A 235,096-nucleotide genomic window follows, 5' to 3' on the forward strand; every position below is an offset into this window, starting at 1 on the left:
CAGCTAAATGAAGTACTTGTTAAACAGGAAACAAGAAAAAAAAATCCTACGAAGATATTATTGTCTGCCACTGGAAAAGTGTCAGGTACTTGTTTCTTGTAAAAAATAGAACATTACTTAACTAATTTAAAATCCAGATAATTTTCCTTAGGAAAAAAATTAGCAGCAAACCGTTCAGGGGCTGGTGGATTTCTTTGTTTCTTAAGGATGGCAAAGATTTGTGCAGAGACATCAGCAAAGTGCAGCTTTCTGAGCTGTTCCCTGCCAATTGCTGACAAAGGCAGTCCTAATGAATCATTCTGAATTGTGATCATGTGCTACCAGCCCACAGTGAGCTGCCAAAGAGGAAGTGCAGCTTGTTTTCTTTCATTTTCTTGATTCCTATGCTGTAGGAAGATGAAAGGAGAAGGAGGAGGAGGCAACAGCGGCAGCCAAACTTAAATAATTCTGACGATTCCCGATATCAAATGGAGGCCCCTGAGTGGGACCCACTGAAAAACGACACCCTTCCGCCGACCCTGACGCCAGCTGTCCCTCCGTATGTGAAGCTGGGCCTGACCATTGTATATACTGTTTTTTATTCACTGCTTTTTGTGTTCATCTACGTCCAGCTCTGGCTGGTCCTTCACTACAGGCACAAGAGGTTCAGTTACCAAACTGTCTTTCTGTTTCTGTGCCTGTTTTGGGCCTCTCTTAGGACAGTGCTCTTTTCATTTTACTTCAAAGACTTTGTCACAGCAAATTCTCTCAGCCCCTTCATCTTCTGGCTTCTTTATTGCTTCCCAGTCTGCCTCCAGTTTTTCACCCTGACCCTGATGAATCTTTACTTCACACAGGTAAGCAACAGATATTTAAATCTAGCTGAATGGTAAAGCCTTATTATGTGAACATCGTGAGAAAAATGTAATTTACAAATGTACCTTGGCAATGCAAAAAGCAAATTTCAGTTGTTTATTTGGGTATTTTAACTTCTGGTCTATATGCCAGTGATCAGTGTTACCATGAAACCAGAGCCTGAAGTGATCACTGCGAGAATATCAATTAACACGTCTACTGTCTATAAAAATAATTCAGAGACCGGAGAAAAAATCTATAGGAGAGCTTGGAATTTGGACACCCAAAATGTCTTTTTATTATTATGCCCTATTATTGTTGTTAGACTTTAAAAACCTCCTGTCTTACCAGACTTGATCTCTGTGTGCAGTCAGAATTGTACTGTCTGATTTTGCCAGCAACAAACCCCCAGTCCCAGTTTTTTCATAAGTTGGCTGACGTTTCTCAGTGAGGTTTCTATTATGTGTATAACAATCGAAACTGTTGATGGAATCCTACTGTGGGCCTAAATTCCTGTTAGGATCTGTATTACAAACAGCTTTGACTCTTTTCAGTAACTGCTAAGTGTTGTGCACAGATACACCCTCTATTTCAAGGACTCTCTGATGTAAAGGTAAATTCACTGTATATTGGAGTAAAGGAAACAGTGTCTCCATTTCAGGAAGAGGTCTTTAGAGCGTATCTGTGCCATGGACATCTAAGAAGTCAGATAAGTTAAGCTGCACAGGGCTCCAGGTTGCTGCAGCTAGAATTGCTTGGAAATATTTATGGTGAGCGTGGTGATCTTGCACTTGGCTGAAGGACGGGATGTTGGCATGCTGAGACAAAGAAAGGCTGCTGGGCTTGCCTAAGATCTCACAGGAAACTTGCAGGAGGGCAGATACTGAATTCTTTACCTCCTCATTCCCACTGTAGTGCCTGGAGCAGGATACCAAGCCTGCACTCATGTGGCCCTGATCAAAGTCCACTTTCCCAGTGCTGGAGCAGTTAGTCAGGAGAGCATCAGCCAGCCCTGGAGCACACCAGGCAGTGCTCTGGATGCTTTGGGTGTTGCTGTGTGCCCCACTTGGAACCAGCTGTGTGCCTGGGGCTGGTGCTTCTGTAGTCCCCATGGTGTGTAACAGTGCTCTGTAGTGATGACAGCCTTATCAATTCTGAACAGCCTGACTGGAGACATCAGGCTGCATGCAAGGGCTGCTATCCCAGAGCTGGAAAAGCAGCAATGGTAAGCATGACAGCTGTAAGAAGATCACTTGAGTTGTAGAGGGTATTAAATACTTAGAACCACATACCCAGTTTTGTGCTTAGGTTTGCTTTCATGGATTCAGTGTCTGAAATGTCTGCTAACTCATCCTGCTCCACTCCCTGGTACTTGAGATATATTAAGGGATTACAGGAACCTTTCATCTGCATACTACTCAAATCCAACTCAGGCATGTGGTTACCTATGCTTTATCCCATAGCTATGGTGAGGGTCATTTGATAACTGTGCTGCTTTGCAGGGTCAAATGTCCATCAGCACACAGTCAGCCCATCACAGTGCTGGGGCTAAGTCACAGCCTGGGGTCAGACTCTTCCCTCAGACACGCATGTGGGGCTGCTGTGGAAGCCTGGAGGCAAAATGCAGCATCCTGGCTCTTGGCCAAGAGAAGCCTGGGCTGGAGCGAGCACAGGGGGGGCACAGCAGTCTGTGCAGTAGTGTCAGCACTCAGGAGGCTTGGTGCTCCAGGTAACATTCCTTTTGCCTGAAGAAGATCTGAAAAGGCAGCACACAGAATGCAGACATTTGTCCTTTTCACTTATTTTTAGCGTTGTTGTCTGATAGCGTGCAGGAAGTACAAGTCAGTGGTTGGAAACAGAAAAAAAGCTAAGGCTGTTGGTTCTGCCTTTGAGACAGAATTCCTGCTTTGTCATCCTGAGTTCTCCTGATCTTCCTCTGAGCCCCTCTGAGAAAGAGTGGAATAGTTACCTGGCTTGAAGACCTGCTGTGAGGCTTTTGAAACAATATTTGCAAGGGACTTTCAGAGTTTGTGATGTGCGTCATAATCTTCAAATACCTTGGGCCACTGTAGACAGACTTAAGAATAGTATTGTTGTTTGCTCTAGAGCTAGTTGCAGTCAGTGAAATTTAATCTCAAATATCTCCCCAGCTGAAACAAAGGTTTAAGAAATACAAGCACAGCCATTCTACGAATGCATGACAAAATAAGTGCATGTATTTTTAATTCACTGTTATTAATTCTTTACTTCTAACCATTAAAAGGTGGTTTGGCTTGAAATTCAGCATCTTGTATATAATGTACATCTAGCTTTCCACAGTAGACAAGCAAGAACTAGTGTGGAAGGGGTGGAGAGAGAAAATTTTGTTTTCAGTAATGGCTTAAAACTTCACAGACCTGTTTAGAAACAGCTTTTATCCTTTTATTCTCTAGAAGACAGGCAAGAAGGGTCTGCAGCTTTGTCTCATTGCATGAAACTCCTGCTATTTCACTGGTGCTTAGCTAGAGGGAAAGAAGTGATCTGTGTACAGTATAGGTACAGAGCACTGGAGGAGATCCCATGGGATCTCTGGAATTTGTAGGTTTTTATTATCTGCTGTAGAGCACCTACCATTCCTAAATGTAGCACTGCTAGGAAAGCTCATAAATGTTGATGTGAGAGGAAAAAAAGTGGTTAAAAATACTGCAAATCCTCCTGGCAAAACAAATAACTCATTTGGCAAGTACCAGAGGGCATTTTTCAAATAACAAGCACCTTTGAACTTGATGGAAAGTTAGCCACAACTATTGTCTTTTTTAATAGATATCCCAAAGCCATAGGGAATTTCAGATGTGTTTTATGTGTAGCAGGACAAATGAGCCCTGATGACATCAGCACAGCAGAGTTTTGTCCCCAGACCTGAGCATCAGCAGCTGCAGCAGAAGAACTTCTACTGTGTTGGAGCAGGTTGCTAAAGGAGGGGAACTATGAACAAAAGAGAAGTTAGAATCAAAATAGTTTTGACTCAAAATTGGATCTTTGGGCTAAGAGTCAAGTTCAGGGTCCTTTGATAGATTTGTAATGCCCTACTTAGAGCGTGTAGAAAGGGTGCTGCAGATAAGGCTTATAGAATATGGGTTACTCTCAGAGATTCCATACTGGAGAAAATGAATATGATTTTTAATTGAATAAGTAAATGTATTAGAATTTATTAATCCTGTGTCTGTATTGATTTCCTTCTAAAGAAAAATAATAGTGTGATCTATGCTCTCAGGAGGGGAGGCCCTCTGCTACTTGGAGATCATCAAAATAAATCTCAAATGAAGATGAGATCCAGTGGCACTTTTGTAAAACAATAGCACAACGCCAGCAAGTAACAGCTCTGTACCAAGATAGCCCCCTGATCCTAATCCACCACATGGGGAGCCAAGGTGTATTTCCACCTCCAGACCAAAAATCTCATAGAGATATTTGCCTCACACATGCAGCTTCCTATGTTTTATTTTCTGATAAATGACATATTTTCCATTTTAAAGGGAAAGAAGTGGAGGATTCCGCAGTGAGGCATCCCAGGCTAATGAAAAATGTGAGGATTTCAGGACTTGGATACTCCTTTATTTATGTCCTCAAATCTTCCCTGTCCCTGACAAGGGGACACTGAAATGAGTCCTCAGGCTTTACAGTTAGTGCTGTGAGTAAAAGACTAAAGAGGCTCTGGGAAAAAAAATAAGTTGCCTTTTCTGGTGCATGTGAGGGGTGGGCAGAGAAGCACTTGCTTCACTTTGTCCTGTTTGCTCAGGCTTTGCATTTCCCTGGGGAACAGAAAACAAATGAAGCAGGAGAGAGTCTAGGATGGAGGGTTACAGGCTCAAAGAACAAGGTCAGGGCCAAAGACCGTGAGCTATAAATTTCCCTCAAAATCCCAGGCCTCCCTTGTGGCCAGGCACAGAAAACAGTTGGGTGGGCTCTAGGTTTTGTCATCAGGTTGGGAACTTTTCCAGGAGGGAGGGAAAGTAGTGCTGAGCTAAAGAGCTGTCAGACAGTATGGGTGGAGAAGGCTGGTAGGCAGATTTTGCCTCTCCTTCCTCCTCCCTAACCACCTTCCCTTTTCTTTGGCATCTGGATTGAGAAACTTACCCTGCCTCCTAGGCAGTGCTGATAAAATCAGGGACTTTCAAATGAAGAGAAGTTGTACAGAGTAAGGCAGTTCTGAGGGGAGCTGGCCATGCCTGGCAGGGTGAGGTAAAAACAGCACAAGGCTTTCAGAAACTTTTCATGGATTTCAGTGGAACCAGAGTAAATGGTAGCTCTGGGAGGAGAATTAAGAAAATTCCTCATTCTCTAATTACTGAGGATAGCATTTCAAAAGTTCTCACCAGTGAGAGAACAGAGAGGGCTTTTTATTTTGGATAATTCTTTTTAGTAGAAATTAATAAATCATATATTATAAAGCTTATTATTCATTTATAACAATATTTAGATGTATATAGAACTACACAGGAGTCTAACTACGTATGGTAAAGCATCAGCAAATATGTTCGCTGTAAAATGTTGCCCTTACTATTGCATCTACAGAAGACAAATTGCAATTGCAGATTGGCTGGCTGTCAGCATCTGACATGAAGGATGAGGTCATTTGACTTAGAAAATAATTTGATAGGAAAGCTGCTCTTGGAAGTTTACTGTGGCTGTCAGCCCCCACAATCATCCCTGTCCTTTTAGGACTATTTTTCCCAATTTGTGGAAGACTGAGGATGGTAGTGAGTCACATTGCCCATGTCTGTAGGCCTTACAAGCTGTGTAGAATTTAGAGAGTAGAAGGAAAACCTGCCTGTTTTGGGAAATCTGATCCAAATAAAAGAATGAACATGGAAGAAGGAGAGGAAGGGGAAGGTGGGCCTGGGACTGAAAGATACACAGCTGAAGAAAGGTACATGTGCTGATGATGAGATTGTGGCATTATTTTCAGGTTTCAAAGGGAAGTTTGCATGGAGTGTGACAGAGGAAGAGAGAGACTGTGATGAAAGGAACTGGGAAGGGAAAATGCATGCTATTGTTCTTATAGGGTTTGTGACGTGAGAAGTGGTAAATAAAGCTGAACTTCGTTCCTGTGCCGAGGGCCAGCTTGAGACATACGCAAGCATTTACCACATATCTGAGGCTTTTTGGTGAGCTGAGCTGTAGCTCCTGTAAAAGTGAATTAATCAGCTAGCACAGGGGAGATTTGTGCCAGTCATCACATCAGTTCAGCTAAATCAGAACGTGGACACGAAAATTGCTCCAGGGAGATTTTATTTTTCTTTTGCTTTGGGAATATCTGTCTTGGCTTTGACAGCTGTTTCACTGATACCTATAGAGCCAAAGTGGCTCCTGATTAGCTGGAACCCCCATCAGCTACAACAGCCTGGCCCTGTCTGCCTGCTCTGCTGCCCAGCAGCTCTCCAGAGCTGTTTGCAGCCAAGCTGCTGATGGATCCCATGCCATCCCCACTCCTGGGGCCTGCTAACATGTCTCTAAGGTCAGCTGTTTACATCAGTTCGTGCAATGGGAATTTTCTCTGGCTGTATGAAGAGATTTTTGGAGTCCTTTTGAACTGCTGCAGTTTTATATGCCAGACATATACCTCAGGGGAGTGGAGGAGGGAGTGTGAGAATCTCATTTGAGGTTTCCAACCCTTTGGCAGAAACAGAGAGTCAAAACAGGATATTTCTCCTTCAAAGAACAAGCAGAAGGGGAAATACTTTTACGTCTAAAAAGTAACCCTTTAGACATAAGAAAATTAGCAAGGACTTTCACTGCGTTTTCCATGCTCATCTTGGGCCTCTCTGAAAGATCTTTTTAAAACAGCCTGCTCTCTGTTTGCTGTTTAGTCTATTCTTAGGAATAGTCTGGTTTGCTCTGGTTTGCTGGAAGACTTACTTAGATGACTCAGATATTGACTGGAAGTTTTCTCAACACTGCTGCGAGGAGGGGCCGTTGAGCAACCAAGCTCTTGAGCTAAATGCTAAAAGCAAAAAGCTGCACCCACACATGTGAGGTATATTGAGATCAGCTCCTGACATCCTTACTCCCACTGAACAACCCTTTATTCTGTGACAATCCCATTGCTTACAGCAGGGCTACTCATGAGCTAAAGCCCCATCAGTTTGTAGGCAAAAGTGGCAGAATCTGGCTGCCTGTGCTCCTGCCTAGCAGTGAATTGGTAAGAATTCTCCATGCCTTAAAGTGTAGCTTTCATTCTATATAGCATCCTTTTCGTTTGGTGGGTTGGTTTTATCTTTAGTTTTGGTGTTTGGTTTGTTTTGTTTTGTTTTGGTTTTTTTTTTTGGTTTTTTTTTGGGGGTTTTTTTTTTTTTTTTTTTTTTTTTGTTTGTTTTTTGTTTTTTTTTGATACAGTACTTATTTTCTTTCTTAATGGTCATTTTGCTCTGAAAATTTCAGAACATGTACCACCTGGGACAGGTTCACCAAATGCAGAAGCACAGTAACAGCTGCTTTGGTGATCTTGAATCTTGAGATCCCGTTGGATCTGCAGCAGGAGCATCACATTTGGTTTTACCCAGGTTATCCATGGAGATTTTGTTGGGCAGTGGTTTTGGATTGGTTTATGTGACAGTACCTTGTGACTTAAGAGGGATGAGTAGAAAATTTTTGGGGAACCACTGGAGATGGTATTTAGGAACTTGATATTTGCTAGGTTTCGTGAAACCAGAACAACTCATTGCCCACTGGAAATTGCTTGTCATGTGAAGTTCTTTGCAGAGGCTCTGAACTCTTATGTTCAGTGCAGCTCATGAAAGATGTCATAATTAATGGTAGAATGTGTATAAGTGATACTCACAATAGGTGAGGATTGTGGAATGACCCTAGAGACGAGGATTACTCGTTTAGTTTCATTGAGATCAGGAATCTGCTTCCTCCCTCCCTTCCAGAATAAGCAGGGTAGGCAATAAATCTTTTACAAAATGTATCTGAGAAGTATTTTGAACCTCATCCCTTCTCTGAAAGTGACAGCTACTCTTTATGCACAGCAGAAGTGCAGAACATTTGTAAGCCCCTTGTACCTTTCCTTTCAAAAGCAAGTAAATAAAACAACCTAAAACTTCTTCCTGAACTCCTGTGAGATTTCGTGATCCAGGAATTTGGAGAATGAATCACAAAACTCCTCATTAAGGGATACTATCAGAGATGTTATCTATTTGAAAACAGTATCAATGGTTGCAGAATATTTTTACAGACTTTTTTCTCCCAAGTTTTCAATTTTATTCTCAGTTTGCTGAAAAACTCAGTGTTCTCTGCTGCTTCAGCTAGTGCTAAGCAAGATGAAGCATCACAAAAATAATTTCCATGTCAAGGCAGCTGTTTATGGTGAATAGGAGTTAAATGACAAGTTGTTCCAGGAGATCTGGAACAAGTTGAGCCTGATTTTCTCCAGATCTATGTCTCATGATTGACTCTCAGTTGTTCCCATAACTGGAGAATTTTTTACAATATTTTGCTATGCAGACTCTCTCCTGTTAGGTGATGTGTAGAATCATTATGTAGGTTTCTCCTCACAGAGGACAGATATTAGATACATTGATAGAGTTCCTTTTTCCCTTTAAGTCATTGATTTTTAGAAGGATGATAAAGGATACTTCAAGCATTTTCCCATCAGTTTTCTGAAGTATTTTAAGATTAGTAGAGGCCAGATAAAGAGACTGACAGGCAGACACATTTCTACAGTCACATTGGGATCATTTAAGTCCTGTTTCCTTGGGAAAGCATAATAATCATAGCAAATATTATGCAAACATAACTAAAGGGCATGCAAAACCAAGGTAAATGGATAAGATAGCAGAACTTGAGGAGAAAATGATTGGGAAACTACCCAGAATAAGTCATACATCATGAGGTTTTTATAATACTTGTAACCAGTGTGCTTTGTTGTTGGTTTAAATGAACATTTGTAAACTAAGTTTTTGTTTTGGAGCATTTGTAAACTAAGTTTTTGTTTGGAAACCATGTTAGCTTATAAAAAAGCAGTGGTACTTTCAAGTGATTTTTTAATAAATAAGATACAAAACATGGTAATATATTTTTGTATAATTTCTGATGATGGTTAAACAACTATGACTGATGGCTCCTAGCTACATTACAGAAAACTTTGTCAGTATTTTATCTTTTCTGGTACAGCAGGCCAGCTGCTGGGCATGAGCTATCCCTCTGTAAAAGCACATATTGTTGTACAGAGAAGAGACAGTCAGCAGAAGCCAATTAATACCTCAGAGTCAAATAATGAGTTTGGCTCTCAATGGTATCTCTTTGGCAATGCAACAAGAATGTGAAAGTATCTATCTAATTTCAGGCCAGGTTACTGTGATAGGCTCTTCATGGGAACATTTGGCCTGGTGTGAGCTGGTCTGTGTGAGAGACATGTACTGTCAGGTCATGTAAGAGCCTACAATGGTTTCCCTGCATGGTCATGCTGGCATTGATCCTTTTGTTAATACTGATATAAAGGACCTTATTCCTAAACCAGAGTAAGGGAAAATAATAGTGTAGGCAGTCTGTGTACAAGTGCATCTGATCACCTGCTGAGTGGTTCTAGTACTTTGCTTAGAGTTTGCCTGCCATGGGCAAGCAACCCATGCAAATCTGTTATGTAATGAAACCTGTCGTGGCATATCTTGTGGCCTGAGAGACAGAATTGCTGTGACTCACACTGTCTTTCTTTGCTGACATGTATACTATGTTTGATGCAATATTTTTTTGTTTTGCAGGTAATTTTCAAAGCTAAGTCAAAATATTCCCCAGAGCTACTGAAATACAGGTAAGAACTTTGCAAGCATTCAATGCGGGAGGGAAGAGCCCTACTGCTTGAGAAACATAGTTTCTAATTTGTGATGCTCATATTTCAGCTCTTCATATTTGTATACCAATGTTTGATGATGATGGTTCTGAAGCCACCTTCTTCCTATGACCTTTAGGGGACTGTGTCCTTTCTCAACACAGGGATCATTTTTAGACAGTCACATATTTCAAAAGCAAATATTTCAAATGCAAGTGGAAAACACCTACCCTGGGGATTTGCGTATTGGTTCTTAACATTTGTATTACTAGGTAAATTCAGATCCAGTGCTGAAGAAGCAGAGTGATGTTTTGTTTTTTTGACCACAATGAGTGGGAGTGGGTATGTTTTAACCTGTGAGGTCAATGTAATAGAAGTCTTAAAAGTTTTGGGAAGATGACGGACAAATTGTGAAGAGAAAGAGCTAGGGAGAATGGGTTCAATTTCATGATGTGTTTGGTAGCTTATAGATAACCTCCCCTGACTCCACAGAGCTGAAGTTATGGTAGATTTACATTTAGGTGGAGAGATTCATTTGGCATCTTGTTGTGGAGGAGAAGCTGTCAGGATGTATTTGAAGGAACCCCAAAGGGCAATAATGTCCAGAAAGCTTAGGAAGAACTCAATAAATTAATGTTTGTTGTGCCAATGCTTAAAAGCCTCAGTTGGGCAATGCTGTTTAGAAGGAGGAGAGAGAGAGTGATTGTCTCCATTCTAAAGAAAGAATTTACAATATAAATTCAGGATAGGAAAACAGAATAATTTAAACTGCAATCTGAATTGTCACTTGCTGACTGTTAGGAGAACATAGTACTATATGAACAGGGCAAATATTATCACTGTCCTCCTCTAGAAATTTGTTATCCTACTGGTTTTTCATACAGCTTGTGAGGCAATCATCTGTACCAAGTGTTTTGGGAACTATGTTTGGGATAAGGGCAGTACAGTGAGAGCAGGCTTGAGGTGGGCTGGGGAGAGCATGGGAAATGCAGAGTGTGATGGCTGATTCAGGAATCTGGACTCCAGGCTGAACTGCACCTTTGTACCCCCCTTTTGCACTCTGGTTCCTGTGAGAAGAAAATCCAGGAGTATGGGCTGGCAGACAGGCAGAGCACACCCCAGGCAGGTCCCCCAGAGCAGACGAGGCTGCCCCTGATGGGGCACATGGGCAAGAGAGACAGAGAGGATTGCTGTGCACAGAGCCAGCTCAGGGTGGTGGAGGGCTGGCTGTGGACAGGTCCCTGCATGCCTTTAGAGGTGAGAACTAGAAGCTTTGAACCTCATCTCTTAGTGATGCTTGTGGCAAGGCTTTATTCCTGAACACTGCTTGAAAATGTCTTTCTTGAAGCACAGGAGCTCGTGATATTTAGTCAATGCCTGTGAAGTGACTGCATTAGCGACCTGCATGTAGCTTTTGGAGCATTTTGTTCCTAAATACAAATGTACTGTGGCTAGAATTACTCATGCACAGCCTACCCTCCTCATGAGAGTTCCATGTCCACCCTGACTCTTCCCCACTGGATTTCTAATACAAACCACTCTTGGATCTGGCCCAGTTTTTTTCTTTCTTGTTCAGCTCTGTTGGTAAGGGATTTCAGTTGTATTTTAACATCTCAATTGCAGCAGGAGTGTGGTTAGTTTGTCTAAGAGAGCTATATTAATAAAGCTGACCTAATTTCCTATCTTACACAGGGCAATTGAAATTATGTAATATGTGCACAACCATAGATGACTTAATTGTAACAAGCTAGTGGAAGAGCACAGACTTACATAGTGGCTTGTGCTGGAAAGGACTTTTAAGGATTATCTAGTCCATCCCATGTCCCATGGGCAGGGACATCTTTCATTAGATCAGGTTGCTTAGATCCTGAGGGAGAGATAAATGATGGAAAGATTAAAGGCCTACAGACTGGTCTGGAATCTGCACTTACTGAATCCGATTTTTCTTCATTACTGAATGTTCACTTTTTCATTTTTTCCCTCCATTTTCTTTTTTAAGTGTGAGACCCTATTGCCCGGTATTGCCATTTTTGCAACAGATGATGGCAACATAAATGGGGCAACTGAGAGGTACTGACACAGGTCTCAGAAATCGGAATAATTTCAGATGCCGAAAAAAAATTCCTATAAATCCTATTTGGGATCCAGAATCTTAAGCAAACTTTATTCAGAACAGCCTTTATAATATTAGTAAAAGAGCTCAAGGTGAAGTCTCTGTCCAATTTCATATTTAAACAGTCCTTCTGCCTGTCTCCCTGGACTTGGGCATGTCTTACTGTCACCAGGCTTTTGGATGAGGCTTACTGTGCTGTGTGTGCGTGTCTTGTTACACACAAGCCTCAAGCACTGCATACGAAATACAGTAATTTCAAACAGATTTTCTTGTTAAATGAGGCAAATCTCACTGCATTTATCTGAGGTTTTGTTTTCAGCTCAAAGAAAAACTTATGGGTGCATTCAGCCTGACAGAGAAGGAACGGAACAGCCTGATGTGTGTCTTCCCCAGCCAAAGCAGATTACACAAGGCTCCTTTAAAGACTGGTCCCAAAGTGGGGATTAGGCACAATACATCTTTGAACTTTCACTTGCACTTTCACTGATGCAATCTGGAAACACCTCTCCTGCCCTGCTTTTCTGTTTTCTATAAAACTCCATGTGCTTCTTCATGCCTTGTAGGTGCACTTGTACTTGAATTCTAAAGATACTTTCTGCCTTTAATCTGCTGAGACCCTAAAACCCTTCCCATAGAGAGACAGTCTGCATCTCTATCAGTGCTTTTCCATAAATTCAGCAACAATGCTTCTATTGCATTGCAAATCAGGCAGCCATTTCCCCAGCCACATCATGTTTAGAAGGGGGCTGGAAGATCCTCCTGTGAGGAGCTGCACAGCTGAGTGGCCACGACAGCTCACCCTGGCACATATGGGAGTGTGTGGGCACGGGAGTGTGAAAGCACCGGGATTTTTTTGTTGTTGTTTTTTAGTTTGGGGGTTTTTTTTTGCTGAAGTCTGCAGAGGAGGAGCCTGGCCTGAAAGCTTCTCAGCCTTGCTGGTTGCAAGCCAGCTTGATGCTGCATGCCAGCATGCAGGCTGTGCTGCAGCAGAAGGTCCTTCTGGCTAAGGTGAGCAAGAGGAGAGCATGTACTTGCCATCCCACAAGCAAGGCAGATGTAAGAGTGTGCCCTTCCTCACAAGCCCCCACAAGGGGACTAGAGACGGGACTTTGGGAGGGGAAGGAAAGGAAGACATGTGACCACTATTTAAAGACTTCTGAGCTACTAATAAAAGCTGTAAATGTACCACCATTACAGAGAAAACCGTGTGAGAGGGGAGCTTCAGGAGTGCAGTGCTTCCTGCATTAGACTATGATGTTTAAAGGAACTACCTCCAGCTGCTTATCCTAAAAACAGAGCCCTGCCCTGGGAAGTTAAGAATGAGCACAATCTTCCTGCTGAGAGGGAATTTCCGTGCCTGGCAAGGAAAAAACAGCATCCTTGCTCGCTGCCAGATATAGCTGGAAAGAAAGGCACTGATTCACAAGCTTGTAGGCTTTCAGTTCTCCCTGTAACACAGTTAAACTATCTCAAAGGTGTATCTCCTCCTTTCCTGCCCTCTGAAAGGAAGCCAGCTATGCTTCAGCTTTGTAACTGCATTGATGCTAACCCAAAAGAATATGAATGTGTGAAAGGAAAAGATCCTCATTGGGTAAAGTGTTGTTAAACAATTGGAACCGGATTCCTCAGGGACAGTCTGTATGTTTATTGTATGCCAAATTCGAAGTTCCCAACAGGCATGAAAAGCTGGGGCCAAAACCTCTTGTTCAGTGGCTGCAGATTATGCATTTTATCAGTAATTTCCTTGGTCAGCAATGATAATGAACTAAGCAAATGCTTTAAATGGAAGCATGCTCTTTTTTTTTTTTTTCCTAATGGAAAGCCCCACGGGTTTGTGTAGGCATAAGGAGGAATTACAACCAATAATAAATTTAAAAATTACATACCATGTAATACCTTGATTACATGGTATGCTTATATTCTAAGTATCAGTGCTGGGTAGGTTGGAAAAAAAACAGCTGGATAAAAACGGTCCAACTCCTTGGCTTATGTCTGTCACATTTCAGTTCCAGGTCTGCTTCTGTGGTGGTGTAAACACACATTTTTCCTGGCCTAGATGGCAAGATGCCAACCCAGAATCAATATGCATAGTTAAATTTCTTGATGTTTCTTTTAAGAGGTTGACCACGACCAAATTGTTTAGAAAAAGAGACAGAGAAGGAAGCTAGGGAACCAATAACCTGGAGATTTTTTCTGCTGTTAGACACTTCCCTAGTTTGATATCTGATGACAAACATTAATAGTCAGTGATGCTTTACATGGCAGTGGTGGTATAGTAAAACCAGGGTCAAAACCAGTCCATTCCAGGCAGAGGTTTTTTTCTGGAAGTGATTAGGCAGAGGGTTTGTGCTGTGTATGAAGCGCACAGTCTAAGAAGGTGCATGTATTTTTTAAGTAGTTTTTGAGAACTGTGCTGTTCAATTTCTGCAGCAGTCCTCTGTGTTTTGCTGCTTGATATTAGTTGCTTTACTTACAGCTTGTTGTGTAACTGTAAAAACAGGTTTGAAATGGGCTAGGTTAATCTCTCCAGCAATCTGGAGCACTTTGATTTTGGCTCAGGCAGCTGGTTACTCTGTCAGCTGTGGCAGCCCAACAGAGGCAGATTTCATTTCCCAGAGTGCAACTTCCAGCTCATGATTGACACTTGCTGAACAATATTGCTAAAACTGTTTTCTTCTCACTCTCCCAGGTTGCCCCTCTACCTGGCTTCTCTTTTCATAAGTCTCCTCTTCCTATTGGTGAATTTAACATGTGCAGTATTGGTGAGGACACAGAATTCAGAGAGAAAAATCATTGTCTCTGTCCGGGTGGCAATTAATGACACATTGTTTGTGCTGTGCGCTGTTTCACTCTCCATCTGCCTGTATAAGATCTCCAAGATGTCTTTAGCCAACATTTACTTGGAGTCCAAGGTAAGGTACATTTTCAGTTCTTTTCAAGTATCTTCTAAGATACAAGGGCAGTGCAAGGCAAAGCCACAAAGCCTGAGAGCTGGAGGCCTTAAACTTCACAGTCTGCGCTTGGCTGGCCATCGTGCTCAGCACATGAATTAAATATTAAATGTTAGCAAGGGAGCTTTTGGTTAAAACCAGTGATCCAAAATATGTGGTTTTGAGACAGATTTTGCATAACTTTTTGCTGGAGTTTCTCACACCTCTTTTCAAGCAGACAATGCTTTCTCTGGGTCCCTTGTCTGACGACCACTTAATTTCAGTACTGCAACGTAGAAGTGGCCTGTACTTCAAAATCCTTCAGCTTGTCAAATCATTGACTAAGTTAACTGTTTAAGGTAGCAGCATGCTGAAGATAAGCCAGACAGAGAAATATGAATCTCCCTTTATATACTTGCATATTCTTGTATATATTCCTATAGATAATGAGAATGTGTTTTAAAAGATAATAGATTATAACTTAGCCAGCTGGGGGAAAGAGTTAAAAGGTGTCTCCTATTATTCTACAGGATGTTCTTTAAAGAAATATTGGTAGGTTTATATCTTTGGACGCATTCAGTGGTCAAGGAGCTGGGTGGCGTCACGTAAGCACGCTGTGTTGATTATAAAATCAGTGATGATGTTTTCTATCTATAAATAATGAAACAGGGCTTTCAAAAGTCCTTGCACTTGCAGAAGACAGTTAAATCTTGAATTATCAGTTTAACCAATAACATATTGCTGTTACCACACAAAGCCTTTAAAATCTAAGGTTCAACTGCTATTAAGAAAACCTTACCATAGAATTCCTCTCTACATTTACCTAATCAGATGAAATAAGTACATTTCCTGTTTAATCAAATCCGGCCATGCTGCACAACAACTAAAAGTTCAGGACTGAATAGAAGATTTAAAAACACAGCTCAGTTTTGTTTCTTTCAAGCCTGTCATTTGCTGACCAAAGGGCACTGGCAATGGATTATTTTTATTAGTAAGAAAAGTTTTTCTTGTGCTGCAAATCAGAGAGGCATAAATCTCTGTAACAAAGCAGGGTTAACCTAAAGGAGGCTTTGGGTCTGTTTCAGTTTGGTTTTGGTTTTGTTGTGTTTTCTACTTCTGTGGGAAACCCAACCTTCCTTACTCCAAACTATTTCACAAAGCCCTAAGGTTCTCTAACATTACTGCAGACAGGAAAGGACAGAACACTCAGCTGATGAAAGTTTGAATGTGGAAATGGGAATTTAAGAGTGTTTTGCTCCTCTCTGCTGACCTGAGATGGGAGTTCCTCTGAGGACTTCCAGCAGGGTTTGACTGCACATAATTTAGGGATACAGATGACTGAAACTAGCTGTGACTAAAACATCCTGGTTTTATCTGCTACTGTTTGGCCAAAAAGCTATCCAGACAAGATAAATCCATTCTCTGCAGTGATATGACAGAATACTGTTGGAGATAATGCAGTCTCTGTGGTGCATGTAGGAAGGCACCAGTACTGGCAGCCTTTTATTTGCATTTCCCATTTGCTGGTACATATCTTCCAACCACACGTGAAAACACATTCATCTCCGTGGCCTGGCATGGGGAACCATCGTGGTGCTCTGTGTCAGGGCTGTGCCAGGACCAAGGAGGTCCTCAGCCCTGCCCTTAGGTGCTGGCTTGGGCTGGTTCTCTGCTGGGACACACTGCCAGCTTGGGGCTCCCCTTCTTTTCTGCAGGGGTCTGTGACAGAAAAACTGTTCCTCTAGATTTACTTTCACTGCTTCTTTCTCCCTTCACCGACCCACTAAGTTTATTTAAAGTATTTGAAGTGAATGGAAGCAAAACCAGGACACTTTTATCTGCTTTTTTGTATTTGGGATGGTAATTTGTTAAATCTCCACACATTTAACTATTAACTGTTAAAGAATGACAGCTATGTAGGGAAATCTACACAGGGAAATACCAGCCCCGTTCTGCTCTTTGCTTCTGCTATCTGCAATCTGTAAATGCCACCGAGCTGGGACATGGTATGTGCCAGTCAGCAGCTTCTCTCTGCTCTCTCTCCCTCGGTTTCCATGACAGCACCACTGACTAGTTGGTATCGAAGGAGAACAGAGAAGTGCCTAGCAAACATTTCCTCTTTAAAGCATTTCCGGCTTGCTGGTATTGCCACAGCTTTCACCCCTGCCTGCTATGGATCTGGCTTCAGTTCCTGAGTAGCTGCAGTCTCTTGGCTCACTCCTGACATGGCTGCAGGTTATGGCCTGGTGAACGGTGGTGTTTGCAGGCTGTTATCAGCTGGAATTCAGAGACATTGACTGCAGTGGATATTTTCAGAGCCTGGCTGTTCACTGAACCAATGTTATTTTACTGGGAAGACAGGCAAGCTTGTTTTCCACAGACTTTTTCAAATACTCCCTGAGCTTCTCTTAACTTATGCTCACTGGGGAGGGCAGACTGAGGAGCTGGGTCAATAAAGCTGCAGGGCTAACACTCAACAGCGTGGGTGAGCAGCACTGCAGCCCTGGTAGTCTCCTGAAGTCCAGGAATTCAGGACATGGTGGCTTGATGACTTCCCCTGATACTACTTTAGTACTTCTGCTGTGTCTACTCTGCCAACCACAGTGCTTTGAACCTCTGACCCTCAGCTGCAAACCTGGAAGCAGTGTGTGGGCAGAGGGAATAAGATGCAGACTTTCCAGTCTCCTGCACTGATTTAAAAGGTCCTGTGGCAGGGAAAAGCAGCTTCTCTCTCAGCCTGTCTCTCTCACATAGATGAAAGGAAATCATCCTCCTGGTGTGAGTCTCTGCCAGGAGAGGGAGAGGGCAGGGCTAGAGAAGCAAATGACTGCAAGGCAACTTACCTCTAAATGGACACAGCACATTTACCCATCTCTCCTCCTTTAGTTGTGCAAAGCACTATTCCAGAGCCATCAACAAAGAATTTACTTGGAGTTTCTTTGAAAGCCAGTCCCATTTTTGTACATGTGCCTGCCTCTCTGATCAGACTCACACAGATCCCTGCAGCCATGGCTCCTGGATTCCTTCCTTCCATGCTTCCTTCCTGCTACAACTCCTGTGCTGATGTCTCAGCCCCTCTCAGTGACCCGGTCCACTTGACATAGTGGCAAGTCAGACACTTAATCCTCCCACTGGATCAAGGTCTTTCCCCTGCTTTGTCCAGTCTTCTCTCTATGGCTTAGGAACTGTTCCAATTTCACCCTGCAGTCTCATTCCTCTCCTTGTGCTCAAGCTGCCACTCTGACTGCCCTGCCATGGTCACTCAGCTCATAGGCTGTGCTGCCACTTTGTCTCCTCTGTGTTGACATTAGCTGAGGCAGGATGTTCTGTTCCTGTCTGTGCTGCGTTTAAGTGCTGACTGTTATGACCTGCTCTGTACTTGTGAAATTGGTGCAAAGCAAGCAGTTGTAAAAAGATGCAAGGTTGCATCATGCTAGCCAGCATCTGATACAGGATGCTCTGTAGCTAGTGCAGAGCTGAAGGCTGAATTCTGTTGCTCCACCGCATGCCAAGTGTGGGTCTTCTGTGTTTTCACTGCTCTGAAAATAGCACTTGTTCAATAAAATGTAAAAATTAGTCACAGCCCATCTTGCTAAGGGCTGGAACTGCTACTGTTGCCTGGAAACCACTGTGCTGATAAAATACAGGAATATACATAAAATAGGATATGTTAGCCAAAGAAGGAAAGACAAAAAGTCAATTGCATGAGACAGACTAGCATGACAACTCTCGAAGTCCATGCAAAGCAAAATTGTTCTCAGCTTCCCTTATGAATAATAACCTGTGCTTAAATCTCTTCCAGGGCTCATCTGTCTGTCAGGTGACAAGCATAGGAGTGACTGTTATACTACTTTATACCTCACGAGCCTGCTACAACTTGTTCATCTTATCGTTTTCCCAAACCAAGAAAGTCAACTCTTTTGATTACGATTGGTACAACGTGTCAGATCAGGCAAGTATGAAAATATTTGCTAATGAGAAAACCTAATTCTCTAGCTGATGATTGACTTCCTAAATGCTATCACAGGAGGAATAAATATATTCAAACCCTATTTTATTTCTTTTATTCAACACACTAAGATTGTTTTGCTCCAGAAATACAAATATCTGATCATTTTGGCATAAGGATAAAAATTCCAGTTCTGTCCTAAAAGAAAAAAAGTAGCCACAAGACAAATAAATTTGAAAATCAATCTTTTGTTTACATTGATTTTGTTGTCAAAAGAAAGAGCACCTTTTCTTAAAACATGTATCGTGTCCACTGTAAGGACTGTAATGTACTTAGAGAATCAGAAAAAAAGTACTTGATTCCACTGAAATGCTCAGCTCTAAGACATCATAACACCTCCCACTACCATCCAGGGCTGTGGGGTTATTTACTTTAATTCTGGAATTAGCATGATAATTTCTGTTGTTTGAGGATAAGGCTATGACTCTTCCCAACCTTTAATTGCAAGCAACAATTTACACTGCAAACTAACAGTAATAAAAACTCGAAAGGAAATAGCAGGAGATTCTTTGTTGAATTCTAATAAATTTCAGTATCTAGCTCCTTTCTTTGCTTTGAAGAGTGTATTTAGGTCCCAGTATTTTTCCAGCTCTGGGCCAGGGTCTGGATCATGTGTATCTTTTATTTTGGTCTCAAAATCCCTTGTCTCCCCTGCAATCAGCAAGCACCTGCAGACCCAGAGCAGTGTTCCCAGCCATGCAAGGACCTTGTATTGCCCAGGTGGCCAAGCAAACCTGCAGCCATTAACAAATTTCTGTTGAGCAATAGGTAAAACTCTAATTAAGAAGTAGGTAAAGAGTAGGATAGGATTGCCCTGAGGATCTTGTTATGAGTAAGTTGAGTAGGGTCTGTCAAGGGACCTTTAATCAACCCTGCTGCAGTGCAGAGAAGAGGACTGCAGGTGTTGCCAGTGGAATTAGAGCACAGAGGTTTAGGCAGAAGGGCATTAGGCTCTGACTTTCTCCTAAATCAAACAATTTCCCTCTTGTTAAGCCGTGAGGAGTTGCTGCAGGTCCAGGTGCAGGGGACAAACAACTTGTTCTCTCAGTCCTATAGTCTGGAGTAACAGGGGCTGGTATGGCCGGACTTAACTTGGTCCTGTTTGCCCTCTGGAGGCAGAGGTTGTTCACTGGGAGCTCACTGGAATGTTTTTCAGCCCTTGAGTTACTACTACATTTTTTGAACATCTATTCTGGCTTGTGACATTAGGGTGCATGGATTTTGGGGTAAGTTATTTGAACTATATGTAAAGAGCCTGGAATGAAGGAGTGGGTACTCAATCTGGTACCAGACTCAAAAGACACTTTTAGAATTACAGCCCAATAAATGTACTGTAGTATTGCTCAGGTCACTGGTCAGAAGCACCCTTTTCTCTTCTTTACCAAACACATGAAAGGACAAGATTTGCCCTCTGTAGCTATGGGCAGTGCTGGAGGTCTAGAGAGAAGATCACAGCTAATGCTGCAGTGCCAGCAGTTATTCAGCCTGAGAATGTGCACCAATTTGAACAGACCCAAGCCTTTCATTTTTAAAAGCAATGCCCTTGACCATTGACTGTTCCTTTACAATTATTTCCAGCAGGAAAGGGATTGGAAAACTAGTTTCTCATCACCTGAATTTTATCACTTCATCAAGTGATTGCTTCCCAGGCTTTTAAGCTGGGAAGACCCCTGCATTAAACTGATATTTCTGAAGGAAAGATAGCAGGAGGAGGAAAGGGAAATCATGCACCCAAGATAGCATATTGATTTTTTACTATGCCTTTAATCATTAGCCAGATTGATCTGGCTCTACAGAATGGAATTTCTGGCATTGCCTCCTGCACCTTCAAATGAGCTGCCATCTTTATTTTTAAACACTTTACTCTTTTACTTTTCAACAGGCAGATCTGAAATGTCAGCTGGGAGATGCAGGTTACATAGTGTTTGGAGTGATCCTTTTCATCTGGGAGCTCCTGCCTACTTCCTTGGTTGTGTATTTCTTCCGTGTCCGAAACCCTACAAAAGACCTAGTAAGTGGAATTTGTCAGTGTGTTTGCTAGTGTAATGTCCAGGCAGTTCTGAGGGGCTCAGCTGCTCAGGCATCTTTTGCTTCTTTATGTTCTGACTTCTCTTTTTCAATGTGTCCTTGGCAGAATAAGAGCAACCAAAACTTCCTGCTTCTTTATGCTAACTCCTCTTGAAAGAAACTCATCAGGTTTATCCAGAAAGAAAGGCCAGGTTCTCAGGCAGGTTATCTAAAAAAATCAGGAAATTTCTGAAGTGTAGGGACAACTTCCCTTTGAGATAATGCAGCATTTTACTGGAATCGGTGGAAAAGGAGTTTGTTATCCAAACTTGGCATCTTTCATCACACAGCAGTGAAAATGCTTGTGTGCTAACAGCTCAACAATGTTATGGAATAATAGTTGAAGTTTTTCCAAGTCAAAGACCAGTGGCCATAATAAGCACTTGCTGACTTGTTGGCTATTTCAGAGGACCAGAAATTAAGGTGTGAGTTGTAAGGATAATTCTCCATAAATGTCCTGATATCTAAGTAGTTAATAGATGGACAAGCATTTTTTGTAGCTGTAGGCAATGTCTCCAGGTGAGGTGGTTGACAGGCACACAGGCAATACCAGCCCTCACTAGGATTACTGAGGTAATGTCTCTGTTTCTGTAGGCCAAATTAAACCAAAGCTAATATTATTCAAAAGGGATGTAAATGGTAAAGACACAAGTAAAAGAAACAACAGAATAACCTAGACAAGGGATTGGATTTTATCCTCATGTGCACATTTCAGAGACAATGATAAAGCCAAGATGAACAAGGAAGCAGTACCTGACATTGCACTAGAAAACCCGGTGGATCCCAGTGCCTATGACAAAACCATCTCAGACTCACTCCTGGTTAGGAGTTAACCAGGACAACTGCAAAGAGAAGAAATGTTTTTAAGTATAGGCCAGAGGTCCTGCTCTTCTAAAAAGTGACCACAGAGAGATCTCATTTAATTTAAAGTGGGCTTAATAAGACTAGACCTGGTAGCCAAGTTTGGATAGTGTGGGGAGATTCAGAGAGAATGAAAATAATGGAAGTAATCTAATCGCTCATTTTGAAAAGCTAATCCCATGAAGGTTTGGAATCCTAAGCAAACAAGAGCTCAAATGGAGTCAAACAGGCAGCATTCTCTCACAAGAGCATGGCAGTAACATGTATAACATATTTTTGCATTGTAATTTGCAGAAAGCCTTAAATCTCCATAAAGATGCAATTCAGAAGAGGCAATCAGTGATACTGCCTCAGTATCTGCAATTGTGTACTGCAATCAGTATCACTTCTTTTATGGATATCTTTTTTTAGTGTAAACAGTATTTGTCACATGGTTTAGGTCATATATAGATTTTTTGTTCACATAGGACAAATATTTATTGGGAGACCAGAAATAAGTAGAACTGAACCAAAAAATGAAGAGATTGTAGCAAAAGAAAGCTGAACTTCAGTGTGAGGTTGCCACAAGAGGGAGACCAAGGGCCGCAGGATTTTAGGCTAATGCATTCAGTAGGCTGCTACTTGGCTAGAAAGCTCGGGGTTAGAATTAAAGCTAACCCTCCTTTAGTTAAAAAAATCATAACAACAAGTCTGATTAGGTAAAAATCAAAATTATTCTTTAATTTTTAATAAACAATCCTGAGAAATAGTTCTTTGGCTTAATGGTTCATTTGGGACTTCAGAAAAAAAAAAGTTTGAATAGAGGCATCCTGCATTCAGCATTACTCAAATATTAAATAATTCAGTGAATATTAAACAATTCACTGAAATAATAAGTGCTTATAGCCTGGAATGAGCTGTCTGGTGGCTCTGGTGCTGACACAGGTTTACAGCAGCATGTGGCCCTATGCCTTGTCGTACCTTTAACCATACAAATGTTGAAAATGGGGGCATGACAGAGATGCACTTAATCCTCTTTCCATCTTTGTCAAAGTTATTTAACACATAAAATAAAGGGAGAGATCAAACTGCTGTCCTTTTTAAGGCCAGGGAGAAGATGTCATCCTGGCTTATCCACAGGCACCCCTCTTCCCTGGGGATGGGAGCAATGGATCAGTGGTTGAGGCTCAGTGGGTTCTTAGATGTCCCTCTGTTTGTTTCTGAAATCAAACTGATTTCTTGCATCTTGTATGTTTTCTGTTCTGATTCACAGGGAAATGCTTTGTAAATGAAAGTGTTATATGTACACTCCTTTCCCTGTTTTGTCAAAGGACCTGACCTCAGGATTTGACCCTCACAGCACAATTGACCCTCACTGTAGATTAGATATTGAAATTGCTTGGTGAGGGCCTAAGGGACTTTTCACATGTGGGTTCACTAAACAGGATGCCAAGCTTCAACATGATCAGTTCCTGTGGTAAGGGAGGTAAGGCACCAGAAGAGAGTGTTAGCAATGTGGGAGGTAAAAATCAAATCTCTTTAGATGTTTCATACCTTTCCTTCAGCTCTTCAGCTGCTTCCTACTGCTCACTTCAAGTCAGCTGCCTGAAAGCATGAAGTATCCTTGATGGACAGGAATTCAACAGAAAGGTTGAATGCAGACTGGTGGCTTCAGAAGAAGGTCAGGTGTTAGCTGAGAAATAAAGAGAAATAAATAGGTGTTGAGATGAATATCACTATGCTAGCAGACATGAACAGTAAATGCAAAACTATTTCAGTTGTCTTCAGCAAATGCAAAACTGCATGTTTTATTTTGGAAACCATGAGGTAAGTTGGCAGCAACTTCTTCTGGAAGTCAGGCACCAGGCAATTGATAAACAGCTATTTGATAGATGTTGCAAATACTGACTGAGGTTTCCCTTCCCTCAGGCCAATGCAGGAATGGTCCCAAGCCACAGCTTCAGTCCCAGGTCTTACTTCTTTGACAATCCCCGCAGATACGACAGTGACGATGATCTGGCCTGGAATATTGCACCACAGGGGGCACAGGGCAGGTGAGACACAGGAGTGAACTTCTTGCTGCCCAAAACAGAAACTGGAGGAGCAGGAACTCTGACACACCACAGAAGATGGATGTGAATTGTCTAGCTGCAATTGCTGTGTAAATCCCAACAGGGTGAGGGGAAGCAAAAAGGGAAGCTGAAGTGGACAGGCAGCACTGAGTGACTCTGGGGGTCCAAGGGCACTGTAGACACCATAAAGACACAAGAATGAAAATCATTACATAATTTAAGAATTGTACCAACGTACTGCTCATTGAAAAACTCAGGTCAGAACTTTGTTTCATCCTCTATTTCTTCCAAGAATGGCTTCAGAAATTCCATTTACTCATTCAAATGTGAAAACAAGACTGCCTAGAAAAACAGCTGTCTCCCTGCTCAGGCAGAGCAGGGAAAAGCTGGACAGCACAGGCAGCATCTTGTGATGGTTGTAGCAAGAGGCCTTTCAACTTAGGTTGCCCTGTAACATAGCTAAATATCTGGAAGGTGATCTGAAATGAAGTGACCATCAACATTCCCACATGGTGAAAGATTAGAAAAGTCCATCAAACTGCTGAAATCCCACACAACCCAGAACTGGCACAAAAATTCTGTCTTCTCTGCTCAGGTGTGATGTTTGGGAAAGGATTCCAGTCCAGGAAGGAGCAGTTCACATGAAAAACGGTAGCACCCAATTCAGAGAAGGAAAGGCACTGACAGGACTCTATCCTGCCCTGAAAGGAGTCTCAGTTGTGTTATCCCTTTGCTGTTGCTTTAGCTACACTATGATACGAATATATTAATGTAACCCAGATCTAGTTCTTGTCACTCATTCAGATGAGACAGTGTAGTCACTGTCTGTGAGCCCAGACCATGGCTCAGTGAAGTTGCACACTCACTATTTACAGTTATCAGTCATCCTATTCCTGCATTAATTATTTTTTCACATAGTAACTAAGCCCATGGAGGATGCTAGAGGTGGTTTTGAGCCAGCCTGGTATCACCCTGTCTTCCACACTGAGCCATCAGGGAGCCAGCCACACATGCACAGCTCCCATTGGAAGCCGAACCAGCCACATGCATTGGGAGAAAAGACAGCATGGCAGAGCTGCAAACCGTGTCCTGGGCTCTGGGACCCAGACACAGGAGGTTTAGATCTCTGACAGGCCCTTGCAGTGCCAGGACTTGGCAGGGATGAGCAGCACCATTTCTGGGATTTTCCAACACCTTCCTGAACAGCAAATCAGAAAGGGGGGGGGGTCTTCAGTCTCTCTCTGAAGAGAGAATCAGGAAATAGATAATGAACATTTGGGCCAAAATAATTGACAGATTGGAAAAATAAATAGCTGCCTGTACCCCTGGTTGGGGGTTTATTTTATTTTTGCACTTCAGCATGAGAACTATCTCTACATAACTGCATTTCCCCCATGTTCTCTAACTAGATGCTTAAAGAACCAATCTGACAGTCACTAATTCTTCTATTTTCTTTCTCAGTTTCTCTCCAGACTACTATGACTGGAGCCATCAGAACAACAGCTTCATGGCTTACATAGGATCCCTCCAACAAGATCCAGCACTGGACACAGACCGGCCGAGCCCTATTTAACTTCAATCAAGTACAGCATTCTAGGACATTCCAATGTTACAGCCAATGTTCCGAAAAACAAAGCTTAGCAACTTTTCTTCACCTTTTGGTTTTTAGAAATTTTCCTATGCACACATAAATGAAGAACCTTGCCATGAGCTTTTCATAGTTCAAGGAGAAGTATAAGCTAATGATTTAAACTTTGAAGACTGTTCCAATTAATACCTTGTTCTAAGCCATGGTATTTTGGCTTTGAATAGAGTTGTTAGAAGGTATAATTTAATCATTTTTATGCTCATTTTAAAAGAGCAAATTTCATGAAGTGAAATGGCATAATTATTTTCTAAGTATTTTTATTTTTACACTGTGTATAGTTAGAAATACATGATTACGATCAATATACTGTAAACACATGAATAGATTTTTCAAATGCATGACAGTTGCAATTTTTATGTGCACATAAAAGCCTGTAAGAAAACAATATCAACCCAATTAAATACTTCTTTTCAAGTTACTGCTATGTCCTCAGAGCACAATTTACTCTTAGGATGTCACTGCTTACTCAGTGTGGTGTGATAGTTGGAGGCTAAAAGTTATCTGTACCCTATATTCTTCTAAGAAAGTAAGAAAATTTTATCTTCTCAGCAGCTTTAGGGGCAGTCTCATAAGAGTGGAGGTGAGCATCTGCTCCAGCTGGAGCACTGTGAACTGCAAAACAAGCTGAAAATTTGTATGCTTGAAAAAGTAAAGCTATGCAATCATGTCAATCAATCAGATCTACATATATTACACGGAAGAGTCAGTCAAATACCCCACCAGGGAGGGATACATAGAACATGTTTATTTATTAAGAACCTGGGAATTGCAGTGTGGGAATAGAGCAAGAGCCAGGAGTACATAAAGCAGTAGAACCTCAAAAGTGCCTTTCTGCATAACAAGCAAGCAGAAAAGTTGTGCTTCAGCCTTTCATCTTCAGGGATAAATGTAGTGAGCTCTGGGGGGGGTAATGGTGGATAAATAAAGTTCCAGGATGTGACATTGCAGACAGTAAGCCCAAAAGTAATTATTACTAATCTAAGGCAAACAGGAACCCTGACTCTACTTCAGGTCTTCGTATTATGCCCAGTTCTCAGCAGTGAAGAACTCTGCATCCCCAGCATCTTTTTCTCCTTATCTATGTGGAACAAATACTGTAACTCAATCCACATTTTCCCACGAGAAAAATACACTACTTCCAGTAATCTTTACTTCTATGAAAGTATTCAATTTTGAGGTGTACTAAAGCATGCCCAAATGGTGGACAGGGCTCATATTTTCCTCATGCTTGATTTGAAGAAGTACAATAGTTGAGAATTCTTGTACACATTTCACAGAGAATACACAGGGTAAAAAAAGAAGGGATGGGGAGTAGATCTGATCAGATCTGCTTGAATGCCAAAGACAGCAGTGCCATACTCCCACATCATGACTTCCACAGCGTCTTTGGGTTTTGGGGTCTTTGTAGGAAAGCCAAAGCATGAGCCTTGCCTCCAGCAGAAGTAAAGTATTTGCCCTCCAAAACTTACATTGCATTCTTCACGTATATTCATGGAAGAAAAAAGCCTATTAAAGTATCGGTCAGATTAAAAGAAGTAACCCAGGGTTGGGAGAAGAACTGAAATTTTATTAAACCCTTTGGAGTTCTACAATCATGTTTGTACAAAACTGCCTGAATACCCAGTGCAAGACAAGCCTGCAGGAATTTCATTTTGTTCACAGCAGTAACAGCTGCACAGTAAAAATGTAAGAGAATTCTGCACTTAGAACAAACTTCAGCCCTATGTCCAGTATGCACACAAAAAAAGTGGAATGGCAAGTGACTGTAACCAACCATAGTAATGAACTAAATATTCTAAAACACAGGAGATTTGAACAACAATGTGAGAGGTAAAATCTTTAATTTATCATCACCCTTGTAACAGGCACTTACCTAAGCTGGGGATGAAATACCTCTACCAAATTTTTCAGTAAGATAATTTGTTAAAAATGCATACATGGAAGGAAAAAAGACACTTATTTTCCTTTTAGGGAAATAATTTCAACATGAAGACCCCCATTGGATGAACAAACCAAAAATAATTCACAAAATTGATTTTATAAGATATTCTGAGAAAGGGACAAAACAGACTTAATTTCTAAATAAGCCTTTTTGTATCTTAAAACAATCGGACTTAAGCATGGGCTACATTTGGCACTATCCGTACAGAAACATATTGTAATTCTACAATGGATTCCTGATGTGTACACACACCACAGTGCAATGTCAACAGCAAGAAATACACAGGTTACCTTCATCTTTTGAATGAAATTTAAGTGAGAGTGAAAATCTGCTCATAATTTTATTCTTACACGACTATTACAAAAAATTTAGGTAATAGCTACCAAGTGTCATTGCAAGGTAAATGAAAAGCAAAAAACATATTTTCAAATGAAACACCAAAAAATTACATCCACAAAAAGAAGGTATAGCAGAAAATACTTTAATTTGCATTTTGTAGATTCAAACATAGCAAAGATTCAGAAGTGTTTAGATCTCAATAAGCAGTTCCAACATTGATTCTGATTTTAATAAATATTACATTTTAATAGGATAGCTATATGGAGAAATTGTAAAGTGATGAATTGCTGATTGCTACTTTATAAACATGAGCATCAAGATTATTTACAACATATTACAGGTCATTTCCCAGAAAAGCACAAAGCAAGGTCAGATAAAGGCAACCCAACCATCAAACACAACTCAAGAAAATGTGGCACAGTGTATTTCATGCACATACAATGACAGCACAGATCATCAGCTGAAAACTAGGAAAACACTTATTATTCCAGCTTACACAAGTCTCTATATTTCATTGTTTAAAATTTATATTCTGATCTATCTTCTCAGGCACTGTAGAACAAGTTATTCAGCAACAGTGCCATACTTTTTACCTATGTAGTTTGCACCAAGTCTTTTTTCACCATTTCACACAAGTCTCCATGACTTGGGAACAACTAAACATTTTTGTCTTTGTCTTCTCACTACCTCTGGGATTACAATCATTGTGTCATTTGTACAAGAAAATGTACTGCTACTCTGAAATGAATGGTAGACTGTTGACAAGCTGATCTCCAACAGGGAGCTGGAATTTAAAATAGTTTACAGATCATGGACGGTGTAACTAACCTTATTCTTTAGTATAAAAAAAGAGCTGTAAATTTTTAAAATTTAATTTAACATATAAAGAACTAAGTCATCCAACTCACACAGCAAAACTTCATAGGCAGCATAGTCACAGAATGTACATCAAATACAGTAAAAAAGATGGTGACAGGAAAATTGTTTCAACTAGATTTGTTACAGGAAAAATCTTATGTCCTATCTCTACAATGACAGTGAAGTAAAATGCCTTCCATATTTGATCATCAAGAAATATGTACCTTCAGGTGCAACAGAACTTACACTTAGACCACAATTTGCTGTTCAGTTGCATTCGTGTGTTCCCATGACACAAAGGAAAAGAAGAAAATCTTCACATTTCTTTATGTCCTTACCCTACAGTATTTGCCTTGTGCCAACGAGGGCTGCAAGGACCAGGTGTCCAGGATCTGCATGCCTGAATCTCTCACCTGTCCCATGAGCAAGTGCATGATTCTGCTTCAGTGTCTGTTGACCTGTTTTAGCCAGGCACAGGTGGAAAAAGAAAAAAATAGCAAGTTGCATCCCCAGGAGGAGACTGGAAGCAATTCACTTTCCCCACACAGGAAGGGGAAAAAAGGAAGAAATGTTTCTGAGACTTAAGTCCTTCCTGGGGCAATGCAGTCATACAGTTTTGTTTTTTATTTTAACTAGAAAATCCTGCCTAAAGCTTTAGGCACTATAATATATAACAATACAGATAAATCCCAGTTATAGGGCACTCCTCACACAAGTGAGCCTACAGTTCTAGCCCTTGCAGGTCTATCCAAAAGGCAAAGAATTAACAGCCAATTAAAAATTACACTCTTTCAATATATACAATTACTCAGAAGATTTGGATATTCTGTGTAACTCATCTACCAAACACAGCTGTTCACATCTGAGCTACTTACCTAGATTCCCACTTCAATTTAATAGAGACCAACAAACTCTGAGGGTGCAAATACAGAGGTTGGAGGAGGCCAGATGAATCCACCGAGAAACCTCCTGCTCCTCTACCTAACTAGAAAACAAAAGCCTGTGATGACTTGCTCAGACACAGGTGCCCACAGGCCAGAGAGGCTACTAGGAAAAAACATAACATCCCCAAATTGGCATCAGTTTCTCCTATCACCATGTCAAACTACCTATAGAATTAAACAAACTTCCACTGGGATACCAATTCACTGCCAATTTGTGCAACTCTCACCAAAACTTCGTAAGGGTGGTTTGGATTTTTTTTTTTTTGGTTTTTTTTTTTTTTATTTCCCTTTCTATTCCTTTAAATTTCATTTAGCATATCCTAGTTTGACACAAAGGGGTTAACTTTCTTAAGCAACAGCATTTTTTATAAAAGCCAAGTGTCAGCAGAATAGTCTATTCCATTTCCAGTCAGGTAGAAATTTGAGGCTAGTCTGGAAACAAAGGACAGAGTGTATTCCAGCCTTCAGAAAATTTCACCTGTAAAGGAACACAGTATAGAAGCCAATACAATTACAATCAATTATATAAGTAGGTCACTCAGTATCTAATAGGGTGAAAAATGTTTAAGAGCACTTAATTTTGTGAAGACTCGTTTTTAAAAACAAGAGATGTATCTACACTGCACCAGCACTTCCTACATTCATAACACCTAACTTCATGTTTAAACATGCTGGTTTAAAAGAAATTATTACTTCATTTAAAATTTAAACCAATATTTGGTTGCTACTAATGGTAATGCTGTTTCTGAATTCTGGTTTGACACTGGTAAGTTATCACTGACATTTGTGGACAATGATACATGAGTAATTTCTTATTTTATGAAAGTAATGTTATTAACATACCCGTTTTTTTATGGTGAATATCCTTTTAAAGAAGATACAGTATGGGTTTGCATAGATAGAGTATGTGGCATTAAATGTCAGTATGATTATGAATTTTAAAAAGCATCTTTTTTAAAAGTGACTACAAAAGCAAGTTATTTTTACACTGACCTTTTAACATAGCACTCAAACATAACTCATAAAGAGCAAATTTATTTCCATGGCTCAAAGACCAAGTGTGCTATTTCAACATTTAAGACACTAAAAAGACAATTTTTGGAAACTGAACTTGTGATTACAATTTAGAAAAATAATATGGAGTAAACAGAAATTTGATTGACTGAGGTTTTTCAGCTAGCAGCACTCCACTAACCATTTCCCCTGTCCTGACCTCTACCTCCAAGTAAATGCAGGTAAAAAGGCTGCAGCAAGGGGCTACAGAAAAGTCACTTTCAACTCTGCTGCATCAGAGACAAAGTAATAATTTAAAAAAAAAAGGGTGCTGAAAAGCACAAGACAAAGGTAAAAAAATTGGTGTCATCATGATGCAAAGAAGCCCAGCATGAAAAAATTTCTGCTCAGTAAATTTGCTATTTTTAAGTAAGTTTCATTATTACAGTAAGAAGCTAAAACTCAGCAAGAGCCTTATTTCCTTTTTGTGGTTAGTTTTTTTGTTGTTATTTTTTTCTTTGTTTGTTTGGAGGTTCCCCCTCCTTACTTTTGACAGTCAGAACTAACATACCAAATCCTCAGAATACACTGAAGTTCAGTACATGGGGAGACACAGAAGTGATTTCCCCCCTTTCCAGACAGGCCAAGTCAGGGTGGAGGTACATATGTTTCCATATAAAACAGCTGTCTCAGAAAGACAAGGAAATAAGAAAATTTATGAAGTTTCAGTACAACAGAACTGTGAGCAGAAAACTTACAAAATAAACAGATCAGCATAATTTACACATTTAAAAACTATATATTCCATTCATAAATATATTTTCTAATTAATAACCATTCCTAGTTTAAACATAAATATTCAAGTTGGGATTTGATTTTACTTTTCATCAGTTCATGTGAGTCCTGTAAGGATCAGTTCCTTCTGCTCAATGCAGTAATGTAAATGATCTTCACTATTGGGCTGTGCAAAGACCTTCATTACCTAGTTTGTTGTAATAAAACTTTAAAATTCTGCAACTCTTTTATACTTGTGGAAAGCCTGTAAAATAAAAACCATCAAAGTGTTACCAATTCAGCAAAAGAGAAGTACAAATTATCACATTCATTTTCCTTTAGATTTTTCCTCAGACACAATTCTGTTCTCAAAAGGTCTATTGACTCTCCATTTTACATTAACATAATATATGACAGGGATTAAAGTTTATATATATGTTTAATCATCCCAGCTTCATTAAACTTCTAAAAATCCCTAACCACAGGTAATAAATTTTATTACATCTTTTATCAGATTGTTTAAATAGATTGTTTAAACAGGAACAGATTGCTGTATTCAAGATCTGAAGAACTAACATAATGAGCAAACTATGCTCTATGTAAACTTCTTTTAAAGCTGTTAAAATGTTTCATCATTTGAAGGAGATAAATTTGATCAATTTTTTTAAAATGTAAGAGACTTAGGTTTCATCTTGCAGAAGGTAGATTTGAGACAGGATGAATTAGATCCAAACATAGAATGAAGACTAAGGCTAACACTCAGTTTGAAGGCATTAAGTTTATCACTGTTACTGGTAGTAATTCAGCCTTTCAAAACCTACAGCTATGTGTACAATACTTTCTTTCCACAGAAACTGAGTATTGGGACTGAAGTTTTATATTTTTCTACTATTAAAATTATAATATTTTACCTTCCAAAGGCATTTACAAGAGCAACTATTTCTTGTCGTGTGAGCTGAAAACCTTTTGATGGACTGTTCTCAGGAAGGCTCTGTATTTCTTTCTCAGAAAACAAGATCTTCAGAGCAGTTCCTAAGCCTTGAGTCTACAAGAAAAGTCCAATGTTTTAACATCAGTAAAATCATTCCTTCAATTACTCATAAAACCATAAAAAAAAAAAAAAACACAGTAACCTAGGTAAATTTTAGTACGAATTCTTATATACTGACCCTCAAGCCAAATAACTGTACAAAAACCAGGGCACTAATACAATTGCATGACAGCAATTGTGTACCAGGTTTGCATTTGTTTCCTCAAGTATACTTGCTCTTCATCCTTGTCATCTTCATCTCTTCTTTTCTCATCTCTTTTCTTCTTGGTTATGCATATGAAAATATATCCATTACACAACCTCCAGTTCCTTCCTGTCCCTCACTTATAGATGCCTCAGCTCCTGCAGGAGCACATTTCCCCTTCCCCTTTGAAGTCAAACTAAGTTTTTTTATGGGGTATCACAACACATGCACTTTTCCCACCTTCAATTCTAGTGGCAAACAATGCAGCTTCAATTTCAACCTCTCTTTTCTATGCAGGAATAGAACAGAAGTAGCTTTTCTGATTTTCACTTTTAGTTGGGCTACATAAGCAACCACTGGCTTTGACAAGAAGTGGTTGAAGCTGGCTGCAAGAGAATTTTATGGGTCAGGAAATTTGGCCTTCTTTAGTTCTTAGTGAGGAGGAACAACAACAGTAGATCAGAAGTATTAACTAGGACAGGATAAGCAGAACTCCAGAAATTCAGCAGAGACCAACAAATTTTTGATGCTGCAAACTCTTTGAAAATTGCACTCTGATAAGTTTAATGTAATACAGTGGTACAGTACAACAGGCACTTCAAAATAACTTTTCTCGGTCCAGACTTAGAATTAGTCTTGAGGTTTAAAATACTGTTGTCAGTAAAATAAAAACAGTAGGAGCCAAGAAAATGAAACTGGCTTTCAACTTTCAGCTTTACTGGGCAACTTTGCATTAATTTGCTGCCCCCTGCATAAACTGTGAAAATCAGAATTATTTCTTTTTCTTACATCTCAGTTTGTGGAGTTAAATATCACACTGGATTCCCTAATAACTAAGTGCTGTGTTTAAACGAAGGTTTCCCATAAGTGATTCTACAAGGCTCCTCTGATCACTGAATACAGGTAAGATATTGACTGTTAGTAATATCTCACCATGAAGCATCTGCTTTAAAAGTAACTCTTTCAGAACACAAACTCTACCTTTTAGTAAACTACACAGCTGTTGACTAAACAAAATAAACAATTTGAAAAACAATTAAAATGCTTAATTATAAATTATACATATATCAATTTTTAATATATAGGTAAGGATACCAAGGACTGGCCACGTGCAGCAAGCCTGTATGCTAAGGTAAGAGCTGTCCTGCCAGAATGAAATAGATGCTTATCTTGAGACCTGCCCCTGCCAGAACACACAGACCTACACAAAATAAACTGTACCTGCAGCTTGCCCCACAGCCTGCATTTGTCACATCCAACACAGTCCATTATGCGGGAGATGTTCTTGAAATGTAACCTGAATTCTTCCTATCGGTTAAAAACAAAATAAAAAAGCTTAAGCTAATGTACATGTTAGCTTTGCAAAAACAGAACCTTAATGAATATAGTACCATTAGAAATCTAGTACCATTAGAATATCAATTCTCTACCCAAAACTGACCAAACCATTGTTTTATGTAGTCAGGCCATAACAAAGATCCATGACAATCCAGAATCTGGTTACCAAGCCACTTCTAACAGTTAATTCTTAAAAAAATCCCCCAAAAATACAGAATATGCAGGGTAATGCCTGGATTCTACACACTGATTTCCTACCAACTTCCTCCAAATTTTCTGAGGTATAAGTACTGTATCCGTGTCCCATTTTTTTTTCCATTATTCAAATCCCTTTTGAACAAACCATCTTTTTGACCAACAAGTTACAATTCACAAAAGATATTTTCAAAACTATGGGTAGATTGTTGCTGTGCAACTTCAGACAGAGCAGGAGCAAGCACAGTGCAGAACTAACCAAGCTGATCTCATTTTTTTAAGGTCCAAAAAACACTAGCTGGGCTGATAAAACACTGCCACTTTTCTAATAGCATTTTTTGTAATGCTGATGACATTCCAAACCACTACTGAAATAAGTAAGTGTTAATAAATATTAAAACAGAACTTCATTACCAACTATGGAATTGCAATTTACACCAGTGGCATGTTAACACCAGAAGCCGATGGGTAGGTACAGCATTCCCATTAGGTTCCCATGTCTAGGAACTATGTTTTCTAATGTTAAACATCATATTTATGAGACTATACTGTATATTGTGTTCTATTATATAAGTCATCATTTTGTAAAGCAAACATGACTGGGTGGTTCTTTTTATCCAGATAATTATGAAACAGTTACTTTACTTGAAAATAAGCACCACTGCATTTACTGGTAATACTCATGTGCCCCACCACAGTCCAGATGGCACAGACAAGGCACAAAGCCAGACATTTCAGTCTTCTTGGATCAGGACAGCACCTTTAAGTTGATTAAAAGGCCTCATATACAGCTCTAGAAAAGGCAGGGATAAAATCTCACTGTTAGCAGTGTGTTTGTGGTAGGCAGAAGGGCTTTCCAAAGTAACACAGCCTAACTCCAAAATAGGTATTTTGGATGTCATTCAGAAAACTAGCTTTACCTTTAGTGATTTGGCTCCTTTTTTATCTCCAGCAAACATGGACTTTTCATCAAAGTGCATATGGAAGGACCTAATAAAGACAAAATGCAATCAAAACAAATGCTAGCATAAACTACAGTGCTCAATTAAGCTTAGTAAGCAGCTGATGCCATCAGTGTAAGATATTTTTCAGAGTTCCTAGTCCTTGCAGATAAGGCCTTAAAAATACTCAGTGGTATTGGTTTTACTGTGCAATCAGTGCAACTTGAAATCTGTTATTCAGAGTTTGTTCAAATTAATACTGAAACTGGCCTAATGTTTGCCTTTCAGCTGATCATTGCCTGGCTACATCTCAATTACCGAGCAAGACCACGATAAGGGACAGCAATGAAACCACACAGCATGTTACCAATCACAAAAAGTAGCAAAAAGGAGAGCAAAGAAACTGAACTTAAGAATATTATGGAATAAATAGAAGGAAGAGGGGATGGCCAAACTACCAGAGGTTAAGTCTGTGATAAAAGCTGAATTACTCAGTGGACCATTAAAAGACTGTATGTACTTCTTTTCTTTTCAAAATAAATCATGTGCATCTTATACTGAAGAATCAGAAAAAGCAACATACAGGAAGTAGCTTAGGGTGTTGAGTTGTTTGGGGTTTTTTGAGTGCTTTTTGTTTGTTTTTAAAGATTGGTATATTCAAACCTCAAAACTATTAATCTGTCCTATCAAATGTACAAATTCCCCTTTAATCCCTCCCATTACTTAAATTTTATTTCTTCATTCTACTCTCCTTCCTGTCCTATCCTACGTAGGAGTCACCTAGTCTCACTTCCAAATAGAACTAAAAATTTCAAACCGCTGCTAAAACCCCCTCATGCCTTACTTGGTGTCCCTGAAGATATCTAGCAGGAGAGCTTTAGACTCAGCATCCTCGTGGCCGTTGCCGGTGTAAAGGTCGACAACGGCACGCTCAAAGTACGGGGCGACCTTGGACAGGGCGCGCAGCTCTATCAGGTACAGGAAATACAAGTTCTTCAGCCTCCTTGGTCCTTCTCCCTTCGTTTCAGCAGGGTCAAAGCGGCGAGTGAACTCTTTCACATTTGGTCCCCAGCGGGGCTTCCCCCACGTTTCTACACAGAGGAAGAAAAAGGGGGGGGCAGGGGTAGTAAAAGAGACACATTTAGAACATAAAATAACTAAGCGTACCCCAACAATTTTTGGAAAAAACAAAATGCATATTACAGATATTGTAGAATTCCATTCAGCAATTTCACCTAGACGTACCTTCAAGAAGATAATTTGCACACAGATGCAAGTTGATGCTAGCATGGAGTCCAGAAATGAGTTTATAAAACACTCTTTTCTCAAGGCACAGACCTGTCCAGGAAAAATGACAAACAGATACCAGACTAAATACTGGAAAAAATTCATTACAATTAATATATCCTGACATTTTAATGATGCAAGTCTGCATTGTTGGCTTTCAAGAATTACAATTACAGCATTTGAGTATTGTTAATAAGCCCTTATAGCCATCATAGGAAAAGCTTACCTTCTATTTTTTATATAAGTAATACTAGTAATGACATTTGACATTTTTGCTTGCTATTTTTGTGTTCTAGTAAACACAGTCAAATAAGGATCTGTTCTACTGGCACAGAAATATAATCTGTTCAATTACACAAAAATAAGATGCCTCCACTGTTTGAGCAATAAATTTGAATTGATGTTGAATTTTTACAGTCTGGAAATCAGAAATATATTGTGACCCATCTTAATTACAATTAGTGCTACCACTGAATTAGAGGAGTGGCCCTAAAGAAAAACACCAAAAGGCCCAGAAAATCTTACAGCACTGGAAAACAGCAAAAATATCTCTTTATAGCTGTACTGCAAAGTCACTGAAGAGTTTAATGCACAGGACAAAACCTTGGAAAATATGACTTGATGAACACAGACTTCCATAGCATAAATGGAAATACAGTGGCATTGAGATGTCAGAATATAATTTATATGCAGAAATTACTTATAATTCCAATTAGAACCAAAGTTAGAGATTACACTTGAAATTTAAGAGTTTGTTCCTCTCAAAGACATGTTTGGGCAACTTTCCTGCCACTCCAGTCTCCACAAATGGAAGCAGGAAGAGCTGATGGTGAAGCCTACCTGGGAGGCTGACATGTGTCCTCACTTAGACATTATATTTTAAAGGCATGTAAATTTATATGCTTTCCTACCATACCACCAGACAAGTAAAGGCTTAGGAAAGGCAGAATGAACTAATTTTAAAAGTAAGTACATTTGACTTACTTAATTTTCTGCACACCTCCAAAATGGGATTTTGATTGCTACTACTGCAATAATAATTTCCATTTCAACGTGAATAAAAAGAAAACTGCTTTGCCTTCTAAACACACAGACTTGGATTATAAACTGGGAACAGAGCCACCAAAATCTTTAATGTTCTTTAAAGCTGTTTCCAAATAATGATGCTTACCAATATTACTACTAATAATGCCTCTGCTTAAATGCCTAAAATAGCCAGAAAATTCAAAGTAACTGACAATGAAGTGAATTCTCCCTTTATGAAAAATAAAACACTTAAACGTTTAAGGAATATGCTGTCTAAGTAAATGAGAAGATTTTTAAAGACCCTCAAGGTAGGAGGTATTTGAACAACACTTGAAAGCTCTGTACAATTTACAAAAAAGCCTACACTATGAAAAATATTTGAGGAGATTAAAAAAGGGCTACAGTGTTCCTTCTCATGAATATAACACTACATTAACTCATCCAAGAGCCTTTACCTTCTAGCCATGTGTAGAAAGATTCTCCTGTAAATACAAAGTACATGGTTAAATGAAGAATATTCATTTTCAACATTACAACATCTTTATATTACTATGCATACAACATCATCTAATTTACCATGAAGTTAAATAATTTAGCTATCAAAATGAGAATAGGCACTGAAGCAGCTAACTTGGAGGTTGGTTTAAATCTGTTGGGGACAGAATAGGAGAAATACATGAACAAGCATGCTTAAGCTACTGGTCAGGGCGTTCAGCAGTGTATGGAAGCACAAGTTTGATAATTTGCACTTCTGGTGAAAGGCATGATGGCAGAGTGCAATTCTAACAGCCTTCACATTAATCTGCCTGAAGGCTTCCTTTAGACTTAGATCTTTTGCCCAATAGCTTTCAGTCGGCTGAAAAATCTTAAAGTCTGCCTCACTGTAGGCAGATCAAATACTTTCTCCTCACTCTCTCTCAGTATTCCCAAAGTCAAGGGCATTCAAGAAAACACACAAGAAATTGTCCCTCTTCTTTTAAGGGATCTGACATCAGTATCAATGGGCTTCTGGAAGAACTAATAACATTATTACAACACATATTCTGTTACAAGAATGAGAACCAAGAAGAGAATTGTGTTTTGCTCTTCTCCACTCCTTCCCTTATCCAAAAGAAAGTATGAGTCCATTAAAAACATTTTCTGATCAATAATCTGCATTAAAAAATAACCTTCCTGCTCTCTTATTCAATAACAGAAGCATAACATTCCTGCTCTAATTTGATAACTGTAAAGCGAATAAATCCAAAATCCAAAACTCTCTAGATCTTACTTCATTTCTGCAGGTCAAGGAAAATAAGATGACTTACCATCATCTCCTCCTTAGAGGGGAAAAAAAAAAAAGCATAAGCATTAAAAAGATAATTTCCACAGCAAGGCAGTAATGAAACACAGACTTTAATACAAACACCCAAGAAGTGCAAGAAATGTTATTTAATTTATAAAAAATAGGCTATTTCCTTCACTCCATTCTTACTCCTCAAGACCACACAAGACTTGACACATTATAATAATGAAAGTCACTAAGAAATTCAAATCTTAGCAGCAGCTGATTCACATATTCTTAAAAGCTGTACTTTAGCTTCAGAAAAATGGTTAAGAAGCCATAGTCTTTAGATTGCATTGGTCAACAATCAGTCCAGTGTTCCTTCCTGAAATTCTGATCTCTGCATTAAATAATTCTCACAATGCTTTTTATTTGTGTGTATCAGCTTTTAGCAATTATAAATATTGAGGTATCTTGATTTTCTAGTGGATGGTGATCTTTTAACTCCATCTATTGTCTCATAGTTAATTTTTAAGGGAAATATTACACACTGACAGAGGAAAGCTGGTTCATTTGAAAGATCCTGTTATAGCTTTCAACTTAAATTTGAAAACAAATTCCAAGTTACTAGAATACTTTTTTTAAACAATTTTGCACATAACTGATTCTTTGTAAGTGTCCAGTCCTTCAAATAATGGAATTGTTTGTACACTTGCAATACATTGCACACCATGGATGAGAAATGTACAACCATATTACACCAGAGTAAGCATGAACTGAAGTGACTAAACTAAATGCTTTTTGAAAAAAGAAACAAGAATACAAAAGTCCATTTTGAATGGAAAAGTAGTGTGACACTCTGCAAACAGTTTGAAACTTACAATTTAGTTTTCATATCAGCTCACCTGACATTAATGAGGATAAGTATGTAATAAAGTATCACACGCTTTAGTCTAAATATTAAAAATGGACAGCTATCTCTACAGAAGAAATTTAAAAAGCAGAAAGCACACCTACAGACTGAAGATTGTTATCTGTATTCCTTGTACTGCAACAGTCACTATGTTAAAAGAAGTGCATTGGAAAATAAAACAGGCAGGACCCACCCCTACTAGGCGCCAGTGGATTTAAAGGACGATAGACAGATCGAGGCCTAAAAAATAAGTTAAAAAACACAAAGATCAGTTTTTAGCTAAACTGAGGTACAAGTATAAAAAATAAAGGCTTCCTCTCCCTCCCAATTACTTGAAGCAGTTTTCTTCATAAATGCTGTTCCATACTCTCCAAGCAGAAGGCCCCTTGTATCCAGTGTAACGTTCTGGATTGAGCAGCAAATCCACATACTGTGCATCTGGAGATCTCTCATCTAAATGGGAAACATTTTGTTACATATGCTAAGTGATCAATTGAAAAAGATTTAAAAAGTCTCACAGAACTAAATATAAACAAGAGGTCTCATAATACTATTCTGTCTTGCAGTTGGATTTTAAATGTCATGTATGTAAAAATGCAGCAATATACACACTGAATACAAAGCTCAAAAGCACATAGTATATTCCAAAGTCTCCTGTGTGTCTCTAATTTCTAAAACGTCTGATGATCATCTATGTTGCTTCTTTAAATCTACCATAAACACTTGACATGTACTATATTCCCCTACCCTAGGCTAAAGACATAAACAGTGTTTTGTTTTAAATGGCCTCCAAATTTAGAGTTTGTCTGGCAATATTTGCTTGGGGGTGTTGTTTTTTATGAAATGGATATAACTGCATACAGTAGGTTCTTAATAGAGACAAGCTCAAAGTAGTACATCTTGAAGCTGCTACATACTGTAAATTTATTAGCTAAATCCATTTTTCCTCCAAACACCCTCGTATACTGGCAGAAAAGTCTGAATCACATTGCTTAACTGTACAAAACTTTCAGCATATTGCAGAACATATCTCTTAGTTACAACAGGAAGCATGTTACTTAAGCAGCCTTTCAACAAGCTATACCCTCATCTCAGAAGTTCACCACAAACTTCAGGTAATTTATCCACAGAAAATTGCGAAACAAGGCTCCCTCTGCTTAAAAACATTGTAGAAACAGAAATTGCTTCAAGCTACAATAATTTCTTGCAAGTAAAAAGCAGGAGGAATTCATCACTCTTTGAAATTCTAGGTCAGGATCAACTCATGCTTAAACAAACCCCACATACAATACAAGCTGAAAGTCCAGAGACTTATTCATAGGAATAGGCCAAGAAGTGCCACGTAGTACTTCCTCAGATACCAAAAAACCCCACAGAAACAGAGTGAAACTGCTCTAAAAAAAGAGATGATTCTGCATGAGCAGTTAAGCATTGCTTCAGCAGCAAAAACAAAGAAAGGACACTGATACAAGACAGACAACAACGAGTGCCAAATGAGAGAAAGTCAAATTACAATTTTACTTATTTATTTGACAGTGTGGCTAACCTAAGCAGTTCCTACACTCCCAGCGTCCATTTTTCTTCTTGTTATCCACATACTGAGTTTATGTTCTCTGCTGAGCCATGCAACAGAAAGATGGAAAGGTGACCCAGGTTGGTAAGTTTTTTCAGCTAGATCAATTCTCTTATCTAGTTTATGATTAAGCCCAACAGGAAGAGAGGAGAAGAGAGCAAGGGTTTCTGCTTCCTCCCCATGACTCCCAGTAGTTATTCTCTCTCACTCTCCCTGCCCCAGATGACAAACTCACCCGACATGCCAGATCATCACAACAGCGTGGGAGGTGGCAGGGAGATGGCAACTTACTTTCCCGCTATTTAGGTAAGCCTAATCAGCTTACCATGCAGAAAGATGCACACCAGAGCCAGTGCAAAAAAAAAAACCACACAGGAAGAACACAGCTGGGGACAGCCTCCTCCAGCAGGGCATGATATAAGGAGAGATGGAGGTAGAATCAGGAACTACTTAAGTTACTATTATTTCTAAAAGAAATGTTCCTCAACTATACCTTTCACAGCTCAGTATTACTAAAACATGCATGTAGACAACTTGAAGAGAGTAGAGACAAGAGCAGATAATTCCACACAACAGTTCAGATCTACAGTAATGCTCATCAGCTGTTACAGAAACAGCTCATATAGAAAGTGTTCAGATCAGACACAGCAGAAGTACTGAAAGAGAAGTCCACTGCTCAGTCCACTGCAGCTGCTGCTCTCTCAGATGACACCAAACACAAGCCTAAAGGTAGATGAAAACATCTAATATTATGCCCTAAATATTCCTTGCATAGGAAGCTTTCTAAGGTATTTATTAAAAAGGACTTCAGTAGTCAATCCTGAAGATGGCAATTCCCACACTTACCTGAAAAACACTCCTCTGAACTTTGATTGTTACAAGCAAATAAAAAGACTCACAGACGTGAAGGAGAGGAAAGACAAAATCTAGTATCCTAATGTTTTAACAATAAGAAAGTTCTTTCAAATGAGGATGCAGAAATCATTTGGAAATAGCAAGGCTGGAAGAGGAACAAACTCAATCCAAGCATAGTAAAATAGCAACAAAACAATATAGTAGTAAGAAACAACCAGCTGCAAGCCATTTGTCTTATATTTGTGCTAGATGCAATTTTTTTGTGAGAAGCTTTTTAAAAAAGTGTTAGCCCTCTCCCATTTACCATCTTTTTTATTTACATAAATATCTCCTGTTCAATGTACTAAAAGGAGGTAACAGTAAATGTGCACAGTGTAGGTTACCAAACACTCCTTGTAAAATTGCAAAAATTTGCACTTTGTGTGTATGATATGATGCTATCACCTTTCTGTCACTTGGAACAAAATTAATACTTTGTAAAAATGGCTATTTGTACAGAAAATATGATCTTTTGCATTTTTTATGAGACAGCAAATAAAACAAACACTATGAAAAAGCTTCAACATTTTACCATCAAGTTCACAAAAATGATCCTGTGAATCGTCGTATCTTGCCCAGTCAATGAAAGCCTCCTTACTTTGGTTACTGAGGGGAAAAAAAAAAATTGATCTTAAATTTTTAATAAACAATGTCAATAAGAGCTTCTGAAAGAAATATAACCTACATATAGCTTGGAAGTGGATTCTGAGTCATTATATCTGAAACTTGAGAATATATGGAGCTATTCCTTGTTAACTGCGATGAGATTCAAGCAGGCATCAACTGCAATACTTTCAAAAGTCAATTTGATGTTGAGACAAAGATTTCACCATTATTTGAACAAACTGCAGTGACTTCTCTTCTTCAGTAAGAGCTTGGCAAAATATGTTCATAGTACATTTTAACACATTTCAAAGTACTACTTCAGCAGCTGTCACTTTGAGGGTGGGGGAGGAAGGAATCACCCTATTTTCATAACCTGTACTTTCAATGAAAGCTACAATTGTTAGTGCCTTACTTTTTACTGGGAAACTAGATGTCCAAATGCCTCTTCTAAGCTAAAGTACTCTATGAATATGATTTGTCCTAAGCCATTTTAATAATAATGGCATTCCACTCACTCTAGCATTTTCAAAGGTACGCTGTACTAGAGAGATAAATAGTTTGAAGCTCCCACACTATGAAACAAAAACAATGCCAAAACCTTCCTTCTGTGACTGTGCAGCACAGAACTGCTCATGCCACACTACTGACAGCAAAATGTAAGCAAAGTTAAGATTGGGAACTCTGCTCCGGGGTGCGGGGAAGTGCCTTGAAATAACAAAAACAACCTATTCTGTTTGATCAAATTAGCACCAGCTCAACGCTACAAACAGAGCCAATTCTACGAGATAAACTTCTAACCTTCTGCCAAATCACAATAGGAGACATACTTGGCATTAGGTGAGGAAACTCTCTGCTAATTACCAAGAGACAAGATTTGATAACCACAAGAAATACAACTTATAAAGGAAACCAACTCAAAACCAAGAGGATAATGCAATGCTAGATAGAGAACATGGAGGTTTTCCTGCAAAGCACAAACTTGTCCTCCACTTGCAGGATCCATTACCTGCTCTCTTCCAACTTTAATTATCTATCCTACTTCCCTAAAGGCATTTTCTCTAGCTCTCCATTTACAGTGTCACATTCTTTTGCCTTACAGAAATGGAACAGAATTAATAATTTCTTACTTCCCCTAAAACACCACACACCTGGCAGAAACTGTGATTTTTTCATGGCACAAGAAAGAGTTTCAAAATCTTTATCAGGTAGAACTGCTGAAATTTGTGGGCAAAGACATCATATCCCTCCATTAACAGTGAAAATTTGATTTTTCTATTTCTGCTTTTCAAAAGTGAGGAATCCAGTAGAGTGCTATGTTTTCTAGATGCTGTTCCACAGACTTCTGTGCCTAGGGGTAGCACCATCCTGAAGAATTCCTCCCATCCAACCTTGACAGTGCCATGCAATAAGCAAGATCACAGAATTGATCCAAGTTAAAAATAACTTTACCAACAACAAAAGTAGCTCAACTCCCTGATCTGGTTCACTGAATGATCACAAATAGGCACATCAGTGCAACAGTGGGACAAAGCAGGACCAAACCCCTTAATCCAACACAGTTGCTGAGAAAAAAGAATAGAGAAAAGGTGGTTTTATTTGCAAGTTTCTTCTGACTCTTGATGCTGTAAGATATTTCTTTTAAGTAATATCAAAGCATACTTTAAACAACAAAAAAAAGTCTAGTTATCATTTAATACCTTTACCTTCAGATGTTCTTGCATCATTTCCCATTTACTTTCTAATGGGAAGAATGAAGAACAAAAACCACCACACCAGACAGAGAAAAAAAAATGTTCCTTTCTTACTATTTTTGTAGTATTGATGTAAATCACAGCATACCTTAAGGTACTGTTAACCGCTCCCAGCTTGTTAGCTTGCTCACAGTCTTCCAATTCTTTGGAATTATTTGCTGCTTTTGAATACTGTAAAAAAAGTCATATTTAATACGCAAATGAATTACTGAAATCCTCAAGAACAGGTGTTGTGAAAGGTCTTTCCAAGTTTAGCAGTGAGATCCCTAGTATTAGGGAAAATCCTCTAATTCTAGAAGCAGTTATGGTTCTGGAACATTTCTTACTTTGATTTTTTTTCACTTAAATTCATTTGGCTGATTTCACTCTGAATTTAACTGCTACAGGGAATTCAGCTAAAGATGTCAAAATTTTGTTTTGCCTTTTGATTAAATTGAGTTCTTTTGTTATGAAACCCCCTACATGGAGTGTTTCAGATACTTATTTACCATCTTTTTTTTGCAAGTATAATCATATGCCAAGTTTCATTTCATTTTAGTAGGCATATTTATTACTTTTGGCCATTTTCCCTTCATGTTTCCTTTAATCCAATTCATCAGCCCACTTCAGATGTGGATGGGTCTGGAAGACAAGCTTTTTCAGCTGAACTCAAATTTTGCTTATTTTAAAGACAAAATGGAAATGTATATGCTGAACTTTGATTCTGAAGAAGTTTTTAAAAAGTAATCCACTGAAATACTTACTTTTGGAACACGTCTAAGGAAAACATTTGCAGAATTAAAGATTATATTCCACTATTCTATAATAATATGGTTATGTAAGCAGGGAATTTACATCTGCCAGCACAAAGCTCAGAAAGTTCTTCTACATTTAGGAACATAAAAGGTAGTAACAATGCTATCTTAAAAGATAAACTCAATTTCCTCCTTTTGGGGGTTTTTGGATTGGTGGGGGGGGGGGGGTATGTGTATTTTTTCCAGACTAAACCTTAGGTCAATTATTAAAACAAATAAATTATAAATTCTAAAAGAAAGACTAATTTTTTTCTGTGGACAGCTTTGTGGTCAAGACGCCAGAGGCAAAGTACCACCATAATATGTATCACTAAAAAAAAAAAGAAACTTTATTAAAATTGTTCAGATGAGTAAGCAGAATTATTTGCTATTTAAAAATGCATTTGCCTGGACCAACACAAGGAAAAACAGCAGAAGACCTAAGACACAAAGGAGACTAGAAAAAACAAATAATTTAAATCTTGTTAGGGGCCTTGCCCATATATGCTTACTCCAGAAGAATTTCTCACTCAATCACTCAATTTTCTTGTATTTGGCAGGCATTCTTCAGCATTGTATGGATTTTAAAAGGAAAAATGGGAACAAGGAATGGCCTTAACCTAGACTGAAACATATACAGCTGATGAAATAACATACGGAGATGCTGAAGCAAACATTCTGCATGTCTAGAGTTGCAAACCAATCCCTACCCTGAAGTGAAAAAAGGTTACTGCCAAGATTAGAATCCTAAATTAAAAGTTTCTAACAAAATAAACATTCAGGTCTCAAAACATGTTTCCAGGCTTTCCTATTCGCCAGTGTTTAACAGCAACAGTTGCTGGATCAGTGCTCCGTGACCCCTGACAAGATCAGGACAAAATATCTGTTCTTGCCAACCAGGATCTCCTAAGGCCAGTTACTGGAAAAAAACAACAGAAAAGAAGGGCAGGAAGTAAATTACGAAGTTGAATGTTGTAACCTGGAGTTACTGTATCCTGTCCTTTGCTTTAAAGATTTATACAGCTTTAATGTCTAGCCACAAAATATGCATTCACCACTCAAATGCAACAGAACTATAGAAAAGGAAATTACTGTGTGCCTCTACAGCACTATTTCAAAAGGCTTATGGTGGTGTCAAGAATTAAAAAGACATCATCTATTGCCAACTGCACTCCTGTGGGGAAGCTTTACAAGTGTAACCTTGGTCTTTGCAGCTAGATGAGCATTCAAAAGAACTGTTGTCTTCATTGCTCAGCAAACAAAAAAAAATCCCCCACAAAAACCCAAATAAAGCTAGAAGTGTACAAGCTCCTTTACACTAGGAGAGAAAGGCAATGGAAAACTGGACAGAAGCCACAGAAAACCTCTCCACAGGATTCTACTGTGAGTGTATCTATTCAAGAGATCATAAGTGTCATTATTAAAAAGATGCCTTTGGTTATTTTCAGCTTTCCAAGACCAATACTATCAGGATGAAAGACAGAAACTGGACATGCATGTGTTCTCAGGGAAAAAAACCCACCCTTTTTTAAAATCCAGTACTTTACATATAAGCCATACGGTGTAAGATTTCCCCAAATGGGAAATTAGCACAGGCTAATAGCACAGTACTTGCACAGTCCTTGAAACAAAACATTCATACTAAAATGAATTTGGTATTTCCTTAAAAGGGATATTAAATGAGATTGTAAATTTTTGATTGGCTCTACGAAAGATCACTTAACTGCACCATAAGTAAGAAAATGGTGTAGGTAAGATTCATGTCCATTCTGATGGCAAATTTCATCCAGAAAAGCAGCACATTTTAATGTCTTCTACTGCAGATTAAAGGTACAGAATTGCCTAACTTTCAGTACTGTAGCTGGTTTCAACAACCTGCAAGGCAACTCAAAGGAAACCACTGTAGCGAACATACAGCAAATGACAGCTTCCCAAAGAATCTATCCAACCTTGTTTATTGTGGTGAAAGCAAAAGGCATCCATTTTTTCACTTCCTAAATCAAATTTGGTATGCTCATGTGAAGTATCCAAAGAACAGCATATTCTTTGGTTACTATTTAACACCTTATTTATGGCTCTCAAGATTAATCAATCAGGAAGCTCAAATTCAGAAAGAACCCTTTCTGAAACCGTTTTTAAAGTTTACAGTCCCTCTCTTTAGGAGGCATTATGGCATTCCTGGAGTCATTTTCTCTACAACCATGCTTGGAAGATAAAAGAGTCAATGAAAAAGAGAACTGGAAACACATTATTCAGCTAAAACACAAGATCTGCTGCCCAGAGATAGTGTCAGCTTTTCAGAAAAACAACTGCTGCTTGTGCTGGAATGGCAAACAACTGACATTTAGGCCATGTCAGTGAGAAAGATTTTTCTTCACTGATTACCAGGAACCTTTAAATGAAGAAGCAGTCTTTACTTCAAAGTGAGTTAACAATGTACGTGTAAAAGAAACAAGATTTCTTCCTCTTGAGCTAAAGCTTGGACAGATTTGCCTGCCCTTTTCCAGACAGCAGCACACAAGTCATCAATTCTCAATGAAGTATTCATCTCAGCTATCTCTGATAACCTTTCCTGGCATGAGATCTAAACCCAATGCCAACACTCCTGTTCATAAGTCCTTAATGATCTGGTGAACTACACCCAGCCTGCCCTGTGAGGTAGAAAGCACTGGGGACAATGGAGATATGATAGTTAATCAAGAGGTAAGTGCTTACAATACAGTCAAGGCACTCAATGGGAAGATCTCTCATTTGGGCACCATTAACCCATTAACTGCTAAAATCCTCATTCTTGGGCACCCTGTTTCAGATGTGTGGGATTTGTGGGTAGTCCTTCTGCCCTGACCTCTTACCCTATGCATATATAGCCTCTTAACTTTTTAGCTTTGTTAAGATCACTTGGTGATCTAGAAAGGATGGCTTAGAGAGATGCAAGCAAAGGCCAACAGCACAGACTGACTGCTCCAGTTTGCACTGGCCACTTTTGCCTAAACTGTCTTTAGACTAATGACCAAATCATCTCTGGACTAATGACCTCTTAAAAATAAGGCATAGCAGAACTCCATGCAATCATTTGGGTTCTTTTAATATTAGATGTTGTGATTACTTATGATTGTTAAAAAAGATTGCGCTGCTACTGCCTCTGTGCATCTTAGCCTGTAGCTTTTTAAAAGGTGACCTGTACTAAGAAATGAAGTAACAATTCTGCATCAGGCATTCTGTGGCCATGCACTGCTGTCCCTTGCCATTCATCGATTCAGTCTGCAGCAGCTCTCCAGCAATGACAGGCTCAAAATGACACAACAGTACCAGCTATGACAGAATCACTACTATACATAAAGGCAGAAAGGTTAAGCCACATACAGGAAATGATCACTTAACTACTTCATCAGTGTGAGAACACTGAAGGTTTATACTAAAAAGTCACATAGCTGTTCTAAATTTAAGATTAAAAAAAAAAAATCAGAAAGAACTTAAAAAATTAAGGAGTACTTACTTTATTAGAGCTCCCAGCCTTAATTCCGACAGGTATTTTGCTCTAGAAACAAAAAATAAATCACAGCTTTTACATTGCTCATAGAAATACTTGATTAAAATCTACAAATTAGGTATCATTCCCATAGAGGTCAAAGCAAACTTGTTTTTTGAAAAATTAACTTGCTCCTTTACCTTATCAACATGCTATATGCAAAACAGTGCTAGAGGTTAGAAGAGATTTACTCTTGAAGCTCTCCACTTTCTCCATAAAATGACTAAGACCTTAAAATATTTTGGCTGTATTTATACTTTGGAATAGAAAATAAATTGGTCACTTTTACTTAAATTTAGGTTCCCACTAAAAAGTATTGCTAGTTGTGCCTGTATCATTAGCTAGTACTACAGTACTAGCCACTGCAAATTAGCAAATTTTTAGCCAAAATCCCTTTTTCTATTATATTATTATTCAATCCATACCTCAGGACAAGGCTCTACATGACAATCTTTGATAGAACAATGGCCATCATCAGCCCAAAATGGGCATGGTCTCTTCAGGTTGACCTAAACATATAAAACCAGAAGTTTACAATCCACACTGACATAAGGCAACTGTAGAAAAAAGCTCTCAGTATCAGGAAATCCTTTAAATTCTTTTAATTAGTCTCTCTAACTACATAAGATGAAGCTTTGTGCAGTAAAACTGTTAATGACAATGGTCTCCAGTGAATGAACACAAACACATAATATATTAAACCATAAATTAAATCTCTCACTATTAAATTGAAATTTACTAATTTAAATAAGTGAAAGTGAAATTTACTAATTTAAATAAGATTTTGGATTTCAAAATCAAACTAAAAACAGATTATTATTTTTAAATGTTAAAGATATTCCTCAGTCAAAAAACCCTCGACAAGACATTTAGCAGATGGTACAACTTCTTAGGAGTGATGACAAATATCTTCTCATTACAGCTCAAACCTTGCAAGCTCAGATACAATAAAAGCAGAGATTTTAGGTTGCCTCCCCCCATTTCCTCTACTGAACACACAAACACCATTCCTAGAAAAAAATAACGCAAAATTATTTTTTGTACTTGTTCACTCATATCTTTTCAAATAAAGCAAGAAATAGTTTTACATTCTACATCACCTTCACAGTAAGGCCCATCATATAAAACTTTCACCTCCCACCAATTTCTATCAAAAAAGATCAGCTAAAATAGTTAAATTACAGCCTTCTTCAAAGCAAAATCTCACAATAAAAAAATGCTTACACACTGAGGAAGATATAAATAACTAGGCAGTCACTGTTTTTGCACAGAGGAATGCTATAAATAAAATAAAAAATAATCTGCTGCCTAAACTGCAGATTAATTCAGAAAGAACACATGGGAATGAAGATGTACTAGTCCAAGAATGACTGAAGAGCACTGAAAACCACTACACACAAAAACTGAGGTTGTATAGCACTTGTACTTTTATCAAACCAATCGTGTACTGTCTACATAGAACATCCAATCATCTTCAGAGTATGAGGTATTAGGTTTCATTGTTATCACTCACAGTATTATTCAGTCCTTTCACAAATTAAAAGGCATTCTTGATCATGAGGCTTCCACAGTTGATGTGTTTTGATGTATAAAATTAGAGACACAAATGTTTATTTCTTTCATTGGGAAGTGTTCTACTATTTAGAAACCACCTAGCACAATTTCTGCAAGACTTCAACAAGTTTTTTCTGGCCTTTAAATAAAAACTACCTCATCCATTCAGTATTAAGGTTTGAGTTATTCTATACCACCACACATCATTGCCAGGGGCAGGGAAAACTACTTTCTTCCAGGGAGAAGGGGTTCTTTCTAGTGGAGAAAATGTGGCAGAAGGAGTCGTCTGATATTGTCTATTGCTTTCACAATCACTTCTTTTTTTATGCCCTCTGTCATTAGTACTGTTGCTATTACTGATCATTTTCTTATCTCACTGCTGTTTCAAGAAAACTCTTCTTATCTCAACCCATGATCTTTACCTTTTGTACCTCCAATTCTCACCTCCATCATGGAGAGCGAGTGGTGCGTGGTTTGGTGGGGAGTACCATTCCTAAACCACACCTACCTTCACAATTTCCACATCCATTTATGTGCTTAAAAGCACTTCCATCATTCTGCACAGGGAGATCAAATGAGCCGTTGCTTATTGAAACAGGAAAGGGTGAAGAATGTTCTGACTGACTTACTCTGTTTGTTCAACACAAATTCTTCCCTGCCACCACTGAAGTACTAAGTGAAGTGTGGTGCTGGGTGGGCTGCACACAGGCCCTTGGAACTGCTCATCTGTTACAAAGATCAGTATAAAAGATGAGGCAGGACTGCAACACAGCTTTAGAGTATGATCTGCAGAACTGCTGTTGAAATGAACATTAGCTCTAAATCTGCAAGATGAAGTTACTGTGTTATGAAGTCTCATATACCTGTTGCTCCTCATCTTTGTTTTCTATCTTTCTGTTACCTCAGGAGAATCTCATTACCACTACTATGTGATATATTAGTACTGAAGTTGCACATATCCTGCTTCTCCTGAAAAGTGAATTTAGAACTATATCATGTAGCAGGAGATTCAAGGTGCAGTTGAATGCACATTACACTGCTTGCTCAAGGTAGAAAAGTTAGAGTCTAGTGCTTTCTTCTCCTTCTGCTCACTCATAACCCCATCTTGCCTGAGTTTAATATTACTCTGACTTCAGATCGGCTAGGTGACTTCTTACATCCTGAGGAGAAAAAACCCCAAAACCAACGAAAAAACCCAACAAAATCAACAAAACCTTACCAACAAAACCCCCTACCAAATGACAAATGGAAATACCCTAACTAAATATCTACCAGGTTAAAGATATGCATTCTTCTGAGAGGTAAAAGTAGCAAAGGGGCAGGATGCTGCCCTAGAGGAGTGTGAGCTCCCTTTTCCAGGGGCAGGCAGCCACCTGATTAGCTCAGTCAAAATGCAACTTCACTTTCAGGTTAAGCCTTTCTGAAAACAGACATATCAGGCTTCAAATCTTCATTTGCACATCAGATAGTAACACAGACAAAAAATGCTTCAAGTAATAAAAAGTGATATTACATACTACTTGAAAAAGGAACAGTTTTACCTATTTTTTCAAAAGAATAACAAACACTAAAATCAGAAATAAGACAGTAACTTATCAGCAAAGTAATTCGTGCCAATATTTCCATTTCAAATTACACACATTTCTTAGAAGATAAGCACTTCGTGCTGTCATAAAATTAGTAAAATATGATCCTTTTCCAGTGCCTTTTGCAAAGACACTATCTTTAAAATTGCTACTTATCAATTGAATGAAAGCAGTCATAATTTACTGTCACTGACTCCAGGATGAACATAGCAAACAAGACTTATTACCAACATAACTGTCAGGGACTAAAAAGCTGCTTCAACCAAATTAAAAAGTTGTGGGCTTCTAATAGGCAGCTTAACACTGGCAAGTTGATTTGATATGCAATCCTTCCTATATTTTCTGCATTTTATTTAAATTATTCAGAAAAATACCATTTTAAGTGTACCTTGTAATATCTGAAGTAATCACGTTCTTGCAGTTTCTGTATTTTGGGAAAGATCTTGAATGTATTGAAGTCATCGATGCTTTCTATGTCACATAAACAATCATCTAGGACTCCTGTGAGCTATTGAAAAAATACATTAACATTTATTTTAATATAGAAATAGAATATTAACTGCAGAAAAATCTTTTAAAGAGAAAAAGATGGTAATTGAAAGAAATACTAGTGAAATGCAGTTCCATAGCAAATATTTCTCATCACAAAAAGTGATGAGAGACATCACAAAATGTGATGAGAAACTCTGTAACACATCTCATAAAGAAAAACTGTAGCACTTTGAGCTTAAGCCCACTTCCAAATGCACTGCTAAATCAATGTTAGCAAGATTAATTTCACCCCTGAAATTTGTTGACATTTGCAGCATATAGAACTTTTTGAAGAATGAGCAACAAGAATTTCCAAATTACAAATACATGGTATATTAGCAAAGTTCCATATCAACTGTTCTCCTACCAAATGCTCACAAGTCAAATTGCCTAAAAAAAAAAAACAACAATCACACACTGTCATCTTATTTTCATATTTCTTCTCAAAGTGTGAAAACACTCCATCTAGTTTCCTTAGAGGCATGGGGAAAAGGAGCGTAAGTTCTTCTGCGCCCAAGAAGTTTGCAATTTCACAAATAAATTCAACAAATAAATAAAGAAAAACCAGGCACAGGGATCTATATTTCAATGCTGTGAATCTATCATGAAACTGAGTATGACTTTTCCAGGCCTCATCCCTCTTCTTGTGCCAGGACAGCAAGCTGTACTGCCCCTGCACTAGGTTAGGAGCCCCTCTAGGAAAAGCAGCACACAGTGCAAGTGCAGAAGTTCTACTGCCAGCACAGAAAGGGAAGGCAGGACTGTGCATGTAGCAGAGAGGGCAGATCCAACTAACACCACAGAGTAGGCTATGGAAACACTCTCACTGAGACCCTGGTGGTGTTTTATTGAAAGGTGGAAATACTGAAAGTGTGATTCTATGCAGAGTTATATAATAAATTTCAATAAATCTAAAATAACTCTCTTAGGCATAGCTTTTTAAACTACTACAGACATGTCTGAAGGCTTCAGACATGTTTAAAAGGGAATGGAACCAAACACTGGTGCTTACTGCTTCTGTTCTTCATTGACACCCATTATGGCCTAGAAATTATTTAAAATAGAAATGTCTTATACCTTGCATGGGATGAGAAGAACTTCTAACTATTGAAATGTTGTGTGCAAAAGGAGACAAAATATATTTTATGCTTTTTTTTTCTTCCACAGATTTCACACAGATGAGATTATGAAATCATCTAATCTGTTTTATGCATGATAAATCACTCCTGTACTTTACAGAACAGATACCCTTATATAACCAAGCTTGATGTAAAAGAGCCACTAGAAAACAAATTGTAGGCTTATGCTCCTTTATAAAGCATAAAGGAGGCCTGGAAAATGGATTTCCCCCAACTCTCTGTGAGAATAAAGAAGTGAGGATATGGCAATAAAGCACTTAAGTGGAAAATTCACCTTATGTAGATCCTACTTTTCCTGAGGCACTAAATAGGCTGTCACAATTCTGTAGAGCAGATATGGCAATGAAGTAAAGCTAATTTAAGGAAAGATACTTTAAACAATTTTTTTTTCCTGCTGTTATGCTTGCCTTGTTAATCAAACCTGGGCAAACAACTGTCAAAGAGCCCATGTGTAATTACAGTTTTTTCACAGTCCACACAACTGCCAACTTCAAAGTCAGAAGAAAAAGCTTGTTATTAATGATGCTTACAGAGAGAAAACCCCCACGCACTTTAGTCTATAATAATTTCATTTAAAACTTGAAATTTTCTTATTGATCACACACAGGCAAAATCTGTAAAGGCGCAGCCCTTACAGGTAACACTATACCACAAAGCAAACAGTCTAACATTTCATTATAATATAGAAAGGCAAAGAGATAACTCTGAACATTTTACTCAAATATTACTCAACTGTATAAAGAGGATAATACACGCAAGTTTTTTTGGACTGAGAAGATAAAGAGTAGGAAACTATTTTGATGACCAGCCTGTAAGACTATCCACTGCTTACAAAAATAATTTTACCATCTATGCAAAATGGAAAATGCTCTTCCAGGGGAAAAAAGTCCCAGGTAAATGCAATAGTTACATTCAGTGTCTAATCTTCATGGAAGAATAAAAAGCTGCAGCCATCTTATTTAACTAAGACCTCAATTCTAAGAACAACTTTGAAAATGCAGTATAGTTTACCTAGATCAATGAAGCTTCAGAAATGAATCCTCAAAAACTACAACTGATCTAGGAAATTATGAAGAGAAAAATTAATTCAGAGTACTAGAGCAAGCAAACTAACTTTTCCATTTTTTTTCCTCACAAGTTTTTCAGAACTGGAACAGTTAGCTCCCTGTATACATAGAATAGCAAAATCAATGTTTCCTTGGAAAGTATGCTCTAAAATTAAACTAAGCTGTATCTGTACCAAACCACAAATTATAAAATACTTTAACAGCATGCATGAAACACTAATACTGCACAGCAGCGGAGTCAGTTCACAGCACAGTGATGCAACAGCAACACTGGCTTCAAGTACACCAGTCAGAGGTTTTTTTAATTAGTCTAAGTGCAGGCTTCAGTGCTCTGACTCACAGTGCAACACTCCAAGAACATGCAGAAAATAGTTTCATTTTTGTGAGCATCTGGATCTTCCAATTAATTTATTTTTTCAAATTGGAGATACCAAAATAAGAACAGTGTACTACACAGTTAAAACTACGTATTGCAAGACCTACTTTGTTATTCACACCATTGGTACTTTGCCTTTTTTTTAATTGAACTACACTAGTTAACTTAGTCTACAAATATAAAGTCAAACTGTACTCTAAGTTAACACACTTTTACTACAATGGACAACGATCATAGTTTCTTTCATTTGTTAATTTCTTTGAGCTCTAAATAAACTCTAAAACCACTAGCCTACTATCATCTGTGTTCAAGAAATCATCTGAAATGGTGCAGCTGCTGTTTTTTCTACCTTTCCAATATGCTTATCAAAGTACTTCCAGGTGTTGTCAAATCTAGTTTAGTTTTTGAACAGGTATCAGACCTATACTGGAGAAGTGAAACTTTTAACTTATCTTCTCCAAGATAAATCAACCTTTCAGAAGACAAGGTCAACGTCCAACCTGCATCAACTTCTCCTTATAAAATCTAGAAAGAAAAACACAGTCAGCACTTTAATATTAAGGGGAAAAAGCTGGATAAATGCATAAAATAATAAGCAATCTATTCATATAAACAACCTTATTAGTGTTATCAGGCTGTTGTACTTTAATTGCTTCGACACTTACAAGACCACCTGGGACACCTTGTTTTGTTCCTCAGACATTTCCCTTTGCCATGGCTGCAGAATGAGAGAACAGCCTCAGGTAACATGACTCCAAGAACTATTGGTTAGCTTGTCGTTCCCTGCACAATTCTGAACTCAATATGCTAACAATTTTATGAAACAGTAACAACCAATTTCTCTGCCAAGCATCACAAAAAACCCCATGCCACTTTGTTAAGTGCTTCTTTAAGAACTCCATTTCAATTAGCTTTTAGTTATGCTAAAATAGTTACTAAAATAATGTAAATCAGAGAAAACCTCAACTTCCAACAAAAAAAGCTGCAATAAAAACTCTCTATGCTACTGTCATCACCACCTTTGGTGGCCACTTACAGTACAGCATATTATGCAACACGGAAATTTAGAAAATATAAGAGAAATAATAATCCAGAGGACAAGCTTTGCTCCATGTGGACGGTGTATTCCTCAATAAACTCTCTCCAACATCTTTGGCCCAGCTGAAAGCCTCTCCTGCTTGACACCAGCGATCATATCAGTCACAGTGTGGATGAACAGCGAGCTCCTAACTACAGACACACGTCCTCCTACAGCTGGGAAGGCAGCTTACAGAAGGAAGCACTGCGTGTTCTCATCCTTGCCGGTAATGTGGGCAAACAGACGCGACCTAAGCACAAGCCAAGCCCGGGCATTGGCATCACCATTGGAACATATGGCTTCTCACAGACTTCATCAGGGCACCGAACTTTCTGCCTGAAGCCACGGGCATGATCCAGTCCGGAGCTCCCCGACGTATCCCACGGACTGGTGCTACCTCTGGTTCCCAGGCCAACCAACTTCTCCCGGCGACACCGGCCCCGGGCTGGATCCCGGCAAGTGTCAGCCGCAGGGTGTGGAAGGGGAAGGACGTGGGCTGCACACTCCATTAAGACATTCCCCGACTTCTCCGCGGGGAGCCGACCCATGACACGGCCCAGAGCTGCCCTCTCCCCTATGACTCCATGAAGTGACCTCGCCTCCCGCCTCTGCCCTGCTGCCGCTCCGGGAGGGCTCCGCAGCCGGCGGGCATCCCTGCCCGGCCACGCTCCCAGCCGTGCCACCCCGCCGCACCGTCCCGCCAGCCGCCGGTTCCCACCTGGGCCTCCGCTGTCAGCACGCAGCCGAGCACCGCCAGCAGCCGCGCCGCCGGCCGTGCCCTCGCCGCCGCGTTCCGCCCGCCACTGCCGCCGCTCATGCTGCTGCCGCCGCTGCCGCGACTGACGGAGGAGGAGGCAGCCCTCGCCCCGCCGCCGCCGGCACAGGAAGGAGAGGGACGCGCCGCGGGTCGGCGGCGGCAGCGTCTCCTCCCGGCGCGGCCGCTCCTGCGGGCGGCGGGACCCGTCGGGCGGGGGCGCCGCGCTCACCGCGACCTGTCCGCGGCACCGCCGCGCGCGCCCGGGATCCTCTCGCGAAGCCGCGGCACCGCCGCCGCCGCCGCCACCACCCCGCTCCAGCGCCCGCCGCTCCCGGGCCGCCAGCGCGCGGCACGCCGGGAGATGTAGTTCCCCTGGCCGTCCCGGGGCCGGGCCGGGGCGGGGCGGGGCAGCGGCGCCCAATCGGAGAGGACCACGCGCGCCTCCAAAACAAGTGGCGGCGGCGCGCGAGGGGTCGGCTGGGCGCGTGCGCGCGGCGGCGGGAGGGCCGCGTGAGGAGGGGCGCGCGAGGGGCGGCGGCGGAGCGGGGCTGTGGGACCCGTGCGAGCTGTGCGGCCCGGCCGGACCCGCATGAACCAGCCGGGCCCAGTAGGTCCCAGCCTGAACTCAGCCCAGGTCACTATACGGCTGTCCGGCCCAGTATAACCCAGTCCAGGCCAGTATCAACCAGTTTAGCTCAGTATCACGGAATCCCCTGAGTTGGAAGGGATCCACAAGGATCATCAAGTCCAGCTCCCAGCGCTGCACAGCACCATTCCCAAGAGTAGCACCACGTGCCCAAGAGTGTTGTCCAAGCACTTCTGGGACTCTGTCAGGCTTGGTGCTGTCACCACTTCCCTGGGGAGCCTGTTCCAGTGCCCAAACACCCTCTGGGTGAGGAATCTCTTCCTGACATCCAACCTAAACCTCCCCTGACTCAGCCTCAGGCCATTTCCTTGAGTCCTTTCGCTGGTCATGAGAGTGAAGAGAGCAATATTTGTCCCTCTGATTCCCTTTGTGAGGATGCTGAAGACCACCATGAGGTCTCCCCTCACTCTCCTCTTCTCTGGACTGACCAAACCAAGCATGTCCCAGCATATCTCCCTATAAGCCCAGTCTAAGCCTGGTCCAATCTGTCCAACCCAGTCCAGACCTGTATACAAACCAGTTTGGCCCACTATATTCCAGTGCACTCCAGTATAACCCAGCAGGCTGGGACCAGTGCTACACAGGTGAGTTGGGCAGGGCCCCAGGACCCCCTGCCCCATTGTTGGGGCAGCTCAGAACCAATCTTCTGCTCCCAACAGTTAAATGTTTATCTCTTAAATGTTTCTTTCCAGAATTGCAAAAAGTCATATTTCTGCAAAAAACTTGAGTGTTGCACTGGTTTAATGTGCAGGGTTGCTGAAATTAGGATTTTATTTTCAATTCAGATGCTAACTCAGGTTCTTCTTACACCCTTTCATTTGGAGAATACCCCTTTACTGGAGTATGGAGACAAGCTTTAAGTCTAAGGGTAACTATGTTAGAGGGCTTAAAAGTTTTTAGACTGACTTTTGTTATTCACTTACAAATTAATTCAAATAATTCAAATTTTCCATTACATTGGTCCTTAAGGAGCCAGTGTGTCACAGATTTTTGCATTGCTGAAAATGTCTCAAAGGGATGCTGTCTAGGAATTACAGAGACCATAAGATGAAGTAGGCAGTAGTTAGTCTGGTTCCAGGGAGATGATGTAAGTGCTCCTTTCTTTCCTCTCTGGGGTACAGGCAGTACAACTGTAATTTGGGAACACACGACTAAATGAGAACCTAGTCCTACTTTCAGCACCAGTGGAGCAATACATTAGCTAGATACTTGAGAAGAAATTAGCAGAGCAGCTAATGTTAATGTTTACATTGCCATAGTTTGCTCTCAGTATCAGTACTCCATACTTTATCACAAGTGGTTTGTACTTCTCACAAAGAAACTGTTTCTGTTCAGCAGATTAAGGTGAATTCATTGTATCTGTTTACATTTTGTACCTTTGATTCTGGAAAAAAGTTTTCCATCACGAGTATTTAGAAAAGCCCTAAAACCTTGGAAGAATCAAGCATTGTCACACACTTGGGCCACATAAAGGACTAAAAGTTAGAAGTAAATGATCATGTTTTAAAGTCATAGTGTTCACTGAGTTTTCAGTTCAGAACACTTTATGTTAGTTACAGGGGGTACTTTATTTCTTCACCACTGAAATGCTTGTACCAGAAGTCAGTCGTGGTTTAGCTTTTTACTGCCATATTAGAAGGATAAGGAATTGGCTGTAAAAATATATAATGTATCATTTTAAGAGGCAGTAAAAAAAATTTCTTTTATAGGATTTCTTTGTGTAAGTGTTGTCTAAGACAGTGGAGCTGAAGGTAGCTTAATGCACGTTTTCCAAATTCTAGGGTATTTTCAATCTTATTTATGTTTTAGTGTAGATTTAAATCTATGAATCCTACTTTGCTAGTGGTATAAAAATGTCTAAAAACCCCCAAACATAAAAATCCTAATATATTATTTCTGTGTGAAATCAGTTTCAGGAAAGATTTGCAGAAGCAGCAGTGTTACAATTGCAATCAAAACCCAACAGCATATTGCAAAGCTGTCAATGTCCATTAAGCCTCTTTCTTTTAAAGAAATTTGTCACAATGTTATAACATTTTAGCAAGGGCTGAGGACAAGCTCTTACTGGAGAGAAGGATAATCACAGTTTACAGGTTACTGGGGTCATGAAGAGTCTGGCCTATATATTTAATTTTTCAGGGTGGTTGTCATAGGAACAAACATCTGTGATTTCATAATATGCACTGCTGTTACACATGTTGGCAGTTTCATTTACAAGCACTAATGTTTTCTCTGTATGTGCAAGCAAAGAAAGCCTTGAACACAGGAACTAAAACCATTATTCTTTATTAATAAGAATTAACTAAAGAACATCAGAATCACCTCTTCTTCACGTCTCTGTGATGTTCTCTAGCATAGGCACAGATCTGGGTGCACGAGAGAGAGACAGTCTTTTAGTGGATGCAGCAAATCTGCAATTACCAAACTTGCTCTGGCCTGAAACTGATCAAGTCCTGCAAGTTTTACTGTATTACCTCCAGTGGTGCTCTTCAGCCAGCTCTTACTTGCCAGAATTGAGCTTATGGACTCTGGTTGTAGACAGAAATAATGATCTATATGCATCAACCGTGGAATCCAAAAATGGATCTTAGAGATTATTATGGGCTGATTTAAGTGAACACACATGTTAAAAAAGGGTGGCTTCACATTTCCCATTAGGAGAAACTTGATAAATCCCAGCTGCTTTTTCAAGTTCATGAGCTAGATTTCAGTAATCTGAAATGTGGATTTGTAGGGGGATAGAATATAAGAAAATAAAGATAGTGTAGAAAGTAATCTTACCCCTAAGGAGTTGCAGCTGGGCCAATTATCAGAGATTAGGAACAGGCCTGACTTCAACAGGCCACAGCTGTAACCAGTGAGAATAAGAGTGCTATAAAAGAGTGGGGTGGCTGGATGAGAAAGGAAATGGAGTCAGTTGGCTGCTTTGTGAAGAGGAGTCAGTGTTCTGAAGAGATGACCATGAGAAAACACCAAAACGGCATGAAACTTTTGCAATAGGAGACAACAGTATGGAACCCCTGCAATAAGATGACAGCGGGGATTTTTATTTTGAAACTTTTTGCCCTTGAAATGTTTGCCTTTATTTATTTTTCTGTATTTATTTTTTTGCCTTTATTGATTTTTCCAAATTAACTTCTGAATGTGTCCTTCCTAAACTTAGGAGAGTTAACCAGAGGAATCAATAGGTCACAAACTTCTGTTTAAGCCTGGCAAACAGCAGCAGTGGGAGGGCAGTGCCTGTTGAGCAGTGGAACATCTTGTGGTAGTCTAGATTTAAATGATACAGCAAGGCACAGCTGTGGGTGAGAACTTTCAGTAAACCACCTGACACAAGTAGAGAAAGCAGCCAAGGGCACAAGTTCTGTGGTCTGTCAGGCCTTCTGCTGTGAAGAGCTTGTACATTCTGTTCTGTCCTACTCTCAATAGGTCTGATACAAGTTATGCTTCCTTGCAAGTCATGCCTCACTGACATCTTGTTCCCCACCTACTGATGTCTGCCTTAAAACCACAACCCATGCTCATGTTTGCTGGGTGCAAATATCTTTTGGAAAGTATCTATGGATGTCTAGGGTTATCTCAGGAGCATGGCCTGCAAATGGCAAAACAATATGTCAAATTCAGTGTAGTGGTAAAAAGGGTGATGTTTTAATAAGAAAATACAGCAATATTTTCACAGTGACTATGAAGAAAAAAGCAAGAGTGATAGAATGCAGTAAAAAATAAAGAATAGCAAACTACAGGGAGGAAGTGCATTTTTAGGAAGTTTTTGTAGGTGGCGAAAAACTAACTACAAATAGCTGTAGACCTGTATTCTCATTTCCATGTTTCATGTGTGTGTGTGTTACAGGTGGATGTTAACAAAGTGCTTTGTGTGGTCTATAACAGCATGATCTGAGTGAAGAGAAGTAATCTATAGAGTTTTATTGTCATTCCTGTAGCACCATACTTTTTTTTTAAGGAGTGCAAACATAGGAATGAGTCTACTAGCTCTGTCAAACTTCTGAGTACAGTGAATGTGTTGAAAATACGTAATCTTATTTAAAAAAAACCCCAAGATTTTGTGCACTTGCTCTGTGCATGATTATCTGTCAGCAAATCTGACCATGAGGTATAGATCTCATCTAAATTGTACATTTATGGAAACAAGCAGCCAGGCAGGGGGACTGGGCTAATGTCCCTGCAGAGGGATAAGCTGCAGCCTGAAATCAATAGTGTTAGGCTCAGTTTCAACATGTCAATCTAGGGAAAGCAAGGTTTCACTGGTTCTGTGGCGTGTGTTTGACTTGGACACTGCACAGCTCCTGGAGTGGAGGGAACATTTCCATATCATGCAGTCCTGTCAGCCAAACAAATTTCCCACAGGGTTACATAAGATGGTCTGGGTATGTGTCATTTTTTATGTTTTCTCCATATAGTGCTGTTTCTGTCAATGAAATGTCAAAATCGTGATGTTCCTGTAAAAGAACTTTAAAAGAGAAGACCAATATCATTATTGACAAAGAAAGCAGTTTTGACTTTTTAGCTGCTGGTTAATTATCCCTTCTCCAAAGCAGTCTCAGAATGTTCCAGAACTTTTCTAGCAGCAGTCTGAAGCTGTTGACAATTAAAAACTGTCTAGAAGATACTGGGAGAGAAAATGCAGGGAGATTTCTTCCCAAATCTCCTGAAATACAGGAGGGGTGAAGAGTTTATGTTGACATAGAGGTATTTTACTCAATGTGGACTTCCTTAAGTGAAGATATTTGAAGTGTAAAAAGCAAACAGATGAGAAAGAATAAACAAGGTTGCCATGTGATTTTGGCAGGCCCACAGTTACCATGACTATGGGCAACCTGTGTGGAGGCATGGGGAATACCACTGATCCCCTGTGTTATAGTAGCATTTGTGATCTGGTACAAAAACTCTCCAAGTGGAAAGGCTACAGAAGATCAACTGGAAAAAATTGGTGGCTTTTCAAATTTTATTATTGGTGATTTGGTTTTTTTTTTTGTGGGGGAGTTGTGTGTGTGGTTTTATTTTTCTTCTTGTTGTGGGGATGTATGAGTTATATTTTTCTGCAGAGGAATATATTGTCCCTGGTTTTGTCTGCACTCTAGTGCTCAGGAGGTGGGAAGCCCCTTGAGACTGTGTTAATTGCTATTTCAAACAATAAATTCTCCAGTGTCTATCTTGCCAGACTGTTTGTAGATCTTTGAGAAAAGCCTCTGTCATAAAATAGGGCTAGGTTTTTTGATGGGGCCAGGAGGAAAGGAGTGAGAAGAGATTTGCATAGACTTGATTTGTGAAAACTATTTGAAATTACTAATTCTGCATTTGAGGGGAAACTTACAAAAATCTGAACTCTTCCCATTATAATTAGCTATGCTGAATTTAGTAACTTATAGGTTTATATCAAGATAAGGTACAGATAGTACTTAGGTTTAGAAATTTGATGAGAAAATTAATCCAGCATTCTATGGAATGCCATTGCTCAAAGTTATCTCATTCTGGACTTGGCTTTTATGATATGGTTATGTTTAGTTTTGCCAAAATAAGTGCTGGCTTTCTGCACTGGTCAATTGGCTAAGTAACAAAGATTTCAACAACACTCATTAAAGAATGATACAAGAACAGGCATGCAACAGCCAATTTCATCTGTACTGTTATCAGTACTCTAGAGATACTTGTAAGTAATTGCAGTCTCCTCCTTCAGTACTATGGAAAAACTGTTAAACTATTATTACTAACCTAAGTTTTAATATATTCTAGACTATTCATTTCTATTATTAAATGTCATTATTTTAAAGAGTTCTCTGTAAATAATTTTAAAAAAAATCTGCTTCAAATTAAAAACCCAATCTAATTTATAGGTATCAATATTTATATTCTTAAAATACACGATTTTGAGCAATATTAACCAGTTTTGGCTGCTGGCACAAGTGTTGTTCCACTAAAAAAAAATTTGTTATTGTTTACTGAAATAATTTTTTAATCCTCATATAGGAAGATATCAGGTTGTAAGTTATGGGAAGAGTAAATGCCATCTTGATTGTAAAACCTGACTTAGCCCACAGCACCAGTGTTTTGTAGCCTTCTGTTGTTTACAGCCATCTGTGCAACAATAGTACACTAGGGATATTTTGAAGGAAATCAATGGATACATTTTTATGTAGGTTGTAAATATATTTTCCAGAAGTTTTCATAGTCACTGTGTCCAGTAGTCTTTGAACAGCACACAGAGGCAATAAATACATGGAGGTCCTCAGGATAGACATGGCATTAATTTGATTGAAGGAGAAATTTGGCAGGTCTGAGTTAAGAACATTCTTAGCTCTAATGTGGCTGTGTCATTCCTCACAGTTATAAAAGAGACTCCAATAATTAGTATAGTGTTTGTGAGATCTATGTAGATAAGAATACACTTGTGCTCTCAGCCTAATTATCCATCACCAGAACCCTTGTGCTGCTAAGGAAATCTAGGGAAACACACAGAATCAGCAGTTTTAGTTCTAATTTGATTTGGTGTTACCTTTTTGAAGTAAGCCCTTATTCTTTGAGAATGAGTTTTTATACGAATGTGGAAGGAAGGAGGGGCAACTGACCCCTTGAATGATAGACCTAAAAAAAAAAATCTTTGTTTTCTGCACATCATGAATTGCAGAAATCTTAGTGATTTGTTAGCTGTATCTTGGAGATTAAGATATATAGAGATATACATATGTTTGTGTGTATGACCCAGTGGTGGAGCCTCCATTTATCTCAGATGAAATTCAGTAAGAAAATAATTGAAAAACATCAATATTACTGATGTTAAGCTAAAAAAAAATAACGTGTGATGGTGCATTCCACATCCCCACCCTGCCCTTTCCACGCTGCAGTGTGAGAAATACTTGTTCATGACAACAGGATGACAGCTACTGTCATCAATTTAAATTGTGGAAATAACAGCAATTTAATCTTTATCACTTTAAAAAATTATTATTTGGAACATGCACAAGAGATGAAAAATAATCCATGGAAAAGCGCTCAATTTTAATGCTTAATGGACCAAAGGCTACTTATAGTTGTGCCAGTGTAAGCCAGTTGGCTGAACTGGAGCTCTCTCAGCGTAACAGAATCTATCTGTAAATTTACCTCTTTAATAAAATGAGCCAGGTGGTTCGCAAAACTGATCTTTCTAATGGCAGATTCCGTTGTGCTGGCTTTTTTTGTTTCTATTGTAGCAACACATAATATCTCTTATTTAGAGCTTGATTTCATGCACAGACCCCATTTAAGAAGCCTGTATTACTTTACATCGAAACCATAAATGAGAGAATTTGCCAGAGATTACAGTGGCGTTCCAAAGCAATTACATACAAAGATTTGACTTCGTCATGGTATTAGATGTGCCTGTAGCATAAGAGGACAAACTTTAAATATCTGTGAGAAACCAGTGCGGTTTATGATTGTTGCTTTGCAGTACTTGCTTTTGTAAACTCTCTGCACACGTTGAGCCACCTGCAAATGCACCTTCAGCCCTAATGGAGACCGCCTTTCTCTGTCGGAAGGCGGTGATTTAGGCTCGTAAATGTCCGCAAGAGCAGGACAGCGAGCATTGATTTTATACTGCTGAAGCGGCTCACTCTTAAATCCGAAGTAGCACTACTTGACGAGCGGTACGCGCACTCCGTGTCTGTGGTCTCAGTGAAACACGGCGTCTTCGCTCAGGGGAGCACCTGAGTGCGGGAGGATTTAACCCGACGTATCCGCGGTATTTCCCGCTGGGAACTGCGGGCTCCCGGCAGACGCGCTTCCTACCGCGGCCCGGGACGGCCATGGGTGGGACCGACCTGCCCGGCGCCGTCCCTGCCGGCGAGCGCTACCTGCGGCGGGGCGGCGCAGGAAGGGGGCGGCGCGGCGGGGCGGCGGTTCCGGGCACGTCGCGTTCCTCGCCGCGGGAGCGCCGCGCCCCATGGCCGCTCCGCAGGACCCGCTGCCCCCAGGTGAGGCCGGGGCGCCGCGGGGAGCCGGGCGGGCGGGGCGGGGATGCCCCGAGGGGCGGCGGCCGCTGCCGGGGCCCGCGGGGGTGCGGGACGGGCGGTGCGCGGGGGGCGGCCCGCGGCGCCCATCCCGGGCCGGGCGCAGCCGGGGCCGCGGCTCCTGGGAGCCAGGTGAGGAGCGTACACCCGGCCGGGCTGAGAAGAGTTCTTAAGGTGCTCCCTTCCCCCTCCGCACACGCCAGTTAAGTACGGTAATAATTTATCATGTGCTCTGCTGATGTGATTTAGTGTAACTTGTCTTGTCAAGCCTGCTCCGGTGCTTAGCGTGTAAGTTAGTTTGCGCTAGTCAACAGCATTTTCAAAATACCTTTTTAAAAGGCGTTTTCTTAGGAGCCCAGAGCTCAGGTGGTTACGAAGTCCACGTGCATTAACTTACGTAGTAATGGTGCAAATGAGTTTTAACACCTCACCTGTGGTGTGCCAGCATCACAGACTTTTCCATGAGCTGTCTGCTCAGACAAGAACAAAGTTTTGAGTAATTGACAGTAAACAAAAATGCACAAGTGCTGATGGACTTGGGCTTTTCAGGGTACTGAATATTCTAGTATAACTTGCCTGTTCAAATCTAAATTCATGCGCCCCTAGTCAAAGCAACATTTTTTATTTGGGTTTAGTCAAAGAGTTCATCTCTATGAGCAACATTAGTATTAGAGTGATGCCTTGTTTAAGTTGTGCTACGTTAAACTATTAATGTGCATGCCTAGCCTTGGTGTGGAAATGTGCATGGTTGAACTATGTAACTGCAGCTGATTTCAGGGGCTTCACTCACTACTGGCGGTGTCAAGGCTGTGTTGCAGAGTAAAACTGTAACTGAGGGAATACTGCCTCTGCTCCTTGGTGCTTTGTGAACCCCCTCCTGCTTAAAGGTCAAAATCCTGAGGTCTGTAAAACTTGCTTTCAGACTTCCTTCCAATGCAAGGGTGAAAAGCAGAAAAACTGTTTGCACTGGTAAGTGCAGAGCATTGCACCCCAATTATAGCAGAGGTATTGGGCAGAATGAAAAGGCAGGCATTGGTACAAGTCTGCTGCTCCTCTTGCAGACTGGTCATACTGGGTGGGCCCTGGCAGAGCTGTGGCAGCTGCTGGGCAGCATGCAGGTGCAGAAATGAACCTCAGGAGCAACCACTGAACCTCATTTGTGTCTGTCCGAGTCAACGTGCACATGCTGACTTATGTCCATCTGAGTCAACTCAATTATGGCTCCCTGCAGAAGGGTGGGGAAGTAAATGTGGTCCAGTGTCTGTATCCTGTTGGGTCGAGTATGGTGGAAGTGATTTTGTGAGGGACCCCAGGTAATGTTGTTATGAAGCTGTCTGTCCAAGTAACCATGAAATCAGACAGTCAGTCAGGTGATACCTTCAGTTCCTGTTGGCCTTTCAGCATGCAAAAACTGTGGATGGTTTACATCTGAGATAAACACAGAACTTTCCTCTCTGCTGTTTTGTGCACCTGAGTCCAGCTCTATGACATGAGCTGTGGAATGTTGGGGCAGATGCGTGTGGGAAAGAGAGAAAGGACATTCAAATTGCCTTATTCACAATAATACACTAGGTCTGTGGTTTTCAGATTATCTGCCTGGTGAAGACCAAGGTGAATCATCTGCAGCCCAGTGAAGTCTTTAATCTTAGGTGCAAATATTCATATACATACATGCCACTTATAAAAAACCTGGGGACTTGGTAGTAGTCTGCAGCCTAAACAAAACAATGGAAGTTACTATTCTTCATAAAAAACTATTAAATAAAGGGAAGCAATTGAGGTATAGGAAATTAAATACAGTTTAAAAATACTTTTCAGGATCGATGCTAAGCAAGAAAGATGCAGATTCTCATGACTGTGTTTATGTGTGAGACCTAGAAAGCAGGAGTGAGAGGTCCCACTGTTGTACCCCATCACCTCTTGTAAAGATACCCTTGGGTCTATCAAGTCCTTGTTTCAAATGCCTGTTTTCTCTGAGCTTCTCCAATTTTTTCAGTGCTTCCCACTAGGTTGTGGAAAGTGAGTTACCAGTGTCAAAATGTACCTTGGTGGTCATGGAGATGTAGAGAAGATGGGGACAGCCCTTATATAGCTGCAGTAGCCAGTGAAGTTCACCAAGGCATGTATGTTCTATGGGGTCTGCCTTCACCTGCCTCAAGGCACCTCTTACATGGGAAAAAGAAAGTTCTGGGGGTTGTTTTGTTGGTTTGGCTGGTTTTTTTTTTTTTTTTCTTTTTAAATTCATCTAAGAATCTGTAAGGAGGAGCTGAAAGGCCTCCAGAATAAACCAACAATAAGGTGTATGCTTTGCCACTGGCTTTGAGTAGAAAAACAGTGAGACTAGGGATGCCTGAGCTGGCCTTCTTCCCTAGAGCCTTTCTTTGGCTCCCAGTGCTGCCTCCTTTTTCAGCTTTCCTTTACTGGGTGGGCTTCTATTTGCCCAGCTCCTTTGCAACTTTCCACTGCAATTCCCACTAGGAGCCTCTATTTTTGCCCCTGCCCTCAAGCAATGTCTTATGCCAGCATATTGTATTTTCCCATGTCCCAGCGACTCTCAACTTCTCTGCATTTGAGAGTTTGTGCTGACTGTTGCTATCAAGGCAGGCTTTATCCAGGATATTTTAATTCCATGTTTCTGAAGCAGGTATTTATCATATACCAAAAAAGACATATGACAAGAACATGGGGTTTAGATAGTTTGTTTGTTTTCCTCATTTGCATATAGCTTCCTAATTTGCAGTGTGAACAATGCTCAATGGCATTTTCATAGGCCTCTGCCTTTTTTGTGCCTTTGAATGTTTACATTCAGTTTGCAAAGACTGTGCTCAGCCCTTGTCATTTACACCTCTGATCATGTGCCACCTGCTTGGACAATGCCTATGGATTTCCTGGGGGCTGTAGCACTGAAAAAGGCTTGATGGGGAATCTCAGGGACACCCAGGAACTGCTGGTGGTGGGGCTGCCTCACAGAAGCAGGAGGGAGAACAGCTCTGTCCTACTGCTGCCTCCTTTGTTATTTTCAGTTTATTGTGCTGTCCTGCACTGGTTATTGCTTCAGCTCGTTCTGTTGTATTGAGTGGATTGATAGGAATGGGTCCCCAGATAAGCAGCTATGTTAAATTAGAGCTCTTTAGAGTAGTGTCTGTGTAACTTCTGTTCTGTTTTGGGGCTCAGTGTTTATAATGTGTGCTTTGTACTTAATTTCTGAGACTCTGTTCTAAATCTACTGGTTTTTATATTCCAAAGGAGGTAATCACCAAATACTGATTACAGTCATGTCTTATTTGTTGCTGCTGAAAACTTAATGTGTACTTGTAGTAAGTGACTATTAGAGTAAGAGTGACAAGAATGAAGATTTTACCATATAATTTAAAATGTTTTTCAATTTTTGAAAACATTTATTCTTATCAACAGAAGAGATTTCTGAAAAATATGGCAGGATGTTAAATTATAGGAGTAATTTTGTGAATCTTGTCTTCTGTATGAGATTTATTTCAGATTTTCTGTGCACTTTTGGCCAGTATCCCACTAGTATTTGTCAATTTAGCTGTTGATGCAGAGGGGTTAACATTTCATGATTCACCTACAGCTACTTTGAAGATTCATGTTTTGATTCTCTTGATATTAATATAGTAGATTTTTACTGTTCTATTGTATACAAATAATTAATTATTTTGCTCAAATATTTTTAAAGGAGTGTTTTCAATTTTCTGTTGTAATCTGATGTTCAGTCTAGTATTAATTTTTGTTGTAGTGGGTATGTTCGTTTCCTGTTTGAATTATTTCTTTGAGGAAAAAACTTCAAGGCTATCAATAGGAGAACAGAACTTAGCTTTTAGAAAATTTACTGAATTTTAATATTTATTGCTGACATGTTTTGTGATTTTTTCACTAGATATAGTTTGAGATTTTAGTTGAAGTCTATATTTTGTTAGGTTAGAGTTGGGTGTCCTTTGTTACATGTAATTTCTAATGTCTGTGCTAGTAGTTCTGACATTTTCCAGTTTGTCATGTTTTCTTGTGGAAATGTGACATAATGCATGTAATGGCTGTATAGTTGTTTTACCTTGGTTAGACGAAGAAGCAAAATGTCAATCGGCAGAAATACTTTTATGACTATGCAGTGATAAAGTTTTCTTTTTTCCAGCAGATCATGCAGCAAAAGAGCCCGTGGAGGATACAGATCCAAGCACTCTTTCCTTAACAATGGTATGTGTTTCTAGTCTAGTGCAGTTGAAATCATTATAACTCTGTATGGTTATGTGATGCCACAGTGAGAGAAAACATTCAAGGATACTAACTCACACTGTCAGTGTATATACAAGATTTGACTCCACAAAAAGCCTTAATAAATCAACCAGTGCAAAGTGTAAGTAAAAATACCAACATGTATATCAGCTGAACTGGATGGTATTATCAGTGAAGCTGCCCATGGGATAACCTCCAAAGGCTCTGGCAGTGACATCTCTTCAATTTAAAAAAGCAACTGAGAAAAATTAGTACTGACTTTCTTCTGTCTCATAGTTTGAACGGATAAAATAACCCACCTAGGGCTTAAAGTTTCAGCACTGCGAAGCTGTTACTACTTCCTGTAGCTGATCCTAATCATGGAAATGTAGGACCCAAGAGTAGTGCCTTAGGCAGGCCCGGCTGAGCCTGGGAGGGACCAAACCGCGCCCTCTGGTGCTCGCTGGCACACGAGCATCGCTTGTGTCGGCATCTCAAACATCCCAGGCTCCTGCCCAGGTGGGAGTAATATGAAATTCTGTGAAAACTCTTTAAAATGTGGCTTTCTGTAAAAGCCAGACCTACTGTCATGTAAGGGCAAGAGCCATAGGGAAGGAGGTAAATGTCAGATATAATAAGTTATGTCATGCCCTGGAATTAGTAGTTGTCTCCTTAAACTCAGTAATAACTGCTTCCTATTCCCTCTTAATCAGGTAAGTTTAAAGCAGAAGGGGAAAATATTTCTTTTTCTTTCAATGCAGTAACATTTTATTAAAAGCCTAATCTGCTAAAAGAGAGTTTGAAGTCATGTCTGTCCTTTCTGATATGCATTACCTTTTCAAGATTATCTTGCTACTTCAGTACAAAACTTCTTTCCTAAGCTCTGCTTTTTCACTAGAAATAGCTTTAAAGATACTGTAGCAAAGCAGCAATCTCTATTACTTCAAGTGCTAATCAGCATTGTTAGTAACATCTCAGTTTCCACAGAAGAATGTTGCTGTATTTGATGGTGAACAGATCAACCAGTAGCAACTTGAGAGATACAACTATAATTGTGCACTTACAAAAGCACATAAAGAAAGAGTATGTAACTACTCTTTCCCCAGCACAATTGCACTCAAAATAACAAACATCTGTGTTTCTTGCCTTTTTGTAACAGACAGAAAAATATCCTGTCCAAGACACAGGAGTACCTAAAGGTAAGTATTGTGAATTCTGTCTATTCAGCTATCATTGATCTGTTGCTATCTGCAATAAAACCAGTGGTGTTACCCAACAGATTAAAATACTCATGCTTTTTTCTACATATTTGTGCTTTAAATGTAATGCCCTCTTTATTTTTGTGGTCAATTTGGTGTGTTTATCTAACTTTTGAAATTTCCTTCCCAAGTTTAGTTTTGATCTTAAAGTCACTCTAAAAATATCATCAGAAGACCTGGGTTCTTGATCTGAAAGGAAAATACTGTGGTGCCATTGAAAGACAAGGTTCAGACCACAGATAATAGAGACATCATAATGTTGGATGGTGGCTTTGAAGGGACTACCAGTGCCTTCATGCTGTTAAGAGATAAAATCAAGAAATACCTTGTAGGTCTTTGCCTCTGACTGCATTCCCAGCCTTATAACCTGTCAACTCTTCATGCTGTCTTTTACCTTCAGCTGGTTTAATACCATCTACTGGGGAGCCTACTATTCGGTCTACTCTGCACAAGTTCCTGCCTCTCCTTGCTGAAAAAGGAGTGAGGGAGTGCAGGTTCTGAAGAAAAATACATGGATTACACAGACTGAATAGCCTCCTTATGTTTCCTTGATGTGTGGGGTGAATTTTTTTTGTTGTCATCCCAGGCTTGGCCATTGACTTTTGTCCAGGGAATGCCCTGGCAGGGGCTTGCTTGAGGAGCACTCTGCAGGTAGTGTGTTCTCCATCCTGTATTGCACAGCAGGTCTGCAGTGGGACAGCCACAGGAAACGAGGATTGTCACAATGGAAACTTGTGCTGAGGAGTGGGAGCAGTACACCACTGGGGTTAAAGAAAAGCTGGGCATTATGCTGGGGCTTGACAAAGCCAGGCAGAGGAAATGAGTGCTCCTCAGAAGTGCTGCTCAGCAGGGAAGGATCGTGTGGGATGAAGTCATAAACTAGTTTCTGTTTGTTTGCAGGCAGGTGGTTTGGTCCTTCGAAATTCTTTATTTGCACCAAAGCAATTACACTAGCACATTCTTTTCCATGTTCTGCTTTTTATTTCACCTGTGACATTAGATCTTCCTCAAAATTAATTAGATAAATTCATAAATTTCAAATTTGCCAGGGCTGTTTAAAGTCCAAAATTAAATGCACCTGATTTAAAAAAGAAAGCTAAGACATAAGTAGAAAGGTCAGCACTTTCTGTAATAAGGAAGTGCACTTGGTTTATAATTATCATTTTTGCTTCCTCTTACTAAGTGTAAGAAGATGTAATTACTAATAGAGCTTAACATTTCCCCTTTGAATGTGATACAAATACCTCTTAGTATTCTCTTCATTTCTGTAAATTCATAATTTCTCTGAGAATGGTATTTCATAGTTATTTCTATTAAAAAACCAAACTTAGAAGTATGAGTCTGTCAACTGAAAATTGTAACAGATGTGCTGGTCTGATTCTGTATAAGAAACAATTATGTTTGTTTCAGATTTAATGTTTGAACTGACAGTATATTGGTGAGAGGGGCTGTCTGTATCTTTTATTGGTCAATTAATTAATGGGCTGTTTTGGAGCCATAACTTAAAGTTCTTGGCACCCTTTACTGATTATGAGATAAAATGGTGTTGAGGGAACTTCTTATCTTGCAGAGGTCACCTTAGTGTTTATCATGATTTGATAATAACTCTATTTCCACTCAAATATAGAATAAATTTCACAATTTCACACATATTATTTTCACAGGTTTGATGCTCATGCTTTGCATTTTCAGACAGACTTTATTTTGGGTGGGTTATTTTTTGTTTGGTTTTGGGATTTTGGTGTTTTTGTTTTGAGGGGTTTTTTTGGGTTTTGTTTTAGTTGGTTGTTGTTGTCTCTGGACCTACAGTCATAAAGAATAATGATGATCCTCTATCAAACATTGACATCACTGGGGATGAAATATCTTCCATCAGTCTTATAAAACCAGAAAAAGAGGAGAGTAGTGATTTTTGGTTTTCTTTTTCTTGCAAGTGTAAGGATGAATTCTTTGATCCAGATCAATTTCTTGAGTCAGTTAAGAAAATATTGCTTCTTTCTGTTATGTGATGATTCATAAAGATAATAGGGGTTCTTCAATGAGATCTTGCCGCTTAACAAACAACAAATGGAAACATACCAGTGCTACAAATGTAGTCACCCCCATGCAGTGTTCTTGGGTGTAAAAACATGTAGACTATAACCCTTTTTAAGCTTGTGTTAATGGTTGGTCAGCACCTGACTTGGGGAATTATGCAAATAGTTTGATGAAGAGGACCTTACTAATAATGCGGAGTGCACAAGGTCCGCAAGGGGTTTATGTATCCTTTGTATCCCATTTTGAGGGCTGAAGTGATGCTTGAAAAGTTAGTAGAATTTGTGCTGTACTAGGGAATGCTTTGTCTTTCAGTGGACTCCCAGGGCTGTTGATAAACACACTTTGAAATGGATAATCTCAGTGCTTCAGCAAATTCCTGTATAGTAGGAATCACTAGGATGAGTCCAGTTCACAAAGGGGCAGAATAAAAGATAAATATTTATGCAGTACTTATTTTAACTCTCATTTTAAGTGTGATGAGAAAAGCAAAACAAAAATCAGAGTGACTTGTGACATCTTCAGCCTACTTTGTTGTGTTGGTGCAGTTATATTCTGTAGTCAGCTTTCTGAAAGAACAACATGACTCTTGCTTTAAAAACAGTGTGATGTTTGTTTAGAAAACAACTGCTACTCTAGTATCTAATCTCTGCAAGGATTATATTTCTTCTCACAGTCATGCTCTGCATTGCTGTTACAGACTCTGCTGACTTAACATTTTGGGCTTTTAATCTAGCAATTCCCAGCATTTGATCGTGATATGGAGTTATATTTTTTATGTAAGACAACTATACTATAATTTATGTTTGATAACATAAATTACTTACTATTTAAATTTGTGAGTGGAAGACCAGTGTTTCACACTCTTTGCCTTAGATGAGGAATACCTAACAGATCAAGTTACTTTGGAAATTGCATCTGTGAACATCAAGACCCTTACATCAGATTCTGGCCTAATACAACAGGTAAGAAAAATGATACTTGAATGTGAACTAAGTTACTGCTGCTAATTCAGTAAGTATGTTAACAAATAAGTATATTTTCAAACTGTATCTGGAGAGCACAAAATTATTCAGTAAAACAGACCAGAGATTTGCTTTCTTTTCAAGAGTTCAACGAAGGGAGCTTTTGTGGAGAAGAGCAAAAAAAAAAAAAAAGATTATTTTATGATTAACATGTACTTTTTAGTTTAAATAGGTTTTGATCAATGTATAGATGTTCTGAAGAAGAGCCAGCAAAGCATTAAAGCTTTGTCATGCATGCTGTGCCTCTGATGAAAATACTTCCTGGCGAAAATAAAGCCAGGCAGTGAAGAAGTAAGGAAACCTAGATTTTGTCTTTAGGGAGGCATTAGATGGTTTTTGCTTTGATTTTGGGACACTGCTCTTCCCATAGTTGAAACATTGTCCGCTTTCTGTGACATCTTTCATTGCCGTAGGAAGGGCAATGCTGAGTGACTCCCACGCCCCATGGTTATCGTCTTTCAAGTGAATGTTTTTGCTGAATTTCAAATTGATTCTCTTTGGGTTGAGCAGAAAACTTGGAGAAGAGAAATGAATGAGCATTTTCCAGCAAGATGAAGAATTAAAAGGAGTTCCTAATGCCAGAGTCCCAGCTGAATTCCATCAGAAACAAACATGGGTTTGGTATGCATTTCACAGATGATGGAAGTAACCATTCCTTCCCATCATCAAGAAGAGAGCTTAGAATCACTATAAAGATAATTCAGTGTATTAGGGTGGTAATGGTTCCACAGAGCTGGAAAACTTTCTGCTTACCTGCAGACTGCACATAAGTTTATGGCTTTGATTAGACCTGTAGAGGATGATTGGATCTTCATTTATTGCAATTACATTACAAGAAAGTTATCTTGAATAAACTTGAGTGCATCTGATATGATAATTTGGATAATGACTGGTCAGTAAAAATATGAATTTTGAGAACACGTGTGGCACAGGTAAGTATTGCTGCTTTTCTTTGTACTATTTGCAGTTATTTTTTATGCCTCATGAGGCATGTATAATGACATAAGGGCACTTAGGCATTGGCTTTCACAGTAAGGTTTGAGCTTCAATGAATTGATAAAGTCTGAGAAATGAGGTTCAGTACAGCAGTTAAGTGAACAGTATCTGCTTTTACTTTTGTTGTTTGGTTTTTTTTTGGTGTGGATTTTTTTTGTTTAGTTTGTTTTTGTTTTTTTAAATTTGCTTATTTATTTCTTTTGAAGTAGATCTCTGGGGAGGCTGAGCTGTCCTGGGAAGTTCCTCATTCTCCCCCATGAGTTACTCTTCTGGGAATTTGCTCCTTGAGGCTCAGTAATAACATTCTGCCTTTTTAAGGCATTTGTTGGAGTGGAGACAATTACTATAATCAGGAACTGCAGATTTAATTTTTTTTAAGTTTGTGTGCTCACATGTTGCCATGAAGGCCAACTTTGTGTTTAAAAAGCGTTGTCCAGATAAAGCTGTTGTGGTAGAAAAGTAAACTGCGGGAAGATAATGGCAGGGCTTATTTAGTTGCAATTGGCATGTGCAGTATTAGATCTCTCTTGAGCAGACAGCAGACGGTTTGATGCTGTTGCATGTGTGGTCTTGCAGCTTTCAGGGAATAAAGAAATACTGAAAACACTATGCAAATTTTCCCTTTCTTAACAAAGTCTGTAAATATTTTGGAGAGAGTTCACCTTCTTTATAATTAGATCATGAATGCATGCAAGTTCACCACGGCAACTGAAATTGCCTGTATTCTATTTTTAGTGGGTTTCTTAGTAAAGAAGGTGTAGCAGGTTGGACTAGAGTATCTTATTACACTATGTTGTTACCCATATATTGACTTTTGTTTGTATGCACAACCTGCAAAATTAAGAAGCCTGCTGTTTCAGAAGAATGACACAATACAAAAAGATCAACAATACTTCATTGCAGCTATCTAAGGGGAAAATCCCCTTCTACTTTCATCTTTAAATCCTCAACAGAAGAAAGTTATTTCACCTGGCTCCACACCTGCATAGTTAAAGTAAGGGCAGCTGCAGCTTCCCCACAGTTCTACAATCAAGGGGCTGTCCTTCCAGTTTTTAGAGGTTGCTAACTACTAGGATTTAAATGCTACAATGTGTGTTACAGTCTCAGCCTGCTAAGTAATTTCATTATGCTTAATTATCAGACAAAACATCATTGAGGGAATGTTAACACCAAATAGGGGGAGGGTTAGATGTGATCTGCAAAAATATTCACCTCCACCTGTTGTCTGTAAAAGTTCCCTATGTACCTGAAGAAGTTCGTAAAAAAAAAAAAAAAATTCTCCCTTTGGCCTAGATCAACAAAACAATCCCTTACTGCTGCTTGTTACAAAATTCTTGGCTTTTACATTGCAAAACATTTTAAAAATCTTTTAAATCAAACTATATGTATTGTTAAATAACTTTTGGGTGTTTAAGAAAGAGTTAGTCAAAAGATCCAATGCTATAGCATATCATTAATAAAAATGCTGTTGTTCGGTGCATACAACCCACAGGGCAGTTTTTTATGTGCCAAAGCATGGAAATGCTGCCTGAAAAGACTCCAGATTGTTAGCAGTTCCTCAAAACTATATGTATATTCCCTGTCTGATTTTACAAGTAGCTTGGGATTCTTGTAAGTAATCTCCTGCCAGTTGTAAATTAGTCAAATACTTATTCTGGTGTTCAATTACATTGTTTTATTTTTACTTTATATTTGTTTTCCGCTTTGTAGCCAGAAGACAAAGACACACAGAGCCATCCTGACGAATCGCTTTCAGGTAATATGTCAACTTTATTGTTCTCCATATTTTATTCCTAGGTTTTATTTGAAAGTGCTGTTTTAAAATCTGCTGTTTGTCATAACAAATAACTGCCTGGATAATTAGTGCTTATGGAGCTCATTTCCTTACCAGTGTCATTTACAGCTACCTCTTTGTTCTAAGATGATGGTGATCAATAGTGCCAACCATACAAAATATGCAACTTGGGCTTTCCAAATACATTTAGTACCTCTGCTTTTGGAAGTGATGTGTAAATAGCTGTCAGGAGAGGGCAGAAGCTGGCAGTAGGCTGTGAGTGCTTATCCCATCATTTGTGTGAGTTCTGCTGGGGAGGGGGTGTATGATATACAGTTCTCTTAGTCTAACAGTAAGAAACTGAGTGTTTCCTATTAGTAAGGCAGCTTGTCCTATCAGGTAGCATTAGGATCATGCAGTTAGTTGGGTAGTGCTTGTCAGTGTCTAGCACAGGAGCACCTTAGAAAAGCAGGATTCTTTATGATGCTTTTGATAGTCTTCCAGATGGTATAGCACAAGAAGCAGGTTGGTTTAGTTTTGTTTACTTATATCTCTGTCCTTTTACAGAGATGTTTTCTTTACCCCTTCTTCCCTGTTTCTATTGCAGGGAAAACTTTCCCTGGCAACCCTGCCAGAGTAAATTCAGATAGGGTGCTCTCCTGCCCTGTGAGCTCAGCCAGAAATTTGATTGGATTATACTATATTCATTTTGCCTTGTTTGTATAAGTAAAGGTTGGCATGAATGAAGCAAGAAAGTTTTATCTCACTTCAGCAAGTTTAGGGTGCACAAGAAGAACAGAAGAGTTAACATACATATTCCTGTAGAGAACAGCTGCAAGGCCTGTGGAACACCTGTGAGCTAAGATGTCACCAGAACAGGTTTCCCTTTAACAGGGAAACATACAAAGGCATAACTTCTATGCCTTTGTATGAAGTTATGTGTCTGCAGCGGTGTTGTTGCTGCATGTCCTAACTTGTTGAAAACTTCAGAAGTTGTTCTTGTCCTGCTAAAAAGCCAGTCTGATGAGCAATGTTACAAACTAACAATAGCCTGTTCTTTCTTTAAAAATAAATATAACATGCATGCAGACATTATATTCTGGAATTTTCACACAATCTGACAATAATTACTGAAAATAAATAATTGATGTTAAAAAAGAGCCACAAAATCCCACAAACAAGCAGCCTGAACAGATGCTGTTGTCCTTATGAGTAGGTGGCACTAACTACCAGATTTTTCCTTTGCCAGAGATACAGTTCAGGCCTCTGATGCAGCACTTGTAAATTGTGTCACTGTTTTCTGTTGTTTTTAATAAATCTTTTGATTACTATCAGCCCCTTTTTCAGAGTTTCATCTGAAGTAGGACTAGCTACTTCCCTATTTCAAGCTGTGCACTGAGGTTGGAGCACAGAAACCTTATGAAAAGCTTCTAGGCTGTGTCCATTTTATACTATTTGAAGATACCAGATTCTCCCTGCTTTCAAAAAGGAGCAGGGAGCGTTAAGGTCATATCGGCTGCCAAAATGCTCAGACCATGTCCTGATGTGTTGCAGTCTTAAAGGTCTTGGTATTAGAGTTTGACTAGAGGTATGACTCAAACTGGTTTCTATGTGGTTTAAAGGGTATTAATGTATACTATAGTCTGATAGCACCACATTGTTCCCAGTTTTGGGGGAGATGCTGACTATGGTGTGTAGGAGATATCTAAATGGCAATTTTCAGTATTTGATGCAGATTTTAGAACATATCACCACCTTTTCCCACCAACTTGGTATTTTTCTTTTTCTCGCACATGGAGGAGTATGCACTTTATTCCTTTTCTGATGTACCTTTAAAATAGGTTTTGTTGGCAAAACAAGGACAGTTTTTATTGCAAGAGCCCTCAAAAGCAAAGGAACATATCTACTTTTTCATTGTGTTAAAGTACTAGATGTTGGTTGTATTTGGATCTGTCAGCAGAGATTCTCCTGGTGCACATATTTCATGTTGTTTTTAAGGTAGTACCTCAGAATTGCAAAGCCTTTTCCTTCGCTCTACAACACAGGTACACAAGATGCACAGAATGCACATATAACCCTGTTGTTGATGTAAGTGGGTATTATGGTAGATTCAAGGAAGAGACTTTGTTCCAGAACAAAAAAAGGGAACTATCCTAGCTCATACACTGCATTGAATCCTGTGTCTTTTCTGTACAGGTATAAATAACTTTTCCAAGTGATGTACTGTCTTCAAAAATTACTGTCTTTTTGATTAAAGCCACACTTGATTAGCGTGTAGTGAAGAGAGAAGTTTTAGAAAGTAATTTAATGAGCTCTTCATGAGAAGAAGCATTGCATATTGCTATTCTGACTTTTTCAGAAGCCGTTCAAAGAAATATAATACTCCTCAACCCTATATGCTTTTAGCTTTTTGTTGCTGGTGATACCACAGCAATAGATCCTAATTTCTTCCCATGTAATTATTTTCACTGCAGATCTCAAGAAAACCTGCAAGGAAAATGTCACCTGCTCCTTGTGCTTATTCCGTGCGCCAACCATCAGTGACATGCTCAATGATGAGGACTTGTTGTACACAGTGAGGCTAAAGCTGGATCCCTGCCATCCAACAGTGAAAAACTGGAGAAATTTAGCAAGCAAGTGGGGGATGACTTATGATGAATTGTGTTTCCTTGAACAAAAGCCCCAAAGTCCCACCTTGGAATTCTTGCTACGGAATAGTGACCGGACTGTGCAGCAGCTGATTGATCTCTGTAAATTTTATAAGAGAATTGATGTTGTGAAAGTGCTGCTGAAATGGGTGGAGGAGGAATGGCCCAAGAGAGGGAACAGAACTTACCAGAATGATTTCTAGGTCAAAGTTGTTATTCTGTACGTGTTAAATGCTAGCTACCACCGATACATTGGAAGTTTCCCTTGCAAGAGAGAGAAAGCCTGTACTGAGGGTTTGTATACTGTGTAAGCTTTATCTACTGTATACACAATGTAAGCTTTATGCCCTCGGGGTTGCAAAGACAACCTTCCAAAAGTGGATGAAATCATCCAGGTTGAGTTCTTGAGTCTGCAAATACCTTCAGTTTCTTTGCTGCTGTTCACAGCCTTCCTAAATAGAAAAGGAATGAAAAAGCCTGACAGCTTGTTTTCCTGCAGCACTTGTGAACCATATCAGTTGTGTGCTGTTGGTATTGGGGAAAGCCACAGTTAGAAGGCAAGTTTCTTGGCCTTACTGGGAATTTTCTATGTTCTACCTAGTAGAAGATGAGGTGGAATCTTTTTTTCTTCCTTTTTAGTTGTTTTTTAAGCTTTGTGACACTGTTTTTGGCACAGGAACATCTCAGTGTTCCAGGCAGCAGTTTGGATCTGAATGTTGCAATTAACTGAATATTCAACATCACAGTTGAAAAAATTAAGTCTCTTATGAACAAGAGTAGACATTAAACAATAACAACTGTTAAACAATTACTCACATGCTACTACATCATAGTGTATATATTTACTCTAAGAGAAATCATGCAATTCAAAGAGACTTTTCAACCCATAATCTTTAGGGGCAAAAAAAACCCAATTAAAAGGCTCTGTGCTTAAAACTACTTTCCAAAGGTTTAAAGGCAGTGTACACTGTGAGTGCAGGTATCAAATCCCTCTCACTTTGCAGTGTGAGATGATGGCACCACAGGGTATTGTTAGTATTGACTGTAACTTCCCTTTTCACAGGCTGTGGTTTTCTTTACAGTTCTGTGGGTTGGCCTACTTTCTGTCCCACACCAAGGCAGTTGCAGTCTTGTGTGAAACTAGCACTATATATTGATTAGAACCACTCTAATGGAAAATGAACAGCTGAATTCACCTACAGCCCAGGTGGATAGCTATTAAAGCACTTACAGTGGTTTAGACTGATTTTTTTAAAGGATTCTGATTGTGTGAATTACACTGTTTACATTTTAAATGTTTCAGAATTGGCCTTTCTCCTACCATTCTTCTGACATCTCAGACATGTAATATGTACATAGGTGTATATACCCAAGCACTGGTCAAGCTGTAGGGCAAAACTAGAATGGGGGTGCAGGTTGATACACTGTTTACTTTTCTTGAGTAGAAATAATAAGAATTAGTAGTGAAGCTGAGGGAAGTCTAATGCTGTATGCTGAGTTTCTTACTGTAAGAGTTGGAAAAGGGACCTCTAGTAATACTTTACTATAGACACTGAGTGATATGGTTACAGAGGAGCTAGAAGTAAAGACTAACATTTTCAAGTCAGGTACTTGTTCTGGACTGACATAAAATTAGCTTTATTTTAGTGACTTCAAGAAGCTAAAAGTCTTGTTTCAGGGTAAAGAAATTGACCTAAATTTGAGGTTTGAATTTTTAATTTTTTTTAGAAAAGACTGGAATTTGTGATGAATTTTTGTAACCATTCCTCAAAAAAAAAAAAAAAGCTGCTACTCTTTAGAACTCTAGTTTTCTAACTGTATTTTAAGGAGAAAATTTTACTGCTCTGTCTTCTTGGGGCTGGAGTTTAAGTGCTTAATGGTTCTCTTCCAAGAGTGGGTGTTTCCCAACATATGTCTGTCAGCTCATAACTTTTGCAAATAATCTGTCTTGAGTTAGATGCTCTAGACTCAGCTTTGGGGACTATTGCTGTGGCTGGGCTGCCTGCTGTTTCAGGTCCTGCACAGGCATCCACTGCTGCTGTGCAAATAGCTCATAATGCAGCTTGTCCAACATAATTCCCATACCTTGAGCTGACTGCATGCAGGATTTAGGTTCATATGTCTGTGTGTTTGTTATTATAGATCATGACACAGTACAAAAATACATGACTCCATCAAAAGGGTGCAAGAGAGAGATTTATTACAGCAGCGTTGCTTTTATACTTCTTCAAGATGTTTACACCCATCCAACATACACATTCAATGCCCACTGGTGATAAGAGGAACAAAGTTCCCAGTAGGTGACCAGGGAGCCACATCACTCTGTGAGCCAGCCAGAGGCCATATCTCTTAACTTTCTCTCCTTCATCCTGTGTCCATGGTAACAACCTTGGTCTTCCTTCAGGAGAGATACGGGGCTTCTCCTTATCTTCAGGTGGCCCTTGCTAGCTCACAAGGACAGCACAGAATGTCTTTCCTACATGTGTTAAGTTGTTCTTCTGAGTGATGAGTGCACACAGCTTTTCCCTCCATAACACACCACAGGTATATCTGTGTGGTATTGTAATATGCTGTGCTTTGGTAGATCCAGACCAGCTAGGAGCTGGAATCTTCATCTAAGAATCAGAATGGGAATATGAAATGATGCAGTAGCATTCCTGAATCAAGGTGTTCAACTGAAATATACCCACTTTCCTGATTTCTGGGTAAAACCTGTAAAATTTTGAGGAAACACGGTCTTGTGAAGATGAGTTTGATCTCTTGAAGCTCTTCAGAAGTCAATGTCAGATGCAAGAGTTCATGTTGGATGGAAATAAAGCTGCTTTTGAGAGTTCATACGTGGATTCAGTATAAATTCAGCTTGGAAGGTTGAAAATGTTAGCCTTAAACTTCACCACACACTGGATTACTCATAGTTATACTTGAAATACTTTTTTTTTCCTCCTTGTATGGCATAAATTGAGATGTACACACTTTTTCTAGTTTTATATCTGTTTACAAGATATTGGTTTTGAGTGTTCAATTTATTCTTATGTCTTCTGTTATAATGTGTATTATTTTTAGAAGAAATATAGTTGTCAATGTTTGACTTTATTGTATTTGTTTTTATTACAGCTAGGAAAACAGCTGTTTTCCTTCTCAGCAGTCACCTTGGGATTACTGAACTATCAATTAGTTGCTCTGTGTAAAAAATACCTTATAGATCAAATTCATGATGCCTTAAATCACTTATTTTTGCAACACATACTGCTTTGAAGACAGGAAGATGTATTTTTAAAATCTTTTCTGTATGAAAAATGGATTAATTTTGATAAGATGAACAATATATTTATCTAGAAACTTGTAGCTGAGTTACTAAGAGAGGTAAGAAACCTGTATGGGGTGAACTTTTCCTGAATTAATAACCAATTTGATATTGAACACTAAAAAGGCTCTACTAGGCTATCAGTTTTGTTCCATGACATCCTTCTCCTATTCCTGTGTAAGGCCTGCTCTCCCTTCAGGGGTTTCCAGTTTTTTGCCTGCTGTCTCTGTGCCTGCAGGATGATCAGTGGCCTTTGCCACCCATTTTGGTTTCTATGAAGCTGGCCAAACCACTGTATTATTTCATTCCTGCAAGCTTATCTAAGATAAAATGAGCTTAATTACCGTTCTTCAATGACAAAGTTGTGGTGTTGTGCTCCAGGAGAACCTAGTTTTCCTGTGAGGACCTCTATGGGTATCACCCCAGCAAAATGGTAACAGTGTCCAGTTGTCTTACTCTATGCATGCACTTCCCTTGGATCTGTGGAGAGGAGTGCAGGATGGGTTTGGGACTGTCCTTTGGAACCTACCTAAAAGGATAGACATAGTCAGCATGGTCCCAGATGCTTGCTTCAAAATAACTTGTACAGAACCTAAAAAAAATCAAAGATTATTCCTGAACCAGTACTGAAAAATGGAGAGCTGCAGCTTGGCCTGGGCAGTGCTTTGTGCAACAGACTACGTATTTTTCACTGTCTCAAAAGGCCTCCCACAGTTCTAGGTCAAGCTGTTAGCAAGAGGAAAGAAATGTAAATTCTGCCTTATGGTTCTTTAAGCTAGGGTAGCACTCTTGACTTGTGGCCAGACATAGCTGGAAATTATTTGTCAGACAGAAGAACTGTTTAAACAAGGTCAAAGAAAGTGCATGGCGTTTATAATAACTTAAAGAGCAGCCTACTTGTGTAATTTTTGCAGCAGATCATGTTCTTCTGTCCATGAAGGCAAAGCAATTAGTTATTCATAACTACTTTTGAAATATCTTGTAATTTTAAATTTTGGTTCAGTTTTGGATAGAAGGGCAGAGCACCATTAAATGAGGATGTGAGCTTGTTGCCTCTTTTTATTCTGACAGAAAAGTGTTTTTCCTAGTCCCCAAATTCAGCTAGTCTTGATTCTATGTCTATTGTCAGTTGGCCTTAAGTGGATAGGGAAGGTGTGGATCTACTGGTTGAACAGGCTAAATATCAGCAGCACTAAAAGAACTTACTTTGAGAGGTGCAGTCAGTAGTATTTGCCTGTATTTTGGCCAAGGACTGGGACTGACTCTGTCCTACAAGAAACTTAACTGACCCCCATGAGGCAAGAATCTGACAGAAACGATGGCAAAGAGAAGTAGACAGCCTTGGGAAAGGGTTGCTGTACCCTCTGTTAGGAGCAGAGGGGCAATTAACAGCTGGGCATACTTACTAGCTTGATCTCTGTATTTTGCCTTTGTAAGACAGTGATTCTTGATTTCAAAGGCAGGTCATTTGAGGAAATGTATATTTGTTTTTGTGGTAATGAGAGTTGCCCAAGATTCTTAAATGAGAAAGATCAGTGCAAGTAACTTGCATAATAAATGTGTTCTGTGTATCTATGTACAGCAAGGAATGGATACACAACTTTACACATGAATGTGAAATTAATCTTTTTTTATTATGAGTTTGTTTCAAAATTACCCAATATTTAATTTGGGAATGTTTTTTGACTCAAAAAAAACCCCAAACCCCAAATTTTCATATTGTTGATGACATAAAAAAAAATTATATAACTAAAAAGTTCTTTAATGGAAAGAGCTATGATAAGAAAGGGGCATGCAAATCCTTACAGTAGTAAAAATATCTTGAGTCTAAGCTGAGGGTTTATTTTTGTCTTTGCACCCAATATATGTGAGCTTCCCCTACTTCATTCACAATCCTGTATTGTGGGTGGATTTTTTGGTCCTTATTTACTTTTGCCTCTGCTTTCTCTGAAGCAGAGAAGGTCACTATCTCAAAGGTCTTTTAAAAGCCTGATCGTCTCTAACCATCAGGAAACACCTACCATCTCGTGGTGAGAGATGATACTACACCCTCGCACGCCTCCCTTGAAAATGCAGCAGAGCTGAGGGCAGGTGAGCTCCTCTGTAACTGCAGAGACCCACCAGGGAAATCCAGGAGCACCTGCAAGGAGGATGATGAAGGTGTGAAGGTGAAGTTCTAGGGATCTTGGGTTTGGTCACAGTCCCCAGTTTGGAGAACATCACACAGTCTTTCCTTTGGCACAGATGTGTGATATTTCCTAGTTCTTATGTCCCTAGGTAGGCAGGGATTGAATCACTGTGCAGACCGTGGCCCAAGCGCCTGGGGGTGGGGGTGTGCTGGGTGTGCAGACAGGGCAAGCACAGACACAGGTTTGCTCTCCTAGCTATTGCAATGTAAATGAAGGAGTGATCCTGACTACTTCAGGAAACCTGGAGTGTCATGTCACTGATTTAAGAAAGAAGGGGTGAGTATGTTTTTAGGGTTATATGGCCTATAATTGGCTTTCAAAAGCTCTAGTGACTTCTTGGTATCTTCTTTATCCTTTGGCCCTCATATCTATTCTGTATCTTGTTTGCTCTTTTGCTTCTCTTCAGCGTTTTGCTTTAAAAAGCAGGCATTGCAACAAAAAAATAGAATACTTGGTAGTTCCTGAAGCAGCTGTAGCATTTTAAGCTTTTGAATCTTTAAGCCCATTTAAAAAAACTATTACTTTTTGTTTCCTGTGATTTGCAACTTTAAACCAAAAGCTGGAAAATCTGAATGATCACTGAAGCTAAATAGTGACATGTCAAGGAAGAGTTATGGAAGGCCACTGATTAACTCATAGATAAGTAAACACTGAGCCAGCTGGGCTATCAACTGAAATTTTAATGTTGGTGTACCAAGAGGGGGTGACTTATATCCTCCTTGAGCCTAAAGCTTTTCAAAGAAGCTAGGGGAATAATTTCCATCAGAAAATGCTGTAGTGCACAAACAGCTCCACTAAAACTACAGAAGACACGACAATGTCAGTCTTTTGAGATCACGTGAAGTCCTTAAGCACAAAATGTGTGCTGAACACTCCAATGTGCCAGAGGCTTTATCCCCGTGGCCTGTAGTACGGTATAAACTAGGGAAAATTAGTTATTATATACAACAATATAAAAAAAATTAGTCAAGAGTAACTTCCATGGGCAGGTTTCTTAATGGAGACTAGTGTTTATTTGTGTCAAGTCTACGGAATTCCATTATTGATGGAAATTTTATAATTGGAACTGTGCATAAAATACCAGGCCAAGTAAGTAAGTGTGACTATGTATGTTTTCACCTTTGGACCATGGATTGCTATCCTGAGAGACACAGGTTACAGGCTTGGAATCAAGGACAGGAGAGGGCAGGTAAAATTTCTTAGGGGTAACAGGGTCCTCAGTTAAAGGCCTTATGGCCAAGAAGAGCTGCTGTATTTACTTCAGCTGAAATTGGCTGCAACTGTTTGACAAAGCATTTCTGTTTTTCCAGCAAGCAAAATTCTGCCAGAACATGAGAAATCTTTGCTGACAGGATTACACACAGTCCCAGCAATGGCTGAGTGCACATCAAATTTAGAAGAAAAAGCCTGAATTAGGACTTGGACTGTGGAAATAAGGGAAGATTTTGTTATTTGCTGCCAGGACTGCCATTAGTAAATGGTGCTAAAAACAGCAGTCACAAGAAATCAGCAGAAGACTGACAGTCTATGAACAAAGGAACAGCACTGTAGCACAAAGCTGCTGAAGCTGTAACCCAACTGACTCATTGTCAATGCTGCATCAGGTTTGGGAGCTGAAACAGGGGCTTCCCTGCAAATTTCATAAACTGCCTATGACTCAGCCTAAAATCACATGAATCAAGCAGCTGTTCTGCTTCTGTAAGGAACTGGTGCATAATTCAAATCACTGTATTTCCTCTGGTTTGTTTCTTCCCAAAAGTAGAAGAGCCCTGAGCAAGAAGTAGTAAAGTAGTAAAACTTTATTTTCTGTGGTTCTAGAAACATTTCCACCTATTGCTCTTCCTTTCAGCATCATATTTTTTTATTCCAACCTTTCAGCACATTTTCTTTGTTTGACCTGAACTTTCAAACCTACTTTGAGGTTGCAGTCTAATACTGACAATTGAGTGTATTTCATGTACTTATGTCAGTCTGGTTTTATTAAAGTGTTTTACTCTTTTGACTAGAGTGCCTGGAAAAATAGCTTCAAAGAAAAACTAAGTGGTAGTTCAGGCTCAGGACCTTTTATTTGTTCTCTTTTTAAGTAGTGCTGTGGAATTATGTAGAACAGTTGAATAGCAGGCTTTTTGGTAGCACCTGACTACAGACAATAGTTGTCAGTCCTCTCTCACAACCATGCATGATTCTAAGGTACCTTTCCCCAGGCAATCTGCTCTGCTGCTCTTTTATCTGAGTACCTCATTTCTGCAATTCTCAAAAGAAGTGTTATCATACCTTTCTGTGAATGAATCCTTCCAATTTTATATAGCTAAGCTGAGGTACCCATTAAAGCAGCAGTCCTACAGCTATCAGCAGAACTCTAGCAAGTAGATAGATGATTTGAGATGGGGCTTTTGTGTTGGTTAATTGTGGAATAAAAGACTGGATATCATCTAGCTAAGATACTCTAGTGGTCTTTGTGACAAGTGGCTGAATGCCATTCTAAATTCTCTATAGCCACATACACTGCTTTTTGCAAGGCAGAGAAATACTGAATGCCTTTAATTGAATAGGAGATGGTGATTTGAGCTTGTGAGCCTTTTATGTTGCACTCTTTATTTTTGTGCTCATCTTTTCCCCATCCAGCATATTAACAGGGGGAACCTGAAGTAGTGCTTCTCTGAGCAGACTGTTGTTACACATCAGGAGCTGTAAAACTGCAAGGGACTTCATTGGCCTTCCTGCTTACCTTACCTATACTGCCAAAATCCCTCTTAGTGGGGCCTGCAAGGGAACAGGAGGATGGAAGTGCAGCCTTGGGGTGGTGGTTTTAAAGATTGGGTTGGGTATAAGATTTCCAGGTTTTCAGAAACCCAAAGGTTCTGTGGCAGCCAATGACCCAGTGTGAGCTTGGAAACTGTGTTTGGGTCTGGTGACACGAAGATGGTCACAGAAATGACCACAGTCATCATGAGCCACTGGAGAACCTGGAGAATTTGGCACAGAGAAACCTAATGAGGTTCAGCAAGGGCCAGTGCAGGGTCCTGCACCTGGGAAGGATAATCCCAAGTACCAGCACAGGCTGAGGGCTGACCTACTAGAGAGCAGCTTGGCAGAGAAGGATCTGGGGGTGTTGGTGGGTGAAAGCTGACCACGAGCCGGCAGTGCCCTTGCAGCCAAGAGGGCCAATGGTGTCCTGGGGTGCCTTGGGAAGCGTGGCCAGCAGGCTGAGGGAGGTGATCCTGCTCCTCGGCTCCACCCTACAGGGGCCACATCTGGAGCGCTGTGTCCAGTTCTGGGCTCCCCAGTACAGGACAAGGAGCTCCTGGAGAGGGTCCAGCGGAAGCCATAAAGACGATTTGGTGGCTGGAGTATCTCTTATGAGGAGAGATTGTGAGAGCTGGGCCTGCTTAGACTGGAGAACGGAAGGCTGAGAGGGGATCTCATTAACGTATAGAAGTATCTCAAAGGTGAGTTCAAGAGGATGGTGCCAAACTGTTTTCAGTGATGCCCAGTGACAGGGTGAGGAGCAATGGCCATAAAATAAACCCCAGGAATATAAGGGAGAACTTCTTTACGTAGAGAGAGGGTGGCAGAGCACTGGGAACAACAACTCCTTGTCTGGAGACCTTCAAAACCCATTCTGGCCGCATTCTTGTGTCACCTGCTCGAGGTAACCCTGCCTTCGCAGGGGGATGGGACTTGGTCACCTGAGGGTTGCAAAGGACCTAACAACTCAGTGTGAGATGTGCCTCGTGAGGAGATGCGGCTGCGCTGTAACACGGGCCGTCCAGAGGAAGCACAACACACATAGGAAGGAGCGGCTCCCAGGGAAGGGAGTGCAATGCACTGTGTAAGGTTCAAGCCCGGCCCCGCCGGCCGCAGGGGGAGGTGCCGGGGCCAGCAGGCCGCGCCGGGCACGCGCCGCGGTGACGTCACGGCGGTGAGGGCCGGGGCGGGCGCGGGGCCGGGAGCGGCGGAGATGGCGGCGGCGCCGGGCGGGCGCGTCCCGCGGGTGAGCGGGCGCTGCTGATCGCCGCGGTGCGTCCTGCAGGTAAGAGACGGAGCGGAGAACGCGGGGACGCTCCCCCTGCCCGCCCCTGTGCGGGTCGGGGAGAGGGGCTGCTCCCGGCGGGGCTATGGGAAGCCGGGACTGCCTCGGTTCGCTGTAAAGCTGAAGTGATTTGCTTGGTCCTGTGTCCTTCCAGTGTTCGGGAGTCTTGGGTTTAGAGCGGGGGACGAGGGGGCACCGCCAGTGTTTTGTGCTTTAATTGCTTGCAGATATCCAGACAGCATCTCGGTAATTCTCTTTGCAGAAGCCTTGTTCGCGCTCCTACAAAATCTCGCTTTAATTGTGAGGGCTGGCAGGAGTTACCGTCGTGAAGGTAACTCGTGAAGGACACATTTTCTCTGTGTCACAGTGAGAAGCATAATATCTGCCTTTTTTTTTTTTTTTTTTTTTTTTTTTTTTTTTTTTTTTTGTCTCTGGTTTCGTTTTTGTCTGTGGGAGATACGACTGTGTGAGATAACAGGACACATTTTCTCTGTGTCACAGTGAGAAGCATAATAGCTGCTTATTATTATTATTATTTTTTGGTCTCAGTGGTTTCCCGTTTGTCTGTGGGAGATCTTTCCAGCCCCTCAGAATGTGTGAGATAACAGGGCAGCCAGGCAGCCTCAACTTGCCGCGTTGCAGCTTTGGTGTAGCGCGTACCCTGGCAGAGGTTGCTCTGGCAGAAGGATACAGGAGACCTTTGCAGTTGCATGTCCTGCTTTTGACCAACAGAGCCTGAATTGCAGCTTTCCTTCGTTATTGCGACCTTGTCAATAAAAAAGTAATAGGCAAACAAGAAAACCCCCAACTCATCACTCTGTCATGGTGCCACCTGCGCTGCCAAGATCCTGTGCCAGGATCCTCTCCTGGCAGGATCTGGGTTGCTCTGGCAGGCACAGGAAGTTCACATAGCAGGCTGCTGGGCTGTAGGCTTCATTTTCGTGGGGTCTGCTGTTGGACCGTACAACCACAAAGGCAAAATTATTGTTTGATTTGGTCTTTTATTTTCTTCTTTTAAAAATGGAATCGATAAAATTGGCCTGCACAGGTTTTTTTTCCTTCTTTATAACATTGCTTGTTGTTGTCCATGTTAATGTGGCTAGAGCCCTCACGTTTGATTTCTTCCTGTCTGCTTGTCATCACCACATACCTTACATGCTACTTTTCTCCAGATTATGCCAGAAAGAATGCTTAGTAGTTTCAATTGGGCCCTGAATTTTGGACACTTTGTTAAAGGATTTGCTGAAGAAGTTGCAGTGTAGCTGAGTATACTCACAGACTTTATTTCTTATTAATGTTGTGCATTTAATTGTAATTTTACAAACTCCTGTTATTACTTGGGGAGTTCTGGGAGTGTACGTGTTGGAGGAAGAAATATAAAAGACCTTCTGTGTCTCTTGTTTTTGCCTATTATTTCTTAACTTTATGTAAGATAAAGGTGGAAAAGGCAAGGTCACCTGCTAAGGCTTGTCTGCCATTGGAAATCTGGGGATAGCACACTGCTGCTGACACTGTTTACCAGTGGGGCATCTCAGTGCTCTGTGCAAGACTTTTAATTTCATATTTCAAAACTCCAGCAGATTTACTGGAAAGATGTTTGCATCATTCTAGTGCTCTTTACCTTGGAGGTACTGAGGGTTTCACTTCATGTTGTGTCACCTTTTTTCTCTTTAATTAAAGTTTTTGGGTTTTTTTTCCAAGGGATCACTCCTTTGGTGTTGCCTGATCAGTGAGTTCTTCACGTACGCTCCAGCGGTGGCCACACAGAACTGACAAACTTCAGCTGCAGGAGGGAAGATGACATCCTTAGGTGCACCACAGGAGGAAATGAGTAAACTGACCTTGGATACACCACAGAAAGAATTAGGTGAACTGACCTTGAATACATCACAGGCGACAATCAGCAACCCGGTAACTCCTCTGTCATTTCAACAATGTGTCCCCTGGGAGAGGGGACTTTGCTGTTTTATCTCAACAGTACTGATGTGCACAGTGAGGGATGCTGCTGAGAGCTCTGCATCCCTCAGGTTTGTGAGGGAGAATGTCACGAAGAGCTGATGGTGTTTAGAAATTGTGCTGTAAACAAATGGATAGGGCTTCCAAAAGAGGACAGATGTTCTGTTAGCCTTGGAGGATAATCCTGTTGCATGTACAGCTTACATAGATATCTGGCATTTTTGCAGAATATGCTGGAAAGTGAAAGTATGATAAGATGTGTTTTCACTCCTAATTCTCTGTAAACATGGGTGATGCTTGGCAGTTGTCATGAAATGTTTTTTTTTTGTGGTGCCTGTAACTTCAGTCTGAACAACTAAACTTGGAATATTTTTTCATAGTTCATATTTTAATTCATAATAAATTCTATTTTCTGTGGAAGACTTGAGCTGACATGATTCAGCAGTTGCAAAGACTGGATTTGACAGAATTTTGTTTGCCTTGCTCAGAGTCTGGAAACTTTCACTGAAAAAGTTCTGTCATTCTCATGGTCTGTGACAGCAGCCTGACTTTGGCTTACCCTGAAGGGGTGACCTGAAGCTGTGTTTTCTGTTGTGGCTTAAAAAAGGTTGTTCATTTGAACCTGCAGGAAGTAGTATTTTTACCATTCTGTGCTAGACCCCTTTACAAATACTAAAATGTGTGCAGTATTTATGGGGAATGTGCAGTAGCACAGGCCTGCACACTTCCTTGTCTGTTGCAGCTTTTGTCACACTCTTGGGCCCTCAGTGAATCTGATTGTTTACTCCCAGGGTATGGTCACTGCTTGCAAAGTGAATAGAGTTAAGCATGAGGGGGGAATAATTTCAACCTCCTTCACAAGAACCCAGCTGGATGGAGGAAGGAAAGCTGTATGATGAACTAGAAGGTGGAAGGACTGAAGTGCAAAAGGAGAGGGAGGGTGAAAGTTGGTAGATGGAGATCTTGGTGGGAGAGGAGGTGTGAAGAGAAGGATCAGGAGATGTGTAGGACAAATGAGTAGTGTCAGAGAGAGACTGAGTCCAGCAAAATTGGGTGCCTGCAAGGGGACTGACCAGTATGATGGGTGTAAAGACCTAGCAGGAGAATTCAACTAGAGCTTAGGGGTCAAGAGTCTGTTGTGAGAAAAAGAATGAGTATTTGGGATTGGAATATGGAGGCAGAGTTGGGAAGGATTGTGCCAATGACTTTGGGGCAGCCTCCAGAGAAGGCAATGAGTAACTTGCTCTGTCTGACCTTGCTTTGAGCAAGGCATTTTGTTAGAGGGACCAGAGGTGTCTTCCACCCTCAGCCCTTCTGCAGCAGGGCAGGCTGTGGAAATGCCATTGTTTCAGTACATTGTTCCACTAGCAGCAAAACTTCATAACTCTCTTACAGGTTTGCGTCTCAGAGTCTGAGATGTACTTTTTCATTACTGTACTGTTCTCAAGCATGCAGTCCCACGTCTGAGCTTCTGAAGAGTTCATGGGTCACCTTTTCTTTTAAATAAATGGATCCTTTTGAATATAAAGAAGTGCTTTTGCTACAGTTCCATTTCAGGAGTACAGAACTTTGCTTCACTAAAGTGGTCAAGTACCAGTATCCCTGACCTGTGTGTGCTTCTTTGGTTTGTCTTTGGAGAATGAGCCAGTAACTTACTACTTTATTTCAGTAGAGCTACTGCCCCTCAGGAGCAGAGTGTAAAAATGAGAACAATTATGATACGCTTTTAATTTTTGATTAATATTATTTGAATAAAAATTACCTTCCAATGTGCAACTTGTATTTTAGGGAAACAAGCCACTGCTAGTAAACACAGGGATTTCACTTTTCTTTCACTTTTAACACTTAATTTCACATTTTGGTCCTCCTCTACTGCACCTGCTAAAGCAAGTAGACATGATGAGACTTAAAACAACCTGCCAATTTGCTTAAGAAGCAAGTCCTATTTTTTTTTTTCTTGATGCAGAAGATGACTCTGAATTAGGTTTTATGCAGTGGGTGGGTAGCTGAGAAGGAAAGTGGAGAATGGGCAGAAAAGGATGTGTATCTGCTGGCAGAAATGATCAGCATGGGATTTAGACAATTTCTGTTGTCCTGCCTTTTCCCTCACAGATTAGTAAAAATATGTGTCAGCAGACAAATATCCTTATCATATCTGCCTGTTTCATGCAGTGATCTATATATTTTAAAAATAAAAATCTGAACTCGTTGTTTTATGGTCCAATATTCCATTCAAGAGTAGTAATTCCAATGTGGTTTTTTTGTTGTTAAATTACTGGAACTCTTGTTTGCAATTGACGTTCCATTTCAGGAGTATCTTATAAACTACCAAAACCAACCTTGGTAAATTTTTCTTTTGGTTAACCAGAGCAAATGTAACATTTTCTACCATTTACTTCCTTTTTCAATCTGGAGCGCATCACACACGTGATGAGATGCAGACTTACTGCTTTCCTCTTGGGCCAGGCACCTGGGAACTTCCACAGTTTAATGCTGAGGTGCTTCCCATCCCTTCCTGAAATGCTGGATGGGCAGGGTAGGGCTTCTGTGAGCATGTCACAGTGAGCTGTGCCGGGGTGTTTGGGGCTTTTATCCTAAATGACTCATCCCTCCCTGTGGCTGAACAACTCTCACTGGGCTGCCATTTCAGTTCAGTGTAACATCCATTTGTTACCTTCTCCAGCTATTGATAAGTAAGAAGAGATAGTGAGGCTTTGAGCCAGGCTGCATACTGTAGGCACCATAAAATCCAAGACTCCTGGACAAGGCTGTTTTAGTGCACTTTGCAGTTCTTAGCTCATTAGGATGAGGTGTTTTGTTGTGTTTGTGTAGATTTTACTAAGCAAACACTCTGTGGCATAGTCTCTTCCTGTCATTGTTTTCCCTAATGGAGCAAGAACAAGCAAAAAGGCAGCCCTGTAGTCTGGGGTCAGAGGAGCTGTGGAAATTGCCTTCTGGTACCAGCAAGGGGCTGATAATAGTCAGCCCTTGGGAATGACCTATTTTGAAGTGAATCCTCTTTATGCTCTATGAATAGTGAGGCAATAAAATACTATGACTTCATTTGAGAGCTAAGAATGGAGGATGGAAATTTTAGTTTTATCTGAAAATCTTGGTTTTCATAGGGGAAAATATGCCAGGTTTTCCCTTCCTGTTGTGTATTCTTTTATATTAAAAACTAATTGTGTTTCTTCTAATGCTGTAGAGCATCATATAACTAAGAATTAGAATACTAATTTTTAAATTATTTTGGGGTTTCTTGCCTCCATCACAAAATGGTATTGGAATATTTTTTTCTGCTTTTTTTGTTCTTCCCTCTTCTAGATCATTCCATATGTTGGGACAATACATGGTGGCCTTGTTCCTGGAGAGCAGATTGTGATACATGGGACTGTTCCTGATGATGCAGACAGGTAGAGGCTCTGTTGTCATATTTTGCAGTGTCACCATGTGAGCAAGAATGTAAAGGGTGAAATGTTTCCAGGAATCCTTCTTAGGATGGCACACAAAGGCTTGATTAAATCCTTTTGGTAGCATTAGATTGAATGCAGGTTTAAAGGGTAATCTGACACTAACAAAATTGGTGACTAAATGTGTTGTGTGTAGGAATTAAGTTAAACTGGGATGGGGAGGTATGGACTAGTGCTTGTGCCCAGTAAGGTAGTTCTGTTCCCTGACCTTATCCAAGGCTCATTTGATATGTTCTGCTGAAGCTAATGGGAGCACAGTAAGTGAGGAGTTTACATGATATGAATGATGACCATTAAATAAATTTAAACATTTATATTCACTGCAAGTAGATCATGGGAGAACCTCACACATTGTTTCTTATCCAATGACATTCATTGTGTCTGCCTGTTCTGAGGCTCCACAGTAAAACACAGTGTACTGAGCCTTTAGGTGAGTTCTTGAGAGACTGAGCTGAATGTGGGTTGTCTCATTTTTGTGATTAGGTTCCAGGTGGATTTACAGTGTGGCAACAGCATAAAGCCTCGAGCTGATGTGGCATTCCATTTCAACCCCCGCTTCAAAAGGTCTGGCTGCATTGTTTGCAACACACTGGAGAGGGAGAAGTGGGGCTGGGAGGAGATCACTTATGAGATGCCCTTTGGAAAAGGAAAGTCATTTGAGATTGTCATCATGATTTTAAAGGATAAGTTCCAGGTGAGTCTGGATTGATTCTTTATCTGCAGCCGTTTTCTGGCCAATAAAGTAGAGGTATCTTGTATAATTGAAATAAATATTGGAGGTCTAGGTGTCTCTGTTACCTAGGTATAGTCTAACTACAGAAAAGTTTAGAGCTTTGCTTTAAAGAGGTGCTAATTAAATCAGACCTTTAATTTTGTACTGCTTCCCTCCAAATTGGATGAGTAGGCAAGGAACTCCCTGCCATAGCTAATGGCTACTCCACCCTTCCCTCTGTATGTGCAGAGGGTTAATGTTGGGATAAAACTGTTCTGTGGCAAGTATAGGACAGTCCTCTTGGAGGTGACATGTGAGGTGTATTTGTCTTGCTCTGTTAGACTGCAATAATATATTCTGTTGTATTGATAATACCACATTGGTGAATGATTAGGTTTAGAAACAAAGGTGTGAAGTGCAAATTTTAGTGTAGGTAAATGAATCTCCCTCATAGTGATGGAAAGAGACTGAATCATAGATGAGCTGAACTTAGTTGATCTGATATTTCTAGGACACTCCTAGGAGTGTTTTGTACCAAATTGTTTCTGTACCAAACCAGTGTAAACCAGAGATGTGTGCATACAGTTTGATACATGGCTGATGTAATGTATATTTGATATAGTTTTTCTGTTTGGTTTCCCGTCTCTTTAGGTGGCTGTAAACAAAAAGCACTTGCTGCTCTACAAGCACAGAATTAGCCTTGAAAAAATAGATACTCTTGGAATATATGGCAAAGTGCAGATCAAAGCTGTTGAGTTTGTTTTTAAGGTAAGTTGTGTAGATAGCTGACTTGTTTGATTCATTTCCTCTGTTCTGCTAAGCTGCCAAGTGGGATTTATGGTGAAAAGGAAGGAGAAGCAGCTACACAGTCCAACGTTAGTAAGGAGATTTTGGTTTCCCCACATTTCAGCATGTGACTCTCATGAGAATTTGTGCCTTCCTGTTTCAGTATTGTGGTTAGGGGCAAGAATGTGACAAAAGTTTACAGCTTACAAAGTTAACAGGACAAATGGTATAAGAATTGATTGGATACTTAGTCTTCGAATGGATTAGACTTTCCAAATATTGCAGGGGCTTCAGAATGAGCTCTTGAGTAGTCAGTGCTTCTGAGGGACAAGTGTAGCCATGCTGTAACTTGGCTTTGAAATGCCAAGGTTGGCCACAGCTGGAGCTCCTTGTGCACATAGCCCTGTTTTTCCTGCTTAACTGACTGATTTGTTGACTGAAGTCAGAAGTGTACATTTATGGGGATGAGAAGAAGTATTCTTTCTCAGACTTTGTAGTGGACCAAACTGCAGTGAATTTGAAGTGAAGGCTGTGCTGTGCCTCCTCTCAGCTGCCACCTCTGCTGCTGATAGTAAACTAACACGGAGTTTTTCCCTGGGGAGAAGATACTTTTGTTCTGAAAGAGTTAGATTTTTAGAACAGAAACTGAGGGTGATAAATTCCAGGGAGATTGAGAAGGTGAATGTCTTTTCCCTTTTCTACCATTCACTAAGGTAGCCTACCTACTCCTGTGAAATACTGTGGGTCTCTTCAGCACCATCTTCACTACATTGTGAGTGGAGCTTTTGACTCTTGCTGCCAAATACCAGGTCTAACTCAGGTCAGCAGGCTAATAATTGTTTTGGTAGAAGGCAAAGCTGAGCATAATGAAGTCTAAGCTTTAAACATAGGTCTGCTGTGTTTAAAGATCATTTGCAAAGACGGTAAACAGGCCTTCATGGGTCCCATCACTTGGCTTTGGGCACATTGTCAGAATAATATTTCTGCAAAAGCTGTCTGCATCCTAATCTTGGAGGATGACTCCAAGAAGAGCTTGAGGGCAAGCAGGTGCTGTAGGTTGGTTTCTGACCCAAGCACAAAACATACACTTAGTTTAATCTGCTGATGCTGTATGCTTTGTGGAAGATAGGAATGGAGAAAGGCAATTCTTTCCTTTTAGTCTTTGCTTCTGATACACTTTTCTGAGGAGGAAGTTGTAAGTTTGTACTGAAATAAACAACCTGAAGACACAATCTGCTAGGGCTAAGCTGGAGCTGTCTCTGCCATGGCCGTGTTGCTCATCTGTCCTTCCCGTGAGAAGGGACAGTGATGTACAGGGCTGCTTAGAATCCCAAGAACCCTGCTGTATAGACTTGCCACACTATGAGTAAAGTCTATGGGTACTCTGTGATCCTGAGGTTAGACAGTGCTCTGACTGTTAAATAGAGATTCAAATTGTAATGAGGTGATCTTCAGAAATCATCAGAACTTTTCTATAGTTTGTAGGGGTTTGGCTATCTTTTTCATTAACACAGCCCTAGATTTCCATCTTAACAGTTCACCATTCAAAGCATGATGATCCTTATATTGTTCTAAACCAACTTTATGCTAAAGTTATATGATGTGAGCAGTGACACCTAAATATCTGTCTTTCTGCAGCCTTTACAAGGCTCTCAGCCATCGTCTCTAGGAGTAACAAAGATAAGCACAGAAAATGTACGTATGTTTGTAAAAGGTTGAATGAATCTCCCCATTGTCTGATAAGCTAGATAATATTCTTTTCTTCTCTTGTAGGGGGAAATGCCGAGTGGTTCACAATTGGTAAGTGTTCCCTGTAGATTTGTGGCAAATGTAGAATAAAAACCAATGAAAAATACTTCAGTTATTTATGAAAAGACATGCACAAAAGACAAGAAGAAAGGAATTGACAAGTCAGCTGGAGAAAGATCATCACTGAGATTTTGTAGAGGGTAATCCTCTGCTGCTAGTACAAATGAGCCTATTGTTAAATCATTTAGAAAAGCCAAAAGATAAACGCAGTATCCACAGCCATAAACAAATTAAAAGTGAAGTATCTGAAGTTTTAAAGGACCAAGTCACTTTTTTTTTCAAATAGGCATACTTTGTTTTCTCTGCCTTAGGGAATACCTGCAAGGCAAAAGTATTCTGCAGTCATATTATGTTAACATGTGTGGAACCTGTCTGCCACATCTTCCTCTTGCTGATGGATCTCTGTGTACACTTTGAGCATCTGGATGCAAGTGTTGCACCTCAGGGGTGGAACTTGTACCCAGCTAACATGGGGTATATATGGAGCGAGTGCTCATCTTTATGCAAAAGCCTGTGCAGGTGGACTGTATCCCCACTGGAGCAAGGACTGCACTCAAACTGAAAATGGGTTGAAGTCAGGAATATATACACATAGAATTTGTGGAGAAAGTGAAGTTGCAGTGAGTGCCATAATTTTAGATGCTTTGTCACTTGACATCCTGCCTTCTCCGGTCTTTTTTTCTAAACCAAGTAACACACAATATTGTAATTTGCAAGTGGTGGACTTCAGCAAAAACGTAAAAGTGAAGTGCTTCTCCATTCCCTTCTTTTCCCTGGTGAAAATAACTGCTAACATAATGAAAAGTAAAGACGAATAAAATACTTGCACTATCATTATGAACTGCTGCCAGGAGGACAGAACACTTAGTGACTCTCCTTCTAGTACTTATGTGACCATGGGACAACAACACACCTTAACATGAGTCTTCTTCTTTAAAGCAAAACTGATCCTTCCAGGGATGAGAAGTCAGGTATATGTCTGAGTAATTATGTGATATAAATTTAAACTATTACAGGGAGTTTCATGCTTACTTTTTTCTTTTTTTTTTCTTTCCCCTTCCTCCCCTCCTTCCACCATTAGTTTGTTTGTTTTGAACCCAAGGTAGTAGTATAAATTAAAACCCAGTACATTGATGTATTTGTCTCAGTGTAAGTTTTCCACTGTACTATTAGGATCCGACAATATACTATAGGAATAACTTTAGCTGTAAGTGCAAATTTGCAATTGTAGGCCAAAATTTCATCATGCCATAGTAAAGCTCAGCTTGTATAAAAAAATTAAGTCACAGTCAAGATTTTTACTGGAGGTGTACTTCCAGGGTGTTCCTTATTTTGAGAAGCTTGATACTGCACTTCGTCCAGGATGCACAATTGCCATTAAAGGAGAAGTGAAAAAAAACCCAAAGAGGTATGTGTTACTGATGGGCTTTTTTCTGTTATTTAACTGAGGTGCTCTTGAGAATGAGTAGGCCTTTCCATTGCCTTTGTATATCCTTACTCACTTGCAACTTAGCATCTGGAATCACCTGAAACTACAGTGCAGTTTCCTCAGGAACCAGCAGGATTACCGCTTTAGAGAGGACTTGAATGAGCAGCTCCGTTGTGAAAAGTGAAGGTAAAACCTGAGTGTCTTACCTACTAAATCTGTGTCATTCACAAATCTGTGTGTTTGTTCAGGGCTTTCCACTGTTCAGGAAGTGTGAGCAGATGTACTGTGCAGAGACAGCTTTTATTCTAAAGAGATCCAAGAGTAAGGATGTGTCAGAAATAGGTGAAACATAAGTGAGGCGAGTTGCAGGTCTGCTTAGATGTGCATGTTACAATATTTCTCTGACAAACCTCCTTGGGATAAGCATGAAGGTGCTTAATTGACAACAACTGAGTGATGAAAGTGATTAAGTGAGTGATTAAGAAGGATGGAGCACCTCTCCAGAAAGATAAGGCTAAGAGAATTGGGATTGTTCAGCCTGGGAAAAAAAGTGCTTCAAGAAGACCTAATTGTGGCATTCTGGTACATGAGGGGTGCCTATAAGAAACCTGGAGAGAGACTTTTTAGAAGAGCATGTAGTGACAGAAAAGGGGGAATGGCTTCCAACTGAGACTAGGTTTAGGTTAGAAATGAGGAAGAAATTCATTACTGTGAGGATAGTGAGACGTTGAAACAGGGTTTCCAGAGAAATTGTGGATGTCCAATGTCTGGCAGTGTTCAAGGTCAGGTTGGATGGAGCCCTGAGCAACCAGGTCTGGTGAAAGTGTCCCTGCTCATGGCAGGGGGATTGAAATGAGATGAGGTTTAAGGTCCCTCCCAACCCAGGGCATTCTGTGATTCCATGAAAGCTGATAGGGGAGTATGAGCAATAATTTTGATGGCAAACTAGGAATGAAGAGTTGCAAAGAACACGTTTTCCAAACATGAAATAAAGCTCAGGGCGTAGGGGAGCATAACTCAGTCAAAATGGAGGTGAGCAAGTGTCTGTGCTTCAGCATGCCCCTGAGGGGTAGTTTTGGCTTTGCTAAAACATGCCTTAAAATGAAGCAATTAATGAAAAATGAAAATGATGGGAAGCATGTTTTCACATTTTGTATGTGTATTGCACTCCTGCTTCCTCAGGGCACGTTTCTTACCTGCAGTTGAACAGCATTCAGAGTTCATCCTGGAATCCAAGGTCTGGAGTCCTTATCCACAAAGTTTGGATGGACTTCAGATTGAATAGGATAATTAATACTTACAGAGTAGCATTTCTTTCCCTTTTTTAGCTTGAAAAGTTTATTAGCACTTTTCAAGTGCTGAATGTGCTCAGATGCATGTAAGCATGAAGAGGCTTTTGGCTGTTAAAGCATGCAGGTTGTTTGCTTTTTATGTTTATGCTTTTAAACCTATATATTTATACTGAGTTTATAAGTTATTCATTGTCTTTCGCTCAGTTCACACAGCTTTAGATGTTTCTTTTTCTTGGTGAAAAAGAGAACTTCACAGCTTGGAAGTGTTGCAATATTTCCTATCTGGGCTGAATAAGTCTCAAAAGAGGGCAACAGTCTGACAGCTGGAGCTAATTTGGGTGGGGAGGAAATATTCTTGTTCTTCAAATGTGGTAAGGTCTTTGCCACAGGTTGGAGCATTCATTTGTATTTGAATAACTCTTGCCTCTGATCACCCTTCTCCAGAGCTCCCCTTTAGGAACCCTGTTTGGTGGGCATGTCTGAGATGGCAGAGTATTCACTCAGCCCGGGCAGAGCTTTGCTGCCTACAAAATAATGTTTTGTATGCACGGCATCCTTAAACTTTTCCTTAGAGTCCAACCAGTTTGTTGGCAGAAAGGATATGATATCTTCAGGTAAAGAAAAGCTTCCACGCTCCATTGCCCGAGTGAGAGGTGGGGAAGCAGGCAGCTCTGTGTTCCTGTGAGAATGCTGCTTCCTAGTGCAGTATGGGAGCTGCTCTTGGCTCAATAGTTTCTTGCTGGGACATGTACAGAAAGCTGTGAATGGTAAAGTGCATCTAGCAGGGTCATGTCCTACATTTGCTGCCTCCAGCAAAGGTTTCTCTGCAAAGGAGATGAGTGCATGCTGGCTGGCGCCTGCTTGGATCTGCAGGTGAATCACAGCCCTGGCTCCCAAACTGCCTGAATATTGGTTGAGGACTTGGTAAATGACACTGACTGCTGTTGTCATGTCTGTAAACCGTTGGTGCAGTAAACTTTAAAAAAATATCTTACAGCTTTGCAGTCAATCTGAGACCAAGTGACTCAAAGGACATTGCTTTACATCTGAATCCCCGAATAAAAAAGAAAGATTTTGTAAGGAATTCCTACCTTGATGACAGCTGGGGAGAAGAAGAAAAGGAAGTTGCTAACTTTCCTTTCAGTCCAGAGATGTATTTTGAGGTAAGATTAAGTGAAAGAGCATCAAACTGAAAAAGTCTGCCAAATGGATTAATGTTGGTGCTTAAATGTCCTATTACTAATACAGATCTAAATGAAACTGCTATTCTTGCTTTTCATGTCTTGAAAATACTTCAAATTAAATGGGATCATAGAGAGCAGAGATTTGTCTTTATTTAGTAACAGTTTTCTTTTTAAGTAGTTGCAAAAATTTAACCTGTGCTAAGAGTAAATTTAAATTAAATTGAGTTGGATTTGATGATCCTTATGAGTCCCTTGCAATTTAAGTTATTCTGTGAATTTTATTGATGCCCTATTTTTGTTTTTAAATGTTGCTTTTGCATGAAACATCCTTTTTAACAGAAACATGTCTAGCCCAAGTCTATGCTAGGTCATCAGATTGTTTTTCACATCTTACCTGAGCTTAAATCTTAACTGTTTCTCTTCTTGCTTTGCAGCTGATTATTTTCTGTGATGCCAACCAGTTCAAAGTTGCTGTTAATGGTGTTCACATTCTGGAGTACAAGCATCGTTTTAAACAACTTGAAAAGATCAACATGGTGGAAGTCATAGGAGATGTTCACTTGTGGGATGTAAAGAGCTGCTAGGTTTTTTCAATCAGTACTGAAATAATTTAACCTCTTCTGATGACAGTGCCTCCTTGTCAAGTACAAACGGGTGCTGACTCATGCTGAGCCTGCCTTTAACCTATCTAGGCTTTGCATTTGCCTCTCTGAGTTAGGCAAGTACCAGAAATGCTAAATGCAAATTTAAATCCTTCTCTAGTCTTCAGTTTCCTGGCAAGCTGTTAGTGTTTGCTCAGATAAATCTCCTGCATTACTGAACCTAGCAATATGAAAATGCTGCATCATACTGTGTTCAACAATTGCACTCTGTATGTTATGTTTTACTACCATTTAGCATTCCTCAACACCATACATTCAATATTGTGAAGTAGAAATGAGACTGAAATAGAATCCAAAGATAGTCATCCACGTCAAAAAGGGATGTTTATAATTTATTTAATACAGAACTACGGATTATAATTTTGTATGTTTTAATTTATGTTAGACCAATAACCTTTACAGTGAGGCTGGACTGAGCAAACCCTTACTTGACCCCTTACTTCTGGCAAAAGGCAAGAAGTTTGACCGTACCTCTCAGCCTGCTGCTGCAATAGCACATTCTCTGACATCTGTGTTATGGTTATGTCACCTCCTGCTTACAAGGGCCCAAGATTTCTAGCTTTTAGTTTTCCAAAGTAAAACACCAGAAAGGGATTTAGCTGGTTTCAATTCGACATGAACTTTGCAAAGCTTGTTTGATCTGAAGTGGCTCCTAACTGGGTTAAGAATCCTTGGAGTCTGAAGTAGATGTTTGTGGGTTTCATTTTTAGAATATGTCTGAATCCAGATAGTCCAGGTAGTTTCAGCTGAGATGGCACTTGACTACTCAGCAGTGGACCAGAGAAGGAATCCTTTTTCAGTCTTGTATTAAAATACTATCTATTTGAAATAAACTGTTTCTATTCAGTTTTCCATACAAATGCCAGTTCTTTTATATCCTTTTTAAAAATAAGTTACTATTGGTTGTCAATACACACCCAAAAGATGTCCCTGTATGTCTTAAGACTGTTAATAACAAAGCAATTTCAAGAATAAGATGTATACTAAGACTTTAAATGAGCAAATTTAATGTATAAAAAGCATCAATTAAAACATATGTGAACTCTGCTTTTCTCCAAGTGTAGCTATGATCCCTTTTTGGTCTATTATCTTGTTTTGTTATTGTCTTACCAGTATCTCTAAGTTGGCAAAGTGACCCTGACTGGAGAACCATTTCTACATCAAGGAATTAGCAATGCAGAGCAGTTAGCCTGAGCAGGCACTGGGGCTGGGCTGTGGCTGTGCTGGGGTGGCCCTCAGGACAATGTGGTTCTGTGCTGTGCTGCAGGATAAACTCACTGGAACGGGGGAGCTGGTAGGCAGCTCTCTATGGCAGTAACACCACTTGTGTGTCCTTGCCTTTACCTGAGAGTTCAGCAGATGTTCTCCTGGGAATGTCCTTTTTGACAGCAGACACAATGAAGTTTTAAGAAACTCCTGTAAGAGCTTGATGTAATCTTCCCACATGTGGGATCTACATGTCATGCTGCACCCGGGACAGAGGCACATTATTCCCAGCACCCAATGGGATGTAACATTATCCTCTGTATAGTGTCAGTTCTACCCTGTTGGATTTTAAACCCTATTTTACAGAGTCTGAGTGCCTTTCTTAGTACCAGTTTAATGAACCAGCACCTCATGGTGCAAAACAAGTAGTAATTTTTTGGGTAAATCCATTATCATAGCAAGCAATTTATTCTTGAACTTCAGCTAATCAGTAGCAATCTTTAAAGACTGTAAAACAGATTTCGTTTCCACATGAATCATAGTTTCTTGGAAGTTATTTTTCAGTATCTTCAGTAGGTATACTTTTTACTTCCCTACAGATGATAGAGAAAACCAGATTTTCAGGACTGCAGTGCATTGGTCTAGTGAGGACCATGATTGGAGCGTGACAGCCCCTCCACTGGGACAGTAACTGTATGCCCTGAGCACAGTGGAATTCAGTAAGTCACATGTTGTCATTCAGGATTTGTTCATAGCCTGTGCCAGTTTCCCACTGTTAAGTATAGAGCAGTTAAGGAAAAGTCATAAGGAAAATTCCCAGTCCATCCAGAAATTATAAAGCCAGATTCTTAAAATATTTTATTAAAAAGTTAAAATCTTGTCTCTGATAAAAACTGTTATGACAGTTTGCCTGTAACACCTGAATGTGTAAAGCTTACACAATTCAGACAACATTTGAAAATTAAGGGCATAAAATTAGAAGTAGCTTTGGAGTGGTTCTCCCAAAATGACTTCCAGCTGTTGAATTGTCTTCTGACATTGCTGTTCAACTTCTTCACATTCATCTAGAAAAAGAAATTGAGCAGGAATTAAGTAGAGCAGTGATTACAAGGCTACCCAAAGAAGGCTTCACCATCAAGGTCAGAACCATCCTCAAACACCATATATGAAATTATTACTCAGAAATATTTTGTCACTGAACTAGGCAACTCTTTCTACTAACAGTGATCTCAAACTTGCACATGGGGAGATGTGCAAAGGCTACAACACTGAAGAAGCCACCATAATTTAACTGAACTTCATGAGTGTTTACCATAATCCATTTTGGTTTGCATTTTGCACAGTATAAGCTACCATATACAAATTCATAAGATGTACAGCAGTTAAATCAATGAGCCTGTCTGAATCTGAAATGAGTCACTAATGCCAGTTTAGAACATTACCTTCCATAAGCTCAGCTAAGAATGGAATAGATTCTGGTAGCAGGACCAGGTAGTTCTCCTTCAGTTTTTGTGCAACTTCTATCAAAGCAAGCAGGGCAGCAAATCGGACCTAAACCAAAACAATTACATAAAGAAACAAACATTACAGCATAGTTCCCTGTTTTCCCCTGCCCTAACCTTCCTTCCATTCATTGTAAGGTTATAATCTTTCATTACTGAAGGGAACTAGTTTTAAGCTAATTTAAATACTAACATCTGGGTTAACATAATGGCAAATACAAAAGAGGTTGTAAGAAGCAAGTAATGTTGGAAGTTATTTGATATACTGGACTTTTAACTTCCTGTCACAATGCCACTTCCACTCTTATCAGGGCTTAGCTCAGCACTGTGAAAAACCAAGTACACTCCCTTGATATCTGTAACCTGTCAATAGGAGAGTCTTGACAAAACTCTATGAACAGGTCTGAGAGCTGATAACTGTTTTCCTGTTACCCCTCTAAAGTGCCCCTATCTTTGTACACAAACAAATATCTCTTATTCCAACAGATACCAAATCTTAAAAAAAGCCCAAACCCCACAACATGAAAGACACGGAATATTAACTGCTTACAGCTAGAGCAGAAGAGCTTGTTGCACCCATCTCTACAACTTGGGAATACTGTTGTACAGCACCAGTATTTTAGTTTAGGCTACTATTTCAGCAATGACTTGGTTAATTCTGACTTGGGAGAGTCAGAATTTTGGGAGCACTGTTCCCATTTTCTAGCACGACAAAGAAAACCAATTCAAATTCTGATGGCTCCCAACCTTAGGAGAACTGTGCCTTGTCTTCAGCAGGATCTGGTAGTTCAGTGGTTTCCAAAGAGAATCATCTGCCATTGCCACTGAAAACTGAGCTATGCAGGGTATCAAGTGTGCTGTCACTCTTTCCTGGAACTTCTCATCTCCTCCAAGCACATTTTCTAGCTGTGGAAATAAAACAGATCCAGGCTCAGATAAACCAGCCATAAACAATTCTAGCTTTGGCTTTCAGGTACTCAAGAATTAAGTCAAAGCTCATCAGTGGGAGTGCACTGCTCTGCAAGAGCTCAGTAAACATGCAATGAACCTTACAGAATGAAGAAATTAAAAAAGGATACAAAAAGTCAGTAATTCAGAGCCTTAGGCAAAGAAATCAATTCTATGGCCCAAAAATGATGAACTAATGCGTCCTTTTTTGTTAAGGGAGAGGACTGACATCTGATTTCTTTTGTTAACTATGGGAAAAAAATCAGCTATGAATTGTTTCTATGGATTTGTCAATACCTGATCGACCAGAGGCTGCATCAAGGTTTCTGCTCTTTCTTTACTCAAGAACTTCTGCGTGTCAAACAGGAAGAGCTTGTGCAGACAGTCCATGGTGAACTGCAACAGTAGACAGCTCTTTTCTGTGTTATTGTCTGAGTCAAAGAAAGCTTCATCTACACATGAGCCAAGGAGAAGAAAAAAAAATATCATTGACAGAATGAAAACACAAAACTTCCCACAAAACTGCAGGACAGAAACATTGCTAGTCTGTCAATGTAGCTATGGGATGTACTACATAGCAATTATGTACTCATCACTCAGAACAATCAAGTGGATGTGATACATTATCTGGCGATGAGCTACTTCCACAGCAGGTGTGCTACTGATGGAAATAAAAGAGAATAGCTGCTGGCTACAGAAGTGCATGGCCATACCTGTGGATATGGAGAATTTCTTCAGGTCACAACTGGGATGGGCAAAATTTCCCACAGAAAATAATAACATCTATTTTTGCCCAAAAAAGCAGAGGAGTCTAGATACACCAGGCAGCATATAAAAGAAGTCAATGAATGAAAAAGGAAAAAGTAAAAAGAGAAACCCTCTTTCTACACAATTTCATACTCAAGGAAACTCACGGGGGCTGACACAGAAAATTTTCATTTGGTCACAACATTGTAATAGCAGCCCCATGCCTATAGATGAAAAATGTCCTTTGGTTCCATAAGAGAAAGATTTCTCATTTACCACAGGAAGAAAAAGGAGAGAAATGAATTATGGGTGCTGTGAAATAAATCCCGTAAGACTAAAATTTCTGCAATTAAAATTAGCCTCTCAGCAATCAAGACTAAGCCTTTCTTAGCCAGTAACTGACAACTTACCAGTTTTAGAAATGTTGACCTGGTTCAGTGTCTCAGCAAACGGCTTCACTAAGTGACCAGCAAAGAGGGTGAAGAGCCCCTTGAGCTTGTCTGCAATGCAGTCTGCTATTCGGTGGAATGTCAGCAGCCTGTCTCTTAGGGCAGCCTCTGTTTTGGACCAATCAAAGAGCTGAAAGTGAAAGGCAGATTAGCTGTTTCCTGTGTCTGTGCACTGGAAAACACAAACATGCTGATGCAGATGAATTACATTTAGACTTCTTACCTTGAAGAAGAGGGGCCTGAAAGACGCTTCGGAAAGTTTCATAACCATACTGATTAGACAGTCAATAATGTAAGCCTCTATCTTACCAACTTCCTCTAAATCATCCTAGAAAAATCAGAAAACATAATTCTAAGTCTGAAATGTAAGAATTTGAGCTTTCAAAGCACATTTTAATTTTTTCTATTTCAGACTAAAAACTACCATGTTTTCCACCATAAAACCAATGTGGAACAGAATATCTGATACCCAGAATTTCAGAGCACGTGTACAATGGAATCTGCTAATCTTTTCTTAAACAAGTGATGCAATTGGCATGTAGAGAGGTGAAGCTGCTGCTCATCCTCCCAATTGAGCTACCTCAGCATGCTCTGTTCGGAAGTCCAAGACTTTCATGAAAAATGCTGTCAGTTCAGCCTGATGGGAAATCAGGTGCTCCTTCTCCATACCAGTAATGTGCTCCTTCAAAATGTTCATAAGGGGACCCAGGCAGTTCTGCCAAAACAAAAGCAAAGCAATGCAAAGGCAACTGTGATATTGACAGTAATTGAAAAACATAACAAGGGAATTGGATTTATGTACTTCATGCATTTACCCACTGAAATACTGTCGATAAAATAAATAAGCTTTTTCTTTGTACTTTTTGGGGCTTAAGTTAGTAGGATTCCTGAAAAGCATTTTGTCTACCCTCTGCCATACTGGAGAAAATTCTCACTCACTCACGTTCCTAGCACATAAATGAAGTCCTTTATGAATGGGATGATCTCCAAAGCATTCATCATCTAACATGCAAAGGACATTAAACTGGTAGATCTCTTCCAGATCTACCTTTCCTGAATCACTGCAGCAGTACAAAAAACTCCAGAGATAATAATATAAAGACTATGGCAGATTTGGCTGGCATGGAGTTAGTTCTCTTCAGAGCAGCTCACATGGTGCTGTGCTTTAGATCTGTGACCAAAGCAATGCTGATTACACAGCGGTGTTTTAGTTATTGCTGAACGGTGCTTGTGAGACTCCCTTTGTTTCTCACTCTTCAGCCAAAGCGAGGAGGATGGTGACAGCCACAGTGCCAGGAGGAGACACAGCTGAACCAAATTTTGGCTCTTTGTTTCTTCTCCATCTTTATGACAGTACTGAAGGATGAAGAAAGCCCTTACCTTGCGGGTATGCAGCACTTCACTGTAACACTTGGTGACCGCGGGCAGGAGTATGCGGGGAGCCAGCCTCGTCGCTAGGATGGATTTCAGTGCTGCTACACGGACACTGATCTGGGAAGTGGGACCGAACTCGGCCACAATCTTTTCCAAGCGGACAACCTGTGAGGAATTCCAACAAAAGTTAGGCCTACTTAGCAACTCAAGATTTTATTTTATAGTAGTTGTCTGCTTCAAATGTCAGACAGGAATTTTGCTGCTTGCACCACTTGGAACACCTTATGCTACGGTCTGTGTACAAAGCCTCACTGTCTTCAGAAGGCAAACACTGAAAAATGCCTATGTCGGCAGCAGAGGGTTAGAATGACTCCCACAAGAGTGTCAGATACACATTTGAGGAGACTGAATATTACAGAATAATTCTTTGTGATTCACCTCCCTTTACAAAGAGGAAAAATATAACCTGAGGGAGGAGAAGGAGATGCTTTTAGGTTCTGTATCTGAGTTACCTGCAAAAGAAGGTGAGTAGAAGAGTGGTTATGAGCTTTCACAAAGTTGGCACACACTCCTACTTCAGTTTCAGAGATAAGAAAGTAATGCCTGGGATTACTGGATACTAAAAAAGTAATTCTTCTGGGATCTGGGCAGGTCCTGTCCCCCCTTTACACACCTGTAGGAGTCACAGAGCTCACCTGCAACAAGCACTCCAAAAGGTAAGGACTAAGGAAGTGTGGCAGTGTTTCTGCAACCTTTAGCAGAGCAGTGATGGCACTCAGCAGGTAAATCTCATTGGAGACCAGCTCCTTCTTACTTTTTAAAGTCTTCAAGAGTGCTGGCATCAGCCTGTGAATAACCACACATAAACAGAGAAAGGTGAAATAACTGACCATTTGGAGGTATGTTTCCAATCCAATAAATCCATCTGTTAAGCCTGCAGGGACAATTTTCAGAAGAATTTTTACATGTGTATTCAAGAAAGCTCAGTATTCTAGGCTCACTGTCATATTTTATTTTGAAGCTAATGAAGGATATTAAATTTAGAGTCACAGAATGGTCTGGTCAGATGAAATCTTTAAATATCATCTAGATCAACACCTTTCACTCTATCAGGTTACTCAAAGCCCTGTCTTTAGTTTAAATATTTAATGACAATAAGAGATTTGTATTTGTAAAGAAATGAAACAGTTTTACAAGGAACAAGTTAGATACTTGGATTCTTCTTGGATAGGGAGGATAAAATAATGTAGCATGAAGGGTTTTCAACTGTTTTTAAATGCAATCTGTTCTACAGAAAAAATACCAAGAATGGTCTGATTTTTCTAAAGCCATAGAGGTTGCCTCTCTAGCAGCAGACTCCATAAGGAACTCTACTGTGCATTATAAAAGTCTTGCAATTTTTCCTACTAGTTTCTTAGTTCTCTGACCACAAAGCACCTTCAAGCACTAGAAATACTTTTAATTTTGTCTGCCCAAAACACACACAGGGGCAGAGTGCTTTCATCAGCATTCCTTCAGTAATGCATTTTGGTATAACTAACTCCTGCTGCAGCTGGTTTTGTTAAGAAGAACCCAACAGTACCTTGGAAGCTGAGGTATTGCTTGGGCTTTCAGTGTACAGGTGACCTCAGCTATACACAGCAAAGCACTTCCCATCACATTTTTTTCTTCCTTCTCTGAAGAAATGAGATCAATGGCTGTTTTCAGAACAGGCACAAATGGCGCTGGATTTTCTGTGCCAAAACCTTTGCAGAGCAGCTTGAGGCTGAACAAAGCAGTCTGCCTGTTGATGGCTTGCTCCTCCTCTTCCTCCTTTCTTCTGCACTTGACAATGGCAATGAGCTCAGGAACCAGCTCTAAGAGCTGCAGGATCTGAGAGGACAGGAGAACACACATATCAGATATTCAGTGAGAAACTCAGGACCTGCAAGGTGGCTGTGGGCAGGCAGCCTTTGTGTCACTGCTCAGGAGCCCTTGCCAGGCTTGGCACTGGTATGTGCCATCTTTACAGGGGGTCAGGCACTTGCACATGAATCTCTCTCTGGGTACTTTTGCTAAAGGAACTGGGTTTAACCCCTTTGCCTCACCTGGCTCTTCTGCCACTTGGTGCGCTGCTGCACCTTGTTGTTCAGGAGGTCCATGGCCTTGCGTCTCACCGACGGCAGCTGATTCATCATCAGCCCCCCAATCACAGGGATGAAGGTTTCTGTTGGCAGTAAGGCATTGACCTACAAGAAAACAAACAAACAGTACCATAAATGCTTTTGCATGCACTGTGACATGGCAGCCTCCTGATAAGACTCTCTTCAACTTCCCTTATGGGTTTCAAGAACGAAGAAGAGGGGACAAGCCAGCAATGCTGTATCCGAGGCATGCAAAACAACAAAGCAGGTTCCAGCTTTGTTGTGTTCACTGGCTGCTAAGCAGCCATTATCCACTAGCTCTGAGATTTCCTCAGCAAGTCCTTTTGTCCACCCTTGTCAGCTCTATCCCTCTTTACCCAAAATAATTCTGCCAATGCCCTCTCCATGTACATAATGAAAACTGGAATATGCTTTACAGGTAAAAAAAATTCCAACAAGATACCACTCAAATTCTACAAATACATTTCTAATCAGAAAAAATAGTAAGAGGGAAAGTGTAAGGATTTAATTTCATGTAGAAATATGCAACAGCATTAGCTAAATGATTTTATGAGTTAACAGTGAGAAATGCTGCCAAGAGCCAATTTTCTCCACCAGACATAGTAAAATGACTGCTTACAGCCAGAAGAACGTTAACCTAAAGGCAACAAGCATTCCTGATTTTTGTTCTGCTTGTCCTAAGAAGCTGTTAGCTGTAGTTATTCAGGTTGTTAGCTGAGTTTAAACACTGATGTACCAGGCTGCAGACCATCCAATGAAATATAGTACTAATGCAACAGGAAACCCTACAAAGTTTATAATCATATCAACAAGCAAAAGCAGCAATGCTCCAGTGCTAACCATGGGGGCTAGTGAGACTTACTTTATCCAGCATATCATAGCACTTGCTAAGCAGAACCCTCCAGAATTTGGCTGTTGGCTTGTCCACATTTCCTTCCACTGAAGATGCCACAGTGTTTATGTACTGAAGAACTTCTTCTAACAGCCTAGACAGAAAGGAAGTAACTTTCAGCAAGTTACAACAAGACTAAAGAAGTCTATTGTTATTACTGGAAAGCATAAAATCTTACAAGGCAACAAAAATACAAGGAAATGAAACAGAAAAATTTAAAAATGAGCATTCATGGAACACAGCATTTAAATAAATCTTACACCCTTTTTCTCTTGGAATAAACATACAAGCTAGGCCTCTGCAAAAGAAACCCTCAATCTCCCTATCACTGGCTTTTACAGCACAATGGCTACAACTGTGATCTTTGATTACACCGATACAGAGGCACCTGTGAACAATGATCCTTTTTTTTTTTTACCAATGAACCAATATATTTTGCTAAAAATCTCAAATTCCTTTGGTGATTCAGACATGAATAGCCTGACAGTTATGGCCAAACATGTAAATAACCTCTATCAAAAATACAGAAAAAGAGTAGATATTGGGTGGAGTAATCTTTCAGAAATAAAAAGTTTCACATTCCATTAAAAGAAAAAAAATAAAACAAAAACAAGTAATGTGCACATAACAAATACTGCTTGTTGCAGAGGACAATTAAAAAGTATCATTAAAGGTATTCTAATGGCACTACACCTAAAGATATTCCTGGGTTGCACTAAAAGTTAAAAATAGGAGTAGGGCATATTTAAAGCATACCTCTGTTCCAACTCCTGCAGCACTTCTGGTTCTTCATATTCAACTATCTGGTTTAAAAAGCAAGAATGAAAATATGAAACTCTCCTCCTATCATTAAACTAAAATGCCAGAATACACTAATTTGGTTTTTCTGAATCAAATGTCCACTAACATGGTAATTATGAGTCCCTACATTTGTATTTAAGCCATCGTTCTAGAAGGAAATTTGAGAACCTTAGGCAATGCAGTCACATTAGCAAATGCAGTTCATGCTGGTGGATGATTTTCAGCTGAAAAACTGGGTCTACCTGCTAGAGTCAGAGCCTGAAATTCATAACATTTTGTCTTTACAATTAACAGCATGAATCCCACACTGAATTTGGAGTTACACAGGCTGTGAGTGAAATCCCAAGCTCCATTAAGCCAGCGGGAATACACTGGAACCAGAATTTCACTTGGTTACCTATGCATCAGTCACATAAATGGAGACTGTCTGGAAAAGCCTTATTAAAAGTAAGTAACATTACTGAGAGGTTTCAAAACTGTGCCAATAAAGGTGTCAGCACGATACACTGGACAGTGCCCCAACTTTGAACATAAAGTCATACTAAAAAGTAAATTACACCTCAGCTATTACAACATGGCACAATCACTTACTGTGATCAGTCTAGAAGCAAACTGCCATTATTACCTTTTTCACAAAACTCTGAGAAGACAGAAGCTGTGACATGAAGGAGACTGACAAGAATTTGAAATGCCGGAGTTGTTTGTCGGAGTGAGATTCCACATTAAAGAGCTGCCCCTCCTGATTTTTTGGCATTGTCTTACACGTTAACTTCTTTGTCCCAGGATCATCTGTTGAAGACATTGACAAAACAAATTTGCACCCAAAAATAAAAGATATTTCATTTTGGATCACAGAAACAAAGTAAAATTACAGTTGTTCAAAGTCCCATCCAGCCTGGCCCTGAATGCTGATGAGGATGGGGCACCCACCACCTCCCTAAGACACTTGTTCCAGTGCTTCAGCACTCTCAGAGTAAAAGTTTCTTCCTTTTATCTAGTCTGAGTCCATCCCTTTTTAATTTAAAACCACTACCCCTTGTCTCTTAAATTAGGAAGATTTACATGCATTTGCTGTCTCTGCTTTGTCGTTACCTTCTTTATTCTCTGGCAGCTCTGTCAGATACTGGATTATCTTCATCACGCTCTGGAACTGAGAACGTACGTTAAATTCGCAGCAGATGGAAATCCAAAATTCAGTGTCTGCTTCCAGAACAGCATCCTGTTAATGGTTCAGGAAAAAAAAAAAGAAATATTTCAAGGATTAAGAAAGAATATTTCTATCAATACTAATAAAAATACTCAAAAATGCCTCAGTGAGCTTGTGAAAATGCCATGCTGAGCTGGACACTTCCAGGATTAACACCAGTGGTAAAAGCAGCAAGCCCTTGGAGAGAACAAAGCTCCAGAGGGTAGAGAGAGAGATTAAACTGCTGCAGCAAAGACTATCTTCTGACCAATGTTCCTTTAATAATTCTTTCTATTTCCCCCATAAACTATGCTTTCACCTAATCTCAGGGGCTGCCTACACAAAAATTTATTAGGGTTTTCATCTTAGTCTGTAGAGAAAGACCAGTATCATGTTTCACAAACACAACTGAAGGGAAAAAACCCAACTTCCTTACTACTGAAGCACTACATAATTAGATTATCAGCTCTTCAAATCAAGGACTGCTATACAATCTGATCTAATCTATTGTTCAGGCCCCAGGACATTGCACTATTGAATGTGCAGTACAAGTCACAGCCAACATCACCATCAGGTTCTGCTGTAGCACAAATCCAGAGCTCACTGCCTTTTCCAGCATGACCTGGGGCTTATTAGGAACCTCCCTAAAGGCAAGACCATGAAGAATAAAGATCAGGCTCTCAGGGAAAAAGCTGACCCCTCAGCCTGCTAACCTTGTCTGTGCTTGGCGTCGCCGTCACAGTTTTGGTCACGTACTGCTCAAAGAGCAGCACCAGGAGAACCCAGAGGAATTTGTCTCCTCCCACCGTAGTGATCAGCTGGGACAGGATGGGCAGGCGCCGGTGCTCCGGCACGTGGGGCAGGGCATCCACAAACACTCGAATGATCTTGATCACCACCTCCTCCACGCTTCCCGAGGACTCTGACAAGTCACTGTCTTCAGCCTGGGCACAAACACAGCAGTTCAGACACGTTACTGCAGCAGGGTACAAGGCCTTTCTTGCAACTTCAGAAAATAAGAGAAAGCACTAAGTGCCAGATAGCAGCACTGCCAAATGCATAACCTCAAGGAAAACCTAAGTGCTCCCAAGTAAAGTTTGTAATCATACAGCTCCTTTGCAGTGTTAGAGGAAGATGCTTCAAATAAAATTTAAAAAGGAAGAAAAAAAAGAACAAAAATGAGAAAAACTCTACTTGGCATCAGCTGAAACAAACAAGACATTATCAAGAGAAAGCAAAGCCACATCCTTCAGAAAACTTTGAGTTAGGGTCTTAGATTCAAGGGCCTAGGAAAAATAATATACACAGGCTAAAGAGTCTCAAGTAGCATTAGTCTCTTCCCACATGTAATAATCGGGTACAACAAATAATTTGTCACAGAAACTTGTGCGAGCTGCTAGGAAAGATTTTAAAGAAAAAAAAAAAAAAATTAATTTCTCTTTCTTTTTATATAATAGAGAACTATAACTGATGAGGATATATAAGGATGAAAAATGTGTACAGATACAATTATTTATAGTCTGGGAAATCCTCAGCCCATTATTGAAAACATTTTCTTCCTCAATTCATTTTTACATGACATTATACATCATGTTTCATGTTTAAATCTAATTATGATCCAGAATCAAGATTTCTTTGGTGCAAGAGAAATCTGACTGAAGAAACTGTTGATTTGAAAAACAAGGATCTATTTTTGTTTTGATTTATAGCCATTTATCTAAGAGGTCCAGGCAAAATCAAGAAAGGCCCCACAAACACCAGCTGGAAGAATAAAAGCACTTCCACTTCTTTCAAACCACATCTACTATTCCTATGACCATGACATATTATAGAACTAATAACCAGATTCTTCCTTCCAATGGCTCCTCTACTGAACTTGCCTGTTATTTTTATGACAAAAAGCTTGAACTTAAAATGTGTTTCTGGACCTCTCAACGTACTGTTGGGGTAATTTTGGCTAAACCATTTATAAAGTGCAGAAACTCAAGACTGAAAAGAAGCAGCAGTCTGATGAACTTGGTCAGAGACACAGAAGTCTGAATTACATTATATTACATACAATTTAATGTCTATAAAAATAATCCTGGAGTGGGTGACAACTTATTCTACCACCAATATTCTAAATAAAGTTACTTAATTAATAATCTTTCCATTAAGTAGACAAATGTACCTGTATAAGAGCAGGAATAACCATCTGCACTGTCTTGTTAATTACTTGGAAAGTGTAGGTGTCATCCAGACGCAGGACATTTGCTCCCATGAATGTAAAAATGGGCATAATGTTGTGAAGAACTTTATCCTGGAAAAGAATAGATGAAATTAGTTCATGCTGCTGTGCATACTGTACCTTGAGGCATTTCTCATTCCTACAAATGACACTAGATTATTAAAAAACCCCAAAAAATCAAAAGAGAATCATTATTATCTTTCAGAATCTCCTTAAATGAGTTTTAAATGCATATTGTCCCTTAATGCTACTTATTGTGTGACTGGTAGATTTCTAAACATTATTTAGAAACCAAGACACACATCCAAGCAACTAATTAGAGAGTGGAAATTGAGAATTTAGTGTGATAAAACACCTTGTATCCTTCAGTGCCAGGTGAAGACAAGTAAAACCAGCTATGAGGAAATCTGCAGAAGCACAAAATGTGGTTGTGGCACAGATTCCAGTGATTTTCCCACCCACGTTTTTTTGTATCTGTAAAACATCTGTAATATCCACAATCATACAGTGTAAACTAACCATACTAATCTCAATTTTTGGCTTTTTGGGGCCTAGACTGTAATCACAGTAACCAATTTTAAGAAGGCTGGATTAGAGGTGTCACCTAGCTCAAAAGTTAGTTTCCTACATTTTGCCAGGACTTAGAGGAATAAATTATGGGCATATTTTTCATTTAGTTTTAGTGATTGGAAGAAGTACTTTAGATTTTAAAAGTGAGATTAAATGAATACAACATGTTTGCTTCTATTCTGACCTTGAAAAATTTTTAAGAGCCAATATTAATGTAAAACAAATGCCTGGTTCTCTAACAGGAGATGGCAGTAAGATGGAAACAAAACTCCCAAACAATAAAACTACAAAGTCCTCCTACAAAAATTTATGAAAAATATCACAGCTTTATCTTTAGGAAAACATGCTACCTTTCCAAACATGTGGAGAATATATTGAGGTGAATATAAAGATGCAAGCTGAGTTTGATACACCTGGGTACATTTTGCTGGTTTAGAGTTTCAAAGCAAAAGTATCTTAGAACAGTGTGCAGTCAAATTTCAGTCCATACAAGAAAAGGCCTGTTTCTTGGTCAATTAAAATCAGAACAACCCAGTTCTATTATCAACTACAATTTCATTTTTCAGCGTTGTACAAGATAGGAACTTGTAAGAATGCATGTGCTAACAGACCAGGTATTTTCCCTTTTTATATAAAAAATCAGGAGAAAGAAGAAACAAGACATAAGAACTATGACCACAGTAGAAAGGTCAGGCAGGGCTGGTGTCAGAAAACTGCTTCCATTTCTGCTGCATTTCACTGTGAGCCACAAATGGCCGGTAACCAAAGCATCAAGACAGACGTTTGTTTTTAACTAAAATGGAATAGAAAGCCCTAAAAGAGCAGGAACCCTGTCCATTTGCCTCTGGCTCCTTTTCAGCAAGTTTTTCCCCACAGAACAGATCTGTATGTTCTTCACTCTACCCAATATTTGGAAGCCAACAAAAGAGCCGACGCATAAATTCCAGGTGTTACTTACAGGAAATATTCCAGCAACAGCACCAAGGAGCAGCAGAGCATGGTGGTGTGTCTGGGGCATTTTAGAATACCTGATGCACCGAACTATCAGTTCCACACTGAATTTTTCTTTGTCCAGGATATCTGCAGGTAAAAATACTCACTTATTAATACATCAGTGGCCAGCCATGTAGGAGCAAACAGTACATTCAAGCCCTGTTTTTAGTGTGCAAACCATAACTAATGCATCTACAAAAAACGATTAGGAAGGTAAACTTGTTTACCCTCATAGAGAAATCCCTCTCTCCTCAACAAAACAATGTAGACTAAGGAAGAAAACCAAGTTGAGACCATTGTTTTAATGCTGAGCTGTGAGAGAATTACTAAGAGATGAGTCTGGTGATTTTTACCTGCTGGGACCTTGCTACCATCTGATGACAATTTCTGACAGATGTTCAGCAGGCAGCTGAGGATCAGCTGCTTTGTATATTCCATATTTTCTTCTTTTGATGCCGCGCGTTCCAGACACCTATACATTCATGGAAAAAAAAGAGATGCAAAAATAAGTAACCAAACTGCACATTAAGACACAAATAAGAAACTGCAATTTTAATTCCACATAAATTCTACATGGAGGCTTCTAAAAAGTCTTTGCCAAAAGTTTTGGCAAAGTTTCTTCGCCAAAAATTTCTGGTTTTTTGTCTTTAAATGCATCAACTGGTCTAATAAAAGACACATATATCAAAGCACTGCCAAAAACTTAAGTAACACCTGGACTATAATTGTTAGTCTATGTACAAGCAAGTCATAAGGAAAGAAAGACAAACACCCAATCTATATAAATTTACCCTAAGTGCCTGGATATAGGGCTGGCAGGAAAAACAATCATTTCCTTAGGTTACACTGGACTAAGACTGTTTCACAATGTATTGGGAGGAATTTCAAAGCTTAGAGAATTATAAAACTCTGCTGAAGACAAGAGTCCTGCCAATTATCCCAGTTTTAACATAGGTGTCATCCTTCTTGGCAATCCCAAGCCCTCTGCCCAATACAGTTTTCACAGAAGAGAAGCTATGCATCAGGTAAAAATCTTACTGTTTCAAAGGGAAAAAAATCATAACTTCCCATTCCCCTCCTCCTCCTGACTGGCCTAAAAGAAGTTCAGTTGAAAAAGGCAAGCTAAGCTACAAAACATGGCAAAAAGCACAGGCCCAGTAGCCCATATTTCCATGTTTAGGGTGTCTGCTGCAGCAGAGAGGGGTCCAGGCTCTGTTTTACCTGCTCAGAAGGTTGAAAAGTGCAGGTACCAATGCCTGCGGATGCCGAAGCTTCTTCTTATGCTGCAGTAACTCCAGAATAAGCATCACCCTCTGCCAGCTAGAGTGCTTTGTTGCTGGTGCCAATTCTGCACCTTGAGGCCTTCTAAAAAGACAGGACAAACAATCATGGATTGTCAAAGCAATGCTACAGTGCTTCAGGAAACACACACACACCCCCAAGTAAAAAAAGACAATTCTTCTCTCACATAGTATTGTATGTCCTTTACTGCTGCTCCCTGGAGGGGTGGCAGTGTGTGGGCTTTTGACTGAAGCAGCAACACATTTTAAACAAACAGCAAAAAAATTTCGGACTGGACTTGAAAAAACAAGTGTTTATTGGAAACAATTCTGGACGTGGGGAGGAAAACAAACAAAAAAAAAAATCTGTTGCCAGGTAACTGTCTAAATGATGATCTGCTTGCCATCCAGGAAACTTACTTCTCTGGAAATACTAGTGGTTAACACACTGACTATGCAGGCAATGGGGGAGAACGTATGAGTATGTCTGTTTGTAAACTGTGACAGGTACAGTTTACAGATGGGTCAATCTAATAGGTGATAATTATTCAAAATGGTCAAGTGAAGGAAAATTAAAAAAGCTATTCCAGGTCAAATCAGGAAAATTAACTCAATATCCTTTTTCAATATGGCTGAAAGAATATTTAAAGAGAGTAAGTACAGTGAACAAAACAGTTCCCCATGAGAATGGAGAGAAGAAACAGGACAAAGATTTAAAAATTAGTGATTATATTACCACCTTACTGGAAACAAAATACTGTTTTTCAGTCAATTAACAAATATTCTGATGAACATCTGTTAGGTTTCAGCCAACTGTATGTAATTTGTCCATGCATCTATATTTTACACTAACCTTACCATTAACAAAAATTAATCTTGTTCAACTGTGCCATGATTCTATAACAGCAAATGTCAACATTAAATATACTGGATTTTAAAATATATTTTGACTGTATTTCCATGAGCTCTCAAACAGTGACATGAGTTGGTTTCCCCATGCCAAAAGTAGCTTGGATTTATTTTACTGTGAAAAGAAGAAATAGTTTCTTGGGTTTTCAGTACAAGCTATGCAATGTATTAAGACAAGTGGTGTTTTCAAACTGCATGGATAATACTTGTGGGTTTCTAGTTACTTTACCTCTGTTGCTGCATTTTCTGCCTTCTAGTCTGTTGAACAGTGGCCAGATTTTGGGTTTTCTCAGGAGGCTCCAGTTCTTTGACAATCTGCTCAGCACACACTGTAATCTGAAACAAAACAATAACAATGCAAGCACCAATGAACAATTTGTCACATCACATATCTGTGCCCTGCCTTTTTTAAAAACACATCTCTTTCATGCACATATGGGTATATAATCCACATATTCCTGTCATATTCCCAGAATAGAAGTGACTTCTGCTGCATTCATTCACTTAGTGTAGTAAGTCACTGATAGATGGCTTTTAAAGAAACACCTTTTAAAAGCAGTCATTTAACAAAATTTTCATGCTATTAACACTATTCTCTGACAAAAAGCTTCCCATTCCTTTCCCACTATAAATGATATAAACAACAAGTGTTACTGAATGTAGGTGACACAAAATCACACTGCAATGGGTTGAAACATATTTCTGGAGGTTGCCACTTACCCCTTTAAACACACTGCTGATTGTCTGGGCACAAAGTGGGTTCTTACAGTCTAAGAGTAAGTCAAACAATACTTTTAGTAGCTTCTGTTGCACTGTCCCATCTGACACAGCTGCAAAGAATGGCTTAGTAATCTACAAAAGGGGAAAAAAAAGATGCAGAGAGGTTTACTTTAAGAGGGTAGCAAAATTGCAAGGTGTTGAATTAATGTATGTTGGATTCTGTATGACACACCCCATCATGGAGTACTGCAAAAAACTGCATATTAACTACATACTTGTATATATCCAGGCAAAAAGATGTAGATCACAGGCACATGAAATATCCAACAGACAAACTGATTTCTGAAATTTTTCACACAACTGACTGGTGTAGGGAACAAACTTGCTGTTGCCAGCCTTTGGGAAGGACATGCCTACACCTGGCCAATACAGGCCTGAATCTGTAGCTTCCTTCAAATTAAACTATTTCTCACCTACTGTATTTTGTTGACAATTTTTCCTCAGATGAAAAAGATTAAGTAAAGCTCTTGTCTGACTGACAAAAGCCTAAAACCTGTGGCACAGCAGCATCTAAAACGATACAGGAACTCATCTGCAAGCAAATACAGTATTACTATTTTGTGCTTGTCAAAATGCAAAAAGTAGAGCAAGCAGCAATATCTCCTTCTGATAATTTTAAGAGTTCAAGTTTTGTAGCCTGTTTAGATGTTTCAAAGACAGTATGGAGACACTGAAATCTTGTAGTAAAAAAAAGACAGGTCAAAAGCTATGGACTCCTCTACACTGAAAGAGCCCTTGTATATCCAATCTCAGACACTGCTAGCTGCTTTAAGCATAAAAATAAATAAAAGGTAGTTCATAAAGCCATACCTGCCCAAGTGCTGTGATCTGAAATGGTGGAATTTCTTCATATATTTTCTTGGCAGCATGCAGACTTTTGATAAATAAATCCAGACTCTTCTGATTCTTGCACAGGAGGGTGGCTGAATATTCATTAAACTTTCCAAGGATTAGATGCAGGAGAATGACTTCATCTTTAAACATTGCCTCAGCATTGTGAGAGACCTTCTGTAGCAGACGCTCTAGTATAGGCAAGAGGTGAGAGAGAACCATCTGCAAACAGAGAAAATGCATAACAGGAGGTTTTATCCATTCTCAGTTTAACAACTTTCCAGTAGCACAGCTTCATTTTACTGCAGCATCCTCTCTCTTGGACCACACTGCACACAGTATTTTAGGCAGCAGCTGTTCAATTGGAAAAATACAAGGTATAATATGAGATTACCCCAAGTACTTGCTCATCTGCTCCTTAGCTATTTTCATTTGCAGAACAGTATTTCATAATTTCAAAGTACAGAAACAAGGTAATTTTTCCACCCATTTATGATTGCTGTTTTCCACAAAACCCAAATGTGAAGCAAAACAACTAACACCCTCTATGCAGTTCATAATCTTTTCAAGACATATACAACTGAACAGGACATAAAAATTCAAATTTAATTCATTTTTTGAACTTTGAAGTCATATTTTCCATCACTTGGAGAATTCTGAAAATGCTAGATAAGACTAGGTTAATATATATAAAAGAAATTCACAGTCACTACTTGATACCTTGCAATTCTGTACAGGAAACTCAATGTTCACTTACCAAAGTAACACATTTCTTCTGCAGCAATCTCTTCTGAAACAGTATTTTTTAGTAATATCAAGGGAATTTCTTTAAAAACTCCAATGCAAAATTCTGCAGCCATTACATTCCAGAAGGAGCATGCAAACGTTTTATGTTTCATTAAACCATACTTTGCAGCTTCACTGCATATTACTGGAGGTGTCAACTTAATACCTAATAATCTAATACCTTGTGGAATTATTTAACAGCATTATTTCTAAATTATATGTGATTTCAGCATTTCACTCAAATGCAGAATCCATAAAAAACTCAAAAGGCAGCACTTACTTCACCATGGATTTCATGAAGAATTTTCATTAAGTTTCTTGCAATATATGATGGGAAAATACGGTTATGTACACAATCAAGTATGTTTTCCAAAGCTTCCAACAATTTTTTTTTCTGGGATTTCTGTTTTGACTGTGTCTCAAGATCCTCAAATAGAGTTCCCATAATCTGGTTCATTAGCAAAGTGAAAATTAAGTTATTTTCTTGCAATAAAAATGCCTTAAAAGAACAATTATTTGATGCTTTCATAACACTGTCATCTATATATAAGCAGAGTTCTTCATCTGGAAATAAACCACTGTTAATGCCTCTTAGGTTCTCAGCCCTCTGCATGTAATAAATCACCTAAATGTTTTTATAGTTCCTAAAACAATTATAAGTCAGTCCACTATTGGATACAAAGACAAACAACTTTCCTGGTTAACTTGATTTCTTTTCTGTGAGACAGAAGCTCACAGCAGCAGACAAAACTTGTATTAATAGACACCTTAATTAAAAAAATACCTGTGCTATGTATGTAGGGTCAGATACAATCTCTTCTGTCTTTTGCTCCAAATGCTGAAGGACAGGATGAAACAGAGACTCCTTTATTCCTCCCAAGGAATGGAGGCAGTTGAGAGCAGCCCTTCGAACTTCACTCACAGGACTAGCCAAGTTAATTAGCAAAGATATCACCACTGCAAGAACAATGAGGGAAGGAGGACAAGAACAGAGTAAAGTGAGTGGTGAAAATCTTACTGCAGCTGTCCCTGAAGAGGCATCAACATTACTTTGGATTTAAGAAGTTGTCTCTTTTCACTGTAAGCCTCTAAGGTACACAAAACCAAGTGTCTCACACGAGTCTCACAGATTCATGACTCTGAGCTTCATCACAGTCCTTATACTCGTGTTTAAGCTCAGAACTCATATATTGCTAGTGACTGTCACATCCTGAGACTGCACAGACAGTAATGTCCTGTAACTGACTCCTTCAGCACAGCCCTGTGCTACTTTAACACTTATAAAATAAAAAAAAAAGTGGCTTCAGTTACTTCAAGCTTGGACTTACAACTGCACCAGTGAATCAGCAAGAGAACTGTCCCAGCCCAGTGAAGCTGAACATAAATAACCTGAGAAACCCTTCATGGTATAAAACATTGTAAAATTGTACAGAATTAAAAAGTACAGTGATTGAGTGCTAAGATGAGAGACAGACAGACCGGCAGACAGACAGATAGAATTTTACTCTACCTGGAGATGATGGTGATAGCAGTTGTTTCTTGTTCTGGTCTGCTAGTGATTCAAGCAGTGCATAGCCAATATACAGAGCCTGAGTCTGTAGCATTGCACTGACTTCATAGTTCAGTTGATTTGAAAGGTTATAATTGTAAGTCCATAAAATGGAAAGGAATTTGAAGAGAAGATCTGAATTTTCTAGATGTCCCTTAAATTTAACACAATGGAAAAGAAAAAAAAAGAAAAAAGCACTTGTTTAATTTATTTGGCAAACTGCTACTGAAAACATTTGATAAACCACCCCACCCACTTCAAAGGAGTACTTTGTCTCAGAAAGAGAACTTTGTCCCAGAACAACAGAGAAACAGTCTCTTTTGAGAAGAAAAAGTTATTGAGTAAATGCTGCATGTATACACAAGGCCAGATGTTATTTACATATGCATGTGAAAAACCATGAGATGATGTAATAAGGAAACACAAAAGTTCTCGTAGAAGTTTTCCTTCCAGTTTCTGTATTTAAACACTAACAAATTTTACAAATCAACCCTTTGTCTTGCTACCAGTTAGAACCAAAACTTTTTCCTCAAACTTTAGGCTCTTGATCTTGTCCTGCGAATCAGTGCTGTTTGCCTCCAATAGTACATTTATGTTTTGTTTTTTAACTTTAGTTTTCCATTATTACATTTAATTAGGGCTAAGTAACCCAGCTGAAGCTTACACTTCCATCTCCTCACAGTACTTGAATGCCACAAGCAGTGTAGCATGACCTGTTGACCATTTTTCTTAGTTTTTCTTATAAGTAATGCAATCATGAAGTAGTTTCATGACTCTGATTCATAATTCAGAGCACCAAATGCAAAAATAATACCTTGAATAAGAGATTCATCAATGCTCTGTACTGAAGAGCATCTCTTCCCTCACTAGCTCCACTGACAAGCAGGTCAAACAGCCCCAAAATGATGTGCAGGTAGTCTTTGCTATCTTGCTTCAGAGATTCAGGATTCCACCAGTATTTCTCTAAAAAATACAGGTTATAATTAAGACACAGCAGGTGCATAGGAACACCCTCAGAAACCAGGAGAAAACAGACATCTCTAGTTAAAAGAGGACAATACATTTGGTTGATTTCACGTTCACCAGTAAGCAATCTTTATAGATGTCAGTTACAAAGGAGAAGGTTAGGGAAGCAACATTTCCATGATTCCAACAACTTCTGAAGGGAAAAAAAAAACTTTCCTTTTTCACTGGTGTGAGTAACAGGCAAAATCTTAACACCTACCATTTCCAAAGGCCACGGGAATTTTTAGGCCTTTAATGAAGTTTTTCAATAAGAACAGAACCATAGCTGACTCCTCTGCATGAGCAGTCTCATCACTTTTGAGCTTTTCTATATATGCAATTAACAAGTCCTCAGGCACCAAAGTGTCCTCTACTGTTTCAACAGACCAACTTAGGGGAGTTTCCTGCAAATGAAAATAGATTTTAATGTATTCTGTCACAATTCCATGCAAAAAGAAACCAGAAATTTAGCATTAACATTCAGCAACATTTCATTTCCAACCTCCAAAGAGGTATCCTTATGGAGTGAATTACACTTCTGATTTTACATTGAAACTTGCATCTGCAGTTTTAAAACCTATGCCAGCTCTTTCTACCATAATTACAGTGTACATAAATGAAGTAACAGAAGAGTAAATTATCAGTCTCTTTAAAATACCTCTTCAAAGGGATTGGGAATTGCAACATTTTTGACAGTCAGTTTAACACTTTCATCTAGCTCTGTTCCAGAAAAGCAATCCATGTTTCAGATACTTGCGTATACAAAAAAATCATTAATGGAATAACCTGAGGTCAGAATAAATAATTACCATGTGCCACTATGTGTGTATATGAAGGGATGTACACACAGAAACACAACCTGCTCACATGGGTTTCTTACAGAAAAAAACCCTAGAGGTGTTTCTCAACAAAATAGGTCAAGAAAACTCCAATGGAAACACACATAAAATATTAGAGTAATTCTTAATGGCACTATTGCCAAGTGTGTGTTTTTGCTCTGAGAAGAAATGAAGGTGAGATTTTTCACTGCAAGTTTCTGAACTTGGTCTTCAGTAAAAACAATTTAAAAACCTTCTTAATACTGTTTTCAGTACAAAGAAAATGCCCTCTCCAGACTGTTTACATCTTACCTCTGCAGGTTCACAACTTCTGAGATTCTTAATTTTTTTATCCAAGAAGCGGAAGACTCTGATAGCCACTGGAAGATAATTTTCCCTTCTCTGTGCATTGCAGCAGCGCTGAACAAGCACTGCACCAATTATATGAGTAGTTACTTTCTGTCTCACACTGTCAGATTCTGTTTCAGCAACGTGTATCAGGTCATCAATCTTAGAAAAAAACAGTGTTGGACAACAAAAATCAGTAAAACAGTGGGAGTTCCCTATGACTAAACTGAACATGTAAATGAAAAATGGTGTAATACTATTTAGTTTCTATCATAGGTAAAAAGTGACAGTCTGCTGTAATTGTACTCTTTGAAACCCTGCAATGCACAAACATCAGTTTCTATGAACTACCCACAGGTACACCTGCTTGCTCTCTAAAATTTTTTTTTACTAAAGTAAAAATTCCTCAAATTTAGTTACACTAATCATTTGTCAAAAAAGGTAATCAGTTCTTTTCCTTAAGTTGAGGAAGAAATTGGTTTTACATGGATGGTATTATGGTTTGGTATTTTTTATATATATATATGTAAATTGTATATAAATACATAAATACATACAGACATAAATAGATATAATTTTTATATATACATGTATTTGCCTAGCAGCTTGATGATAGCATACTAGTGCCTATAGCAGCCATGCAAAGCTCTTCAATATCACATTTGTTTAACAACCTGAAAAGTAATCAGTCACCACCTGAAAAGTAAAACTTCTCCAAGGTTAGGCTGACATGGTACACTTACCATTTGCAATAGTAAGGAAGGGTCCTTTGATGTCAAATTTCCAGAAAGCAGACGAATCATTTTCTCATTGGCCACTCCAACCAACTCTGCAGACTCAGCAGATTTAATTGCCTCTTCAAGAGCTACTCCAAGGGGGAAAAAAAATAAAATCAATAATCTAGATATAAAATTCATGTGGCTCAATAATATTTAGAATGAGTCAGAAACGTACTAAACAATTTCTACCTCTTTTCAAAGAGTTTTTTTCAAAATCCATTCAGTTACAGCATGATAGCCTGATAGTGACAGCCTGCGTCCTTCAGTATGTGTTTAGGTTCAATAAGGAGGAGGTCCTAACTTGCCACAAGTTTTCTCTTATCAAATTAGTTACAAGGAACACTTTACCTTCTGGCCAGCCTTTCAGTAAACGATGTAAAGAGCAGAGATCAGACTGTGACAAACAAACAGCCATTTTCCAGTCTGCAGATTTTGAATTTGCATTAGTGATTATCATAAAAGGTAACAACTGCATTACTGCTGCATCTAGCAGTTCTTTCTTCTCTTTTAAAATCTCCTCTTTGACTAAAATTTTTACTGTTTGCTCCAAAACCTTGTACCTGAAAGAGAACAAAACATGTTGAAAATACATTACTCAAGCACATCAGCAACTTTTCTTTGATTTGTTCTCTATTTTCCATGGTGATTTTCTGTATCTAAACAGCTGTAACAACAAATAAGGAATTAATGGGAAATGGTATGGAAATAATTGGACATCTCTCTTGTAACTCAGCATAGCCATAGCATAACAAAAAGCATTTGCAGAGAAACACAGTTTTTAAAGTACTCTTTATAGTTTCTTTAAAAAAAAATGAATTTGTACAGAAAGAATGTAGACTGAAAAAAAAAAGCACAAACATACCACTTTCCATCCTTTGAAAGATCAGCTTTCTGGAAAATGTTCAAAAGACTTGATACTATTACTTCTGGATTGACTTGTTCTCTGAAAATCTGAATGATAATCAAGAAAAATGAATGAAAATTCAACAATATACAAAACAGTTGACCACATCATAATGGAAAATGCATCTGCTATACCAAGTGGGAACAGAGATCAAATATGACTAACTGCATTCCTGCTGATGTTCATGAAATGAAAATACTATCAGGTGAAAAGAAGAAATAAGGCTGCCCAGTATGCCCTCTTGATAGCTAAAGTATGGAGAATTTATTGAATGTGGAAATGTTTGGTAAAATTGATAAATGAAATGCAAACTATATTACAATTAAATAAGAATTGTTTTTACTTTACATTGTATCTGGATCACATAAATGTAAGGCACATTAACAGAAGAAACTAAAGTTTAAAGGAGCCCTCACGTGCTTCTATTCCTATTTACTGGTGATCAAGAATGAATGAACACACAAGACCAATTCCACTACTACTAATAATATTCTCCACTACTACTAGCAGAAGCCATGAAGAGAGACTGTTACTCTAGCTGGAAACAATCAGTACAATGCATACCAGAGTCCTATCCAGTAAACCTGAGCTGGAGCTCAGGACTTTGCCACTATCAACTGACCAAATGACTCGCATATGGAAAAACTCAGCTGAGCACCTCTCACTGGAGCAAAGTCTTGTGACTGCACCACTTTCCATCCAAAAGACAGATAGTGTGGCTTGCCTTTTTATAGAAAAACATACAGAATAAGCAGGAAGCGTGCCTCAAAATAATAATCAAAGATTTAAGTATGCTTCAGTAGCTACATTAAAAAAAAAAGAAAAACAAAATAGATAAATTCACTTTAACTGCCCATCCCTTGGTAAGGATCAGGGAGCAGAGATTTGGGGGGGGATTTGTGAGATGGCAAACAACACAAGCCTCCTGTATTTGTGCTGCTTCATCCTGTTAAAGGATAGAAGTCATGCAACAGGAACACAAGGACAAGAAAGGCAACTACACAGAATACATTCCAGACACACACACATTGGAGACCAGGTAAAATCTCGCATGCCAAAAAACACACACTTACCTCCAAAGAACTGAGAGCAGCCATCACAACATCTCTGTTGTCATCCTTGAGCCGTCCAAAAATTGCTTCTTCTATGAAAGCCTGATCAAAACCTTCCTGAAAAAAATAAAGGAAACAGAGTCAAAAGGAAAATAAATCATTTGTCCGTCGAACACTTTACAGGCTTTTAATATCTGAATTCTAGTGTAAGAGAAGTGGTAATATCACCTAAATTAAACCTCACAGGCAGACTAACTTTCAATAACAAAAGAAAGAAAACTAGAAATATTAACTAACTTGGATTTTATGAGAATGTGAGCAGCTTAATCAACAAGAACTATATCCAGACTCCAGAACAGGGGGAAATGGTGACAGAAGCCTACTGAAAACACCATGAAAAGCAGTAAGGATGACGTAGGCACAGTCTCACATACCACTCCTCTTCAACTGCTAAGTTTGGCAAACAGCTTTTTGAAGACATTCCATGTTAAATCAGTTCTGTAAGTGAGAGGTTCAGACACAAACCTTTGAAGTTTCAATAGCATCTTTCAAATGCTGAAGAGCCAGGACCCGCACAGCAGGCTGAGGATGATTCAAACTAAGCAGAAGGGAGGTATCAGAGACTTCCAGAAACTGAAATACAGATTTCACAGTGACCCCGGTGCATGTTAAAAATATTTTAAATACACATAAGTATAATGGGAGACATTCTTACGGCAATTTCTTGTATCAGAAGAAAACCTGCATGATCAAGACCTAGAAAGTTAAACTACAGTATAATGATATTGTGTAACTGTTTTAAATTATTAAATTTCTTCACTGTTGCAGACAGTTTTTGGAAGATAGCTTGAAAAGTACAGTAAGCCACAGACACCATTATGTCCTAGAAAAGCATTACGCTTATCTAAGGATTCTGAGAAAGCTCTAGTGACAATGTCAGTGTGACAGAGCACAGACAGAAACTGCTAAAAAGGCATCCCTGCCAGTCCAATTGCGTGCACTTATCTCAGGAACCTTAAAAGCTGGAAGAGAGTCATATGCCTTTGTTCTGCACGCCTTGTGTTTCTGTTAATCCACTTGTTACTCAGGCACAGAATCTGTGCCTTTGTTAAATCAGTACAAAAATACAGGAAGTGCTTCTTTCTGTAGTTTGTCATGTTTGCTTTCAGTCCTTCAATCATTGCAAACAACAGCCATAATACTAACCAGCTCTTCTAATAAATTCCTTGGCCAGATCTGTTGTAGCAATGGTTATTCTGTGTTAGGCTGAGTTTCAATTGCTCTTCAGAAATGGCACAGGAAGAACTCTGAGGTCACTCTGTTCTTCCCTGTTACCGACTGCAAACATTCATAAAATCAGTGCAAGGAAAAGGACCAAGCTATCTTCTCTCAACAGTGATTAAGTTGTTTCTCAGCTTTCCCAAAACAGACTCTGCCACTGACAACATCCTTGAGGCCTTGCTGGGCACCACTGTGTTGTCACTATTGACCCTACAGTGTATGTAGTGGCCATGTGTCTAAGGAAAAAAATTATTGGTAGCAATTGGAGCAGGTGGAAACGTATAAATTCTAACCAGGGAAAAAATCTCATCCTTAAGAGTCCTTATGAAAAAAAACTTAAAAGACCTGATAGCTTTTGTTTAACCACAATTTTGACCAAGCTCCCTCCCCCCAAATATTTAATGAAGTTAGGATCCTTTACTTTGGTATTGGGTTGGTTTTTTTTCTTGTTGTTGTTGTTGTTTTGTTTTTTCTTTTTTTTGGTAGGAATGGTAGATAGTTTGTTCATAAGGAGTAATAGAGAGCAGAACTAGATTAAAAATCAGCCTTCTGACAGTATAACCATTTAAGATCTAGGATCATAATCCTACCTACCTTGTACTTGCCACAGCTTAATGAAAGAGAAATAAATTGATGAAAAAGGTTTTGGTCAGCCTCATTTGTGCAATCTTCCAGGTGCTTCTCCAATACAGAGTCTAAGGCTTTAGGATACCTGCCAAAAGGCAAAACCATCAATATATTCTGCAGAGGATTATAGAAAAACATGTATTTACAGGAGAAATACAGGGAAAACCAAGGAAACTGAAGGATTTGCAGACCACTAGGAGACATAATGAGCAGAGAAGGTCATGCCACAAAGTAAAGAGCTATACAAAGCCAGTAGGTCTGTGTCCAGGTATTACAGTGATAACAAAATATGTAAGGACAATCAGTAAAACAAAATTTGGACAGAGATTAGGAGTCAGTTATTCCTTTTGTATCTATTTCAGCAAGACTACTTGTAGTAGTACAAGTACTTACTACACCGAATAATCCAAGATCATAGCTGATATCACCACTCTACAGACTGTGGGTCTGTCACAGAAAAATGGAACTTACTTTCTCTCAAGAAGTCTGATGAGAGGAAGGATCTTTTGATTGAGTGCAGCCATTTTGGTGGGATTAGATTCAACCTCTGTGCCACAGGAGATAAACTCTTCAAGAAACTTGCTAAAATTACAAACAAAAGGAAAAGCCACCATGTTTTGCACAGTATCTTTTCATTACTGTTATAAAGCACAGTGCTTAACAGATTAGGAATAATATACATTATTTACTGCAAGTACAGATTTGCTGCTGGCTTCAAGTTTCCCTCTGTCCCACAACTATTCCCACAAATGCTAAATTAATGACTCTTCTGGGTTACTGAATGTTTAAATTTCAAAATCCACATCTGGATTTAACTTATGAACTCATAAAAACATATAATATAATGTTGATATAATGCTAATGCCATTGTCAGGAATTATTTATTATTAAACCAGAAGTGACTGCGCTACTGCATAGGAAAAAGAACTGAAGTCAACTCACGAAGCCAACAGGGAATCTAAATCCTTTTCCAGTGGTATACTCTCAAGAATAGCTTGAAGATGCTTGATATAAATGTCATTTTCTGTCTCCTCGGATTCTTCTTGCTCCTCTAAGAACAATCATAGAAGATGAACAATAGTTAGAGAACAGTCTCCTCATACTGATAAAGCAAACAGCTTCTGCAGCATCATCCTCTGCTGAACCAAGCACACAGCTTGAAGACCACAGTGCTCATCCAGCACTAACTCTCTGTGATCCATTAGCAATGCTTTATACCAATGTCATTAAAATGCCAAAGCCTGGATTGCTGCCAATAAACTCAAGGATGCTTTGGCATGTTCCACATCTGCTGCTAAGAGCTGTGCCAGCAACTCTCTAGAGCATTCCTTGGTGTGAATCTGGACCTTTTGAACAAAACAGCTTCCCCAGTCATGATTCAGCATTACAAAGCCACAGTGCAAACAGATTCTCTAGCACAGACACAGGCTACAAGTGCATGCCAGCCAGCCTTGCTGCCCCAGACTGTTCCCAGGCACATTTAATCACTGGGTAAACACAGTTGTCCCTAATTAACCACATATGGAGTACATGCAATCTACCCAAGATTTCATAGTATTACAATACACCTCTAAGAAGAAAAAAAAAGAAAGAAGGAAAAGGAAAAAAAAGCAAACATACAAAAGCTCAATCAGGTCTTCACAGGTACTGGCACAGTTTCAATGGAAGAAGCAATTACACAGCTGTGACATCTACCACAGTTATCCATCCTAAGGCTGATCCAAGTTTTACAAAGAACCTGTGCTAACTTACCTGTATCACTTTTCATGATGGTGTGAACAAGGTGAGGCAACAGGTAGCGGAGGAGAGGAGAGATATCATAGCCTGCTGACAGGCCTTGCAAAAGTGGTACCAGTTCTGGGCTTTTGCACAGATAAATAAATGGCCTGCACAATTAAAAGGGAGAAAAAAGAAAAGTGTGTATGCTGATCTGGGTTACAAACACTTTCAAAACTATGCAGATTTCACGAGGATTCAATTTTCAGCATCAGGTAACAGCCCCATTGTAAACAAACACTGAAAAAATTCAAAGGGCTCCACTTAATGCCAGATGTTTACTGGCAAATTTAATATCCAAGAAGAAAAGAGGGTACTGCCAGCCATGTTGAGCACAGCTGCTACAACGGCACAGTGAATCCACCTATGTTTTTTACAAAGCTGGTAGTAAAAGGAAAAATACTTGTATGAATTACAGAAGATATCCTCACACTGCAAGGAGCATATCTATCCCTCAGAAGCAGCTAAATGGATGAGAAGTAATTGTGCAATGACAGATCTTCTGAGGAGAAGCCATTTCCCTTTTGGCTCACACAAAGCCTCACCTTGTCTCCTTTTACACCCACCTGGCTGGATGCTGCATAACACATCAACCCCACACCTGCTCTTTTGACAAACAATCCATGACAGTGTTTAAGCATCTGGCAAGTAATCACTCTATATATCCCTCAGAAGATTCTTCCTATTGGAATACTCCTCTACTCCTCTCTGCCAGCAAGCAGATTCCTTGTAGCATGTGGGACTATGTTCAAATGCATGTTACCAGCAGAAGCCAACTGTGCCAGAGCAGGGCAGACAGATGGATGGGAATCCACCACACAAGCCTCCAGGAGAACACCTCACCTGAAGTGAGACCAAACAAGGGGTGGTAGAGAAACACTTATCCTTCAGGTGTTAAACTACACCAACTCAAAGCCCTTCCATTGAAGGGGCAGAACCTCTTTGCACTTTCCAGAAAACCTCTTACTTGACAGGGTTCAGTTTTGCACACTGGCATCAGTCTCTTACTAAGAGAAGCACCAAGAGATGACCAGCTCACACCACTGACACTCCTCTGCTGCAGTGGGCATACAAATTTTCAAAGTAAGCCAAAGGAACTTGTAAGCCCTCTGAAATGTCAACTACAGAAACTTCTGACAGGGAGGTATCCCTTTAATGCTGAGGATATAAAAATTGCAAATTATCAAAGCACAGTTTGGAATTTTAGAAAGTGGGAAAATCTGATTCATGTAGACTTACTTTTTCCCAAGTTTATCTCCTTTCTGAGTTTGCAGAAGTAGGTTCAAGCAAGCCAGCCCATCCCTGATTAATGAGGGCATTTTAAATAGTGTCTTGCTTATCTGCACCATCAAGGAATGCACCAAGGAAGTCTCCACTGTCACTTTTACTGTCATCTGGCAGATTATCATGTATGTTGCAGCTCTGTAATCCTGTACAGAGGATTTCAAGCCCTAGAAAAAGAGACAAAGGCGAATTTTTAACACAGAATAACACAAAAGTGTACATTAACATAAAAATAATTTTTATTCTAACATCCACAGAATCCTACTATGCTCTTTTCCATGTGTTAATGTTTAAGGTATCTATAAAATCAACTTCCAAGAAGAAAAAGCTGTCGTGCAGGATCCACAGACAAAGAAGACACATTTATTAACTACTGCTTTGTTTGTTGACAAAGCAACAACCATGGACAAGAAAGGATATTAGAGCAGGCTATCTACCCTGACACAACTCCCTCATGGTTTAGAGTGTGATAAATTTCAAAGCAAAGACACTCTTCAATCTGTGTATCCATTTCTCACAGCTCCATTCCTCATGCAGAGTAGAAAACAGTTCTTAAAGTGCTCATCTGAGGTGTAAAAAACATTATTTCCCATGGACCCTCACCTGCCTGAGGTTCCAAATCAGGCTGAGTGGTACAGTATGCCCCACACAGGATGTCCCTCCTGGAGGTTATTTGTGTGAGGTTATGTGCATCTGCAGAACACAGTGCACTTCATCACACAGGAGGGAAACAGAGCTTCACCCACCTTTTGGACATAAGGAAGCAGCAGAGAGACCATAGTGTCTGTTATCTTCTCTGCAGCTCCAAGAGCTGACACAATGGTGGAAGCATAAAACACAAGGAGAACTCTCAGTTGAGCTGAGTTGCCGGGACACTCTGAAAAGACCTGGATCACAAAAAAAAAAAAAAAATCTGTTGTTCAGACATAGGGCAAGTGGAAATGCACACATGGCTTCCCTCAAGCCACCAAAATCTTAGAACTCCAGCCTGCAAGCTCCAGCAGCTCCTGCTGGCACAACTGAAGTCATCTCCTCTGATAGCAGCAACCCTCACCAGAGGTTACTGCTCCTCCTCACAGGCAGGGCAGATGGAAATGGGTGCCAGTGTGATTAATCAGAGTAAGGCAGCCAAATTCACCTGTGATCCTGGTGCACTGCTCAAGACTCAGAGCTGGCCAGCCAAGAAGCTAAATGGTGTTATGTTTAACACCTCTTTCTACACCTGTGAATACTCTGTTACTGTGTCTGCTTTGCTTAGTTTGACAGCACATGCATCCCAGTTCTCTAAATAACTGTATCTGTGATACATCTTACCCTTCTGAGACTACAGAACTAGCTCTCTATTTGACAGTAACTGAAAACACAAAATAAAACTGCCCACCTTCTAACATTCTCAATTTCAAATTCTCATTAATATTTGAAGATGTGTATTTAAAAGACCTATGAAAACCCCCAGAAGAGACATGGAAATTCAGAGCACAGTTAAAGACTCATGGCAAGAATGAGTTTATGGAAGAAATTAAGACAATGAAGTACCCTGAGGCAACACAGTAAATAATACAGTATGGCCAAATTGTTTTGTCATGGCTCACTGGTTCTCAGTCACATCCCTATAAGAACTTCTGACAGACTGTCATCTTCACAAATTATAATACAAAAAATCCTCATACTGTTTACTGATGAATGAGTTCAAAATACTAAGAAACAGCACATTACTATAAAAACAGAGGGAAAACAAAGTGACAACAAAGAGTGCTCTAGAATAAATGAACAACCTTCACAGATCTTGCCACCAGCCTGCAGATGAAATCCATGAAATCCAGGTCTTTGTAGCAGTGTGTAATGACAGTACCCCTTGCCAGAGGGACTCCAGGTTTCTTTATACAGTGGAAAAAAAAAGCAAAGTTAGAACATTCAGAGTAAAGTGAAGCACAAAAAGTAAAAATTACTATAATCTCCAAATTAATCCTACTGATCAGTTAACACCATTGAAACTGAAATAAGTAATGGATTGCCACACACTGTTAGAATGTTTTGTGTCTACATTAAGACAGATGATGAAGAGAATAACATTTAACCTACATGGAAATAAACCTAAATTTAAGCAATTTATGTATCTTCGTAGCAGTAGCAAATACTCACACCTTAAAAGCCTGCTTTAACTTAGGCAAAAAAAAAAAAAAGAGTAATTACAGTCAAAGCTTTTTAATATCAACTTCACCTTTAAAGAAAGATAGCAGAAACAACATGTGGGCATCCAGGCTCCATTCCTGTAATTAAACCTTCCAGTACAGTTCTACAACTAACCACATAAATTGGTGGACCATATTCATAAGCAGAGTAGAAGGGTCAAGATAAAATTAAATTAAAGATTATTAAAGTCCCTCAAGGTCCTTCTATCTTGCATCTGTTAACTACTTTACCCGTATTGGATCCATCCAATGCCACTTATGAGTTGGGCTTTTTATATCTAAGAGTTGAATAACTCTCACAAATACATTAGTCTCATGATATGGCAGAACACAACCAATCAAACTGTCTTGATTGTAGAGATGAATGTGAAATCTAAAGAAAAGAACATACATATGTAGTTTAAAAATATCTGGAAGCCAAAAAGGAAAAAAGACCCCTCCACATTCTTCTCAGAATACCTTGTTACTTGTTTTTAAGCAAGACCTGACATGGTTTTCACACTGACTCAGATCTATGGTCCACCTACAGTCCAGAAACTCAAGGTAGTAGCCTGTATGTGCTACAAGAAAGAAACAGTGCTAGCATATTTTGTCCCCTCACTATCAACAATTTTAGGTCCCTGTACAACTAAAAATTACCTTAATTTCTTCTGCACAGGCTTCAATAGTAAATCAGACGTTACAAAAATCTAATATGAATCTCTCAGTACAATACACGTATAGAAAAAATGTGATTCAGAGAAGTATGTTTCAGGAAAATCACACATTCTTTCATGATAAGAAGTACTGCACTTTCTGCATTTGGATAGGTTAACTTATATAAATAAATATAACATCACAAAATACTTCATTGTTTTTTTCTTCACACCAAAACCTTGAAATAAGAATAGTGAGGGTTCATGGTTCAGTGTTAATATTGAAACTTGGCTATTTTACAAAGCCCACCTCTAAAAGCACAATATAGAAGTGCCTCTCTGTGTGCTCTGTAAGATGCTTAGGGCTGGGCAACTTTGGTGAAATTGCTTTTATAGAAAGTACCATGCCAGATCAAAATAATCACAGAAATTTATCAAAAGACAAAAATCTAATTAGCAAAGAAGAGCATCTGGCCCCATAAGGACTAAGTCTAAATGCAATTAACATTCTATCCTATTTTCAGAAAGCTGAAGTAAAATTATTCAAAATTTTTCTCACTGGGGAGAAATAAATCTTGCATTTCTAGCCTTATCTACTGACATGTAGGATATTCAGTGGATTACCTCTGAATCAGCCATTCAAGGCACTTCTGGGCTGGCTTAAGCATGAAGTAGGGGGACAGGTGAATGAGGAACAATGAAATATTCTTATCCAGCTGCTGATTTACTGCTTTAGTCTGAACACTGCGTTCAAGGCCTTTGGCTGTGGAACTAAACAAACTGGACTGGAACTCTTCAAATGAAGGATCAATGCCCATCAGCTCTTCTAAGCCAGTGCACCCTGTGGGGGAAAAAAAAATTTAAAAAATGGGAGGAAATTTTAACACAATAGTTTTTGTTCTCCAGTCCTACCCACTTACATCCAACTTTTTTGCAATACTGGTACATGTCATCCTTACAAGCAAACCAAAGAGGCCTAAGACCAAAACCTTTGATATACTTGGAACTATTTCTCAACTGACAAAGAAAAACAACATTAGCAACTATCAGCAGAGAGCTCTTGCAGCAGTGAAGGCCAGCAGCATCCTGGGTTGTGCTGTGCCTGAGAGCATGGCCAGCAGGCTGAGGGAGGGGGGAACTGCCCCTTCCATTTGTGAGCTGCAGCTGGAGCCCTGTGTGCAATTTTGAGATCATCAGTAGAAGAAAAACATTTCTGGATGTGAGTTCAGCAGAGGAATGCTGAGATGGTCTAGGGGCTGGAAAACAACATAAAAGGAAAAGGAGGAACAGCTCAGCCTGGAGAAGAGACAGTCAAAAGGAAATCTTCTGCTGTCTGCAGCTACTTAACAGAATATGGTGTGGGTTATCAAGGAGATGGAGCCACTCCTCTCAGAGATGCACAGTGGAAGGATGGGAGGACAGCAGATGCAAGCTGGAACACAGGAAACACAAACCCAATGTATAGATTTTATCTTTTTCTAATGGTGGAATGATCAGATAGTGGATCAGAGGTGCAATATTGGATAAGAGACCATAAAAACTCCATCCTCAAACTCAGCCAAGCAGTTCTAGAGTCACTATTTAAGAAAGCAAAAAAAACCACACTGTGCTGCATCAAAGATATGTTACTTAAACAGAAACATGATACCAATCTGCCTGGTTTTAGAAAACAGCTTTCTTATTCAACAGTATCACATGCCTGGATAAAAATTTATATAAAAATGGAAAGGGATAGAGCATAAAGAATTTGAAGTGTGCCAACACAGCAAAGGCTACTGCCACTTCACATTATTTGTGACCATAAGGTTACCCAAGAGCAGAGCATCAGCATGTTTCCATGAAACAAGAATTCATGTCAGAAGGCACATTGGGAGATTTCCAGTCCCAGGCTCTGCTCAAAGCAGGGTTAAAAGGGTCTCCAAAATTGGACTAGGTTGCTCAGGGCATTATTCTGTCAAAGTTTTCAAAAGAGTCACTTTTTATCTTTTCCCAACCACAATCTCCCCAGACAATCCTGTTAAATGCTTGACTGCTCTCAAACTGAAAAAGCTTTTCCTTTTATCCAGTTTTAACTCCTATTTTTCCAACTTATTCCCGCTGTCTCCTGTCCTCCAGCCATGCATGCCTGGTGCATCTTCTGGGAATATCCTCAAAGGCAATGGCAGGGTCCTATGAGACCCATCCAAAGTCTTCTCTTCTCCAGACTGACTGAGACCAGAGATATTCCTTTCATCAACTTTCCCTTATTGGGCAAATTCTCCAGTCCTTGAGCATCTTGGTGATCCCTGACTCTTCCCCATGACCTTACCCTCAATTGCCCAGAAACGTGCTCGTAGAGGAACTGGTTTTTCCAAGGACTGGAGTGATGCTGGCCAGCCAGTAGCTTCTTCAACTATTCTTTTGGCCTTTTTTGAATACGGGTTTGCCTCTCATATTCATCTTCCTCCATCTGTTTTTTGGAGTGTTTTTAAAGCCAGCGCCATCTAAGCAGCCAAACTCACCGATGGCAAAGAACGTGTCCCTGTCAATAGTCGCGGCTTCCTTGCAGGTGAAGAGCAGCGATGCCACCTCGCTGCGCTCCAGGAGGCTGGGATCGGTCTGGGGAAGCGCCAGCCGCTTCAGCTGCTCCGCCAGGGACGTCATGGCTCCGAGTTTCGGGGAAAGGAACCTCCGGAGAAAACTGGAGGGAGAAAACCACAGCAGGCCCGCCGATGGAGCAGCCGCATGCAAATAGCCGCCTCTGCCGGCCCCGCTGCCGCTCGGGCGCGCACGTGTGGCGCGGGGAGGAAGGGGGCAGAGCTCGGCGGTGACACGCGTCCCTGTCCCTGTCCCTGTGCCTGTCCCGATCCCGGCCCCGGCCCCGGTCCCCGGCACCGACCTGGCTCCCGCCGCTCCCGCCGGGCCCACGTGGGCTGCGTGCGCCGCTCACCCGGAAGCGGCTGCTCCCGAGGCTCGGGAAGTTCCCGCCCCGGCGGCGAGGGACGGGCCCGGCCCGGCCGCGGCTGTGCCCCGCCCCTGGCCCCGGCAGCGCCCGGCGAGCGGCCCGGCCGGAGAGGGGCCGGAGCCGCCGGGAGAGAGCTGCGGGACGCGAGGCAGCCCCGTGTCCTGTGGGCCGTGGCACCCTGGCCTGTGTCAGGAATGGTGCGGCCAGAAGGAGCTGGGAAAGGATCAGATCCTGTGTCCAGCTCTGTGCCCTGCAGTGCAAAAAGGACTTGGAGGCTCTGGAGCGAATCCAGAGAATATCTACAGAGCTGGCGAAGGGTCTGGTGCACAAGTCCTGTGAGGAGCACTGAGGGAGCTGGAGGTGCTTAGCCTGGAGAAAAGGAGGCTCAGGGGAACGTTGTCGTGGACGTTGTCCTAGACGGTATCCAGGTGGGAGTTGGCCTCTGCTCCAAGAAACAAGTGACAGGACTAGAGGAAATGGCCTCGAGTTGTGCTGTTTTGGATTGGATATTTAGAAACATTGTTTCACCATGAGGGTGGTCAGGCATTGGAACTGAAGGGAAGTGATGGCAGTTCGAAGACACACAGATGTGGGATTTAGGGACATGGTTTAGTGGTGGGTTTGGCAGTGCTGGGATTGGACACAATGATCTTAGAGGTCTTTTCCAACCCCAATGATTCTATGCTGAGTGTGTGCCACCTGCGGGAGTGGCCGTGCCGGCGTGTGGCTGGTGTCCGTGAGGAAAGCAGCTGTTGTGGCCATGGAGGATGGTGTCACCCTTCCAGGCAGGTGCCTCGCAGGGCAGTGTCCCATGCAGGGATCTCCCAGGTGTGGGGCAGGCCCAGCCTGCCTGGCAGCAGCCAGTCCAGGCACCAGCCAGGGTGGGAAGGCAGCAGCAATGGAGAGATGCAGACACCTCAGTGTGCCAGGGCTGCTGCTGGCTTTGTGCTGAGCCCAGCGAGGCAACAGCCTGGGCTGGGAGTGGGGATCCACCAAACATCTCTTCACAGAGAAGAGATTGTGGTGTTACATTTTATTTAAACGGTATGCTCTGTTTTATCCCTCGAAAATGTACGGTTTGTTCCAAACCTGTGATCCTCCCCTGCAGTATCATATATCTGTAATCCCATTGGCCCAGGTTTTATTCCGCGCCCACTTTGATTCTCTCTGTTAAGCTGTGCAGGGGAGACCGGGCTCTCTCTTAGCCTTATTTCTCCCTCTCTCCTCCCTCAGAAACCATGCTGCTCCCCGGGGTGGGACTCCCAATAAACTCTCATCTCATTAGCGCCCTCAGAAGCCGTGTGGAGTCTCCGTGCCTGCCTGCTGCCACCAGCGAACATAGAGTTTAGGGGGCCCCCCAGGGACTCCCCGGGAACCAACAAACAAACCAACAGCAACAATAGGTGGAACAACTAGAGTTGTTCCACTTAAGGATTTTTCCATATCAGGAATGAATGAAAGTAGGGAAAGTGCAGGACTCCCATGAGCAGAAGGTACTGAAAGCTGCAGTGATGTCTGCGGGCTACATCCTAGCTGCAGAACCAGAGAACGATGTAGACTGGAAGAGTCCTCTGATTCAGCCCCAGAGCAGGGCCAGCTTAGAGCATTTTGCTCATGGTTTTTCCCAGTTGGGTTTAGAATATCTCCAAGGGTGGAAATCTCATGGCTTGGATGAGTCTCTCATCCAAGATTTGGTTAACCTCAGATTAAAAATAAATTTCTGATGTTAAAACCTGTGATCTGTCTCCCATCAGTGTGCATTTAAGTTTGCGTGGTTCTGCACTTGGAAGTCAGCGCACAAGGCCATAAAGGGAAGGTGGCTTATGACAAACTAAGAAAAATTGGCAAAAAAATCAGAAATAAAATTTATCCCAACTGATGTCAGCAGATGGACAAAATGTTGCAAAAGGTAACAACTCCAGCACTAGTTCTGTAAAACTATTTCCACATATTGCTGAAAAGCTTCATGGCTATGACAGAAATAACAGATTTGTTTGTAAGACTGCTGTATCATTTCACAATCATTTAACATGCAGTAGAAATATGAAATACTGATAAAAGTCTGGGATTTTTTAAAATAAATCTCTGCAGAGATTTATTTAAATGCCTAATTTTATCCATTGTGAGTGTCCCCTGATTTCAACATTTTGTTATTCCTCTCTGATTTTTTTTTTTTTTTGCTTGGGTTAAACCATTGTAGGTGTGGCAGCAGAGGGAGGAAATGCAGCTGGATGTCCAACTCTGTGCCTGATGATATTTGCCAGTTAGTGTGTGTTAACTCTGTGTCATGTTCCTTCTGACATGGTGTGATCTGGAGGTAATCACAGCAATTGCTGAGCTGGTAAGAGCTGCTACCACTGCAGTTATAACAGTGTCAAAGTGTTTGGGGGATATAACTGATTTAACAGGAATTGATATTATTTTTCTGATGGTTCTAACACTTGAGATTCTGATCACCTAGCAAAGGAGCTGGCTGGGAGTGGTGCAAACCAAAAGGCCAGGTTTATTGCGCTTCTTCACATTCCCTGTGGCTTCTGTGTATCCTTTTCTTTCCTGAAACTTTCACGTGACCTTACTTTTAGCATAACTTAAAACCTCCAGAAATATGCATATTTTCATGCCTAAAAATACCAAACATATTGCAAGAGGCAGAAAGTTGGTTCTAAAACAAGAAAACTAGTCTTGTTTGTTTTGTGTTCAGCAACAGGGTTCATTATTTAAATGCTCTAGCCAGAAAGATAAACTGGAAGTTGTAAAAGCTGGAAAGTGTTCAGGTTCTGTTTTTTCCCCATGGAGAGCTGCAAGACAAAAGTTTTATACCTTTGTGCTTTCTGTTCCATCCTTGTTTGGTTGCAGAGTAAAGTTGGGATTTCCCTTGGAAGTTAATTGGAGGAACAGAGACACCTTGTGCAGAGGGAAAATTATTTGTTCTTAATTTGATTATAAACAAGTGTTTTGTGGAAAAATATTAGCTCATGAAAGTCTATTAGGAAATATGCTTAGTTGGCATTGTAATTATTCAGTGTTGAAGCTGAGCCTCACGGAGATTTGCACCATGCTGGACTCTAAAGAGGTTCTTTTTGAACTGAAATCCAAACCTATTTCAAGTAGTCCCTTTATTTTCTCATGGCATGTGTAGGTGAAATTCTGATAGCCACACTGCAGCTGAGATCACCTCTGCTGATGGCTGCTATTAAACTGCAGACACACGGTTTGTGGTGCTTGGGAGTGGGGCTGTGGCTGAGCCTCATCCCCAATGGGCCCCAGCTGTGAGCAGCAGGTGAGCAGCACTGAAGGCAATCAGAGCTGGAGTGCCCAGGGGCACTGACCAACCACCAAAGGGAACAGAGGCACACAGGTGCAGTGCATCAACATGAGGGTATAAAAGGTTGGGCTAAAGAACAGGAAAATCAGATGCTTGCAGCCTTCTGCAGTGTTGTGATGGTGCTCTGTATGGGCAGCTCTTTGAAGCTTTCTGATGTGGTAAGGTGTTACTCTGCTTGGGCAAAAGCATAAAGCCTTCTGAAATTGTGTGAGGATACTCTGTGTATTGTAGCATCTCAGTCTCATCATCTCAACTGTGATGTTAAATTGCATTTGAAAGAATTTATTGCCTGTTAAAATTCTTAGGGTCTTAGATTATAAATTGTCATATACTAATTTTAATTGGGAAAAAGGTGATCTGTTTCAAGCATTTTCTGTATGTTATTCACTTGTCAGCATTGGTATGTTTGAAAAGGTTTGATCGAGAAAGGTAAGTACTATGAAACTTTAAGCATTCTTTGATTTTGTAAAAGTACCACCACTAAGTTTGTGGTACTTCTGGAGAAAATATAATGGATGTCTTTATATAGATAAAGGTCTAGTCTTTATATTCCTTTTTTTTCCCAACTCACCCCATCAGCTGTGCATTGAGCAGAGCTTCATCTACCTTGGTAAGTAATGCAGCCCAGCAGGAGGAGATCTGTAGAACGAAGTGGTGCTGAAGAACATTCATCACACTATATGCATTTCAGAGGTTTTATGCAGGTCTGATCAAACCCCTGTGAGTTGCACTCCTGGAATGCATCTTTCTGGTCTGGCAAGAGGTGGAGGAATTTCATGTAGAGAAGAAAAAAGATTCTCTTCCGATTTAAAAAAAGGGACTGCTCAGTAGTGTTCAATTGTAATATGTTAGAATGAATGTGAAGGAATTGAGTGCTACCTATGCAATTTACTTTTTACATACCACATTATAGTGCTTGTATTAAATACTCTTAAGCATTCTCAATTTATTAATTTACTAATGTGCTACTTCTTTTTTCCTTCCTGCACCTCCTTCTGTAACTAGTGAGCCACCATGATAAATGATTCTGAAGGAGAGAGAGACGAAAGCTACCTTCCCTGTGCTTCCCATCACTTGCTAATAATCTTGGTATGTTCCCTGGCATTTGTCCATGCTGTTTCTAATTTTGGTATTTAAAATACAATCTGACTGCAGCATAATTAAGTAATATTAAAACCTTTCTAGGATATGCAAAGATTGTCACTGTTTCGGAGTATATGAAGTTCTTTAATGTTTTAAGCAAAAATAAGTTAACAAATCTGTGTATTCAATGTGGGTTTGTGGCTGCTAACTGAACTGTAAACCAATCTGTGTTTCAGAGTAGTGGCTTGAACACCTTGTTCACTCAAGGTAATCTCATTGTCAAGGAATATACTGTGTTTCACTGTTGGTTTTAGGAGACGTGCTGAAGTTTTGTAGTTTGGGAGACTGCTACTCTGAGCTAATCCATGTCCTTTGTTCCTAATTGATGTACATATCTGCTTCCTATTAGGACATTATCATTTATAAGAGTATACCTGTGGTCTCTGAATTTATAGAGTTTATCAGGAAGAACAGTGCTGCATTAATCTATTTTTCTCTATTTTCAGTTCTTTCTGTACCCTATGACAATGCAGCAGTCACCCTTCACTGGTGGGCATTGTGAAATGATAAAGCAGTTCCTTTCTGCAGGGCACATGTTGATAAGGCCTTGAGGCCATCATTCCCTTGCCCAAGCTTTTGCTAAAAGAAAAGAGATGGCAGCTGTTTTGTCCTATAGCAACGCACAGGTCTAAAATGAGGGAGTTAAGATTTCTTTTCCCTGTCTGCTTTCTCCCATAAGGGCTTGATCTTTTTACGCTTGCATCAGTGAAACTCAGGAGTAATTCTGAGGTCTGTGAAGCTGTATGAGTGCACAGCTGGAGTACCTGGAGGCAGATAAAATCAAGCATAATTCATAGACTCAGTGAATGGTTTGAGTTGGAAGGGACCTTACAGATCATCTAGTTTCAATGTCCCCATAATGGGCAGGGACACTAAAACAGATCGCTCAGAGCTGCATCCACCCTGGGCCTTTAACACTGTGAGGGTTGAGTGGTAAACACTTCTGTGGGGAGCATGTTCCAGTGCCTTGCCACACACTGTGAGGGTTGAAGTGTTTACCACTTCTGTGGGGAGCATGTTCCAGTGCCTTGCCACCCTCACATTAAAGAATTTCTTCCCAACATCTAATATAAAGCTACCTTCTTTCAGTTTGTAGCCATTCCCTGTGTCCTGTCACTACAGCTCTTGATGAGGAGCCCCTCTCCTGCTTCCCTGTATAGTCCCTCAGATAGTGGAAAGTTACTGTTACACCTATACACAACCTTCTCTCCTCTAGGGTGAACAGCCCCAACTCTTGACTGTGTTCACAGAATGGGTGCTTCAATCCTATTAATCCTATTATCAACTTTATGGCCCCCTCTGGGCTTTGTGGTCCCAGCAGTTCCATATTCTTATGTTGGGAGCACCAGAGCTGGATGCAGCACTCCAGGTAGGAGTCTCACAAGTGCAGACTAGAAGGGCAGAATCCCTGTCCTTGCCATGCTGCTTTGGATGCAGCCTGGGATTCATTTGACTTATTGGACTGTGAGCACACATTGCTTGGTTGTATTGAGTTTTTTGTCAACTGTCGCTACTCAGTGGTGGTTGAGGTTACAGAGAGTTGCAATTCTCACTGCTGGATCAGGCTGCAGGGAGAATAATTCTTGAGTTGAGCTGAAGGGCTGCAAGAAGTTTCCTTGCTAGGCAATGCATCCAGCACATCATTGACTTACTGACCACTGTGGGAGGCAGTTTTCCTGGATTTCATGTTTTCCTGGATTTCCTTAAAAATCTACTGTTGCTTCCCCCAGCCATAAATTCTCGTGTTTAGCTGCATTCCAGATCTAATAATAAATAGAAACTCTTTGGATGTAATGGTGGAATCTGTTTTGGGGATTTTACTGTATTAAAGTCTTTCTGATATGGTAATACAGACTAAAGGCTTCTAAATCAAAATTGCTGTAAAGGAAGCTTTTAAATATATCTTCTACATAAGGAGAAATAAACCCAAAATATCAGCTAGACAGATCCAGAGAAAGCATTGTCTTGAAAAGAGTATGTAATAGTAATTTTTGTAAATCCATTTGAGGTAGTCTAGTTTATCCTAAGAGCATCAGGGAGAGTAAGGAAGACAAATGGAGAAGGTAAAGAATGGAAGAAAAGAAGCTGTTCTTTCAGTGCAGAGCTGCTTGATGAATTCTGACTTTTTTGTTTGTATAAAAAGTCAGCTAGAAAGTTGGATTACAGAGACTGCATAATAGTTGCAATGAAAAGTAGGAGAATGTCTCTCATGATTGCTGTGAATGTATAGTCCTTTGTCATGCTCTGATGTTTCTTAGCCTGGGGAGTACAATACTGGGTGTATAAATTAACTGTTATTATGAAAAGGTGCCTTTGCCAGACAATCTGCTGAGAGAGTAGGTGTTATAGATCTGCTGTGTGCTAGTTGTGAGTCACATTGTGTAATGCATTGGGAGAACTTGGAAATTGGAGTGTAGCAATGTGGCCATTGGGGACCAGGGTGTAATGAACAATAAGGACAGTAGTGTGTTCTAGACATGTCTCATTGTTCATAGCAGGACTGTACACAGGAGGAAAGACAATAAACTGAAGGATGGGAAGGAGGAAGAAGTGATCAACAGGGGACATGCTTAACACACTTTTCTTACTGCAGTGTATATCTTGCTATCACCTCCTTCAGTTGCCTGTTAATCAAGCAACTGACAGGTGTTGGAACAGCAGCAGATCTCACTCACCCATTCCTGACCTGTAGTTGTTCAAACCTTTATTTGCTTGTCAGCCAGCCACTCTCTGTGTCTTTTTAAAAATGTTAAGATGAATCACAGCTCTTTCCCTGAAGAAGAAATAGTGTTGTTCCTATCTGGATGCACTAAATACAGATTCCAGCCTTTTTTCCAGGCTGGCCACTGAAGTCTGTTGTTTTCATTTCTTCATTTGTCCCAGCCACTGCCAGTCCATGGGCCTTTTCTGCAACTGGTGATTACATGATTTAAACTACAGTGAGCTCACAACTTATATGACAGTTCCAGAAAATAGGTATGGTCTGCATTCAGTAGCACAGAGAAGGGTATTTATTTGCTGGCTCGCTGTTCAATTATATTCAGTTACATATTTGGTTTATTCACATTCTAAAGTTTAATTGTTTTACATATTTTTTGTGTAGGAATGAGTTATATGTTCATGTAATACCTGGCACAGTGGCACTGTAAACACTGCAAGAAACAGAACATTTTTAAATGTTTGTGTATGCATATATGCATACATATAGGAGAGATATTAATACTGTTATATTTTAAAAGTATTAAAGAGTTAGTGCATTCTCATGATACTGAGTCACATAGAGTATCTTCAGTCACAAAAATCCCCCAATTTTTTCTGTGTTTCAGTGCCATTTGAAGAAATGTTTGGCTTTTGTATTTGCTTTCATTGTGGATTGGAAACTGTTCATGCTCTTATGTATTGTGGGGATTCTTGGAGGGGAAAACCCCTGTTTTTACAGGAAATAGTGTGTTAGATGAGGGTATGCATCTGAGTTTTACTATTAAGCCTACATCTCCAGATTTACTGGTTACTAGAGGCATTATGGTTTCTGATTTAAAATAGTGGCTCTGCTGTTTCTGTGCCTTGCATGAAGTAGTCCTGACAACTGGCAATGTTCTAGATAACTGCTAACAGCTCTTACTGACAAGTGTATGTCAGTGGTTTCTCCTCTGTGTCTCTTACTCTCTGACACTCTGCCTGCACTGTCCATATTGGGGACTTAAGGGAGTTCCCTGCAGGGAAACTACTTGAGAGACGACTTGGAGACCCTGTGACATCAGAGGCGATTCCTTGGATACACAGAGATGAGGGAACTATTTCTGCATAATGCTTGACAGGCACTTAGTGCAGGGCCAGGAAGGCAGCCTGGCCTTGAACATGTAGTGGAAGGGAGTGTGGAGCACTGAGCATTAGGAGCTTCTGGCACTGATGCTGATACATTTACTTTAAATAAGCCTGGTACTAAACCACTTCCTGCTGTGATACTCTCAAGTACTGCATGGGAGAGGTTGCACTACAGAATCCTTCTCACTTTACTTACAGTGTGATCCCTTTGGTCTGTATTACCTGCTGATTCTTAACAGTATGGTGATGTATGTGACTCAATTTGCAGAGGGGCAACAAAACACTTTAAACAACTTATGACTAATTTAATGAAAAGCCTAGTCTGTGGCAATGTAACACATTTAATGACTCTTGTATGAACTGCAGCAGACACATCTGAGATGCAAAACATGATGTTATTTCTTGAGCAGAAGCTGTATGGGTTATGCAACTGCTGGGCTGCATTGGAACCCTTTAGTGCTTTTCTTGATGTTATGTATGAATTGTCTTCCAATTCAGAACCCATTTAAAATTACTTAATTGCATTATGACTAATTACAAATAAAGTATAAATTATCTTGAAAAATCAAGATCACAATTTAATTCATGGTGGACTGTGCCAGAGTTAAGTTTTCCAAGCTGTTTTGTGTGTATCAGAATACAGACTTTATTTGCATAGTCACAAAATTTTTTCCCAGAAATTGTGCTTTAAGTGTACTGCATCAGCAGGGTTCAACACGGTTATTTTTCTTCTTTGTTCAGTGAATGTCTGTTGCACTCAGTTGGAGCATGTTCCCAAATATATAATTTATGGTTTTCTGCTCTGGTCATCACAGTCTTTGTACTTGTCTTCAAGTATTCCAAATTTATCTTGTATTTGATTTTCACACACTTCCTCATACTTCACAGTATTAGTATTATTCCTGGTCTATAGAAAGAAAACTGAGGCTCATGCTCCAAACTGTATATACTTCCATTTCCCTATACAGTGCATAGTTTTAGGTTAATGAATGCTGTTTGTATGGAATTTGTCTTTTCCCTTATGTTGTAGTGTGTTCATTAAGTTAGTTTAATTCCTCCCCCATTTTATGTATCTGCTCCCCCCCATTTTGTGTAAAATGGTTCTGCCCTCCTCAGTTTTCCCGCCACAGCCCTGCCAGTTCTATTGTCAATCTGTTAGGTTATATAATTCCTCCTCCCCTTTTTCCCTTATATGTATGCTTTTCCTCTTCCCTGGGCCAGTCAATTACCCCCCACTCCACCTAGAGTTCCAGAAGCTTCTCCTCTTTGGGGGTTGTGGTTGGCTGTGGTCCCGGGGCCCCTCCCATACCTGGTACCTATTGGGCTCTCCACTATGTCATTTGTGTTACGCTCATCCCCTCTTCTCCCCCTATTGGTCTTCTGTAAACCCCTCCCGGATCCACTCCTTCCCTTTATAACCCCTAAGTACCCTTTGTTCCGGGTCATTCACTGATACATTGTGGGCTTGCAGTGAATCTGTTTAGCCTCCAGCGAGTGTCCAGCTCCTTCCTTCTCGTCGTTAGCAGCGATCCAGTCCGCAGCCAGCACAGCCCGAGGCCTTATGACGCTGAAGGGTGCTGGAAGGATGCAGCTGGGTGTCAGCCTTAACCTCAGCCAGCCAGACTCTGACCTTCTCTGCCCTTGAAGGCCAAATACACCTCGCTGCACCTTATGTGCTTTACAGAGTACAGTTACACACTGCACTTTTCCCCACTGAGTAAGCCTGATGGTTTGAACCTTTAGGCCCATCAGAATCCTAAATTTTCCTGGTATTTCCATCATGCATTGTATTAAACATTCTCTCCTGCAACTGCAAGTGCAGTGACTCTCCTGACTCCCACCACTGGTACTGTCACAGTAAAAAATCAGGCCCTACAAATTCAGAGCCTGAACAGCCTGATCTTCCACAGATCATCTGTGTGCCAGGGTTACCAGTGAAAGTGGTACAAGAGGAATCACTGAACCACGGGGAGCAAATGAAAAAGTGTCATGGTGTTCTAGAAGCACATTCATGACAAAATAATTTCCTGTAGAGAAGCCTCAAATATATTTGAGTCCATTCATTTGAAATGCAAAATGAGCTTTCTGCAGAATGCTTTTATTGGGGAAGATGTGTTCACATTGTATCTACTGAAAAATTAATGTGGGAGCTCATATAAATACAGGTGGAGCCTTACAGCCTGTAGGGGTAATTTCATCTTTGTTGCTGACTCCACCTCAAGTAACTGTTCATATGAACTGAAAAATTACCTAGAACAGCTTCTGGCTTAGAAAACAAACACACATGCTGCATTTAGTTCAGCTGTGAAATTCTGGAAGATTACAGCTATTCCAAATTTGACTACAGGACACAAAAGAGACTTAGACTGCCCTTTAGCCAATTTATTGTAAAAATGAACTAGTTTCAAAGTGAAGGAACATTTGCATGCTCTCCTGTCCTCCTTTGCTTGTGCTTAACTGCACTTAGGCAGGGAGAGAGGTTAGCTAGTTAAGAAACAGAGGACTTGTCAACATTCAGAGGGATTGAAAATAGAAAAGAGCCTTCACCAAGAGTAGGTTGTGGCTGGTAGATCTCAAGAGCAGGCCGATACTGGAAAGTGTGTAAAACTGATAATTATTTCTCCTGACATAAGACTATGTCTGAGGTTGGTGAGAGGGATCATAGCCGGAAAGAAACAATTGTCTTTAAAATCAGAATTGGAAAATTCAGGCCTTGCTGCCTTTACATCAGACATGACATGAACATTGCTCATTTTCTCAGTGCTGGTTCTCAATGCAGCTGAGTGTCAGAGTAAGACTTTGTTGGACAGCATGGAACAGCATGGAAGGACAACAGTTCTGGAAAAGGAAAACTTGTGCTATCCATAAAGAACATAATTATCCCTGTTTGGCAGTAATTCAGGTTGTGCCTAATACTGCTGTAAACAAGGATGAATTTGCTGCTTTTATTAATCTCTATCTGTTTTGTGGAATGAATAATAAATAGGTAGTATTCCTTTTTGCAAACTGGCAATTTGTTCAACCAGGTTGCCTTCTTGACTGTGTAACTTGAGTATCATTGATGTTAGTGAGATTACACTGGTGTATCTGGAAAAAGAAATGAGGGCATTGAGACTGCAACTTGTCAAAGGTCAGTCAGTCAATGTGTACAAATGCTGAGTTTAGAACACAGCAGTGCCTGATGTCCTGTGCCCATAATCTCTACCTCATACCTCAGTGATTTAAAACCTGTGCCCCTCAGATCGTTGTTGTCTGGAAGCTAACTTAGTTGATGGTGTTTGTTTCTAGATAAATAAAGGCATATTGTCTTTGCACTCCTTGTCTCTCACACACACACCTCTCTCATTGTGACCAAAGCTATTGCTGAACAATGTGCTGCCATTTAGATGGCAGTCTCAGTGAAATCCTTTAAGGGTCACAGGCTGGCCTACAATGGGATTTTTTTAACTGGTTGTATTAATGAATTACAAATTGTGTCATCAGTTGCAGCTTTCTCATTGCCCTAGTCACACAGGGCTTGCTTAGTAGCTCTGTGTGGTAAAGCTAAGCCAGCATAAAATAGGAACACAGGCAGGATTCTGGGAACACATGATGTGTGAAGGTTTCTTCAAAAGGTTTGTAACAGGCCATGCTATACCCCTAGTCCTGCCTCTTGCATTCTCGTCACTGAACCATTTTTAAAATCCTGGATCTGTCTCGCCATTTTTTCCACTATTACGCCAGCCCTATTTGTGGTTTCCCCACCTGTTACTGTGTGTATTGCTCCACAGCCTCAGTGTGCCAAGACTGACTGCAGTGTGGTATATAAATTGCAATATACTTTCCCCAGTTTTTCCTTTTCCCACTTCTAATCTGTGCAAAGCATCTATCAAAGCTTCCGATTTTATTTAGTCCATGATCAAATCTGTCTTTGTGAGTTGCACCTACCCTGACAAGAACCATTAAATCAAAAAGACACTCTCGAAAGTCTAGCTTAAGGGATATGGGACTTCAGGTGTTGATACATTATGGATATAAATGTATCAGAATGGGAAGTCTGAGGGTTCTTCTCATTCATGGAAGGTCTGATCTTGTGCAGTGCTGCCTGGCCCTGCCGTGGCTAGAGGGTTTGCCCAGCTATGTTACACCTTTCAGCACTCGCCTTGCAGTTTGCGATTGTTACTATGTATCACAGTACTGCCTAGTGGCTCTGGCAGGGACCAGATGTTGATTGATTCCTACTGCCCTGAGCCCTCTGAGAACCAGGGCCATCTGCTGTGCAGGATGCAGGGCTCTAAGCATGGCCCTACAAACAGTGGGAACACTGCCTCCAGGGTATAAGGGCCCCTAAATCCCTGCCGTCCTAGAATAATGCTGGGGATGTTTGGGTGCAGGCCACACACAGTCAGGAGGGGCGAACAGAGAGGTGAAGGATGTGTGATGGGTAAAAAACACTGTAATCATAATTGTTGTATAGATTCCTCAGGGCTTTTAGACAGACAAAGCCTCTGCTCCTGAGAATTCTTTCCTAGGTGGACATTAGGGGCCAAAGGAAGCATTGCTGATAGTTTCAGAGATGGCAGAACGCAGCACAATAAGCTCATTTCTCTCAATGAGAGTAATCTAACAAGCTAACACTCAGATTTTTGGAAAATTTTATCTGAATTGATTTGCTCAAGGTCACATAAGGACATCTTGAGCTGGCATGGTCACACCACGTCTCGGCCCCGTGATTTTCCTTCCGCACAAAGGGTTGGCAAAAGCTGGTGATGTCAGTGCAGTCAGCATTTTCTCCATACCCCTGAAGCCCAAGCTATGCTTTGGTAGTATTTGTTGGTCCCATAAATGTTTCTTGCTACACTTCATCCATGGCTGAATTCCAGGGACAGAGCAAGAGTCTCTATATATAGCTGATGAAACACTTTGGGGTCTTCTGACAATGACAGTTGTTACTATGAAGCCAGTAGATGAATTTTTTCTGTTCTTTCTTAATTTTTATTTCCAAACCTGTCATTGGAAATAATATACTTTAAAAGAAGTAATTAGCTACTGTCTAGTTAATATCACCACGGATGACTAGCATGGAAATTTTTCAGAGTTAAAGTTTGTGCCTCTTGGTGCTAAATGTGGGAGGGCTAAATATGCTCAGTGCCCACAGTGCTTAGCTCAGACAAAATTGGGATCTTTGTTCCCAGATGTTCATTTCTGTTCTCTTCTCTCTTTCCGTTTTTCTTACATATGTGTTGCTTTCAGAAACATTGAGTTTAAAGTTTATTCATAGTACCTTTACAAAATGAATTTAATTCCTTGGTTTTCTTACAATATAGTGTGTTTTTTTTATGTTAAAGAAGGCAGGTTATATTTATTGTGTTGCAAAAAAAACCAAACCCCAACACAACTCTAATAAATGATGAATACATTTTATAACACACCTTGCCTTTCTGCTTAGCTTTGTTAGGGAAATTGACGCATAATTTTTTAACAGAATCCAACATTTTGGCCCAATCTAAATCATAATTTTCTTAAATAATTCAGATTTTTGTTCATTAAGCTTCCAACTAGTGGATATTTGCTACAAGGAAAAATATATTTTATGTACAAGTGACAGTTATGACATGCCTTGAAAAGAAAAGGCTTTTTGATCCCTGTTTTAAGATTCTCTTAACAGTTTATACAGAAGAATAGTCACTGAATTTATTTTCTTTTACCTTTCATTGACTTCTTTCTTGAGAAGGCGTCCTCTGTTCTTTTTCACAGAGAAACAGGCTGTGACTGGGGCAAGACTCAGTGGCTGATGGAGCTGCCATAAGATTCTTTATCTTCTTGTGGCCTTTCTGAGACAGTTTTTGCAGATACAAACTATTGTGTTCCTACACAGAAGTGTTACAGCTGAAAACTGATGGTGACCATTTCCATGTCAGTTGATTGTTTCACAGGCAATTATTTAAGTAGAGAAGTCTGGCTCATTTCTTATTCTAGATCTCATTAGGTTCAAATAGAAGAATGATCTGGTGAAACACTCTTGCAGTGTTCAGCATTTTTGAGCTTTTATTAAAAGTTGTCAGTTTATTCTACAATTCTGTGAGAGGGAAGTGTAAGAAACATGTTGAAGGATCAAAAATCTGAGAATCAGTAAAAATGCGAAGGACAGAGTTCTTCACAGAATGATATGATGGCTTTTGACAAGTAAATGAATGTTAAATATAAACTCTGAAAACCTTCAATTTCATTAAGAAGAATGACAGAGATTAATGTTGTTTAGGTAGAAAAGCCCTTTGTTTCTCAAAGAGCTTCATGCAAAGCATACCAGAAGCCTTTCACTTGGGTAGTGAACTCCCAGACCCGCTGCTAGGAAAGATCTGGCCTCTGGTGCTCCTCATGCATGGGAAGTGATGCCTGCTTGCCACAGTGTTCTCCTGGGCTCGAGGCCCCGTTCTCCTGGGTAGGCCCTTACTAGTTTACATGTTAGCATGAACGACAACTGCACACCTTCTGCCAAATAAAAGACAAGAGTAGTTGACAGTTCTGCTCTGCTATCTCTACTCCTGATCTCCCTCTGCCACCTTATTTTTTCTAATCTGGTTGGCAGTCATGAATATTCTTTTTCATCGTAAACCACCCCTGTCATTTCTGCCTTAAATATGCTTGCTGACTTTCTTGTACCTTTCCGTGTCAGCTTCAGATTCCATATTCATATAGTTTATTGTGTTTCTTTCTTTTTCTCTCTTGGAGACTTTTGTCCTTTCTTTCCTGCTCAGGTTGCTTAATTCTTTTTTTTTTTATTTTCTTTCTCTTTAGGCATACATAGTTCATGGCTGTGCAACTCTGCCAGCTTTATTTGGGTATAATCCTAACTTACCTCAGATGTGAGAAGAAGCTTGGTGAAGCAAACTGCTTTATTTGTACCACTGTGCTAGGCACAGCTTTCCTATTCTCTTGTTGAGTAGAAAGAGGCAGCTCCCTTTCTGCTTCACATTTGGCTGTCTTTCCACTACGGACCTCCATTCATATGCTTCTCATTACCATCCACACAGTTAGTTTATAAAATTAAATTAAAGTAGTAAACAAAATACCAGATACTCCTCCTAAAGCTCCATCTATAAATATCTTCCCTGCCTACTCATGCTGTCTGATTAAGAGACAGTAAGCAGTTAGTTAGAGAACCTAGAGCAGGTCAGATTCCATCAAGAGAGGCAGGATTTAAAAAAAAAAAGGGGGGGGGGCTACTCCATTTAGCTTTCTGTTTCATAGGTAAAAAGCCCAATGTTCCCCAAATGCACAATGACAATGTTGAAGCCTCCTATTTTGACATTTTCAGAATTAAAAAGATTTTTCATTCTGAAATATTTTTTGATCCAAAATGGACTAATATAACATAGATGAAGTAGGTCTTGAGACATTTGATTTTTTAATCTCTCCAGCTAGCTGAGAGATACTATGGTTCTGGCTGTCGGTTCCTAGGAACAATGAAGGCATTTTTGTTTTATTTGCTTTGTTATCAAGTGGTGTTTACCTATGTACCAAGTAGAAAGAAAAATGAACAGTACTTTTGCACCAGTGGCTAGCTGCATTTTAAGAAAATCCAGTTATTTTATGAAAAACTCGATAACCTTCTTTAAGAATTCTAGAAAATTTGGGTAGGATGTCCTTTGATTTCTAGAAATCCAGACATGGATCTGATTTCAGTCCTAATCCACAGTGCGATTGGATAGTCTTTGTCAAAGAAATTCTCTGCCAAAGCACCTCAGCTTTTATTTTATGACTGAGGTGGGCACCCTGGCCCATATTAGAGGGTGAGGACCAAGAAATAAAATGTGGGTTGTAGCTAATACCTCCCTGTGTGAAGCCATCAGTACCTGTAAGGCTCACCTGTACTGCACATGGGGACTGGTGCTAAACCATTTCCATCCATGTAGATCCCCAGACACGGCAGTGCCAAGGAAAGGCACAAAGCTGGTTCCAGTGGCTCCCCTCTAATGAGGGAGTGCATGGAAGGTCACAGGTTTCATCAGTGCAGGGGACCTCTTTGCATGGGGGACAGCTCTGGGTCACAGCATCACAATTTGTGTGTGCACTTCTAGGACTCCTCTGACTTCTTCCGGCATTTCCTTTAGAAACTTCTCCTGTGCTCAATACAGCAAATAAGAAGAAATGGTTTTAGTGACTTGGAAGGCTTGAATTATCATTTAAGTGATTGCAGTTAGACTTGTATTGAAAACCAAACGTGACTACCAAGCTATAAAAATAAACACACAAGTTGCACCAGCACACACATAATGTGTACACACATGAGTTATGTTGTTTTGTAATTGCTATTTGATCTTGTCTCAGAGAATCCTAAGAAAATGCTCATTTGTATTTGAGCAAAAAAGACTAAGCAGAGCATTTGCTTTGGTATGTAGGTAGAAGTGTAGCAACCTTGAGAGTATTTGCAGTGAGCAGGTGAAGAGCATGTGGTTCTGTCTGGCTGCTTAGATTTAGAATTTCATTTTTAGACTGTTTATCTCACAGTATGTACATCAGTCTTCAGGAGTTCAGCTTGCTGTTATTGCATGAATTGTTTCAATCCTCTTCTGAATTCCAATTTGCAACATGGTGCTGCATTTACCAAGGTTTTTTGAGCTGAGGAGTGGGTATTTTCTGTGCATGTGTGTATATTTTTCTATATTGCTTGGAGTTAAGGGATAGAAAGTGAATTGGAAGAAAACAGAGCTTTAGCTAGCAATACGAAACGGAGGGTATATGCTGTCTAGGTGTAAATTATCCTGGTTATTCATTCCCATTGGTTTGGAGACCTACTCAGCCTTTAATGAGCACAGTTTTCCCTTACACCTGATTTTGTAACTTGTGGCTTCCAGAAGCTCAGCTTTGGGTGAGCATTTTGGTCTTCTAGGTGAGGTTGGTATTGTATCCAGCGTGGACACCCCTAGAGAAGATGACCTTGGCTGATGATAGGTGCAGGCATGAATGACAAGCTCCATGAGGAACGTGGTAAACTTGCCAATTCCCAGAAGAAACATTGTTGCCAAAGCAACTGAAAGGAGAGGGCACGGGAGATACCGGACATGCTTGCCGGGATCTTTGATCTCAGCGCTATCCTTTGAGATTTTGCCCCGTGGAGCACACGGGCAAATGGCTCCTGCCGCACGCTTGTGAAGTTACTGGGCTTTGTATGTACTCCACAGGGCTTTGTATGTGCTTCTTGATGCCTGCTTTTGGATGTATTGAGCGTGGTTTTTGGCAAAAATACGTGTGTTGCTTTTTAAAGTTGTGTTTCCATGTTGTCTGGTTAACTCCAGACCCATTTCCACGGGAAAGCGTTTCATCCCTTGGGTGTCCTTGCTGGGCTGGCTCGTGTAATCCTTAATCTGAAAGTGCCAAGCGGCTCAGGGCGGGACGCGGGCTCAGACTAGCGCTGAGCGGTGTCGAACCGCATTAGCGGATGGCAGGCGGGCCTCGGGCAGCAGGAATCGGTGTCGGCAAGAGAGAAACAAAGCGAGGCAGAGGCCGGGCAGGTGTCGGGCTGCAAGAGCGGGCGGGCACTGGGGCATTGGGGGCGCTGGGCAGCGCGGCCCGCCCGGCCCCACGTGACGGCCGGCGGGGATAATAAGCGGCGGCGGCGAGCGGCGCGGGGCTCCTGCGCAGGGTCAGCCACAGGCACCGGCGGCACAGCCGGCAGGGACAGCACACAGCGAACCAGCGAGGGAAGGTCATCGCAGGGCAGCGCCTACCTGGCACTCTCAGCCTCTGCTCTCAGCAAGATCACTCAATATTCGTTTCCTGTCACCTTGCAAAAAGAAAAAAAAAAAAAAAAAAAAAAAAAAGAGGAAGGAAAAAAGACACTGCTACCTACAATCTCCCAGCAAGTAAACTAAACTTAAATCGTAGTAGAAGCCAGAGCAGCTGAAGCTGATCCCCGGGCAGAATGAATAGCATGAATCAGATAGAAACAAACATGCAGTACACCTACAACTATGAAGAGGATGAGTACATGACCCAAGAAGAAGAATGGGACAGGGATCTGCTCCTGGACCCAGCATGGGAGAAACAGCAGAGGAAGGTCTGGAAATAATGTGTATCTGTCTGTGTGCTTCTGTGTGGAATGATGCCCTATCTTACTGCCATGCTGTGCTGGAATTGTCGCGGTTGTACAACCGAGGGGCTCTAATAAAATATATTTTATGTTGTATAAACAATTTCTATAATGTATAGTAGCTATGCCATATTTTTAGTTTAAAGCATTCAATTTTTTAATTCTGAAGTGAAACCTTAAATTATTATTCACGGGAGGCAGGAGTTTATTTTTGTATTGCACTGCAAATATTCTGTCAGTACCTCTAGATTTATGTATAAGTATTTCAGTAACTTTCAACTTCACTTCCTGGATCTTTCCTTTTGGAAAACAGACTCTGAATTGATGTTTGTGCCTGATTGATTTTCAAAAAAGTAAATTGCAGTTGTAGGCAGAGATGAATAAGACTTCAAAATTAGTGTGCAGAAAAGTTTGCAATATTTCTGAAAGCAGACTGAGAAGTCACTTCTGAAATTGTGATCTTGCAAGTCAGCTCTTATTAGAATTTATTATTTATCTCCATTCTGACTGAATGACCTGACAAGGAAAATATTGCCCAGAAATATATCCAGGCTATATTTGGAAAACTGTATGTCATGATTATGTTCCTATATGCCAGTTCACTGTCTGGGGGAAAAAACCCCACAACATGTCTGTAAACTCCTTGGAATACACAGTTTTAGAAGAAATGCTTTTTGCCTTGTAGGTGTAAGAAAACTATTGTGCCACCAAGTTCTGCCCATGTTCTTTTTCTTAACACAGGCAGAAATTATGATCCCAGCTGCAGTCATGTCAAAGCTTTGGTACTTTAGTAATATTTCCAATATCTAATTTAATGACATTAAGTTTTAAGCAGCACATGGAAAAGAAAGACGAAATAATGCAAAGGATTTATTGCTTTCTAATTTAAAAGGTGATGTTGAAGTCACAGCTGACAGATCTGGGATTAAAAGGTTATCTGCTGGTTACAAGAATGAAAAAAAGGGAGGGAGTGAGAGACAGTGCTCTGGACAATAAGGCTGAATATGCATTTTGCATAGATGAGCAGCTTAAGTAGAAGGTGACAATTTAGATCTAATGACAGTCTGTCCCACTGTTACACTTCTATAAAAGCTATACTGTAAAAGTGTAATTATAAAAGTTAGAGCTGTTAGAATAGTTGGGGCCAGTGAGTTTGCTTTTCCATTAAAATTTGTAGAAGCAATATTTTCCTCTCAGATTTAGCTTGTAGCTTCCCTCCTTCTGTTATTTGTAGCTGGTTTTGTTCATTTTCTTACATTCAGACCTGTTCAGATCCTGCTCTGTGAGGATAAGGGGAGAAGTTCTAAGTTGAAGTTCACTTTTCTTGATCTGCCAGCTGCTGCAACTCCTAATGAATAATTAAGTTGTACTCAAAACTGGTATTTGTATTAATTTGGCACTCTTCAGATGGTGAACTATACTTTCATGTTTTATAATAAGAATGAAAATTATCTGAGTGCTAAAGTGCTTCAGTGATTTGAAACTGCTCAGCTGTAAGGGGTTGTGTTACATCTGATAAGGATTCAATTGTCCAGTATTTCAGAGAAGGCTGTTTTTGAAAGAAAATGGGCAGGTTACTAGATGCAGTTTTCCTTCAATGCAGATAAATGTTAAAAAGTAAAGAGAGTTTGGATAAGTAGACATTCTTATAATAAGTCTCTTGATTTTTACAGGAAAGCAGGGAGCAATTAAACTGCATTGAAAATTTTATGTTTCCATTCCTCTGAACAAGCCGTACTTCAGCAGAAAGTAAAATTTCCACACTGTCAAATGAAAGCAGACTCTGCTTTGCTTCCATAGAGAATGTGGTTTTGCTACTTAACGTTGCCAATTCCCAGGGTTTAGTTTTAATATTAATGTGATACCATATTCAAATAAAATTTACAAGAGGGGATCCTTATTCTTCATCTTGGAAAGAAATCTGAATTTATTATTACATGAAAAGTAAGTACTCGCATGATAAAAGGCTTGATAAACTTTGTGGAATGTCAAGGCTTCTATCTTTTCCTAATCTGTGCTAAGACAGTTGCAGAAAGTTCTTTAGTTTCCTTATTCATTAGGAGAAGACTGCAAGCACATGAGCACAGGTCTTTGTTCTAACTGGTAATACAATATTCAGAAGTGATCTTGGTGGAGCCCTGGCAGTTGGCAGCATATATTTTCTATGAGATGGTCTTGGAACAAACCAAAAATAAATGCCATTGTTTCTATTGTGGGCTGCCCTCTCCAGACTTGCCATTTCAGTGATATGCCTGGTATGAAATCTGTCAACAGATGCTGGTAACACATGATGACGTCCATAGGATTACAATGGAGGTGACGCCTAATTATAACCATGGTTCGTAGAATATTATGGTCTGCTGTAATCCAGGCTCCTTGGTGGTCACAGATGTCCAAAAATATATGAAGAGCACTATAGGAAGGAAAGCTGAGTTGTAGTTTAGCATTGTCTCTCTGAATGTGAACAACAATTTCAATTATTTAGTTGAGGTAACATTTAGCCTGTGTCAACTCAGGATATCAAGAAAATGCAAAAATTTGACCATTTTTGCATTAGGCGCTCTTGGCAAAAATTTAAATGTCGTTGGGCGTTTCAGACAGCAACTTTAAAGAAAGGAAAAATTATATTTTGGATGGACATGCTGTCTGCTGTAGAAAATAATTAGAGAACCATGGCCTTTGTGTCTCTTGAATATATACATATGTACTATGTGATAGGAGACTTCTGAAGTCTGCTCCTTGAACCATTACACTTATACTGCCCATGTGTGCTGAAACAGCAGCTGAAAGATCCATGGAAGTGGCCCCTTGTTTCTTCAGTGCCACGCAAAAATAAAGAAGTATTGGAAATTAGAAAGCCTGGCCAGAGAGGGTGGGATTTTCTTCATTCTGCTCTGTAACCCTAGACAAGGTCAACTCACCTCTGACCTTACTTTTCTCACTGGTAGAAAGAGGTACAGCAATGATATTTCTAAGAACTGGTAGAAGTGGTTTGTTCTATGGTCTGTCAGACTAGAGATCAGCTGTCTTTTAGTCCCTACCCTGCTGGACTGGGGTGGAAGTGGAAATCATACTAGCTTATAATGGAAGACTTAAAACATGATTTCTCTTTTCTTCATAATAAATTTATTTCTCAAGTTTTCTTGAAAAGTTCAACAGACTCCACAAACCTTTTAGTTTCACTACCCCATATCTCAGCAGAATTAAAAGGAACATAAGGAAATGCAGCATCCCTTAGCTTAGGAAACCAAGACAGCAATGCTCCTTGAAATGCACACACACTATTTTTGCAATGTTTTTGATCTGCCAACACTGCTTGGTTAGCCATGTGTTTAACATGGCTCTTGCCTATTTACAATAAGTAATTATAAAAGTGAGTGTGCTTTGTAAAACTTTGACATGAAATGTGCTTTGTTAGATTTCCAAGGAAGGTTGTAAAACAAGAGTAGTCCCTTTTTTAGCACAGTTGTATTGTATTGTAGGGCATTAAACGGAACTCACATATTTAACATATGCCTTCTGCAGTCATAAAGACGTGAATGACACTATTGCCCTAACACATGTAAGGAAAGAACTGGGGACATGTTCCTTGCCTTACTGCCATTGTTACAGATGACTGACCTTATTCTGTCTTGCTCTGTAGCCCTGGTACCACATCTTTGTTAATGCAAAAGGGTTTTAATGTAGATGTCAATGTAGATGATGACCATTTGGATGGTGTTATTTATGCTGGTATAAAATAAACAAGATGATTTAAAATATTTATTTACTTTGATACTGCCCTTTTTCTGAATGCAAATTTACTTGATGACACTGAACGTTGTGCATGACTGAGGACTTTGGGAAAGATTCTTAAGGCTAAAAGCTGTCTTTTCAGCAGTGCATATCAGATTGCTTTTCAAGTGTGACCTATAAGGATTTATCTGCGTTACCTCCTTTGGCTGGTAATATAACTCCTCTTGTCCTTGCAAGAAAAAAAAAAAAAGAAAAACCCAAAAAATTTGGAAGTCATGTATATGGCAAATTATTTGGCAGGAGCTATCAGAACTATGGATTATGGACAATGTTCTTATTTTTATGTTACTGCAGTTTTATTAAGTTCAGCAGGTTTGAGAGGTTCATTGCAGCCTGAAAGAGAAATTGACCTTGTGTTCAGTCTGACTTCAGAGTCTATAAATAGAGTTACAGTCAGTATCCTGGATTTACTCTACAGTTTGCTGCATCTTCTATGGATGGAATTTAAGTTGCTTTCTTATCAGAAACCTCTTCCTGTAATAATTCTACTGGTGAGTGAGAAGGCAGATGTAGTGGAAAGAAACTTCATTCTTCACTGGGCAAGAAAAATAAGCAAGGATGAACGAATGAAACATAAATGTAAGGTGGAAGAGGGTTGGCAGGAGAGGCTGGATGCCGCCAACAAAATTAAGTTCTACAGAACCACTTCTCATGGACTTACAGGCTCCAGATTGAAAGAGTTGTGGAGAATATAATGATGTTTTCAATGTGTAGAGGGCATTCCAGCCTAGGTCTTCCTCTGTTACTGAGATTATCTGGAAATAAAGTTGGCTTGGGTTTTAGTTTGTTTGTTTGTTTTAAACCATGTAAAATTCTTTCCTTGAATAATGAGCCTTGGGGTTTGGCTCATATGGCAGACACAGAAACCACCACTAGAGGGTTTTTACTGAGGTGGCACTTTTTACCCACTTGGAATACCAGTGGGATTGTTGAGAAGGCATGGATTCCCCTCTGCAAGCAAGCAACATGAGCAGGGTCTGGACATGAATGTAGGAGGTGTGAGGAAGCAAAAGGTCCTCTCCTTTCGAAGAGAGTATGAAAACTTCTTATTATCTATTCCTACTACTAACCTGTTAACAGTTGCATACTTCTTATAAAGAAGGTATTCTTATGAAGAGTTGAGGAGCTTTAGAACTACTTTCAGGAGGGAACTACTTTCAGGATATGCCAGGAGGAAAATCATCCAGAGTCAAAAGCAGAATGATAATGGTAAAAGCCATGTGCCACGGTAGCATATGCTATTTCACCTGCTGAGTCCTATGTTGCAGTTCTCTCCCTCCCTTACCTTTTATGCAGGTAATTAGGATTATGAAGGTGAATTGGGAATTGTGTTGGCTGAAATGCAGGATTTTCTATTAGCAGTAATAGTTAAAAAGTGCCAACAATTCCACCTGCTTTAGACATTTTTTTCCCCTGGTGTTCAGCAAGTATTTGGCTGTCTTGTATGGAATAGCAATGTCTTGCCAAATGATCCATGTAGATGATCCAAATGATCCACTGTAGATGCAGATTGCACCTTATGAAAGTAGGTTTCAGCATTCCAAGGCCAAATACTCCTCTTTTGTGTGCATCAAGAATTTTTTTTCAGTGGATGCCAAAAGCTGTAATATTAAGAACACACAAAGAACATCTCTTGTTGTCTTTTAAATCCTATGTGCATTCTCAGTGGGAGATGGCCCCACAGAAGGTCTGCTGAGAACTTTGTAGTAAATAGACAAACTTTTTTTTTTCTACAACTGCGTGTCTTGATTTCTCAACATATACTGTAACTGTCCAAAGTATTAGACACTGATGCAACAGAAAGCCATGGAGAGGCAATTTCTTTTATCCTATGAAGAGTTGCCATGAGAGCAGGAGTCCCTGTAGAAAAAGGGAATGTGTTTATGGCCTGTTCTGTACAATTTGCCTCTTAGAGATTAGTGCTTTTTAAAATAGTAACATGTTAAATTCCTCTTGCTGATGTTACTTGCATGGAATGGTGCTTGAGAGGAGCATGCTGAAAGGATAGTGGAACAGTCATATTTTGTCTAGGAAGCTGTCAATAAGGTGTGCAGCCCTGAATACTGTGTTGCTGGTATATAAAGGAAAAATCAAAGAAAACTATTATGAAATTCACTTTACTAGACATGATTATGTAGCTATTTTGTTTGAATGGGAAGGTTTTCTTTACCAGTACTAAGAGAAATCAATATATTACTTAATAGTATGTTTTCTATCTAAACTCAAATGAACCTCTCAATGTTGACCCATTCCAGGCTCTGTATGCTTTAAGTGTTGTCAAATTGATAATTCCTACAGTCTCCTATTTAGCTGTTAATTTCCATTGACCCCCAAATATCTGCCAGCAACAGATTATGAAAAGAAATTATCAGAACCATTTTATAATGGGAAGCAAAGGCTACCTGCTTCCTGTACTCAGATACACACCACAACCTCCCCTGAAATTTGTATAGTACAATGTCTGTCTGTAGATATGCTGATCCAATTAGTAAGACAATAAGGATTGGAAGAAAGTATGCATCTAAGTGGGTTTCCATAAGCTGCAACCAATGTGCTTAAGAGCTAGAGAAAAGCTGTGTGTTAAGCAGCAGACTTTGCAATAATCTCTTGGGGGTGGGATGTCTGCATCTTGGCTGAATCTCTGTTGGGGTCACTGGAGAGCTGAAGAGAGAGGCATGGAAGGTGTTTGCTTGGAAAGCCTCTGAGAATTTTCAGCCCTGGGACCACAGTAAAAATGAATCCATGCTTATACAATTTCTAGCCCTGTGCAGACAAAAGCAGAATGGGGTAAATTCTGTAAACGAATGAATTTCAGTAAAAAAATATCACAATACCATCATAATTTTCCAATTTGAGCTAAAACAGCTTTACAAAATGAATTTTGACTGCTTTTGCCCAATGAGGCCAGGTCAAAATCTTTCATTAAAACCCATCTGTCCTCTCACAAGACAAAAGACGTCATTATGATGGAAAAATCAGTTGCCAACTAATGCCTCACATGAATTGATCACTGTTGCATAAATTCTCATCTATTTAATGACTTTTCATTTAGCTCGTGATTTCTGAATTGCACTGTGCAGTTCTACTGATTAATTTCAAAAGGACTGAGCATTAAGATTTTCTTTAGTTGCAGATCGTGATTATTTAGTAGATATTAGTAGTATTTTAGAAATTTTACTGCAGACCCTGCTTACAGAAGAATGCATTGGATTTGCAGCTGGATTGCAGGTAGATGTGATGCAGGAAGAAACATGTCAATGAAATAGAATTAGATGGGAATTTGTGCTGCTTTGCTTTGTCCCAAGTCAAAAAATGTCCCTCCTGTGTGTTGTTTTATGGCCTTACAAATAAACAAATATAAAAGTGCTTACACAGTTGGCAAAGTTGAGTTGGTTTCAATGGCTTTACTGCCAAGCATAACTTCTTCTGAGCCATAATTGTTGGGATAAACAATGTGTAGCTGATGTGGAATTCCTCCACTGTGAGCACTGAGAAGTTGCTGACTCTGCGTGAACATCTCCTTTATGGCCTTTACTCATTCTTTACTCTCAGCTGATACCAGAAGGAGAGTGTATTCACACTGAGTACTCAATTTCTTCCTTAATTAAATTTCATTTCTTGTAGTCTGGGATAATTTTCACATCTTCAGTGTTTGGGGAACACCATTTCATGAGATGCTGTGATAAGAGAGTGTGATGTTTGTTTTTAGATCACTGGATTTGTTGGTTTGAAATACGCCTCAGGCTGAGAGACTTGATGAATAAGTTGTTATCATAACTATACAGGTCCTATACAATGCTGTACTTCTACACCATAAAATTTGGCAGGTATTTAAAGATAGAAAGTTCCTCTTTTCACATCATTTAACAGCAAACACAGTGTTATGATCACCCTCTGTGCCTATTTCTGTACAGAACCCGTAGTAGCTCTTCCTGCTGGCAGTACAAGGAACACTTCAGTACAGATCAAGGCAGTGTGGTCTCAGTAATCCTCAAACTGCTGGTGTGAAAGGCTTACAGGGCAGGTGTTACTGCTCTGCAGAAAGAGACCGAGGCAGAAGGCTTAGAAATGCAATGATCTCTGTTTATGAAAGTGTCTCCTTCTTGAAATGGCAGCTTGTAGAAATACACTTCATACTTTTGAAGGCCTGTCCAGAGGGAAGCAGAAGGTGACAGCTGTCTGGCTGATTTTTAGTTAGTTTCTATAATTGGACCTAAAAGTTGAGTGTGCACAGAGGGGAGAAAATAAATTCTACATTTCTGTCCTAAGTGCAAGAAGGGGCACTGCTGCTCCTGTGTCTGGTCCTGCTTTTACCCACTTTTGAGTTATAAGGACACATTTCTTTGTCCATGTCTTCATCTCCAAAAGAGTGGTTGTAATACCTTTGTGCTGGCTTGGCAGATGGCAGTGATAAGTGTTTACTGTACTTGATATGAGTAAGATTTTCCATTTACTTCAAGTGCTTCCTCCCAAATGCTCTGAACTGCCAGAATTCCTTCAACTTGAAATCTGATGTTTGTTTTTATTTCTCTTCAAAAAACTTGTAAATTAAAGAAGTCCAGCCATCCATTTCTTTGATAACTTGCAGAACCTAATTTAGAGCAGACAGATTCTAATCTTAACTGCCCCTCTGAAAAGCCTTGCTCACCCCCACTACCATAGCAGGAGTCTGTGGAAAGTGACTACCCCAGGCTAAATTTAGCATCCATGATTATTCCTTGAGCATCTAAGGAAACTCATTTTTTTATAGGTGTTGAACACCCAGGCATTTCCACTGACGTCAGGAGGAACTTCTGTCTATTTTGCACCTTTGAAAATCAGCCTGCTATTTTGGCAGTCACAGAAAGGCTTAGCTATCTAGCATTAAGTGATTTTTTTAAACTCTGTTTTATATTTAATATTGGCACCAGTGTAACTTTTCACTGCTGCAAGACTTAAGACATTGCACTCTTTAATGCGAAGAAAACTGGTACCCAGCTGCATTGAATTCAAATTAAAAAAAGCAAAAATCCCAAACACCCAACTATAAATGATCGTGTACCTCTGGGGTTAGACAAGTTCCTGTGAGCTATGAAAACCTTTATAGTCCGAGCTCATCTCCAGCTCATTTCTGGAGAGTAGTTCCACTACAAGTTTTCTTTGGCAGAGTAGCTGATCATCCTTGACTCTACTACTATCCAAGGGCTTTCAGTCCCCTTCATTTGCTGGTACAATGATCTTCTGCTATATACCAGATCATGGAAGAAATTTGAGGCAACCCTCCCTCTTCTTAATACCTTTTAATCCTAAATAATTTCAGCAATGTGGTTTGCAGTGCAGGCCCACAAGCAGCTGTATCTGTGCATGCACATATTATGTACAATGCACTTGTCACCCATCTGGCATTCTAGTAAAAGACAAGCAAAACACCAGACATGAGACTGAAGTTGGTTTTCCTTCCTTTTGTCTAAGGCCCTCATTTCCATGATGGAGCACAGGTCCCAGAATGGCTGGTGTTGAAAAGAGAGAAACCATAAACGAAGAATTGTTTATTTAATTGATAAAGCAGTTTGCTTATCACAAACTGTCTAAAACTGTTGTTTATGCCTTCTGCAATTACAGTCATCATTGTTTATTTACCCATCTATTCTTAGTGAAGTGCTTGAGAACTGGTTACTCAGTTAAATTTCTTATTCATATATAATCAAGTCATCCAAAGATCCCAAGTAAGGTTTTGCTATTTATTCTTAAAGAAAATGTAAGTAATTTAGGAACCTGAGCTTTAGCAACTCTGAAATTTGTCTGAATGTCTGCTGTCTTATAGGATATTTTAAATGTTTTAGAAAATAGTATTCTATAGATAATGCCTCATAAAATAATTAAAGCATAAACAAATTAACCCAGTATGTTTAAGTGGTATCTTTAACCACAGAATTAACAAAATTATTTAAAAATCAGTTTCTTAAACCAAGCATGAAATAAAAATTGAATTTGTTTTTAGTCATCAGTTACAATAGTAATATAATTCACATGGACAGATTATGTGCTTTGTGTATTTAGAAATACTGCATTGAGTAATGTGGCATATATGCCACAGAAGAGCCTTTTGTTGCATAATTGGGAATTAATGTACGAGATTTTCCTTTCTCTGTAAGAGTATCAACTGAAACCTTAGTTTAGATTACAAGTGAAACTAGATTTGGTTGTCTCCAAATGTGCAAAGACAACGTTTACTGTGTAAATGTTTTGGGATCTGACTATTGACATATTTTGCTAGCATTTATTGGTGTCAGAGACCTAAGGATGTGTGTTTTGGTAAGGGTAAAATTGAAAAAACTTTCAGTATCTGTCACAACCTGCTTTTATGATTATGGAAATGCTTTAAAAATGCTGCTAAATTGGATAGGAACATAGTTTTATCCCACTCTGACTGTATTGACAAATTTATAATGTATTTACTTACTCACCTGGCAATGTAGTGTATAATTACTGGATAAAGATAGCATGATGAAGAAAATCAACAGAGAAAGCAAAGGAAAGACATTTAGAAATCCAGTCAACTAAATCCTGCATTAGCCTACTTTAATTAATCCTTCTATTTCCAGAGAACATACCTTTAGTTCCTTCCATACTGTAATGTTCTTTCATCTCATCATAAATAGTATTTGGCCATTAAAATATGTATCTGCTGCAACAAAAGTGTTAGCCAGTGCTGTCTGTGATAGTTCATGAGCTCTTGGGAAACCAGGAGGAACACTGTAGGTACAGCTGGTGGAAGAAGGACCTAAGAATGGAAACAATAGGAGATCCTGTCTCTTTACTAAGAAGGTTCATTTGTCACTGACAGGGTAGTGACAGTGCATGTTCCTTGTTTAATACACTTGAGAGAAAGCCCCAGGCAGTGTGAGAGGCATTGACTTCCCCTTTGAAACACACCTGTGGATTTCTCCCTTGAAGATCCACCACAGGATCCTTTTAGGATTACCTGTACTTCATTTTCAACTCCCCACAAGAGTTGAAGGGAGAGACAAGTGAAACAGATTGTTCTTTTCTTCTGTAATAGTGAAGAAGTGGACAATTGGAAAAGAATATAGAGGGAGAGAGAAAACAGTAAAATGGTTTGTCTCAAATATTTTATCATTGCTGAAACAGTTCCCTTCATACTTGTTGGCTTTTTTAATGCAAATCTTTTCTCAAAGAGGCCTTATAGTTTGCTGATACTCTTGTGAAGCAGAAATACAGGAAAGGTGGTGCTTGAAAATGAACTTTGAGCCAAGTAGAAATGGGGGAATTTCTTTTGACTCTATGACATTTCAACTTTTTGTTGTATGTTTTGGTCCCATGACATATGAAATACCTTTTTCCTATGCTTTTTCTTTTTGATGGTTTTTCAATATTTAGATACCTTGTCTAACTAGCATTTCGAGTGAGGCTTCCCAAATGTCACTTTGCTCAAAAGTGATCCAGAAAGCACCAGAATGCAAATAGGTATCTGCTCCATTAACTGAGCATGCCTTTGAAAGTATCAGGAGTTGTCTTAATTTTGTTCACCCAAGATCTGTATCTAAAAGTCTTGTAGAGAGCAAGAGAGAGGGTGCATGGAAAAGAGATATTTGGGAGTGTGCATCAGTACTTTGGGGTTTCTGACAGAACCTACATATTTCATGCTCTCTGCTTGGGTCCCTGGTGCCCTGCCTGACTGGTTGAGGAGGGGTATTTGGACAGCACTTTATGAGATATGAATATATACCTCTGTATAAATGCAAAGATGCAGTCTTTATTGCATGGATGACTGTACATTTCTTTCTTGTGGCACTCAATTTTGTGCAGTGTAGTGGCAAATCTGTTTTAATGCCCTGACAACTGGGCAAGAACTAATTTATTTCCAGGCATGCACTGTGAGGTTCTGTGGCATAAAGTGATTGGGAATGCTGTGTAAGATGTTAGTAGCCATACTGCTGCAGGTTCTAATGTCAGGCTTGCTTGTTTATAGAGTGTACATGCAAGCTCTGCAAAGTGCTGTGTATCAGAGCAGAGAATATTTGGTTAGGGCACTCTAAAGTTAGCTTACCCTGTTAGAGGGAAATATTGTTGTGCCATGCAAATAGCTGGCAGTCCTCAGAGGTTCAGGCTGGATGCTGTGAACTCCCTGCTGTGCCGTGTAGGAGTGCCCTGGTTCTGTCAGAAAGGCACAGGTCCTTGTGGGGGATGCATCTCTATTTCTGCAGATTTCAGTAGGAGGCATTTTGAAGGGCAAAATTTGGCAGTGCTGCATGTAAAGAGAAAGTCTCCTGTGATTTGTTAATTGCTGAATTAATAAATGCTAGAAATAATATGGTAAATTTAAAGAGATCAGCATGTTTATAAACTTTTCCTTTGAGGGAAATACAAAATCAACATCTAAAAAGAAAAGATAAAAAAGCAATTGACCAAAAATGTATTATTTAAAACTTTCCATTTGTGTTGTTCCATTGGTTCCTTTTTTTGCTTTCTGTTTGGTTTTGTTTTTAAAACTTTACTGCCGTTTAAGAACTGTATTCTGAATATAGCTGATTCACAGATAATTTTTTCACCAATATTTGTTTTTTGAGGATTATGAAATACAATTTCTTTCACTTTCTACAGCATTTTATGTTTTCAAAATATACATGAGACTGTGAAATACACTCCCCTGTAAAGATTAACAGCCTGTCTCATCCTGCATTTAGAGGTTTCAGTCCATGGAATGTATTTATACTTCCTTCTCCTGTGGGGTAAAGGTTTTGGACATGTAAAGAGGTTTTATAACTTGAAGGAACTTGTACAGAAAGCTGTGGAAGAGCAAGAACTCAAACACTGAGTCATTACTCACAGTCTGTCTTTTCACTCTCATTGGAGAATACAATTTAATATGGGGGCTATTATAACTTGGAAATTTGTTAGTAATTTGAGGACTTTGTTTACTTCTTGGACTATACAATTATTTGCCATTCTCTAAAGCTAATCTTCCACATTGAGAATGTGCATTGAATTATGGCATATAATCCAAAATGCAGAGGTATTACTTCTGTTATGATGAGGTATTAACATACCTGTTGGTTTACATAAAAGGCAAAGAGAGCAGAGTCATCAGAAGACTGTTGTGCAACTCTAAATGATGTTATGCATATTGTTACTGAAGTAGAAGGGAAAATGAAGAGGTAACATCATTATAAACAGCAAGGGATTGCTCCCCATCACTCCTTCTGGCTACTGTGAATTATCCAGGGCTGACATAGTATAGCTGGTCTTGAGCATTTGGCCAAAGGATTCTCATAGACTATTGTTGTTGGGGACCATCTTTTTTCCAGGGATTCATGCATGTGATGTGAATGAACAAACTGTACTGCAAAAATAGTCATTCACATCCAAGAGAAAGCTGACTTGCACTGCTTAGCAAGGTGGTGACATTATTAATTAAAAGTCTCAGTATTGCAAACCCTTCCTAGTGGAATATTCTGATAACTCCCACACCCCAGCTCATGATGAAAGATAACCTTGTGCTGAAGATGGACTTTTAATTTATTGGTTGGGAATGTGTGGCTGATGGGAACCTTTCACTTTTAGGTCAGTGTTTTGAACCCAGGCCAGGTGAGTAAGTGACAAGGTTGCTAACACATGCAGACTGTTTGGTAATATCTATGAGGTGAGTTGTAGGCTCAATTTAGCTCTCAGAGGGACAGGTGTCCCCATCACTTAAACCACCAGAAATGGCAGCTTCACTGGAGGTGCCCAAAACAGACCTTATTAGTGAGAGGTAGGGACAGTGACTTTTCATCCTAGAGGTGAAAGCTAAAAAAATTCCTGTATGTGAAAATACTTTCTCAGATTGCATCTGTGGGGTTACTCACAGTCATTGCTATTCTTAACAGTTCCCTGAGCTACTTCTTTCTCCATGCTGGAGAGGCTGGCACATTCACTAAAGAGTTTACGGAGAGAAGAATAATGGCATGTAACTAGATTTACAGTAATAGGTAACTGGTTTATACTAAAAACCTCAACTTGGTTTTTAAATGCAGAATTAATGTTGGATGACAGTGTACAGATACTGAAGGTGTTGGTAGTTGTTATGTATTGTTTTCTGTCTGTTCAGAGTAGGTTCTTGTTTTGATTCATTTTTTCACAGTTCTCTATTTACAAGACATTTATAGTTTTGTCAACTTCTTCCTAATCTCTCCTGCTACTCTTTCTTTATCGGGCTTTTTTTCAGGATAGTGTTTGAGTATCCCAAAAACAATTATTAATTTCCCCACAAAATTGTGCTGTGGAATATGGAGGGTTTATTATCATCCTTGAATACAGAAGTGGGATGCTGAAAAGCACTCAGCTATGGCTAACATTTGCTCCTATTGTGAAAAGGATTATGGTCCCTTGTGAGGAATCATGGGTCATAATTTGCTCAGCATTTAAGACAGTAAAAATATTTTAAAAATTCTTGTCTTAAGTGCCTTAAAGGCTGTTGCAAAGCTGGGAAGAAAATGCAAGCATCAGGGTCTCTTCTCAAGGATGACAATACAGACCTCAGAAAAAGTGTGTACCCATAAAACAGATAATGGAATCCACTTTCATTTTTTTTTTAGTTTGTTTAGTTTCCCATAAACACTCCTCTCCCTATTGACTTTGACTCTCTGTCTAGCCTCTATTTATTCAGTTTTGTTTCATTATTGTTCTCTGTCTTCATCATCTTTTCTTTTTCTCTAATATCACTGACAAGTCTCCAATATTAGGTTTCTTTTTGCTAAGGGAAATTAGAGGGTCATATGAAAATAGAGGATGGACATGGGGATCACCACTTAAAGAATACTCTGACAGAAACAAAATTTACAGCTACCTTTTGCTTGTCAAGTGCTTGGATTCCTACAAGGGAGTTGCTTTCTGCTGAGTGACTTCTTTTTTTGTAGTCTTTGGATCACTTATCTGGCAGGACACAGTCTGGCAGGAAAAACTGTCTTCTTGATATTCTCCCTTTTCACAGCTGCAGTGTAGATGTCTGTTAGGATATAAATCTTCCATGAAGATCATAGAAAGTACGATTGGGAGAATCGAGACTTCTTGCTTATCTGAATCTGGCTTTCTTCAAGTTATTTCACTGATTTGTTAAGATGGGTTTGAATTGTAGCTCTGACATGAAATATGCATGGTTTTGTTGTCTTACTCAAATGTGATAAGCATGCAGCCTGTTCTGTTGTCCATATGAGTAAGTAAAGGGCTGTATAGGAAATTCTTCAGGGCAGATTCTTACAGAAGTCTGTTTAATAAGCCCTTCCACTTAGACTGGGCCACTACTCACCATTAGTAGGAATAAACACACTTTTTTTTTTCCACTATGGTTTTGTGTTTAGTTTTCCCATTTGATAAATAGTTGCCTGCTATTGCAACTGATTTAGGTACAAGAAATAAAAGAGATCTGCTTCTGTAGAGTCTGGGTGGAGGTGCTTTAAAATACTTTGGCTTAACCAGTGCAACTAGGACTAATGGCTAGAGTCTAGATAAAGTCGTGAGCAGAGGATGTGTGTATACATAAATGCAGGCTTAGAACTGTAGTACAATGTTAGTTTTGCTTGCTTGTCCTTGGAAGTTTAATTTAATATAAATTTGATTTAGCAGAAGCTGATGCTTAATTACCTAGTTTTCCACTTTCATGTAAACAAAATATGCCAGACCTTTTGTAGGACTGTGTTTCTCAGTTTTTTATTCAAATTGCCACATGTAAATTTTTCATAAACCATTCTGGTCTGCTTAGATGATAGGAGTGTGTTAAAAAATATTCAGAATTCAGAGAACACATCAGAAGCAGGCAGGAGTGGGGTTTTTTTCCCCCCTGTCAGTTACTTTGTCTTTCTAATTCCTTCACCTTAACAAATTGGGTAGCTTGCAATTGTTGTAAAGATAAGAATGAGTAAAAAATCTTACTATTTTTATAATGCAAGATAAAACCATACCCATGCTTTTAATAAAGGTTTTCATAGGATCTCTACATCTTTTATTTCTGTGTTATTTTTCTGAGTAAGCATCTCTTACATGTATGATGCTTGAAATTCCAAAAATTAAAAGTAGATTTAGACGAGCATTTTCCTATGGATCCTAGGTACCTTTTAGCTTCAAAAGCAATTTTTAATATTGCATATGTTCTCACTTCTGAAATATAATTTTCTTTGTTTGAAAATACATTTTGAATAGGCAGAATAATTTTAAATTGAAAAAAATACTGCAACAGTCAACCCTATGGTACTGCATGTATTTTGAGAAGTCACATAGTTGGATTTTACAGATGCTTTCTCAAATATTTCTTAATGAGTGTCATCAATAGTATTGAAAAAGGAAGGGGCTTCCTTCAGAGAATAGAGCTCTTGGAGCATTATATTGATGGTCCATCAAAGCTCTGAGTTATCTGAACACTTGCCTAAATTTTCACATTTATGCCTGAGGCTTCTCTTTTGCATGTAAAGGTGGGCTTATGTGCCTAAAGCTTCTCTGCCTTTTCCAGCTATCTCAGGTGATCCAATAAAGATATCTGCTTGCTCCTAATAAACTTGGCAGTATTTTAATTGTTTTTCCCTCTTCAAAGACCTTGTGAAACCTCTCAGCTTCCTTCCTTTCCTTCCTGTTCTTTCCTTAAGAGAAAAGGGCTGAGGTGAGGATAGTGCAGGCAGTGATCCATACTAAATTCTCCATGCAACTTGCTACCACCTGAGGTTTTTTTTTCCAGTTTAGACCATTGGGAAAACAAACATTTTCTCTGTTGTCTCCTCTGAAAGAAAGAACTAATATCACTCACTTTGTAACAAAAGGCTTAATAATCTTGACATTGTTCAGGGTTCAACCTTGCCAAATTATTCTTCAAGGGCTATTTACATGCTCTGGGTGTTTTTTGGTAATAGTGATCACTGTAAAACAGACGTGCAGCCATTCAGTACTGGAGGGAGTTGCATGTTTTACAGGAAACCCGAGACTCACATGGGATTAGGCCACCTGCTTTGCAAGGACTGAGGGCTCCCCAGGCTCTTCCATGCAAGCAAAATGCAGAGTGCCAATAAGACGTGTCCAAAGTCCTGTGTGATGAATGCATCCCTTTGGTGACTTCTGTGAGTGATAAAACTAAGGGACTGGAAGGAAGTTCCCTGAGTTAGTAGAGCAGATCTGCTGACAGTGCAGAATGTGCCAGCAGATCATATCTGACACCATCTGTTCAGCTATATGGGTGGATGTGCTGGAGCAGGAAGGGCTTACCCCAGCTTTGGATTTGGGGTACTTGTGTTGGAGCTTCTGTTCACTTCCATTGTGAGATGGTTCTGTGCTTATCCTTTCTGGCATTCCCAGGACTTTGGCTTTGACATAGTGCCTTTGATTTAAGGGTTTCCTTTTAATACCTATCTTAACCTTCATGCCATCCTTCACAATATTTCCCCTCTGCTTCACTTGAGTTGTTGCTATGCTCTGGTACATTTGGTGTTAAAATCCCACGTTATTCCTGATGTTCTCATGTGATTCAGTTGTACTGGTGAAGCACCTCTGCTGTTATTCTAGTTATTTCACTAACATATGTCAATGTATTTAGGTTTCCACTGCAAGGGAAAAGCAGAGCAAGGAAACATTTAATACTAATTAAATCCAACAGCTAAAATAGAAGATTTTATTTATTTTCAATTCATAAAAATATACTCATGCATGTATACAAGTATAGCTGCTCTAGATGCTCTAGGAACAGCTGAAGATACCATGTGTAGTTATTGGTTTACATCAAATTAGTTTATAAGTGCTGTTTTAAAAATTTTCTGCTGCATTTCTCATTCCAGCCTCTTGGGAACAGAATAAACAGTCAAGAGAATGAGGGCCAACACAGACTGTATCCTAAGTCCAGAGAAAACCCCTGATTCTGCAGCCATCAGAACATGCTGTGGAGACAGGAGCTAGGATATCATGTTGCAAGTTCAACTTATATTTTAAAACATGGATAACAGTCAGATGGGAAATTCTTCAAGGGGAAACCTCAGTCTGGCCTACTGGGAATGTTCTGGCAGAGCTCCTTCTGTAACACCCTTGTCATGCACTCAGAGCCCAGTAATGTTCTGTATAATTGCAGAGTGAATCACTGCATCCTATTTAGCCTAGAAGTAATGAAGACCCTCAGCCAACACAAAGAGAGAGGAAAAGCCCTTTAGAAGAAGGGCTGTAAAGCAGTTTAAAGAAACAGCTCTATGAGACTGAAATAATTCAGGATAATATATATGTAAACAAATGTGTTGAATGTTTGTATTTGAAGTTAATTTTACTCAGGTGAGTTCTCCTGCTCTAGTTATTAGAATTTAAGGTCCACTAAAAACAAATTGTGCTTCTGTTTTCCTTAGAAAACAGAAAATATTAAATTTCCAATTCAAGTAAAACCAAATTATTCCTTTGAGCAAGTAGCCTTTCTTAGGCTACTGATAGGGGTACAGACAAACAGACACACAGCTTTTGAAATAAATATTAATTTTGAACACTTATAAATACTACAGCAGACAGAAAATGATTTGAGTTGGAGTGAGTGAAAGGCAGAGTTAGCCATGATATGAGATATATGTACTAAATAGGATACAGGTGCCAGTGCTTCATTAGGCTGGATGCACTTCTGAATTTCAATGATGAGGGCAAGTGTATCCCCTGTGCACACAAGTTCTGCTGCTGCTTTAGCAATATTCATTATGGACTCGCCGTCGGTGCCAAACTAGAAATTTACTTCACATCTGCAGGAGGTGGAACAATTGTCTTGACTCACCAGTATTGGAGGATGTGGTGACTGTTGCTTTCTCAGTTGTCTTTATCCAAATTATTACATGCATGTGTGAAACTTGTTATCATAGCATCTTGTTTTCTGGCTTTGAGCCACTATCGAAAGCAAATTATCATTATACTCACATAAAAAGGACATGTGGGCATTCCCAGAGCTGTAGGACAACTCATATCTCAAAGGCACCATTTTCCCCTGCAAAGTGTCTTATTCATTGTGTCTGTGTAAAAAAATGTACAAATTGGGCATACCCTATTCTTTTTTTGGCATTAATTATTGATTGATAGTTAGTTAGGGGATAAATCCTTTTGCTGCCCCTTTTGCTGCTGCCCCTTTTGCTGCAATTTTATTTGTCAGAGAATTGTGAAATTAAGTGGCCCGAGTAAATTACCAGGTAAGGGTTTTTCTCCCATAGGTAGACACTTTGCCATCACAGATCTGTGAATTGTGGAGAATATGCTATTGGCAGTCTTCACAAGCAGGCTAAGTGGGCATAGAACATAAACTGCATTCTCTTTCCTGGAGTTACTGTTTCCAAAATAGACCTGTGACAGCAGTAGACGATTAATGGTGCATTAAGAGAACATTCACCTGTGGGACTGAAAGTTCTTTAGCTTCCTTCCCTGCATCCTCTTTTCTAGGGTCTCTCCTCTCAGAACGTTAGCAAACTTTCTTTTGTAATAACAAACTTGGAAAGGAGAAAAGTTTATCTATTTATTTTTTCAATTTGTTGAGCCATGGAGAGTAAATAAATCCTAAAAAGAAATGTGTAGTTTTGTAGACATTTATTTGTGTTCTTCCTGGTATTCAGCTTGGTGCCTTAAGTCCTGCTTTGTTTCTCTGGGCAATCTGATACTCTGAAATGTTCTGTACAGCTCAGCAGAAAAAGGAATTTGCTTTGTCTAAGTCATTTAATAGCTTTTAAATCCCAATGGATTACAAATTTCCAGGGTACTATATGCTGGCTGTATCTTGATCTCCAGGACTTGAACGTGCTTTGAATTGTTGCTCAATAACTATGAATAGAATTGTTAGTTAAAGCCAAAGCAGTGAGAACAAGTGGTATCACAGGGATGAGGGTTAAATAAAATGTGGATTGAGGAAACTGTTGAAATCTGCAAGCTAAATTGTGCAGTAGCCTTCATGCAGTCATTAATGAATTGCATCACTGAAACACTTCCCTAAGAATCATCTCTATAACCATGTTTAGGCCAGGGAGAAACAAGCTAGTTTGGAAGGCACCAGGCTTCAGAAGCCACACACCAGGAGTCTGCTGTGAAGTGCAGCGGCGTTTCCATGAGGCACAGGACAACTGTTGGAAGGGGACAGACAGCACCAAGGCATGGCTGGGGGCACTGGAAAAACAGAAAACTGAGAAACTGTAGTTTAAATAAAAGATGTAACTCTCTTATTCTAGATATAGAAGGTAATCAAAACTATTTGGATACAGATGGTCTAAATAAAGACTCCAATCACAGCAGAGTGCTTCAGCAGAACTTCTTATCTCATTGATGGAGGCCTTGTGGTAATTCCAAATTTATCCTTCAAAAGGCTACAAATGCAATACAACTGGAAAGAATCTTAAATAACCTACAAATATAGAAAAGCAGATAATAAAAACCACTCTGTCATCAAACTATTTCTTGAAAACAGTTTGTCTCAGCAGTAGCAGCATCTTTTCCTTGTCTATATCACAGCAACATAGGCTGATTATTGTCTGCATAGAAAGAATGACACTAGCAAACCATTTGTCTCTCAGGAAATTCAGTGCCATAAAAATATCAATTTTCAAGTGAAATTATTTAAATTATTTGAAAACTTTGTGATCTCTGCTTAAAACTTATGTTTTTTATCTATCAGTGCAGCATCAAGTAAGTTAATTTGTATATATATATGTATGTATATGAGCTAAGAAGTGCCAAGGTCCTTTTCTTCTTAAGAAACCGAGAAGTAACCTTCTTCACAGTAGGCATCAGGTTAGTATTTAAGACTTCTCAACCAGTGAGGTTGTTGCCATTAAACTCATAATTAAATGAAAAATGAGGAAAACTCATTTACTTGAGTGATACAAGGTGAACATTTACCATAAATATCTAAAAGAAGCGATGGAAATGGCTGAGGTTTTTCTCCAACTTCCTCTCCGAGTTTATTATGGTGTGCTTGGAACAGTTCTACAAACTGCAATAGCATCTGCAAATAAGCACATGTCCATCACTTAAGCCTAATTCATGAAATGCTAATTTATTTAAAGGTTCAGATTTCTAATATTTATTGCCAAATTGCCATACAAGGTTCATGTGCATTTACCCTCGAGTGCTTTTTTTTTTCTGTATTTCCATAGTATTATTCCTTCCAGGAAGCTCATAATAATTTTTAATGTTTGTAAATGACTTAATGTGGTGCTAAGCCTTTTGAGATACATACCACCAAAACAAGATACTGCTTGAGGCAGAAAAATTAGTCTTGTAAACTGGATCCTAACCCTATAATGATCCAAATGAAATGCCATCCTAACACTCCATCATGTCATGCCCCGATGGTGGAGGTGCCTACAATCTGTGCTGTGAGGATTGAGATGCTCTGGTTTCAGGTCTCTCATGAGCTCAGTAAAGCTGTTTACCTTAAAATGAGGAGTGTTCTGCCTTCCTGAATGGGAGCAAACATCCCTTTATTAAAATGTGTTTGCAGATATGCTTCAGCTGCAACCTTACTTATCCCTATGTGCACACAGAACAACTCACATTCCTACCTACAATTCATCCTCTGCACATCAACATGGACCTCTGCCCAGAAACACTTCCAATGTTTCTTCTCTCTCCTCTTTTTTCTGGGTACCTAGAGTTAGGGGCTTCACTGCACAGCTCTGCCATATCCATAACACTTCTTGCTTCCTTTTGATTCAATACGAGAAGATGACAAAAGGAAGTTGTTCCTTGTCAGTGTAGGAGCACTGAGAAAAGAGCCCAGTAAGCTGCCCATCAATTCTTCACAGAAACTGAGTCAAGCCCAACAATAGTCACAATGTTATTCTTTAACAAAAAGTTGCTTTTTTAAGATTGGACCACTTGGCGAAGTTCAGTCCATGTTTTATTAAGGTGTCAAATCTGTCTGGAATTTGTAGAATTCAGTTCCAGGGGAGATCTTTGTCTTAATCTACTGGCCTTCCTTATTCTGTTTCTGAGAGATCAGAAATTAAATAATCCAAAGAAAACAGTCAAGAATAAAGAAGGCTAAAGGGAATTTCTTATTTACAACTGGGATATATCTTGTTTCTTTTAAAAACATTTAATTCAAATAATTAAAACCTGCAAATTTGATGTAGCAAAAGAAGGGGAATTCCAAATATCTGATAATTTTAAGAAGCTGAAGTCTAATTTACTAAAAATGTTTAGTAACAGTGACTTTGTTATGTAGATAAATACCTGCTAAAATACCTAGTAAATACAAACTTGCTTTATGTATCTTAACAGACGCTGAAAAGCAAGGGCCATTTGTCGGAAGGCTGAGAGAAGTAATGGATATTTAAAACCAGACTAATTTAACTACTAAGTTTTATAGTAGCCCATGTTTTGACTTCTTTCATACAAAAAGTAACATGTACATGACCTCTGCCATGGAATTAGTTCTGCTTTTCACCTCTGCAAGTAAAAGCAGACTTGGTTACTTGCTATGGACACAAAAATATCCATGGTCGCTTTTGTGGTAATTTTTTCCCTGCAAACTTAAGTATCTGCATTTCTGTCCAAGTTTTGCCTTTATGTGTAGAACTTCTGTCTGAAGATGCATCTGCAAGCAGAATCTAGCACAAAATTGTTTCTATTCAAGAAATTCTTTGCATCTTCATGAACATCTGGGGTAAGAATTTTGTACTTGGCAACATGTATAGAGTGAATGGGAGCTGGACATCCAAATTTCAGATACAGTATTTACTCAGATGGCTTAGCAGTTGTTTGAAAATAAGTACTGATAAGTTGTTGATAAGTATTTTTTTTTAATTGCTATTACAGACGTTTACAGCCTGGTGCAATTCCCACCTCAGGAAAGCTGGCACACAGATTGAGAACATTGAAGAGGACTTCAGAAATGGCCTCAAACTGATGCTCCTCTTGGAAGTTATCTCAGGTTAGCTAAAATAAAGTGTTCTGTGTATTTACAGCACATGAACTGAAACACTCTTAAAGGAACAAAAATTGCTAACGATTCAAAACAGTGAACACAAACTCTAAGTAGACTGAAAAATGAGAAATTAAACACACCATAAAGCAAAAAGGAGGGGAAAACAAGCTCTGCTTTTTGCTTGTCTCCAGAATTTTCTGGTTTGTGCCTGTGTTCCAGGATGTCGCAATGTATCAGGGTATCATTGACATCACAGTGGTGCTGGACAAAGCAAAAACATTGAGGACCTTGTCTTAGCCCCTAACATTTAAAAAGCCTTTACACATAGGTTACAAATTCATTTTATTCTGCTTTTAGCATAAACATTTTGCTTTGCTTTTAATGACTTTATTGGTCATACCAATGCTTTCAAAAGTGAGGGCCTAAAGAACACCTAGATCAATATTTAGTCACAAAAGGTCTCATTTTTCAAAAGAGTGAAGCATCTAAGGACTTTTGCTCACTGATGTAAACTCACTATGCCCCTTTTGTTATGCATTATTCAGTGGAGCAGTCTTCAAGGTAAGATCAGAATCCCCTTAATGGGAATAGCTCAAGCAACAAATACACAAGACAGTTTAGATTTTTGCTGGAGATTTCAGTGTGGAAAGAAATTCTTCAAATGATCATTCCTCATGAAATGGAGAATCTCTTTTGAAATTATTACTCTTTGTGATCATTTGAAAAGATAAGTTTGTTCAAACACATTAGCCCTGAAATGAGCTCTCTGCTGTACTGGATGAGGTTGTTAAAAGCCATTCTTCTGGGTTAGATGTGCAAGGATGCTATGGCTGATCTGCTGGATAGAATCCAGCCTCTCTTTACAGTCTGGCAGATAAGGATGATGAGCTCTGAGAACATTCTGCCTTCTTAATATTCAACTACTGTAACAGACAGTAGCAATAAACCAGAAGTGGAGTAGGAAAAACTACACATATCTTCCAGATAGAATTTTTGTTTAGGACAAACAAAAATTTTACTCTGGTTTTACTGCTATATCAGAAAGATCAAAATCAGATGCTTCAACATTTGAATCTTCTTTTCAGCGTTTGATTCAAGCCTCTTTGGCATTTTTTCAGAAAAATACCCATTAAAATAATTGCTGAATTTTAGGTAGTGTTAGGGAACATCCACTCTTGATTTCTAATCACTTTTATGTCTGTAGGAAGGTGTATTTAAGAATAATCACATTAAATTTGTTGTTCTGCAGGGGAAAGGCTACCGAAACCAGACAGAGGGAAGATGCGCTTCCATAAAATTGCTAATGTCAACAAAGCTCTGGATTACATTGCCAGCAAAGGAGTGAAACTTGTGTCTATTGGTGCAGAAGGTATGTGACAGATCTTGACAGTGCATCTTACTTAGGTCACACTACAGAGCAGTCTGGTGGAGACCTTTGGCCACATAATGTTCTCTACATGTGGGTGCCTCAAACATCCCTTAATGCTGATTGCTGGGACTGTATCTGGGAAAGGACAAGAGGTGGAAGTTTTTGGACTCCTGGAGAGGGACAGGGGTATCAATCAACACTAAGCTTAGTTTGTCTCTAAGGTTAAATTGAATTGTCTGTGGTTCAGTAGGTGTTCAGATAATGGGGGTTTTTTTCTTACAGGACATTGTGGTTTTCCCACAGATAATTAAAAGTAAGGAACTTCTTTAGAAACCAGGTTGGATTCTGGGATGTGCCTTATACAGTCTGGCATCTTTAAGAGATATTATTCAGCCAAAACAAAGGCTGACATCACTGCTGAGTGGCTGGAACCTACTCTCACTTTATTATGAGATTTTCTGCAGCTGTGTTTCTAAAATTCAGATGTAGAGTTAAGGGAGTGATCAAAAGAAACTGGTAGCTGGGGAGAGATTGAACATATGAAGAAAGTGGAGTGGGATGCTATTTACAATAGTAATTGCTTTTTTATTGTTCTGCTGTTCAGGTAGCTAAGTACCAACATGTGGTTGGCTAGCTAGATTCTGATAGATGTAAACTGAGCTAAAGAAGACAGACTCTCACTATAAGTGAACCTATGCCTCCCTAGGAGATTCAATTAATTGTTTAAAAATTACAAAGGTTATGTAGAACTTGTTGCTCCATGAAGATATTTGCATACTGGTTTCCGTAGCCATTACCAAACCAAGAATGATGTGACTAGCATGATATTCAACTATTTTTGATTCCAAAGCCTCAAGGATGTGCTTTCTGTGCTTTTTTTTGATTGTAACCACATTATGATGATAATCACTCCTATATTCTACTGACATTTTTAGGCCTTTTTAGATTGATTTATGAGCCTCTTCTTCCTGTTTCCAGATTCCTACTGGCTTATATGCATCCTTATTCTGGCTTCCAAGCCTTAATCCCTGGGAGCTTACTGTAATTATGGATGGAACAGGAGATTCATTATGTGGGATAAGGGTATCTGTAGAAATAATGGAGAGATCATTGGTTTTACTATGGTTCATTGGTTCATTCATTGGTTTTACTATGGTTTCACCTAGCCCATTTGTTTCCTCAAGTGTTGTTCACCAAATGTGTTTGGTTTCTAGATCTAGAACTCAAAAATCCCAAGAAATGTGCTTCATGGGCAGAGAGTTTGTTTGAATCCACACTTTATTTGAGACTGAAGTGGGTGGGTCACCTGAGTCCAAATTCATACCATCTGTCTTTAGGCACATAATAGAGACCTTTTTTGGGGAATATATCATTAGTGGGGAGAAATGGGCAATTCCCACAAGCACTTCAGATCTCAGAAGAGCTCTACTGCATTTCAGAGGTTCCTGGCTCCTTCCATCACTTGCACAGACTGCTGGGGCACCTGTGCCCTTTGCTCAATTAAATGAAGTGGGATGGAAAAATATGCTTCTACCTTAAACCTTTGCAGTAAGGCTGTTCTGAGAGTGACATGGCATTGAATGGACAGCAGAGGGTAGTGAAGAGACAATTTATGTGTGGAAATGAAAATTAAGAATACAGATGCATGTTTGATAGCGGTTGAAGAAATGCTGAGCTTACAGGGCATGGAGCAAGTGAAAAGTAGTTTCTGTCATCTTGGGCAGGAGACTCTGAGGCTTCCTAACCAAAACCAGAGTGTAGCAAAAGGAATATCTTGTGGGACAGAATGGTTGTTTTTGCTGATCAGTGTTTGCACAAGGCTGGAGTATTTAAACTAAGATACATCAGCTCATATCTGCTCCTGAAAGGAGCCAGCCAGCCCTCTGCACTCCCATCTCTCTTATTTTGCCCTGCTTATTGCTGGTCACTACTGCCAGGGTACTCAAGCTGGGGAACAGCTCCTGAGCACTTTCTGAAGGGAAAGCATCTGGCATAGCTCAGATCAGACATTGAAAACATTTAAACTCGCCCTGCTGTTCTCCTTAGCAGCAACTGCCATGGGTTCAAATGCTCTGTGATTCAGGTGCTCTGTGATAATTCCCTTTGGAAGGTGGCAGCAAAAACGGCAGTAACCTCTTCCAGCTTTTCAGGCAGTTGCTGCAAGATGACTGTCCATGCATCCAGTATTTATTCCTGCATGTAACAGCAGGCCATACCTAGTAACCCAAGAGATTAAGGTGATGGTTTTAGCTATTCCCTGTTTCTGGAATTCTCAATCTGTAAAATGGATGTATTGAAAGCAAAATCAAATTAATTGTCATTAAAAATCCCCAAAATTCTTTGATGGAAACATGGGAGAAAAATTCTCAGCCACTGTGATAGCCTAGGAGCAGAGAGGAACCTGTCATGGTAAGGCATGACACTATGTTGAGTGTGGCCTGATGCCCACATTAGATGACATCCATGTGGGCAGGAGCAGATGGATTCACGTGCCTTCCCTCCCACTCTAAGGAGGCTGAGCACAAGGCAAGCTCTGGCACAGACATGCTTAGTGCCCTGTTAAGTTTACTGCATCCCCTCTCTAAATTTGTTACCTAAAGCACAGCATTGTGCTGATGCAGCAAAGCAGTATCACATCTGACTGGGTATGGTTTCACATTGTGGGACCTCTGGCACCAGGGGGTGTTTAACGAGTCCCTGTGCCCCCTGGAACTGCATTCCTGCTCCCACACTTCACAGCCCTGCCCTCTCACTTGGGCTGACAACTGTTGCTGTAGCTCTGCTGGAGACTGGATCAGCAATCTGATCTGTTTTTAAAACACACTTCACTTCTTTTTTTCCTTTTGTTGCATTTTTCAGCGTTGTTGACCAGGCGGTCATTAATAGTAGGTTGGAGTGAATGCCAGAAAGGAGGAGAGCACAGTCTCCTTAAGTTTGTTTCCTTATCAAAGTCTACAATCCCTTAACTCTCTGCCCCTGTGGGTGAGCATGGGGCTCGTGGGCTTGCCCTCACCCATCTGTTTGGGCATTCTCTGAGTTACATGGATGCTTGGAATACTTTTTAATTCCCAAAGCATTAAAGTTTTGTATCTATATCTGCTGAGGATCATGTTCCATTATCTGACAGACTGAATGGTGAAGAGCACGTAGGCCCAAGGGGAACAACTGGCATTTAAAATGGGGCCTCAAAACAGTGATTCCTGTGGGACATCAGTACAAAAATAAAATTAGTATTTTTAAGGGTCCAGGAATATTCTTTGAAATCATCATTATTGTTCTGAGCCTGACTTCTCTTGGCTGTCTGTGGAGTGGAGAGAGCTGATCCCTTTTAATTGTGATGCTGAACAGGAGCCAAATTTATTTACTCTGATCTGTTGTGTCAAAGAATATCTCTCTCCACTGGTCATGAAATGAGACTACAGATTCAAGAAGCTAAAATTAAAAACTGTGAAAGTAGTCCTTATGAACCATTTGAAGTCCAGGACTTAGAAATTTTTTCTTAAGTTTTAAAAAAGTGCGGTAACTCCATTTGGAAGGCACTTGCATCCTGAATGAAATCAACTAGATATGGAGAACCCCAAAAGACAAGTATCCTGTTAATAGTATTAGGAAATACTTCTGTACTGCTTTTCTGGGAAATGGGAAAAATATTAAAGACCAAGTGATGTGTGCATCTGCTACAAGAAGGTTAGAATAAAAAAATAAATTAATACAAACAACCAAAGCAGAATAAAAAAAATGGGACTAAAGCCTTTGAGAAATTGCTTTGCTTTACTTTTTCACTAGACAGTTTTTATTGTTTCTGCTTCATTTACTCTTTTTTTCTGCCCTTATCCCCAGAAAGCTGTAGCTTTGTGTATGTGAGGGGTAGGAGCTATATTCCAGCCAGAGCCAACAGGCAGTGTGAAAAAATTAATGAAGTCTTCTTTTGACCTCTAGAGGAAAATTATAGGAATGAATCAATGCCTTTTTGTCACTGATACTTTTCAATATTTTATCGACTTTGTTTTTCTTCCTTGTCTTGTATAGGAGTCTTTTTTGTTTCGTGCAAGCAGTTTTGTGAGAAACCAAAGCTGGAAAATCACTTGAAAATCCTCCCGAGGCTCAACACAGAAAATTCCCTCTCTTGCTCTTTCATTCTGTATGTGTGTACATACAGATATGTAAATCTAAACAACGATGTGGTGATTATGCAAATCTATTAAATGATTGCCTGAGAATCAACAATGCCTTCTGAGTATTTAAATACATTTATTTTCCATTTGAAAATTTTGTCTTTACTCTATATACATATCAGACAGCTGATCAAAATTGTGAGTGAATTGACTTCACTCAGGAGGAGGGAAGAAAGAGAAGTAGCTACCTGCTCTAATTGCCAATTGGTCTTTTTTTTTGTCTGGAAGGGTTTTGTTTTAAGATTTGAGGTCTTCCAGGGCCAATAAGGCAGGATGCATGGAAGGCAGGCAGCATAGTGTAAGAAATCTGGAAAACTAGTGCAGGATCTAAAAGGGAAAGTGACAAATTAGCCATTTATATATAACTTGAATTATCACACTAACAAAATAAGTATAGGGTAATGATGGGTTACATATTTCCTATCACATTTGTTAATTCCATAGGTTCAAATGACAGCTTGTGTCACATCCTACTGCAATTTGCCATGTATCTCTAGTCTCAGAGACAGCAGCTGCTCTTGCTCTGTAAAAGTTGCCCCTGCATTCAGGCAATTTTAAGTAGCAGAGTGACTGCATTTTCTGCTGGCACCTCTATTGGAATTTGATGTTAAATTGAGGAAATTCCTCCTGCTGCAAGTTCCTCCTGCTCCTTGCCCAGAACACCAGTGGGCCCCAGGCAGGCACAGCTGCTTACTTTTTGAGAAAGGCTGGAGGTAACTTTTAAGTAGGGGAGCAGCTGGTGCCTTCCCTGCTCCACTGCTCCTTTGGGGTGAGGTGACTGGAAAGTCAATCTGCAGTGCCATCTCCTCCCTTCTCAATGCTGCACCCTCCTTATAGTCTCACCATGCTTTTCTGAGTCTCTTGACTCACTTTTGAGAATGATTTAACATTACCAGCACACTGAAGTGATCTAGCAGTACATTTTGGTGTTGAGAAATTTCAGCGGTATCACTTAATTACAACGCGGGAGCATTGGATTCTGACCTGGCTTGTGGCAGAGATTCCCACATTCCCTGTGTTATAGGTAGTCTCAAGCAGTCTTGAAACAAATTGAAACCCCAGAGGTAAAAAAAACCCCCAACATTTATATTAAAGATACTTAAATGTGTGTATGCTTCAGAGCTGTGAGGCATTACAGCCTCGTGGCTGTGGTTCTGAGCAGCTTGGCAGGAACCTGTGTATCTCAGTGTCTCTTGAGCTGCTCTTCTTGTCTTGTCTGGGCTGGCACTAGAGGTAAATTCTCAAACATAAATAGTACAGGGGAAATTCTGAGTACCATTTTATTAAAAATTAATACTGTTCATGTCCTGTAGTTTCTTAAAAATTGGGGTAAGACCCCAATGTTTTTTGATTCTGTTGTATTTGAAAACTGTTAATACTGATACTGTTCAAACTTACAACATTTCACTTCATGTTCTCACTAACACATCATCCTAAAAGGTAGAGATTTAAAACTGTTACAACCACCCTGAGAGAAACCTTTCAGCATGGAAGGACTGAAGTGACTTTGACCTCAGTAACCTTCAGTTCTACTGACAGAGTAGCACAAGCATGAGTTTGTTGAAAAATGAACCCAGGTGAACTCTGTGTGCATAAAAAATTATAGTAAAAGTAGAATTAGTTTATTAGTTACAATGTATTATTTATAGAAATGTGTGATTAAATAAGATGAAATTGAAAAAAACCCATTTAAAATACTACTACTATATCTATTTTTCACCTTAGAAATCGTGGATGGCAATGTGAAAATGACACTGGGTATGATCTGGACTATCATCCTTCGTTTTGCTATTCAGGATATTTCAGTGGAAGGTAAGAGCAATACAATTATGTTAAATAATTAAGAAATGTATTTAAAGGCATTTTAAAATGAGTTAAGTGAGAGAAGTGTTTTAAAAATAATTTTTCCACAGAAAATGATCCTGTAAGTTCTCTACCTGGTGACAAAATGAATTTCTGGAAGGAAAATTATTTACTCTCATTATCTTGACAGAGACCTTGAGCCAGCTTTCTAAGTGCAGAAGTTCTGGTCATGTCTCTCAGCTACAGAGACAGAAACATGACTGTGTTTCTGAGCTGTACCCTTTGTGTTTGGCTCTATTTCCAACATACATTTTTAGTCCTGTCCATTAGTCACATTCTTTGCAAATAAATATGATCTGATTATATCCTTCTTCTTTCTATCTATAATTTTTCCCCTCACTGTTTCAGGATTTTTTTCTTAACTTTCACTTGCTAACTGGCTCCAAAAAGCATGTTGTTACAATACTCTTTAAATCAAGTCTATGCTTTGAAAGTCTAGAATTCTACAAACTAATCTCAATTTTCGGCAAAAGTAGAATTGCTTCAAGCTCTGCCTGCATGTTATCCTGCACACATAATTGGGATATTAAATGTGGGCCTAATTGTTTATTTAATAATTTCTGACCTTTACTTATGCACTCAGATGCCCATAGGGTTCAGAAAATAAATGTGGTTTTTTGGCACTTAAGCCTCCCCATAAGCAAAGGAACTGAGACTACAAGCATATTTCATGTACATTTCATGGCACCAACACAATCTTTTATGTCTATTTGCATTATATTTTTATTGGGTATTTTTCTCCAGTGTACAGTCTACTGTCCAAAAAAATATAATTCCTTTAATTTCTGACATCCTAGAGCATTCTGTACAGGCTGAGACTAATCTTAACTGATCTTTGTATTTTAATGAAATGCCAGTAGTCCATTTATATGGAACAACTTTTAGGATTAAATGTTGGTTTATGCTTTTCAGTTTCAGATGGCCAACCACATGTAAGATGACAGGAAATTAATTACTTGAGCACTTTTAAAATTTTCCCTTTTTTTTACTTCCTTGTGTCTTTTACAGAGACCTCTGCCAAAGAAGGGCTGCTGCTGTGGTGTCAAAGGAAAACGGCTCCTTACAGAAATGTGAACATTCAGAACTTCCATCTTAGGTAATCTTCCATTATTTCAAGAGATAGAAGCAATCTCAAAAATGTTATGTCAAATTTTCCCCACAGTTGTATATATTTGATGAGAGAATTTTGCTCTTCCCTAGACCTTTTTTAAATTTTTCTCCTCTATCTTCAGAGCATTATTTTGGTTAGCCTTTAGCATTATTTACTATGACTTCCGGAGTTACTATTTAAAATAAAAAGATCCTGCTATATACAGAATTACCATGTTACATCTTTAGAGGTCCTTTGTATTTTGTAGTAATTCCTGAGTACTGTAGCATAGTGGCAAATGACTGCTTTCAAATGAGGGCCACAGAAAAGTTCTTCTGGCAAAAAGACCAGTGTGTTGAGCATGTGAATATTTCATGATTGTGATGAATCAGTCTGTATGGTTTGCAATGTGCATTGCTATAAGGAGCATAAAATGCACTCAGTAATACACAACAGCAGCACTTAAACACATTTGTTTACAGAATCGGGCTCATAACCTAAGTTGGAAAATTTGGTGAAAGCTCCAGCCTTGTGTTTCTTTGTTTTCATTAAGAGCTAGAATGGGAATTCCAGGCCCTATACAGGTTTGGGGGATTTGGCTAGTTCCTAAATCTGTGCCACTGGCCTACCTCATTAAAGTACATGACTTACCATGTGCACTTTTTAACCAGGTGATCTTCCCTTCCCTGAGAGCCTTCTAGTATTTAAAACAAGAGCTCTGTACTAGTGATTTGAATTAATTCCTTATGTGTAGTACCTAAAGCACATTTAGTGGCAGAGAAGATACAGTTCATACATATGTTACAAGATAAGAAAAATTTGTCTGATGTAAAGTCCCTGTACTGCCTCTCAGAGATCTGAAATTTTCTCTGTGTTACTTTCCTAGAATATGCAAAGATATATTTTATAGAACTTTTTATGGATTGATGGTATACTGTAAGTTACAGTGTCAGAATCTTAGTGTATTTATGTACATACACTGGTCTGATACATGATCTTGAGTGGAACTACCTTGATTTATGTTTGTGTGGACTGGCTCTTGCAGTACTACTTTGCAGTGGGCTATCCAGATCATTTTATTTTGCACCTTTTGGAAAAAGAAAAAGAAAATTTTCAGTGCTCACTTTGATTTGGTTTTATATTCTAGATGATTTTATATTGTACAATGTAGGTATATTCTGCTTGATTTTGTTTTTTTTTTTTTTTTTTTTTTTTTTTTTTTTTGAGATGGTTCTATTATTTGAAGGACCTACCCAGACATCTCAGGAGTAGGGATTTTAACAGTGTTAACATGCTAAGGCTCACACACAATTATTTCACAGGACAAGACCTCAAACCCTCAGTCCCTGTGATTGCTTAAAGTCTTTACATAAAGTATCTTTCAGTATAATTGCTTCTGGCTGAAAGAAACCTCTCATCATCTTTCCAAAAATATGTTATTTGTAGCTCCATTCATTTCCTGTTCTTGCCACAAAAGGTAGCAGGTCTGAAGTCAGGCTGAAGTGTAAGAACTCAGATCAAATCTGTCATATGTGTGAAGTGTTTTAAATAAACTGAGCTGATTGATGATTTCTTACTTCTCTAAGCACTTGGTTGTGCCAGTAAAATTCTCAGAAATAACAGAGGAAAAGCCAATTGCTTCAGCAAATTCAAGTAATTGCAGGTTTGCTCTCCTTTTATTTTTTCCCAAATACGCTGTGAGTGTAATGGGAGATGATGCACTTTCATGGATGAATGTGTACTTGAGCTGTCCTAGAACACTGCATGAATTAAGCAATTGACATCAGGGACTGTTGAACAAAATGTACATTGCCTAGAAAGTATTTGAAGTCTACATGGAGTTTATGGAGTATACCTTAAGTGTGTATGGACTGTAGAGTAAGATATGTGCTATAGATAAAGGAGTACAGTAACAGAGCAGCTCAGAGAGAGTTGACAGGGTGTAAGTTTAGGATTTGACAGAATTCCTGCTTTAATTTAAGCCTTGAGCAAGGATCAAACTGTAAAATGCCATGACTTTATTAACTAATTTTTTCTCCATTTTATTTTTTGCTGTAAAGCTGGAAAGATGGCCTTGGATTATGTGCACTTATCCACAGACACCGACCTGATCTTATTGACTACTCCAAGCTAAATAAGGTCATCAGCCTGGGTGCTACAGCATGCTGTCCTGCAGTGATTTGGCTGGCTTCTGGTTTGCTTAGCATGTTTTCTAAAAGACAGGCTGAGGAGTGCATACTAATTCTGACTGACTTTCTAAAGTCCTTCCCAAAAAACCTCAATGACACAAGGGAGAGGACCTCCTGACTGTCCTGTGTCCTTTCCTTCCCATTACTATGACTTCAGCATTTAATTGCAAATAATCTGGCCCTCAGATTCTGGCAGTTGATGAAGTCTTTACATTGCCCAGTATGGATGTTAAATCAAATACATTGGAATTATCCATTTACCACTGATAGTATTGTCCATCCTGTTTTTATCTGGTGTAAATAACTGGAGATTGCAGACCAGTAAACAATGACATGACAATCAATCCTAAGATTCCTTAGAAAAAATACCGCTCTTACTAACTAGGAATACACAGTAAATTACTAGTCTTACATATTCAGGAAGTATTCACTGATTTTCAGATCTACTCTTCTACCTGTACTTCCAGACAAGTGGAAGCAAAACCCATAAACTAACCTCCTTAGGTAGTACCTCGTGGGGATTAAAAACTATTTTCTTACAGTTTGTTACTTATGGCAAAATGCATGTTTTCTAAAAGATACTTTGGTTTGAGAGGGAGAAATGAGGAATGAGCAGTAATGTCAGAATTTCTTGGTATCATTACTGAAGGAAAAAAAAAACCTAGAAAGAAGTAGAATGTTGTTGTTTCACATTAGCTCTCAACACAGACACACTGTTTTCTCCTCTCTGGAATGAATCTAAACACCAGTCTCATGTAAACACCAGTGCAACAGAAACCTTAATCATGGTTTTAATGTCTTGTGTGCAACTTTGCATTGATGAGAGAGAGTGGTAAAATATCAACCGTCCATGCCCTTTCATTGCCAATTGGTTTACTAGTGGAATCAACTGTTATTAGAAAGTCCTTGGTGAAGAATAGATAAATGAATGAACTGAAACTATTTTAAAACTTAGTCTGCTTTATATGTTTATATGTTCAATTTATGCCAGAGTCCCTGAAATGCGCAGTGATGAAAATTAAAAATTAAATTAACTTAGTACTGAACACATAAGATTTAAACTTAGGCAGCTGTTAAGATAACTTCAGATCTGAACCAATGGGCAAAATATTAGCCATCAAAATCAGCTTGTTCTCCAATTCTATATGCAACCTTTCCTACAGATAAACAGAGTAATGGAATGACTGAGCTACCTGTCTCTGTGCACATGTGCTTATTATGCATGGCATGAACAGAAGTGAGTTTGATTGAATCTGTGCTTTGAAAAGTGGTACGTGGTGCTGAAGAACCATCCCATAGATGAGTGCTGAGAAAAGGGAACAGAACATAAGCAGGTCTGCTTCAATGCTACTATTTTCCTCTTAGAGGTTTCCAAAATAAGAACAGGTCAGGTTTCAAATTGAGGCTGAGCTGTTGCACATAAAGCACAGGCAGAAAAAAAAAAATCCCAAAATAGATCTTGCTTTTCTGGCCTGGCTGTGTTTGATTGACTCTTCATTTTGGTTACATTAACAGCTGTCTTGGTCTCTTGTTTCTTACCGCCTGCATGCTGTCCTTTCCTTTTCTCACCAATATGTTTCGTGTAGCTGGAAAGATGGCCTTGCTTTCAACGCCCTTATCCATAGACACAGGCCTGATCTCCTTGACTATGCCAAGTTAGATGAGGTATTTCTTTAGCTGTAGCAGAGATTTTTAGTTACTGCGGCTTGTAGTTCTGTTGAAAAGGATGGGTGATGGAAATCTCCAATTCTTCAGAAGCTGCTATGATTTTAAAGCAATCCTTTACCAGTGGAGCACTATTTGCTCATGCACTTAGTACAAAGCACAAAAATAGGAGGTGATCATCACTCATTAATGGGCAAAGTGCTTTAGCCTAGTCAATAGGTCTCACTTAGATTTACTGTATTTTTGAATTTTCTTTTACAAAATCTGTGTTCTCTATCTGAAGTGTGCTCACAGCTTGCTTTCTCTTTCCTTCAAAAACCAAAATCTCAAAACCAGAGGAAGTGTTTGAATTTCCACAGCCCTAAAATTCTGTTTATAGAGGCATTACGGATTTTTATTTCCAAGTCCAAACTGGCAAGTTTCACTCCTTCTGGAGAACAATTCTGCCTGTGCTTGCTTCTTCTCATGCATGCATGCACCTAACCAGCAGAGAACTCAGTGGAAGTCACAACCCTGTGATGTACTGTGGATATAAAACAGGCAGGGCTAACTATGTGTTGAACAGTCTCATTTAGCCTGCTGGTCCAGTGGCATTTAGTGTCTGTATAGCTGCTGTATTTCATTCAGAATTAGCTCAGAACTGAGAGTACACTGTTATCTGTGTTCACCTTCAGAATGCATTTCCAGCAGAGCTCTAGCTGTAGAGAACAGCTTATTAAAGTTTTCTTTTGAAAACATAGCAGCAGATGGACCAAAAGTTTATATACCTAGACTGTTTTTTGAAGAACAATAGTTGTGACTCCAGTTTACAGTTTGGAAAAATAGAAGCTAAGTTTTAGTGTACTTACTCTAGTCTTGCTTCAAAGAAAAACTTCTATCTTTGACTCATTGTATTTTTTTCTCTAATGCAGGATGACCCCATAGGGAATATCAACCTTGCCATGGAAATTGCTGAAAAGCATTTGGATATCCCAAAGATGTTGGATGCAGAAGGTGAGAGTTATACCTTACTGAAGTTTGTGTTGTTTGTAAGCAGGACACAGTAAAATTTCTTTTTTTTGTTGGGTTTTTTTTTCCTAACAGATTTTCAGTATTACTTCCATATGAATCATAATGTAGCAACCTGCTTCATTTTCAAAAATATATTTTCTTTTCTTTCTGGCATGCATTGGGTAATTTCACTCACTTTTTGCTTTATTATTTATTGTTTGTTAATGGTTGCATTTATTATAGTGATTTGGATCCTAACCTCAGCACATGGTCCCACTGTGTTGAGGTAGAATGGAGGATCAAAAGTTAATCCTTGCTTTTAATAATTCATATTTAATAAAGGGAAATATAACTGTTAGCAACTTAAAGCATATTCAGTTTTCTAAACATTTAAGCAAGAGGCCAAAAATAGAAATAGTAGAAGTGCTTTGAAAGCCTTCAAAATATGCTAACACATGGCTCACCTCTGAAAAAGAGCTAGGTTAAGGAAAGCATTTTTTTGGTTCATTTTAGTTGTAAACTTTTTGCAGTGATACTTTTAACAAATAATTCATGTGTCTCCAATTATCTTGAGAATTTCCTGAATTTCTTCAAGATAACCAAACTTCATACTCGGGGCTGAAAAATGCTGCCAAGCTACTGGAATTTGCCTAAATTAGTTCAATGCTTTCTTCCCCAAGAATGGAGACTGAGCTATGGTGGCTTCTCAGTAAAGCAGTGATAAGATGGGAATCATCCAGAGCACTCAAACTGACTACACCTGCTCCTCTTGAAGTCTTCATTTGGAAAGTTAGACAGGATGATTTGGAAAATCCAGGCTGTAATCTCCTCATTGAAGAGTAGTTTCACTTTCATGCTTTAAAACAAATTGTTCTCATCTTTTGAAATGCAATTCCCCTTTCAACAACACCACTTAATTATTTTGTTCTGAAGTACTGTGCAAGGAATAAACAGAGAAGTGCTGCCCCTTGCCACTGAACAGCTTTCTAAGTTTTTTCCTCTTCATAATCAATATAAGAAACCTTTTGTTTCCTTAGCAAATTTGCTGCACATTCTATTCCTTATCTTACTGTTCTCCTCTTGCCAGGGGAGGTGGTAATGAACTTACATTCTTTCTGATACCCTTTAAGTATTCATGGTCACTTTTTTGCCATCTTTATTTCCACTGTGCTCTCTATGGAAACTTTGCGAAATTTTGTTCACAGCTACATAAAGTAGATGCAAAATCAGTAAATATATTGATCCTGAACTTAGAAATCTCACTGTTAACATTAGAAATTTTCACTCATTCCAGGGCCTTTTCAAGTCAGTATCTTCCCACTCCTTTCATTGACAGGAATCCATGCAGGCTGCACTGGAATCATCCATTACTCAGCCATAACTGCTGTAAAAAAACCTTTTTCTGCCTTCTCTGTTGAGTATTGAAAAGGTCTATTTTTACCCATGGATGCATACCTTGATTGCACCCACTTTATATTTCCACTCTCCTGCCATGGTAGGGACAAAGCTATTAGCCAGCCAAGCCAAACCCTCCTGTGATTTATGCTATTAACAAAAAAGATGGGCTGGCACAGGGATTGCAGAGCTGCTACTGTCCAACTTTTCTTAGCACAAAATGTATTTCTGGCCTGCAGGAGTTGTACAGGTTCCCAGTATATGCCAGTACCCTGTCAGGCACAGGGACCCTGTGCTGATACACACTGAGTGCAGTTCTGGTTTGTGACTGTCAATGGCTGCATTTAGCTCTGCAGTAATTGCAGTGATTCAGATGAAGTTGCTTTGGAGTGGCAGTGAAGCTGAACCCAGCAGATCTGCCAGCCATGCCATCTGCTGGGAAGTTTCCACAAACCAGAAGGTAGCAATATCCTTCTGTACAGTCTCAGCCTTCAGATGTTTTGCCATTTCAGGGAGAGTTGTATCTTTTGTGTTTGCTGATTCCTAAAGCTTCGGTGGCTTTGCACTCATATCAGTAAACAGATGCACCCTGAATAATTGTGTATTTATTTGGAATCCTTACAGCACTGAGGTGGCACCATTAGCATAATCAGATGAAAGTACCTTGTGAGAATTTCTGAGCAGTTAACCCTCTTCTCTCCACACAGATGTAGTAAACACTGCCAGACCTGATGAAAGAGCCATTATGACTTATGTTTCCTGTTACTACCATGCATTTGCTGGTGCTCAGAAGGTGAGACTGTAGATGGATCAGATCTCATCCTTCACCTTCTGCCTTGTTTTTTTCAGCAATTTTTCCTTTTCTGATCTTTTCCTCACTAGCTACTAGAACAGCATCTTAGAGCTGAGCTCATTTCCTGTCGCCTCTTTTCTCTGTGAGCTGCTGTTTTGGTAGAGCCAGTAGTAGTCTATCCATTTGTTCCATTGAAGCAAACCTTCCTGTCTCATCTTTCTGCTTATTTAATAATAATATCCAGTAGGCTTTTGGCAGCTTGTTACCAAAAGGGAGAGGATGATGTTCCCCCTAAAATGAATTTGTGTGCATTCATCTGAAGCACCATTAAAAATGTAAGATGAAAATAAGCTCAGAGTGAAAAGCAATTGTAGAATTCCATCTTTCTTCTCTCTGCTGGATATTATTTCTGCTACAGATGTCAAAATCATCATAACATGCTCAGAAAATAAACCCTTCTCTTATGCTTTCAGGATTCTTTTTAAAATGTTAAATGCTTAATGGTAAGTACAAACAGCAACATCAAATGATACTACTAAGCAAAACAGAAACACATACAGACATCTCAGACAAGCTCTGGAATCTTGTCCTAAAGAAAAGAAGGAAAATTCTAAAAAGTAAGGTGGTTTGGAGTTGGGTATACTTTAGGTATTGGTAATATGAAAAATACTGATGCTAAAAATGCTAACGTGCAATTTCCAGAGAACATCTCCCCAGACTGAAATGCAGTCTGTCTTTCCTGTGTCTTAGTCAACACCCCCACAACTGAAGTCACCAGACATATGTGTGCCAGTGCTTAAGCAGACTGTCCTGGTAAAATTTGGGTCACTCCCCCTGTGACAATACTGCTGGATCAAGCTTAATGAAAAAAAAATCCTCCTCTTTGTATGAGCTTACACTGAATTTTTAGTGTTCTTTTTATTCTGTCAGCACCCCTCAATCTAACAGTAAATTTTTTACAGCTTTGTAGAATTTCTCGGATACAGAGCTAAGGACAAGAAAACAGTAAGAAGGACATGAAGTGATGCATTTATTTATTCATCCTATTTTCTACTCCTCGATTCTTTTTTTTCTTGTTTTATTTTAATTTCTCCCCCCTCTTGTAGATATTGTGAACACTCCCAAACCTGATGAGAGAGCTATCATGACATATGTGTCCTGCTTCTACCATGCTTTTGCTGGAGCAGAGCAGGTATAGATCAACTGTCTCTTCAGGTTGCTGTGTTTTTTGACTGGTTGTTTCACATTTCCACTAGTTTATTAAAAAAACCAACCTCAACTAATTTAGTACTATGTGGTTTTAATTAACATTTGCAAGTATCACTTGAGCACTAATATTTGTTTTTAACCAACTCTCAAAGCTGCTTTAGTTAAATGTTGTGTAACAAGTTAACTTCAATTCAAATATGCATTCTGTTTCTAATTTTGGGTCTTTATTTGATAATTATAAGGACTGTTTCAGAAAACACTGATTTGAAGATATTAAGTGTTGTTGCTTCTTGCTACAACATCTTATGTGTTTGCTACATAACAGAATGTTTGACTTTTGGAGACTGAGACTTACCCATGCTGAGTAGTAATTTAGGGCTAGATTTTTCAAAGATGCCCAAAGAGACAGAAAGGCACAGAAGACATCCAACACAGTTTTTGTGCCTGGTTCTCACTGAAGCTGACAGAATTATTTGTGGATGGAAGTACTAGTATAAAAGGCATGAACATCAGCAGCAGATGTTCATGTAATTTATGAGATACTCACTTATAAATGTGGCACTTCCCACTCTTCTCTTTCATACATTTCTAGACTACAAATGGACATAATCCAACTTACGTTACACAAAAAGCAACAAACCTTTAAAGTAGCTGATATTTTCCCTTGATCCTCACGACTGAATTTCCCTTCCTGTCTGCTAGGTCCCCTGTACCTTACCACAGCACAGCTGTGCTGTTGCACTCTCTCATTCCTGGGTAGGAGGGTTTTGCTATTCATGCAAAAGGGGAATTCCAAATACTCTGTAACACAGGAGTCTACATGGATATTTCTTTGGTTAGATATACTCCAGAGTCATATTTTAATGAACGTACTGCTTTGTTGTAGCAAACTAGTAAATTTAAAATATGACAGAGCTACACAGAGCCTTCACATATAAATTTGTTAGGAGACGTGAAAAGATTTGCTGTCAGTGGTTGAGCTGCACTTAGTCTCAAAGGCTGTACATTTGATATGCAGATATAGAGTGGTCTGAGACTCCTGCATCACATGTGGTGTCTATTCAGTGTGGCTAACAAATCCAATACTTTTTGGATATGACTTTAAAAAATAACCAAATAGGATATCTTGAAGAATGGCCTAAGTTGTTTTTAAAAAGAAAATATTTATTAGACAACTGTATAATAAGGCTTCATTGTACAACAAGGGGACCTCTGTGCTGATCCATGCCTCATTCAGGCCATTGGAATCTATGGCTGCAGAAGGAGAGAAAATGAGTATCTAAGCAACATAGGAGTATAAATCACCAGTTATAAAAAAAATGGCGATCTTTTATTTGCAGCAGCCCCATTCTCTCTCTTTCTCCAAGCCTACACCTTTCTCAGAATGCGTTTATGAATATTTTCTGCTTATTTGCTGTGTGTTACAGGCTGAGACTGCAGCTAACCGGATCTGTAAGGTGCTTGCTGTGAATCAGGAAAATGAGAGGTTGATGGAAGAGTATGAGAGACTAGCAAGTGAGGTAAGGATGCTCTATCTGCATGTGGTGACAACAGTGTTCATGAAATATTGAAAGCTGAAAGATGTGTGCACTCTCTTCAAGACAGAAGAGCAGAGACGCTGTGAGAGTAAATCTCAAAGTGGCAGGTTTCAAAGCCAATGCCCAAGATATTGAGCTTTGGGTGACTCCTTTGCCACAGACTTCCTGTGTGACCTTCAGCAAATCAGTCAGTCTTGTTAAGGTGCCCAAAAGGTTGACTTGAGGATTGCCATCCATCTGCCCCAAGACCAGGCTTCCTGTTTCTCTAAGCTTCAAAGACAGCCATCCCTGACCACATGGGAAACATACCAGATCAAGTAAGGCCCTTGGCTTTGTGTACTGCAGAGCACACCTGGAGAGGGTCTGCCAGGTTGTTCACAATCCATCTGTGAGCAAGGACAGCAGATGAATGTACACATGCACGTGCTCCTCCTGTCCTTTCTAGTTTAATGACAAATCTGCTGAGCAGGACTACAAATGTAGAGTGCACAAATGAGAGCTCTCTTATCTTTTATTGCTTAATCTGCAAAAATAAAATGAAATCACCATACTACTTTCTGTATTTAAATTTGCACTAATGGCCTTCTGAGTGAAGATTTTTATATGACCTCAGCCTGGTTTCTGTCCTGATCCCATAACTATGACAAACCTGAAAATCTAAGACCAATAGTTTTGAAAGTGGCAGTTGATACTGGGTAACTGAGATTTTGAGTAATTAAAGGAACCTTAGATGTGTGTTTATCTTTCTGAAAATCATGTTATTTCTAGAAATACCTGGAATATCTGGGCAAATTTGTTATTTGTATAAAGCAATACAGTATAAAAATATTGTTTAGCTTTAAATGTCTTTATCTTGTGCTTACTCACCATTAAGACATCAGTACTAACTGAAGTCAATGATATTAAAACAGAACAAACTTAAGATTTGTATGTTTGATATAATCTTTTTTTTGGTTGTTTTTCCATTGCCTTTATTTGACTTGTTTTTGTTGGCTTGAAAGCTTTTGGAATGGATTCGCCGGACAATTCCTTGGCTGGAAAACAGGACCCCAGAAAAAACAATGCAGGCTATGCAGAAGAAATTAGAGGACTTCCGGGACTACCGCCGCAAGCACAAACCCCCCAAAGTCCAGGAGAAATGTCAGCTGGAGATCAATTTCAACACCCTGCAGACAAAACTGAGAATCAGCAATCGGCCTGCTTTCATGCCATCAGAGGGGAAAATGGTTTCAGTAAGTAAAGGAGGCTTTAATATTCTGTTTGTTTCATCAATGATCTCCCAAAAATGCCAATGTGAGGGATTGAAAAGCCATTCTAAGTCATTCTCAGAAACATCAGTTTGTTGTACTTTTTCAATACCACACTCCTTTTACACATTCCCTTTTGTTCCAGAATCTTGCTTTCTAATAAGCATGCTCCTGCTTCTTTGAAGGCTTTCCCAAAAGCAAATTAGCTGGAGATGCAAGACGATAGAGAGCTTCCTTTGGCAGTGTTATCAATACTCGTGTATCATTGGGCCAATGATTGCTTATTTAAGCAAAACTCAGTTGTTTCACTGACATTTTAATCATCAAACAAACAGACATTGCTCAATATGTGTTTCTACATTTTTTCTATTCTGTTTTTTCTCTTACGTCTATGAAGATAAGAATAGTCTGTACCAAGAATTCTCATCTGCTGATAAGTACTGTGACTTGACTGGGTGAAAACATTTCCTGTGGAATACAGCAAACCTGTTTCTGAACTCAATTCTATCATTGTGTTTTGTTTTTCATAAACAAAAAAAATTGCTCTGTCTGGAAAGGGTTATTGCTCACTCTCCATATGCAGAAAATAAGGGCCCTGTCACTTCAGCTTCCCACTCACGTCTTTTAAGTTTGCAAGAAAGCTCACAAAACTTTGTATACCACAGAAAGTGAAATGAATTTGTGTTCCAGGTAAAACATGCACCAAATCCTCTTGATAGTAATTAACTTGCTATTGTTCACTTGTGAAAGCAAAGCACGTTCATTTTGATAACACATAGATATATTATAAAAGAACACACACATTGTAAAATGGGAGGTAAAAGCAATATATTGTGAAGACATTGGACCTGTAGCCATGCTTGGAAACCATTTCTATAGGGGCTCCTTTCATAAATGCCCCTGAACACAATACATAATGAGGAGCAGGTGTCCACACTAAAACACAACGCCCTGACAATGTTTCATATAATTCTGTGATTTTACAAAATCTGCACATAAAAACTTCTCTTTTTGAAGCCAAATTGTGAATGAATCAAAAATGTGTAAACTTAGATAAAAAGAGATTATAGTTTCATCCATCTCTCCCATGTATTCTCTTCACAGGATATTGCCGGCGCTTGGCAGAGACTTGAGCAAGCTGAGAAAGGCTATGAAGAGTGGCTGCTGAATGAAATACGGCGACTGGAAAGACTGGAACACTTGGCTGAGAAATTTAGGCAGAAGGCTTCCACTCATGAACAGTGGGCATATGGTGAGGAGAGATGGCTTTTAACATTTTTAGTATTGTAATGTTTGAAGTAGAACTGTCAGTGCTGAGTATTTGCCAGCTACAAACTCTCTCATAAGTAGTTTGGACAATTTCAGACAATCTAAAATAATTACAGATAAAATGTCAGGTTTCGTTGACTGTAGTCACGGTCCTAACTTGTTGGCATGTTGCTAATGAGATGTAACTGTAAAAATCATACTTAAGGCAGTGAGTCAAACTTAATGGGAATATTCTGCATTTGAATAGAGGCCATTACTGCTAATGCATTCCTACACAGTTGTACACCAGGAATGCAGTCATACCACTGGCTGAGTGTGGAATTCTTAACAGAAATATTCTGAGTTTATTATTATTTGGTCACCATGATGTTCTGAATAGTCCAGATAAACTACATGATGCTGGACTTGTGTCTACTTTGCTCTAAACTCTTAATTATAAACTATTAATAGTTCTGGCTTCTAATGGTAACCTAACCTTACCTGTAGTTGTGACACCTGTAGGACCTCACAGTGACATTCAGTTTTGTTGGGGCCTATTAAACGTAGGTCTGCTCTATCATCCTGGCGACTGTCTTCCTGTTTCTGCCATGCTTCTGGCTTTTCCCAGCTAGATTTTTTTGACACCGTGAAAATGAATCAGAGTCCATCCTCTTACAGTTGCTGGAAGCATGCAAGTCTGTAAATGGTTGCCAAGCAGATATTAGAAGGGAAACTACAGCCCTGAGAGCTGATTTTCTGAGTATAAACTCCTCATGGTGACAAGTCAGAGCTGTTGTGTAGGGAAAACTTCACGTAAGCTGGTACACAGCAAGTGGAACAATAGTTGCTTCTGGCTCTAGGATTCACAGAGCTGCAAATGCCATGTGGTGAGTGCAGCTGCAGGGCCTGTCTGTGTGGATTCAGTTGACCAACATAGGAGCTACTCAGCAATAATATTTCAGTTTCTACTTAATCTTTGTTTCTCTAGCCTTTTGTAGATGAGTTGGCATTTTCCACTTAAAATTCAGAGTTCAATACAAAAGGCAGTCACACATCTCAGGTTTATTTTTTTTAAGTGCTGAAATGACTAATGAATTGAAGGCAGAACATAAAAAAATAATAACAGATCATTAGTAAGAGTGAAGCTGAGCATAGCAGTGTAATTTCTGGGTTTTTAAGTCTATTCTACAAAAAATTATCACAGTGGTTTAGAGATACAGTTTTTGCTAATATACCATTTTTATGCCAGTTTCTCCAGCAACGTAGTTCTCACTATTTTAGACCTGTATAAGCTGCCTATGCAAAACCCAGGACATTACTGTGAGAGCTTTAAAAATATAAGTTTCTAATTAACATGTGCTGACAATTTGCTGCTGATTTCAGTGGGGGTGGGATTTAATTTCATACAGTTGATTTTCACCATGCCTCAACTAAAAAGTTGATTAAATTTACAGTTTTCCTAACAAATAAATTGCGAAAAAATGAGTAATATTTTTATTTCCCCGTTCAGGCAAAGAGCAGACCTTGCTTCAGAAGGATTACGAGTCTGCCTCTCTGACAGAAGTCCGTGCCATGTTAAGGAAACATGAAGCTTTTGAGAGCGATTTGGCTGCTCACCAGGACAGGGTGGAACAGATCGCTGCCATTGCCCAGGAGCTGAAGTATGTTCCATTTAAAGGCTTGCAGCTGCTGACATTTAACTTTGCGATAAACTCTTTCCAATGAATTTGATAGTGTCATAGGTACCAACGAAGGAATTCCAGGCATAGCTTCATAAGTATATTATCTGAGCTGGTCACTGAGACCTTTCCCTCATCTCCCCCTTATCCCCAACCAAATATAGATATTCAACTGAACAAAACTATTTGAAAAGAAACGTTTTCGACTTGACTTTACAGTAATATTTTAGATTAGCTCTACCCATGAGTTCGTTGTGGGTTGATGGGAATCCTGGAGAGGTACGGGCTATGAGTTGTTTAACTTAGAAAATAATTTCACTTACACAAGTTACAGATCAAGTATCTTCACAAGAATATCGGTCCTTTCAAAATGCTTCACATCCCTTTATTATCTCTGTAATAGTGGGTAATGCACTGACTTCCTGCAGATTTAACTGTCTCTAATGTGCTTATTTTCACAATCTCTTGATATTATATTTGGAATTGCCATTGTCTCCATTTTACAGAAGGGACGCTGGAAATGAAATAATTTGCTCTCAGATTCCTGCCCTTGGCTTCCTTGAAGCTCTCCAAGTTTCAATTTCTCACCTTGAACTGGCAGAACAGTTACTGCTGAGAAATGAAATCTTAGAAACATGCCCTTTTTTCAGTTTGTGAAGGACCATGACTCACAAACAGCTCCATCTTCATTAACAATTAAAAATCAGATACTTGTCTAAAAATGTAGTGTATCGTATCTGATAGCAGCAGCACTTACAGTAATTGTGTAATTCCAATGGATTTAAAAGAAAAATTCCATCTTCGGGATTATTTAAAGGAAGAAAAATTAAGCATAGTGGGCAGACTGAGTACTGTGCTTTGGTTAATGTGAAAGAAATCAGAAAAAACCACAGAGAATGGAGATTGCCCTGAATGTGTGAGATTATGAAACACTTTCTGGCATGCCTTGATCTCTGCTGTGGAGTTACTTCACAGTATGGCTTGTGTTGGAAGGGACCTTAATGATCACTTAGTTCCAAGACCCCTACCGTGGACGGGGACATCTTCCACTAGATCACGTTGTTCAAAGCCCCTCGCCTTGAACACCTCTGGGTATGGGACATCCACAGCTTCTCCAGGCAACCTGTTCCAGTGCCTCACCACCCTCACAGTAAAGAATTTCTTCCTAATATCCAGTCCAAACCTGCCCTCTTCCTGTTTAATGCCATTCCCCCTTGTCCTCATTAAAAGTACCTCTCCATCTCTCCTATAAGTCCCCTTTAGGCACTGGAAGGTTGCCATAAGATATCCCCAAAACCTCCTTGTCTGGACAGCCCCAACTCTCTCAGCCTGTCTTCTTAGGACAGATGCTCCACTATTCTGATCATCTTTGTGTCCCTTCTCTGGACCTCCTCCAACAGGTCTATGTCTTCTCTGGGGATCCCAGAGCTGGATGCAGGGTTCCAGGTGGGGTCTCACCAGAGCAGAGGGGCAGAATTCCCTCCCTGGCCCTGCTGCCCACACTGCTTTGGATGCAGCCCAGGACACGTTTGGCTTTCTGGGCTGGGAGTGCCCATGGCTGGGTCATTTTTAACTTCTTGTCAAGCAACATCCCCAAGTCCTTCCTCCCAGGGCTGCTCTCAATCCATTCTCTACCCAGCCTCTATTTGTGCTTGGGATTGCCCCGAGATTTGTTTCTCTTTATACTAAAGAAAGTTTCTGTAACACCTAATCATTGCTACTTCAGTTTCAGCTTTATGAATGATGAGAAACTTTGGGAATGTAGCATACATAGCACAGCATCTGCTTACCAGTGTTTGAACCCTCTGTCCTTTACCTCTGGTGACGCCAGTGAGCACTGTATCCTGTCTATTTTGGGAGTGTCTCTTCTCAGTTGTTTCAGTAATTTGCTGTGTGAAGTAAAACAAGTTATTTGTGGCCTGGGCTGCAAAGGTGCTGAAAGCTGATTGCATTTAGAGATGCTCTAATTTGACTTCTCTGCTTCTGTATACAATGGTGTTATCAGTGCCTGATTTTTCACTGTGGCTGTGTAACTGAATTAGGCTTAATGCCCATGGGGAACACTGAATTAAAGGTCATAAAGGTCAGGTTTTATCACTGGCTGCAAGCAAATGTGCAGCTTCTATTTAAATACTGATTTTAATTATTTATACATAATTCCTCCCACAATAAAATTATGGAGGAAAATGCTAATTTCTTTTTTAATCCATATTTTTAAAGAAGGACTAATGTCTGAATGCTAAGAAATGTGCATTGGCATCTGATACAAAGCCTGTTGAAGTCAGTGTGGGTATTTATTTCTTGATTTTCCTTTGGTTGGTTGGTGGGTTGACTGCTTTTATACCTCATCACTGGAGCAGGCCCTTACAGAAAGCATCATCGTCTGTGTCTAAATTCCAAGTCAGTACACCTCCACGTTTTGTTTTAAACAATCTCTTGGATGCCTAAAGTAGCAATTTCAAAGGAGAACTATTGCTGTATGACCTTGAACTCTACTAGTTAGAGTTTCCTGTCCTGATACTTCTGCTACAGCTCAGTCCACTGTGTGCTTAAGGTTAAAGTTGCTAAAGCTTGTTGATTGATGCTATTTAATAGAGAATTTGTGTGTGTATGCAAACAGACAATTCCAGCCAGGATGCTGCTATAAGATTGTTGTGTTCCCAGCCTATATAAACTTAGATATTCCTTGGCAAAGAGGCATGACAGGGCTTGGATAGGGCTTTATACAAAGCTGAAGGGGACAGGCATTTCTAAAATGAGATTTGCCATTTATGACATAATAAATGCTCATTTGAGTGAGCTGTGCTATAAAAACCCATATTGATTTATGATCTTATGTGCTAATTTCAATGTTTTCAACCACCAAGACAAAAATTTTGGAAAGTAGTTTCTTGTATATCCGTCACTTGTAGTACAGTGACTGATTTTCAGCCAAGCAGACCATTATCTGTAAGACTGATTTTAGAGTAATTTTGATTCTGGCGACCTGGGCTCAAATTGTGCTTACGTGCATGGTTAACATGAGCCTTGTTCTGAAGCAATGCTAAAACACGTTGCTCAGCAGGTTATTTTTGTGGCACTATCACTGTTCCCAAAGTGAGCTCACACTTAAGTGCTTCTCTGGATCAGGTCAAAATTTGCCTGAATTTTTAATTTTTGACAGAGAAGATTGAGTTGCTCAGAAGATCAGTAGTGGTAACTTAATGACTTTTAAATTCCAAAGGCTGTAGGTTTCAAGTGGCCAAACAAATAGAAAGATTGTTCTCTCAGAAAGTCTGTAACACATGAGAAGCAGTACTTCACGCACTGCAAAGTAAAAATTTTTATAAAATGTAAATCAGTCTCCTCAACGTTGAGAAAGATACAAAAATTAATAGAACAGGGAATGTAAGTCTGTGTTTTATTTCCAGCTAATTAATCTTTGAGTTATTACTTCCTCTGCTCCTGCTTTGAGCAGAAAAATGTTCTTTGATACCTATAATACACTTACTTGAAGTAAACAACAGCAGGCAGAAAGGTAGTGGAGCTACACTGCTTAATGCCACTTGGTAAACTAACGTAGGATTTAGTTAGTTAGCACCATGGGTGCCCTTTTTGAAAGTTGTTTTGATGTTATTCTCCTACCTATTTGTTCGCAGCACATATCCCTGGAAGGAACAGGATAGTAGAGATTTCACAGGGAATGACTGAATCTCCCTGGCAGAGCTTGTGGAGGAAGGTGGCGTATCACCTTCCAGGACTTTGACCACAGCTGGTACAATCAGTCCCTCACTTTCATGGAAGGACACCTGCCCTTACCCTTAATTGACAAAAGGGGATAAGTGATCCATTGAAGCAAAAATAAAGTTTGCTCCCTCAGGAACATAATCTAATAAACTTAATATGCTATAATGAAAAAACCCCCAACTTTCAGCCAAAAGCTCCTGACAGCAAAATCAATCTCAGCCTGTTTCATCCAAGACTCTACACTTCTAACATAAAATTTCTTAGCAGATAGGCGGCTTTTGTTGTATCCCTTGAAGGCTACTGAAAAGGCTTCCAAAGAAGGGAGTGAGTTTTCCAGTTAAGGAGCCCTTGTACAGTGTGACTTGCTGGCAGTTTTCTCTTTACATATGAGAGTTTACTTTCTCAATTCTGAGTTTTTTTGTTATTTTTTAAACTTGTTTAGAGGATTGGATTAGAGAATACCTAGGCAAACTTGACATCTTACAATTCTATAGGCTCTGATGGGCTGCATCCATGAATGCTAAAAGAACTGTTGGATACCGTAGTGAGCCTGCTCATGATGATCTTTGAAAGTCAGGAGAGGGGCCTGAGGACTGGAAGAAAGTAAATGTCACCCTGGTCTTCAGCAATGGCAAGAAAGAGGACTCAGAGAGCTACCAGCCTCCAGCCTCATCTCAATCCCTGGCAAGGTGATGGAGTGTCTGATTCTGGAGGCCATCTCTAGCCAGGGAAGACAAAAAGGTGATCAGGAGTAGTCAGGTAAATCACGCTTGACCAACCTGGTTGCCTTCCGCAATGAGTCAACTACCTGGATGGATGTGGGAAGACCAGTGGGTTTTGCCTCTCTTGACTTTAGTGAGGCTTTCAACACCATCCCTCACAACATCCTCCTGGGCACAGTCAGGAAGTGCAGGCTGGATGAGCAGACAGTGAGGTGCATTCAGAACTGTCTGAATGGCAGATCCCAGAGGGTTGTACCCAGTGGCACATGGTTGTGTTGTCACTTGTGGTGTTGCCCAAGGTCCAGCACTGGGCCCAGTGCTGTTCACCTTGTCCATCAATGCCTCAGGTGAAGGGGCAGGTGCCTCCTCAGCAGGTTCACTGAGCACACAAAGCTGGGAGGAGGAGGCAGTGCCCCAGAGGGCTGTGCAGTCCTTCGGAAGGAGCTGGCCAGGGAAGGGAGCTGGGCAGAGAAGAACTGACTGAAATTTGTCAAAGGCATGAGCAGGGTCCTGCCCCTGGGGAGGAAAAGCCCCTGCACCAGCACAGGCTGGGGGCTGAGCTGCTGGAAAGCAGCTCTGAGGAGAAGGACCTGGGAGTCCTGGTGGACAGCAAGCTGTCCAAGAGCCAGCAGTGTGTCCTCATGGCCAAGAAGGCCAAAGGTCTCCTGGGATGGATTTGGAAGAGCATTGCCAGCAGGTCGAGGGAGGTGATCCTGCCCCTCTACTCAACCCTGGTTAGGCACATCTGGAATGCTAGGTCCAGTTCTGAGATCCTCAGTACAAGAGAGACATGGAGCTCCTGGAGCAGGCCAGTGGAGGGATACAGGGATGGTGAGGGGACTAGAACATCTCTCTTATGAGGAAAGGCTGAGGGAGCTGGGCCTGTTCAGCCTCGAGTAGAGATGACTCAGAAGGGACCTCATCCATGCCTATCAGCATCCAAAGGGAGGGTGCCAAGAGCCAGGCTCTTCTCAGTGGGGCTGAGCAATAGGAAAAAAGGCAATGGGCAGAAACTGATGCACAGGAAATTCCATCCGAATATGAGGAAGAACTTCTTCATTGTGAGAGTGACTAAGCAGTGGAATAGGTTGTCAGAAGAGGTTGTGTAGTCTCCCTCACTGAGATATTTAAGAACTGCCTGGCCTCAATCCTGCAATATATGCTCTAGGATGACCCACTCTAGTCTCTTCCAACCTGACCCACTATGTCATTTTGTAATTCTGTGATTCTGTTATGGTATTTTTTTTACCTGTTTTACTATTCTTGACTTTCAGCAGTCAATCTGAAGCTTCTTTTAAACAGAATGCTTCTCATACTTCTCAGGTTTTTCCCAAACCAGATTGCTCTGACTGGGCTTAGAAGCAGCAACATGAACACTGCCCCTGGCCTACAGAGCTGCTGGCTTCTGGCCTCTGGCTTCACAGAGGAAAGCTGCCTCTGTTCTCATTTTGTCCTCTGTGACTCTCTGTATTACTGGCAGTGTGATCTGTTCATTCCTCTTGCCAATTGCCTAGAGAAGAATGCTCAAACAAAAAGGGAACAAATTCTATCAACACTTGCTGTCTTGTTCAAGCCTCAAAGTAAACCTTAGATTGATTATTGCCATGTGTCACATATTTACAGCCCCTGTAATGTTTAGTACTGGGCAGAGTGTTCTCAAGGCAAAGCCAAGAGCTAAATTCAATGGATGGTGATGCACCAATAAAAGGGAGTTTCCAAAGTGTCAAACACATGTATTATGGATGATTTTCATTTGCCACTGAGATCAAAAGTTCAGTTTGAAGCAGAGTCAGTCCAGAATCTCAGGACATAACCTCAAAAATTTATTCCAGTCCCAGGCTGAATAGTAAGTTGCTTTCTTCAGGATGATACTAGCCTATTAAGCAGGTGAAAAAGCAATGGTAACTGCTGTCCTTTGAGAATGCACTCATTCATCCTGGTGGCATATGTGGGTCTGGAGATCCCTGTTCTCTGAAGCAGCCAGTTCTGGGGAGATCTGTGAGGAGATCCTGGAGAGGAAGATGAAAATTGTTCTCTGCTCCCCAGATCCTGGGAGCCCCTATAAGTACTGCCACGCTTGTGAGAGGTTATGCTTTGAATGCAACCTGATTTGTATTTCTCAAGTTAAATAATTTCAAAGCATATAAGGAAAGGATCATTTGATTATTTAAAACAACATAGATATTTCAGGCCAATTAATTTAAAAAGGTACCAATCTTTGCAAACTTGTTAAAGACCAAGACTGAAACATTCTGGCCATCAGGGGATCAAATTGCTTGTGCCACAGGAATAGCTAAGACAAAGATGTTTGGACACCTTAATTGTGATTAATACCTGGGTGTTACTTGATTTTTCTCCGAACAGAGGGGATTGATCCTGTTCCTGTGCTGTGCTTCCTGAAATGCTGAATGCCTAAACACAATGTCTGTACTGCAACACTTGCTTACCTTAGGAGAAATATTGCAAAGAAGAGGGGAAGAATTAAATTATTGAGGGCCAGTGGATGTGTGGACACTGCTCCTGTCTTTCAAAAATTCACACAGAGTTTTGCCTTTGCTCTTTCCTAGTGAACTGGACTACCATGATGCTGCAAGTGTCAATGATAGATGTCAAAAGATATGTGACCAATGGGACAGTCTGGGAACACTCACTCAGAAAAGGAGAGAGGCACTGGAGGTAAACCATATAATAAGGATCAGCAGCTCAGCTGAGGAAGGGAGAGGGAAATGAACCATTTATTTCAGATCTGGAAATGGTGCATTTGAGCATCCACTTTGGAGTCCAAAGAGCAAAAAACTCTTTCCTCAGATAATTTTTTGTGTGGTTACTCTTGCAAATGGACTGAATTACTCAGAGTAGACTTGACAGAACTTAGCTGCCACGGACAGTTCTAATGCAGCAACAAATGTCATGTGGTTTGTAGCACCCCTCTGTGGGAATCTGATGTCCAGCAAGGCTAAAAAAAGCTATTGGTTGGTTACCTTTTCATACCAGTCTGAGTTTGCAGTCTTGCATACCTTTCTGTCCAGCAGTAAGTCAATTTTTGGTAGTGAGTATTTCAAAGCACTGAGATACTTTGCAAAACCTTGTTCTTTTGGAAAAGAGGAAGTCACACACATAAATGCCAGGGTGAGAAATATGTAATTCTTCCTTTTTGTACTTAAAAGAAATTAGCAAATCAAAATGAGCAGATTTTAATTCATTTGCAGATAGATCCCAATAACAAAAATGCTTAATATATATGCACATTAAAATACTTAAAATATTAGTATTATACTTCACAAGCATACACCCACTCCTTTTAATGTTTTGGATATGAGAGTACTACTGCAATTAGTCCTATTGCCTTAAGTGGGAATTCTTAAAGCAGGTGGTGAAATCAGTCAATGCAATCAAATGCATTACAAAAGATGAGGCATGACTTTGTTTCTGGGTGGGTATGTGGTATTTGTGGAGCTAGATCTTGCCCTAATAATAAAAGAATGCACTTTTCCCAACCTGTACAGAGGACAGAGAAACTGCTTGAAACAATTGATCAGCTTCACCTGGAGTTTGCCAAAAGAGCTGCTCCTTTCAACAACTGGATGGAAGGTGCTATGGAAGACCTACAGGACATGTTTATTGTTCATAGCATAGAGGAAATCCAGGTAATTGTATTATTTCCTGCATCTACACCCAGCAGCCAGGATGTTTGAGAGCCTGAAAAAGGAGCTGTGCTTATTTACAGCAGATCTTCCAGATGCTGGAAGAAATGTTGGAGTTTTTCATGCTTTCCCTCTCTGTTTCCGATTTTAGAGTTTAATCTCCGCACACGATCAGTTTAAAGCTACTTTGCCAGAGGCAGATGGTGAACGACAGGCCATACTGTCAATCCAGAATGAAGTTGAAAAAGTCATCCAGAGTTACAGCATGAGAATAAGTGCAACCAATCCTTACAGCACTGTTACAGTCGAAGAGATTCGCAGCAAGTGGGAAAAGGTAACGTATGCTAAATTGCTAAATACAGAAAGGACATTGTAGCACATTGTTCCACTTGAGAATTACTGAGAATATTCAGAGAACTTTACAATACATCTCTAAATTATTCTAGATCATCAGATGCCAGAATGAATTTCTACAGTACCTTATGCTCTTCCTTATGCTTGCCCAGCTCACTTCACAATATCCCTTGCTCCTGTCATGCAATATTACCTATGTCCTCTTTGTCTTTCTGCCAGGACAAGAGAAGCATGTGTTGAGGCAGGTGCCTGGCTAGGGGTGCTGTTAAAAGTGCAGGAAATGATTGCATTCTTTATCTTAGTATAAAGAGTAATTTTTGTGTTTCTTCTACTCAGATGCTGCTTTTCAAAATATGTTGCATAAAATCAGCATCTTTGGAACCATTAATGTTTCTGTCCAATTAGATTAAAACTGGCATTAGCAACTGAAAAGTACTGGGAAGGAATTAAAGAGAGGCACCTAGAGCAATCACACCAATTTAATTTCATTAGGAACCAAGACAGAAAATGTGCTGCAGGTAAATTGTGTAAAATGTAGAATTACAGAAACTTACATGGACAAGAACACATCCTCAATGGGTAATAAAAATGAAGCAGTAAGGACTAAGGTTAGAATCTCCCTGGGAAATTCAGAAGGGTAGGCCAAACAAAAGCATTTGCAATGAATTAGAGACCTCCAGATGTGCATGACAGACAGAACATGTCTCATGTTATCCTATTCTAATAGAGGTGCTCAAATAAAATGTTTTGCACGGTCTTTTCTTAGAAAAATTACTTAGAGATTGAAAAATCACCTTCATTTTTCAAAATAAAAATAAAGTAACTGCTCTAAGAGCAGTTAAAGTGAAATTGTCTCGAACTTGAATCCAGCCAGAGGTGAGAATTTCTTCTCTCTGGATGTCAGTCTCTCAGGTCAGGCTGCCTAAGACCATGTTACAAATTTCTCATGTTAGCACAGATTTTGTAAATAAAACCGTTATCATTCTGGCTTGTTCTTCTGATACCGACCTTCAGACCAATAATGGAAATTAGTAGCTGTAGACTTACTTGTTCTATTTGTTTTTAAACTATTGAATTGTGCCTACTCACCTTTAGCGCCCTCCCACTGTAACAGGTGAAGCAGCTGGTGCCTCAGAGGGATCAATCCTTGCAGGAGGAATTAGCCCGCCAGCACGCCAACGAGCGCCTGCGCCGCCAGTTTGCTGCTCAGGCCAACGTCATCGGGCCATGGATCCAGACCAAGATGGAGGTGAGTGCCACACCCTCATGCCAAAGCTGATGAACAAAGGGATTTTTAATTTTTTCATCTTTGCTTTATATACAGGGCAACAGCAAAGTCAGTGACAGTTCACCAGCTGTTTGAGCCTAAACTATTTAGCACCCATTACAATTATTCTTAAAACTTTGTGGAACTTTGTACAAGTGGTACCTTGATGGTGGACCAGGAGATTCAGCTTTGAAAAATCAATCACTAACCAATTACTATTTAACTTCTGCTTTTTGTAGAAAAGATACCAGGTTCACTGGGGTCTCAACATTAATTCCAGATATAAATGTGACACATTTCTTTTGAAATGTATTTTTTACAGTAAAATCTCTCATCTCCACTGTATGACGGTGTTATTACTGTCACTTCTTAGTATAAAAATACAACATATTTATGTGAAGATTGGTCAAATTGGCACAGCTGAAGTTTAAATTTTTTGGGACTGGGGAGTGTCTTTTTTTCTTCTGACAGGAAATTGCCCGCAGTTCTATTGAAATGACAGGGCCTTTGGAGGACCAGATGAATCAGCTGAAGCAATATGAGCACAACATCATTAATTATAAACACAATATTGACAAACTGGAAGGAGATCATCAGCTTATTCAAGAAGCCCTGGTGTTTGACAACAAGCACACCAACTATACCATGGAGGTAGCCATTTACTCCCTTTTCTATTTATTAGTTAATTCTGTCCTCATGTGCTGTGTAACTACCTTCCCTGATTTAAAGGGACTGCAACAGCAGAGGGAATTTGGCAGGCTTTCTGACAGTCTCATAAGACTTGCTTTATTTTCATTTATTTTCATTTTTTAGTGATGGAGTAGCCATTTAGAAACCAATTTTGTATTTTTCTGAAGGCCATTTTTATTTTTAGTGATCCTTGGTCATAATACAGAGTTAGTGGTATGGAAAAAGTATCACATAAATATTTAGAGCTGATTTATTTCTTATTGTACTTTTTATACTCTTAAAAGAATATATTTGCTTCTGTAATAACTCAGAATTTTCTCTCTCATAGCACATCCGTGTTGGATGGGAGCTCCTGCTTACCACCATTGCTCGAACTATCAATGAGGTTGAGACTCAGATCCTCACAAGAGATGCCAAGGGTATCACCCAGGAACAGATGAATGACTTCAGAGCATCATTCAATCACTTTGACAGGGTACAGTACTCCTGCTTTTTCTCAGCTAGCAATATTTATTCTTCCCAAAAGCGAGTTTCTTGGCATTCCAAACATAAGCCTTTTAAAAAACCTGAAAATGAGCTAGCAATGGGCTCTTTTTAAAAAAGTAAAAAAGATCAGTTAAGATAGAATTTATAAAGTCATGGGATGGCTTGGGTTGGAAGGGACTTCAAAGATCATCTAGTTCCACTCTCCCCACCTTGGGCAGGGATGCCATCCGCTAGACCATGTTGCCCAGGGCTCCCACAGCCTAGCAGCATTGTGCAAATAAATGAAAGATTAATTTTTGCTTTTTAAATGTAATGCAGAATTATAGTTGTGCTACTATGATTTAGTATTTGTCCAAATAATAAGCAGAACTGCATAAATTCGTGTGATTTGGAAAATAACATGACTCTTTTATTTTAAGACTGTACAGCATGTTCTAAGTACTTGCTGTTGTTTCCATCTCATTAAATTTAGCTGGAATCTATATCACAGAGGTTCTTTTTCCCCTTTGAATCACAACTTGTGCCCCTAGGGAATGTATTTGTAGGGAATATAGTTGGGACACTTACAGCTGTCCAGGAATATCTTTTATTTTTCTGGCTGTATGTGGGAAATAAGAGGCTGTTACTTTTTTTAGTTATCTAAATATGGATGAATAAAAAAGTAGGAAGGAAAATAGTGCTGTGATGAAACTTAACTCACTTCTGTGAGTTATACAGTATTTATGGACAGGGTGTTATAAAGGTAACTATTAATATACACAATAGCAAAATATATGCAAATGGGGATCTGACATTTGCAGTTGGAGAACAATCTGAACATGAGTTAGTTCTGATACCTCTGTGCTCACATGAACCCACCTTTAAAACCAAGTTCACAGTTCAAATACTGAAAACTTACAATGCAGCACCAGTCTGTCTAGTCAGTCCTTCAAATCATTTCAGGATACAGCAAAATGCCACTTCCTTTTCACTTATGTGCTGTTTGTCCAGCTCTACTCAAATTGGTTGCCATACATGCACTTTCATTTGATATGGAATGGATGCTGACAGTCAGTTTACTGAACTTTCTTTAGAATACACCTAACTATTTAAAAAGAACACCAGAATTATCAAACCTCTGCTTGCTGAAGAAACATACAAGCATAGGGAAATGTAGCTACACAGAACTAGGAATGGATTCTATGGAAAAATCTTAATGTGATTCTAGTACAGCATAATTCTTTTTTGTATTTTCTAAGAAAGCAGAATATAACATCATAAAAGCAGAGATAGTTTTCCTGGGGTGGAAGGAAGTAGCATACCAAATGGCTTTCCCAATGCACTGGAGCAAATAATTGAGCAATTAGAGCTATTAAAAGCAGACAAAGTACCAGGCCTGGATAAATTACATGCCTGTACTTGAGAGACTTCTCTAAGGGAAACCAAGGTCTTTGCACAAAGATTTGGCAGTGCCCTAAAGATAAGGAGGCAAAGTGGTGGAATCCAAGTCTATTTTACACTGGATGGGCATTTCTAGCATCCCTGTACCTTTGTAGCCCATAGGTGAGTTCTCTGTCCCGCTCGCAGCAAGGCTGGCTCTGTGGCTGAGGAAATATCACAGTCAGCTCTTGGTGCCTCTGGCTGCTTGAAGGGAGAAGCTAAATCCTACACCAACCAGCCCTACTGTCATGGATTTTCAGGCTTTGCAGATGCAGTAAGACACTGAAATACCAAAGCATAACACAGAGCAAGGCCTTAGGAAAGGCTGTATGACCTGGAAGAAGGTGGTTGTGTCACACAGCTGCTAGCACACTGGAGATGGGCTACAACAATAATGTGTAACACAAAATTGCTGCCCAGCTCTTAGATTCTTACCTGTCCCTGGCTGTCTCTTTCCTCAGGCTATTATGGGTCATGGCTTCAGGCTGTGTCCCTCTGTCCTGGCTCCTGTTGCAGGAAGCCTGAATGGCCAGGTCAGAAGCAGAAGGAGACAGATGTTTTATCTGTCATACATCCTCATCTGTTTCTGCAGCCTCAATAATGTGAGCCTGGTCTACAAGCTTAGCTGTAGACCCTGCCTTCCCCCATGACAAATATAATCCAATGGCTTAAAAAGAGACGTCTGGAAGGATCACATAAGGAAAGCACCATTTTACAAATGCCCTCTTTAGTATACCCCATCCCTCAGAATCAAACAAGAAACTGGTCTAGGTGGACTTTTGCACTGACAGAGTGTAACAATTATTTTCTCAGTAGCATAATGCAAGTTAAAGAAAGGAAGAAGATAAGATCTAAAATGACTCAACCATCAAGCCAGGCTTTTTGCAGGGAACAGATAGTAGAAGCACTGATAAAAGAGAAGTTTGTAAGGATTAAATTACACTGTTTAATGGACAGATGGAACTCAATCTACACAGGCTAAAAGGAGGCTTTGAACAAACATGTTGGAGAAATACAGGCTTGTTTTTCATTTTTCTATCTTTCCTGTGTCCTTGCACATTCGAATATTTAGTGTTGGCAAATGAAGGCAATTCGGGGTGCTTCAGAGTTACTTCAGTATACATAAAATAATGAAGACTTTCTATTTGTTCATCTTTAGATAGAAAAAGCAGTAATGGATTGTTTTATGGCTTTGATTTCCTTAAATAGAAATGAAGATAAAACTGGATTATCTGAACATAGGCACTAGCATGAAAAATACTGTCTTCTTCATGTCAGATGGAATTATGTATATATGTAAAAATTTTGTGGCACTTAGCAGCATTTCTGAATGTCTGATACAGTTTAAAAATACACTTGAAGGATTGGATTGCTGTTCACCCTGATGAATAGCCAGAAAGGATCCCAAAAATTAATACTGTCACTGACAAGGAGGCTTTAAATATCTAAGTACAACAGAATAATTTATGCATGGTATAGCTCTGACTTGTGTGGCATTTTTCACATTTAAGACATTTCTTAATGTCTGACAGCATGTGCTGAGGATGTCAGCAAAGTACTAATATGCAATTCCTTTCCCCATTTTAAAGTATGTATTTTGGTATACGTAAATCTAAAAACTCTTTTTAGGGTGCTTCTAGAAACAACTTTCTTTACTTGTGAATCTGAGAAAGGAACCCCTGTCTTCCTCCCTGAGAAGAATATATTTAAAAAAATTCTCACAGTGCATGTGAGAATTACAAGGGCAGGAAGAGTCATGCTTCTTTCAGTGCATCCCCAGCAGAGATGTGCTGGTACAGAGAGCTTTACAAGTCATCCTTGAAAAGGCAAGTGGCAAACAGGGTCTCTCCCCTGGCTCATGGGGGTGAGAGCCCTCTTGGCTCTTGTGTTCCCAGCAGCCATGTTCACATGCTGGTGCCCCAGGGGTTATTCCTGAGGGTGCTGATGCTTACCCTTGCTTACCACTGCTGCCCCACTCCTTGCTAGAAATTGTGCCTAAAGGCACAGTGTAGTTGTAGTTATAAATATAAATCTTTAGCATTGCTGCTATATTTCCTTCCTTAATGTGACTGCATGGAGGAAAAAAAAGAGAAAGTGGGACACAATGTCTGAATCACAGAAGCAGCTTAGAAGTGTTCAAAATGGTGCATAGCTGAATAATGGTATGCAGCCAAATCAGGATACCACACAGATAGGTTGTCAGTCACTGGTTTTGACATCTCTTTATGCAGGGATTCCTTTTTCAGATTCAGTATATTTAGTAAATTCTAAATAAGATTGCAAAGTACGTGATGAAATATCTGCAGCTCCTCTGCCTGTACTATTTTAATGGCTGCTAATACATTCTACTATTGATTTTTCTGCAAACTCCAGATTTCAAGTAGGAGCTCTGCATGCAGAAAAATAGCATCATGCCACCCTATATTTTGCTAACAGAAAAACAACAGCTCTCTATTAAAGGAATCATATGTTTAGGCTTATGCAGGTCGATTAGCATTTAGGAAAATTAGGGACATATTTAAGAATGGATTAGTTTGACTCAGAAGTTCACTTGTTTTATTTATAAGGTCACATATAAATCGCAAGGAGAAGGGAAAAGATTTCTGGGGACTAATAATGAAACATGAAGGAGATTTTAGTGTTTTTCTTTGTATTGGAAGGAAAATATAAGCAAGGAAAAGTTATTTATATTTGTTAAAAGATTAATTTCAGCTCCTAATGTTGGTCTGCAAACAATAAAAGTAAATGTCAAGAACCATTTCCAATTAAGAAAGCCTTCACATGGGCTTGATCTATGCTTTAATTGCAAAATGCCATTGAATTCCACGAAACTCTGATATACTTCAAAGATGCTTTTTTTAGGCAACATATGATGAAGATTTGAAAATTTCACTACAAGAATGTGAAAACCTGCTATAGCACTTGGCACTACTACTTGGACCCTCACTGGGGAGTCCCACTTAACCATATGACTGTTCTGAGCTGCAGCACAGCCACTGCACTTCTCTCCTAAAGAAAATGGTATCTTGGAGCATGTGCCAGCCCCTCACTGCCATCTGCCCTTCACTGCCTCAGCTCCTGCTGCTGCGTGTGCCTGGTTGGGCAGCTCCTGCACACACTGCCCACCCACCCCCATGGATGGGATGGTAGCTGGTGATCCTCCCCCAACACCGGCTAGAGGAGTCGGAGGGGCAGGATTTGGCTCTTAGCTCCCATTTTTGTATCACTTTGTTTGCAGTCACAGAGAAGCATCTTCAGCTTTAGAAATGAAGTAAAATGAGTAACTTCATCCCTGGTGGGACCTGCCATAGCCTGTCTCCAGGACAGCTTTTGAAAGTTTCAAACCAGCCTAGATTAACATTTTGAGAATGATAAAATAAGCCATTTCTGAATGCTTTATAGCATCATCATAGCTTTATAGGAATCATCACATAAAATGGAAATATTAAAGGCTAGAAACAACTGTGATTATGGCTCTTAACTAAATGCTGCTCCAGATTTGTAACTTTGCTTTCTTCCTCTTCATTGACTTCCCACTGTTATTTTTCATCTTTCTTTTATGGGGCTGGTGGATGTTGATGCAGAGGCAGTCAATAACAGCATGATATTTTAAAAATGCATAGTTTTATTAACTTACTAAAGCACCACTTCATCCTATTAGTATATTAAATAAGCCCAGTGCATTCGTTAAACTCGTACAATTTTACCTATGCATAGCTGTATAGAAATGTTAAAAATTAATTATTCATCTAGCAGACAGAAAACCTTGGATCTTCTCCAAACTGTCTGTAAAATCAATAAGGGTAATATTTTTCATCTTGGAATATCTCCTTAATTGTATTTATGTTAACTCACTCTAAAGTATCCCTCTGATAGGAAACATTTTGTATGAACAGGAAGAAAAAGACAAGCCAGTCTGTTTTTAAGAAGTTAGTGTGACTTCCTTCACCTGCAAAATAGAAAAATATATTGGTTCAAAACCATATTCCAGTTTGATGTGTTTTTTTTACTAGAAACCATTTAACCTGGAATTCAATGGTGCTTTTTAAGCCAGTTTTCAAAGCAAAACCTGACTATATATATTGTTAAAGAAGACAGATAACTGAAAATAAGTTGTCAGTTATAAATTTATTTTGTACTTGTCTCCTTTGAGGCATGCATATTATATTAAGTAGTATTACCAGATCAAGAACAAAGTAACAGTAATTGAGTGGGGAAAACATGTTTTGCCTGGGTTCAGTGATATTTTTATTGCATCTCACATGCACTGAATCACAGAATTACTGGGTTGGAAGAGACCTTCAAGATCATCAAGTCCAACCCATTCCCTGACATCTCAACTAAACCATGGCACTGAGTGCCACATCCAATCTTTTTTTAAACACATCCAGGGATGGTGACTCCACCACCTCCCTGGGCAGACCCTTCCAGTACTTCCAGTGCACTGCATGACAACAGAAAAGGAAGGAAGCAAATGGAAGTTCATAGAATGAAATCTGCCTTGACAGCAAAGGTATTTAAAAAAAAAGATGGAAGGAAGCAGAGTTTTAACTCTGTAGTTGAAGTGAGGACCCTCTTCTACTAAGAAAAAGTCTAAAGTATGAAACTGCAAAAACTGCACACTTTTTAGGTAATTCATTGCATATGTTGACATTACATTTCCATGAAATTCTGGAAGAATGTATTTATTAATTTGTGAATGGAAGGTTCTTTACTAACCAACTAACCTGATCTGTGACTTTTCTTTCCTTTCCCCTTCCCAAATGCATGGCCTGTGATGGGATGCTAGGACGAATCTGACAATCTACAGTCTGATGAATTTAAAGCCTGCCTCATCAGTCTAGGACAGGTTGGAAATGACTTGCAGGTAGAGGAAACTAAAATAATTCTATTTTCAGATGTAACAATAGCCAAAAAGATCGCATGTTTAAACTCCAGTCTGTTGGTCATAATGCTTTAAAAAGATCCTGCCTCTGGGAACACAACTGGTTTAGATGGACTGTCAGCATCACTTTGAGCTGTATTTTTTTTCAAAGATTTTTAAGTTTGTTTGTTTTACTTGGTTTGAGATATTTTCTTTGGACACTACTAGATGATTAGGAAAGCTCTTATGCTTCTTGCATTCAGACTTTTGTCACTTTTCCTTTCCTCAGACTCAATACAAGTTCTCCTATGCTCTCTCCTAATACAGGATGACACAATTCTCTCCAAGGCTCTGCAGTCTATCACAGCACAGAGGAAAGATTTATTTACCTTCTTACTTTCATGCCATTTTGTGTTTACTCAGCCTCAAATCTAGAATGTTGCAGATATGTTATTGACTGGAAAATGAGCAACCTCATTTCATACAAGGCCTTCAACTGATCTCCTAAGTCTTGCAGGTCTCATCTTTTAAGTCAGTATGCACATCTCTGCTGTATTCAGGGTCTTGACAGCCTGCAGTCAGAAGGAAAATCCCGGTACTTATTTCCCATATATCACCAGATTGCTCTCATGATGTATTTACTTTGACCTTGGAAGGAAGTATTTCATTGTTTTTCACTGTACTTTTGGCTGATAGAAATTCCACGCAGAACATTTCAAAGATATTTCATATCAGGGAAGCAGTTTTGAGCATCTACTGAGTTTGACTAATTTAGTAACAAATTTTTCTCCTCGCTCTTCTTTTTGTCTTCTCTGGTTGTGTTCTCTGTATTCTTGTCCCATTCATCTCCCCTTCTCCCTTATCTCTCCCCTGACCTTTCCTGATGTTACTCCTTTTGTGGTGAAAATGTCTCTTTCCTGTGTGTAATATGTTAGTTACTTCTTCCTCTTTTTTTAAAACTGATGATGGTTCTGGTGACCTGACCGGGCAACATCAATGAATACTGTTCATGCACTGGATCCAATATGCCAATGGTCCAAACACATCATCTCTCTGGAAATTACCTTGGATTCTTCAAACCCTCCCTTCTATATTCCTTACATTGTTTTGATCAATAGAGGAAGAATGGATTGATGGACCATGATGATTTCAGAGCTTGCTTAATTTCAATGGGTTATGATTTGGTACGAGCTTTAAGAAAAAATGTCAGCTGATTCTGCTTGCAGCTAAAATGTTAACCACAGCAATACTAAAGCTTATCTAAATAGAGAGGATACTAATGTCATCCACACTAGAGATAATAATTTCTTTGCTTTTTCTTTATTTTCAAATGGTTAAAAGGGAAGTTAAAAGTAAAACAAGAAACTCGAAAACCATATTCTGTGGTGCACTGCATTGCTCTTTGAATTAATGAAACTTTAAAAACTGAAATTAACAGTTATTAAACTGATGTTTTTATAAATTTCTCCTTTTCTACCTGCATGACGAAGAATGAGTTTGATACTGTTTAATTTTTGTAAACTTGCCTTGGGAGTTACATTTTCCTTGCTTCAATTATTTGTTCTAAAAATTTCCTCTGAAATTCACCTTTTTTATGGAAAAGAAAGAGATTATCCTTAGTTAAGCTATCCTGTATTTAGCATGAAATTTTCAGAATTGCTTCCCTTCTTAGTTCTGTGGGCCTGTGACTACCCTGCTTGTTGGGCTATTGTTTCACTTCCCTGCATGGTACCTAAATTACAATGGATTTAGGATGAGATGGAAAATGAAGTGTTAAGTTAGAACAAGCTAAACTAGTATTTTGGGAGGGTGGGAAGGAGAGAATATGGTGACATTTAATTGAAAGGTACATATTATGTATTCAGGACAAAGGATACACTTTCCAAAAGCACAGTCCTTTTTACGGAGGCGGGGTGGGCATTTAAGGTGCAGATTTCATTGGCTCTGATGTTGATGTTCCTGAGTCAGGAAGATGCTTTACAAGCTCTATAGCCAGTGGTTCCCACTGGTTCATGAGAGGCTCAGGCTGCTGGAGATCAGTATTATGGTGACCATTTTCTTTGTTTTGGATTTTGTGAAAGGGTGAAGCTGAGTTTGCCCGGATCATGTCTCTGGTTGACCCCAATGGGCAAGGAACTGTCACTTTCCAGTCCTTCATTGACTTCATGACCAGGGAAACAGCAGACACTGACACGGCTGAGCAAGTGATAGCTTCCTTCAGAATCCTGGCTTCAGATAAGGTCAGTCACCATGCTGCTGCTGCAAGGATTCAATTGCTCTCCTGTTTAGCCCTTCTTGTTACAAGCCTTTTAGTAACAGTGAAGCTTTGTTTGCAGTTTGTCAGACTTAAGAGAAAGCATGTGCATTTTCTTCTTGTTTGGAACCAAGGCTCTTACCTGAAATGGGCGCAGAATACAAGGCTTGGTCTGTGTATTGGTCATATCATAGAGAGCCAACAGAAAATTAGGCATCTTAGACAAGACTTAGATGGTTGACCTGTATAATGGATATATTGTACATCAGGTTATTTCAGCACCACAGCTTTGATTAGCGGGGAACTCGTTCTGCCTTTCATGCTGTTGTCTCAATGTTTCAATGCAGTTTGACCCTCTGGAACACAGCCTAGATCAGGTGCACAAGGCTACACCTGATTGTGAGCCATGTTGTGACTGGACAGGTCACTCAACAGGATGATGCAATGTGGTGTATCCATATCCTAGAAGGAGCAACAGGAGGAAGCCTCCTGTAGTTACTGGGTTTGTAGAGAAAGCTCCTGAATTTGGCATTCTTTCATCCCCACTGCCAGGTGCACTTGTGACTGAGTGGTGTGTGAAGATGCAAGGGAGTATAATGGCAACACAAGAGCTTCTGGAGGAATCAGGGCCATAAACAGTGCTGCCACAAAAGCAATACTGTGCTGTGGAGAGAGATCATAGCAGTACAGGTCTATTTGCCCAAGCTCACTCTATTGATTTTCTCATTCCCGCTGCTTGTATTGATTTTGTGATCTCAGTTAATGTGGACCACATTTTAAATTCCAGACGTGTTCTCAGTAGCAATTCATGTGGAAGATGGTCTCAGGAAAAAGTGGTTTAATTAGATTGCTATTTTAAGCAATGTCAAGTCTGTTAACAGAGGGTATCCTTCATGTCATAATGGCATGCCATTAAGAAAAATAATGCATCTTTCTTTACACATATATTAGAACTTTGAAACTAACAGGAACTACCTGCATCTGTCCTGTCACTGCAGAAGGGGCAGTAGTGCACTGCAGAGATACTGACTATTTAGGAGTAAGCTCTTTCTGTAGCAGTCTGCCCATGGTTGCACAGTGCTTGGTAGCTAATATACACAGTCACATATCCTGACACTGCATTTTGACCTAATCAGTTTGTTGGTGGAATTGCCCCCTTCAACTCATAATTTGTGATGGAATTTACAGAGGAAAACATTTGGTCTCAGAAAAATTGGCAAGATGCCCAAATTTATTAGTTACAGAAAATAAACATGTTATGTGATTTTGAAGAACCAATACTGAATTTGTCAATCCTTTTCCCCCTCCCAGCCTTATATCCTGGCAGATGAGTTGCGTCGAGAGCTGCCTCCTGAGCAGGCTCAGTACTGCATCAAGAGAATGCCTCCGTACACCGGCCCGGGCTCTGTTCCTGGGGCTCTGGATTACACCTCCTTTTCATCAGCACTGTATGGAGAGAGCGACCTCTGAGTCAGTAATTGGCTCTATTCATGGTTAACACTAAAAATACCCACCTTATTGCCCAGATTGCTTCTCAAAAGCTTTGACAAGCTGATTTAAAAACAAATTTTACAAATACAGTAGGTTCCGTCAGTGTAAAGCGCTAGTAACTGAAGTAACCTGTGTATATTAAAGTGTGCAGCACGCTAGATACCTGCCTTGTTGGTTTTAGGTTGTCTGTCCTATGCAATGCTACAAAACCGATTAAAAATTGAAAGATATTAATTCTGGAAATATACATTCAGAAAACAGAATGTGAAACCTAAAAATGTTGAAACTTGCAAAATATTTCTCCATTTTCAAAATGTTTCAATGCCATATGTGCTTCTTTTATGATGTTCAGAAAACTATGTTAGAAGTAATGCTTTTTTTCTTTCATAGAGCAATATTACTTTCCTCTCATGATTTCTGATTTTGTATGCTTCTATTGGTGGAATTTAATAAAATACTAAAATGCAGATTTTCAGGGAAGAAATATAACAACCACATAAACTACTTAATTACAAAAGGAATCCAGAGTGCTATGCTTTTGTCTCAAAGAGTTGTAATATAAGGGGGAAGCTGATTAAAGTGCAGTTTTAGAGTTCTGTAAGCAGTTCTTTTCTTTTAGGCCTTTGACTTTTACAGCTGAGGGAATACAACTTTTATAATCAGAAAAGCTAATTTCATGTGAACTGTTTTGTTATGAAACCCTCATTCTTGTCTATGTTGGACAGTCTTTGTTTCTCAGTATAAGAGTGCATCATTGTATGTATTAGTGGGCAACATTCATCTCTATCCTGCATAAGCAAACTCCCATCTGAGCAAATGTAGTATGGTTGTCTTGCAGCTTTAACTGTTCAGTGCTCAGAATTCAGTTTGTCTTGAGTTCTGCTGCGTCGCAGGCAGTTCTGTCTGTACCCTGCTCCTGTGCGCTAGATGTTTACTGGTTTTTTCCACCTTGAGAAATGACAGAGAATAAAAGCAGTAACTTTTTTACTTGAATCCTACCGACACTGAGGAAATGCAATGTAATCAAACAAAACCATTTACGAATGGTGAAGCAAGCTGTGCAGCCCAGTGCTATTAAAGCAATGATGTGCCTATTAAATAAAGTCTGCTTTTCAAAACCTTATGAGACTCTGTCGTTGGCAATTAACCTAGTGGCTCCCTCTATGAACTGGAAACATCTCTGAACATCAAAGGAGTTTTCAGATGCAAAAAGTTCAAAGTCTGTCACACATTTCAATACATGTGTCTGCGTGAACAACAGTCTCTGTGTGCTGGAGGTATAGGTCTGTTTTCATGAAGAGAGATGGAGCTCAGAATGAGTTGGAGAGTTTCCATGTAGGTCACCTGAGCACAGATGTCCCTAACTTGTTAGAACTCCAAGCTTAGATTGAATTCAGTGGTACATAGGCGTTAACTTTGAGGACATTGGTGTTAACTTTTCTGTGTGTCACTTTTTCCTCATGTGCAAAAAAAAGCAGATGTTAAGTATGCAATGGTGCTTTTGCTGGCCATTGTTTGGAAATTTATGGATGGCAAGCATTAAAATTCTGTGTGTGATTTCAATCCTAAAACAGGCAACCTGCATGTTAAGGTGGGTGGAGTGGGAGCATTTTAAAACAATCCCAGAGGAGACAGACAATGACCAAATATCTCTTCCTTCTCCCTTGTCTACAAAGGCCAGCAGAGGACTTGCTAGGGCTAGGATCTGCATGTGGAGCCTTGCACACAGCCAGAAGCTGCTACTGCCACTGCTGACAATGACATGGTGCAGTGCCATCTCCTCCTGTGATCACAGTGCCTGTACAAGCTAAGTCAGGAAGCTCTGCCTTAAAGCAAAGCCATCTCCAGCTAAATGACTGCAGGGCAAACTTAATCCTATTAAAAAATAAATCTATGTATCTCTCATTGTCACGGTTTAATGCAGCTGGAAGAATAAAACACTGCACTTCTGAATGTGGCACAAAAGCAAAATGTCAGTGCTACAGGCAGGATTATGCAAAAAAAAAATGGCACAAAGATAGTTTATATCTGACACCTCTGTCATGTTCATGTTCTCTATCCACTAATTCTTATATTGTGATATTATTCCTATTTCTGATAGTATGGAAGGGACATCTAAGCTCCTCCTTTAGCTGTATTCTGTTGATCAAAGCGTGTGAGAGATAATGTTATCAGCAGCAAGAGAAAAACTTGCAAAGTAATTTTTCAAATCTTATATCAGGTTTCTAATTTCTAAAGCAGAATGAACAGAACCAGTGGCTGAGAACGGCAGGGATTAATTATCCATTCACACTTGCCTAAAAATGTTATACCATAATTATTACTTTAACATGTCTTTTGTGTAAAATGAAGATATATCATAAAATGTTTCTCCCAGGATCAACATAAGCAAACTGTGTTATTTTACCCTAGAGAGGGTAATCCTCAAGATCCTTTAAAATGTTCTGTGATCACATTCAGGGGCTGTGGGTTTTACAGAGACATTTTCTTTTCCTCTAAGGCTCTGTTTTTAGTAGGTGGCATTTGTATATTTCTGCAGGATCATTCTTCCCACTGGGAATCAACACAGCAACGTTTTCTGTCCACATAATTCTGGCAGCAAACTAGTTTTACTGTGAAAAAAGTGCAGTAGTTGAGTCAGGGGTAATAAATGTGTCAATCACAGGGGCCAAATCAAGGTTCAGTAGCTGGAGGTACAGCATTATTTTGATGAACATATGAATGAAGATTGTAGAATACAGTTCACAGAAGTTGGTAAGGTTTTAACTTGCTTAAATGACTGTAATACAGATGTCTTCTGTGACTTTACATGAATACAGCAGTTCTTTGAAAAACTTCCTGCCAAAATAATTTTGATTTCATAGTAGTAATTTTCAGACACTGATTTTTGAAAGGTGCTGATACAGGTAGAAATCTGCTGTCAGCTCTATGCTACCTTCACACCTCCCTTCTTTGTACACAGTTTCCATTGCTGTTTTTTTGTCCACTGACCACAAAAGGCTTGGGTCAGAGCCATTCCTAGAGGATTGCATTTTCATCAGAACATCCTGTTGTTCAGTTTCTGAATTCTTGGAGATCATGTTCTTTTATTCACGTTGTTCATAGTGTCTGTAAAGGTTTTCCCAGACACAAGTGGTCTCACTGAAGGAGGAATATAGTTCCTGTTAGCAGCTGGATTTGGATGGTAAGCAGTTTCCTTTCTTGACTGAAATAGCTTGTAGTTGAGGCTAATTCTGTAAAGAAGTAATAGTTTGATCATCATTAGTAAATGAACATGCTTTCCTCACTGTAATGATATCAATATTTTTGGTAAGTTTCTACAAATAGTTCCAGTAATATTTAATGAGAAAATAATATCTATTCATTACCTGTGCCACTCTTCCCCAAGACTCATGGTTAACAACTGGTGCACTTACTTGCTTGTGCATAAGTATACATTCTGCTTGTGTTCAGAGGGTATTTTCTTTGGGAGCCACTTCAGCAGCATTAAGCCTGGACTACAGACAGTTGTTAGCATGTTCTGGTGAGATTCTACTTGTTTTAGATCAAATATTTTTATATAGGAAAACTGACTGTTCTAAGCTGGATTTTATTTCCTATTAGTCTCTTTTTAAAATGTGTAATTCCATTCTAATTTTAACCCAAGGTGTGGGCTGCCACCACAAAGGACAAGTCTATCTCTGCTTTTTCCATGATCCCATTAATTTATAAATAGAACAGTTCCCTGGTCTGGTTACCATGCTGGCTGGGAATACATATCTAGAGTGCTTAGAACTGTAGATTATTCCCTGGAGCAGCAGCCTTTATTTACATTACCTTAAAGTGATTGTATAACTGTGGAATTAGGGACCGAGCCACCTACTTTCACTGAAAGTCCTTTATTATTCCCAACAAAAGAATATTTATGTTCAGACAACAAACCTTGAGCCAGTACTAGGAGTGCCAGTCGTTTCCCTCATTAATTAGGGCAGCTATATTAAACAATAAGCCAAGTCTTTTCCATATGTGAGCTTGACTAGGATTTCATATTCTAATCTTCGAAAGAAATTCCTCTGCTAATTTGCCAGGTCTTGGGAAATTGCATTAGCATTTGTAATACTGCTTTTCACAAATTTGTTTATCAGCATATTGCTTTAATTACCTGGAAATCAAGTATGTTGGATGAATGTCCTGAGACAAAAAATGTCCTGAGGCTATTTTAACACCCATCCATCCCTTATCTACTTGCACCTGGCTGTTTTGTTTCAAAACCTGACTGTTTTATTTGGCCCCAACACATGGAAACTTTCTTCCTTTCAGGATTCCTTTTAATGCTTTGAGTGGAAAATGACCTTGAGCACTGTCCTTGGGAGGAGTGGTTATCCTGTGTCCTCTCCTGAGCTGGAGCCTTCCAGCTGCATAAGGGATACTTGTGGCAGAAGCCCAGGTATAGAACAGCTCCTCTGGCTCAGACACTGAAGGTCCTGTTTCAGGTTTTAGCCGGTGTGCCGATAAGACTGAAAGAGAAGAAATGTTTGCACAAGTTGCCAGCAAGTCTGGCCTTGATTTGAATGGAACTGTCAGTACAGGCACAGCAAATTCTTATAATTAAAAAAAAAGGCACAACAGAAAAGCAAAGAATGGCTGTATCAAACATCTTGTTCAGACCTGTATCCTAGCTCTGACCATTATGAACTGGAGGAATAATGGAAAAGTCTGAAAAGGAGATGCTAAGTGGTCACGTGTGACCAAAAGAGTCTCCAAGCTGACAGTAATTTGTAGATCACAAACTTGTAGAACTCTGCACACTGATGCCAAAAATTTAGTCTGTTTTTCTGCCAAAGTAATATATCTGCTTTGAGAGCTCCTTCTGTCCTCCTTTCAGTAGGACCTACTGCACTTATAAACTTGCCTATTGGATATGCTTGAAAAAAAGATTTACTTTTCATTCCTTTATCTATTTCAAGCTGTTTCCCAAAGTCTTTTTGGTTGCTCTGGTTATCTTTTTATCTTCTGGTAACCTACCAGAATTAATATGGACGTGATTCCAGCTTTCTGACTAAATATTTGCAAAACACAGGCAGTCCAGGAGAGAGGAAATGTTACCTCCCAGGAAACAAACCTCAGTAACAGTTGTGACAAACTCTTTAGCTAACCTATTTAAATGAAAGTCAGACATCCAGTAATGTTTGGGGGGTACCCAGGTGAGTGTGACGAACATGTATGGCAGATGTGATGTGGTCGAACACCACATCCCTGACATCTTGTCTATTGCTGCTGTCATTAACCAAAGGCACAGGATCTAACATTGAGTGGCCTTGCTGTGATTTGTGCAGTGTCTTGGGACAACACTCCATGGCAGCTCTAACTTTTACCTTCATTATTTGCCAGTGGAAGGTGACAAGGCCTGATTTGCCACAGCAAGCTGGCAAACACCTATACTGTCCTGCAAGCAATTTTGGCACTTGGAAATAATAACTGTCTCATTATCTGAAATGACTTGTGGGTCACTTCATGGGCTTGAAATGTAAGTATTTTAATGCGATAATAAAAATGTACAAGTATTATTACATTCTTAAGCCGTTGAATTACATTTAATTTTTTCCCCATTTTTCATTTTGGTATAGCTGCATATGCAGTTGTAAGAAGCGGAAATTATGCTTGTAGCAAAAAGAAAAATGTAAACTTTATATAAAAAAAAAGACAATACATTTTTTAACATTTTTCATTCTTCTCAACAAACAATACATTTCTATCAGCTGCCTCAACTTAAGAAGATTTGTCCCAACAGCACTACAAATTAAATGTTTTGATTATGGTTGTGCAAAAACCTTCAATCCATAAAAATTAATAACTAGCTTTTTCATTTTCTTACAGCATGAAAAACTGAAACCATTCAATTATGACCCCACCTGACTGCCCCAACATTCTCGCTCTTCTGGGAGCTAAAGCAGATTTTCTGTAAGACTCATTGTTTCTTCAAGCCAGACCCTGAACCCAGATGTCCTGGCTGACCTTATTTGCAAGGGACAACTGGAACAGCTATAGTGAAATGAACATTCTGCCTTCTGGAACAGTTTTTGGAATGAGGCAACATCCTGATCAGGGTCATTACCCCTTCTTGTAGTGGTGGCCTTTAACTGAAGTGCTGCTCTGCAGACAGGATTGCCTTTAGCAATCCTGGTCATTAATTTGCCTTTTCTGAGGAGACACCTCTCTTCCTGCCAGCATTGCTGTCTCTTGGCAGATAACTTTCCCTCCCAACTCAGACACCAGCCTCTGTCTGCCACTGCTCTCTTCCCACTTTTAACAACTGTCCCTTAGAGCTTAAATGTTTCTGACTGGAGATGTAGACTCAAATCTAGTTTAATGATTTCAAGGCTCCCTTGAACTGGATTTTAAAGGGAGACACTTTATTTCTGCTTGATCAGAATGCAGTTATTCTTGACTTGTACTAAGGCAATAGAATGTTCCTCCCTTTGTTTTTATTTAATATCTTTAGCTTTACTGCTACTCCTGAAGTACTTATCAGATCCATCAATAGATAGGAATGACAGCACGCTCTTCAGTCATCAGCTCTATATGGAAAGGCGTTTGTGTACCACAGGAAAATTTAAGATATAAACCACAGATTATTCCACCAGCACCTGCTGGCATCAAAATTCACGTGCTTGCAGTGAGTTTTGCTCTACATAGTAAAGAGGAGATGGGAGACCTAAGTGTGATTAACCAACAGCCCAGCCTCTACCCTCTTCACACGCTTCTGGAGGCTCTGCCAGCTCCCAATGTACCTGTCCTATCTGCAGGTGGGAGAGCAAACAGGAGAGGAGGGAAGGACAATACACAGTATTTGCATGAGCAAGAATATACAGGGGGACTATTCTTGCTTGTTCAAGAATATACAGGGGGACTAGGACCTACTTTCTCTTGCAGCTCTCTTATGTTGCCTCCAAGTTCAACTCATTGACAGTGACTCTACTACATGAGGGGTTGTACAAAGACCACTCTCCTGATCCTGAAAAATATACAAGGAAAATGCTGACATGATATAGCAATGCTAACAGAGACTTCTGAGGACTTGTCAGCAGATCTTAGATTGCTTAATACATTTTATTATTAAGTGCTACCTTAACACTTTAACAAGTGTTAAGACCCAAAGTGAAGTCCTTTAGCTTGACAAGGCAAAAAAGAGATACCAAAGGAAAAGAAAATCTCAAGTGGAATTATTGTAGACCACAGGCTAACAAAAGAAATTTTTCACTTCTGTATTGAGAACTTGCCAAAGAGTAGGACCTGACAGGTATCACTAACCAACAGGGTGGAAATACTTGGCCTTTAGGATGACAAAGTACACTCTAGGCATTTTTTAAAATGCAAATGTGTATTACTGATAACTAAAGAAAGACTCTGCCCTAGAGCAGTGTTCCCAGTCAGTGTCTCTTGCCCATGTTGTTGCTGGTGTAAGAGGCTTGTTTTTCCTCACAATTTTATTTCTGAAGCTTAGGCAAGATTTGAACCAACATCACCACTGAGTATTTTTTCATGTTTCTTCATTTCTTCATTCATACATACGACTTTTAGCATTAAGGTTCTTTTTTGTCTGACAATTCTATATTGTTGCATCACTTGCATTTTTTTTTTCATTTAGTATGTTGATTTGACAACAATTTTCTTTAGTCATAGTTAATATCTCCAGCAAAAGAAACTTTCTAGAAGGGTCTATATTTCTGGAAGAGGTTCCTTAAACTTGTTTTCTACCTCACATCTGGGACTTTAATCCATGCTGCTGTTTCCTTGCTCCTGACCTCATCATCTTTCTCCCCTCTCTATTTCTGCTCTTCTAGAATGAATTGAATGCATGAGAGGGGATAGCATTTCCCAAATTCCTCTCAAGGTAAGGGAGATGGTGCCTGCCTATAGGAAGGGTAGGGAAAATGTCACTGTTAGCTCTGTGCTCATAAGCAGCTTCCACAAAGTTTTGAAACCTATGTGTTAGACTTGAAATCAAACTGAATGAACCATGCGGTTCCAAAGTCCTTTAACGAGAAGAGAACTGCCTATAAACCATGATTTTTAAGAGATTGTTGACAACATACTGGGCTGTTTCTCTGTGTAAGTTAGAGAAAGCAAAGTAGAGAACTGGTCTTTCAAGGTATTTTACACAGAAAGATTCCCTCTGCCTTTGCAAAAAAATCTCACAAGGTTTGCTTTTTAATGAAAGAAAACGACAGAATTGAGGCTGCTCTGTCCCAGCGATGGAGCCATGCCTGACAGCCGGATGCCCTGCTGGAAGCTCTCCAGTGCCACTCACACATCACACACAAGGGACCTGTGCATGTCCCTTTGCTCTGCCTCATTGTGCCGTGGTGGTACTACCAGGATGCAGATGGCTGGGCTGATTGGCTTTGTTTTCTCATGGTCCACCATTCAGAGCTGCTCAAACCTTTCTATAATCCTCCTCAGTCACCACATTTTCACAGATCTCAAGCTGTGTCGGTCACAAACCGCTGTGCTTGTCAGGAGAAGTGTAATCCCATTTACAGTGCACAGGCAGCAAAAGTGTGCCTAGGGCTCGTGCTCTGACAGCTCACTTCAGCTCCTGGAGTCTGTATCTCTGAGCTTGTCTATCCACTGGTATGGCCCAGAGAACACCACCAGCCTCTCTTCAATGATTTTGATGTGTATGCCTGAAAGCTGCATACTTAAGAGTTTTAAAAATGCTGCAAAATTTCATAATGAAATAAATACAAAATATTTACAGGCACAAATCTGTAACTAGTTGAAAGCAGTTGACACAATTTGCCAGCAGTATGAATAAGCTCTAAGACTACACCCCTTATTGAATTCCCAGTCCTCTCATGCCTGCATTTAAAGTTCTTCTGGATATTTATACACTCTTTCATCAACAAAGATTCTCTAAAGATGCAAAAGGTTATACTCAGTTCACTCTAAGTGTGTTTTTTTTCACTGTCATGAAGACTTTGGGCTTTTTTTTAAGTAGTGAAGTCCAAATTCTTTGGTAAATATGTAGAATAAAATTGTTGGTTTAATATCTTTAATAGGCTATTCTGATATTTGGAGTGTGCTTAGAACTGATCTCAAGGCACTCAGCTTTCTTTTACCTTCACGTAAGGTTTTGAATCTGGAAGAAAAATGTTAAGACCATAATTTAACTTATACAGAACAGATAATTTGTATTTGGATCACAGAAAAATCACCCTCTAAGTTGTGGGTCTACAAAATTATTAAAAATAAATAGTAATTCTTAAACTCAGAGGAAATTCTGAAACTATGAAACAAGTAGTGCAACTTAGTAATCCAAAATAGGGCAAGAATCCAGCTGCAGCAAAACAGCACAAGGGGTAACTTCACAGAAGAGAGTGCCAAGACCTGCACTCTGAAATCAGATTAATCTGCTTTCCCCTTCAGACTTCTGCATGGAGCTGTGAATGCTTTGCTTGGATATATTTCTCTAAAATGCAACTCTTCTATAGTAACACGACTAATTCTACTGTTCTTGTTTAAATAAGGATTGCTTATGTGAAAAACCCATTAGGAGCTGCATCCTCAGAAATCAAGGCAAATAATATGGGAGACATGTATTTTTGTAATTAATATTGTGGAGGTATTTAAAACACAACTCCAAAAGCTAAAAGTGGGCTAATGACTTGTTTTTTATCTTATACACATGTGAGTGTGTTGTTTGAATGCATGGGTGTGCAAGTAGAGTAACAAGCTGGTGAACAGATCCTTGGCACTGAAAAAATAATCAAAATATGAGGACGGCTTTGCTTGCTTCAAACACTGCCTGGTTTAAAAGATCTTTTTGTGAGAGTTTATCTGTGTGTGTGGGAGGAGCTGGGGAAACAGTGGTTTGAAAACACATTCAGATATATTTGGAATAAACCTCAGAACTAAGTCTTAGAGTTTTTTATTTCTTTTGTTAAGGACATTTATTTGGATTTAGTCTTGCTGCAATTAGGAAGAAGCTAGCTTCACCAAACCACGACATATAACCCCCTTCAGAAACCAGGATTCTCACCATGATGTGTGAGTGACTCCATGTCTGCACCTGATGTTTAAATAGGGCTAATTCCCCACAGTGCTAAGGTCAGGCTTCTCACACACAGGAATGATGCCAACTTTGTGTTCTCCCCTGCTTTTCTCACTGCTCTGCAACTCTAAGCTGCTCCTGTATTAAAGGGAATGTATTAAATGGAACAGGCTAATTTAGCAAAATAAGAACAATGCTCCGTAACACAAAAAAACCCAAACCAAAACAAAAAAAACCAAAAAACACTACATTTCAAGCTTAAGGGCATGTTCACTGCAAATGCTTGAATGTTCCCTCCAAACACACCATGTGTTTGAGTGTCTCCAAGAAACAGCTCAAAAATCTTGGTAATTGCAGGAGTGTGTCAGCCTTGGGGTAGGGACACACATCAGACTCCCAGCACAGCGCAACTCTGTCAGCATTGACACGAAACCAGGAAAAGGGACCTGGGATTCTCTAACACTGCAAAACACATTAAGGCTGAAGTTTTGTGTTGTTACTTCTTTGTTGGATGAATGTTACCTTCACCACTCATCCACTCACTCCTCTTCCCTTCACCCTCTGAAGTGCCATCCTGCTTCAGTTGTGCTCCTTCGGTTGTTTGCACAACTCCAGTTTCTCAAGCAGATTGAACACAGTCTGAGGCTGGAGGGTTGTTGCACTCTCTTCCTGCTGCTGTTCCTACATCACCCCTAGAGATCATTCTGCTGCAGATGAATTGGACCAGAGATCTGTTACCACTGATAACTGACTTTTACAGAAGAACTGTGTTCAAGGGCTAGCACCCACACAAGGAAAAGGATGGAAACAGGAGAACAGCACAGGGTGGCATTTGGGACAAACCTTTCACAGCATCACACAGTCAAACTGGCTTAATTTGATTGTGAAACTGCAAAGGAACTGGGATATGTGAAATGATCCTTTTCAAAAACGCCTTCAAATCTGCGGCTTTTTTTTTTCCCCACTGACCTACTTTGCAGCAGTTACACAAACAACTGCATCAGCACAAGGACGTGATGAACTGTGGTACAAAGATCTGTTGCCACAAAAAGCAACTGTGTAGACAGTGAGCTTTGCAACCTGCATTGCTGCCAGAGGAAATTTTCACTGTGTTATGTCACATGACAAAAAAGGGTGGAAGATGTCAAAAAGTCAAGCAAGGAAATGCACCCCCTAAAATCTCATAACAAGCAGTTCTCAAAGTATTGCCCACCTCTGTAATATATTGTGTGTATTAGGGATCAAACTAGGCACTCATTAGGAACACCTAATTTCTGCTTCTGTTTAGTGTATTCCACTTCTGTTGTTAGGTTTTCAAAGAGTATGGGTTTCCCAACAACCATATCTTACACTGGAATTTTGGGACACATTTTTGCACTAGGAGCTCAGGCTGATGATTGCAATGGTTTGCTGACAGGTAAGGTCTGCTCTCCAACATCTCCTGTCATTCAAAACCAGAGCATGGCCTCCTACAACTGAAGCTGGACTATTACCAAGTTGATCTGTGGGCTGCCAGCATTTATTCTGAAAATGAATGAAATATATATGTTACTTAAACATTACTAATTATATATATATATATATATATATATATATATATACTTGATTCACTATTGACCAAAGGGACAGTTGATTATGAAAGTTCTTACATCACACTGGACTCAAGGGAGTTTGTAATCACTGTTTCTGTGTCTCAAAAGAAAATTCAAGAGTGAATGTTTAGCTTCCATTTTACAGGCTTCCTTCTTTTCATATTTTCACCATTGAACCTGTTTAGATGACAATTCAAGTGCCAATAACAAGCAATAAAG

General features: G+C 39.6%; 6 protein-coding genes across 9 annotated transcripts; 4 read left to right on the top strand and 2 right to left on the bottom strand.

The window, feature by feature from the left end:
* Nucleotides 1-325: 325 nt before the first annotated feature.
* Nucleotides 326-25,740, top strand: GPR137B (G protein-coupled receptor 137B). The gene is made up of 7 exons (XM_058020173.1): nt 326-836; nt 9,576-9,625; nt 14,446-14,668; nt 18,489-18,642; nt 20,582-20,706; nt 23,532-23,656; nt 25,136-25,740. Exons 1-7 carry the CDS (start codon nt 468-470, stop codon nt 25,245-25,247), a joined length of 1,158 nt encoding a protein of 385 aa, XP_057876156.1. The 5' UTR covers nt 326-467; the 3' UTR covers nt 25,248-25,740.
* Nucleotides 25,741-27,729: 1,989 nt separating this feature from the next.
* Nucleotides 27,730-56,681, bottom strand: ERO1B (endoplasmic reticulum oxidoreductase 1 beta). Its single transcript, XM_058020054.1, has 16 exons — nt 56,547-56,681; nt 52,026-52,145; nt 48,923-49,006; nt 48,465-48,506; nt 44,284-44,366; nt 42,371-42,444; nt 39,704-39,824; nt 39,565-39,611; nt 38,502-38,513; nt 37,650-37,676; nt 36,127-36,219; nt 35,726-35,972; nt 34,861-34,930; nt 33,629-33,715; nt 32,084-32,217; nt 27,730-31,437 (listed from the first exon to the last, which is right to left on the bottom strand). The coding sequence occupies exons 1-16, from the start codon at nt 56,643-56,645 to the stop codon at nt 31,377-31,379; spliced, it is 1,401 nt and encodes a 466-aa protein (XP_057876037.1). The 5' UTR covers nt 56,646-56,681; the 3' UTR covers nt 27,730-31,376.
* An 8,444-nt stretch (nt 56,682-65,125) lies between these two features.
* Nucleotides 65,126-82,290, top strand: EDARADD (EDAR associated via death domain). 2 transcript variants are annotated; one of them, XM_058021294.1, is made up of 6 exons: nt 65,126-65,198; nt 69,385-69,443; nt 70,621-70,660; nt 73,631-73,719; nt 76,486-76,531; nt 79,024-82,290. In XM_058021294.1, exons 1-6 carry the CDS (start codon nt 65,168-65,170, stop codon nt 79,398-79,400), a joined length of 642 nt encoding a protein of 213 aa, XP_057877277.1. In that variant the 5' UTR covers nt 65,126-65,167; the 3' UTR covers nt 79,401-82,290. The 2 variants fall into 2 exon arrangements, with proteins under 2 accessions (XP_057877277.1, XP_057877276.1); XM_058021293.1 differs by having other exon boundaries at nt 65,157-65,198; nt 69,382-69,443.
* A 6,346-nt stretch (nt 82,291-88,636) lies between these two features.
* LGALS8 (galectin 8) lies at nt 88,637-103,086 on the top strand. 2 transcript variants are annotated; one of them, XM_058020864.1, is made up of 10 exons: nt 88,637-88,723; nt 90,425-90,634; nt 94,004-94,092; nt 94,633-94,843; nt 95,513-95,629; nt 97,286-97,342; nt 97,421-97,447; nt 98,776-98,864; nt 101,175-101,340; nt 101,796-103,086. In XM_058020864.1, the coding sequence occupies exons 2-10, from the start codon at nt 90,521-90,523 to the stop codon at nt 101,943-101,945; spliced, it is 1,020 nt and encodes a 339-aa protein (XP_057876847.1). In that variant the 5' UTR covers nt 88,637-88,723; nt 90,425-90,520; the 3' UTR covers nt 101,946-103,086. The 2 variants fall into 2 exon arrangements, with proteins under 2 accessions (XP_057876847.1, XP_057876848.1); XM_058020865.1 differs by lacking the exon at nt 97,286-97,342.
* A 975-nt stretch (nt 103,087-104,061) lies between these two features.
* On the bottom strand, nt 104,062-138,793 carry HEATR1 (HEAT repeat containing 1). The gene is made up of 45 exons (XM_058021004.1): nt 138,777-138,793; nt 138,400-138,578; nt 136,523-136,739; nt 135,495-135,636; nt 134,847-134,948; nt 133,818-133,958; nt 133,027-133,238; nt 131,764-131,897; nt 130,954-131,062; nt 130,483-130,593; nt 129,979-130,096; nt 128,629-128,736; nt 128,125-128,220; nt 127,010-127,098; nt 126,496-126,707; nt 126,112-126,233; nt 125,333-125,530; nt 124,423-124,606; nt 124,012-124,160; nt 123,159-123,351; nt 122,433-122,605; nt 121,929-122,096; nt 120,842-121,084; nt 119,972-120,103; nt 119,481-119,587; nt 118,284-118,427; nt 117,416-117,534; nt 117,028-117,149; nt 115,443-115,571; nt 113,986-114,216; nt 113,179-113,305; nt 112,712-112,875; nt 112,042-112,088; nt 111,256-111,379; nt 110,337-110,477; nt 109,832-110,121; nt 108,945-109,095; nt 108,256-108,414; nt 107,456-107,590; nt 107,099-107,203; nt 106,837-107,005; nt 105,977-106,131; nt 105,479-105,637; nt 104,672-104,780; nt 104,062-104,293 (listed from the first exon to the last, which is right to left on the bottom strand). Exons 2-45 carry the CDS (start codon nt 138,539-138,541, stop codon nt 104,205-104,207), a joined length of 6,471 nt encoding a protein of 2,156 aa, XP_057876987.1. The 5' UTR covers nt 138,542-138,578; nt 138,777-138,793; the 3' UTR covers nt 104,062-104,204.
* Nucleotides 138,794-157,034: 18,241 nt separating this feature from the next.
* ACTN2 (actinin alpha 2) lies at nt 157,035-224,370 on the top strand. 2 transcript variants are annotated; one of them, XM_058019829.1, is made up of 22 exons: nt 157,035-157,174; nt 179,777-179,891; nt 181,135-181,254; nt 187,155-187,241; nt 188,301-188,388; nt 190,443-190,521; nt 193,148-193,229; nt 195,329-195,414; nt 198,051-198,143; nt 199,163-199,393; nt 200,513-200,660; nt 202,167-202,317; nt 209,351-209,459; nt 210,290-210,430; nt 210,579-210,761; nt 211,896-212,030; nt 212,520-212,699; nt 213,067-213,213; nt 219,433-219,510; nt 220,626-220,691; nt 221,589-221,747; nt 223,073-224,370. In XM_058019829.1, exons 1-22 carry the CDS (start codon nt 157,040-157,042, stop codon nt 223,229-223,231), a joined length of 2,772 nt encoding a protein of 923 aa, XP_057875812.1. In that variant the 5' UTR covers nt 157,035-157,039; the 3' UTR covers nt 223,232-224,370. The 2 variants fall into 2 exon arrangements, with proteins under 2 accessions (XP_057875812.1, XP_057875811.1); XM_058019828.1 differs by lacking the exon at nt 219,433-219,510.
* Nucleotides 224,371-235,096: the final 10,726 nt, after the last annotated feature.

This window comes from Melospiza georgiana, chromosome 3 (genome assembly GCF_028018845.1).
Source record: "Melospiza georgiana isolate bMelGeo1 chromosome 3, bMelGeo1.pri, whole genome shotgun sequence".
In the NCBI taxonomy this organism is placed as follows: Eukaryota; Metazoa; Chordata; class Aves; order Passeriformes; family Passerellidae; genus Melospiza; species Melospiza georgiana.

Coding starts and splice junctions, on each gene's coding strand:
- GPR137B (XM_058020173.1), top strand. CDS start 468: ATGGAGGCCCCTGAGTGGGACCCACTGAAAAACGACACCCTTCCGCCG. Junction 20,707..23,531: donor GAAACCCTACAAAAGACCTA/GTAAGTGGAATT, acceptor CCCTTCCCTCAG/GCCAATGCAGGAATGGTCCC. Junction 23,657..25,135: donor CCACAGGGGGCACAGGGCAG/GTGAGACACAGG, acceptor TTTCTTTCTCAG/TTTCTCTCCAGACTACTATG.
- ERO1B (XM_058020054.1), bottom strand. CDS start 56,645: ATGAGCGGCGGCAGTGGCGGGCGGAACGCGGCGGCGAGGGCACGGCCG. Junction 49,007..52,025: donor ATTACTTCAGATATTACAAG/GTACACTTAAAA, acceptor TTATATGTTTAG/GTCAACCTGAAGAGACCATG. Junction 42,445..44,283: donor GCGGTTAACAGTACCTTAAG/GTATGCTGTGAT, acceptor TTTTCCCCTCAG/TAACCAAAGTAAGGAGGCTT.
- EDARADD (XM_058021293.1), top strand. CDS start 65,168: ATGGCCGCTCCGCAGGACCCGCTGCCCCCAG. Junction 65,199..69,381: donor GCAGGACCCGCTGCCCCCAG/GTGAGGCCGGGG, acceptor TCTTTTTTCCAG/CAGATCATGCAGCAAAAGAG. Junction 70,661..73,630: donor AGACACAGGAGTACCTAAAG/GTAAGTATTGTG, acceptor TCTTTGCCTTAG/ATGAGGAATACCTAACAGAT.
- LGALS8 (XM_058020864.1), top strand. CDS start 90,521: ATGACATCCTTAGGTGCACCACAGGAGGAAATGAGTAAACTGACCTTG. Junction 97,448..98,775: donor TGCCGAGTGGTTCACAATTG/GTAAGTGTTCCC, acceptor GTGTACTTCCAG/GGTGTTCCTTATTTTGAGAA. Junction 101,341..101,795: donor GTCCAGAGATGTATTTTGAG/GTAAGATTAAGT, acceptor CTTGCTTTGCAG/CTGATTATTTTCTGTGATGC.
- HEATR1 (XM_058021004.1), bottom strand. CDS start 138,541: ATGACGTCCCTGGCGGAGCAGCTGAAGCGGCTGGCGCTTCCCCAGACC. Junction 123,352..124,011: donor TGATGAATCTCTTATTCAAG/GTATTATTTTTG, acceptor GTTAAATTTAAG/GGACATCTAGAAAATTCAGA. Junction 112,089..112,711: donor CTCAGAGTTTTGTGAAAAAG/GTAATAATGGCA, acceptor TTTTTAAACCAG/ATAGTTGAATATGAAGAACC.
- ACTN2 (XM_058019829.1), top strand. CDS start 157,040: ATGAATAGCATGAATCAGATAGAAACAAACATGCAGTACACCTACAAC. Junction 181,255..187,154: donor TGTGTCTATTGGTGCAGAAG/GTATGTGACAGA, acceptor TTTTCACCTTAG/AAATCGTGGATGGCAATGTG. Junction 212,700..213,066: donor ACACCAACTATACCATGGAG/GTAGCCATTTAC, acceptor TCTCTCTCATAG/CACATCCGTGTTGGATGGGA.